The 266,536-nt window shown below is 52.2% G+C and overlaps 15 protein-coding genes, 1 long non-coding RNA gene and 1 other non-coding gene across 37 annotated transcripts; 12 read left to right on the top strand and 5 right to left on the bottom strand.

The window, feature by feature from the left end:
- Positions 1-7,934: 7,934 nt before the first annotated feature.
- PRTN3 (proteinase 3) lies at positions 7,935-11,618 on the top strand. Its single transcript, XM_053581604.1, has 5 exons — positions 7,935-7,972; positions 8,665-8,830; positions 9,067-9,208; positions 10,587-10,817; positions 11,280-11,618. The coding sequence occupies exons 2-5, from the start codon at positions 8,727-8,729 to the stop codon at positions 11,448-11,450; spliced, it is 648 nt and encodes a 215-aa protein (XP_053437579.1). The 5' UTR covers positions 7,935-7,972; positions 8,665-8,726; the 3' UTR covers positions 11,451-11,618.
- On the top strand, positions 9,095-23,039 carry ELANE (elastase, neutrophil expressed). Its single transcript, XM_053581599.1, has 6 exons — positions 9,095-9,208; positions 20,346-20,890; positions 21,335-21,491; positions 21,591-21,732; positions 22,380-22,610; positions 22,769-23,039. The coding sequence occupies exons 2-6, from the start codon at positions 20,824-20,826 to the stop codon at positions 22,967-22,969; spliced, it is 798 nt and encodes a 265-aa protein (XP_053437574.1). The 5' UTR covers positions 9,095-9,208; positions 20,346-20,823; the 3' UTR covers positions 22,970-23,039.
- Positions 23,040-26,406: 3,367 nt separating this feature from the next.
- CFD (complement factor D) lies at positions 26,407-28,986 on the top strand. Of its 2 annotated transcripts, none has more exons than XM_053581594.1 (5): positions 26,407-26,736; positions 27,266-27,419; positions 27,516-27,660; positions 27,915-28,172; positions 28,762-28,986. In XM_053581594.1, exons 1-5 carry the CDS (start codon positions 26,571-26,573, stop codon positions 28,921-28,923), a joined length of 885 nt encoding a protein of 294 aa, XP_053437569.1. In that variant the 5' UTR covers positions 26,407-26,570; the 3' UTR covers positions 28,924-28,986. The 2 variants fall into 2 exon arrangements, with proteins under 2 accessions (XP_053437569.1, XP_053437566.1); XM_053581591.1 differs by having other exon boundaries at positions 26,416-26,736; positions 27,263-27,419.
- Positions 28,987-34,233: 5,247 nt separating this feature from the next.
- On the bottom strand, positions 34,234-61,636 carry MED16 (mediator complex subunit 16). Of its 4 annotated transcripts, XM_053581498.1 has the most exons (15): positions 61,511-61,636; positions 59,130-59,316; positions 58,347-58,454; positions 57,881-58,050; positions 52,989-53,420; positions 52,145-52,250; positions 48,800-48,955; positions 47,568-47,779; positions 46,280-46,486; positions 44,297-44,507; positions 42,437-42,570; positions 40,179-40,371; positions 39,486-39,702; positions 35,113-35,196; positions 34,234-34,556 (listed from the first exon to the last, which is right to left on the bottom strand). In XM_053581498.1, exons 2-15 carry the CDS (start codon positions 59,263-59,265, stop codon positions 34,430-34,432), a joined length of 2,493 nt encoding a protein of 830 aa, XP_053437473.1. In that variant the 5' UTR covers positions 59,266-59,316; positions 61,511-61,636; the 3' UTR covers positions 34,234-34,429. The 4 variants fall into 4 exon arrangements, with proteins under 4 accessions (XP_053437473.1, XP_053437471.1, XP_053437477.1 ...); XM_053581496.1 differs by lacking the exon at positions 61,511-61,636 and having other exon boundaries at positions 59,130-59,322; XM_053581502.1 differs by lacking the exons at positions 39,486-39,702; positions 61,511-61,636 and having other exon boundaries at positions 59,130-59,323.
- On the top strand, positions 43,004-43,418 carry LOC128579567 (protein transport protein Sec61 subunit gamma). The gene has a single exon (XM_053581588.1). It carries the CDS (start codon positions 43,065-43,067, stop codon positions 43,269-43,271), a length of 207 nt encoding a protein of 68 aa, XP_053437563.1. The 5' UTR covers positions 43,004-43,064; the 3' UTR covers positions 43,272-43,418.
- Positions 61,637-61,910: 274 nt separating the features above from the next.
- LOC128579949 (U6 spliceosomal RNA) lies at positions 61,911-62,017 on the top strand. Its single transcript, XR_008378317.1, has one exon. It is a non-coding gene; the product is annotated as a U6 spliceosomal RNA (small nuclear RNA).
- A 5,975-nt stretch (positions 62,018-67,992) lies between these two features.
- On the bottom strand, positions 67,993-79,881 carry R3HDM4 (R3H domain containing 4). Of its 3 annotated transcripts, none has more exons than XM_053581572.1 (8): positions 79,725-79,881; positions 73,206-73,360; positions 72,649-72,773; positions 72,013-72,136; positions 71,661-71,770; positions 71,137-71,222; positions 70,995-71,050; positions 67,993-69,774 (listed from the first exon to the last, which is right to left on the bottom strand). In XM_053581572.1, the coding sequence occupies exons 1-8, from the start codon at positions 79,799-79,801 to the stop codon at positions 69,671-69,673; spliced, it is 837 nt and encodes a 278-aa protein (XP_053437547.1). In that variant the 5' UTR covers positions 79,802-79,881; the 3' UTR covers positions 67,993-69,670. The 3 variants fall into 3 exon arrangements, with proteins under 3 accessions (XP_053437547.1, XP_053437549.1, XP_053437545.1); XM_053581574.1 differs by having other exon boundaries at positions 71,661-71,746; XM_053581570.1 differs by having other exon boundaries at positions 71,661-71,800; positions 79,725-79,880.
- LOC128579580 (uncharacterized) lies at positions 75,246-79,714 on the bottom strand. The gene is made up of 3 exons (XR_008378209.1): positions 76,467-79,714; positions 76,197-76,435; positions 75,246-76,048 (listed from the first exon to the last, which is right to left on the bottom strand). It is a non-coding gene; the product is annotated as an uncharacterized LOC128579580 (long non-coding RNA).
- Positions 79,882-83,328: 3,447 nt separating the features above from the next.
- Positions 83,329-87,347, top strand: KISS1R (KISS1 receptor). Its single transcript, XM_053581552.1, has 5 exons — positions 83,329-83,839; positions 84,510-84,634; positions 85,245-85,380; positions 85,680-85,912; positions 86,068-87,347. Exons 1-5 carry the CDS (start codon positions 83,596-83,598, stop codon positions 86,512-86,514), a joined length of 1,185 nt encoding a protein of 394 aa, XP_053437527.1. The 5' UTR covers positions 83,329-83,595; the 3' UTR covers positions 86,515-87,347.
- A 9,998-nt stretch (positions 87,348-97,345) lies between these two features.
- Positions 97,346-141,517, top strand: ARID3A (AT-rich interaction domain 3A). 6 transcript variants are annotated; one of them, XM_053581527.1, is made up of 9 exons: positions 97,346-97,496; positions 100,890-101,520; positions 103,357-103,681; positions 127,052-127,124; positions 130,646-130,829; positions 131,250-131,497; positions 134,273-134,569; positions 137,054-137,152; positions 138,136-141,517. In XM_053581527.1, exons 2-9 carry the CDS (start codon positions 101,144-101,146, stop codon positions 138,375-138,377), a joined length of 1,845 nt encoding a protein of 614 aa, XP_053437502.1. In that variant the 5' UTR covers positions 97,346-97,496; positions 100,890-101,143; the 3' UTR covers positions 138,378-141,517. The 6 variants fall into 6 exon arrangements, with proteins under 6 accessions (XP_053437502.1, XP_053437506.1, XP_053437520.1 ...); XM_053581531.1 differs by having other exon boundaries at positions 97,346-97,546; XM_053581532.1 differs by lacking the exon at positions 97,346-97,496 and adding an exon at positions 97,590-97,653.
- Positions 141,518-148,665: 7,148 nt separating this feature from the next.
- Positions 148,666-157,910, top strand: WDR18 (WD repeat domain 18). The gene is made up of 10 exons (XM_053581546.1): positions 148,666-149,178; positions 150,260-150,370; positions 153,394-153,527; positions 153,781-153,922; positions 154,309-154,452; positions 154,544-154,608; positions 154,696-154,820; positions 154,928-155,094; positions 157,248-157,316; positions 157,476-157,910. Exons 1-10 carry the CDS (start codon positions 148,969-148,971, stop codon positions 157,605-157,607), a joined length of 1,299 nt encoding a protein of 432 aa, XP_053437521.1. The 5' UTR covers positions 148,666-148,968; the 3' UTR covers positions 157,608-157,910.
- Positions 157,911-165,050: 7,140 nt separating this feature from the next.
- Positions 165,051-174,669, top strand: GRIN3B (glutamate ionotropic receptor NMDA type subunit 3B). Its single transcript, XM_053581490.1, has 9 exons — positions 165,051-165,485; positions 167,334-167,926; positions 168,294-169,326; positions 172,687-172,832; positions 172,937-173,052; positions 173,178-173,329; positions 173,654-173,818; positions 173,903-173,967; positions 174,196-174,669. Exons 1-9 carry the CDS (start codon positions 165,060-165,062, stop codon positions 174,608-174,610), a joined length of 3,111 nt encoding a protein of 1,036 aa, XP_053437465.1. The 5' UTR covers positions 165,051-165,059; the 3' UTR covers positions 174,611-174,669.
- TMEM259 (transmembrane protein 259) lies at positions 174,666-186,231 on the bottom strand. Of its 4 annotated transcripts, none has more exons than XM_053581520.1 (11): positions 185,837-186,231; positions 179,706-179,984; positions 178,659-178,758; positions 177,736-177,846; positions 177,385-177,507; positions 177,180-177,280; positions 177,016-177,073; positions 176,854-176,937; positions 176,646-176,778; positions 176,163-176,262; positions 174,666-175,907 (listed from the first exon to the last, which is right to left on the bottom strand). In XM_053581520.1, the coding sequence occupies exons 1-11, from the start codon at positions 186,056-186,058 to the stop codon at positions 175,362-175,364; spliced, it is 1,857 nt and encodes a 618-aa protein (XP_053437495.1). In that variant the 5' UTR covers positions 186,059-186,231; the 3' UTR covers positions 174,666-175,361. The 4 variants fall into 4 exon arrangements, with proteins under 4 accessions (XP_053437495.1, XP_053437499.1, XP_053437489.1 ...); XM_053581524.1 differs by having other exon boundaries at positions 176,854-176,886; XM_053581514.1 differs by having other exon boundaries at positions 176,646-176,937.
- An 8,421-nt stretch (positions 186,232-194,652) lies between these two features.
- Positions 194,653-203,868, top strand: CNN2 (calponin 2). Of its 3 annotated transcripts, XM_053581560.1 has the most exons (8): positions 194,678-194,786; positions 197,133-197,238; positions 198,472-198,593; positions 199,741-199,807; positions 199,894-200,031; positions 200,767-200,883; positions 201,027-201,173; positions 201,751-203,866. In XM_053581560.1, exons 2-8 carry the CDS (start codon positions 197,206-197,208, stop codon positions 202,024-202,026), a joined length of 900 nt encoding a protein of 299 aa, XP_053437535.1. In that variant the 5' UTR covers positions 194,678-194,786; positions 197,133-197,205; the 3' UTR covers positions 202,027-203,866. The 3 variants fall into 3 exon arrangements, with proteins under 3 accessions (XP_053437539.1, XP_053437531.1, XP_053437535.1); XM_053581564.1 differs by lacking the exon at positions 197,133-197,238 and having other exon boundaries at positions 194,653-194,786; positions 201,841-203,868; XM_053581556.1 differs by lacking the exon at positions 197,133-197,238 and having other exon boundaries at positions 194,653-194,786.
- Positions 203,869-208,549: 4,681 nt separating this feature from the next.
- ABCA7 (ATP binding cassette subfamily A member 7) lies at positions 208,550-228,187 on the top strand. Its single transcript, XM_053581468.1, has 47 exons — positions 208,550-208,744; positions 208,829-208,922; positions 209,123-209,264; positions 209,356-209,481; positions 209,622-209,672; positions 211,845-211,920; positions 212,064-212,274; positions 212,395-212,534; positions 212,667-212,783; positions 212,938-213,105; positions 213,238-213,485; positions 213,815-213,991; positions 214,293-214,515; positions 214,644-214,865; positions 214,941-215,142; positions 215,364-215,474; positions 215,690-215,861; positions 216,262-216,393; positions 216,497-216,636; positions 217,095-217,232; positions 217,403-217,587; positions 217,673-217,736; positions 218,065-218,267; positions 218,526-218,574; positions 218,750-218,842; positions 218,916-219,073; positions 219,314-219,438; positions 219,524-219,622; position 219,794; positions 219,828-220,060; positions 220,316-220,348; positions 220,485-220,662; positions 220,916-221,085; positions 221,753-221,930; positions 222,150-222,265; positions 222,578-222,722; positions 222,810-222,933; positions 224,146-224,275; positions 224,349-224,469; positions 224,549-224,611; positions 225,468-225,574; positions 225,831-225,972; positions 226,176-226,310; positions 226,391-226,494; positions 226,827-226,919; positions 227,602-227,842; positions 227,941-228,187. Exons 1-47 carry the CDS (start codon positions 208,580-208,582, stop codon positions 228,088-228,090), a joined length of 6,495 nt encoding a protein of 2,164 aa, XP_053437443.1. The 5' UTR covers positions 208,550-208,579; the 3' UTR covers positions 228,091-228,187.
- Positions 228,188-229,838: 1,651 nt separating this feature from the next.
- On the top strand, positions 229,839-245,369 carry ARHGAP45 (Rho GTPase activating protein 45). Of its 2 annotated transcripts, none has more exons than XM_053581483.1 (23): positions 229,839-230,170; positions 231,059-231,389; positions 234,220-234,363; positions 234,550-234,634; positions 234,716-234,788; positions 234,983-235,049; positions 235,142-235,279; positions 235,388-235,452; positions 235,684-235,794; positions 235,888-235,968; positions 237,438-237,626; positions 237,919-238,056; positions 238,141-238,331; positions 238,474-238,598; positions 238,672-238,755; positions 238,894-238,998; positions 239,098-239,267; positions 239,736-239,924; positions 240,008-240,145; positions 240,740-240,972; positions 241,073-241,283; positions 243,269-243,377; positions 244,145-245,369. In XM_053581483.1, exons 1-23 carry the CDS (start codon positions 230,081-230,083, stop codon positions 244,465-244,467), a joined length of 3,390 nt encoding a protein of 1,129 aa, XP_053437458.1. In that variant the 5' UTR covers positions 229,839-230,080; the 3' UTR covers positions 244,468-245,369. The 2 variants fall into 2 exon arrangements, with proteins under 2 accessions (XP_053437458.1, XP_053437450.1); XM_053581475.1 differs by lacking the exon at positions 229,839-230,170 and adding an exon at positions 230,232-230,383.
- A 3,978-nt stretch (positions 245,370-249,347) lies between these two features.
- On the bottom strand, positions 249,348-256,494 carry POLR2E (RNA polymerase II, I and III subunit E). Of its 4 annotated transcripts, none has more exons than XM_053581578.1 (8): positions 256,214-256,493; positions 254,604-254,778; positions 253,849-253,964; positions 251,969-252,049; positions 251,349-251,407; positions 251,154-251,232; positions 250,857-250,937; positions 249,348-249,893 (listed from the first exon to the last, which is right to left on the bottom strand). In XM_053581578.1, exons 1-7 carry the CDS (start codon positions 256,268-256,270, stop codon positions 250,872-250,874), a joined length of 633 nt encoding a protein of 210 aa, XP_053437553.1. In that variant the 5' UTR covers positions 256,271-256,493; the 3' UTR covers positions 249,348-249,893; positions 250,857-250,871. The 4 variants fall into 4 exon arrangements, with proteins under 4 accessions (XP_053437553.1, XP_053437560.1, XP_053437551.1 ...); XM_053581576.1 differs by having other exon boundaries at positions 249,354-249,971; positions 256,214-256,399; XM_053581583.1 differs by lacking the exon at positions 249,348-249,893 and adding an exon at positions 249,966-250,071 and having other exon boundaries at positions 256,214-256,494.
- Positions 256,495-266,536: the final 10,042 nt, after the last annotated feature.

Below are 266,536 nucleotides of genomic sequence, written 5' to 3'. Positions count from 1 at the left end.
GGGAAACAAAGTGAGACTGTCTCAAAAAACAAAAAGATAAAATAAACAAATAATAAATATAATTGTATATATAAATAACATAAATAGATAAATATGCTATTATGTCATACATAATTTTAAAAATATTTTTGATGGGTGGCGCCTGTGGCTCAGTCGGTAAGGCGCCGGCCCCATATACCGAGGGTGATGGGTTCAAACCCAGCCCCGGCCAAACTGCAACCGAAAAATAGCCGGGCGTTGTGGCGGGCACCTGTAGTCCCAGCTACTCGGGAGGCTGAGGCAAGAGAATCGCTTAAGCCCGGGAGTTGGAGGTTGCTGTGAGCTGTGTGAGGCCACGGCACTCTACCGAGGGCCATAAAGTGAGACTCTGTCTCTACAAAAAAAATAAAATAAAATAAAATAAAAATAAAAATATTTTTGATGACTGAAATAAAAAAACACCTAAAGCCGCAGGTTCTGGAAGAACCACTTATTCTTGCTTGATTGTACCTCTCTTCAAACTTGACCTCAGCCTCCCATCTGGCCTTGTGTTTAAGAGCAGGGTCTCTGAAGACATCCTTGTTGAGGACAGTCAACAAGGAGATATGCAAGAGTACCTTGTGGGCATGAAGTGATTGTAGTTTATAAAATTTTACAAAAGACTTGATCTTTGATCACTTGGCAATCTTCTTCTTGCTCATGGCAGCTGTCACTTTGAGAGGTTAGCAGTCAATTACAGCTACCAGAGCATGGCTGTAGGGGCGATCTGAGGTGCCATATCAATGTTCTTCATGATGACAGCTTTGTGTCTGACCAAGGGCCAGCACCACTTTCCCAGGTTTCATGAACTTACCCCTCCAGCTGATGGGTTTGAATCCAGCCCGGGCCCACCAAACAACAATGACAACTACAACCAAAAAATAGCCGGGCGTTGTGGCGGGCGCCTGTAGTCCCAGCTACTTGGGATGCTGAGGCAAGAGAATCACTTAAGCCCAGGAGTTGGAGGTTGCTGAGAGCTGTGATGCTATAGCACTCTACCCAGGGCGACAGCTTAAGGCTTTGTCTCAAAAAGCAAACAAACAAACATAAAATCATTAATTAGATTATTATTACTTTGTTGTTGCCATGGTTGTTTTATCTGGCCTGGGGCCAGGTTCGAACCCGCCAGCCTAAGGGTATGTGGCTAGCACCCTACCCACTGAGCTATGGGTGCCACCCCTAGATTATTATTATTTTAAAATGTATTTATGTATTTTTTTATTGTTTGGGATTCATTGAGGGTACAAAGAATTAGGTTACACTGATTGCATTTGTTAGATAAAGTCCCTCTTTTTTTTTTTTTTTTTTTGACAGACTCTCACTATGTTGCCCTGGGTAGAGTGCCATAGCGTCACAGCTCACAGCAATCTCAAACTCCTGGGCTCAAGCGATTCTCTTGCCTCAGCCTCCAGAGTAGCTGGGACTACAGACACCCACCACAACGCCTGGCTATTTTTTTGTTGTAGTGGCCATTATTGTTTAGCAGGCCTGGGCCGGGTTTGAACCCGCCAGCCCCAGTGTATGTGGCTGGCGCCCTAACCACTGACGGATGAGCACTGGAATGGATAAAGTCCCTCTTGTAATTGTGTCCCACCCCCAAGAGATGGGCCATATACCCTGATTCCAATCCTCCTCCCTCCTCCCCTCTCCCAGCTCCCTCATTCCCCTACCCCACCCCTTGTATTAGTTCATCTACTGCCTTCATATTAGAATTGAGTACACTCGCTTGAGCCCAAGAGTTGGAGGCTGCTGTGAGCTGTGATGCCACAGCACTCTACCGAGGTTGAAAAAAAAAAAAAAAAGAATTAAGTACATCGGATTCTTGCTTCTTCATTCTTTTTTTTTTTTTTTTTTGGTTGCAGCTGTCATTGTTGTTTGGCAGGCCAGGGCTGGATTCAAACTTGCCAGCTCAGGTGTATGTGGCTGGCGCCTTAGCCGCTTGAGCCACAGGCAGCAAACTGCTTCTCCATTCTTGTGATGCTTTGCTAAGAAGAATGTGTTCCATCTCCATCCAGGTTAATATAAAAGATGTAAATTCTCCATCTTTTTTTTTTTTTTGAGACAGAGTCTCACTATGTTGCCCTCGGTAGAGTGCTCTGGCATCACCGCTCACAACAACCTCAAACTCTTGGGCTTAATCGATTCTTTATCCTCAGCCTACCAAATAGCTGGGACTACAGGTGCCTGCCACAATGCCTGGTTATTTTTCTTTTGCAGTTGTCATTGTTGCTTAGCTGGCCCGGGCTGGGTTCGAACCTGCCAGCCTCAGTGTATGTGGCTGGCGTCATAACCACTGCACTATGGGCGCCAAGCCTCTCCATCTTTTTTAATGGCTGAATAGTATTCCATGGTATACATATACTACAGCTTGTTAATCCATTCCTGGGTTGGTGGGAATTTAGGTTGTTTTCACATTTTGGTGATTATAAATTGAGCTTCGACAAACAGTCTAGTGCAAATGTCCTTATGATAAAAGGATTTTTTTTTCTTCTGGGTAGATGCCTTCTGATGGGATTGGAGGATCAAATGGGAAGTCTAATTTGAGTGCTTTGAGGATTCTCCATACTTCTTCCAAAAGGGTTGTATTAGTTTGCAGTCCCACCAGCAGTGTAAAAGTGTTACCGTCTCTCCACATCCATGTCAGCATCTGCAGCTTTGAGACTTAATGACGTAGGCCATTCTCACTGGGGTTAGGTGATATCTCAGGGTAGTTTTGATTTGCATTTCTTTGATAATTAGGGATGAAGAACATTTTTTTCCTATGTTTATTAGAAATTAAATTTTTTTTGAGACAGAGTCTCATTATGTCACCCTCAGTAGAGGGCTGTGTCGTCACAGCTCACAGCAACCTCAAACTCTTGGGCTTAAGTGATTCTCTTGCCTCAGCCTCCCAGGTAGCTGGGACTACAGGAGCCCACCACAGTGCCCAGCTATTTTTGTTGTTGTTGTTGCAGTTGTCATTGTTGTTTAGCAGGCCTAGGCTGGGCTTGAACCTGCCATCCTCTGTGTATGTGGCCAGTGCCCTACCCACTGTGCTACGGGTGGGAGCTGCCCAGAAATTAAATTATTTTTGAAAGAGGTCCAAAGCACAGTAAGTATATTCTTTTTTTTTTTTTTTTGGTTTTTGGCCAAGGCTGGGTTTGAACTCGCCACCTCCGGCATATGGGACCGGTGCCCTACTCCTTGAGCCACAGGCGCCGCCCCAATATATTCTTTTTTTTAACTCTTTTTTTGATTAACATAATTTAAGTGTGTTGCGAAAGTTTAGCTATAGGTTCAAGTGTGCCATGAGATAAAAAGGTTGAAAAATACTGCTGTAGGCTTGGCGCCTGTGGCTCAAGCCGCTAAGGCACCAGACACATACACCTGAGCTGGCGGGTTTGAATCCAGCCCAGGCTCCCCAAACAACAATGATGGCTACAACCAAAAAAAAAAAAAAAATAGCCTGGCGTTGTGGCAGGCGCCTATAGTCCCAGCTAATTGGGAGGTGGAGGCAGGAGAATTGCTTGAGCCCAGGAGTTGGAGGTTACTGTAAGCTGTGATGCCACAGTACTCTACCAGGGAGACAGCTTGAGGCTCTGTCTCAAAAAAAAAGAAAGAAAGAAAAATACTGCTGTAGTCAGCTGTGATTGCACCACTGTACTCCAGCCTGGGTGACAGAGCAAGATGCTATGTCTAAAAACATAATAAGATGACATGAAATACGAAACAAAATAAAATAAAAAATTTTGAGATAGAGTCTCACTCTGTCATCCTGGGCAGAGTACTGTGGCATCATAACTCACAGCAACCTCACACTCTCGGTCTCAAGCTTGCCTCAGCCTCCCAGTAGCTGGAATACAGGTGCCCACCACCATGCCTGGCTAATTTTTCTATTTTTAGTTTAGACCGGGTGTCAGTTTTGTTTAGGCTGGCCTCAAACTCCTGAACTTGGCTCGGCGCCTGTGGCTCAAGTGGCTAAGGCACCAGCCACATATACCTGAGTTGGTGGGTTCAAATCCAGCCCAGGCCCACTAAACAACAACGACGGCTGCAACCAAAAAAATAGCCAGGCGTTGTGGCGGGCGCCTGTAATCCCAGCTACTTGAAGGCGGAGGCAGGAGAATCGCTTGAGCCCACGAATTGGAGGTTGCTGTGAGCTGTGATTTCACAGCACTCTACCCAGGGTGACAGTTTGAGGCTCTGTCTCAAAAAACAAACAAACAAACAAAAAAAATCTCCTGAGCTCAAGCAGTCCACCTGCCTAAGCCTCCTAGAGTGCTATGATTACTAGTGTGAGCCACTGTGCCTGGCCAATAAAATAAAAATTTCAAAGGCTGAATGCGGTAGCTCATGCCTATAATCCTAGCATTCTGGGAGGCTGAGACAGGTGAATTGCCTGAGCTCACAGGTTCAAAACCAGCCTGAGCCAGACCGAGACCTCATCTCTAAAAATAGCTGGGCATTGTGATGGGGTGATGGGTGCCAGTAGTCCCAGCTACTCGGGAGGCTGAGGCAAGAGAATTGCTTGAGCCCAAGATTTGGAGTTTGCTGTGAGGTATGATGTCATGGCACTCTACCCAGGGCAACAAAGTGAGACTCTGTCTCAAAAATAAATAAATAAATAATTCCCTGAACTCCATAAATGCATCAATGTACCAAGTTATGATTTAATTAAAAATAATTTAAAAAATAAAAAATAAGAATTTTAAAAATCTAGTAGAACCTCCATAATTGACCACCTCCTTAAATTGACCTAATTTTCATAGGCTGAACATGTACCACATGTACATACCAGTACAGCAGGCCTAGTTCCTTATGTTGACCACCTCTGTATGTTGATCAGTTTGTTACAGTCCCTTGAGTGTTCACTTATAAAGGTTCTATTATAATAAACAACATACCTATTTGTGCTGGATGGAGCCCATAATTTTGTTGTTTCACTGCAAAACAGTGCAAGCCTTGGGCGGCGCCTGTGGCTGAAGGAGTAGGGTGCCGGTCCCATATGCCAGAGGTGGCGGGTTCAAACCTAGCCCGGGCCAAAAAAAGAAAAAAAACAGTGCAAGCCTTAATGTTGGCAAGTATTTGTGCTGCTGACCTGAAACAGCTGAACTGAGTGTGGATTAGGCCACAGATCTCCAGTTTCTGAGGCATGTTATAGCTCTTTCCAGAAATTTCAAGAATTTCAAGAATGTGGCTCTGTCTTTCCCTGGTGGTTGTGAGAGGGGCTGGGGGCATTTCTCTCCATCATACAGGTTTCCAAGCCCCTTCCCCAAGTAGGGAAGGGGCTAGGGAAGGGGCTGGGAGCCGTACTCTGTCTAGAGCCCCAGGTGTGAGCTCTGTGGTGACTCCCTCCACCGCCTGTGCTGCCTGGATGAGGTTCAGCTCATCTAACTACTGATGGGCTGGCAAGGTTCAGACTGAGCTGCCACAAACCCATTTCGCAGATGGGGAGACTGAGGCCCAGAGAGTGACTATTATTGTGATTATTGGTGTCAGCTATTTGCCAGGCCCTCATTCTTCCCTCACGGTTATGGGCTGTGGATCCTGGGTTTTTCACTTTTGTATTTTGAAAATAATTTCAATTTATTGTGTTGAAAATTGTGAATTTATTGTGTTGAAAGTCACACAACTTAAAAGTTATTCTTTTAAACCGTACAGAAAACATTACAGAAAATTGTGAATTTATTGTGTTGAAATTCACACAACATAAAAGTTACTCTTTTAAACAGTACAGTTCAGTGGATTTTGGTGTATTCAGTGTTGTGCAAGCATCCCCTCTATCTAACTGAGTTTGCAACACCCACAGTTAGTAAAGGAAGGGGCTGAGGCCACAGCTTCCGGCCTGACCCCTAAGGATTTGGTAGACCCTTCCTTTAACTCTCCCAACCCAGCCTGTGTCCCATCCCCCTTCCACTCAGGAAGTCCCCCTCCTGAGGCATCTAGACTGGAGGGGATGGATGGCCAGCAGGGAAACAGACCCTGATGGGCGATAAACCTAAAAATTAGGAGATCACATCTTTGGGGCAGCTCCAAAGCCAGCTGGACTACGGGCTCATTTGCTTACCTAGCAGACTTTATGTGTGGCTGTTTCCTTTCCTTCCTTCTTTACTTTTCTCTCTCCTTTCTTTTCTTTCTTTTTTTTTTTTTTTGTAGAGACAGAGTCTCATTTTATGGCCCTCGGTAGAGTGCCATGGCCTCACACAGCTCACAGCAACCACCAACTCCTGGGCTTAAGCGATTCTCTTGCCTCAGCCTCCCGAGTAGCTGGGACTACAGGCGCCCGCCACAACGCCCAGCTATTTTTTTGGTTGCAGTTTGGCCGGGGCCGGGTTTGAACCCGCCACCCTCGGTATATGGGGCCGGCGCCTTACCGACTGAGCCACAGGCGCCACCCTCCTTTCTTTTCTTTTTTGGACAGCTTTATTGAAGTATATTTGATATACCATGCAATTCACTCCTTTAATAATTCAGTGGCATTTATTTGTTCATTTTATTTATTTATTTATTTATTTATTTATTTTTTTTTTTTTTTTTGTAGAGACAGAGTCTCACTTTATGGCCCTCGGTAGAGTGCCGTGGCATCACACAGCTCACAGCAACCTCCAACTCCTGGGCTTAAGCGATTCTCTTGCCTCAGCCTCCCGAGTAGCTGGGACTACAGGCGCCCGTCATTTTATTTATTTTTAGATAAGAGCTTGCTCTGTGGCCCAGGCCGGAATGCAGGGGTGCAATCACATCTCACTGCACCCTCCAATTCCTGGGCTCAAGGAATTCTCCTGCCTCAGCTACCCTTCAATGGCATTTAATACATTAACAGGGCTAGCAATCATCACCACTACCCAATTCCAGAACATTCTATCACCCCAAAAGGAGGCCACAGCCCCGTCCCCATTAGCAGTCATTCCCAGCCCTTCATCTAGCTCCTGATACCCATAAATCTACTTCTCATCCCTGTGGATTTGCCTGTTTTGAACATTTCACATAAATGGAATCACACACTGTGTGTTCTTCTGGATCTGGTTTCTGTCACTGAGCATGAGGTCCTCAAGGTCCATCCACATTGTAGCCTGTGTTGGAGCTTCGTTTCTTTTCATGGCTGAGTGATATGCTAGTGTGTGGATGGGCACAGAGTTTATTACACTCATATTTGTATTAAGTAATTTCATCCCTTGAGATAGAGCTGTTCTCCTTGACCCTGTTTGACAAATGGGGAAAGTGATGCTCAGAGAGGTAAAGTTTCCCACCGAGAATCACAAACCACAATAAGATTCAAAGATTTAAACCTTGTCTGTGGGCCCTGGAACCCGGGGGTGCAGCCACCCGCGTCCCCTGCGGGAGGGTGTTGTCCCCAGACATCACCCAGTGTCCCTGAGGTTGCAAGATTGCCCCTTTATTGAAAACCACTGCCTTATAGGAAAATAAAAAAGAATGCTCAAGACATAAGCTGTGTGGACTCAGGCGGGAACTACAGAGACACATGTGGCTCTGGCCTCCCTTCTTCCCATTCCCGTCTTGTCCCAGCTGAGTTGTGCTTCCTAGTGGTTTCCAGCTTACCCCAGCGGCTGGGCACTTAACTGTGTCCCACTTTGAGGGGCCACTGGGACTTCATGGGGGCAGGTGACTGCTCGGATAGACAAGACTGGCATGTGTTGCTTTGAGGGCTGTGCCATGCTGCCCTCTTGTCCAGGGAACCCTGACTTGGGTTGGACTGCAGGCAGCTTCCCCACCCTGGGGAAGGCCAAGGCCCTAAGCTCAAAGCCCCTGCATTCCCCAGAGTCTGGATGTGACCCCTAAACTCTCTGAGGCTCCAAAGGTAGAAGGAGGAAGTGGAGACCCTGCCCAGCCATGGGGCAACCTCAACCGTCTCTTCACATTGGGGCTATAAGAGGAGTGGGTGGCAGGGGGCCCTGGATGCAGACCATGGCCGACAGCCCTACCCTTGCCTCTGTCCTGCTGGCCTTGCTGCTGGGCGGTGAGTGGGGCCAGCATCCATCCATCTGCCTAGCCCAGTAGACTGGGCTGATCCCGGGGTAATGTCCACCCATGAGGTCCAGTCCAGTGCCCTCCCTTCTGGCACAGCTGGGGAGACTGAGGCAAGACCAGGGCAGGACAGCATGCCTCAAGGAGAGAGGATGAGAGAAAGTGGAGCCCTGGACAGTTGGACTCAGTTTCCCATCAATGAAATGGGCAAACCCAGTCTTTCCTCCCAGCCGCTGCTAAGGGGATTATCAATAGCAAACAGGTTGCTGGATCATTCCTGACACTCAGACAGAACTCTGAAGGGAGCATGCAAGTAGTCAGAAGAGGCCACGGGACCCCTTCAGGACCTGGCCGGATAAGGATGTGTTTTTTTTTTGCCGGGGCTGGGTTTGAACCCACCACCTCCGGGATATGGGGCCAGTGCCCTACTCCTCTGAGCCACAGGCGCTGCCCTGGATAAGGATATTAAATGCCTCCTTTTGACCATCTGCAAAAATGGGTCACCCTGCCAGCTGTTTTTTTCTGCTGCATAAAAGCCTCTCACCAGGCTCTGGCAGGGCGCTGGCTGTCATAGGACGCTAATTTTGCAGATGAGGATTTGGAAGTTCAGAGAGGTCTAGGCACCAGCTCAGCGGGCCGCTGGTATTGGGGGCTCCTTGGACCCTGACTCGGCGGCCCCCACAGGTGCAGCCCAGGCTGCGGAGATCGTGGGCGGGCGGGAGGCGCAGCCCCACTCGCGGCCCTACATGGCGTCTTTGCAGTTGCTCGGCACCCGGGGCAGTCACTTCTGCGGAGGCACCTTGATCCACCCGCGCTTCGTGCTGACCGCAGCGCACTGCCTACAGGACATGTAAGTGCGCGGGCGCGCAGGGGCGCCGGCTCCAAGCGGTTGGCACAGGCGGTCCCGCTGGGCCGCCTGCTCTCTCTCTGGCAAGAGCGGGACTGGTTGGGTGAGTGTCTCCTGGGGGATAGTCGCCAATGGAGGGGCCTGCAGGTTGCTGCGCGAGCCTCGGGAGGAGGTGGGACTTGCGGTGGGGGTGGGGCGGCAGAGGACACCCACCGAATATTGAGCACCTGACCCCGCAGCCCTCTTCACCTGGTGAACGTGGTGCTCGGAGCCCACCGCCTGCAGATGCCTGAACCCACACAGCAGCAGTTCCTTGTCGCTAACGTGTTCCGGAACAACTATGACCCAGAGAACAACCTTAATGATATTCTCCTCATCCAGGTAAGTGCTGGAGGCTTGGGGGTTGAAGAGGCAGGTCTAACCAGAGTTCTGGGACTTTCCATTTCTTCGTGGCTTCAGCAAACATTTATTGATCACCTACTATATATGCAGCCTGGTCCCCGTTTTTTAAGAGACAGGGTCTCTCTCTGTCACTCAAGCTTGGGTGTAATAGTGTGAATACAACTCACTGCAGCCTGGAACTCCTCACCTGAAGGGATCCTCCTACATCTGCCTCCTGAGTAGCTGGGAATACAGCAAACCCAGCTAATTAAAAAATTAGAGATACATGGGGTGGCGCCCCTGGCTCAAAGGGGTAGGGCGCCAACCCCATATGCCGGAGGTGGCAGGTTCAAACCCAGCCCCAGCCAAAAACTGCAAAAAAAATTAAAAAATTAGAGTTTTTTTTTTTTTTTATGAGACAGAGTCTCACTTTGTTGCCCCTGGTAGAGTGCCATGACATCATAGCTCACAACAATCTCCAACTCCTGGGCACAAGTGATTCTCTTGTCTCAACCTCCAGAGTAGCTGGGTCTACAACAGGCACCTGCCACAACGCCAGGCTATTTTTGGAGACTGGGTCTCACTCTGGCTCAGCCAGGTCTGGAACCTGTGAGCTCAGGCAATCCACCCGCCTCAGCCTCCCAGAGTGCTAGGATTAAAGGCATAAACTACCGTACCGGGCCTTGGAGATGAAGTCTTGCTATGTTGTCCAGGTTGGTCTTGCTCCAACTCCTGGGATGAAATGATCCTCCCGTCTTGGTCACCAAAGGAGCTGAAATTGATATGGCACTTTGTCCCTGCTATGCTTCCCCATCTCAGTGCAGCTTCACCCAGATTCTCTTCCCCCTGCCAACCTCCCCTGCCCCTACCTGAAACAGCAAGGATAACCACCTCCCCCTTTTTTTTTTTTTTTTTGCTGGGGCTGGGTTTGAACCCACCACCTCTGGCATATGGGGCCACCGCCCTACTCCTTTGAGCCACAGGCGCCTCCCAACCACCTCCCTTTTTTGGTTCACTGTTCTCCACCATTAGGCTGTGTTTCAATTACCTGTCTTATTTATGTGTTCTTCCTGACCCCTCCCACCATAAAATATCAGCTCCCAAGTTGCAATGGATTTCATCTGTGTTGATCACTGCTGGACTCCTGGCTCTTAGAACAGGATTGGGCATACAGTTGGTGCTCGACAACTGCTTTTTAAATGAATGAATGGAATAGCGACATATGCTACAATGGTATGGGAGGGTTGTGGGGTCCAGGTAGAGGGAAGGGCACCATTGAAGACCTAGAGGAGGCACTTTGAAGTGGTGGGCAGTGAGGTGGGAAGGGCACCCGGGTGGGTGGGCACAAATTTTCACCCCAGCCTGTGCTATGCCACAGCTCAACCACCCGGCTAACCTCAGTGCTGATGTCGCCACTGCTCAGCTGCCCCAGCAGGACCAGCAGCTACTTCATGGCACCCTGTGCCTAGCTATGGGCTGGGGCCGTCTGGGTAGCCAAGCCCCAACATCCAGCACCCTACAGGAGCTCAACGTCACCGTGGTCACATTCCTATGCCGGCCGCACAATGTGTGCACATTCGTCCCCCGCCGCAGTGCCGGCATCTGCTTTGTGCGTACCCACCTCCATAGGAGCTGTCCTGCAACTGGGGGAACCATCCTGGGGAGGGTGGTCTGAGGCTTGGAGCTTCTTCCTGGCAGTGCAGCACACTCTGTGCCTCAATATCCCCACCAGGAAAGTGGGCACAGTCCTACAGTCCTAGTGTGGAATCATGGGTGATGCACACCCATGTTGCACTTGGCTGTTTTTGAGGGTCTGGGGGCTCCCCATCCCTGGGCCCCTTTTGAACCCCAGGAAGGTGCAGTGCCCCATCTGCCAGGTCCTGGGGGTCCCACCCAGAATCCAGTAGGTCAGGTGTCCAGCAGGAGGCCTTTAAACGTCCACTGGCCTACAGTGACCTCAGCCCCCTCTCCCATTCACACATTGTAAGGAAAATTCCAGACTGGAAGCATTTACCCCTGAACAGCCCCCTTTGGCCAGACTGAGTGACTGATGCTGCACCTATCCTCCCAGGGAGACTCTGGTGGCCCCTTGATCTGCAACAACACCCTCCAGGGAGTGGACTCCTTCGTGGTCCGGGAATGTGCCACTCGCCAGTATCCTGACTTCTTTGCACGAGTGGCCCTCTATGTGGACTGGATCCACTCCGTGCTGCGTGGCAGTGGGGATGAGGGCAGCCATTGAGCCCAGGCAACAGGCCCTAATGAAGGAACCTCAGGCAGAGGCAGATCTTTTCCAGAAAATTGCTTCCTCCTTGCCAGGTCCAGGACAGGCCTTCTGGCTGCCTCCAACCCCCGGGCCCCTGGGAGCCAGGCCAGCCCTGCACCCCACCCCATAAAGACATCAATAAAAGTTGGAAATCGTCCCTGACTCCTCAGTCCTTCCCACATGGGGACAAGTGGGAAGAATTTCCCAGCACCCCTGTGTTCAAGTCCCAGAGCACCATACTCTGGGTGGGGGTGGGTCTCACTACTGGATGCCCACAGAATGTGGGTTCTAACCCAGCTCCACTAGTGTGTCCCTAGGCAAGTTGCTGAGTCCTTATGTCTCAGTTTCCTCATCTGGGAAATGGATTCACCCCAGACATTTCCAAGCACAGTCAAGGAGCTCCATCCTGGCCTGGCAGCTCCAGCTCTGTCTCTCCAAGCTCAGGGGCTCCTTGAGGATCAGGCTGTTTTTGTTTTTTTTTTTGATTTTTGATTTTTTTTTTTTTGTAGAGACAGAGTGTCACTGTACCGCCCTCGGGTAGAGTGCCGTGGCGTCACACGGCTCACAGCAACCTCTAACTCTTGGGCTTACGCGATTCTCTTGCCTCAGCCTCCCGAGCAGCTGGGACTACAGGTGCGCGCCACAACGCCCGGCTATTTTTTTGTTGCAGTTTGGCCGGGGCTGGGTTTGAACCCGCCACCCTCGGCATATGGGGCCGGCGCCCTACTCACTGAGCCACAGGCGCCGCCCTGATTTAATTTCAGTGTGCTTGTTCATTCTTCTTTGTTCGAAGTACTCCTTTTTTTGTTGATTTTCTTCTTCCTCTGGCAGTGCTGGCTGTTTTTGATGTTGTTAGTAGAGACGGGGTCTTACTCTGGCTCACTGCTGCTCATACTGGTCTTGAACCTCTGAGCTCAGACAATCCACCGGCCTCAGCCTCCCACAGCGCTGGGACTACAGGCGTGAGCCACCACGCCCAGCCCAGGCTGTTTGTTATAACCCCGAGTCGGCAGGACAGGGCTAGAGAAGCACCCATGGCCTGTGGGGCTCCTGATCCAGCTGGTGGTAGGCAGAAGGGCCACTGGGGAGAAGGGCTTCCTGAAGGAGGTGGCAACTCCCGAGCTAAATACTAAAGTGTGAATAGAAACATAAGAAGGGTCCAATCAGGGACCACAGTGACTGCAAAGGGCTGAGTCAGGAACAAGTGTGGGGTGTAAGGAGCAGCAAGGGATGCAGAGAGGCTGGAATGGAGCAAGAGGATGAGAGAAAAGCAGGTGGAGGGAGTGACATTGAAGCATAAAGGGCCACTGGGGCCCCAGTAATGAGATGAGAATGGACTCCCACTTCTCAGGGAAGGGTAGGCAGTGAAGGAGTCCCTGGTGGCAGCATGAGAAATGAACTGAGGGTCTGAGGAAAGAGGAGGGGGGTCACAGGCCAGCTGTAGAAAAGGGCGAGTGGCCATGAGAATGAGGCCTCATGCCACAAGGGGCCCACTTGCTCCAGGATGCCCAGGTATTGGAAGGCAGCTCCTTCCTTACTGGTTTACTATGCTGCCACCTGTTGGTAGCATAACAATTTGAGCAGGCATGAGAGTACACAGGCCTATCCCCCTTTCTTTCTTTTTTTTTTTTTAGACAGAGTCTCACTTGCCTCAGCCTCCCGAGGAGCTGGGACTACAGGCACCCGCCACGACGCCTGGCTATTTTTTTGTTGCAATTTGGCTGGGGCTGGGTTTGAACCCACCACCCTCGGTATATGGGGCCAGCGTCCTACCCACTGAGCCACAGGTGCCGCCCCCCCTTTCTTTTTGTTTTTCTTTTACTTTATATATTGATATAATATAAAGTATTTATATTATATAATAATATACGTATTTATTTCGTATATGTATACATAAATTAAAAATAGTGTTGTCTCACTATTTTTGAATGAATAAGTCTAGTCAGTGAATAACATTCACACACAATGGGATGTCTTACTTACTGGGATTGAATTGTTAAATATTTAAAAAGGAAAAACCACAATTTTTTTTTTTTTGAGACACCTTGGGTAGAGTGCTATGGCATCACAGCTCACAGCAACCTCAAACTCTTGGGCTTAAGTGATTCTCTTGCCTCAGCCTCCCAAGAAGCTGGGACTACAGGCACCCTCCACAACGCCCAGCTATTTTGTTGTTATAGTTGTCATTGTTGTTTGGCAAGCCCGGGCTGGATTCAAACCTCCCAGCTTCAGTGTATGTGACTGGCACCCTAGCCACTGAGCTACAGGCACTGAGCTGAAAAACCACATTTTTAAAAAGAACACATATAAGAAGGTTGGTGAGACATGTTTTAAAATACAGTACATATGGGCGGTGCCTGTGGCTCAGTGAGCAGGGCGCCAGCCCCACATACCGAGGGTGGTGGGTTCAAACAAGGCCCCGGCCAAACTGCAACAAAAAAATAGCCGGGCGTTGTGGTGGGCACCTGTAGTCCCATCTACTCGGGAGGCTGAGGCAAGAGAATCGCCTAAGCCCAGGAGCTGGAGGTTGCTGTGAGCTGTGTGATGCCATAGCACTCTACCCAAGGTGTCTCAAAAAAAAAAAAATTGTGGTTTTTCCTTTTTAAATATTTAACAATTCAATCCCAGTAAGTAAGGCCATTTCTTATGAACAGTACAAGTATCTGTCCTATGCTTTTAAATCCGGTTGTTAGAATTTCAAACTGCCTCAGTATCATAAACTGCTGCCCTTTCCAGTACAGAAACTATGTTGTAGGTTTATTTAGAAATGCCTTGTTGAAAAACCTTCTTGTCTCAACATTACTGACAGAAACAGCAATGAGATGGATTCTGCCTTCTATATTTAATGCTTTCAACCATAGCATCTTTTTACCACATCAATGTTGTTCAGGGTCTTGAAATACATAAGATCATGCAGCATCTTGAATGCTTGATTTGGATATTGAAAATTAAAGGTTGAGGGCAGCGCCTGTGGCTCAAGGAGTAGGGCGCTGGTCCCATATGCCGGAGGTGGCGGGTTCAAACCCATCCCCGGCCAAAATCCACAAAAAAAAAAAGAAAATTAAAGGTTGAAAATGGTGATTCAGGCTCAGCGCCTGTAGCTCAAGCAGCTAAGGTGCCAGCCACATACACCAGAGCTGGTGGGTTCGAATCCAGCCCAGACCTGCCAAACAACAATGACAACTACAACCAAAAAATAGCCGGGTGTTGTGGTGGGCGCCTGTAGTTACAGCTACTTGGGATGCCGAGGCAAGAGAATCGTTTAAGCCACAGCACTCTACCCAGGGTGACAGCTTGAGGCTCTGTCTCAAAAAAAAAGAAGAAGAAGAAAAAGAAAATGGTGATTCAGGTCATCAAAAATATCAAAATCAGCTATTTCTTTCTCTTCCTCAGTTTCTTTTTTTTTTTTACTTTTTATTTTTATTTTTATTTATTTATTTATTTTTATTGTTAAATCATGGCTGTGTACATTAGTGCAATCGCCTGTACCCATTCTAAGATGCACCACAGGGCGGCGCCTGTGGCTCAGTGAGTAGGGCGTCGGCCCCATATGCCAAGGGTGGTGAGTTCAAACCCAGCCCTGGCCAAACTGCAACAACAAAAAAAAATAACAGGGTGTTGTGGCAGGCGCCTGTAGTCCCAGCTCCTCGGGAGGCTGAGGCAAGAGAATCGCCTAAGCCCAAGAGTTAGAGGTTGCTGTGAGCCGTGTGACGCCACGGCACTCTACCGGAGGGCGGTAAGTGAGACTCTGTCTCTACACACACACAAAAAAAAGATGCACCATAGATGTGGCCCCACCCATTACCCTCCCTCCACCAAAACCTCCCCGCTTCCTCAGTTTCTGTTGGAACACCTGGAGCCTTGTACTTTCTGAAATTGATGTTGGCCAGAACAAAATGAATGATAGTTGGGCAATCTTTCTTTCTTTCTTTTTTTTTTTTTGTGTTTTTTTTGGCCGGGGCTGGGTTTGAACCCACCACCTCCGGCATGTGGGACTGGCACCCTACTCCTTGAGCCACAGGCGCCACCCTGGGCAATCTTTCTTCACATCAGGATTCTTGGGTTTAAAGATATAGCATTCCTTAAGTCCTTCCCAATCAAACACATTAGGATCAATCTTTGGAAAGGGGAGCTTATTCATTTTAGCCCATTTTTCTGCAAGTAGAAGTTCCTTGAACAGAGGACTGGGCTCAGCGCCCGTAGCACAGTGGTTACGGAGCCAGCCACATACACCAAAGTTGGCGAGTTCGAACCCAGCCCAGGCCAGCTCAAACAACAATGACAACTACAACAAAAAATAGCCAGGCATTGTAGCAGGGACTTCTGTAGTCCCAGCTACTTGGGAGGCTGAGTCAAGAGAATCGATTAAGCCCAAGAGTTTAAGGTTGCTGTGAGCTTTGACGCCACGGCTCTCTACCAAGGGTGACATAATGGGATTCTGTCTCAAAAAAAAAAAACAGAAAAAAACAAACAAAACAAAACAAACAACAATAACAACAACAACAACAAAGAAAAAACAACGAAGGACTGGAATCACTTGGCCTTGCAGAGAAGTCGAAGGAGATGATAAGATTGACCCCTCTCGGGCGGCGCCTGTGGCTCAGTGAGTACGGCGCCGGCCCCATATACCGAGGGTGGCGGGTTCAAACCCGGCCCTGGCCAAATTGCAACAAAAAAATAGCCGGGCGTTGTGGCGGGTGCCTGTAGTCCCAGCTACTCGGGAGGCTGAGGCAAGAGAATCGCCTAAGCCCAGGAGTTGCAGGTTGCTGTGAGCTGTGTGACGCCAGGGCACTGTACCCAGGATGATAAAGTGAGACTCTGTCTCTACAAAGAAAAAAGATTGACCCCTCTCTGAGGTCTCAGTATCAAGCGATATTGCAGGTTAAATGTGAACCCACTGTCTACTACGTGAATCTTCTCACTTTTGACATCCAGAGGCTCATATATTCATCCAAATTCATCAGGATCTGCTACAGCTATATCCAGTTCATCTTCATCGAAGGATTCCTGTGTGGTGTCTTTCAAAGGAGATAGTGGATAAGATGAATTGAGATTCAAGCCGAGCATGAAGTTGTGCACGTTCCCAGCACGTCCTTCTCTGGTGTTGAATAAAGCTGAATCAGTCACCAAGACCGTTATCATATGATGGACCCAATTTGCTTGATTATCAAACCTCAACCAACCAACCAAACACTAGAGGTGTTAGCATATAGCATCAGTGAAGGGAGAAAACCTGTGCAAGGGGTGTGGCTGAGAATCTTGGGATGTGTATCCTGATAAGTGTCTGAGATGCCAGGAATTCTACAGCAGTTTCTATAAAGAACCCAGAGGGACACTTTGGTGTCCAGCATTGAGAGTAAATAAGGTATGGTGAAGGGAATGCTGGAGTGAGCCCATTGATTGGAACAGAAAGACTCACAACAGGGCAGGCCTTGGCTCATGCTTGTAATCCTAGCACTCTGAGAGGCCAAGGCTGGTGGATTGCCTGAGCTCACAGGTTCCCGATCAGCCTGAGCCAGACCAAGTCTCTAAACGAGTCTCTAAAAACAAAGTCCAGCCTGAGCCAGACCAAGTCTCTAAAAAAAAAGTCCAGCCTGAGCCAGACCGAGTCTTTAAAAAAATATAGCTGGGCGTTGTTGTGGTGGGCTCCTGTAGTCTCAGCTACTCAGGAGGCTGAGTCAAGAAAATTGCTTGAGGGCGGCGCCTGTGGCTCAGTTGGTAAGGCGCTGGCCCCATATACCAAGGGGGGCGGGTTCAAACCCGGCCCAGCCAAACTGCAACCAAAAAATAGCCAGGTGTTGTGGCAGGCGCCTGTAGTCCCAGCTACTTGGGAGGCTGAGGCAAGAGAATCGCTTAAGCCCAGGAGTTGGAGGTTGCTGTGAGCTGTGTGAGGCCACGGCACTCTACCGAGGGCCATAAAGTGAGACTCTGTCTCTACAAAAAAAAGAAAAAGAAAAGAAAGAAAATTGCTTGAGCCCAAGAGTTTGAGGTTGCCGTGAGCTATGACACTACAGCACTCTACTGAGGCCAACAAAGTGAGACTCTGTCTCAAACAAAAAAAAAAAAGAAAGAAAGAAAAAGAAAAAACAGTTTTCTATGGTCAAGAGCCCATGAGCATGCAAAAGATAATTCAGACCAAAGTTCTGGAAGGAAGCAGAACAAAGATCAGATTTGGGAGAGAGTTAAGGATCAGATGTCTGGGTGTCTGAAAGTGCAGACTGATTGGATAGCGGTTGGCTTGGGTTGCTGAAATTTAGGGAAGACAAACCCACAGGAATAGTAAATAGGGTGTTCAGCAAATGAGATTTGGCGGCCCTAGGGAGTGAGGGGTCCTCTGAGTGGCCCAGGCAGGGTTCTCTGCTGCTGGGGGCCTCATAGCCCTATAGGGCTTCTCCTGTTGCTCAGAGGGCCCCCAGACTTGGTGGGGTGGGGGGGACAGTCAAGTATATTTTCTTTTTGGGGACAGAGTCTCATCTCAGTCTGTCACTCTGAGTAGAGTGCCCTGGCATCATCATAGCTGACAGCAACCTTAAACTCCTAGATTCCAGCAATCCTCTTGCCTCAGTCTCCTGAGTAGCTGGGACTACAGGTGCCCACCGTAATGCTCAGCTAGTTTTTTCTGTTTTTAGTAGTCATGGGGTCTTTCTCTTGCTCATGCTGGTCTCGAACTCCTGAACTCAAGCAATCCCCCTCCTTGGCCTCTCAGATTGCTGCTGGGCCCAGCCAACATTTGTCATTCTTAATGTTGGGAACTCAATGACTCGTTACATATGGACACCCCATCACTCTGATCTTAGGGCTTTCTCAGCCTCCCAGGAACCCTTGTATCCCACAGCAGCTTATGTCTACTCAGTGCCACTCATAATCCTACCTTCCTTAAGATAATCAGTGGTTGGGCGGCACCTGTGGCTGAAAGTAGTAGGGCGCGGGCCCCATATGCTGGAGGTGGCGAATTTAAACCAGCCCTGGCAAAAAATTGCAAAAAAAAAAAAAGATAATCAGTGGTTTTATTTATTTATTTATTTTTTTTTGTAGAGACGGAGTCTTACTTTACTGCCCTCGGTAGAGTGCTGTGGTATCACACAGCTCACAGCAACCTCCAGCTCTTGGGCTTATGTGATTCTCTTGCCTCAGCCTCCCTAGCAGCTGGAACTACAGGCGCCCGCCACAACACCCGGCTATTTTTTGTTGTTGTTGTTGTTGTTGCAGTTTGGCCGGGGATGGGTTTGAACACATCACCCTTGGCATATGGGGCCAGCGCCCTACTCACTGAGCCACAGGCGCCGCCTAGATAATCAGTGGTTTTAAAAAACCTTCAAAGATAGTGCTTTCTTATCTAAGAACTTTACAAATGTTAATTCGCTTAATCTTTGGGACAATTCCATGATATAGAGCCTATTATTATAGCTTCCCTTTTACAGAGAAGGAAACTGAGTCACAGAGAAGTTAATTCAGTGAACTGAAGTTACACAGTGGTGAAGTGGGGACCACACCAGAATCGGTAGATGAACCCAGAGTCGACACAATAGGTGTGATCAGAGTATACAAGTGGTGCTCAATAAGGGCAGCTGCAATTAAGTCTAGTTCAAACCCCCACAAAAAACACGATCTCCTCCACTCCTCCCCTATTTGAAACAGGGTTGTATATACAGCAGTTTCTCACTAAGCGCTCCATGGTGACTTTAAGGCAACAGAATGGGGACCCTGTCAACAAGGGAAAGTGGCAAGACCAGTTAGTGTGTATCTGCCCAAGCTAAGGACAAGGGCATGCATCGATTGAGCATCTGCTATGTGCCAGGCTCTGGGACAGCAGGGCAGTAATCCCCACTGGAGAGATACAAGGATTCACTTTCCTGTGGTCACACATTGCGAGACCCAAGGACAATCTGGATTCCAGCCCTGGCCTAGGCTCAGGGTGCCCCTGGGCTCCCCCAATCCAGGCTGTTCCTGGAGCCTGGTCCGTTGGGTCCCTCCCCCTTGCTTGTCCTTGGGCCAGGAAGACAGTTGCTTCTTGCGACAGCCTCACCAGGCAGTTGCAGTTGGAGCACCCTAGGGAATATGGGAAGAGGAACCAAGAGGAATCAGGCCATGAAGGTGGGGGCTGGGCCCAAGGAATCCCACCCCCATCTTTGGGGCTCAAGGTCTCCACCTATTCCCCCAGGCAGAAGCTCTCAAGCTTGGGTAAAGATCGAGGGTCCACCAACTGGCTCAGGAAGGAGCCCCTTCTCCAGGCCACTGCCTCAAGCAGATAGGGGGCTCGGCCGGGCTCAGTGAGGCTGGGGGTGAGGGGGTTTCTTTCTCAGAACCTCAGCTGCTGTCTGGAGAGGGACTGTGGCCCTAAGTGGGAGTGAGTTCCCCCGTCCTGAGCAACAACCAAAGGGAGGTTGGAAGACCAAGCCCTGAGAGGGAGCTCCAAGCCTCAGGGAGGTGGGTAGCAAGGCTGAAGCTAGAGTCAGCCTCAAATCACAATCCAGTTGCAAATTCCAGGGGCCTGGGTTAACATCGCAGCTCATGGGGAGGCCCTCGATGTGCCTCAGTTTCGTCATCCTGACTGGGGAGCCAGCAGTCCTCTGGCACCCCTGTGAAATTTCAGAGTAGTGCTAGGTGCACCATGAATGCTCAACATCGTTATATGTTTACATTATTGTAGTGTCCTGGGTAAACTGAGGAACACGGGGCATAGCAGGACCCAATCAATGTCCCTCATGTCTAGGTTTACCAGGTTTAGCAAAAGTAAAGAATTCCCAGTGAAATTTGAATGCCAGAGAAACAATGACTAATTATGTAGATGAGTAATACGTCCTGTGCAGTATTTGGGACATATACTAAAACATATTGATTGTTTCTTTCTTTCTTTTTTTTTTGAGACAGAGCCTCAAGTTATCGCCTTGGGTACAATGCTGTGGCATCACACCTCCAACTCCTGGGCTCAAGTGATTTTCCTGCCTCCACCTCCCAAGTAGCTGGGACAATAGGCTCTTGCCACAACGCCCGGCTATTTTTTGGTAGCAGCCGTCGTTTTTGTTTGGCAGGCCCTGCCTGGATTCGAACCCGCTACCTCAGGTGTATGTGGCTGGCACATTAGCTACTTGAGCCACAGGCGCCAAGCCAATTGTTTCTTGATATTCAGATTTAATCGTGAGTCCTGACTATTGCCTCGTAGCCCTACTGGAGCCAACCCCAGCCTCATGCACACCCCTCCCCTCTTCTCACCACTTTCTTATGCCCTGGGGAGAGGAAGTGGGGGCACTGGCCAGCCATGGGGCAATGGCAACGGCCTCCTGGCATGGGGGTATAAGAGTAGCTGGGTGGGCACAGTGGGGCAGAGACCCTGGAGCCTGTCCCCACCATGACCCTTGGCCACCGACCCTCCAGCCTTGCTATCATCTCTATCCTGCTGGCCTTGCTGCTGGATGGTGAGTGGGGCCACATGTCCCTCTTCCTGCTTGTCCACCTGTCCCCAGGTGTCCATTCCCACTTCCCCATTGTGTACTTGAGCAGGGTGGCCCCCTCATCCTACAGGGAGGTGACATCTGGAACAGGAAGACCAAAAGAGGAGACTGAGGTTGTCAGAGATCAGGCTACCACCAGGAGTTCAGAACCAGGGCTTATAAACCTGAGGACACTGGGCACCCTCAGGGGCTCAGCATCTGGGTTTAAGTCCAGATATGACTGGGCCCTGATGGAGAGACCATATGGAGGCCCCCTCTCCTCTCCATGCCTCAGTTTCACCATCTGGGAAATAGAGGTCTGAACAGTCCTGGCCCCTTGGGTTCTCAGTGGATTCAAGGAGCCAGTGGCCAGGTAGGGAGGAGCTTCCCAAAGGACACTCATTGCCTCCCACCCCTGTGTGTCCCCAGACCCTGCGTTGGCCTCAGAGATTGTGGGGGGCCGGCCAGCCAGGCCCCACGCATGGCCCTTCATGGTGTCCCTGCAGCAGCGTGGAGGCCACTTCTGCGGTGGCACCCTGATTGCCCGCAACTTTGTCATGTCGGCTGCCCACTGCACAAACGGCTTGTGAGTGGTGGGAGCGCCTGTTTCCATAACAGTCAGATGTGAAAGGGAGGCTCCTCCCTGGGTTTGCCTCATCACCTCCTCCCCACTCTTTGCCTGCAGAAACTTCCGGTTGGTGCAGGTGGTGCTGGGTGCACATGACCTGAGTCAGCAGGAGCCCACCCGGCAAACATTTACTGTCCAGCGTGTCTTTGAAAATGGCTTCAACCCCATACGTTTGCTGAATGACATCGTGATTCTCCAGGTGGGCATGGAAGGAGGAGTGTTGTTGGAGCCAGAGGGGTGAGGGACATGTCCAGAATAGTAGAGTCCAGAATGATAGACCTGAGATCAAATCCAGGCTGCATGTCAGTCTTTACCTCTGCAAAATGGGGAAATGCCCCCTGAAGGGCTATTGAGAGACCAAGTGAGGTAGTGCAAGGAAGTTCTGAGCAGTTGTCCATCAAGAAACTGTTTCGTTGCCCCTCTGCTCACAGGTCCTGTGGCCAAGGGCAGAGACGGCCCTGTTTTGGGGAAGTGGTGGGAGAGTTGAGGGTGAAAATCCTCCATTCTCGCGGGCCCCACTGGAAAACCCAAGAGTATCCTCTGGAAAGGTTTAGAATGAGGATTTGATCACCATTCATGTTGCCTATAGTGTGTCTTATTAAGTACCTGTTGTTTACTGAATTTAAGCCACATCCAGAGACAGCCCTTGGCGATGCCCTGACCCACCTCAGCTGCTCCCATTTTAGAGGGGGAGAAAAGTGAGGCTCAGAGTGGGGAGCAGCCTGCAGGTGGGTCTCCTGCTCCAAAAGATCCCTACCATGATGGAGCCTGAGACAGGGAAACTGAGGCTCAGAGAGGGGAGGGCGGCCACTCACCACCTCTGGTGCTCCATCCTGCCTGCCACAGCTCAACGGGTCGGCCACCATTAATGCCAACGTACAGGTGGCCCAGCTGCCATCCCAGGACCGTGGGGTGAGCAATGGGACACAGTGCCTGGCTGTGGGCTGGGGCCGGCTGGGCACCAACCAGCCAGTGCCCAGCATCCTTCAGGAGCTCAACGTGACCGTGGTGACTTCCCTCTGCCATCGTGCCAACGTATGCACACTTGTGAGACACCGGCGGGCTGGAATCTGCTTTGTACGTACCTGGTGTTCCCCTCAGCTCTCCACCTAATTCCCTGCCCAAGTTACAGCAACAGGGACTGCAGCCAGATACCAGGAAAGTATCTAGTTGCAGGGTGGTGGGTGGGCAGGAGGCCTTGCAGTCCAGCCTCCCAACCTTGTCTACTTCTGCAGGGAGACTCTGGCGGCCCCCTGGTCTGCAATGGAGTGGTCCAGGGGATTGACTCCTTCATCCGGGGAGGCTGCGGCTCTGGCTTCTACCCAGATGCCTTTGCTCCAGTGGCACGTTTTGCAGACTGGATCAACTCTATCATCCGGAGCCCCAGAAATCACTTTCTTCCCCAGCCCAGGGACCCTGCTAGCTGGATCCACTAAAAAAGGCTGCCTTGGTCAGCCCTCCTTAGCTGCTCACAACTGCATTCTCCAGCATTTAGCACAATAAATATCCTGTTTTGTAGTATGCGTCTGGTGTTTGTTGGCTATGTAACGGTATATTAAAAATAGTCAGTAGAGGCTCGGCGCCTGTGGCTTAAGCAGCTAAGGCACCACCCACATACACCTGAACTGGAGGGTTCAAATCCATCCCAGGCCCGCCAAACAACAATGATGGCTGCAACCAAAAAATAGCTGGGCATTGTGGTGGGCGCCTGTAGTCCCAGCTACTTGGGAGGCAGAGGCAGGAGAATCTCTTGAGCCCAGGAGTTGGAGGTTGCTGTGAGCTATGGCCAGGAGCTGTGATGCCAGAACACTCTACCCAAAGCGACCGCTTGAGGCTCTGTCTCAAAAAAAAAGTCAGTTGAGTATCTTGAGCATCTCCTGAGTACGCTGCCACTAGGTGGCACCAAAATCAGATCATTGGGGCAAGAAGCAAGTTCCTTCTTAATACTCTAAAAAGGGTGCCAGATGCCTTGTTTGGTTTGGTCCTATAAAATCCACTTTCACAGGTCCAACACAGTGGCTCACGCCTATAATCCTAGTACTCTGGGAGGCTGAGGCGGGTGGATCTCTTGAGCTCAGGAGTTCGAGGCTAGACTAAGCAAGAGGGAGACCCCGTCTCTACTAAAAATAGAAAAACTGAGGCAAGAGAATTGCTTAAGCCCAAAAGTTTAAGTTTTTTTTTTTTTTTGTTTGTTTGTTTGCAGTTTCTGGCTGAAGCTGGGTTTGATGCCACCTCTGGCATATGGGGCCGGCACCCTACTCCTTTGAGCCACAGGCACTGCCCAAGTTTGAGGTTGTTGTGAGCTATGATGCAGTCTACTCAGGGTGACAGAGTGAAACTCTATCTCAAAAAACAAACAAACTGGGTGGCGCCTGTGGCTCAGTCGGTAAGGCTCTGGCCCCATATACTGAGGGTGGCGGGTTCAAACCCGGCCCCAGCCAAAACTGCAACCAAAGAATAGCCGAGCGTTGTGGCGGGCGCCTGTAGTCCCAGCTACTCGAGAGGCTGAGGCAAGAGAATTGCTTAAGCCCAGGATTTGGAGGTTGCTGTGAGCTGTGTGACGCCATGGCACTCTACCGAGGGCCATAAAGTGAGACTCTGTCTCTACAAAAAAAAAAAAAAAACCCAAACTATTTTTCACGTAATTGAATCAGGCATGGTAACACAAAACAACACAGCAGGTGTGTGCTCAGCCCACCGTCTCTTCAGCCCTTGGGGGTAGGTCCTATCAGTGTTCCCATTTTGCAGTTGGGGATGTGGAGGTGCAGAGAGGTATAAAGCCATGACCAGGAACTTGGGTTTGGAGTTTCCCAGGCCTGGGTTCAAGCCCCAGCTCTGTGACTTTGAGCAGTGTCTGTTGTTTCTGAGCCTGTTTTCTTATGAGGAGGATGAGAGGCTACCTGGAAAAGGCCAAGCCAGGCCAGGTGTCAGGTCCTTGGTTGATGTAGATGAGCCCTTCTTTCACTTCCCTAGCCTGTTTCCTGTGATAGGAGGAGCCCTCTGGAGCCATTGTGGGGACAGGGACAGAAATGGCATGGTTTGGCTCACAGTCTGAAGTGAGAAATGAGAGCAGAGAAATTGAGTAAGGCAGTCTACCCTGTCTCTGCTGCCTGGCTCTAGAAACCTCTCCCACTGGAACTCACCAATTTAAGTCCCACCTCAAGGTCTCTGCCTGTGCTGTTCCCTGTGCCTAGCCTGTCTTTCCTACCGGCTTAGCCTCATTTATCACATCTCCCCACAAGTGCCAGTTGCTTGGAGGTGTGACCCTTGTCCTGTGTTGTCTTTTCCACTTAATAACACACCTAGAGAGCTTTCTACATCAACACAGCATCCGGGGAAGTTCAGGGTTATTTATTGGCCTCTCCCTTTTTTTCTTTTCTTTTTTTTTTTTTTTTAAAAACAGCGTCTCACTCTGCCACCCTGTGTAGACTGCCATAGCATCATAGCTCACAGCAACTCAAACTTTTGGGCTCAAGTGATCCTCCTGCCTCAGCCTCCTTAGTTGCTGGGACTATAGGCACCCACCACAATGCTTGGTTAGTTTTTCTATTTTTAGTAGAGCTGGGATCTCTCTCTTGCTCAGGCTGGGCCTGTCCCTTCTTGTTAGGCTCCTGGGTTGGTTCCATATTTTGTTGCGATTTCAAACATTCTTATTTACATAATCTTGTCTCCATATCCTAATGGACTTTTGTTCAGTTTCTCATTTTAATAAGGAAACATGTTAGGATCTTAAAAATCCCATTTGTTGTATTATTTTCTGTTCTTTTTTTGCAGGTATGAAATAGTATACAGTGAAGATGAAAGAAGCAGAAGGGGAAATATTGTGCACTGTTCTTGCCAGAGATGTCCAAGGTCCTCCATAGATGGCATCCCACCCTTCTGGTCTCAGCACATCGAGCCCATGGATTCATGAGATGTGAACCTACCATCCTCGCTTCACAGAGAGCTGTGTGGCCCAGATTCTGTTAGTCAGAACCTGCCCACAGTGATTAGTTTGAAAGGGAGCATGTGATCCAAGTCAGCCAATCACTGGCAACCCGGAGACTTTGGCTGGAGTGATGAGTTTTAGGAAGGGCCCATTGAACCACCAAGGTGAGGCTGGGGTCCCCGGAACGGGTGAGGAGAGAAGCCATCACCCTGAGACTGATGAGGAGAGAAGCCGTCAAGGAGGAAAGGAGAGGCTCAGCGCCTGTGGCTCAAGCGGCTAAGGCACCAGCCACATACACCTGAGTTGGTGGGTTCAAATCCAGCCTGGGCCTGCCAAACAATGACAGCTGCAACCACAAAATAGCCAGGTATTGTGGTGGGCACTTGTGGTCCCAGCTACTTGGGAGGCAGAGGCAGGAGAATTGCTTGAGCTCAGGAGTTGGAGGTTGCTGTGAGCTGTCATGCCATGGCACTCTACCCAGGGTACCCAGGGTGACAGCTTAAGGCTCTGTCTCCAAAAAAAGGAGGAAAGGAGAAATCAGGGCCAGACACCTGATATCAAGCCACTCCTGAAGGCAGATATTCCTGAACTTTCCAGCTCCACACAGTTTGACATGTTTTTTCTGTCACTTGTATCCAACAGTCTTTCCAATTACCCCTACATACTATCTTTCCAACATTCTGCTTATTGGGGTATTAGGTCCCAGAGGCTGCAGGGACAGAGACAGGGTATTGGGTGACCTTAATCACACCCCCACTCAACTTTCTCTCCTAGTTGGAGGAGGAAGAAAGGGAGGGAGGAGTAGAAAGATGAGGAAGTGGTTGTTTACACACTGTGGCTTCCTGCTGCTATTGTGAAACTCGAGACTGGAAGGACATTCTGGGTGGAGTAAGAGACTGGGATAGAAGGTTGGGGTGGGTCCAACTTGAGGGGCTGCCCTCTAGCAGGGTCAGCATAGGATGAGACTCATGGAGGCAGAAGGGACCCCCAGTGGCCTATCCCCTGGTGCAAGTCTGGGAGAAGATAACCCATCCCTAAAAGGGTGGAAGCTAGGCAGGTTCCCCTTTCCCCAGCTGGACCACTGCCCACCAGGCAAATAGGGCCTGATCATGGACCCCACCCCATCCCCAAGGCCTATGGGAGCCACCCACCCCCTCCACTCTCATAAAAGCACCCCCAGGGCCCTGCTTGGTTCAGCATTGAGAACACAACGGTTCATGATGCACAGTTCAGCAAGCTTGGTGGCTCTGGTTCTTCTAGGAGCAGCCATGTGTGGTGAGTGGTACCGGGGCAGGAGCAGCAGCCTGTAGCCAGGGGCCCCCTCAGTTATATAGAACAGTCTCCAGTCCATCTGGTGGGCAGAAAGGAAGTGGGGGGTAAAGTCCCCATGAACAGAAAGCTCTCAAAGTCAAAGAAATTCTTAAAATTTTGAATGTGAAATCTGAGCTTTCTTCACCATGAGAATCTGAAATTCTGCACTCAAAAACCGGCCACCTCCTGAGTAAACTTAGACTAGCATGGGTGTTGGTTTGGTCAGCCCTAATTTCCTTATTTAATTTGAAGTGCTAGGCATAGGAGGTAGGGCTAGAGTTTGCTCCCAAGTGCCCCACTCCCTGTGCCATTCTCTTCACACCTGCACTGATCATTCTAGGCCCAGGAGGCATCTGAATCCTGAACTCTGATGGGATGAAGACGGATATGGAATTTGTGGTCTGAGAGGGGCTGGAGTGACCTGGGGTTGGAGGGGTCATGGAAAAGTCGGTCCACCCCATGGTCCTCACACCCTCCTGTCCTTCCACAGCAGCACAGCCTCGTGGTCGCATCCTGGGTGGTCGGGAGGCCGAGGCCCACGCGAGGCCCTACATGGCATCGGTACAGGTGAATGGCCAGCATCTGTGTGGCGGTGTCCTGGTGGCCGAGCAGTGGGTGCTGAGCGCAGCACACTGCCTGGAGGACACGTGAGTGCCCTTGTTGGGAAGCAAAGGAGTGGGTAGGGATAAGGATGGGTGGTGGCACCCAGCTCCCACTGACAATGGACCCTGCTCCGTACCCAGGGCCAATGGGAAGGTGCAGGTGCTCCTGGGCGCCCACTCTCTGTCCCAGCCTGAGATCTCCAAGCGCCTGTACGACGTGCGCCGCTCAGTGCCCCACCCGGACAGCCGGCCGGACACCATCGACCATGACCTCCTCCTGCTGCAGGTCGGAGAGTGTAGCAGCAGTTCCTGCTGCACTGAGGAGGGTCCCTGCCTGTATCCCCACACCTGAGTCTAGGCGCAGTCTCTCCTGCTACGCTGGGCACACCCATGTACCCATCCCCAGCGAGTCTAGCTGCAGTCTTTCCTGCTGCAGTGGGCACTCTCGCACCCACCCTGATGCCCACCTCCCCAACCCACTTTTTCCTGCTTCGCACCCCATGTACCCCAACCCTGACGTCCACCTCCGTCCACTCCCAGCTGTCTGAGAAGGCTGTCCTGGGGCCCGCCGTACGTCCCCTGCCCTGGCAACGCGTGGACCGCGATGTAGCACCCGGCACCCTCTGCGACGTGGCCGGCTGGGGCGTGGTCAGCCACTCTGGCCGGCGGCCGGACCGCCTGCAGCACGTGCTCTTGCCAGTGCTGGACCGGGCCACCTGCAACCTGCGCACGTACCACGACAGCACCATCACCGAGCGCATGATGTGCGCGGAAAGCAATCGCCAGGACAGCTGCAAGGTGCTCAGGAACCCAACCAGGAGATGGGGCGGGGCCTGGGAAGGGGTTGGGTGGTTGAGGGCGGGACCAGGGAAGAGGCGGGAAGAACGAGGGTGTGGCCCTGGGGGGCGGGGTGTTCTGGGGCTGGGCCTGGAGAAGGGATGGGGCTGATTCGGAGATGTGATTTTGTGGAGCTGGATTAGGTGGAGCGGCAGGGCAGGCAAGGATGAGGCCTACGGCTGGGCGAGGTTTGGAGAATGGCCCAAGACTGGGGCAAACTAGAAGGAGGGGCCTGAGTTGAGGGATGGTCACTGAGACAGGTTGGGGCAGTTAGGGGAAATGGGCTCTGGCCCATCAGGGAGAGCCTGGAGTAGGATAAGGTCGCGGGCGGACTTGGTGAGACTAGGAACATGTCTGCTCCGAGGGGCGGGGCCGAGAGCTGAGTGGATAGGGGGATGGGCGGGGCTTGGTAGTGGGGCACGGCCTGAGGAGCTTGATCAGTGAAGAACCAAATTGAGCAAGAGAAAAGCTGAAATTGCCAGCTGGAGCCAGAGCCAGACAAGGGAGGCTCCAGGTGGCAGAGCCCATACTCACGGCCCACCTCGCGCAGGGTGACTCCGGGGGCCCGCTGGTGTGCCGGGGCGTGCTTGAGGGCGTTGTCACCTCGGGCTCAAGAGTCTGCGGCAATCGCAAGAAGCCCGGGATCTACACGCGCGTGGCGAGCTACGTGGCCTGGATCGATGGAGTCCTGGCCGAAGGCGCAGCGGCCTGAGGAGGGGTCCAGGGGATCCGGTCACCTTGCGGGGCCCGAGCAATAAAGTCATTCATTTTTGCATCCAATCAGTCTTTATTGACCACGTACTGCACGAGGGACCGCGAAGGAGGCGAACCAGGCTGGGGGGAGGCATGAAGTCAAGAGTAAAAGCGCAGGAATAAATGATAAGTTGTGGGCAGGTGAGCAAGGGTGCACCCGGCGTGGGAGACCTCGGGGCAGGAGCTAGGAGGCTGGAGCCCTTTCACCCCGCTGAGGGGGGGTCGCTGTTTATTAGAGACGTGGCCACAAGGTGGCGCTCGTGCTCTTCCCTAAAAGTCGGAGAAGGTGACGTGGGATGGTGTCTCCTTTAATGTTTGTCTGCTCTTTGCTTCCGAGTAGAACATGTGGGCCCACTCTGCAAAACTCTGCTCTGGTCTGAGATTTAAGTGTACAGAGACGACGTGAAGTTGTGCTTTTACGACCTGTATCCCAGAAGGGGAGACAGAGGCTCAGAAGAGCTGTGTGATTGTCTTGGGGCCACAGAGTAGCAGTGACTGTGCTCATCAACCACCCCCAGGTGCTGCCAGGTTCACTGGCCGAGGAAGGCTGACAGGGTGACTCATTGCCCCTTTCAGGGCACCAACGGGGAGGAGATGGAGGCAGAACCTAGAAACCGAGTTCCAGTGCCCTTTTCCTACCTGGAGAAGGGACCATTGAGGCCCAGCACCTATTTACTAGGTGACTGTTGTCAGCCTGGCTCACAAATGAGGAAGACTGATGGTCTGAGAGGTGAAGTCATGTGTCCCACTGGGAAATAGGGAGATGGAATTGAAACCTATGCCTCAATTTTCTTTTTTGTATTATGGAATGTTTACCTTGGAATCACACTCACATATAAGAATTTGTTGAAAACTTACTGTTCACTGGGTGCTGGGCCAGGTACTACAGACGCAGCCTAGACTCAGCCAGGTTCACAGAACTCAGTAAATGTCCAGCTGCATGGAATTAATTCACTTAGCTGTGGATGGCGGGCATGAGGTTGTCCTCCATGTTCATGAATTTCGTGTGTATTTTTTAAAGTCATATGACATTTAAACAAGAGGGGAAATGAATAGTAATTCAGTCAACAAGGATTCATTCATTAAATAAGTTATTTCCCAAGTGAAATGATGATGACAGGGAATGGGTTCAAAATGATCTAGTTGGGAGGGAGAGCAGTAAATGAATATGTCCAGTTAAATGGGAATTACAAATAAACAACAAATACTTTTTGTAAATATACCCACAAATTTCTTGTGGTATGTGGAACATACTTATCCTAAAAAGGTGTCCATTGTTTACATGAAAGTCACACTAAACTGGGTGTCCTGCATTGTCTGATGACTCTGCTGGGGCTGCAGAAGAAACTAGACTGACAAGCTGGTAAGCACTGAAGCTGGTGAGGGATACAGCTGCCCCAACTCCTCCTGCCTGGAGGGCAGAGCAGGCCCTGATGGAGTGGGGTGGAGGACAATGTTTGGGTTAAGGAGGGAGAAGGGAGACCTGCCCTGGGGGAAGGCCAGGGAGGTAGTCTGGATCTGCCCAGCAGAAAAGGATGGGAGGGCCAGGTTTTGTGGCTCATGCCTGTAATCCTAGCACTCTGGGAGGCTGAGGTGGGAGGACAGCTTGAGCTTAGGAGTTAAAGACCAGCCTGAGAAAAGAGCGAAAACCGTGTCTTTAACATACATAATAAATAAATAAATAAATAGGGCTGGGCATGGTGGCTCATGCTTGTAATTCTAGCACTCTGGGAGGCCGAGGCAGGTGGATTGCCTGAGTTCACAAGTTCAAGACCAACCTGAGCCAGAGCGAGAACCCTGTCTCTAAAAATAAAAGTAGCTGGGCGTTGTGGTGGGTGCCTGGAGTCCTAGCTACTCAGGAGGCTGAGGCAAGAGTCTGAGGTTCTGTGAGCTGTGACACCACATCATTCTGCCAAGGGTAACAAAGTGAGACTCTGTCTCAAAAAAGAAAGAAAAGAAAAGAAAAATTAGCCAGGTGTTGTGGTGAGCACCAAGTAATGTCAGCTACTTGGGAGGTGAGGCAGGAGGAGCCCTTGAATCCAGGACTTTGAGGTTGCTGTGAGCTAGGCTGCTGCGATGGCACTCTACCAAGGGTGACAAAGTGAGACTGTCTCTAAAAGAAAAAAAAAAAAAAAAAGGATGGGAGGATTCCCAGGCAGAGGGCACAGCTTGGGCAAAGACTTGGCAGGAGGAGACACGTTTAAATACTATTTGCTGCTGAGAGTGGTGGCTCATGCCTTTAATCCTAGCACTCTGGGAGCCCAAGACAGGGAATTGCTTGAGCTCATGAGTTTGAGACCAGCCTGAGCAACAGTGAGACCCCTTCTCTAAAAAAAAAAATATATATACGGGACGGGGCCTGTGGCTCAGTGAGCAGGGCGCCGGCCCCATATACCGAGGGTGGCGGGTTCAAACCCAGCCCCGGCTGAACTGCAACAACAAAAAAAATAGCCGGGCGTTGTGGCAGGCGCCTGTAGTCCCAGCTACTCGGGAGGCTGAGGCAGGAGAATCGCCTAGCCCAGGAGTTGGAGGTTGCTGTGAGCTGTGTGAGGCCACGGCACTCTACCAAGGGCAATAAAGTGAAACTCTGTCTCTACAAAAAAAAAAAAAATATATATATATATATATATATATACATCTATATATACACGGCGGCACCTGTGGCTCAAGAAGTAGGGCACTGGCCCATATACCGGGGGTGGTGGGTTCAAACCTGGCTCCAGCCAAAAACTGCAAAAAAAACCCAAAAAAAACTGGACACCTCTAGTTCGTTACTTGGGAGGCTGAGGCAAGAGGATCACTTGTGCCCAAGAGTATGAGGTTGCTGTGAGCTATGACACCACAGCACTCTACTGGAGGCAAGAAAGTGAAACTCTGGCTCAATCAATCAATACTATTTGCTCTTTAAGTCCTACTTTTAGCTTTCTCACTGGGGAAGGCTTCTACAAACTCAAGAGCCTGGCACAGCCATCTAGTGATTTCCCCACAGACACAGACAACACTGGGGCCCAGATAACTGGGTGGTGTGTGAGGTTCGCATCCCAGTGGGTGACCTGGCTGATCCTGCTCTAAAACCCCCTGAGCATTTTACCTCATTCTTGGGTCAGCAGGAGCCACTCAAGTTTCCGGAGGAGATGGTTACAGAGGTCTCAACCTGTGCGTTGGGACCCCTTTGGGGGTCGAACGACTCTTTCACAAGGGTCGCCTAAATACATCCTGCATATCAGATATTTACATTACGATTCGTAACAGTAGCAAAATTGCAGTTATGAAGTAGCAACGAAAATGTTATGGTTGAGGGTCACCTCAACATGAGGAACTGTATTAAAGGATCACGGCATTAGGAAGGTTGAGAATCATGGTTTAGGAGAATGTGGTGGTGTTATTGTTGATTCCAGAGGTGAGAACTGTGTGGCTAAGAGGATGTTATGGGGACCTGAGGTAGGGGCAAGGAGGATCATGGTCCACATGTCTGTCTTGGCCTTCACTGAATATTCCAGCAGACACCCCCAGTAGGTACCCACACCTCTGGGAGGCCAAGGCGGGTGGACTGCTTGAGTTCACAAGTTTGAGACCAGCCTGAGCAAAAGTAAAATCCTGTCTCTACTAAAAATAGAAAAACGGAGGCAAGAAGATCACTTGAGCCCAAGTTGGAGGTTGCTGTGAGCTATGAAACTACAGCACTCTACTCCTCCCAGAGTGCTAGGATTACAGGCATAAGATACTGCACACAGCCACCATGCACTGGAGTCTTCACCTGAGCTCTGACCTCCCCACTTGCCAGAGCTGCCCATGAGCTGACATCCTCCCCTTAATTCTAATTTAGAACAGATGATTTGCACAGACGTGTCACTGTTTATGCCATCTGTTATGAATCCACTGTAGAAATCTCCATTGCCTCACGATGGCTCCATCCATGGGGTGGTGACCATGTGGCCTGGTCCCTTCACCTAGGCTGCCAAGATGCATGGGTCTGCCATTCAGGAGTGTCCAACACACAGCTCATGGACCCAATGTGGATTGGGGATATTTTTGGTTATCTGTCGTGTCGATACCACAAAAATCATGCACAGATCTTTATTTTTTCTTATCAGCTTTCGTTAGTGTATTTAACGCATGGCCCAAGACAATTTTTCTTTTTCCAGTGTGGCACAGAGAAGCCAAAAGGCTGAACACCTCTGCTTAGGAGGGCAGTGACCAGCCAGCTGAGAGGGGGGCTGGAGTCCACAGACCCAAGGGCCTGACAGCCTCAAATCCCTTCAGGAAGGTCTAATGAGGGAACTGTGAGGCCACCTGAGTCTGTGGTCATGGGCAGGTGGGCCTCTCAGCCCAGATAATGGGGCTACTGAGCGCCTGCTGTGCACAGTCCCAAGGAGCTTATATGCAGCCAGCCACAAGGCATTTACCTTCATGGGGCGCCTGCCCTGCCTATCTTCCCCTGAACCTTGCAGAATAAAAAATAAGCAAACCAATTACCACTTAACAGGCAGGGTGCTGTGCCTGGCCACAGCCTTTCCGCCTCAGAGGCCCAGCAGGGGTAGTAGAACATAATCAGCAGAAGGGGGACCCCTGGGGGACAGGACAGAGCTGGTCAGAAATCTATGGCCAGAGGGCTGAAGGCTCATGGTGGGGGAGGGGAAGAAGGAGTGAGGGCCAGAGAAATGTACACAGACAAGACCCTCCCCGGTGTCCTATACCTTGACTGTGTACACCCTTGGGCCCTGCATATACTAGTGCCCCATAAATGTTGAGTGGCTTGAAGACAGACAAGAGGGCAACATGCGACTGGCATAGAGACCGAGATGGCAGGGATGAGGCTAAGCAGCGGTCCAAAGTTGCTGGGGGCCCGAGATGACAGTGACATGAGGTCTGAGGTGCAGAGGGACATTTATTGGGCCCGCCCTTCCCAGCCGGCTTGCCCAGTTTCAGAACTCCCTCCACAGGTAGAGGTGGGGAAACCAAAGCAAGCGCCCAGAGCAGCATCACCCAAATTATATGCTTGGACACTGAGCTATGTCCAAACGAGGACTCAGGGTAGTCTGGGCACTCCAGACATGTATATTGGGATCTGGGGGTACTGGGAAGGTGGTGTCTGGACCATGGCCTCATGATGGACATACATCAAGGAGGGGCTGCTCCAGCCAATTTTGGATGCCCCTACCTGTGCATCTCTCTCCCTCACCAAATGCCTCTTGACAGCCCCTAAGAGACCCTTGGGTTTCATCTCTCAGCAGTCCCACATCTGGTTGGGCTGATTTTTTTTTTTTTTTCCTGGCTGGGGCTGGGTTTGAACCCGCCACCTCTGGCATATGGGGCTAGCATCCTACTCCACTGAGCCACAGGCGCCGCCTGGATGGGCTGATTTTTAATGTGCCTGCCCCATGAGAGTCCAGGCTGTGGGGGATGTTCCTCATGGAGGAGGGGTAGCATCTCATGGTCAGGAGTCTGTTTACAGTGGCCTCGGGTCAGGGGTAGATGAGGGGCACCCGCCGCCACAAACCGCCACACAGGCAGTTCTTGATCCACCGCTGCTCCCACTGTTTGACTGCCGTCGTCCTGTTGGGTGACTTGAGCATGGTGACACAGCCACACCTGTAGAAATGTTGTGGGTACCGTCCCTCTGCCTACTCCCTACCGCCACCTGCCACAGGGCCTTTGCATATGCTCTTCCAACCACCAGGAATGCTGTTCCCTATGCCTATGCCAGCCCCTACCACATCAGGCTAACTGTTCCTCATCCTTTAATCCTGGCTTGAGTGCTCCCTCCATAGGGTGTCCCCCCTCACTGTATGAAGGAGTGGTTGGTGCTCCAATGTTGGTATGGCCACTCCCTAGAGGCATAACCCTGGGAAACTCTGAGCTTCAATTTCCTGGGGATGCATCAGAACCTGGTTGTTTGGCGGTGTCACCACCCTAAGGTAGCCATGGCTTGTTTTTAGCACTTGGGTTTCTGAACTATGTAGGCTGCATGGTTACCTGGTCCTAGCATCATCTGACAGACCAGGACAGACTCCCAGACCTTCAAAGGTGACCTCAGCCTTTGGAGACCCTGGGGTTTCATCTCTCAACAGCCCCAGGAGGGAGGTACTTTATAACCCCATTTACAGATGGGAAAACTGAGGCTCAGACAGGTCTCAGGGTCACTTACCTGGTACAGGCCTTGCACTCCTCCGTAGGATAGGCTCCCAGATGCAGCCGCCGCAGGTGGTCAATCTTGGGCTGGCCCGGTGCCCTGGTGAACGAGAGGAGAGGATGTGAGCAAGGCCTGGATGCTGCTCAGCTGGGCCTGGGCAGGGGTATTTGTGTACAGGCAGGCAGGCGCCTCCTCACACAATCCACCAGTAAACCGATGGGCCCAGGCCTCTATGGACAGTGAGACAGGAGGTGCACAGACGCCAACATGACTTTTTCCCAGTGTGAAAAGTTTTATGAAATCCAGATGCCTCTGATGGAGAGGGGCAATATCCAGAACCTCTGGACTAGAAAGCAACTGCACCATAGCAGACCATGGACTAACAGGGAGCAACACGCATAAAGGAGTGAAAAAAGAATGCTACGATGCTGTGAAAAGAACATCCTATGTTTATGGTAACAATAATATGAACATAATTTTATTAAAAATAACTAACATGGCTCAGCACCTATAGCACAGTGGTTATGGCACCAGCCACATGCACCGAGGGTGGCAGGTTTGAACCCAGCCAGGGCCAGCTAAACAACAATGACAACTGCAACAAAAAATACCCGGGCGTTGTGCTGGGCGCCTGGAGTCCCAGCTACTTAGGAGGCTCATGTTTTTTGTTTTTTGTAGAGACAGAGTTTCACTTTATTGCCCTCGGTAGAGTGCCGTGGCATCACACAGCTCACAGCAACCTCCAACTCCTGGGCTTAGGTAATTCTCCTGCCTCAGCCTCCCGAGTAGCTGGGACTACAGGTGCCAGTCACAACGCCCGGCTATTTTTTTGTTGCAGTTTGGCCGGGGCTGGGTTTGAACCTGCCACCCTCGGTATATGGGGCCGGCGCCCCGCTCACTGAGCCACAGGCGCCGCCCCAGGAGGCTCATGTTTTAACACGAGATAAGAGAATCGCTTAAGCCCAAGAGTTTGAGGTTGCTGTGATCTGTGATGCCACAGCATTCTACTAAGGGTGACATAGTGAGACTCTGTTTCAAAAAAATAAATAAAATAAAATAAAAACAAAAATAACTAATAGTGGGCGGTGCCTGTGGCTCAGTCGGTAAGGTGCCGGCCCCATATACCGAGGGTGGCAGGTTCAAACGCAGCCCCGGCTGAACTGCAGCCAAAAAATAGCCAGGCATTGTGGCGGACGCCTGTAGTCCCAGCTACTCGGGAGGCTGAGGCAAGAGAATCGCTTAAGCCCAGGAGTTGGAGGTTGCTGTGAACTGTGTGATGCCATGGCACTCTACCGAGGGCCATAAAGTGAGACTCTGTCTCTATAAAAAAAAATAATAATAACTAATAGTGATAAAAAATAACAATTCTGTGCACAAACTAAAGGCTGGAAAGTTATAAAGCCCATAGAGGGATTCAAAGGGTTTTATATTTTCTTCCCTTTGTCTTATCTTAATTCTATCTTTGAAATGAGAAAGTTGGCTCAGTGCCCATAGCTCAGTGGTTAGGTTAGCTCAGTGTTGTGGCAGGTGCCTGTAGTCCCAGCTACTTGGGAGGCTGAGGCAGGAGAATCGCTTAAGGCTCTGCGCCTGTGGCTCAAGCAGCTAAGGCGCCAGTCACATACACCTGAGCTGGCGGGTTTGAATACAGCCCCAGCCTGCCAAACACTGACGACGACGACGACGACGACAACGTCTGCAACCAAAAAATAGCCAGGCGTTGTGGCGGGCACCTGTAGTCCGAGCTACTTGGGAGGTGGAGGCAGGACAATCACTTGAGCCCAAGAGTTGGAGGTTGCTGTGAGCTGTGATACTACAGCACTCTACCCAGGGCGAAAGCTTAAGGCTCTGTCTCAAAAAAAAAAAAAGAAGAAGAAATGAGAACGTTCATTTATTTTTTTTTTTTGAGATAGTCTCACTCTGTCACTCTGGGTAGAGTTCCATAGCATCATAGCTCACAGCAACCTCAAACTCATGGGCTTGAGTGAAGATCTTGCCTCAGCCTCCCAAGTAGCTGGTACTATAGGTGCCCACCACAACACCCAGCTAGTTTTTCTATTTTTAGTGGTGAAGGGGTCTTACTCTTGCTCAGGCTGGTCTTGGACTCCTGAGCTCAAGTGGTCCTCCTGCCTCAGCCTCCCAGAGGGCTAGGATTACAGGCATAAGCCACAGCACCTGGCCAAGAGGTTTTGTTTAAAAAACAGTTGTATATGGGTGGCACCTGTGGCTCAGTCGGTAAGGCGCCGGCCCCATATACCGAGGGTGACTGGTTCAAACTCAGCCCCGGCTGAATTGCAATAAAAAAAAAAAAAAAAAAAAATAGCCGGGCGTTGTGGTGGGCACCTGTAGTCCCAGCTACTTGGGAGACTGAGGCAAGAGAATCACTTAAGCCCAGGAGTTGGAGGTTGCTGTGAGCTGTGTGATGCCACGGCACTCTACCCAGGGCCATAAAGTGAGACTCTGTCTCTACAAAAAAATAAAAATAAAAAAATAAAAAACAGCTGTATATGGGCGGCGCCTGTGGCTCAAGGAGTAGGGCGCCAGTCTCATATGCCAGAGGTGGCGGGTTCAAACCCAGCCCCGGCCAAAAACCACACACACACAAAAATAATAATAATAAAAATAAAAATAAAAAATAAAAAAACAGTTGTATACAATCACATTTAAATATTGGCATGAAAGTCTCTCTAGAATCACAGACCCAGGAACGTGAATTCCCAGATCTCTCACCCTTGACTGATGGGAGAACATACCTGCCTGGCCTCTGAGGCACCAAATCTACAGACCATTGTGCTGGTTTTGGCCTGGATACTCTACCTTTGGGATTTGTGCTTTGGGGATCAACCCATGTGCTAAGTGACAGCCACTCAGGCCACTTATAGTAGCACTGCCTATGCTGGGAAAACCTGATAACTCTTGTACCCTCAGTGAGAGGCAGACAAATGGAGACATATCACAGGACTGCGGCCCCCCACACTGACTTTGGTTGCTTTCTAAGGTGTGGGGGAGTCCAAAGCATAGGGAAGGGCACTCCCGACTCTCCTATGTGAGGTTGAACTGAGCGTGTGGGGGTGTGTTTCAACATGGTCTCAGCCCAAGACACACCCAGCCCCACAACCCGTCAGGACCTTGGGGGCAATTTGGAATCTGCCAAAAACTGCCAATGGGTGAGACAGTTTATTCTGTTCTTATTGAACATGTTATAATTTCCAAAACAAAAAGCCTAAAACCTCCCATGGGACCATCCCTTTTTTCATAGTCTGCCTGAAACTCAAACCCAAATCAATGCCTGTGATTCATCAGGCAGCTCCTCTCACTGTGAGCAACAGAAAAAAAATGCTGAAAGGTCCTAGAGCCAAGGGCTTGAAGTGGTTCCCTGGAGGTGGGGCTGCAGAGAGGGTCATTTTCTTCCTTTTGCTTATCTGTGACATCTAAAATGTCAACCCAAAGTAGTAACTACTTAGAGAATTCACTTGTGTTTCTTTTTCTTCTTCTTTTTTTTTTTTTTTTTTGAGACAGAGTCTCACTCTGTTGCCCTGGGTAGAGTACCGTGGAATCATCATAGTTCACAACAACCTCAATCTCTTGGACTCAAAAGATCCTCTTGCTTCCGCCTCCCTAGTAGCTGGGACTATAGGTGCCTGCCACCACACTCAGCTAGGTTTTCTACTTTTAGTAGAGACAGGGTCTTGCTCTTGCTGAGGCTGGTCCTGAGCAAGAGCGATCCACGCCCTTGGCCTCCCAAAGTGCTAGGAACGCAGGTGTGAGTCACTGCACCCGATCTCTTCTATTTCTTCATCAAACTAGTGTCTGTGATTGGGGAGATTGGATCTGACAGATCTTGGATTCAAATCCTAGCCTGGCCACTCCCTAGCTGTGTGACCGGGCATGAGTGACCATGCCTTTCTAAGGCTTGGTTCCTCACCTGTAAAGTGGGGATGACACAGGTCCCACCACACAGAGTTGCCATGCAGTAAGAGTTAACTCAGTAGGCTTGGGTTATCCAAACCCTGCTCCAAGAAAGGCCAGCTCTCAATTGCCCATGAGATGATTTCTAAGCTCTTCAGATATCCTACCCTTGGGATATCTTTGGTTACGTGGAGCCCTGGGCCACACAAGGGAGTCTATACCAACAGTGGGATTTATGGCAGGCCTTGACCTCTAGAAGAGCTAGAGACTAAGGTCAGCTTCAGGGACATTCCGTGCAGGGAGGAGATAGCACAAATCAGGAAAAAACAAGGTGAGAGGGTGAAAGAAGTGACAGAATCCCGGGTGGGGGTGGTTCAAGGACTGAGCAAAGGATGCCTCGAGGGGATGGCTTTCAGGGTGAGCCCAGACTGAAGCAGCAGTTACAGACAGTGCAAAGGCCTCAAGGCAGGGATTGCACGCACCTGATGAGGCCATCAAGCTGCAAGGTAGTAGCGCTGCCTGGCAGCATGGGCGCCTTGCCGAAGTGCAGGCGCAGGGGCTGCTTGGGCTGTAGGCGGCTGACCAGGCCATCACTGACAGGCAGCCAGTCCAGGCTGGGGATGAGCAGCTGGCTAGGCAGCAGGCAGCACTCATCCACTAGTGCCTCGTCCGGCTCGCTTGAAGGGCCCTCATCACGGCCTGCAAGGAAGGGCATGGTGGGGTCTGTGTGCTCAGTGTCCCTACCCAGAACACTGGGATACAGTTGCCTCCTTGGGGCTCACAGGTCCAGACCCTGTTCTGCTCTGTACTGCTGGGTGACCCTGGGGAGTTGTTTCCCTTTCTCTGGACTTAGTCACCTCCTCTGTCAAACAGGAACCCACTTATTCATTTAAAAAGTATCTGCTGAGCACCAACTGCCCTTCCCTGAAATGGGGATACAAGAATGACAGAGCCTAGTCCCTCAGAAGTATATAACCTGATGACAAAACACAAGCAAACAATTGCCTAATAACAGCTGACATCCATACACAAAAGGCTTGGACTTGTGCCAGGCACTGGGGAAATGCCAGAGACTAAGACATTGCCACTGCCACCTGTTGGGGCTTATGTTCTGGTGGGAGGCCCAGCCAGGGCTGTTTTGGTGAGGAATGGGAGCAGAGAGTGGGGTGTCTCACAGCAGATCCAGAGCTTGGTGAGCAGGCGGAAGAGCAAGGACATGCTGTCCTGGGTGTCCGAGGTGGCAGTGTACACAGGAAGGCAGCTGGGCTTCAGCAGGCCCCAGATGCGGATGACAACCATGAGCTCCCGCAGCATGCCCAGAGAGGTGCCATCCCGCAGGAAGCTGTGGCCCGGCCGCAGTGGGGAGCCCTGTAGAATAGAGGCACTCAGTGTGCAGGTTTGAGCATGTGCGGCCTCTTGGAATGGCAGGAATGCAGATGGTTAAGGGATACAGAGACTATGGAGAGGGGCAATCAGTGTAATCTTCTGACCTGGGCTGATGGGCAGGGTCTGGAGTATCTATGCTTGTCACATTGGGGGTGTGGGGGCATGTCCCTGGCATAGGGTAGGTGGAGGCCAGGGCTGCTAATCAGCACCCTCAGCTGCCCAGGATGGGCCTGCTCCAGAGAACGCCACACCCCAGTGACCACAGTGCCCAGCGGCAGAGACCTCAGTTGGGGCAAACTCCACCACCCCCGTGCGGAGGAGCCAAGCACCTCCCTCCCACAGGTGAGTAGACTGGAACATCACCAACACTGGGGCTGGAATTCTGCACAATTAGCAACTAGAGCACCCAGTGGGCTACACTGGGAGCTAGACGAGGGAATGAAGGTTTCCACAACCCATGACCCCTGGCCAACTAAGCACCACAAATGGAGGAGAGGGACTTAGACCCATCCTCTGACAGCCACAGGGTGAACTGAGAGTGAGAGAAAGAAGTCACCTGCTGAGCCACGTGGGATGGAACCAAAGGCCTAGGGACAGGGGAGGGTGGAGAGAGTACCCCCCAAGCCTGAATGGGAGGATGGACAGAAAAGCAGCCCATGTGACAAACCTTTGATGTCAAAGCTGGGACCATCCCAGGGATACTGAGCATAAAGGCAGGGGGTGAGGAGGAGGTACTGGGTGAGGAGGAGGACTAAAAATGCCAGGCTTTGAAAATGGAGGCTCTTGGCTTGACACCCGTAGCACAGTGGTTACACTGCCAGCCACATACACCCAAGTTGGCAGGTTCGAATCCAGCCCAGGCCAGCTAAAACAACAATGACAACTGCCACAAAAAATAGCTGGGCATTGTGGTAGGCACTTGTAGTCTCAGATATTTGGGAAGCTGAGTCAAGAGAATTGCTTCAGCCCAAGGTTTGAGGTTGCTGTGAGCTGTGACACCATGGCACTCTTCCAAGGGTGACATAGTAAGACTCTGTCTCAAAAAAAAAAAAAAGAAAGAAAATGGAGGCTCATGCACATGCCTGTAATCCCAGAACTCTGGGAGACTGAGGCAGCAAGATCACTTGAGCTCAAGAGTTCAAGATCAGCCTGAGCAAGAGACCCTGCCTCCACTAAATAGAAAAATCAGCAAGGTGTCGTGTGGTGGATGCCTGCAGTCCCAGCTCCTTGCAAAGCTGAGGCAAGAGGTTGCTATGAGCTAGGCTGACACCATGGCACTCTAGCCTGGGCTAACAGAGAGATTCCATCTCAAAAAAAAAAAAAGAAAGAAAAGAAAATGGGGGCTCCCAAAAAAGACAGAAAGGGGCTGTGTGTGGTAGTTCATGCCTGTAATCCTAGCATTCTGGGACACCAAGGGAGGAGGATCCAGTGAGCTCAGGAGTTCAAGACCAGCCTGAGCAAAAGTGAGACCCCAACTCTACTAAAAACAGAAAAACTAAAAAACAAACAAAAAAGAAAAAGAAAAACTAGCTAGGTGTGGTGGTGGGCATCTATAGTCCCAGCTCTTCAAGGGGCTGAGGGAAGATGATCCTTGAGCCCAAGAGTCTCAGATTGCTGTGAGCTATGATGCCACCGCACTCTAGACAGAGTGACAGGTAAGAGTCTGTCTCAATAAAATAAAATTAAGTGGAAAGAGGGCGGCGCCTGTGGCTCAGTGAGCAGGGCGCCGGCCCCATATACCGAGGGTGGCGTGTTCAAACCCAGCCCCGGCCAAACTGCAACAAAAAAATAGCTGGGCGTTGTGGCAGGCACCTGTAGTCCCAGCTACTCTGGAGGCTGAGGCAGAAGAATCGCCTAAGCCCAGGAGTTGGAGGTTGCTGTGAGCTGTGTGACGCCACGGTACTCTACCGAGGGCAATAAAGTGAAACTCTGTCTCTACAAAAAAAAAAATAAGTGGAAAGAGACCTTTGCTGCATAGGTGGGCACAGGATTTTGATGAGGGGGCATGGTCAAGAGGGCACAGAAACAGGGCAGCTGTGTGAGGCACCTGGTTGGGCAAGCTGGCCAGCAAGTAGAGCACGAAATCGCCCACCCACTGCAGGAGCTGCTGTAGTGCCTGTAGCGTGTTCATGTCCAGGACAAACTCCTCCGTCTTGAGGTTGATCATGACCTTATCAATGTCTGCAAGGAGATGGAGGTTAGGCTTACACACAGCCCTGGGCTCTGCAACCCAGACTGAGCACCCACCACTCACTGGAGAGGGTCTGCCACTGCCACACTGACACTGGGAGAAAGTGAGCAGACAACAGTATCACTGTGTGGGGCCTCAAGGTAAGGGCCAGAAAGGAACCAGAAGTCCCCCACCTGTCCAAGCCAGACACTGCTTCTCAGGCCTGACCACTCCAGTGAACTCTGGTCCCAGGTCCAGGGCAAGTTCTGTGAGGACAGGGCCTCATCACCCCCGGAGTTGTAACTACTCCATTGTATTGCTGGCACCTGTTAGTCACCCAGCAGAGGACTCTTGGACAGAATTTAGAATGGTCCTACAGAAATAACCAGGAATACTCACACAGGTCTCTGCTATTAGGAGAGCCCACATTGTGTACTCAAAACATAAAAAAAAAACCTAAGATCTTACGTAGCAGCTGGGCAGGTGAAACTTCCAGCAGGCAATCATGGATCAAGTAATGCAGTTTGTTGAGCCAAGTCGGCAGTTTGTAAAGGACTCAATTCGACTAGTTAAAAGATGTACCAAACCTGATAGAAAAGAATTCCAGAAGATTGCCATGGCAACAGCAATAGGATTTGCTATAATGGGATTCATTGGCTTCTTTGTGAAGTTGATCCATATCCCTATTAATAATATCATTGTTGGTGGCTGAGTTCGTTTTGGAAGAATGTTTTTCATCTTAGGGACTGGTGAGCAGTGAGGGTTTGAGAAGCTCATGGAGTAAAACTTTGCCTATGTATTTTGTCATGTTTTTCTTCCAAGATGTTTTCTATTCCTGAATTAAAATAATTTCAAAGTATTTTTAAATAAACATCTTTTTTTCATCATAAAAAAAAAAACACCTAAGTTTTTTTTTTGTTTGTAGAGACAGAGTCCCACTTTTTATGGCCCTCGGTAGAGTGCCGTGGCCTCACACAGCTCACAGCAACCTCCAACTCCTGGGCTTAAGCGATTCTCTTGCCTCAGCCTCCCGATTAGCTGGGACTACAGGCGCCCGCCACAATGCCCGGCTATTTTTTGGTTGCAGTTTGGCTGGGGCCAGGTTTGAACCCGCCACCCTCGGTATATGGGGCCGGAGCAAAGTTTTTAAAAAGGAAAAGCCAGGTTTGGCACCCGTAGCTCAATGAGTAGAGTGCCAACCACATACACCGAAGCTGGTGGGTTCTACGCCAACCACATACACCAGCCAGCACCTGCTCAACAATAATGACAAGTCCCAACAAAAAAAATAGCCGGGCATTGTAGTGGAAGCCTGTAGTCCCAGTTACTTGGGAGACTGAGGCAAGAGAATCGCTTGAGCCCAAGAGTTTGAGGTTGCTGTGAGCTGTGATGCCACAGCACTCTACTGAGTGTGACATAGTGAGACTCCATCTCAAAATAAATAAATAAATAAATAATAAAACATAAATAAAAGGAAAAGCCAGAACCCAAGCAAGGCCCAGAATCTGCTTTCAAAGGTACATGGTAGGGAGAGAGGTTTAAATGGATGTTTTTTTCAGCAGGACATCTGTAAGTATCTTTCTCAGGAGGACATCTTCTGGCATGTATTTATCCCTGTTTCTGGTCCAAATTTTCTACTACAAACCTAGATTACTTTTATGGACAGGAAACACAAAGAAGGCAGGAGAACTCTGTCCCCAGGTGGCCTGCAGAGTCTTTCCTGAGGCCAGGACCCACCAACGTCTGTGATCTTGGCACAGATTTCGGTCAGCCGGTCGCCAGGACTCTTGTCAGGTGTGTTGAGGAAGTGTGGGCGCAGCAGGGACTTGAGGGTAGAGCTGATGGCGATGAGGAAGAGCTTGGTGTGGTAGTCACACACACGGGCCACTGTGCAGGGTGACAGCCTGCAGAGTGAAGCCTTCATGGCCAGGATCCGGGTGGAGAGGACCTGGGGAGGGGTAGGTGGCATGAGCAAGAGGCTGGGGTACCCCCAGGGACCCAGGGGAGTGGCATTTGCCAAAGTGCTGGCTGGGAGGGGGCCTAGAGAGAGAGAGTGATGTGGTGTGAATACCCACTCGCTGGGCAAGTTGGAGCACACTGCTCGACCTCTCTGTGCCTCTCTCCCTGATGGTAAAACGGGAGAATATAGGGCCTGCCCCCCAGGACAAGATGTCTGGAAACATTTTTTTTTTTTTTTTAAACAGAGTCTCACAATGTCACCCTGGGTGGAATGCCATGCGTTACAGCTCACAGCAACCTCAAACTCTTGGGCTTAAGCGATTCTCTTGCCGCAGCCACCCAAGTAGCTGGGACTACAGGAGCCCAGCTATTTTTTAATTGCAGTTGTTATTGTTGTTTGGCAGGCCCAGGCTGAGTTTAAACTCACCAGCTCCTGTGTATGTGGCTGAAGCCCTAGCCACTGAGCTACAGGCGCTGAGCCTCGAAACATTTCTAGTTGTCACAATTAGGGGTTCCCCTGGCAACCAATGAGCAGAGGTCAGGGATGCTACTCAATAGGACAGGACTGCGCTACCCACCAGAGTGAACGATCAAATGCCCCAAATGTCCCCAGTGTCTGGGGGAGAGGCCCTGATCTAGTGGGAAAGAAAGATGAATTAGAGGATAGAATGTGTGGCACTGACAAGGCTCTATGAGTGAGAGGTTTTATTTGCACTGGAGTTGTAATTATCAGTTATAAATCCTAGCCTCGATGGGTGCAATGGCTCACACCTGTAATCCTAGCACTCTGGGAGGCCAAGGCAGATGGACTGCTTGAGCACAGGAGTTTGAGACCAGCCTGAATAAGAGTGAGACCTTGTCTCTACTAAAAAATAGAAAAACTAGCCAGGTGTCATGGGCAGGGGAGGGCTATAGTCCCAGCTACTCAGGAAGCTGAGGCAAGAGGATTGCCTGAGCCCAGGAGGCTGCTGTGAGCTATGATGATGCCACATTATTCTGCCCAGGGTGATGGAGTGAGACTCTGTCTTAATAAAAGATAAAATAAATCCCAGCCTCAATCTGGAGTAATTTCTCAGAATCCTCTGTACATTCTTATATATTTCTCATCAGGTTCCTACTGTGAAGAGTTTCTCCAATTTTACCGTCTTATCAGTTATTTCTGGGCTAGGGAAAAACTGATTTTTATACTACTAACCTTATATGCAACTGCCCTGCTACACTGGGTTATATTTAATGGTCATGAATGCCCTGGGTTTTACAGATACACAATGCACAGGCGCTTCACTGCACATAATTTCTCTCTGCCTGTCTGATCATTAGACCTCTTGTCTGCTTTTCCTCTGCATGGGCTAGGGCTGGTGACACTACAATGGGTCACCTGGTACTATTGAGTTTGTGCGTATTCTGAGAAAAGGATTTGGAAAGACTTCTGCCAAACTGGAAACAATGAGGAGGTGGGTGGTCTAAGGGGAGTCAAATCTTACATGTAGGGTTTAACTTTTTTCAGAGGAAATTTTCAAGGTTAAGAACTAAGTAGGCAGGAATAGTGCTTCTGCAAGGTGCTGCTGATGTGGATGGGGCTATGGGGGTGAGGATACCCACAGGGAATACCTGGTGTAGGCTGACCACCCCCATCTGTGTATCACCTGCTGCAGGTAGAACCTCCTCACCTGCTGCAGGGAGACCCCCTCATCTGGTGTGGGTAGACTCCCCCCACCTGTGCTGGCAGATCCCCCACCTGATGTGGGCAGACCCCCCCACCTGCTGCAGGGCAGCATTCTGGCGAGTATACTCCTCATGCAGCTTCTCCACCAGGCTCTGCACCATGCTGGGCTGCACATGCAGCAGGATGTCCCACCAGTCGTAGCCAGTCACCATGCAGTACTCAAGCAGGAAGAGCAGGTGCCGAAGTGCCAGGCTGACGTCCAGCGTGTGGCCCATTGAGGGTGAGATGCGAAGCATGCTGAGCTGTCAGTGTAGGGGAAACCAGAGCCAGGTAAGATGGAGACCTGGGTGACAGCAGGAAGGGGAAGGGGTGCCAAGGCCATCTGTGTCATGGGATGGATGGGGACAGAGCCAGAGCTCCTAGGCACTTGAAAGCTATGTGGCTCCGGGTGCCTGGTACTCCCTCTCTGGGCCTTGCTGTACATGTCGGGGAAGTGGGTGGTCTAAGGAGTTGAGTCTGGGTGCACGTGAGGGCCTTGACAGAGTTTGGCATGCAGTACACATTAAACAAGGTTCATGGGAGGAATGTGCACAGGAAAGTTCCCTGAGATGGCTTCAAAGGTCTCACTGAGTCTGCGGAGTACCTCTGGGGTGGTAGGCACACATATGCTTTCAGAGGCCATAGGGTCCTTGGAAAGAGGAGCTGAACCTGTCACGCGTGAAGCCAGCCAAGCTGAGATGCAAGGACATGGGGAGGTTTCAGACATGAGCTGCCAACTTGGAACTGCAGGATGGGTGCTTGTGTGGCAGAAAGTGACCTGGCAAGAGCCTTCTCTCCAGGACAGCTCTGTGCCTGGGCCAGGATGGGGGTAGGGGTGGCTATTTCTTGTACCTACTTGGGAAGCCCAACAATGCACACATGGTAAGTGTGCACACAGATGCACGCATGTATGTATGCATATGTGTGCACTGCTCACCCCTTTCTGCCAGGGTTGAGGACAAGTTCCTCTGGGAACAAGAAAGGAAAACATTCACTGAGCAGCTGCTATCTATGTGCCAGGTGCTGTGCTAGGCTTCGGTATGTTGCCACGTTTAATTCTAAGAAGTCTATGAATATGAAAAGTATCCATTCTAACAACTCCTACATACTGATCACCTACTATGTGCTGCAGGCCACCCAGGGCTTTTTTACATCACCTTGTTAAGCAATATTAATCCTCTTTCAAACACAGGCCTGGAAGCCAAGTAACCTGCTAAGAGATGGAGAGAAGGGGGCCAAAAGAGACCAAAGGGGGCTCACACCTCCATCCTCTCTTGCCAGGGGCACAGCTCACCACCCTGAAATCATCACTGCTCCCCAGGTTTGGACTGAAATGGTACTTACCTTCCCATAGTTGTCAATGCCCACAAGGGCCAGAGATGTCCAGGAGAGCTGCATGGCCTTAAAGTGAACAGCAGGGCCTGCAGTCCGAGGCCGCTTGATGGCCGGCTCATCCACCGGCCGTGGGGTCGCAGAGCTATAGAAGACAGCCATGGTCTGCAGTGAGAGCCGATGCACAATGTGGACACTGCCATCGTGAAAGGCCAAGGCCAGTCCTGTAGTGAGGCACAGGTGGGCTCAGGCTTGGGCAAGGTCTAGAATATGCTCACCTGCTTAGCGCCAAGCAGAAGCTGCCCATCTTGGGTGGGAATGTGAACCCACCACCCAGGTAGCCAGTCCACTGCCCCCAGTTACTCTTTCTTCTTTCTTTAGTGACAGGATCCCCAAGTCAAGGAAGAAGAGGTCATTCGTCCACCTCAGAACACATCTCCCAAGGCCCCTTGCAGCTAGGACTAAGTTGTGGCTGACACACACCTTCCAGGGAGACAAGGTGGAGAGGGCATTCCAGGTGGAAAAGACCCTGGCATAGGGCCTTCTAGAGCACCTCAGGGTGGCACAGTTGGGAGCCAACTGTTGGCAAGACTTCTAACTGTCTTGAGGAAACCAAGTAATCTGTTGACACAATGTAATGCAGGTGGACTCTAGAATCTATAGCTTGTGGGCTGAACAGAATAATAAATGAATTCCTGGAAAGTAAGGAAAGGCTAGAAAATGGAGAACAAAGAGTTTTCAAGCTGAGAACAGCGTACCCACTTCTATCTCTCAGCAGGTTTCAAATAAGAGGCCCTGAGCCTAGTATGGATTTTGACAAATATTCTCTACAGGGAAGTGGAGGAGGATGAAAGCAGGGAAAGGGAAGGGCCTGAGCTATGGCAGACATGTCTCCACTTTATAGCTGAGCAGACTGAGGCTCAGTGTGGGGGACATGCCTGACTTGCTCATGAGTTCATACATCACGATTTAAACCAGGACCAATACTGTAGTTGCTACCATGGTGGGAAGGACAGGTGTTGCCTGCCTGGAAAGAAATTTTGCCTCCAAGTTCTCCCTTATTAATTTGCAATAGCTCTTTACATGTTAAGGAGCACAGGTTTTTGTGTGCCAACCTGTCTCCTTGCTGGGAACTGATCTGAAGCTAGAGGTTGAGCTCCTGTGGCCCTAAGGCCAGCCTCAGAAGCCACCTCCCACAGTGGGACCTGAGAGGCTGCACACACTGTTCCTGACTTCAGCCTTACCAAGGCCAGGATAGAACTGGGTGTCGCTGGCCACCTTGAGGTCGGTGTTAGTGAGCGAGATGGGTAGCTTGGGCAGTGCCACAGCTGACACACGGTCTAGGTCATTGGTGGCTGACAGGATCCGCCACTTGAGAATCATGGGCTGTTTGTCACCAACTGAAAAATCAGAGGGCAGAGAAATGGCATAGTGATGGAGTGAAGACAAGACTGATAAGGAATCAGTGAGTTCATCAGGGGCTGTTAGAGCTGTGCCTGCCCAGAGCCCCATTCTCTAGAGGTCTGGCCCAGGTTTGCTCTCAACCAGGTAAGATCTAGGCCTGGCCAATCAGAGTTACTCCAGACCTTACCAGGTGATGGTTTAGGAATGGGCCCATGACCTAAGTGGGCCATTAGCATGCAGTCCTGGGATTTTTATGAAGACCAGGAGGGTACAGGCTTATAGTAGTGATGCCATCTCACCCTCCTGACAAAGCCAACACAGCAGGACAAAGTAATGCAGCTACATAACTCCAACATTCCATTTTGGACTTCAGTGAGTTTTTTCTGGGAAAGAGAAAACTCTTTCATCACCTGGGAAGTTCTGGACCCATACCTCCCCAGTCAAAAAAGCTACACAGAGGGTGGCGCCTGTGGCTCAAGGAGTAGGGCGCTGGCCCCATATGCCGTGGGTAGTCGGTTCAAGCCCAGCCCCGGCCAAAAACTGCAAAAAAAAAAAAAAAAAAGCTACACAGGACTGGACTATGAACTGGCCCAGATCCACCCTTCTCCATCCTGCCCTCAGGGTGATGATGCAGCTCTTCCCAACACCGGGCAGTAATTGGAGTTGGCCACACACGTTGGCAAATATGCTGTAACTGAGGCATGAAAAATGGGGTGGGGCAGTGGCCCCACAGCCTTGCTTTGGGATTTTGAAAATCAGTGGTTTATGCAGGGGACCAGCTTGCTTGATGCACTCAGGACACTGAGGTCAACCCAAACTGCCTGCTGGAGCACACAAGGACACACAGAGAAGGGGTGCCCCATGACAGGAAAATGTGTCCAGGTCACCCCAGCAGCTGACTGCAGATACTTGAGAACCCAGGAAGAGCAGTCAAGGCAGACTAGCCACAGAGACAAGGTTGGTTGCTTGGAGCTAGTTAGGTAGTGAAAGTTGAGTGTGACATGGGTCCTCTGTGCCACCCATGTTGTCCTGAGATCTTTGCCCTGGAGAAATCATCGAAGTTATGAAGCCTTTATCTCTTTCAGACCTGCTGCTCCCAGCCCAGTAAGGGAGTCCTGGCAAACATTATTCCCCAGGGAGAAACTGAGGCCTAGAGAGTAGCTGGGACTACCAGAGGTCACAGAGTGGTAAGGGGCAGTTTGCCTTGTGGAATTTAGTCTCTCACACAGAAAACATGAAACATGTTACAACACTAGGTGAAGTAGGTAGTATAATAACATGTGGGGGAGCTTGAGGAGGGGAGAGGCTAAGTCTCTTGCCAGGGTCTGCCTGGCTGGTCAAGGAGACCTGGGCTCCAAACACCTGTGTATGTGCCCCAGGGCAGGCATTCCCCTCATGGGCCAGGGTGCTGAGGGGTGAAGTAAAGGCCCACGTGTCCACCTGGGGCTGGGAGCAGAGAGGGCTGGCCAGGCAGAGACAGTGTGGCAGAGGGGGATGGCGTGGCAGAGGTGAACAGTGTGGCAGAGGTGGCTGGGCCACACAGCTTGGTGAAGTTGGAATGCATGACAAAGGGGAAGTGTTGAGCTTTGAGAGACCATGTCCCAGGTCCTTGCAGCTGCCTGAGGATGTGGAATTTTATAGGAGGCAGTGGGAGGCCACCGTGTACTGTGGGCTCACTTGTGATGCGATCCTGCTATGTGGACAACATTGAAAGAACAACAGAGGCGGCGCCTGTGGCTCAACGGGTAGGGCGCCGGTCCCATATGCCAGAGGTGGCGGGTTCAAGCCCAGCCCCGGCCAAAAATAAAAAAAAAAAAAGAAAGAACAACAGAGCTTGGGGCCACAACAGCTGCAGCAGGTGAGCATTTGCCTATAGGAAGGACAGAAGAGAGGGAAGGGACCAGGGACAGGGCTAGGAAGTAGGCATTTTTGACATCAGAGCAACTAGGGGCCATCTACCTGGGGCTCATTAGCCAGAGAGCTGAACAGAGGTGGACTACAGGTAGGAGTCAGCACCTTGGCCACAGGAGCCCCACAGGCTACTCTGTAAAAGGACTGAAAAAAGAACCCAGGTAGCTAGCAGTGCTGAGGCCCGCCACTGGCCCTGGGGTTGGCCACCATCTGGGCTGGAGAGATGTCTGAATGCAAACCTATTGACCTTGTCAAATGAGCTAATGGAGCTCAAACTGCCTGGTGACTCACACTGCTGGGGCCTGCCAGGAGGAGCAGCAGTGACCCTCTTTACATTTAATTACTCCAAAGACCAAAATGGGCAGTTTACGTAACCACCCCCACAGGACAACAGGCCACCAGGGGCCTCTTGACATGGTTTCATTAGTGGCTTCTGATTAGCACCCACCCCAGAGCCAACCACTCCAGGAGCCATTAGTGCTAATCAGCAAGATGCTTCAGCTTTCATCTGCTAGGAAACCTCTCCCTTCTCCAGGGTGTTGCTGCCAGCCTGAAAACTGGGGTGGGGTAGGGGCTCCACAGCCTTGCTTTGGGGCTTTGAAAATCAGTGACTTCCCTGGCTCCCCAAGTCATTTTAGGCAGCATCTCTGCTTTGTCCCACCCCAGGATTCTATGTTGGGGAGCTGGTGGTAACAGTTTCTGTTGCACAGTCCTAGCCATGAAGGGTTCAAAGAGTGGGGGTAGGGAGTAGTTGAGCAGATAGAGGCAGCAATGGGGGCTCAGAAGATGCTGCTGAGAAGATAGGCCAGGTGGTATGTGTTCTTGGCAGACTCAGTTAAACCCTCAGAGCCGTAGCTTTTTCATTCTGAACAAGGTTTCTGGAGGATTCTATGAACAATCCCAGCCCTGCCTTCCACCTGCCCCCTCCCAGCCTGCTTCAGCTCATGGTCCCCGTGCCTCAGAACCTTTGCACTTGCTGTTTCATCAACCAGACACACCATCCCTGCTAAGTGACTATAGGTGAGTGACTCCATTCCTGAGCCACAGTTTCTTCCACAGGGCAGATGATAACAGCACTCTCCTGCAGCAGTGTGTGAAGAGGATTCAACAAATATTTGTGAAGTACTCAGTGAATTAGAACCAAGTATCTCAGGAGTGTGGACCTGGGGGCTTCTTGTAGACCAGTGGTTCTCAACCTTCCTAATGCTATGGCCCTTTAATACAGTTCCTGTGGGTCACGATCCATAGGTTAAGAACCACTGTTACAGACTCACCCACAGGAGAGATTTGCTGGAAGATGTTGTTCACAGGGAGCCCCTCCTTCCGAAGGGACCAGCATTCCACGATGCTGCTTGTCTGGCTTGACGCACAAAGGAGCACCTAAGGGGGGTGGGAGTGGGTGAGGGCTTGGGACCCCTGGGCTGTCCACAGGTCCCACCTTCTCACCCCATCCTATGGAAGCCATGGGCAAGTAGATGTATACAGCACCTACTTCACAGGGCTGTTGTCTCCAATCTACTACCTCCACCTACCTATCACACACCCCTAAGAAGCGGTACAGAGTGGTAAATGTCACCCCAGACAGCACCCTCCCTGATAAGAAAAGGAGGGGGTGCCTAGGGAAATGCTCAAGAAGTTTGAGGCTTTATTGATTCATGATAACATAGGGAAGGCAGGTGACCTGATGTGGCAGGCTAAACAACTCCCCAAAGATATCCCTGTCCTCATCCAGGTACCTGTGCATAGGACACTTCACATGGCAGAAGAGACTCTGAGGTAGGATTAAGGACCTTGAAATGGAGGGCATCCTGGATTACCTAGGGGCCCCAGTGTCAACACAGAGTCCTCTTACAAAGAGGCGGGAGGGTCAGAGGCAAAGATTGGAAAATGCTGTGCTGCTGAGGTGAAGGACATGGACAGCCTCCAGATGCTGGAAAAGGTAGGAAAGGGATCCTCCCTTGGAGGCCCCAGGAGAGACCCACCCTGACACACAGTGACATTAGCCCAGTAAGGCCCGTGTCAGACTCTAACCCCCAGAACTGTCAGATAATGTTTTATTTTAAGCCATCCAACTTGCCAGTGGTTGCTGCAGGGGCCCCACCCCTCCCACCGGCTCACCTGCTCTGACATGTCCCGGGCCAGGAACTTGAGGTGGGTGATGGCAGGAAACTTATCCTTGCGGTTGGGGTCGGTGGTACAGCGCATGAAGAGTGAGGGCAGGATCTCGGTGTCAATGCGGCACTTCTCACTGACCACACTCACACACACCTTGTAGAACTGCACAGGCGAGGCACTGCTGCCATCCGCTGTGGCCACTACGATGTTGCCACCACCCGTGAAGGCAATGTCGGCTAGGGCCACCCGGCCACGTAGCCGGCACAGACTCTCAGTTGATGTCAGCACCTGCCCGCTGGGCTTCAGCAGTGACACGGTGACCAGGCCACTGACAGTAACTGCAATCCAGCCCTCCATGGGCTTGCCACCAAATAGTGTGAGTGATGGCGAAAACTTGACTCGGGAAAACTTCTCACCAAAGCTGGAGGCACCTGACTGCAGAGGAGGGGAACAAAGGGCCTGCTTAGCTTTTCAGGGTTGCCTTTTGTGATCTGACAAGCCCCCTTGAGGACCTGAACTCATAGAAACACCCACACAGGGCAGCGCGTGTGGCTCAGTGAGTAGGGTACTGGCCCCATATACCAAGGGTAGTGGGTTTGAACTTGGCCCTGGCCAAAACAGCAACAACAACAAAAGGACAAAATACATTTATTGGGCGGCGCCTGTGGCTCAAAGGAGTAGGGCGCGGGCCCCCTATGCCAGAGGTGGCGGGTTCAAACCCAGCCCTGGCCAAAAACTGCAAAAAAAAAAAAAAAAAGAAGAAACAAGAAACATCCACACAGAGGAGGAACAATGTAGCAGAAGAAGCAAGGAGAACACAGACTTGAGTTCAAGTCCTGCCTTGGCCACTTGAACACTGTAAGGCGGGATTCTCTGACCCTTCCTTAGTCTCCTCATCTGTGAGATGGAATAAATGACATCTCTACTTCAGAAGACAGTGGAGAGGTTTCAGTGAGTGAACATATGTACAACAGGAGTCATACCTCTTTCTGTCAAAGGCCAGACTTTCAGAATTTTCAGTTTTGGGGGCCAGGTGGTTCTTGTTGCCAACTACTCAGTTCTGTCTCTGCCTTGGAGGTGGGTACACAAACAAGTGGGTACAGATGTGTGCCAATAAATTTCATTTACAAAAATGGGCAGGAGGGGCCAGGCGCAGTAGCTCATGCCTATAATTCTAGCACGCTGGGAGACTGAGGCAAATGGACTTCTTGAGCTCAGGAGTTCAAGACCAGCCCTAACAAGAGTGAGGACCCTCCCCGCCCCTGGTCTCTACTAAAAATAGAAAAATTGAGGCAAGAGGATTGCTTGAGCCAGGAGTTGGAGGTTGCTGTGAGCTATGACGCCACAGCACTCTACCCAGGGCAACAGCTTGAGACTCTGTCTAAAAAAAAAAGGGCAGGAGGCCGAGTATGGTCCACCCTGAGGTGAAGCATATAGGAAGCGCAGGGTAAGTACTCGCTGCTGCTGGTCTGCCTTTGTTTTACAATTGGATTTATTAAGTCATAATTTACATACAACACCCTTTTTTAAGCATGAATCTTAAATATATGCCATTGTGGAAAACTGCAACAATCAAGACTGGACCATTTCCACCACCTCCAAGGAGTGTCCTTAGCAACTGGCTGCCCCGAACACACCCTCTAGCAATCACTGATAGGACTTTTGTCACTAGTTTTGCCTTTTCTGGAATTTCACCTGAACAGAATCATGCAACAAACGGCCTCATGTGTCCAGCTTTTCTCTCTGCACAATGCTTTTGCACTTCCTCCCTGCTGTGTAGTTATTAATGTGGAGGCCGAGTTGGGTTTCTCTAAGCAGCCTGAGGAACACCTGTGCACTCCCCCTCACATGAGCTGGGATAAAATGCAGAGTTCCAAGTCTGCCATAAATCTGTAAGACCAGATGTTCAGGAAGGGCAGAGCCTAGGAATCTCCCAGCCGTGTGGGGAGGGCATACTGGGCACCTGGACGCTCCCCAGAGCAATATCCAAACAAAAGAACTGCAAGTGCCAATCTCCCAGAAAAGAAATGCTGGCAGCATGCAACCTTGGCACACCTGTAGCATGGAATTCTCCCTACTCAGCCCAAGAAGCTGGATAGGCACACAGGTGCTTCCCAGGGTATCTGCTAGGTGGGGGTAAGCTGTGGTTATTTAAAGGAAAAAAAAAAAAATCCCTGGATGGTGGGTGTGTCTGGACATATATGCAGAAGTGGGTTCTACACAGTTTCTCAACAGCCATGGTTTTGCTCAAAGACGACTGTGTTTGTTAACAATTGGGTCAGCTGGGCGGCACCTGTGACTCAGTGGGCAGGGCGCTGGCCCCATATACAGAGGGTGGCGGGTTCAAACCTGGTCCTGGCCAAACTGCAACAAAAAAATAGCTGGGTGTTGTGGCAGATGCCTGTAGTCCCAGCTACTTGGGAGGCCGAGGCAAGAGAATCACCTAAGTCCAGGAGCTAGAGGTTGCTGTGAGCTGTGTGACGCCACGGCACTCTATCCAGGGTGATAAAGCGAGACTCTGTCTCTACCAAAAAAAAAAAAAAAATTGGGTCAGTAAGAAATACACAGTGATGTGAACTTGCAGGTTATGATGCAGAAAAAGGCCTTTGCTGTGTGTGTTGTGAAGAAACGCAAGGGAGGGAAAAGCATGTACTGTGTGACTCTATATCTGAGTAAATGTTCTAAAAAATCCTTTTTATTGATATATATATATATAGCAAGGAACAGGTCCAGGGCAGCACCCAGTGTCCACGTCATAGGTTTCTGTCTGAGTCACAGGCCGTGTAGGGTTAAGTGTGTTTTTTTTTTGTTTGTTTTGTTTTTTGTAGAGACAGAGTCTCACTGTACCGCCCTCGGGTAGAGTACCATGACATCACACAGCTCACAGCAACCTCTAACTCTTGGGCTTACGCGATTACCTTGCCTCAGCCTCCCGAGCAGCTGGGACTACAGGTGCCCGCAGGTTAAGTATGTTTTAAATGTACATGTGCCTTTTATAGATAAGGAATCAACCTAAGTAGCCATCAATCGACGAGTAGAGTAAAGAAAATGTGATGTGTACGTGTGTGTATACGTATACATATATAGATATCATGGAATACTACTCAGCCATAAAAACAAATGGAATAATGTCTTTTGTAGCAGCTTGGATGGAACTCAAAGCCATTATCCTAAGCGGAGTATCACAGGAACAGAAAAATAAATCCCACATGACCTCACTTGTAAGTGGGAGCTCAGCTATGACTACTCAAGGATGTACAGAGTGGACAAAGACACTAAAGACTCAAGAAGGGGGGAGAGGAGGAGGAGTGAGGGATGAAAAATTATCGACAGAGTACAACACATACTGGTCTGGTGATGGGTGCACTAAAAGGGCGGAGTTCACCACGTTACAATATATACACCTAACAGGCTTCAACTTGTACCACCTGAATCTATTGAAATAAATAAAAACATATTTGGTGGTTAAAATAATAAAATGCTGATCCATGCTAACAATATCAATAAACATTGAGGGCATGATGCTCAGCAAGAGAAGCCAGATACAAAAGGCCATGTAATGTGAGATTCCATTTATATAAAATGTCCAGAACAGGCAAATCCAAAGGAGCTAAGTGAATTTGTGGTTGCCAATGGCTGGGGTTGGGGATGAAGTGACAGCTAATGTGGAAGGGGCCGCTTTTTGGGGTGATGCAAATGTTCTAAAATTGACTATGGAGCTGGCTGCACCCCCCTGAAAATACACTAAAACTCACTAGAACGTACACTCTAAATGGGAGAGCTTTGGGGTCTCCAAGTTCTATGTCAATAAAGTTGTTATCAAACCACCCCATAAAACAGACCAACAGGGCCTGCAGGGTGGGGAGTGCATTTTGGAAGGCCTACCCATGGTATGAAGTTAGCACCAGGGCCATGCGCTGACCACAGCAGTCCCTGGAGAGACACTCAGGGAAGGGGGTGAGAAGAAAGATCTTGTCCTGCTGCCTTATTCTGAAAAGGCCTCCTGGTTCCTGGGAGGGGCCAGCTCCAGCACACAAATGGAAGGAGTTAAGCCTTGAGTCCGTACAACAATCATAGGGCTTTCACTCTGTGCCAGGCCTTGAGCAGAGCTCCTGTCATGCCTTCTCCTAGGACCCTCACGGTGATCTCTTTTTTTTTAGAGACAAGAGTCTCACTCTGTTCCCCTCGGTGTAGTGCTGTGGCGTCACAGCTCACAGCAACCTCCAGCTCTTGGGCTTAGGCAATTCTCTTGCCTCAGCCTCTCGAGTAGCTGGGACTACAGGCATCCACCATAATACCCAGCGATTTTTTTGTTGCAATTTGGCCGGGGCTGGCACCCTACCCACTGAGCCACAGGTGCCACCCAACAATCTCACTTTTAATAAGGAAACTAATACCAGAGGGCATGAATTCAGGATTTGAACTCAGGTGCCCCCAACCCTGTCTACTCCCACTCTTAACTATTGATACTGAGCTGAATCATAGGCTATGGAGAGAGGAGTTCTGGGATGTTACTGAATCAAAGGGTAGGCTGGCTTCAAAGACAGCAGCCATTTGCTAAATAGGCAGCATGCTGAGGAGAGTGGCTATCATTTAAATAGGTGGCTCACTAAGTTTAACCTCTTATTGAGAAAGAAAAAAGGAAAAAGGTGGCTCACCAAGGACAGAAGCCACCAGTTATATAAATGGCTCACTGAGAACAGCTACTATCAATTAAATAGGTAGCACTAAAAACATAGGTGCTAAGTGAAAGCTCAATTGTTATAAGTGTGAGCCAGGTTCAAGGCTTAAAAAACAAGATGATGTTGGTGGAAAGAGAGGAGACAGGATGGCAGGTGGATGTACAGTGACACAATCTTTTCCACCTCACCTGCTCACTCAGGCAGGACACCCACCTTCTCCACATGCAATGCCAGCTTCACCCCATTGTGCAGCCAGGACAGAGCCACGATGGGGTCCCCCTCCACCAGGCTGCCCACTGTGCTCTCCCAGCTGTTGGCCAGGTGGTCTGCCATGCTCCAGCACTTGATCTGTCCATCAGCATCTGCTGACAGGAGCCGAGACCCTGCAGGTGACAAATGGCATCACAAACCCTCCACCGATGGAGAACATTCAGGAGCCTGAGAGGAGCCCATTTGGGGGACAGGCTACAGCCTGGGCAAAGGCAGAGAACAGGCTGGCATCAGGCACGCTCCAGGAGAGCTCTGGACACATGGAATGGGAACATTCAAGACACTGCAGGAAGAGCAGTGGCTGCAAAGTCATAGGCTGAGGGCTGCAGTCCCAGCATTGGGCCCTGAAGACTGCCAGGAAGATAGGGAGGGCATGATGTCCTGTGATCTGGGGTTGAGGGTCACTCACCTGACTGGTCCCACTCGAGACAAGTGATGGCCTCGCTATGCTCTGAGGCAATGGAGTACAAGTCCCAGGGGTGCTCTGTGTCCAGGATGTGGATCACACGGGTCAGATCTGTGGGGATGGGACATAGTCAGCATGGCCTGGCACCAAGGCTCTAAGATGATGGTGATGCCAGGCAAGATTGGAACAGGAAGCTAGCATGTGTTCCACCCATGGGAAAGCCACAGTGACAGCCATAAGGAACAGGTTGACAGCTGAGGAACAAGTTGTCTCCCCAGGAAAAGATGAGACAGGCCTGGGATGGACTGCCAGTGTGGCTATGACCATATTTTCAAAAGGAGACAGAAAACAAATTGGAAGAAAATTACTCCAAAATGCTCACAGTCTTTCTGCAGAAGATAACAAATTATCCTAATTTTCCCTAATGAGCACACATTACTCAAACAATAGAGAAGAGACAGGCACAGCCCTGAATCAAGGGCTTTCAAAAGCCAAATAGTGACATGTACAATCTGGAGAACTGGGGCAGAAGCCTCTGACAAGCCCTAGCTCACCACCCACTGGAGCAATGCTCCATCCACACTGTGTTGACCCCAGCATCTCCAGGCACCAGGTTTGGGGGTGGGGGACACAGAGTCTACTCTCTGCGCCACTGTGAGGCAGGACTCTCAATACCCCAAGTAATGAAAAAAAAAAAAAGTATCCCAAGTGATGGATGAGGGCTGGAGTGGAAAAGCATGGTTGGGGGACATGGTATGAGGAGGCAGGGTAGGCAGGTAGGCGCACCTTGGTCATCACTGCGCAGGTCCGTGGTGAAGGCGATGAGGTTGCGGCAAGACCAGGCACAGGCCAGCGGCACAGATGGGCAATGAGTGCTCTTGGGCCATTTCTCCCACTCACAGACATAGGCCAGGTCCATCATCCCACCTGCCACAGATGCTGCAGGTCACACTTCAAGGATAGGTGCTGGCTACTGCAAGAGGGAGGAAAGTCTAGCTCCGTCATCCATGTTGACTGAGTGCCTGCAGGTGCCGCACACAGATTTAGAGAAGGAATAAACAGTGCAAGGACCCAGCTGGGGTGTTCTAGGAGTGGCCAGGTGGAATTAGGGAGGAAGGGAAAGCATAGGGTGGTCCTGGCCCTTGTAAGCTCTTATACACCAGAGATGGAAGTCCCCATTGAGATCTGGAGCAGGGACACCTCTTAGGGTCCAGGGGATGGGGGTAGTGGTGGTAAGGGGAGGGCTTTTCCTCAAGCAGGGCCAAGGCATAGAAATAAAAGTCTGAATCCCTTTCCAAGAAAATTCTTGGCATCTAACTAGCCTTAAAAAGTAAATTAACCAGGTGGTGCCTGTGGCTCAGTGGATAGGGTGCCAGCCCCATATACCAAGGGTGGTGGGTTCAAACCCGGCCCTGGTCAAACTGCAATAACAACAACAACAACAACAAAATAGCCAGGCATTGTGGCAGATGCCTGTAGTCCTGGCTACTCGGGAGGCTGAGGCAAGAGAATCGCCTAAGCCCAGGAGCTGGGGGTTGCTGTGAGCTGTGATGGCACAGCACTCTATTGAGGGTGATAAAGTGAGACTCTGTCTCAAAAAAAAAAGAAAAAAGTAAATTAACCACCTGATAAAAACAATAGTTCTCCAAGCAACTAGAGTCCCCAGGTGTTTTAGTTTCCTATGGAAAATAAAAGATAACATCACAACAGCCTCCTTAGTAGATGGGAATACAGGGCTATGCCACTGTGCCTAACTAATTTTTCTTTTTTATTACTATTATTTTTGAGACAGAGTCTTACTATGTCACCCTCGGTAAGTGTCGTGGCATCACAGCTCACAGCAACCTCCAACTCTTGGGCTTAAGCAATTCTCTTGCCTCAGCCTCCCAAGTAGCTGGGACTACAGGTGCCCACCACAACGCCCAGCTATTTTTTTGTTGTTGTCATTGTTGTTTAGGCAGGTCCGGAATGGGTTCGAACCCGCCAGCTCTGGCATATGTGGCTGGTGCCCTAGCTGCTGAGCCAAAGGTGCCCAGCCGAATTTTTCTATTTTTTTGTAGACAGGGTGTAACTGTGTTGCCCAGGCTGGTCTCAAACTCCTGGCCTCAAGCTATCCCTTTGGCTCAGCCTGGGCTGGGATTATGGGTGTGAGCCACATCCCTAGCACTGATTTATGATTTTGTCTGCAGCTTTTGCTTTCCTGAAATGTACCCCTGCCTTTAAAAACCCTTCCTTGTAACCCACTGGGGAGTCTGGGTCTTAAGCATTAGCTGCCAATGCTCCTTAGGCACACCATGCAATAAAACGCCTCTTTCTCCCACTGCAACTGTCAGTTTCGGTGGCTTTACTGCACTGGGTAAGTAGATCTCAGTTTGGTTCAGTAACAGTGGAAGGGTCATGACACATCTGGGTAAAAGGGCCAACCAACTGTGGGAGCCAAGGGCAGAGTCCAGAGTAGCAGCAGCAGGGCTGCACAGGTCCACCAGAGACATGATGAGGGCAGTGGGGAAAACTGGGAAGCATTAGGGTCTCTTCGGAAGGAACAACCCTGAGATGTGCAAGAGGGTGGAGCTACCTTGGGTCAAGACCAGGCAAACATACTAGGGGAGCCAGGGGATTGCGCCTGGGGCTCAGGCTGACAACCAACACCAAAAGCTGTGAAGAGCTCCTCACCGTTTTCTAAGCACCCGGCATTTGTTTTAGGTGTTTGCCTTCACTGTGACAAAAGCTCAGTAACAATGAAATTATCATCACCCGACTTTTCTTACTTTCTACCCCCCATCAACTCTACTTCACAAGGTCGGCCCACAAACCCTTCAAGTCTTTTACCCTCCCTTCTGCATTAACCTTGGCTTTCCAGACCCCACCCGCAATTCGCCCGGTGAGTCCCGGCCCCACCCTAAACTCTAAGGCTTCATCCCAAGGATCCTACACTCTCCAGGACCCCACCCAGAGTTCCCCGCCAACCCTGCCACCCCCACGAGCTTCCGCCCCACTCCCTGGGCCCCGCCCCATGCGCTCAAGCCGCGTACCCAGCACCCTTTGCTCCAGATCCTCCCACTGACCCCACAGGCCCCGCCTCCAGACACAGCGCTCCCCAAGACTGCTCGCTCTGCCCAGACGCTGGCCGTCCCCTCAGCCCCAGACCCCTGCCGTCGCGTGCTCACCTGCCAGCCTGGGCGCCAAGCCGAGGGAGGTCTACGGTGCATGCTCCCCTAACTCCCCAGCTCCGGTGCCGCCATCTTCTCCTAGATCAACGAGTCGCCTCAGCGGCGCCGCCGCTTTCTAGAGGCTTCTGGGACGGAGGCGGTTTCCGTACGGCCCCAGCTTCTAGGGTTATTTACATATATGGTAATAAGCGGTTAATTCCCGGCAGCCACTGTAGCGTTATTTGTTAGAACAGCAAACACTTTCCTAAGCCTGGGCAATAAGTACACCGCATACACCATATATTAAACTAAAAAATAAAACCAATGGGGTCCAAAATAATTTTTAAAGAATCTCGCCCTTACTGTAAAGAGTTTACTTTTAGGGACTATAAATATGGTGCGGACGAAGCAAATGTTCGTGCTCGCTTCGGCAGCACATATACTAAAATTGGAACGATACAGAGAAGATTAGCATGGCCCCTGCGCAAGGATGACACGCAAATTCGTGAAGCGTTCCATATTTTTGTTGCTACTAATGTTCTTGGGCGCAGAAACTAACATTCCGGTGAGCCAAATAATTCATCCAATTGAATTATCTTCGGGTTTCACATCCCTAACAAAAAGCTTACTGCTATCCGGGCATGGTGGGCTCACGTCTGTAATCCCAGCACTTTAGGAGACTGAGGCAGGTGGACTGAGCTCAGAAGTTGGAGATGAGCATAAGTGAGACACCCACATCTCTCAAAAATAAAGAAATAAAATAAAAGCTAGTGCTATTCATTCCATATTGTTGTCTCTTTTTCTCATGTTCACAGGTGGGGAAACTGAGGCTCTGATAAGTCAGGTGAATTCTATCATTGAAGGTCCTTCCAGCTTAAAACTGCACTGCTCTAAAAAGAATAGACCTGCCATTCGATCCTACAATTCCTCTACTAGGTATATATCCAGAAGACCAAAAATCACATTATAACAAAGATATTTGTACCAGATTGTTTATTGCAACCCAATTCATAATTGCTAAGTCATGGAAGAAGCCCAAGTGTCCATCAGCCCATGAATGGATTAATAAATTGTGATATATGTACACCATGAAATATTATGCAGCCTTACAGAAAGATGGAGACTTTACCTCTTTCATATTTACATGGATGGAGCTGAAACATATTCTTAGCAAAGTAACTCCAGAATGGAAGAGAAAGTATCCAATGTACTTAGCCCTACTATGAAACCAATTTATAGCTTTCATGTGAAAGCTATAACCCAATTATAGCCTAAGAATATGGGAAAAAGGGAAAGGGAGAAGGGAGGAGGGAAGATGGACGGACGGAGGGAGGGTAATGGATGGGATCACTACAGTGCATCTTACATGGGGACATGCAAAATTTACTAAATGTACAATATAAATGTCTTAACACAATAACTAAGAAAATGCCTTGAAGGCTATGTTAACCAGTTTGATGAAAACATTTCAAATTGTATATAAAACCAGCACATTGTACCCCATGAGTGCATTGATGTACACAGATATGATTTAATAAAAAAAAAACTGGGCAGTGCCTGTGGCTCAAGGAGTGGGGCACCTGCCCCCTATACCTGAGGTGGCAGGTTCAAACCTGGCCCTTGGCCAAAAACTGCAAAAATAAATAAATAAAATGTTTATTACGTTTAAAAAAATACTGCAAAAATAAATAAATAAAATGTTTATTACGTTTAAAAAAAATACTGCACCCCTAATTTTTTTCAACAAAAACTGATTCTCTGTTGGGCTCTCCTCTGTTTTGGCAATGCAAGATTTCCTGAGATAGCAGGCAACCCTCATCCTAACCCTCCAGGAGTCCTACACTGTCAAGATTCGAACCCTAGTGAAATGGGCGTTAATGCAGACTGGAGACAGGCCAGCTGGGGGTGGGGTGTGGGGGACTGCTGCTCCCCAGGCCACCCCCAGCCCTGCCCTAGGAAAACCCAGGAATGTAGCCTCCTGCTTATAAGGCCCTTTCTTTTGTCTCCATTTGGCCTTTTTTCTTTCTTTTTTTTGAGACAGAGTCTCACTATGTAGCCCTCTGTAGAGTGCTCTAACGTCACAGCTCACAGCAACCTCAAACTCTTCAGCTTAAGTGATTCTCTTGCCTCAGCCTCCCAAGAAGCTGGGACTACAGGCGCTGGCCACAATTCCTTTCTTTTTCCTTTTTTTGAGACAGAGCCTCAAGCTGTCGCCCTAGGTAGAGTGCGTGGCATCACAGCTCACAGCAACCTCCAACTCCTGGGCTCAAGCAATTCTCCTGCCTCTGCCTCCCAAGTAGCTGGGACTACAGGCACCTGCCACGACGCCCAGCTATTTTTTGGTTGCAGCCGTTGTTTGGTGGGCCTGGGCTGGATTCGAACCCACCAGCTCCAGTATATGTGGCCGGCGCCTTAGTCACTTGAGCCACAGGCGCTGAGCCCGCAATGCCTTTTGTTGCAGTTGTCATTGTTGTTTAGCTGGCCCAGGATGGGTTTGAACCCGCCAGCCTCAGTGTTTGTGGCTGATGCCATAACCACTATGCTACAGGTGTCCAGCCTCCATTTGGCCATTTGGCCTTCCAGTTAGCACCATCTTGAAAACTTTCTACAGGTCCATTAAACTGGAATAGAGCATGCCCAATGCCCAAGTCTTGGTTTCCAATGGGTGCCCCAATAAAAGCAGCGGGCTGCTTGAAGAAATGGCTGATTCTAGGATGGAGCAGGTGCAGACAGCAGGACCCTAGAGCATCTCATAGCTCCAAAAAATAAGGAAGGGCTCAAAAAATAAAAACCACATAAGGATGATGCTACCTCCAAGAGACACAGGAGCTAACCAGATTGGCAACTAATGGACAAAGCTAGAAGAATTTGAGCAAGAAAATCATACTGGGGCTTGGCTCCTGTAGCTCAGCAGCTAGGGCGCCAGCCACATACACTGGAGCTGGCAGGTTCGAATCCAGCCTGGCCTGCCAAACTACAGCTACAAGCAAAAAATAGCCAGGCATTGTGGCAGGCACGTGTAGTCCCAGCTACTTGAGAGGCTGAAGCAAGAGAATCGCTTAAGCCCAAGAGTTTGAGGTTGCTGTGAGCTGTGATGCCATAGCACTCTACCCAGGGCAACACAGTAAGACTCTGTCTCAAAAAAAAGAAAGAAAGAAAGAAAATCATACTGGCTTAGCACCTGTAGCTCAAGTGGCTAGGGTTCCAGCCACATACACTGAAGCTGGTGGATTTGATCCTGGGTTTGATCCGCCAAACAACAATGACAACTATAACCAAAAAATAGCTGGGCGTTGTGGCGAGTGCCTGTAATCCCAGCTACTTGGAGGCTGAAGCAAGAGAACTGCTTAAGCCCAAGAGTTTGAGGTTGCTGTGCGCTGTGATGCCATGGCACTCTACCCAGGGCAACAGCTTGAGACTGTCTCAAAAAAAAAGAAAAAGGAAAATCATACTGGATCATAACCCAAAATAGTAGCTGGGACTACAGGCACCCTCCACAACGCCCTATTTTTAGAGATGGGAGGTCTCACTCTTGGTCAGACTGGTCTCAAACCTGTGAGCTCAGGCAATCCACCTCCTTGACCTTCCAGAGAACTGGGATTACAGGCATGAGCCACCTCTGTGGTCTTTCTCTCAAAATACAACACTCCAGTCTACTCAGGAGAAACACAGTGGACAAATCTCAACTGAGAGGCATTCTACACTAGATCCTTACCAGTCCTCAAAACTGCCGAGGTCATCAAAAGCAAAAACAGGCTTGGCGCCCATAGCTCAGTGGTTAGGGTGCCAGCCACACATACTAGGGCTGACGGGTTTGAAACCAGCCCACGCCTGCTAAACAACAATGACAACTACAACAAAAAAATAGCCCAGTGTTGTGGCGGGCGCTATAGTCCCAGCTACTCTGGAGGCTGAGGCAAGAGAATCGCTTAAGCCCAACAAGAGTTTGAAGTTGCTGTGAGCTGTGACACCACAGCACTCTACCCAGGACGACATAGTGAAACTGTCTCAAAAAACAAAAAGGGCAAAAACACAGTTGGGGAAACAGTTACAGCCCACAGGAGGCTGAACAGATGTGATGACTAAATGTCATATGGGATTCTGGACGGAGTCTTGGGGCAGAAAAAGGATGTTAGGGGAAAAATACAAAATAACCTGAATAAATAAGTGTGGGCTTTAGTTAATGATGCTGTATCGTACCAGTTCAGTAACTGTGACAGATGCACCCTTTTTATTTAGAGACAGAGTCTCACTTTGTCGCCCTGGGTAGAGTGCCGTGACGTCACAGCTCACAGCAACCTCCAGCTCTTGGCTTAGACAATTCTCTTGCCTCAGCCTCCTGAGTAGCTGGGATCACAGGCACCCACCATAAAGCCTGGCTATTTTTTGTTAGCTTGGCCGGGGTCAGGCTTAAACCCACCACCCTTGGTATATGGGGCTGGTGCCCTACTCACTGAGCCACAGACACCACTGGACAGATGCACTCTTTTTTTTTTGTAGAGACAGAGTCTCACTTTATGGCCCTCGGTAGAGTGCCGTGGCCTCACACAGCTCACAGCAACCTCCAACTTCCGGGCTTAGGCGATTCTCTTGCCTCAGCCTCCAGAGTAGCTGGGACTACAGGCGCCCACCACAATGCCCAGCTATTTTCTTGGTTGCAGTTTGGCAGGGGCCGGGTTTGAACACGCCACCCTCGGTATATGGGGCCGGCACCTTACCGACTGAGCCACAGGTGCCGCCCCAACAGATGGGCTCTTAAATACAGGAGAAATTGGGTGTCGGGTGAGTGGGAACTCTGCATTACTTTCACAATAATTCTGTAAATATAAAACAGTTATCAAAGGAATAGGGCACCGGCCCCATATACCAGAGGTGGTGGGTTCAAACCCGGCCCCGGCCAAAAATTGCAAAAAAAATAAAAATTAAAAGTTTATATAAAAATAGGGTCAGCACACATAGCACAGTGGTTACGGTGCCAGCCACATATACCCAGGCTGGCAGGTTCGAACCTGGCCCAGGCCAGCTGAACAACAATGATAACTGCAACAAAAAATAGCCAGGTGTTATGGCAGGTGCCTGTGGTCCCAGCTACTTGGGAAGCTGAGGCAACAGAATCACTTAAGCCCAAGCATTTGAGGTTGCTGTGAGCTGTGAGCTGTGACACCACAGCACTCTACCCAGAGCAACATGGTGAGACTCTGTCTCAAAAAAAAAAAAAAAGTTTATATAAAAATAATGGCCCAGGATTGATTACTCCTGTAATCCCAGCATTTGCAAGGCCAAGGTGGAGGATATCGTGAGCCCAGAAGTTTGAGGCCAGCCTGGTAACATGGCAAGATCCTCTCTCCAAAAAAATAAAAAATTAGCTGGGGCTCGGCGCCTGTGGCTCAAGTGCTAAGGTGCCAGCCACATACACCTGAGCTGGCAGGTTCAAATCCAGCCTGGGCCCGCCAAACAACGACAGCTCCAACCAAAAAATAGCCAGGGTTGTGGCAGGCACCTGTAGTCCCAGCTACTTGGCAGGTGGAGGCAGGAGAATCGCTTGAGCCCAGGAGTTGGAGGTTGCTGTGAGCTGGGATGCCATAGCACTCTACCCAGGGCAACAGCTTGAGGCTCTGTCTCAAAAAAAAAAAAAAAAAAAGCTGGATATGGTGGTGTGCACCTGTAGTACCACCTACTCAGGAGGCTGAGGCTGGTGGATTGCTGGAGCCCAGGAGTTGGAGGTTACAGTGAGCTGTGATCTGCACAGAGCGAGACCCTACCTCACATAAAACAAAACAAAAAAACCCTCGACAATGGCCTAAATATCAGACAGCTGTTGTGAATCAAGGTCATATATCCCAAGGGAAACTCCTCTTTCGGGGAGAGGGTACAGTGAGTCTGAAACTCCCTCCCAAAAGGCTCAGAAAAAGATACTGGTAGGGGCTCTCTGCCCTACAAGGATGAGCAGATGGTCCTCTGCAAACCAGGAAGCAGGTAGGCACCAAATCTGCAGAAACGTGCATTTTGAACTCCCAGCCTCCAGAACTGTAAGAAATAAATTTCTGCTAAGCTAAAAAAAATAAAGATATTGGCAGGGGGAGGTGGCTCATGCCTGAAATCCTAGCACTCTGGAAGGCTGATGCAGGAGGATTGCTTGAGCTCAGGCATTGGAGACCAGCTTGAGCAAGAGCAAGATAACATCTCTAGAGAAATTAGCTGGGTGTTATGGTGGGCACCTGCATTCCCAGCTACTTGGGAGGCTGATGCAGGAAGATGGCTTGAACCCAAGAGTTTGAGGTTGCTGTGAGCTAGGCTGGGCAATAGAGCGAGACTGTCTCAGAAGACCGAAAAAAAAAAAAAAAAAAAACAGAACAACAGACTTCTAGAGGTCAAGAAGCAAGCAAACATGCAAAAAGAGATGGCTTCATAGACAACTCTTCAAACAAAAGGACCCTTCCCCTAAAGGTCAGTTTTCAAAACAATATTGGGGGGAAATATAAAATTATCACAAATGGAAATGAGTCAAATACAGTGTAATGAGCCATAAGTGAAGCTAAATGTGTTTCTGTGAATGAGAGCCAGGATTTGGTAGCATTGGTCTTGTTCATCCCTCCTGCTGACCCACCTTTCACATGGGGAAACTGAGGCACAGATAGGTTAAGTGGCTATGGGTTGTATTGGGTCTTCCAAAAAAGATTCCTTGAATTCCTAACCCCCTGTACACCCAAGAATGTGCAATTATTTGGAAATAAGGTCTTTGCAAAGGTCATCAAGTTAAAATGAGGCTCTCATCCAATATGGGCTCTTATCCAATATGACTGGAGTCCTTATAAAAAGGGATTTGGGCACAGAGACAGATGCACACAAGGAGAAGATGATGTGAAGACAGGCACAGGGAGGAAGTCTACATGAACACAGAGGCAGAGGCTGAAGCCATGTGGCTACAAGCCAAGGGACACCCACCGGGGACCAGAGCAGTTGGAGGGAGTGCAGCCCTGTACACACCTGGATTTCAGAATTCTGGCCTTCAGCACTGTGAGAGCCTGTTTTAACTCCCCAGTTTGTAGTGCTTTGTTACAGCAGCCCCAGGACACTCATCTAAGGCCCCACAGCAGGCATGAAGCACAGCCAGAGTTTAAACCCAGATACCCAAGAGGGGCCCAACAGGCAGGGGGCACATACCTGCAGCCCTCAGTGACCAGGACCTACCCCAGCCTTGCCCCAAACAAAAACCCACATAGCCCAAGGCCAGAGCACCAGAAATTTATTGGACATTCCATGTTCTCCCAAAGCACAGCTACTCACACATGAGGTGGGGGAGACTTCCCCCAGACCAAGGGACCACCATGGGAGCAGCCCAAGCCACTAGGCTAGCGCCAGGCTGGGGGTGCGAAGGGTATACAGGACAAGTGGGGTTGTCTGAAGGCAGAGGCTTCTGGCTGGAAGTCCTGGACCCCCAGAAAACAGGGACGGGGAGAAAAGTAGGAAAGACGTGAAGAGCAGGCAGGACCCCGAGAGCTGCCAAAGGCCGGGGGTGAAGAAGGACAACAGAACAAAGAGAGGGTAAAACCAGCCCTTAAGACGCAGCTTCTATCCTGGGTCACAAGGTACATGCACACACACATACACACAGACACACACACACACACACAAAGACAAAATGCCTTTGGGGTGAATGGCAGGGTCCCAGAGACACCCCACTACCACTACCATTCAACCTAAAAACTGGTAGAGGTGGAACAAGGGCTGGAACCAAGTCCCACAATTTACCAGATGGGGAAAGTTTTTGGTTTTTCTCTCCAAAAGAGAAATTTAAAAATCTACAACAAATCATACCAAATTCATTAAAAGTGATTAAAAAAAAAAACAAACCAGCCTCTCCCTCCTCACTTGAGCTTCAGACTGGGCAAAAAAAGTTAAACAAAGAAAAAACACAAAAGTGCTAAGGTCAGGTCTCCCCACGCAAATAGAAGTCCCAGAGCAGGGTGCTAACAGCTAAGATGGTCTGGGTAGTCCCAGCCACCAGCACTGTTTATGGCAGAGAGCTGGGTGAGGAGGGAGCAAAGGTGAGCGAGACCACCCCAAGGGAAAGAGCAAGTTTCCAAGGAAGAATTCTAAAAATATTAAAGATAATTTAGCAGAAGGTATCAGAAGTCTTGGAGCCATATGTGGCATCAGGTAGGGGCATGGAGGCCATCAGCTGTGCTGCTCCAGGTAGGCAGAGAGGAGGAGCCCTGGCGGCCAAAAGTCCAGGTGACGATTACTGACTTTCATCTGTCGCCTGCCTTCCAAGTCTGCACCTGTAGGAGGAGATGAGCAGGGCAAGAATTAAGGAATTGCAGTCATGCTACACAGAGCTGTGAAGACCCAGAGTGGCCAGAGGGCAATGCCCTTTGTCCTTTCCTTCTCTTCTAGAGGTTACTGCAAGATGGTCACTATGACATAGCTGACTCCAGCTTCCTAGGACCCAGGGCCTGACTCACAAGAACTACTAATGCTTCCTGAGTGCTTTCAATCTGTGGTGCTGACACTCTCTGCTGCTACTTATCCCATTGTACAGACAGGGACCTTAAGACACCCCTACTCAAGGTCAAGTGGACACTCACACACGTACCTGACCAAGTGTCCAGCATCTAACCCTGACCTGCAGAAGTGACCTTGAGGATTAAGACCGTGGGTAATCCAGCCCCCATCAACCTCCCCTCCTCCCACTTTCCCCTCTCCCCTACTCCAAAACCTGGATTAGCCATACCCAACACAAACTCAGTCTCACCTCTGGGCCTCTGCCTCAGGGAACCCCTTTCCTTATTCCCTGATCATGTTAAGACCCCTTTCTTCTGTGTCTAGACCATAGACCTGTCCCCGCAGAGAAGCCTCCTACTGGAAGCTAAGGCCCTCCATTCTAAGTCTGCAAGAACAAAGGCAGGTAGGTGAGGAAGAACCACTGGGGTTGCCAGGGAAATCATCTCCTCAGCAACTCCAGGCAGAAGGCAGAGACAGGCTCAGGAAGCCAGGACCAGATGGGGTGCCTGGGGCCAGCAAAGGGCTGCAAGGACCCTCACTAGGGAGCTTTGTCCTAAGGCCACCCCTCATTGTAAAAGTGGGGACACAGGCCCCAGGAGGGGGTCTGGCCTGAAGTCCCATATATGGCACTGGGGCGGGGGGGGGGCTATGACTAAATGTGAACTTCCAGTCATTGAGTCTCCTAATCCCATTTCTGAATCTGTGAGATCTCTCAAAGCCTGGCTTTAGCACCCCTACACCTAGGTCCCCACCCCCCCCGGACCTGGAGATATAGATCAAGTGGTATCTGTTTCCAGTTGTCCAGCTGTGTCCCCAGTGTCTCCCAGCACAGGGCTGGACATGTAGGGGCTCCTGATGCAGAGTCCCACTGCCATGTCTCTGTGCACACTGTACATATTCTCAGAACTCTCCCACTAAGGAACCAGACACGTGGAACCCTGGTCTCATTCCCCAGGTTGAACTGGCAACTGGGGTCTTGAGGCCACCATGCACTTACTGGCTGAGATGAGGTCCATGTACTGGCAGACAGCATGGAGCAGGAGCCTCTCAAAGCTGTGGAAAAGTGGGAGTGAGTGGCTGTGCTCCAGGCCAGCCCTGGTGTTGGGGTGAAGACTTGCTGCTCCTCCCCACCCACTCACCTGTTGTCCAGCATGGCTGTGTACACAGCCTGGGGGGACACAGAGAAGAACCTCAGCAGCCGCTCCTCCCAGGTCTCTAGCACTTCCTGTAGGACAGCCAGGCCCAGTGGTCAGGCAACTATAGGACCCCCACCAGGCTGTCCAAAGCCCTATAAGCCTAAGGCCCTGAGTTCCATTATCAGTGGGTCTATGGTCTAACCCACTGAATGAGGCTACTGCAATATGGACACCAGGCACTTAGACATTGTCATACTACTATCTCCATGCCTGCCTCTTCTGCCTAGGGTACTCCTATACACCCTGCAGTGCCCATCTTCATTGCCCTTGTCTCTCCTACTCAAAGGAGAGCCTTTGTCCAGCCCTGAATCCTGCATCACATTGGTCTACATCTTGCTCATGTGACACGACCCTTACCAGGTAACCAGTTTTCCCTCACCCTGTCCCTAGGTGAGAACTATAACATGGAAAAGGGCCATTGAAAAAGACCAGGTAAGTAGGAAGAAGAGGCCGGGCCTGGCACTCACCATGGGGATGCGTCTCCGCTTGAGGACGGCTCTTAGCCGCCGACTGATGCGCTGGAAACATTCACGGGGTGTGTAGGCCGGGTCCTCTGCAAGAGCCCCATGTGGAGCAGCTGTGGTAGGAGCCCCCAGTCCATGCCCACCTACCCAAACATACCGACATCATACCCTGGCCCCCCATCCTAATCTGACGGTCCCACCTATCACGGGAGTCCATCTACCAAAGCCAGCTGCTCCCCCCTCCAGAGTCCTGCCTACTACCCCACTGGCTCCGCCCATACCAGGCCCTGCCCAACCTATCCCTGTCCTGGCCCCACCCACTCCACCAACACCACCCACCACAGCCGGCCCGCACCTCTCTGTCGATCCTCCCCCCGGGCAGGACCCCTCCGGCGAGCCTTGCTCTTGCTCTCATCCTCTAGGTAACGGAGAACCCGTTCTTGCTCTTCCCCAGAACGGTTCATAAAGTCATTCCAGACCTGGAAAAGAGGGAGGCTGGCTTGCTCTTGGGCTGATGAGACCTTGGGCTGATGTCTGCACGTCTCTGGGCCTCAGTTTCCCCATTTGGCAAATGGACACAAAAGGCCACCAGGTACCCAGAGGCACTCCTTGTGGACACCATTGCCCACTGACGGGGCATCCCTTGTACACTGAGCCCCAGCTGGGTGCCAGGGGCAGGGGGTAAGCTGGCGACCATGATAGACTCAGCTGTTTGGGGTGGGGAATGGATACAGGTCACATACTCCCCCAATGAGTCACTGATTCCCAAGTGTGATGAGTATGATGAGCTCTGGAAAGTCCCAGGGGTGGGGAGGGGGCTCTAGCCTAGTCTAGGGACCCCAAGAGGGCCTTAAAGATGGTAGTTGGGAGAGTGCTCCTGGCAGAAGAATTAGCATAGCCAAGGGCCTGGCGGTTCAACCACACACAGGCACCAGAATCTGTAAGGAGACAGGTATCCGGGTGGAGGGAAGAGGGGGTCTGGGGGCCTTACTTCCACATAGGTCGCATTGTTACAGGCCTCTGCGAAGATGCCTGGTGCTGCAGGGGGTGCCAGGTCCCCATCTTCCAGGCTAGGCGGGCCTCCTTCTGTCTCCAACAGGGTCAAGAGGTACTGTGCTAGAGGGAAACAAATGGCCTTTGTGCTAGGGTGGCTCTCAGGGCCCCCTAGGCTCCACAGGAACCCAAGGACCATCCTTCCTGTCTTCCTACCCTCATACCTCCCCACCTCCATACTCCAACTGTCTTTCTTATAAGGTACAGAAACCAGCCAGCCTCCAGAACTCCACAGACTTCTCCCTGGCTTGTCAAACTTCTACACATCCTTTAAAACCCCAGCTCCAAAGCCCAGGGGTCCCTCTGGCCCAGCCCTAATCCAAGAGTCTGGGGGATGTCTGTGTCTGGCTCTGTTACCTGCCTCCTGGTCCAGAGCTGACACCCAGCATAGCCCAGCTCTATGGTTCATGATAAGGGCAACAAGTATCACCAACATGCACACCATTCTTGTCTGAGGCCTAGGAGCCCAAGAGGTGCCTCCCCACCCCTGCTCACTGTTCTCCAGGCGCTGGAGGCTCTTCCGCCCCTTAGCCTTGGGCACGAGGTCTGAGTTCCTCACAGCCTGGTTGATGAAGTGTTGTTTCCGCTTGGAAGCTGAGAGTCTCTTCACCTGGGAGCTGGCTAGAGTGGGCAGACAGCCTGGAAGAGGCCTGTGGGCCAGGGTGAAGGGCAGTCCTTAGGGTTAGGCAGAACCCTACCAGAGCCATTGCCTACTTGGTTTCCTCTAGCAATGGGAAGCTCACCCCCTTTCAGCGATGGAGTCTTAGACCCTTAGAATCTCACTTTGTCTCATCCTCACATCACCTAGAAGGCAGGTACTATTGTGATGACACATTAGTAAACTAAGGCTCAAAGAAGGGAAGATACTTGCCCAAAGTCACACAGCAGGTGGATGGCCAAAAGCTGCTGCCCACCCCCCCCAACCTCAAGCCTTCAAGATTTTACCTGCAAGTCAGTGAGGCTCAAAACCTTTGAGACTTGAATATAAGCTCTTCTTGAAGTGGACAATCAAGAAAGGTGGGAGTGTAAATGGCATGCCCAGATGAGCAGCCAGGAGGGCTCTGGTTTTTGGTCAGGCATGATGGCTTACATCTGTAGCACTCTGGGAGGGTGAGGTGGGTGGATCGCTTGAGCTCAGGTATTCCAGACCAGCCTGAGCAAGAGTGAGACCCCCATCTCTACTAAAAATAGAAAAAACTAGCCGGGCATGGGGTGTACACCTGCAGTCACAGCTACTCAAGAGGCTAAGGTAAGAAAGAGCGCTCCAGCCCAGGAGTTTCAGGTTGCTGTGAGTTATGATGATGCCACAGCACTCTACCCAGAACAACAGAGTAAGACTTTTTGTAAGGTAAGGTAAAGGAAAAGGAGAAGGTGAAGGTGAAGGGGAAGGAAGAAGGAAGGGAAGGGAGGGAGGGGAGGGGAGAAGAGGAGAGGAAGAAAAGAAAGAAATGTGGTTGTATCTAGCACCCCCAACCCTAGCAACAGATAAACCAGAAAACACCCCCCAGAAACACAAGACTATGCCCAAACCCACCTGCCTTGTGCCCCCGAGTACTGTCCCTCAACATCCCCCAGGAGCCAGGACCACAGAAAGGGCTAGAGTGGCTCCCTGGAGCTAATCTGCTCTGCTCCAAGCAAATGGCTTTAATTGTGAAGATGGATTAGCTGGCATGGCCAGGCCTCCTGCAGGGCCCCAAGGGTCAAGTCACTTGGTGAAAGGGACAGACAGGTATGGTGGGCACTGTAACCACACAGGAAAGAGGAAGGGCACCTCTTGGATGGAAATTTTCCAGCAAGAAGAAATTGTACAGCCTAGTCAGCCCTTACCATGGGTTGCAGAAGGCTCAGTGCCCGTGGCTCAAGCGGCTGAGGCACCAGCTACATACACCATAGGTTGCAGAGCTCCCCCAGGCTCAGAAGTATAGGATACCAGGATTCTACTGCCCAATCTCCCAAATACCCAACATCTGCTCTGCTATAGAGGGCCTTCCTGGCTGCCACTCTGAGCATACAATTTACACCTCCACCTCCAGGTCTTTGCATCAGACATGCGCTATCTGGAGCACCCTCCCTGGGCTCTGGGTGTCTCGTCTCCTTTGGCTTTTGTCCTTGAAACACCCGACTTCCCTCTACTCATTACCTAACTCTTTTCCATCCTCACTCCCTGCTTGTTTGGGCTGCCCAATGTACCCCCAGCAGACACACTCATGCCTGGCACACAGTAGTTGCTCAGAAAGATAACTACTGGCCAGGCACTCATGCCTGTAATCTTAGCACTCTGGGAGACGGAGAAAGGAGGACCACTTGACGCCGGGAGTTCAAGCCCAGCCTGGGCAACATAATGAGACCCCCATCTCTAAAAAACAAACAAAGAAAATTAGCTGGGCATGGTGGTATGCACCTGTATTCTCAGCTACTCAGAAGGCTGAGGCAGGAAGATTGCTTGAGCCCAGGAGTTGAAGGTTACAGTGAGTTATGATGATGCCACTGCATTCTAGCCTGGATGACAAAGTAAGAAAGACTTGTCTCAAAAAATAAAACAACAACAACAGAAAAAAACACCCCAAAACACACAAAAAACAAGCAAACAAAAAACCCACCAAATTAATTCTCAATGAAATGCCATGATTCTAAGACTAATCCCAAAATCTAAATTCCCACTTAAACTTTCCTAGAGTCCCCACTCCCCAAGACACAAATTAAAACCAAATGCACACATCCAAACCCCTCCCCCAAAAGACCAGAAAGGGCCTTAAAATCCTAGGACAGTCAAAGCAAGATGCCATTGAGATCAGGAGTGAGGGGGTGGCGCCTGTGACAGGTTCAAGCCTGGCCCCGGCCAAAACTGCAAAAAAAAAAAAAAAAAAATCAGGAGCGAGGCCGTGCTCACTCAGGTTTACACATATGTAAAGAATCAAGCTCTAATTTTGCACACTTATTTGTATGTTTCTGTTAAATAAAAGTGACTAATTTGTTGTAGTCTGCCTGTAAAAAAAAAAAAAAGAATCAAGCTCTAAGTTTGTGCACTTTATAGAATAGCTGTTACATCTTGGTCAAAAAGTAAACAGGGCTTGGGTGTGGAAGATCATTCCTGTAACCCTAACACTTCAGTTGCTAAGGAAAGAGGATCCCCTGAAGCAATGCGTTTGAGACCAGACTGAGTAAGACTGAGACCCTGTTTCTATAAAAAAATAGAAAAGTTAGCCAGTTGTGGTGGCAGGTACCTGTAGTTCCAGGTACTCAGGAAGCTGAGGTAGGAGGATCATTTAAGCCCAGGAGTTTGAGGTTGCAGTGAGCTACAATGATGCTACTGCACTCCAGCTTGGGTGACAGCGATACTATCTCAAAAAAAAAAAAAAAGGAATCAGGCTGAAGAGATTTAGGGCCATCTTAAGTTGAAGTGGGATAAGCAGGTTAATGCACAGCCTTCCATGGATAGCACTTTAGGCAAAAATCTATGACAAGTTATCTGACCAATAAACTCACAAGGGCCCAAGTTGCCATCAACAGAAGACACATAGGCAGAGCAACAGGCACTCAGAATTCTCTGGCTAAGGCATGCCAAGAAACTCAGAGGCTGACGCCTCTTCAGACTGCAGGCCTTGGAATCTCAGCCTTGAGTCTGAACTCCAGCTATAGCACTTCATTCAGTGATCTGCAGCCCATTCTCTGCAAAGTGGAGATCAGGGAGAGGCACTCAGATATCGTCCCTTCACCTCTACCACCTGGTTGGCTTCCTCCCTTCACCTCTACCACCTGGTTGGCTTCCTCCTGTGATGAGGTACTCACTCACCTCCTCAACCATGCCACACCATTCTCACTGTCAGTAATGTCCCTGGATTGAATATTTCCTCTAGGTTGGGCTCATTACCTGTCACCTGCACCATAACTGCAGGAGGCAAGTACTAATATTTTGACATCCACTATAAGTCACAGCTCAACTTCCCACAGCTGCAAAAAGGGCTGGGGAAAAGCACATGGCAAGTCAAGTCTTCTGCACTCAGTGTGGCAACCAGTGACTACTCAAGGGATGCTCATGGTTACATTACACCAATGTCTTTCAGGTCTGAGCACCCCTGTCCATGCCCCTGATTCACTCACAGCCTCCCTGGGGCCTCAGGGCCTGTGTCTCCACCCCAGCAGCTGGACAAGGCTGATAACAGAGGCCATATCCTAGGAGAGCCCTCAGAAGATGTCTGAGCAAGCCAGGACTCAGGAATACAGATCACAACTGAGGCCCAGCACTATTCCCATTCTATAGATGAGGGATCAGAGACTCTGAGAGGAAGGGCTGTACCCAGCCACCTCAGAGGCAAGGGGTGCAGTTGGAGTGAACCTGGGTGTGACCTTCACCAACTGAGTCACCCAGCTTCCCTCTCAGTTCTAGACCACAGTCCCCCAGCCTTCTCCTTCAGGCCCAAAGACCTGCCTATTCCTTTCCCTGCCCCAGCCCTGGCCATGGTTCCCCAGCACCCTCAGGGCAAGACCTAGCTCCTCCTTGGCCTATTATTGGACCTCACAGGCAGACCTATGTCTCGTTTCACCCTCCCATGGGCCCTAAGTACTAAGCTGAGCACTGGAAAGTGAGTCACACCACCTTGGCAAACAGGCTGAATAAGACACATTTGGTCTCTGGGAGCCTGGAGTCACCAATACTCTACTCCAGAGCAGGGAAGCAGATTACAGCAAAGTACCTAGGTTCACCCACAACACAGGGACCTCCTTGCAGTGCCTCAACCTCAGGGCTTCTGTACATATCAAGCCCTCCCTGAAGCCTTCCTTTGGCTCCACTGTCACTGCCCTAGCCCCCACCTAGTCCAGTTGGCTCATATCCTTGCTTTACCACATAGCTCCTGAAACCAGCTGACACCTTTACTTGTTTGCCCCTTAATCACTGCCTCACCAGACTCGAGGACAGGCCAGGTCTCACTGGTTCCTGCCAAATATTCAGCACCCAGCCCACAGCAACAGTCTCTATGTTTGTTGAATGAATACTTAAACTTCTGTTTAACACTTGCCCAAGGGTTAGTTCATCTGTTTCTCATACCATCCAATAAGACTACTTTACTGACAGGGAAACTGAGGATCCAGAGAGGTTGTCTGAGGCTTCTTGGACCTGGCAGAGCCCAGAAGATGTCTACATAGTGGAAGTTACCAGCACCCACTGAGGGTGGACAGTCCAACTGTGGAAGCTATTAAGTCAGCTTGGGTTTGAGTCGAACAGTCCTCTTATTGCCCCCAATTCTACTTCCCACAGATTTTGAAGGTGTAGAGGAAAGAGAAATTATTATTTTTTTTTTTTTTAGAGACAGAGTCCCACTTTGTCACCCTTGGTAGAGTGTCACGGCATCACACTCACAGCAACCTCCAGCTCTTGGGCTTAAGTGATTCTCTTGCCTTAGCCTCCCAAGTAGCTGGGACTACAGGTGCCCGCCACAATGCCTGGCTATTTGAGAAATTAATTTGGGATAAGGCTGTGCACAGGGGAAACACCCTATAACTTCAGCACTTCGGGAGGCTGAAGTGGGAGGATCATGTGAGCCCAGGAGCTCAATATCAACCTCAGCAACATAGCAACCCCCATTTATACAAAAATTAGAAAAATTAGCTGGGTGGTATGGTGCACACCTGTGGTGCCAACTATTTGAGAGGCTGAGGTGGGAAAATCTCTTGAGCCCAGGAGTTGGAGGCTGCAATGAACTGTGATCCTGCCACTGCACTCCAACCTGGGCAACAGAGCAAGACCTCATCTCAAAAAAAAAAAAAAAAAGTCAAGCCGAGAAAGGCTCTTGTAGGGGAAAGGAAATATAAATATATTTACTTATTCACGCACCAAATATCTATATTTGATTCTAAGAAGGGGGAGAGGCTCATTCAGAGTGCAAGGAACTACTTTAGGGGGCTAAAGATCTCCTTAAAAGAGGCATCATCTCTCCTTCAGATAAATAGCCCTGTATGGCCCCCTGGGAAAATACCAGGTGGAGATAATACTGACAAAGTGTTACTAAACATAACAATGGTAGTAATAATAATATAGAAAATGCAATGATAAAATCATTTTAAAATAATACTAAAATAACTAAGACATAATCATTTAAAACAATAATTAATGAATAGACGTTCTTGTTTTGTGGGTACCTGGTAGTGCCAGGTAACACTGACCCTCAAACACTCAGAAAAGAGGGCAGTGTTATCATCACATTTTACAAATGGGGAAACTGAGGCACGGAAGGGTCGAAAAACCCTGCCTAGATTTAACACGAAGGAGGCATAAATGGTACACAAGCCGCCGGCTCATCCCCCACAAAAGATGACATGTCCGGACGCCACGCTGATCCCACTAGCGGGCCGTAGGGGTGTCTGTGTATACAACACCCTAGGGCCGTGCCCGCGGAGTAGGCGCCCACAAACGAGTGCTTCTAGGTCCCAGAGGACAGACGGGCTCCTGTTTGCCCGGGGAAAAGCTCCGCCCCCCACCTTAATCTGGGTATCACCCAGAGAAAAACAAAAGAGCCCTGTCTACCCAGAAAGGGGCGGGGGCGGATAACCCGGACGGGTACGTAAAGGATGGACCATGAGAGTAAATGCCCCAGATCCGGAGGGCCAGGGCAGCAGGTGGGTGGACACCCAAAGCAGCGACAGCTTTCCCGGCCTCTAGGTACCCTCACACCCGAGCTGGGTCGAAAGGGACAAGGGACAAACACCCTGGCACGGGGGTCCTTGGGACCTGGGGGTAAATAGAGGCAGGAATGGGGTGTGTCCCCGTCCCCCAGCAACTACCAGATATTCAGGTCAGGCAATATCTGGGTGACTATAAAGATCCAGCGAGCGAAAGGTGCGGGACGGGGACTTGGGGCAAAGCCCCAGGAAGGTAAACGAGAGGAGAGGAAAGGACAGAAGAGGAAGGGAGAAGAGAGGAAGGGAGAGAAAGGGGAGGAGAAGAGGTGGAGGGGAGGGGAGGAGAGGCGAGGCAGAGGAGAGGACCAAGCCCTGGGGGCGCCCGCCCGCGCTCACAGCAGCCGCAGCCCACCCGGGGCGCTCTCCGCATTCGCTGCCTCCCGGCCGCCCTCCGGGTTCTCAAGAGCCACCATGGCTCGGACGCGGACGAAGTCCCCGACGCCCGGCAGGGCCTTCACCAGGCCAAGCAGGAAGTGACGGTCGCCCGGAGGCGGGCCGGGGCGGAGCCTGAAGGCCGGGCGCGCCGGGCAGGGCCATCCATGATCCCCGCGCTTCGACCCGGTGCCGGGCTGGGCCAAGGCCCCAGCTCATGGGGGAATAGGAGCGGAAACTTAGGCGGGACGCAGGAAGTCCAGCCCCGGGAGCATAGACAGGACAACTGAGGCAGGGGGTCAATGAGGAGCCTGCTATGCTCCCTACACCCGGAAATCTAGCCCAGGGGAAAAAGGAACAGATGGGGAAACTGAGGTTAGGAGGCCGGGATTGGGTGACGATCTCTGTGCCTGGATACATGCTGCCAAGGATTGCCTTTGCTCAGGAGTTCGAAACCAATAGTTCCCTAAACGACTAGGGAACTATTCATTCAGTTCCCCGCTTTGAGCCTTTTTCACACAAGTAGCAGCACCTATTTAGCTGCAAGCCCGGAGTGGTGGGCTGACAGATGGAAACTGAGGCCTTGCTAGTGGAGAGAAAGGGAGAAAGGGTGTTCTTTTTGGAGGTAAGATGATTAAAACCAACACCACGAGGATGGGGGATGGGGGAGCTTTCCTTCCACCAGTCCTCCATTCAAGGACAGTCCCTGTAACAATAGTTGGGGAGCCCCCTCTCCACCTCAGCCCTAATTTACTCATCTCTATAAATAGGACTATATCAGCCCCCACTCCCTTTCCGCCCTTGAGGGTTTATTCATCAACAGGCTCACTGTGGACTGGGCTGTGTGCTGGGCTCTGGCGAAACAGCCAGTGACCAAGACATACCCCTTTCCCACTAGATGGGATGGGGAAGAGGATAGGGTGGTCGGGGAAGGCCTGTGGGAGGGGGGCTGGCCAGCTGCAAAAGCTTCCCCTGAAACAGGAAAGGTGTATGAAACAGGGAACAGTCAAACAGTGGGGGTGGAGGGGAGGCCCCAGGAGTGACCCGAGCATAGTAGGTGGTATTCTGGTGCTCTGTGATGGTGGGTCTGGGTTTTCTTGTCCTGAAGGCATTGGGGGGCCATGGAAGAGTTTACAGCAGAAAATTAAACCTGCTGTAGAATCCACCCTTTGATCTACAAGAAGTGCAGAGAATGGAAGACCATATTAACAGAGATGCAACCTGCTAGGTCCAGCCTGGTGGAAACTATAAAGGACAGAAGACCTGATTGCTTTAATGAATAAAGAGCAAGGAGGAAAGAGGAAAAAAGGAAGAAAAACTGGTACAAGACTCAAAAGAGCACATAATATGAAACTTCTTGTAGACAAATGTGGAAAGAAACAAAAATCAATGATGATACCAATGGTGTAGAGAAGGTACCTCTAGGTGGAGTGATTGGGAGGGGACTTTAGGGGGTTGAGGATGTTCGGTTTTCTGATGGGGCATGGTAGCTGCTCCATAAAAGGACATGAAGTGAGACAGCAGGAATCACTTCCAGAAGAGTTAACCTGGGCTATGTCCATTCTTGGACTTCACTGCCAAGGGATCTGTCCTGAACCTTCCACCTTCCCAGGCCTGGCTACCCCCTTCCTATGAGCTGCCATTTCTCCACAGATCCCTCCAACTTGAAGGTCCAGCAGCCTGCAGGGTCTGCTCCCAAGCCAGTTAGACTCTGCAGTTTCCTCAGAACAGTTCTCTAGCCCCCACCCAGTAAACTTACCATCTCTTCATCCTAACCTGTCCCTCATCATTGCCCTAAATGGACTTTTCCTCCTTTTCTGATTTTGTAGACCATTGTCAAGAATAATTTTGAGGCAGGATATGGTGGCTCATAGCTGTAGTCCACGCAATGGGAGGCTGAGGTGGAGAAGTTCAAGGCTGCAGTGAGGTATGATCACACCACTGCACTTCAGCCTGGGTGATGGAGACCCTGTCTCAGAGAAAAAGAGAGGGCAAGGCATGGTGGCTCATGCCTGTAATCCCAGCACTTTGGGAAACTAAGGTGGATGGATCGCCTGAGCTCATGAGTTCGAGACCAGCCTGAGCTAGAGCAAGACCCCCCCCCACATCTCTAAAAAAATAGCAGGGCATTGTGGCGGGCTACTATAATCCCAGCTACTTGGGAGGCTGAGGCAAGAGAATCACTTGAGCCCAAGAGTTAGAGGTTGCTGTGAGCTATGACGCCAGAGCACTCTACCACAGTGACAAAATGAGATTCTATCTCAAAAAAAAAAAAAAGAAAGAAAAGAGAGGGCCAGGCGCTGTGGCTCACATCTATAATCCTAGCACTCTGGGAGGCTGAGGATTGCCTGAGCTCAGAAATTTGAGACCAGCCTGAGCTAGAATGAAACCTCAGTCTCTGGAAAAAAAAAAAAAAATAGGGCGGTGCCTGTGGCTCAAAGGAGTATGGCGCTGGCCCCATATGCTGGAGGTGGCGGGTTCAAGCCCAGCCCTGGCCAAAAACTGAAAGAAAAAAAAATAGCCGGGCATTGTGGCAGGCACCTGTAGTCCCCCTACTCAGGATTCTGAGGCAAGAGAATCAGTTGAGCCCAAGAGTTTGAAGTTGCTGTGAGCTATGATGCCAAGGCACCTACCAAGGGCCACAAAGTGAAACTCTATCTCAAAAAAAAAAAAAAAGAGAAAGAGAATGTCAGAGAAAATAATTTTCAAGGCACAACATGAATGAAAAGAGAAAGAAAAACATCCACCTCCCTCAGGCTCCTGTGCCTACTTCTGGAAATATTTGAGGCTGAGGCCTTTATAAGCTTTTGAATGTTTATTCATTTAGTCCCCACCCCTTTCAGCCTTTTTCACACAAATGGCAGCACCTATTTATCTGCTGCATTGTACCCCATGATGCCAGATACCCTAGCCATTTGATCCAGGATGGGCTAGAAGGCTTCCTTAGGAGAGTTTTTTTTTTTGGGGGGGGGGCCTTTCCAGCTGTGGGATTATGGGGTCAAGTTGCGGCCTTTGTAAATTGCACTCTACCTGGCTCCTACCCCAGTGGTACCTGAGTCCAGGGACCCCAGGTATCAGCCATTCCCTACCAGTTGATGAAACATAGACATGCCTTTGAAGTCTGATTTGCAACATTCAGTCTCACTTCCCCTGAACCTTCCGGTGGCTCCTTAGTGTCCTGGCCCCTTAGTGTCCGGTGGCTCCTTAGTGTCCGGGGACAAACCCAAGGTATCCTCACTCAGGGTCACCATCAGCCTAGGCCTACCCACCTGGAGCCCCAGTCTTTTGGAAGGTCAAGTCCTTGGTATTAATAAGCCTTTGTTTTTGCACCTTTGCCCAGACTGCTTGTCTTGCCTGGGCGTCTCTAACCGCTGATTAAGATCAGCCCTTCCAGGGTCCACAGCAGCCTCCCAGCAGTCCGCTGTTCCACTGCTCCATCCCAACTCCCACCCCCCACCCCCCCACCCCCCCTACCCCCGCTCTGCCCGCCTCCTCCAGCACTCTCAGTGGGACCTCCGAAGGGGGAGGGAGAAATGGAGGGGATGGCTGCGCGAGTGAATGGAGAGCACACAAACAGGAGAGGGAGTGGTGAGCCACCGCTGGAGAGGCGGGAAGGCAGGGAAGGGGGGGCGCGGGGTATAAATGCGCGCCTGCCCAGGCGCAAGCAGAGGAGCCATAGAGCCCAGTCTAGCTGCCCTTCAGACCCGGTGGCCTCTAGCCAAGACCGTTCCTGAACCTCCCAAAGACATCCTGGGCAGGTGGCTGGGAGGCATCCCTGAGTCTGTCCCACAGCACAATCCTGGAGGGTGGCCAGAAGGAGAAAGGCAGCGAGGCCATGCCCTCCGTGGCTATGTGGGCACCCAATGCATCCTGGTGGGCTCTGGCCAACTCATCAGGCTGCCCTGGTTGCAGTGCCAATGCTTCAGACGGCCTGGACCCTGCGCCATGGTCTGTGGACGCCTGGCTTGTGCCACTCTTCTTTGCTGCCTTAATGCTGCTTGGGCTGGCAGGGAACTCACTGGTCATCTATGTCATCTGCCGCCACAAGCAGATGAGGACGGTGACCAACTTCTACATCGGTGAGTACTCCAGCTCATCTCCTCACTTGCCTGTCATCCCGTGGTTGGCTCCCTCCACCCTGAGTCCTTTCCCGGTACTTCCTGTGCCTTACCTTAAGGGTTGCAAACTCCAGTGTGGGAGCTCCCACACAGGCAGAGATTGGACAGAGTGGCACATGGGCACCTTGGCCTGCCACTCAAGAAAATGTTCTGGGGTGATGTGGTTCTATGATATGATATCTGCTAAACAAAAGGGGTGGGGGGAAGGGTTGACTTGACCTCTGCTCTGTGGCTTTCTGAGCCTCAGTGTGTGCATGGGATGCCCTACCCTGCACAGCTGTGTGCTCTGTCAGTGCTTCTGTGGTGGTGGCCTTCCAGCCAGCACCTCTGTCTCCAGTTTGCAGATAAGGAGGCCCAGAGGGGCAGAGGTTCCTCTCAGGCTCTCCTAAGCTTGGACAGGGGCAAACAGGATCCAGTGCCATGGGGCTGTTTGAGATGTATTGGGATATACTAGGGGGTGTCCTAACCTCTCTGCCCCAGGATGTGGAAGATACACTCTGGGAGCCTTCCAGGAGCCATCTTGCTGGTCACTGGGAACAGCGGGGACCCAGGGGTGGGCCAAGAGCACTGAGTGGTTCTGAAGCCTGACCCACAGCACCCCTTGTCCAACACACATGCACTCCCTCTGCAGCCAACCTAGCAGTCACAGATGTGACCTTCTTGCTGTGTTGTGTGCCCTTCACGGCCCTGTTGTACCCACTGCCTGCCTGGGTCCTGGGAGACTTCATGTGCAAGTTTGTCAACTACATTCAGCAGGTGCATGGGCTGGGGGAGAGGGACTTGGAGTGGAGGTGGGGACCTTGGGCCCTGCCAGGCAGAATCTGGGAGTGGACAGGGCTGGACCATGGGCATGGCCAGATGGTGTGAGTGGTGAAAACTGGCTGTGGGGCCTGGCTGACGAGAGCCTGGGGCTTGTGGGGGTGTAGCATGGGGGGCCCAGATGGGTGGGTAGGGCTGGAGCCTGGACTAGAGTGGGGAGCTGGAAGTGCAGGGAAATGAGGAAGGATACAGACAGGGACTCAGAGTCATGGGTAAGGGTGGGGTGACAGGTGGGCCCAGGAAAAGTGACCTAGACCTTACAGCTTCGTGCTCAGTCTATTCCTCCCAGGATGGCTCTGTCCTCTCCCTGCCTCAGACTCAGGGTATCAACTCTTCCCAAGGGCTTCACTCCTCCCACCCTCCTGTGCTCCTCTCCCAGGTCCCAATCCTTCCTGCCCTGTCAACCCGTGGCCACTGGACACCCCTCCTAGGAGGCATTTTGTATGTGCCTGAATGGTGAAAGATATGAGGGGACCTGCAGGGTGGCTAGACAGGGCAGGGGCCAACCCAGGCAGCTGGCCACACGCCTAGTTCCGCACTTTTCCAGGTCTCAGTGCAGGCCACGTGTGCCACTCTGACAGCCATGAGCGTGGACCGCTGGTATGTGACAGTTTTCCCGCTGCGTGCCCTGCACCGCCGCACACCCCGCCTCGCACTGACAGTCAGCCTCAGCATCTGGGCTGGTAAGTACAGTGCAGGGACCGAGCAGGGGTAAGGGGGACAAGTCCTCCTGCTCTAGGCTGATCCCAGCGCCACCCTCTGCACCTCCCCGTACCTTGGTGGGACATCCGAAAAATGGGCAAATAGCTTTTCCTGCAAAGGCCACCGAGGGTGCAGACTGGAACGCCAGGCATTAAGCCGGTTGGCTCAGAGAACTGAGGGTGGGGGGCGGAGAGCCACCTGAGGAGTTGAGGCCCAAGCCCTGGCCCTCCACGCCCTTCGTCTTCCCGGGGCAGGGTCTTCATCCGAGTCTTTGGTGCAGGCTCTGCGGCAGTGTCTGCGCCGGTGCTTGTCTTGCACCGCCTGTCGCCAGGACCACGCACTTACTGCAGCGAGGCCTTCCCCAGCCGCGCCCACGAGCGCGCCTTCGCGCTCTACAACCTGCTGGCGCTCTACCTGCTCCCGCTGCTCGCCACTTGTGCCTGCTACGGGGCCATGCTGCGCCACCTAGGCCGGGCCGCAGTGCGCCCTGCGCCTGCAGACAGTACCCTCCAGGTGTGCCACTGGGAGACGCAGCTGTGCAGAGGCGGGAGGCGTGGGTGGGGGGCTCTGAGAACCGAGGTCCAGCCCAGGGGGTCAAGGAGAGGAGCTCTGAGGGAGCTGGCCGAGCGGAGCCTCAGAACCTTCCTATAACCTCCCGCGCTTCACAGGGGCAGCTGCTGGCTGAACGGGCAGGCGCTGTACGCGCCAAGGTGTCGCGACTGGTGGCAGCGGTGGTCCTGCTCTTCGCGGCCTGTTGGGGACCCATCCAACTGTTCCTTGTGCTGCAGGCGCTTGGCCCGGCCGGCGCCTGGCACCCGCGCAGCTATGCAGCCTACGCGCTCAAGACTTGGGCGCACTGCATGTCGTACAGTAACTCCGCGCTGAATCCACTGCTCTACGCGTTCCTGGGTTCCCACTTTAGACAGGCCTTCCTCCGCGTCTGCCCCTGCGCGCCTCTACGCCCCCGCCGGCCAGGGCCCTCGGACTCTGCCGTCCCCCACGGTGAGCTGCACCGCCTGGCCGCCCATCCCGCCACCTCCAGGACTCCGAAGCCCAGGAGAAACGAGGCAGTCCACAGGCTGTGTATCCTGGAGGAACACACTGCTCCTCTGTGAGCCAAGCTCAGAAGTCCAGTGGGCCTCTCTGGAGTGGGGCTGCTTGAACGACAGCTCTTCTTTTCTCAATATCTTTTTTTTTTTTTGCAGTTTTTGGCCAGGGCTGGGTTTGAACCCGCCACCTCTGGTATATGGGCCCGGCGCCCTACTCCTTTGAGCCACAGGCGCTGCCCCATTATTATTTTTTGAGACATAGAGTCTCACTACGTGGCATGATAGTTCACATCAACCTCAAACTCTTGGGCTTAAGCGATTCTCTTGCCTCAGCCTCCCAAGTAGCTGGGACTACAGGTGCCTGCCACAAAGTCTGGCTATTTTTTGTTGCAGTTGTCATTGTTCTTTAGCTGGCCTGGGCCGGGTTGGAACCCGCCAGCCTTGGTGTATGTAGCTGGGGCCATAACCATTGTGCTATGGGTGGGCCATGAGCCTCTCATTAATATCTTTGTTGTCCAAGATAATCAGTGAAAATTTCTTGTCCTGGGCAGTGCCTGTGGCTCAGGGAGTAGGGCGCCAGCCCCATATACCAAGGGTGGCAGGTTCAAACCCCGCCCCAGCCAAACTGCAACAACAACAAAAAAATAGCCGGGTGTTGTGGTGGGCACCTGTAATCCCAGCTACTTGGGAGGCTGAGACAAGAGAATCGCCTAAGCCCAACAGCTGGAGGTTGCTGTGAGCTGTGATGCCAGGGCACTCTACCCAGGACAACAAAGTGAGACTCTGTCTCAAAAAAAAAAAAAAAAGTCTTGTTCTCTTGTGACATTTGGTATGGGTTTGCTGTGATGTTAGCTTGTTACTATTGTAATTATTTCTGTATTTCCTGAGATTAAAGACGTGTTAATACAGGGGCTTTCTGGATAGTGTCAAGACGTTTTTCACACACTAATCTTGTGCTTGCCTATAAGTTTGTAAGATCCATCCCACTTTCAGAAATATTAAAATGTGAAAACAATGTTCATCTTAGAACTGATGAAACAAAGTATTATTATTGCGACCTGGTAAGTGTCCAGAATCTTGGCTAGGAATATTGAGTGAATAAGTCCTTAAAAATAAGGACCATGGCTCAGTGCCTGTGGCTCAAGCGGCTTAAGGTGCCAGCCACATACATGTTAGCTGGCAGGTTCGAATCCAGCCCAGGCCCACCAAACAACAATGACGCCTGCAACCAAAAAATAGCCGGGTGTTGTGGTGGGCGCCTGTAGTCCCAGTTACTTGGGAGGCAGAGGCAGGAGAATCGCTTGAGCCCAGGAGTTGGAGGTTGCTGTGAGCTGTGATGCCATGGCACTCTACCCAGGGATACAGCTTGAGGCTCTGTCTCAAAAATAAATAAACAAATAAATAAGGACCGGAGGTTGCTGTGAGCTGTGTGACTCTACCCAGGGCGGTAAAGTGAAACTCTGTCTCTACAAAAAAAAATAAAAATAAAAATAAGGACCACATGGCAGCACTAGTGGCTCAAGGAGTAGGGTGCCCAGCCCCATATACAGGGGCGGGGGGTGGGGGGGGACGGGCAGATTTAAGCCTGGCTCGGCCAAAAACTGAAAAAAAAAAAAAAAAATAAGGACCACAGGCTTGGCGCCTGTAGCTCAAGCGGCTAAGGCACCAGCCACATACACCAGAGCTGATGGGTTCGAATCCAGCCCGGGCCCGCCAAACAACGACAACTACAACCAAAAAATGGCCGGGTATTGTGGTGAGTGCCTGTAGTCTCAGCTACTTGGGAGGCTGAGGCAAGAGAATTACTTAAGCCCAGGAGTTTGAGGTTGCTGTGAGCTGTGATGCCATAGCACTCTAACCAGGTGACAGCTTGAGGCTCTGTCTCAAAAAAAAAAAAAAAAAATAGGGACCACAGTGCACAGTGCCCATAGGAGAAGTAGGATTGATTGCTTACTACACAACCAACCATGCAGGTATCCTCAAACTGTTTAAACGGGGGGCCAGTTCACTGTCCCTCAGACCATTGGAGGGCCGGACTATAGTTTAAAAAAAAACTATGAACAAATTCCTATGCACACTGCACATATCTTATTTTGAAGTAAAAAAACAAAATGGGAACAAATACAATCACACCGCCGCATGTGGCCTGCGGGGCCGTAGTTTGAGGACCCCTGCTTCAGCCTCATTATAGACCAGCATCAGATTACTACTGCTCAGATTTGGTGGAACGATTAGGCTCAGCTGTGAGGTTCTTCTGACCCATGTAGCATTGGCTATGATTGGTGGGGCTAGACCCTGAATGTCAGAAAAGGCTTTGTTTCCCTAGCTGGGGGCTGAGTGCCACTTCATGTGGCTGCTTGGGCTTCCTCCCAGGGTGGCACTCTTGGGAAAGTCAGCCATTTCTGGCAGAAGCTTCCAAAAGGAGGTGGAAGCTGAAAAAACTTTTTTTTTTTTTTGAGACAGAATCTCACTTTTTTTTTTTTTGTAGTTTTTGGCCAGGGCTGGGTTTGAATCCGCTACCTCAGGCATATGAGGCCGGCACCCTACTCCTCTGAGCCACGAGCGCTGCCCTAGAATTTCACTTATTAACCCTCAGTAGAGTGCCATAGCGTCACAGCTCACAGCAACCTCCAAATCCTTGGGCTTAGGCAATTCTCTTGCCTCAGCCTCCTGAGTAGCTGGGACTATAGGCGCCCACCACAACACCCAGATATTTTTTTGTTGCAGTTTGGCCGGAGTTGGGTTTGAACCCGCCACCCTCAGTATACGGGGCCAGTGCCTTACCCACTGAGCCACAGGCACCACCTGGCTGAAAAAATTTTTTTTTTTTTTTTTTTTGTGGAGACAGAGTCTCACTTTATGGCCCTCGGTAGAGTGCCGTGGCATCACACAGCTCACAGCAACCTCCAACTCCTGGGCTTAAGTGATTCTCTTGCCTCAGCCTCCCGAGTAGCTGGGACTACAGGCGCTGAAAAAACTTTTAAGGCTCAGTTGAACTTAGAAGTCCCACAAGGTCAATTCTGCCACATTGTGGTATTTGAGCTGTCACAAGTCCCACCCTGGTTGAAGAGGGAGGAGGAAGAGCCCCTCTCAGGGTGGGTGTTGTGTGTGCTTACCAGGAGGGGAGGATTAGTGCAGCCTCCTCCCTCAGACATTAGGCTTAGCCACCCTGAAGGACAACTGCCCATCTCTTTGAGAAACCCAAGCCCCCAAATTTGCTAAGATGGTAATGTGAGACCAAGAGGCAAAAATACCAGGTGACTATAACATTGACTTGAAGCTTGCCTGTTCTGGTCTTTGGGACCTGGCCTCAAAGGCAGGTCTCAAAGCTGAGCAGTCTCAGTTACTCAGGAGGCTAAGGTTGGACGATCACCTGAGCCCAGGATTTCATGACCAACCTGGGCAATATAGTAAGAACCTGTCTCTACCAAAGGAAAAAAAAAGGGAGGGAGGGCAGATAGGCAGACAGACAAGGTGGCATGCACCTGAGGATAACTTGAGCCTAGGAGCTCCAGGTTGCAGTGAGCTATAATCTGGCCACTGCACTCCAGGCTGGGCAACAAAGCTTGACGCTGTCTCCACAAAAACAAAACAAACAAACAAAAAAAACCAAACTTGTATACAGATCTTCACGGCATCTTTATTTTTATTTATTTATTTTTTTTAGAGACAGAGTCTCACTTTATCACCCTCACTAGAGTGCTGTGCCATCACAGCTCTCAGCAACCTCCAACTCCTGGAGGAGGGAACAACCCAGATATCCTTCAACAAGTCACTGGTTAAACAAACTGAGGTTCATTCACACCACAGAATACCAGTCAACAGTGAGGAGGAAAAGATGACAAGCAACCACCGAGATAGATCTCCACAAATGAGCCAGAAAAGCCAATCCCACAGTCACAACATGTATGACTCTATATAATACTTTTTCTTTTTTTTTTTGAGATAGAGTCCTACTCTGTTGCCTCAGGCTGTTGCATCAGCCTAGCTCACAGCAACCTCAAACTACTGGGCTCAAGTGATTCTCTCACCTCAGCCTCCCAAGTAACTGGGACTATAGACACCTGCCACAATACCTGGCTAACTTTTCTATATTTTTTAGAGGTAGGGTCTTGCTCTTGCTCTTGCTCAGGCTGGTCTGGAACTCCTGAGGTCAAGGGATCCTCCAGACTCTCCACCTCCCAGAGAGCTAAGATTACAGGTATGAGCCGCTGCACCTGGCGTTTATAACATTTTTTGAGCTCCATCATCCAGGCTGAAGTGCAGTGGTGTCATCATAGCTCACTGGGCTCAAGCAATCTTCCTACCTCAGCCTCCCAAGTCGACTGGGACCACAGGCATACCCCACCACCCAGTGCATCTACAATAATGTTTTAGAGATGATCACATTGTAGAAATAGAGAACAGATTAGTGGTTGTAAGGAATTAGGGACGATGTGGAGAGGTGGGTGGGCAACCACCGTGGTATGCAACCAACCTGGGGTGGTGGAAGCAGAGGCCTACTAGGCAATGACATTTTATAGAACTATACACACACACACACACACACACAAACACGTGAAATGGGGAAATCTAAGTAAGATTGGTGGATTGCATCAGGGTCAACATCCTGATTGTGATATTCTATTACAGTTTTGCAAAATATGATTAGGAAGCCTCTGAGACAAACACTGGCTCTCTCTGCATTATGGTGTTTGGTGGTTTTCTTGTTTGTTTGTTTTGTTTCGTTTGCAGTTTTTGGCCGGGGCCGGGCTCGAACCCGCCACCCCTGGTACATGGGGTCAGCGCCCTACTCCTTGAGCCATAGGCACCACCCAAGGTTTTTTTTTGGGGGGGATTCATTGAGGGTACAATAAGCCAGGTTACACTGATTGCAATTGTTAGGTAAAGTCCCTCTTGCTTTTTTTTTTTTTTAAGACAGAGTCTCACTATATCGCCCTTGGTAGAATGCCATGGCATCACAGCTCACAGCAACTTCAAACTCTTGGACTTAAGCAATTCTCTTGCCTCAGCTTCCTGAGTAGCTGGGACTATAGGTGCCCACCACAATGCCCAGCTATTTCAACTATTTTTTGGTTGCAGTTGTTATTGTTTAGCAGGCCCAGGCTGGGCTTGAACCTGCCAGTCCGGGTGTATGTGGCCAGCAGCCTACTCACTGGGCTACGGGTGCCAAGCCTGTTTGTTTTTGTTTTTAAGACTCACTTTGTCACACTTGGTAGACTGCCATAGCATCATAGCTCAATGCAACCTCAAACTCTTGGGCTCAAATGATTCTCTTGCCTCAGCCTCCCAAGTAGCTGGGACTACAGGTTCCCACCACAGCACCCAGCTGTTTTTTAGAGATGAGGGTCTTACTTTGCTCAGGCTGGTCTTGAACTCCTAGACTCAGGCAATCCACACACTTCAGACTCCCAGAGTACTGGGATTACAGGCATAAGCCACCGCACCTCACCTGTTTTTTGCTTTTTTCTGAGACAGAATCTTACTCTGTTGCCCTGGATAGAATACAGTGTCATGATCATAGCTCATTGCAACCTTAAAATTCTGGGCTCAAGCAATCCTCCTGCATCAGCCTCCTGAGTAGCTGGGACTACTAGAGCTTGGACAATAACCACTAGTTTTTTCTATTTTTAGTAGAGATGGGATCTCACTCATGCTCAGGCTGGTCTTAAACTCCTGATCTCAAGCAATCCTCCCACCTCAGCCTCCCAGAGTGCTGAGATCACAGGCATCAGCTACTGTGCCTGGCTTCCATATTATGTTTTATATGATTATCTCAAAAAGTTAAAATATAAGGTTAAAAGACTGAAAAGGTAGTCCCGGCTACTCGGAAGGCTGAGGCAGGAGAATCGTTTGAGCCCAGGAGTTGGAGGTTGCTGTGAGCTGTGTAAGGCCATGGCACTCCTACCGAGGGCCATAGAGTGAGACTCTGTCTCTACAAAAAAAAAGAAAAAAAAAAAAAAGACTGAAAAGGACATTTAGGAAGAGAAATCATTTCAAACCTGTAGATTCACAGTGTGCTCCTCATTTAGTCTGAGCTTATTCAGCCATTGTTTTCAGAGCCCTTTCTCTGTGCCAGGCTCTGCATTGGTGGCTGGGGGCCACAACACTGATATGGGAGCTTGATCTGTAGGGAAAGAGATTCCAAGAGTGTGAATCCAGGAAATAGGAACTGAAGTCAGAGGTGGGGAAAGAGCATGAAAGGTGGTGAGTACAGCCCATGCAAAGGCCTTGAGGCACAATATGCCCAGTGGATTTCAGGAATATTGAGGATGCCTATGGGGTTGGAAGTGGGCAAGGAGGTGCTGGGGACTTTGCAAGCTCCCAGGATTCTTCCAGTCCTTTCCCTGAGGACTGGGAGCCAGGGAGGCTTTAAGCATAGTCTAAGGATGAGGAAGCATTTTCAATTTATTTCATCCCTATGACTATTTTAATCTTTTGGGATACCAGCACTGGGCATATAGTAGTGCAGCCAACCTGGGAGCGGGTGATGGGACCTTGGGGTCTGCAGAATGGGGAATGGAGATAAGGAGGGGTGTTTGGGTAGGGAGGGAGAGATGTGATCCTGAGACCCTGACCCTGGGTAGGGAAAGACAAGCAAGACAGGAGCAAGTGCCCGGCTGTTTTGGAGAAGCTGTGGGTAGGACTGTTAGGTGATTGATTTTCCTTACCCCCAAGAACAAGTATTGCTAGATTTAGCAAATAAAAATACAAGATTTACAGTTATTTGAATTGCAGATAAACAACAAGGATTACAGTTTTAGTATGTCCTGTGTGATATTTGAGATGTACTTACCGGAAAAAAATTACTTGTTGTATACCTGAAATTCAAATTTAACTGCGAGTCTTGTATCTTTTTTTCTTTTTTTGAGACCGTCTCATTATGTCGCCCTTGGTAAAGTGCTGTGGCATCACAGCTTACAGCAACCTCAAACTCTTGGGCTTAAGTTAGTCTCTTGCCTCAGCCTCCCATGTAGCCTGGACTACAGGCGCCTGCCACAACGCCCGGCTATTTTTTTTTTTAGCCAGCCCAGCTATTTTTTTTTAATTGTAGTCGTCGTTGTTTGGCAGGCAGGGCCGGGACCGGTTTGAACCCACCAGCTCTGGTGTATGTGGCCTGTGCCCTAGCCCCTGAGCTACGGGCACCAAGACGCGAGTTTTGTATCTTACCAGGCAACCTGTAAGCCTAGCACTTTGGGAGGCAGAGGTGGGTGGATTGACTGAGCTCACAGGTTCGAGACCAGCTTGAGCCAGAGCGAGACCCCCCCCCCGCTCTGGGGGGGGGTCTAAAAATAGCTGGGCGTTGTGCCGGGTGCCTGCGCTACTTGGGAGGCTGAGGCAATTAGCTTGCTTGAGCCCAAGAGTTTGAGGTTGCTGTGAGCTGTGACGCCATAGTACTCTACCGAGGACTACAAATTAAGCCTCGTCTCAAAAATAAATAAATAAATAAATAAATAAATAAATAAATAAATAAATAAATAAATAAATAAAAAGAAAAAGATAAAGATAAAGATAAAGAAAAAAGTAGCTATGAAGGGGAAAATGGCTCCCCAGGCCTGTTTCCGTAAGCCCAACCCAGAAATTCCGTTTCGGGTGACACTTCGCCACCTAGCGGCCGTCGGCGCTACCCGCTCCCTATCGCAGTCCCTCAGGTACCCTGCAGGTGGCGCGCGCATCCCGCGGAGGTTTCAGGAGTGCCCGGGTGTCCCCAGCACCTGGGGGAAGTGGTTCAATTGACCCCAGCCTGGACGCTGGGTTGGAAGTGTCCCAGCTGTGAAATGAGACAAGAAGAGCCATATTATGAATTTCCTGGATCTTAGGTACTTTGTTTTCAAGGGCTTCTTCTATGAAAAAATACTGAAAATATTTTACGACCCTTTAGTGTAAAGATGAATATAATTTAAGATGATTTCATCTATATATTCTGGGTTTTTTCCCTTCTTTTACCTTTTGGTAGGCCTTGTGCCTGAGAGACAAGTCAACTTCAGTTGGTGTGGACAGCAATAACAGATTGGGCTTATGGGTGGGGTCTAACACCCCCTCACACACACACACTTTCTTTTTATTTATTTATTTATTTATGAGATAGAGTCTCAAGCTATTGTCCTGGGTAGAGTGCCTGGCGTCATAGCTCACAGCAACTTCCAACTCTGGCTCTGGCTCAAGTAATCCTCTTGTCTCAGTTTCTTTCTTTTCCTTTTTTTTTTTTTGAGGCCCCTGTGTAGACATATACCACAAACCCTGGGGGATGTGGGAGATAAGGAGGGAACACACAGATTCATTCACTCAACCAGCGTTTATCGGGTAACTGTGTGCTCAGGACTGAGGACCCACCTGTGATCCAGGCAGAGCGGGTTAAACAGATGAAGCTGCTTCAAACTAGAGACTGCTTCAATCAAGAGCAATGAGAGTGATGGGATCAGGGCTATGCCCAGCACTGGGAGGTCAGGGCCAGAACCCTGCAGAGGAGGAGCTGGCCTTGGGCAGTTTGGGGAAAGGTCACAAGGTGGGACTGGTATTTCAGGATGGATGCTGGAAGGTGGGCAGTTTAGGTTTTCTAATTTGAAGAGCTGGGAGGGTGGACCTGAGTGAATTTTTTTTTTTTTCGTAGAGACAGAGTCTCACTTTATGGCCCTCGGTAGAGTGCTGTGGCCTCACACAGCTCACAGCAACCTCCAACTCCTGGGCTTAAGCGATTCTCTTGCCTCAGCCTCCCGAGTAGCTGGAACTACAGGCGCCCGCCACAACGCCTGGCTAAACCTGAGTGAATTTTTAAGAGGATGCCTTGTACCTCCATTCTTCTAGGTGGAGAGTGACTAGTTGGGGTTAGGTGAGGATTAGGCTGTTTCTTTTTGTAGGAGTGGGGGTGGGTTGGGGGCAAGAAGTATCCCAAACCCACCCAGACCCCACATGGAATGCTCTGGCCAGGAAACCTCACAGGACTGGGTTTGCTGTACCCATTTCACAGCTTGAGAAACAGACAGAGGGAAGGATCTACACTGACTTGGTTTCACACTGCTGCCCACCTGCTTGCTTGGGCATCTGGTCATCCTGGGGTGTGGTGGTGCCAGCAAGTCTGTATATGAATTACCAGCTCCCTCTCTGGGCTAAAAATAGGATCCCCCTCACAACAGGCAGCTGCACTCCTGCATCCCCTCACCCTTCTGGGGCCCCAGCTCCTGAGACCAGGGCTTTTCTCTTGAGAAACGGGGTTGGGGCACTACTCTTCCGGCCTTTCAGGGTAATTATGCCCCCTCCCTGCCCCCATCCCTTTGAACAAAGGGAAGTGTAATCCTAACAACTACTGTATATGGGATGAGTTAATACTGGCACATTTTGGAAAGGAAGAAACTGAGGCACAAAGAGGCCCATCCAATGCTCCTGCCTCCCAGGTGGGGCAGGGAGTCATTTTTGGTCTGTTTGCCCCCAAGTGCTCCATCTTTGGTAGGAAGGGGCTTACCTCAGAGACCTGAGCCCTAGAAAGGTGCCTTCCCTTCCCTCAGGAAGGGGGGGACAGCTGGGGTGGGTGTTCAATAGCCTAAGGGTGGTTTCTCAGCCACCTGCTACTATTAGGCTACATGTGGCCCTGGCAGGGTGGTGAGGTCGGGGGAAGCTCTCCTGTGCCCACCCCTCTGGACAAGACTTGGGACCCTCTGAGTGAGCCTGAAATTTGGGGGAAGAAGTAGCGATGTGGGAGTAGGGCCTATAAGAAATGGCAATGCTGTGTGTCTTAGGAGAGGCGGAGGGGCTGTCCACGACCCCCCAACACTCAAGACCAGGGACTGTAGCCTGCTGGTAGGGACCCTCGAAAGCGAGCGCCTCGCTGGGTGGCCCTTGCGCGCCCTGCCCTGTATGCTCCTATTTGGCTATATATTAGGGCTGGAGCCACAGTTCTGGGATTAGTTCCCTGGGGTGGCCTCTAGAGAACACAGCTCCCAGTTGAGCCCATTACCCCCGCCCCGCCTTCCCGACTCTCAGCTTCAGTTTCCTACTCTGCGAAATAAGGACAAGAAACTGGAGACAAGGGCGGCGCCTGAGGCTCAAGGAGTGGGCGGCGGCCCTATATACCAGAGGTAGTGGGTTCAAACCCGACACCGGCCAAAAACCGAAAAAAGAAAAAGAAAAAAAGAAAGAAATTAAAGAAACTGGAGACAAGCAGTGTCTCTGCTACTTAGAGACGTGAGGGTTGAACACATGAATGAACCTCATGCACTGAGCAATGCTCAGGCAACTGAATGCTCCGAACGTGGAAATTATATTAAATTATGATTGTCAAGAGGGTAATCTTGGCTAGCCTGCTAAACGGTGGGCCATCAAGCGGCCGAGAGGCGGTGACAGTCCGCCGTAAGGGGCGTTCTCTCCGGGCCCAGCAAGTCCTCCCCCACGCTGCGCCCCTCCTCCTTACCCACCCTCCACAAGACCCTTTTCCACCCGGCCGCGCCCCCTGGCGGGACCCTGGTTCCCTCCCTCTGACCCACCCACTATAAATTCTCCCCGGAGCTCAGTTCGTCCCTGGGTCTTCAATCCCATTTCACAGAAGTGGAAACCGAGGCTCTGTGAGAGAAGTCAGTCCCTGCTGGTGGCTCAATCTAAGGGGCAGAGGTGAATTTCCGAGCCCAGTAGGCCCATCGTAGGAACTAGGTCAGATGGAGGGGGTGGAAATCCCAGACCCCGCGCAGGTCACCCACCGCCCTTAACTCCTCGGAGCGGAGGCCCAATCTCTTCCTTCTCCCCCTCAGGCGCTACCTGCCCAGTCCGCGTCCTCGGCGCCCTCTTCGTTCCCGGCCGCGACTCACACATTGCCCATCCTCCCTAAGCAGGAGGCGGGGCGTCAGCTTCGCTGTTCCCCTTCCCTTTCATTATTTATTATCATTTAAAGGGGCCGCAACCTGAAATTTTCCGTCCACCCCATGCCCCCCCAGCTCCCCTTGGCTAGTTGTTGGAGGTCTGGCCGAGCCTGGGGCACAAGGGGGCGTCCAGGAAAAAGGGAGGGGGGCCTCGCGAGACCCCTCACGCGTCCCGGACCGCGGCGCTGAATCACCGGCGAGGTATTTGCATCTGAGAGCGATTTGTCACCCGGTGATTTGTCTGCGGGGCGGTGAGCGCCGGTGGGGGGATGGGTGGGGCGGGGGGCCGGCGCGCGCGGGGAGACTCTTACCAATAGGGGCGGATGGGGGTGTAGACGCGGACGCGACTAGCGACTCGGTGAGTCGGCGCGCGGCACAGCCCCGGCGGGTTGGGCAGCCGGAGCAGCGGCGCGCACCGGCGGCCGGGGAGGCCAGGCGGGGCCGGGCCGGGCCGGGCCAACGCCAGGCGTGGAGCTTTGCGCCCCCCCGGGCCGCCGCGCGCGGTAAGGCCGGGGGCCTCACTGGCCTTCCACCGCGCGAGTTCCGGTCCCGGGGTGGGCGCACTCCGCCCTGGAAGCCAAGCAGAGGAGGTCCTCAAAGTTAGGCAGAGATGTTGGTAGGGATCTGGGGCTGGGAAGGCAACCCCAGCAGGTCGGGACTTGGAGGGTTTTCTCTGCGCTCCTGGGTTTGGACCTCATCTCCTACCAAATTGCACAGGAGCGCGCGGGAGCGATCGGGGGTCGCGAGTGCGCACTCCCCCCTCCCCAGCGGAAGGAAGTGGGCTCTGTGCGCGCGCGGGGGGCTGCACCCCGGAATTTTATTTTACTTTATTTTTCTCCCCGAAATCGGGTGTTTATTCGGAAGCCCAGAGGGGAGGACAGTTCCCGGCGACCCTCCCCAGCCTGGTCGGTTTATTTATAAAGTGTCGCCTCCGGCGCAGAAAGGGGCCTCTGGAGGAGACACCGCATCCCTGGGGCCCGGGGGTGGGTTTGGCCGCCGCTCCCCGGCGGGGACCCCAGGGAAAAGCCTCTCAGTCTTAGAGCCCCCCAGACACAAAAGCGGGCGCAGGAAGCGTGAGGAGCGCGCGTTTGTCAACTCCAACGTTCCGCAGCCAACCCCAGGCGGCGGCCCTTCAGTTTTCTTCCCTTTTTAGTAGCTCGGGCCCGAGGGGTTGCCTTTCTATGCAAATTGGCCTCTTTCCAAGAAGCTTTTGAAATCTGGACCAGGGTTTTTGTAGTCTTGTTTCTTCTCTTTCTTGAGTTTTTCTTTTCTCATTTCCTCCGCCCCCCCGACTATCTTCGCCCCCTCCCCAGATTTCACCCCCTTCCCCTCCTCTTCCCTCGTGGAGTGAGGGGCCCCTTTCGCCACCCGCGGGCCCCAGCCTTGCACAACTCTTTAAATAACCGTGTTTTGCAAGGCCCCGGCCTGAGCCGGTGACCTCTTCCCCCCACACCCCTCCCGGCATGGGGGAAGGAAGGTGTGGCCCAGATCCCTCCCGACCCCCCTCCCCAGCCAGGTTCCAACGACCACCCAGCACCCCTGGTCCTGGGAGAGGAACGCCTCTCCCATGGGGCTGTCATAAAGTGGGGGTGGAGGCCGAGGACAAAGGGCTTTTGCGAGGAGGGGTCTGAGGGGGTGGGCGTTGCCAGCTTAGAGTTAATGGCTGGCGGCTATGGGGGGGGCCCAGGCTGGACTAGGGTGGGTCTGGGGTTCTCACCTGCCCCCTCTGCCGGCCCCAACGTGCAGGCCTGTTGTGCTCCCCTCCCCCCACCAGGCGACCCGGAAGGGTCATTAAACCCGGCCGGCCTGGGAGGGGGGGTTGGGAGGAGTGGCTTCCTCTGGCCTCTTCCTTCTGCCCCCCCAAAGAATGGGGGGCGTTGCTTGGAGCATTTCCGTGGGGGGGGTCTTGTCTTGAAGTTGTCAAATGTGGGGGAGGGGCAGTGGACCAGACCAGACCCTGAGCCAGAAATGTCCCCTCAGCACTTCTTGGGTGGGAGGGGGGTGACTGCCAGCTGGAGTGGGGGGCAGGGTGCTGCTTTTGCTGCCTCTGGAAGACCAGGCTGTGCTGGTCATTCCCCAGCACCATGGTCTCTGAAGTCTTTGTGCCTGGGACCTCTGCTTCCTCCCCACAGATGTGCAGTCCTCCTTGCCTTCCTCACTGGGACCACCTACCTGCCTCCCTACCCACCGTCCTATCCAACAAGCTGGAACACCAGAGGTCTGGGTAAAGGGTGTTAGGGAAGAAAGTAGCTCCTGGGCCCCCTCCTGTGGCCCCTCTGGTGACTGGGAGGCTGATGGAGGGAGTCTGTACTGCAGTATTCCTCAGGGTGTTGTAAGGTCTCTCTTAGCAGCTCACAGAAGGTCTGGAGTGCCAGGAGGCTACTAGGATCCTCTGCCCCACCTGATGACTGCACCCTGGCCCCTTCCTCTTCCCTAGAAGACATTCTTGAGCCTTAGTGGCACATTTCCCAGATTAGGGGTTAGGGGCAGCCTTCTGGACCCTCTTGCCTTGGAGCTTGCCACCCCACTGTCCCTAGGATGTACTTTGGGGTGTCACCTCGGACCTGCTAGTTTCTGCCTCATCTGTTTTATTGGCCACCTAGACCATTGAGGGTGCAACTGGGACTGAGGTAGGGGCTGGGGCAGGACCCAGGCTAGGGAAGTTCTCAGGAGGAGCCTGGCATTTAGGGCTGGCAGTGGGTTAGTGGGTCAGTGGAATCCAGGCTGGGGTGAGACATTTGGCCTACTTGGAATCCCAAAGGACTGGGAAACTCCAGACCCCTGTCTTCCTACTGAGAGTATGGGGGCAGCGTGGGAGTGTCACCCAAACCTGGACTCCCGTCCCAGCCCTGTGTGCCTGAGCAAGGGATCTTTGAGCCTCAATTTCCCTTGTCTATAAAACAGGGGTTATCTTAGTGCCTCCTTTACTGACACCTGTGTGGTGCCTGCCATGTGCCCACCTTTATGATCACAAACTTGCTTCATCCCTACTTGGGTGCAGTGAGGTAGGTGCTGTTTCCATGGAGAAACTGAGGTCCAGAAAGGTTGAGGCTTGGGTGCTACAGTTGGAGTGACTTGCATGAGTAGGGAGGGTAGGGCCTGTATACAGCAAGTATTCACTCTAGGTCAGCCTTTTTCTCTGTTATTCTGAGATCAGAGGGTGTTTGGAGCATATTTGGAGTTGGATTGCTACAACTTGGGCTCAAGCAGCACCTGGAACTCAGAACCAGAACCTAGAACCAACTTGACTCTGGAGGCTAGAGCTGTCTGGCCAATCGGGGCCCAGCAATGCCGGTCCCCCCCATCCTGCTTATGAAGCAATAACCCAAGAACTCCCCTGGGCAGGACCAGTTGGCAATAGTGTGGCCAGGACGGGTGGGGGCCTTGACACCTTTGGGAATATAGTGAGGGGTGATCCTACGACCCAGGTCTCCCAGAGGGCTCACAGAGGGAGGCAGATGGGGAGAGCCAGCTCCTCTGCCTCCAGGCAGGCACCCAGGTTTGCATCCTGATGGGAGTGGACGTGAGGGGTTTTCCCAGAGGACTTCACCAAGGGACCCAGGTAGGTCTGACTGTCTCTCTTGCCACCCCCAGGTTTCCACAAACACCCGAATGAGCAGGACGTCAGCCACTGCCCCCCGCTGCCTCGCGTGAGGAGGAGGCATGCCCCCTCAGCCTTCAGCCTGAGACCAGTGGCCCTGCCCTACACTACCACCCTTGCCACCCTGCACTGTCCCGGCTCTCCCGCGGCCCCCACGCTGCAGTGCGGCCGGGCCCCCTCCCCGCAGGGGCCGCCCCCACCTCCCACCCGTAGTGGCCAGGGTGGTGGAGGTCCGGCCCGCAGGGCCATGAAGCTACAGGCTGTGATGGAGACGCTCTTGCAGCGGCAGCAGCGGGCACGCCAGGAGCTGGAATCCCGGCAGCAGCCACCTGTTGACACCTCTGCTGGATCTGCAGCCCGACCTCGGGCTGCTGTGGATGTGGACAGAGAGCCCGAGAATGCACGAATGCAGCGGGCCCAGATGGCTGCATTGGCAGCCATGAGGGCAGCAGCTGCGGGCCTTGGACATTCACCCAGCCCTGGTGGCTCAGAGGATGGGCCCACAGGCTTGGAGCATGAGGACGCTGCCCGAGAGGGAGTACCAGGCTCACCTACCCTGCCTAGCCGAGGCAGGGAAGGGCCAGGAGAAGGGCACTTCGAAGACCTGGGCTCTGATGAGGACCTGTGAGTTGAGGTCTGGGGAGCAGGGGTGTCTTGGGGCTCTGAGCCTCACTCTACTAATCTGTAAAATAGGTGTGTGCTGATGGAGCACTGCCAGGAAGTTCTGGGCTCTGAGACCCAGTCTAGAAGGAGAGACAAAACTTCTGTTCTCTGGGAGCTGGTGTCAGGAGCAGTGCCAGGATTAGGACTTTTCCAGATGATGATGGAAATGTTTTCCATCAGCACCATTCCATAATGGTGCCTCTAGTCACATGTGGCTGCTGAGCATTTGAAGTGTGGCCTCAGATCTAGATTTTATTTTATTTTATTTTTATTTATTTATTTATTTTTGAGATAGTCTCATTCTGTTGCCCCAAGATAGAGTTCTGTGGCATCATAGCATAGCAACCTCTAATTCCTCGGCTTGAGCAATCTTCTCGCCTCAGCCTCCCAAGTAGTTGGGACTACAGGCACCTATCACCATGCCCAAGTATTTTTTTATTTTTTTTTTTAAGAGATGGGATCTCACTCTTGCTCAGGCTGGTCTCAAACTCCTGAGGTCAAACAATTCTCCCGCTTCCACCTTCCTGAGTGCTAGGGTTACAGACTTGAGCCATTGCACCTGGCCTTAGATCTGGATTTTATTTTATTTTATTTTATTTTATTTTTTGTAGAGACAGAGTCTCACTTTATGGCCCTCGGTAGAGTGCCGCGGCCTCACACAGCTCACAGCAACCTCCAACTCCTGGGCTTAAGCGATTCTCTTGCCTCAGCCTCCCGAGTAGCTGGGACTACAGGTGCCTGCCACAACGCCTGGCTATTTTTTTGGTTGCAGTTTGGCCGGGGCCGGGTTTGAACCCGCCACCCTCGATTTATGGGGCCTGCGCCTTACTGACTGAGCCACAGGTGCCGCCCTCAGATCTGGATTTTAAACTTTAACTTTAGTTAATTTAAAAAAAATTATCTGGGCGGCGCCTCTGGCTCAGTGGGTAGGGTGCCAGCCCAATACTGAGGGTGGCGGGTTTGAACCTAGTCCCGGCCAAACTGCAACAAAAAATAGCTGGGCATTGTGGCAGGTGCCTGTAGTCCCTGCTACTGGGGTAGGCTGAGGCAAGAGAATCGCCTAAGCCCAGAAGTTGGAGATTATTGTGAGCTGTGTGACGCCACAGCACTCTACCCAAGGGTAATAAAGTGAGACTCTGTCTCTAAAAGAAAAAATTAGCCACACATGGCTATGGCAGGTTCTATGTCCACAGGGCGGGTAAAACCAGAAGCCCTTGTGGGGACTACACAGAGAGTGTGTCCCACTGTATTCCTTAGTCCCCAAAGGCCTTGCCTCAGGGAATCTGCTTTCTGGGAAGATATTTAACAAGCAGAGAAGCAGGTAGTGTCAAGCTGTGCAAAGGGCTGGCAAGGAAACCTAGCAGGGGTATTGTGGCAATGGAAGGGGGAGGGGTTATGCAGGTGACTTAAGCAGAGGGGAGGGAAGTTCTCCCTGCAGAAGGGAACAGCATGCCTGGCAAAGGGAGCAGCCTAAGCAAAGACTGTGAGACAGGGTCCTGCCTGGCACAATGATGTTCACGTTTCACAGAGGCCTATGCAGCTAAGGGATGGAGCCAGGGGATGAGAAGCAGACAGGGCCTGGGGTTCAAGCCAAAGGGTCAGTTCATGCCGTTCTGTGCTAATTGGGGACAAAATAGACATCAGCAGCACCCTACGCAGCTGTGCACACAGACCCTCTGCAGTCTGAGCCTGTGGGGAGCTGGCTCTCTCTGTTGTCAGAGAGGCTGGGACAGGGAGAGGACCTTGCCCTGGGAACTGGTACCTTCTCCCCTCACTCCTGCACTCTGCCTACCCCAGGAAGCCAAAATGGGAAGAGGAAGAGGAGCTTGAAGAAGACCTGGCAGAGGAGGAAGAAGAGGAGGAAGAGGAGGAGGATTATGAGGAAGAAGAGGATGACGAGGGCCTGGGGCCTCCGGGCCCTGCCAGACTGGGCTCTGCTGCCTTGTTTGCCCGAAAGGCTCAGCCACCTCAGGTCTTCCGTGGTGATGGCCTTCCCAGAGCTCTGGGGAGTCAGGAGAGGCAGGGGTCTGGCTCTGCCCACTCTGGGGGGGCCACCCATGTGGCCCCCCAGCTACAGCCACCCGACCATGCGGACTGGACCTACGAGGAACAGTTCAAACAGGTGAGAGCTGTGTGGTATGGGGGCAGCTGCCTGGAGTTCTCCAGTTGAGTGTGTATCCCAAGTGCTATTGAGTGCCAGGCTGGAGCTGGTGCTGGGATTCCTGGGGAAGGAAGCCAGCAGGGATGGAGATGTTTGGGTAGCTCCCTGGCACCCATACCTGCAGGACACAGCACAGGTGACAGGCAAAGAAAGGGAAGTGGATCTAGGGAGGGAATAGCTCCATCAAAGCTCAGGCAGCTGGATTGAGCTTGGTGTAGGTTGTCAGTGGAGCCTTGTGACAGGGGCTGAGGGCCATGGTGCTACATCACTGTGGCCTGTTGGTCCCACAGAGTCTAGTCTATGGAGAGTTGTGGGGAGTTGCTGACCAAAGGTGGCAACCAAGGGGACACTTAGGGTGGCTCCAACATGGTTGCAGGGTGGACAGAGGAACCAGGACTTAAGAGATGCCAGGGCCAGCAAGGGAGTCTTGGGGACCCTGGGCTCTGAGAGGGGCAAGGAGAAAGAAAGCAGGGGCCATCCTGGCCCTTCCCTGCAGGCAGCCAGGCCAGAGGAAATGGCCAGGCGGGGATCCTTTGAAGTTTAGTTGTGCTGCTGGGCTGGGCAGATGGGAACCAGATGGAGGCCGGGCTGCCGACGGGTTCGCATTCCAGCCCTGGCCAGCTGGGCCCTGCCCCAGCCTCCTTCCAGGCTTGGCCGGTAGGAACTTGCCTCCAGCCCAGGGCTCTAGCCTCAGCTCAGGGTAGCCCCAGGGAGGTGGGCCATGGCTAATGGCACACACCTGCTCTGGGGTGGCCCCCTCTGGGACCTGGACCTCCAGGACTGGCTTCCAGATGCTTCTGGGAATGCCGAAGGCCTGGCTTCTGTGTGGGGCTCCCAGCCCTGAGCCTCACCAGGTGCCTGTGGGAAAGGGTGCCCTAACCCCATAGCCCTGAAGAGACTTAAATCTGGGTTGGCTGAAAATTGGCAAATAAGTGGAAATTGGAGGCCTGGAGTGTAGGACATAAGCCTGGGGCTGCAACAAGGTAACAGTGAGGGCAGTGGGCTGGTGCTGCATGTGGGCATGGCACTGGTGCTTCAGGAAACTTGCTGAGGCTGGGTGGGGTTCTGGGTCCCAGTGTGGCAGATGTTACCTTCCTTTGGGCATGATTGGGCCCCCCATGCATGGCCCCAAGGGACAGCTCTGGACTCGCACTGCATCTTTGTGTGTGGACCTTGGCCTAAGCCTATGCTTGGGGAAGTTCAGTGGGTGACTTGGTTCTACCCTACTCTGTGCCTCAGTTTTTCTTTCCCCTGCAGAAAGGGCCCCTCAGCAGGCTGAGCTGCTGCTGCTCTCATTTTGCAGATGAGGTAACTAAGGTTCCGCATTGGAGGCAGGGGTCTCTGAGTGTGGAGTTTGTGATATTTTCTGGGTTTAAAGTAATATAGGTGGCACCGTTCAAGGCTGAATTATATTTAATCATATGTTTATTCACCCAATATTTGCTGTCTGCCGTGGATCCAACTCTCCAGGAGCTCCAAGCTTGGGGGGAGGGGATAATGCCGAACAGATACCTCAACCCTGTAGGGTTAGGGCCACTCAGAGGGAGGTCAGGCCTGGTGGGGTCAGAGGTTGATAAGATGCCATCCTCATACACTCGGCCCAGGTGGCCCCAGCCTCTGAGACCCAGTGCTGATGGGGGAGTTTTTGGGTGGCTAGGCCAGACCAGGCAGGGTCAAGGGGTCAGGTGCTCTGACCCCAAAGCTCACCATGTGGCAGGAACAAAGGCTGACTGTGGGAGCTGCTGTTCAGCTTGTCTGGGGAGTAGATGCCTGGGTCAGAGTCAATCATAGGTACTGCAGAGGCTGGGGCCATCCCAGGGCTTTTCAGCAGCAGAGAGCTGAGATGGGGAAACTGAGGCTGAGGCAGTCTCCTCTGATGCCTCCACTCAGGTCTCCTCAGGTGCTGGCATTTTGGGGTTGAATTCAGTAAACAAGCCATGGATGACAGTAAGGTGGCTCCATAGGGGCTGAGAAGGCATCTGGCAGCTTTAGCTGCAGACACAGGTCAGGATGCTCAGGACATGGTATTCAGGTCCAGCCTATGTGGCAAGAAGGAGCCGGGCACACCTATGGGATGTACAGCGAACCCTGCAGAGGAAACAACCCATGCAAAGGTTCTGAGATTGGGCTAGGCTCCACTTGTGTTTGGGGCCAGATGCCACTGTGAGGCTGGGGCTTGTAGGAAGTGGGATTGGACTTCCCCAGGGGATGATTGTCAAGGGAGCATGTGCGCAGATGGAGGAGAGCCGTCTCTGCAGTTCTGGGTCATTGGCGGTAGGTTCAGTGCCGTCTCCCTGCCCAGCTGGCCAGACACCTGTGCGGCCAGTGTCAAAAGTGGCCTGGGCCCAGCCAGCCGGCAGATGTTTGGGCCCCTCCCCAGCCGGGGCTGTGTTGACTCTGGCACCTGCCCCACCCCCTTCCTGGCACGTGGCGGCCCTAGCCAGCCGGCAGCCCACTTGGCACCATCTCTGTATCTTCCTCTCTGATCTTGGCAGGGCCTGGGGCTCACTTCCGCCTACTGATTCGGGACAGCTGCAGGTCTGGGGGACAGCCAGGCTGGGGAGGCCAGGAGTGGCAGGCCCTTTTCTTTAAACCTGGAATCTCGCTGCAGCCAGGGGCCCTGGTCACCCAGTGACCACACTAATGGAGGCCAGCCAGGGGTCAGGGTGCATGAGGGGATGTGATGGAGACCTAGCCTCCTGGATGTGCCGTCCTGCTCCCCACACAGCTGTGCCTGGGCTCTGGAATGTGGTTATGGTGGGATTTTTTTTTTTTTTTTCTTTTCTGAATCTCTGGAGCCTCAACTAGAGTGCTATAGCATTATAGCTCACAGCAACATCAAGTTCTTGAGTACAAGCAATCCTCTTGCCTCAGTTTTTTCTACTTTTAGTAGAGACGAGGTCTTGCTATTGCCGAAGCTCTTCTTGAACTCCGGATCTCAAGCAGTTCACCTGCCTTCACCTCCCAGAGTGCTAGGATTACAGGCATGAGCCACTGCACCTGGCCTATGGGGACTTTTTTTTTTTAATATTATTTTTTATTTTTTTTGTAGAGACAGAGTCTCACTTTATTGTCCTTGGTAGACTGCCGTGGTGTCACAGTTCTCAGTAACCTCCAGCTCTTGGGCTTAAGTAATTCTCTTACCTCAACCTCCCAAGTAGCTGGGGCTACAGGCCCCCGCCACAAAGCCCAGCTATTTTTTTGTTGTTGCAGTTTGGTCTGAGCTGGGTTTCATCCTGCCACCCTCGGTATATGGGACTGGCACCCTACCCCTGAACCACAGGCACCGCCCCCTATGGTGAGATTTTAAACACAAAGACTTTTAATTAGCGCTCTTGAACCACTTAAGGATTTGAACCTTTAGTCTCCATAACTCAAGTTAAGTGTTGAGTGCATTTTATTTATTTATATTATTTTGCTTTTTGGGTTTTTTGTTTGTTTTTGGTGTCCCTGGGTGGGCTTGAACTGAATACATTTTAAATACTTTTTTTTTTTTTTTTTGGACAGACTCTAACTATGTTGCCTTCCGTAGAGTGCTGTAGCCTCACAGCTCACAGCAACCTCAAACTCCATAGGTGCCTGGCGCAACACTGGCTATTTTTTGTTGTTGTTGTAGTTGTTATTGTTGTTTGGCAGGCCCCGGCTGAGATTGAACCCGCCAGCCCTGGTGTACGTGGCCGGCACCCTAGCTACTGAGCTATAGGCGCTGAGCCTGTTTCTACCTTTTGGTTTTGTAGTGCTGTATAAGTTTTTATGAGGATGTATGTTTTCATTACTCTCAGTGGTGAATCTAGGAATGGAATTGCTGGGTCATGGGGTGACTGACTCTGTATTGACCCATTAGAGGGGCTGCTGGGCTGTTTTGAGCAGCAGCTATCCCATTTTGCGTTCCCACCAGCCCTGTCAGAGGGCTCCTGGTCCTCTGTATCCTCACCAATACTTGTCTCTGTCAATTTTCTGATTCTTGCCTTCCTGTGGGGATGGTGGGGGTTTTCACTGTACTTTTAATTTTTTTTTTTTTTTAAACAGAGTCCTACTCTGTCACCCTGGGTAGGGTGTCTTGGTGTCATCATACCTCATAGCAACCTCAATCTCTTGGGATCAAACAATACTCTTGCCTCAGTCACCTGAGTAGCTGGGACTACAGGTGCCTGCCATCATACCTGGCTCATTTTTTTATTTTTAGTAGAGATAGGGTCTTGATCTTGGCTCAGGCTGGCCTCAAACTCATGAGCTCAAGCCATCCTTCCACCTACGCCTTCCAGAGTGCTAGGATTATAGGCATGAGCCACCGCAACTGTTTTAATTTGCTTTACATGTTGGGATTTTCACCTCCTGCTTCCCAGTCTGCTTATCACTTAGCAGACAGATGAGCTCAGAAATGTAGAAATGGGCTGGGCATGGTGGCTCACATCTGTAATTCTAGCTCTCTGGGAGGCAGAGACAGATGGATTGCTTGAGCTCAGGAGTTTGAGACCAGCCTGAGCAAGAGTGAGACCCCCATCTCTTAAAACAAAATAGCTGGGGGTGGTGCCTGTGGCTCAAGGAGTAGGGTGCTGGTCCCATATGCTGGAGGTGGCAGGTTCAAACCTAGCCCCAGCCAAAAACCAAGAAAAAAAAAAATAGCTGGGAATAGTGGTGGGTGCCTGTAGTCCCAGCTACTTGGGAGGCTGAGGCAAGAAGAACGCTTGAACCCATGAGCTATGGTGATGCCACAGCACTCTACCGAGGGCAGCAAAGTGACAATCTCAAAAAAATAAAAATAAAAAAGAAAGAAATGTGAAAATGGCAGTACTAGCTGATGTTTAACCATGGCCGTTTATGCACAGGAAGGAGAAACTGAGTGTTTTATATGTGTGGTCTCCTGTCTCCACACTTAATTGCAGGATGGAACTGCTGTTGTCTCTGTTGTGCAGAGGGGGAAAATGAAGCACAAAGGATCAAGTCACTTGGCCATGGTCAAATGGGGAAGTGTCAGAGCTGGATTTGAACCCAGAATTGCACCCTCCAGAGTGATCCCCAAAGGAGGATATATGGCTCAGGGAGCCCCTGGCTACGGGGTTTTGGGGAAACCCAGTAGCCTCTCCAAGCCTTAGTTTCCTTTGTCTAAAAGGGATGTCACCCTTATGTTGTCACATCTGAACAAACCTAAGAAAAACAGCACATCAAATTCAGCATTAGGTGGAACCTTCCAGCCCCCACCACCAAAAGATCATATCTTCAGTACCTATAGGCCACCCTACATAGGTCCACTGACTCAGGACCTCGTGCCTAGACTTGGGGGCAAGGACGGCCACCACCTGGAGGCAGTCCTCAGTGACCACGGGGTACCCATTCTGCCCTCACATATGGTACCCCTGGCAACTTGTAGAGGTGAAGCTGCAGACCATCTCAGCAAGAGGCTGGGGTCTACTTTTGTCTATTTTAGCCTTTTTAGCTTATTTATATTTATTTAATTATGGGAAGTACATATCAATACTTCTTTTGTTGTTGAGACAGGGTCCTGCTCTGTTGCCCAGGTTGGAGTGCAGTGGCACAGTCGTAGCTCGCTGTACACTCAAACTCCTAGGCATTCCTCCTGCCTCAGCTTCCCAAAGTGCTGGGATTACAGGTGTGAGCCACTTTGCCTGGATTTCATTTAGATTTCTTTAATTATGGGAAATACAAACAAATCTCAAAAATACAAAAAAAAATTTTTTTTTTTTTCTGAGGTAGAGTCTTACTCTGTTGCCCAGCCTAGGGTGCAGTGGCATTAGCCTAGCTCATAGCAACCTCAAACTTCAGGGTTCAAGTTTGAACCCTCCCACCTCAGCCTACTGAGTAGCTGGAACTACAGGCACCTGCCACAATGCCTGGCTAATTTTTCTATTTTTAGTAGAGATGGGATTTTGCTCTTGCTCAGACTGATCTTGAACTTCTGAGCTCAAGCGATCCTCCTGCCTCAGCCTCCCAGAGGGCTAGGGTTATAGGCATTAGCCACCATACCCATCCCGTGTAGATATATTTTAAAAATCCACTTTTGGTTCCAGGAGTAACACTTGACAACTTTCTTGTAGAGAAGGAAAAAGGGAGCATTTGCCATGGCCTCAAAGCCTGACTAGTTGGATTCTCCCGGTCTGTCCCTACCCATGCATACCCAGGAATGTGGGCTACAGGGTACCAAAGATATGATCTTTTGGTGGTGGGGGCTAGAAGGTTCCACTTAATGCTGAGTTTGATACGCTGTTTTTCTTAGGTTTGTTCAGATTGTTGTTGGGATGTTCTGAGTTGCCTCATTCTTTTTATCTACTGTAGACACAATCACATTGCTATTTTATTTCTCTATTGTAAAAAATACCATAATACCACAGTGAACATCTTTGGGCTCATGAGGGTTACTTGGGGCTGTGGTGTGGGGAACTGGAATTGCCAGGAGGAGGTGGCAGACATTTTCCTCATCCTTACTAGGAAACCCCCAGGCTGGTGGGAGCCAGCCCTGGACACAGGTACTCCTAACCCTGAGAAGTGAGGATGGGACTAAAGGGGATTGAGGGAAATGCTGCTCAGAGGAGGGGGCATCGCAGTTTGTGTAAGAGTTTGTCTGGTAGCCAGAAAAGGGCAGAACCTGCTTCCTGAAACAGTGTGGCTGGGAGAGGGAGGAGTGGGCAGAACATTAGGGCAAATCAAAGTTGGGCCTTGGCAGGGTCTGGAGCTGAGGAGGGAGAAAGAGGCTGGAAGGACCCCTCTAGAGCCTGTTTTGGGGAGAGAATGGAGGAGTCCAAGGTTCAGGCAGGAGTAGAGGGAACCAGTGCTGCAGCTGGGCCTCCAGGGCCAGGGGAGAAGGACAAGGTAGAAATTTTCTTATTTATTTATTTTTTTTTAAGAGACAGAGTCTCACTTTGTCACCCTCGGTAGAGTGCCGTGGCATCACAGCTCACAGCAACCTCCAGCTCTTGGGCTTAGGTGATTGTCTTGCCTCAGCTGGGACTACAGATGCCCGCCACAACGCCCAGCTATTTTCTTGTTGCAGTCTGGCCAGGGCCAGGTTTGAACCCACCACCCTCAGTATATGGGGCTGGCGCCCTGCTCACTGAGCCACAGGTGCCACCCAAGTAGAAATTTTCCAGTGGAGGAGCATGCTGTAGACCAGCAGTTCTCAACCTGTGGGTCACAACCCACAGGAACTGTATTAAAGGGCTGCGTCATTAGGAAGGTTGAGAACCACTGCTCTCTAGACAGAGGGCATACACACCCTAGGCTGAGGCCTGGAGGTCAGGCACAGGCTCTAAGCGCAGTGGAATCCTATGTGTTTGAGACAGAGTATGTTTATTGAGAGGGCCAGGAGCCAGCCAGGTCTCTAGGGGCAGATCCAGTGCTGGCTTCCTCCTGGGGTTCTGGGAGCCCCTGGCTGCACGTGAATGGGGCAGGGGAGGGCTGTTGGAAAGCCCCTTTGGAGTCTAACCCTTACAGCCCCAACACCTGCCTCATCAAAGCTGCTGTGGCTGCTGGCACAGGGCCAGCTGGGCCTTGGCGGGTGTAGGGAGGATGCCTGCCCGCCAGCCCTTGGCACCCTGCCTCGGCCCGTGCCAGCCCTGAAAACAGTGCTGACTCAGCCGGAAGAGCCTTATCTGGCCTCTGTGCCACCACCCTGCCGCCAGGTCATCGCCGCGGGGTCACCGCCACTGTGGCCTGGTCTCACGTCCACCCCCTGCTCCCCACCCTTGTGTCTACTGCCAAGAGCCCCGCCCTGCCCCACGCTTTCTAATAACACACGCGGCAGTTCCAGGGAGCGGTGCCCAGCGGCCAGAGGGAATCTGCCAGATGCAGTGCCTGGCTTGGGAGTGGGTGCAGGCGAGCTGATGTGGCACACAAATGTGCACTGGGGGCGTGGACATTGGGGATGGGCTCGCTGAGACCCTGCGTGAGTCGGAGTTAGAGCAAGTATCTCTGTTTTTTTTGAGACAGAGTCTCACTTTGTCCCCCTTGGTTGAGTGCCAAGGTGTCACAACTCACTGCAACCTCAAACTCTTGGGCTTAAGTGATTTCCTTGCTTCAGCCTCCCAAGTAGCTGGGACTATAGGGCAAGCATTTTGAGGCCCTTTCGTGCTTCTGCATACCAGGCATGTACTGATTCCTGGTGGTCTACACATGTGGCTGTGTGTGGCCCATGTGCATGTTCTCTGGGGACATCTTTTGTATGTATCTGTCATATCCTGTGTCTCATACAGTGTTCCAGCATGTCTGCTGTGGGTGTACAGGTGTTTGGCTACCAAGTGATGTGGCGCACTATAGGGATAAAGGGCTTCTGCATAGACGTGTTAGTATGTCCCAGTGTCTAGACATGTGTGTGTTGCTTGAGACCAAGTCTCACATGTCTCTGCCCCTGCTATTTAGCATGTCTGTGTCTATGTTGGTGTGAGAGTCTCATGTTGTTGGATGTGGCTGTGTATGCATGTCAGAGTGTCTGCAAGCATACACACGCACATGAGCATAAGTGCACACCCAGGCCCTAGAGTATATATCCCAGAGTATGCCTGCCCGAGCTCCCCATGTGTGCACACACGGTGGCCTTCCTATGTGCTTGGGGGCCTGGCAACCTCTTGTGCCCACCCTGCCATATAAAGCTTAAGGTTCTAGTGGGGCCAGTTAACCGTTATCCTGGATGACTTCTTGGAAAGTGGTGTTGTCATGATCGGTGACTTACATCAGTATGGCACAGATCTGGAGCCAGCCTTGCTGACATGGCCCCAGTAACCACAGGGTCTGGACAGGGCCACTGGTGGAGCACCCTCTCTAATCCAGAGGTGCTGCTGGCAGGGCTCTGCCCACTCTGCCTCCGTTTCCCGTTCAGAGACAAGACCAGAAAGGACCAGTTTCCAGGACTCTTTAAACCCCTGGCTCTTGGCCCTGACTAGGGAAGGATGACAGGACCCAGTAGCTGGCTCATGGTAGCCCTCTCAGGGACACTTGACTAGGAGGGCTGTCCCCCAGGCCTGGTGCTATGGTACAGCAACCCCATTGGTGCTGAGATATCCCCCCCACTCAAGTGCAGTCAGGCTCTGTGCTGGCTCAGGGAGCCTCTGGGGTACTGGCCTGGTGGGTGGGCATGTGGGGGGCGGGGTGCAGACCGCCTCTTCTCCGCTCTGCCGGCTGTGCACGGCTAGAGGACAATCGGGGGTCATGGGGTTAAATGGTAACTAATCTGGCCATTGAAGACCCTGGCGCCTGGACACGGCCTTGCCCCTTTGCTTAGGGATAGGCCCAGGTTGTACAGACTGAGAGCAAGTGGGCAGAGAGCACAAGCAGGCAGCCCCTCCAGTGAGCTCCCTCAGCCCCCGGCTAGCGGGTGTCTATCCTTCTGTCCTCACAGATGATGGACAAGAAGGCAAATAAAAAACCTCATTCCAAGAGGAAACCTGTCCTAGGGTGAATGGTGTCCCTCTAAACTCATGTCTACCCTGAACCTCAAAATATGACCTTAGTTGGCAGAAGGGTCTTTGCAGATGTCATTATCAGTTAAGGTGAATAATAAAGTCATGGTGGAGCAGTGACAGGAGTCCTCATGAGGTGGGGGAAGTTAGATGCAGATTCACAGAGGAGATGACTGCAGAGACAGAGACAGAGGCAGAGGCCAGAGTGACGTGGCCACAAGCAGAGGATGCCTGGAGCCCCCAGGACCTGGGCGAGGCAGGAAGGACCCTCCTCTAGAGCCTTCAGAGGGGACTTGGCCCAGCTGACACCTTGATTTTAGACTTCTGGTCTCTAGGACTGTGAGAGAAGAAATCTCTTGTTTGAGGCCACCCAGTTTTATGCCGTTTTGTCATTACAGCCACAAGAAACTCATGAAACTCCAAGAGGGCTGTGCACTCCCACTGAACCTTAGGGAACCATGTACTGAACTGGACTGGCTTTGATGTTGAGGCCCTGACCCTAGCTGGCTGCAGACCTGACCATCTTGCCCATGGTGCTATGGGGTGGACTTAGGGCTCCCCTACCTACACGTGTATAAGCCTGGTCAGCATCCATTTAAGGGACACCTACTCTGTGCCAGCCCCTCTCTGGGTACTGGGGACAGATGTGTGAACAGAGTGGGCAGAAGTGCCCACCCTTGTGGCATTGGAATCCAGGAGATGGTAGAGGGCGGGCCTGTTTCAGCTGTTACTACCAAGGGTGTGTCTGTATCTGCGTCCAGGCGGACCTGTGTGCCCCATGCATGCCCAGCATTTCACATGGGTGTTCCTAGTGTCTCCTTCTAGGAGGGAGTGTCCAAGGGCCCTGTGTGCAGCTGTAATATCTCTGTCCTGCTATTAAGTTGTCCTTGGAGCCCCCTACTCTGCTTAGGGGCACTAAACTCCTTGCTTCAGAGGAAGTCTTCAGGACTCCTAGCCCCCAGCCCTGAGGGCCCCCCGCCTCCTACTTCTATATTGTCTTGCTTTATCTCCCTTTTATGGCCAGCCCCATAAATTCTTCCCAGAGATGCAGACTGGGCCAGGGTCCCCATGGAGGCCTGGCCCTGACTGTATCTTTCTGTCTGGCTTTTCTCTTCCTCTTTCTGGATTCCTGCCAACCCTACAGTTCCTCCCTCACTGCCCCTCTCCCAACCTGGTGGCCCCTGCTGCTCCTGGCACACTGCCCTGTGCCCAGCCAGCCCAAATGCCCTGCTGCCCCACATGCCCTGCTCTTGTCACGTCTGAAGCTGTTTCTTGGAGCCTAGTCTTGAAGTCACCTCTGGGGCTATTAATTTCCTTAGTGCCACAGAGGGTTGAAAGCCAGGGTGGATGCCTTCCTCCAGTCCTTAGTTTCCCCACCTATAACACAGGGACAGTACTTGAGCAAGTGCTGGTTATTGTCTTTTTTTTTTTGGTAGAGACAGAGTCTCACTTTATTGCCCTTGCTAGAGTGCTGTACCATCACAGCTCACAGCAACCTCCAGCTCCTGGGCTTAGGCGATTCTCTTGCCTCAGCCTCCCCAGTAGCTAGGACCACAGGCGTCCGCCACAATGCCCAGCTATTTTTTGTTGCAGTTTGGCCAGGGCCGGGTTTGAACCCACCACTCTCGGTATATGGGGCTGGCGCCCTACTCACTGAGCCACAGGTGCCGCCCTGGTTATTGTCTTTTTATTTACATTGTTGTTAATTATCATTGTCCAAGTAACTCCCTCCAGCTTAGGCTTCTGTAGAGAAGGGATGGGGAATGCATCTGGCACCTGCTATATGCCTAGGGTGGCCCCAGCTGCTGCTTCATCCTCCCTCTGCATTTCCCTGTGATGTTGGTGCTCACAGACCTTGTGGGGATCCCAGGCCCCAAGCCTACCACGGCCCCTTCCTCTTTGATGACTGGGCAAAGGCAGAGGTGGCCCTTTTTCTTCCTACTGCTGTCTTCAGGCTTGGGTTTAAAGTAACCCTATTGTCTATCCATGGGGATCCTGTTGACCTAGCTATGGTGAGGGCATCAAGGCCCCTTGGCTGCCTGCTCCCTACTACTGCCACCTGGCTGAGAATGTGGGCTTAGAGGGACAGTGGGCCTCCCTCTCTAGCCAGATGGATCTTCCTGAATGGCCTTGCCTATCAGGGAAGACCTTCCTGGTGTTTGGAGGACTGTCTGGGGCTCTCTCTCTGTAGGGAAATGAGCTGCTTCCTTCCAGAGGAAACCCCAGGGCAGATTTTTAATTACCATGGGCCAGGATAAGGCAGAGCACTCGGACTCCCTAGCAGTGCCGAGCCCCATTTCTCAGAGGGGTGACCAAGGCTCAGGGAGGCAAGGCCAGGGTTAGGACTAGGGTTAGGGGGCATGAGGATACATCCTATTTGGGTTGTGCAGGTGGGTCTACGGGACCTGGACCCCATACAGAATACCTTGGGGCAGTGTGGAACAAAGAAGGTTCTGGTCCTCTGATGCTTTAATGCATTTGCTCAATGCCTCCCGAATGCCAGGTAATTTGGGATGGAGTGTGGCTGAGTATGTCCCTCTATGTTCTTTCCCCAACCCCTGCTAGGCTCCCATGTGGTACAGGACCCTGCCATAATTCAGGGGGCCCAAGGGCTCTATCCCAGTTCCTCTCCCTGCTCTCCCATCTTCTCTTAGTGCCTCTGTTTCTGCATTTGGGAAATAGGCATCTTCGAGGATGGAGGGACTGCTCAGAGCTACCACCTGGGTGGGGTGCTCCTTGTTGGTCAGATACACCCTTATTTGCATGTTATTTCATGCTCACATGGGGCAACCACCTCCCTTCTCATTCCATCGTCCTAGAATTGTCTGTTGACCCATCCCATCCCAGGTGCATCCTCAGCCCTGGGCCCCGCTGTGGGCCTCAGTTTCCCTAGCTGTGACACGGGCTGGCAGCTGACTGGGTCAGTTCTGTCATCTATCCCTCAACCCCTGCCTTCTTCACAGATGAGGAGACTGAGGTTCTAAGGCAGCCTCTAACCACACGAAAGGCCCTAAGAGGAAAAAAAGGGGTTGGGAGTGTGCATCAGCACACTCCCCTGGGATCTTGTGATCCGGAAATCCAGAGAGAGAAGAAGCACCTTGAAACTTCAGCTTCAGGTGTTGATACTTTGTGGTTGTTTCTTGAGCTTTTTATTAATATCTTCTACCTCGTGGGTGAGGCACTGTGTATTTCCAGAGAGAGGACACAGGGCTTGTCAGGGGTGGAGGGGGTTGTCAAATGGACAGATGTTTTTGCCCTGCCTAGAATCACTTCCCCAATTTCCCTTGAGCTTGGCAGAGCTGCCACAGCATCTGCATCCACGGAGGCCCTGTGGTGCTGACAGGAATCGAAAGGACATGTGGCCCCAGGGGGGCCCCAGCTGGTCAGGTGCGCCTGGGGAAGGATCATGGCAGAGCTCAGAGTGGGCTAGAAAGGGCCTGCAGCCACAGAACCGGTATTGGTGAAGCCCCTACTGGATGTGGCCCTACCCTGCTCATCCTGCACTGCCCGACCAGGCAGGACCCTTTGCTCCCTCCATGTCTTGTTTCTCTGCTGTCTATTAGCCCTGGCTGAGCTCTTCTTGCACCTTCATTCAGTTTCCTTGTCTCCCCTGTGCCTGGGACTCTAGGCATGGAAGAGTCTGATCATTCTGGGGAAATACTATCAGTTTAATGTCCAGCGTAGGCCTCTGCATACAAGAAGTACTCAATAACAGCTGCAAAATGGATTGTCCTGGCAAAACCCCTGTGGACTGATGCAGCCCCGTGTGGGCTCCCATCTCCTTTATGTTGAGTCCTGGGAGTTTCCACAGTGTGAAAAAACCCTCAAACTTGAAATTCCCCAGTGTCCCAGCCAGGTCTGCTCAAGGGCCAGAGTTGCTGTGGGGGGTGGCATCAGCTTCTGTGTCTCATTGCACTCACCCCACCCCATGATGGGTAAACTGAGTCTGGAATGCAGGCAAGGAGAGGCCAGTCACCTTCCTTCCTTCCATCTGTTCCTGGCTTTGGGTCTCTGTGGAGAGGGGACAGGACTCAGCCAAAGGCTTGGACACACAGACTGCCCACCCTGGTAGTGTCCTTTCCAACTGTGGGGCCAGGTTGCTGGCCCTCTGCAAATCTGGTCAGCAGACTGGCACAGATCCACACCCTCCCCAAGTGCAGAGTGGGCACCAAGGATGTGGGAAGGCCGTGCTGGGCCCCACCCCAACCCTCCTGGGGCAATGTGGGCGTTTCTGTGAAGGGGGAGGTTCTTGCTGGCCCCCAGGGACCCTGCCCACCTGGTGACCCCAGCAACATCTACTAGCTGCTGAGTCATCTCTGCTGCCACCCACGGAGCCTCAACAGTGCCTGATAACCCTGGTTTATCATGTGACAGAGGGGGAAGGGGCCAGGGGCCTGGGAGGCCATGGGGGATAGGGGACTACTGGGAATGGAGCATCAGAAAGGGCCCGAGAGGGAGGCCTGACGTTGGAGAGAAGGAGAGCTATGGCTTCTTCTCTTCTTTTCCTCCTTCTTTAGTGGGTGTCTGCTGGATACTGGCCTCTGTGCTGGGCACACACAGACCCTGATTCTGTCTTTATGGGGCTTTCATCTGGGTGGGAGGCAGAAGGGAAGGATGGAAAAGAACCAGCCCCAAAGTTAGAAGCTGAAGTGAGGGAAAGGGGACTCCAGGTAGGGGGGCAGCAGGTACAAAGGCCCTGAGGTAGAACCAAGTGGGTGACTTGAGCAGAGTGAGTGGAAGGACAGAAACTAGAGACATAATGGAGGGCCAGCAGGCTTGAGCCTGAAAGACAGGGCAGGAAGTTGGATCTTCTCTTGAGGGAGCCACAGTTGGCCCCTGAGCAAGGGAGAGGCCTGGCCCGATCTTAATCTTAATTTCAAAGCTCTTCAGACTCTTCACCTCTGGAATAGTGAGTGCAAGAAGGAAGTGTCATCTGATTTACCATCCTGGTAAACATGTTTGAGTGTTTTATGGGTAGCTCAAGGGACAAAAACTAGCCAGTTTGGTTTAACTTTGGTTAAACATTGGAGTTGCAATTAGTTATTTCTTGTCTAAAACCCAAAGGATACAAAAGTAGATGCACTTATTATATATGCACGTTCATAGCAGTATAATTCAGAACAGCTAAAAGGTAGAAATAGCCCAAGTGTCTATCCACAAATGAATGGGCAGATACAATGAAGTTTACCCAATTACTGGAATATAACTCAGCCATGGAAAGGAATGAGGCTCTGATACACAGGCTTAGGTGGATGGACCTTGAGGACCTCACACCAATTGAGAGAAGCCAGACACAGAAAGACATACAGTGTGAGATTCTATTGTTGTGAAATGTCTAGAACAGGCAGATCCATAGAGATGAGAATGTATTCGTGGTCACCAGAGGACGGGGAGTGACTGCTAATGGAGATGAAGTCTTCTTTGGGGGTGATGGAATGTTCCTCTTTTTTTGCAGTTTTTGGCTGGGGCTGGTTTGAACCTGCCACCTCTGGCATATGAGCCGGGCAGCCTACTCCTTTGAGCCACAGGTGCCGCCCTTTTTGTTTTTTTTTTTTTTTGAGACAGAGTCTTACTTTGTCACCCTTGGTAGAGTACCATGGCATCATAGCTCAGAGCAACTTCAAACTCTAGGGCTCAAGTGATTCTCTTGCCTCAGCCTCCTAAGTAGCTGCAATGCCTAGCTATTTTTAGAGATGGTGTCTCACTCTTGCTTAGGCTAGTCTCCAACCTATAAGCTCAGGCAGTCCACCTGCCTTTGCCTCCCAGAGTGCTAAGATTACCAGCATGAGCCACCATGACTAGCCCCTGATGGAAAGTTCTTAAACTAGATCATAGTGTTTAAGACTTAAACTACAACATCGTGAATGCACTAATGCCACTAATGTTGCCCTGGGTAGAGTGCTGTGGAATCGCTCACAACAACCTCCAACTCTTGGGCTCAAGCAATCCTCTTGCCTAAATTTTTCTATTTTAGAACTAAGAGATGCGGTCTCGCTTTCACTCAGGCTGGTCTCAAACTTGTGAGCTCAAGCAATCCACCCTCCTCATCCTCCCAGAGTGCTAGGATTACAGGCGTGAGCCACTGCACCCTGACTGGTTCTCTTTTTAAGATAGATTTTCACTCTGTTGCCCAGGCTAGAGTGCCATGTGTCATAGCTCACAGCAACCTTAAATTCCTGGGTTCATATGATCCTCTTGCCTCAGCCTCCCAAGTAGCTGGGATTACAGGCACCTGACACAACACCCAGCTAGTTTTTAGAGATGGGGTCTTGCTCTTGCTCAGACTGGTCTCAAACTCCTGAGTTCAAGCCATCCACCCGCCAACCTTCCAGAGTACTAGGATTACAGGCATGAGCCACTGCATCTGGCCCTAGCCTAATTTTTCTGTTTTTAGTAGAGACAGAGGCTTGGCACCTGTGGCTCGAGCAGCTAAGGCGCCAGCCACATACACCAGAGCTGGCAGGTTCAAATCCAGACCTGCCCAAACAACAATGACAATCGCAACCAAAAAACAGCTGGGTGTTCTGGTGGGCGCCTGTGGTCCCAGCTACTTGGGAGGCAAGAGAATTGCTTAAACCCAGGAGTTCAAGGTTGCTGTGAGCTGTGATGCCATGGCACTCTACTCAGGGTGACAGCTTGAGGCTCAGACTGTCTCAAAAAAAAAAAAAAAAAGAAAGAAAGAAAAGAAAATTTAGGGCGGCGCCTGTGGCTCAGTCGGTAAGGCGCCGGCCCCACATACCGAGGGTGGTGGGTTCAAACCCAGCCCCGGCCAAACTGCAACCAAAAAATAGCCGGGCGTTGTGGTGGGCACCTGTAGTCCCAGCTACTTGGGAGGCTGAGGCAAGAGAATCGCTTAAGCCCAGGAGTTGGAGGTTGCTGTGAGCTGTGTGAGGCCACGGCACTCTACCGAGGGCCATAAAGTGAGACTCTGTCTCTAAAAAAAAAAAAAAAAGAAAATTTAGTAGAGACAGAGTCTTGATCTTGCTTAGGCTAGTCTCAAACTTCTCCTGCCTCAGCCTCCTAGAGTGTTAGGATTATAGGCGCGAACCCCTGTGCCCCGCCTATTTTTAAGAGATTTTTTTTATTTAAGTAGATGAAATTAAAAGACTCCCGCTCTTGGGACCCATGGAGCCCCAAGTGGTGAGACTTTCTTGATCTCAGTCAGGATTCTCTGCTCCATTTGCTCATCCTCCTGATGGGGGGCCAGAGTCCCCACGTGCTCTGCGTGGTCCCTGGTGCATGGGTGGTTTCTCTCTTTCCCTCCCTCTGGGCATATGGGCACTTGGGGTGGTTTTGGCCACTGCCCAGAGGGTGTGGCTGCTGACTCAGACCCACACCTGCCTTTTCTGAGCATTTGCAAACCTGTGTCTGACCTTAGAGGAAAACACACTTCTTTCTTTGGTTTCCCGTACTACCCACATTGGATGGTGCAAAATGTACCTTTTTTTTTTATTGTTGGGGATTCATTGAGGGTACAATAAGCCATGTTACACTGATTGCAATTGTTAGGTAAAGTCCCTCTTGCAATCATGTCGCAAAATGTACCTTTTAAAAGTTTCCCACTATCTAATGCCTCTTTGCCAAATCTGAAGTTGGCCGAATAGTTGACACTTGTGTTATTTCTTGGTTTTTCCCAATTTTGGTGCTGTGGTGGCAGAGGCCAAATCAGACCTCCATACTCCTGGGGTCCCCCGCTCCTGGCCCTGTGGCCTCACCCCTGAGATGGGGCCCTGTGGACTTTGGAGCCACCTGGGAGATGGGAGGGGGCCGTTGCTGGGGGCAAAGTCCTCCCAGGGGGCCCTGCAGATGGGTGGTTTCTTTATAGCCTGGGCCCCTCAGCCTTGAGCCAGACACCACCCCTGGTCTCCCGTGGCTGTTGGGAGCAGACAGGACTGTCTAGGTAGGGCCTGCCTAGGGATTGCTGGGAAATCAAGTACAGGGGATATGACCCTGGCCAGCTGCCCCCAGGGCCAGCCCAACTCAGGGAAGAGGTGGCAGCAAAGTAGCCTCCAGCAGCCCCCTCTTTTCCTGGCAAACTGGCCCCAAATTGGGCCCATCCCTTTGGATTTTTCTCAAGCTTTGGGGCTCTCTTCTTGACCTTCCCTTCCCCTTGTCAGAGCTGGTGGACTGGGGAGGGGGTTCCCAAGGCTGGGCTGACCTCCCCAGTTCCGGAGAGGTCCCGACACCCTGTAGTGAACCTCCTCCCTGCTCTCATAGGTGGCCTTGGGAGTCATGAGTGATAAAACCCCGCTAAGCCCAGGTCTATGGGAGGTGGGGTAGAGGAAATTTATTGCAATTTTGCCACAAACAAGAATTTCCTGTTTGCCATTCTAGGGCCTGGTGGGGGTTATCTCAGGCTTTCCACCCCTCCCCCATGGGAACCCGGGGTGCCTCCTCCAAGTACTCTCCACCCGCAGGCCTTCTCACACCCCTGCATTGTGAGGGACCAGGATATTGCTTCATTCATTCATTCACCCATTGGCCAACACACCTCAGTGCGTGCCTCCTGTGATGTCATGTGACATGGAGCTCTATCCCACATGGTAGGAGGTGGACTTGCTGGGCTGGGAACCCCTCGGGGCCAGATGCCCAAGACTGCCCCAGTACTGAGCCATGTGCTAGTGCATCTCAACTATAGAGGACACATTACACTGAGAAATGAGGTTTATGTAATATTGCAGTGTGCTCAGCCTGATGATAGACGCTGGGAACAAGAAAAGAATCCCACGTGTTCTAGAAGAGACAGGCAAGAAACCAGACAAATGTGTGTATAAATCCACACAGCTGGGACAATGACAAGATGGCAGCAAGCCAGAAAATCAGTGATGATGGGATGAGATGACAGTGATTGGTAGAAGTGTCATGAGGACAAAATATGTCCAGGAGACTAGAACGACTACGTCAGTATCAACACTAGGCATGGCTCGGTGCCTGTAGCTCAAGCGGCTAAGGCGCTGGCCACATACATCAGAGGTGGTAGGTTTGAATCCAGCCCAGGCCTGCCAAACAACAGTGGCAACTACAACCAAAAATTAGCTGGGCATTGTGGTGGGCACCTGTAGTTCCAGCTACTTGAGAGGCTGAGGCAAGAGAATCGCTTAAGCCCAGGAGTTAGAGGTTGCTGTAAGCTGTGATGTCAAGGCACTCTACCCAAGGTGACAGGCTTGGGGCTTTGTCTCAAAAAAAAAAAAAAAAGCCGGGTGCGGTGGCTCATGCCTGTAATCCCAGCACTGTGGGAGGCTGAGGAGGGAGAATCACTTGAGCTCAGGAGTTCGAGACTCACCTGAGCGATAGTGAGACCCCAACTCATGAAAAAAATGGAAAAACCCAGCTGGGCGCTGCAGCGAGCGCCTGTAATCCCAGCGGCTTCCGGAGGCTGAGGCAGCGGGGTGCCCGCAGCCCAAGTCCGAGGTTGTGGTGAGCTACCACGCCCACTGCACTCTGCCTAGGGGCATAGGGTGGGACCCTGTCTCAACAACAACAACAACAACAACAAAATATATATATATATCAATACTAAGCAAATGGGGGCTTGGATGTCCTGGGGAGGGGTCTCAGCCCATTCCTGGTGCCTCCCTTGATCATAGTGTGGCCCCAGGGAAATCAGGCAGTGGGCAGAGCAGGGTGACCGTTTTTGGCCCTGACCCCTGGGAGGGGTTTCCAGAGATTTTGCTCAATTTCCAGCCTGGTGTATGATAGGTGGCCAGTTTTAGGACTTTCTGCTTCGTCTTTGAGAGGGGCAGGCTTCGGCTGGAGAATTCAGGTGAGGAGTGAGGCCTGGGTGTGGGACGGGGTGTTTTGTGGGCCAGCAATCCTACCTTGGAGCCTTTCAAGGACAGGCGACTGGGCCTACTGGTCCACAAGAAGGGGCCTGGACACCATCACTGGAAGCCTTGACACTGTCCCCTGTTCTCCATCCCCAGGGCCTCAACCAGCTGGCCAGGGTGGAATGCATCCCGCAGAGGAACGGAACTGGAAGCCAGAGCTCCATAAAGCTATGGCAGCCTTTACTGCCCTGCTTTGTTGCTGGCTGCCCACAGCAATGGCCATTAAAGCTGCTGGTTCCACCAGTAGGTGGGGGGCTGCATGTCTCTCTTTATGGCCTCAGATCAATGCCCTGGCCCCTCAGGGTTCTGACAGCCCTGGCTGTAGGCCTGTCAGCCCACCATTTGGCCCAGGGTTAGGGGGTGACTTACCCCCCACTCATGCCTTTGCTGGAGCAGCTGTTCCCTGCTCTGAGCCTCAGTTTCTCCACCTGAGATCTAGGGCTTGTGATGGTCCCAAGTACTCAGGGTAAAGCTGCTGTGTTTTATCAAGTCCTTTTTCTTGAAATATGGGGAAACTGGGGTAGGAGTGGTGGTGAAGTCCTTGTGGTGTCTGAACCTAGGAAAAGTGTTCAGGGAGGGCAGACAACCCTGCCCAGGTCAAAATCTCAGAGGTTTTCCTCCTTGTCCAGGAAGGGCCTGAGGTTCTCTTGACATCTATATTAGTGTCCTGGGGCTGCCATTAACAAATGACCATAAACTGGAGCCTTAAAACAACAGAAATCCATCTTTTCCTGGTTCCAGAGCCCAGAAGTCTGAAATCAAGGTGTAGAGAGGACCACGTTTTCTCCGGAGGTTCAGGGCAAGGTCCTTCCTGCCTCCCTCAGATCTGGTGGCTCTAAGCATCCTTGGCTTGTGGTTGCATTACTCTAGCCTCTGCCTCTTTCCTCTCTGTATCCGTTTCTTCTCTTATGAGGATACTAGCCATTGAACACCTTATTTAGGACACCTTATTCTAGTGTGACCTCATCTCAACCTGATGACATCTGCAAAGGCCTTTTCCCATATGAGACCTCATTCTGAGATTCTGGATAGATGTGAATTTCTGGGGGGGGACATGTTCACCCAGGACATCCCCAGTGATGAAACCCTCCCACAAGTCCTTCTGAATCACTGTGCCCAGCCTACTTAGCTGCCCACTTTGCAGCTAAGAAAATCAAGGTTCATGTAACAAGCATTTATTAAGCAACTACTGTGTGCTCAGTCAGATTTGAGACACTGGGAACAAAAGAGACAAAACTCCAGGCAAGTGTTTTTTTTGTTTGTTTGTTTTTGGTTTTGGTTTTGGTTTTTTTAATTTTTTTTCTCCCAGGCAAGTTTATAAGTCCATGGACTCGGATGATGGAAACAATCTTTGAGAGGCTGGAGATGCAGGTACCTGGGGCAGGGGTCAGACAGATAAGGCCTGGTGTGTGACTATGTGTATGTGTGCGCACATGCCTGTGTGTGTGTGCCCACCTGAACCCATGGGCCCAGCCAGCCAGGTCTACCTGTAGGCCCCATGCCCCTCAGGCAGCTGAAGGGGAAACAGGCCTCCCTGGCCACCATAAATCAGTGCAGGAATGCAGGCCAGCCAGTCTGGTGCTGGCCAGGGTGGGGCAGGGACAAACCCCTGGCAGCTGGTTGTCTGTCCACCCCAACCACCCAAGGCAGAGGTCCAGGCTCCAGGCTACCCTGGCCCCTTTCCAGAAACCCTCACTTAGTCGCCATTATATAGATAGGGAAACTGAGGCCTGGAGAGAGGACAGGTGGTTGAATGGTGACTGGGCCATCAACCCACCCTCCCCAGCACCCAGGAGTGTCCCTAGTGGCAGGAGCTGGGCGTTGGTTGTATTCTTTGGCCCTAATGTTGGATCATCCCAGCTGAACCTAATTGGTGGTTTCAAGGCCCCCCACTGTCTAGCTGGTGCATTCCCCAGAGCTTAATTCGGAAGCCTGGTATTTGTTTCTGCCCCTCCTCAGCAAATTGTCCCCCCTCCCCCATCTGACTCTGCTAGCTAATTATCTGTGCAGGCAGCCCCCACGCTGAATGCCTCTGCCCATTCACCCAAACCTGTGAGCTGGGCACGCCACAGGACGCCTAGAAAGAGGCCTTCTGGTGGCAACTGTGGCTCAGTGAGTAGGGCACCTGCCCCATATACCGGAGGTGGTGGGTTCAAAACCGGCCCCGGCCAAAAACAAAAAAAAGAGGCCTTCTGTTAATGTCATCCTGGGGAATTAAGGTCTCATTCCTCCCTAACCATTACCCCAGGAGACAGAGACTAAGACCCCCCAGGCCCAAGTCCTGATGGGAGTTGGTGGGAACAGCAGGCCCAGAGCCCATATGGACTCCTGGGCCAAGAGTCCCCCCTGGTGTCAGGCTCTGGTCTTGACACCTGCTACTGTGCTTCAGTTTTCTCATCTGCCAAATGGGGCCATTTCTTGGGAGCAAATGGGCTTGTGTGAGACTCTCAGGGCAGCTCTGGGAGCCACTGTGGCAATTATTTGCTTCATGAGCTCAGGAGGATGCTGCTGTGAGGGGGTGAAGTATAGCCCCTAGAAGAGACATGTTGATCCTGGTACCCATGCAGTGGGGAGCTTATCTAGAAATGTTAGTATAGCCATGTGCTATACTAACATTTTGCTTAAGGATGTGCTGCATGTTTAGATGTGTTTTTATTTGTTTTTTTTTTGGGGGGGGGTTGGTTTTTATTGAGATAAAGAGTTTCATTTTGTCTCCTTCAATAAAGCACTATGGCATCTTAGCTCACAGCAGCCTCAAACTCCTGGGCTCAAGTAATCTTCTTGCCTCAGCCTCTGGAGTGCAGAGCGCCTGCCACACTGCTCGGCTATTTTTAGACATGCGAGTCTTCTCTCTTGCTCAGGCTGGTCTCGAACTCATGAGCTTAGGCGATCCATCCGCCGTGGCCTCCCAGAGTGCTGTGATTACAGGCATGAGCCACTATGCCCGGCCTGTTTAGATGTATATATAGACATAAATATGTCTATAAACAGAACCTTCATGTTTTGGCTGTCCACCGTGTTGAGTATGGGAATGCAGCGTGTATCCTGCTGTCCCAGGCTGTGTGAGCACACTTTGTGATGTCATAACAAAATTGCCTGATGATATATTCCTCACAACACAGCCCTGTCATTAAATGATGCATGGCTGTAGTGAATTCAGGACTGAAACGGGACAAGGTAGCCTTTAATCATGTAGATTGGCGTCCTTAGAGAGACAGAGACACAGAGGAGCCAGCATGTGGAGACAGTCAAGAGGCTGGTTCAATGTAACTACAAGCCATGGATGTTTAGGGACCCCAGAGCTGAGAGAGGAGGCAGGAGGACCCTCCCTGGAACCCTGAGAAGGAGTACGGCTTGGCAGACCCTTGGATTTTGGACTTCTGGCCTTCAGGGCCATGGAAGGACAGTTGGCTATTGTTTTGAGCCACCCAGTTTGTGGTACTTTGTTGGGCTGCCCTAGGAGGCCTCTGTACATACCTTTCTGTCTTGGGTCTCTGGGGACATTCCAAGGGTAAGGAACATGCCTCCTTGGGGCCACAGAAGGCCTGTGGATCCTTGAGTGTAGCCTTTCCACTGAATCCAAATTTTTACAGAACAAATTCCTTTTTTTTTTTTTTTTTTGAGATAGTGCCTCAAACTGTCACCCTAGGTAGAGTGCTGTGACATCACAGCTTACAGCAACCTCCAACTCCTGGGCTTAAGCGAGTCTCCTGCCTCCGCCTCCCAAGTACCTGGGACTACAGGCACCCACCACAATGCCCGGCTTTTTTTTTTTTGGTCAGAGAGTCGTCGTTTGGCAGGCCCGGGCTGGATTCGAACCCACCAGCTCAGGTATATGTTTATGGCGCCTTAGCTGCTTGAACCATAGGTACTGAGCCAGAACAAATTCTTTTACATAGTAATAAAGGAATCTGTTCTGTGAAGTTTGGATTCCAGTGAAGGGCTGCACTTGGCGGGGCCTGGACCCCAGAACTCCTGTTCCTTTCCCTGCTAGCAGCCCCCTTCTCCTGGCCCCCCATTCAGTGGATAGGGGAACATAATTCCCATGCCTGAGCTCTGGTACCAATTAGCCTGTCCCCTTTCTGTCCCCACAGCTCTATGAACTTGACGGGGACCCCAAAAGGAAAGAATTCCTGGACGACCTATTCAGCTTCATGCAGAAGCGAGGTAAGGTCCCCCCTGCCCTATCGAGGGTTCACAAGAAATGGGGAGAGGCCCTTTTGGCCACTGGTGTGTTGGAGCAGCAGTAGGTTTCCCAGGGCTGGAGGTTTCCAAGGCTTCTGAGCTGGGAGGGGCTTCAGAAATGTCTCAGGGGCAGCAGATACCCTCTATAGGTGCTCAATTGGGGAGGCACAGCTGTGAGTCTGTGGGGTCCCTTGGGAATGTCTCAGGGCCTGGCCCAAAGCTGACAGTACAGCTTCCCTCCTGGACACCTGGGGTGCACTGAGAGGGTATCTGCTACCTGGACCCCCCCACACACACATACACACAGCAGGCCAGCCTCTCTCTTGGGGTAACAGGTCAGATCCCAGGTCGGGGCAGGGGGCGAATGGAATCTTTCTCTAGGCCTCAGATTTAAGGGTCAAGTCCTTGCCCCTCCTCTGCTGCCACCAGAGGCCTCAGTTTTCCCATCTGTAAGATGGACTGCACACAGTTCTTGCCATGTGGCAGTACCCCCAAAACTCAGCAGCAAACAGTCACCCTGAACCTGCCAAGGCAGGGCTGCTGGTTTATCATGCACATATTTTGAACACTAACAGTGTACCAGTCAAGCCATCCCCCAGATCTGTGCCAAGGTAGACCCTGGACAGAGCCCCGTTCCCCCTAAGGAAGTGTCCCATGACTGTGGCCAGAGGACCAGACTGAGGGCAGGTCTGGGCAGCAGCCAGGTGCGGAAACTGAGGTCCAGACACTGAAGTCTTAGGATGAGCCAGGCTCAGAAAAAAGCTTGGAGCTGATGGGACTGGGAGGGTGCCATAAGAGCCCCCTTCAGGTCTCCAAGTCTTCCTTAGCCACACAGGGTCCCAGGAGCACCTGCTCCAGCCCCTGGGCAATCTGGGGGTATGTACAGTTGCAGTCCTCCTTTTCAGGGAAGGAACCTGAGGCCTGCAGCAGGAGCGAGGCCTCCTAGTCTGCAGAGCCAGGAAGGGGTGGAGCAAAGGGTGACATCCCCCCATCCTCTTGCTGGGCCCTCTCAGGGGCCACCCAGCTGCGTGCTTTGTCCAAGCAACCTCTCCTTGGCTTCTGTAAACATAGGCCCCAGCCCTGCCATGGGAAGGGAGGGAGGTGAGGGGAGCCCCCCCTCTCCAGACACCCACTGCGCAGGGGCCTGAGTTAACCCCTCCCATGCTGGTCCCCACAGGAGCCTCATGTGTTATCCTCCAAGCCCAGCCCTGGCTGGGGCCTGTGGTTCCTTATGAGGCTGGAGAGATCTTCACCCACTTGCTTTATCAGCTTGTCCACACCTGTGCACCCTTTGATTCCACTGAGCTCCCAGGCCCAGAACCGACCTGTTTTGCTGGGTCCTCAGTGCCCAGCATGGGACCTGGTGTCCTGGGAGCACTTCAGGAGCCCCTGGGTGAGTGCAGGTAAGGATAGGGGCCCAGTTGCCTCAGTCCAGCCCCTGCCTCACAGGGCAGTGAAGATCTGTGTCCAGCCCTGCCCCTGCATTCTTGGAGGGCAGAAATTGACAAGCTCCTATACTTTCCTCAAAACCCAGCCTCAAGGACCCCTCTTCCCTGCTGCCTTCCTGAACTCTTCTCCTCTGTAATCAAGGACCACTGAGGCTGAGAATCTACCATATCTCCCTCCCACTTCACCCCGGACACCACCTTCTGGTTTACAAGTACCTTCTCTACTCCAGGAAGAGGGAAAGTAATTTTTTTTCCAGTGTCTCTAAGTAAAACCTTTGAACTAAATTTCTCTGAGGGCAGAGAACAAGGAAGGATCCTATTTGTGCCTCCTCTCCGCTGTGGCAGTGACTACCTGACTCTGCTGTTCCGGTGATGACCTCCTCATTCTTCCTTATCAGGGACACTGGGCCAGGCCCTCCATGGTGCTCTCAGCTCCTTTCATAAACATCCTTCTCCTAGGGCGGTGCCTCAGTGGGCCCCATATACTGAGGGTGGCAGGTTTGAGCCCGGCCCTGATCAAACTGCAACAAAAAATAGCTGGGTGTTGTGGCGGGCGCCTGTAGTCCCAGCTACTCAGGAGGCTGAGGCAGGAGAATCTCCTAAGCCCAGGAGTTGACACCACAGCACTCTATTGAGGGCGATAAAGTGAGACTGTGTCTCTAAAAAAAAAAAAAAAAAATTCTCCTCCTGCCAGCCACAGAGCAAGAGCCCAGACCAGGGAGGGTTTCCTTGTACTATTCCCAAAACAGAGGCCTATGTTGGTATCCTGGGTGGGGAAGGGAAGAAGGGTCTGGGCATTTTCAAGGCTGTTTGTATAGCTGAGACCTAGGGTGGCTTCTCTCTCTCTCTGGCTGAAATAATGGGATTTGGGATAGGGTGGAGCGTCTAAGGTCTGTATTCCTCCACTCTCCAGGTCTCCTCATTTCATTTGGAGTTTTCCAACCTAGGAAGGGCCTGGAAGTGACCCAGTATGGCAGGAGGTAGTTCTGGAATGTCAAGGGTTGGCGGTCCCAGAAGATAGGCCAGTGTCCCCTCATCTAAAATTGGAGCCTCAGTTTCACCATCTCGGAAGGAGCGAGTGGTCAGAAGCTCTGGCTTGGGATGAGGGCTCATCTGTTTTCACCATTGATTTTTGAGCACATACTGTATAGCAGGCTGGGTGCTAAGGACCCCTTATAAGGGGATGGGGGCCACAGACAGCTTCATAAGTACAAAATTTCACATCCAGGGAAGGGGTTTTAGTGTATGCTTGCCCTCCCTTGGGCCAAGAGGGCACCAGGCAGGACTGAGCTGGCATCTTAAGGCTGGAGGCTTCTCTACAAGGGGTCAGCGTATGAAAGGCTGGAGGGAGACAGGGCACTGAGGGAGGTATGCTACAGCAGGCTTCAGGGCGATGAAGTTGGAAGGATTTAAGTTAGCCTACCACCCTCCCCTTCCCGGGCTAGCCTCTGGGGCTAGTTCATTCCTCTCCCCTTCCCACGCTAACCCACCACCCTCTACTTCCTGGTATATCCCACCTCCTTTTATTCCCTAAACTAGAAATTGAGTTAACCAAGCCCTACCCAACCCCTACCCATGACTACAAAACCCCTGGGAACCTGGAGGAAACAGGCCTCTCTGGGAAGCATGTAGAGTTGTTTCGGCAGCTGTTGTGGTTGATGACATGCACAAGGAATAACAAAGGCCCAAGCATCCCCAGGTTGGCTCACAGCATTTCCCTCTTCTTTACAGACTGCCTCCCCATACTGTGAGATCTGCACAGCTTATTGATAGAGAAACTGAGGCAGAGCTTCCATCTTAGTGTTCTCTTGAGCAGCAGCAGTTCTCATCCTGGGAATGCTCCTTCCGGGGACACTAGTGATGTCTAGGGACATTTATGATGGTTGTCACAACAGAGGGATGCTCCTGTCATAGAGTGGGTGCAGTGCCTGAGATGGGCTCATGCCAGTGTCCATCCAGCTCCAGTGTCTACCGCGCTGACCACAAACTTGGTGTCAAACCCCAAATACACAGCAACAGTGTCCCAGCCTCACCCTCACACACACTCTCCCACAGGGACGCCTGTGAACCGTATCCCCATCATGGCCAAGCAGGTCCTTGACCTATTCATGCTGTATGTCCTGGTGACAGAGAAGGGAGGCCTTGTAGAGGTCATCAACAAGAAGCTGTGGCGTGAGATCACCAAGGGCCTCAACCTGCCCACATCCATCACCAGCGCTGCCTTCACCCTGCGCACCCAGTGAGTGGCTCTGCCGAGGTTGGGCGGAGGGTATTCTGAGCAGGGCCACTAGCCAGTGCAAAGGGCCTGTGGTAGGAGGACCAAGGAGGCTGGAAGTGGGCAGCTGGGGTGGCCACAGAGGGTACCTGGCCATACCATGAGCCTGAGGCCCCAGAACACTGGGCAGGGGTGTGAGGACCATCAGACACTGAGATTACTTGGTCTGGTATTGAAGGGTCAGCCTAAGTAGTCATGAGGAATAGCATTAATACAGAGATAACGGTGTGGGCAGAAGCCCAGCAGTTCTGGGAGCTACTGAGCAAGTCCGGGGCAGGACCAGGGATGGTGGTGCCATAGTGGGAGTTTTACTTTATTCAGAGGGCCATGGAGAGCCACAGGGGCAGCCCAGGTGCCATCCTGTCCCCTCACCTCTGCCCACAGATACATGAAGTACCTGTACCCCTACGAGTGTGAGAAGCGGGGTCTCAGCAACCCCAATGAGCTCCAGGCAGCCATAGACAGCAACCGGCGGGAGGGCCGGCGTCAGAGCTTCGGGGGCTCCCTGTTTGCTTACTCACCGGGTGGGGCACATGGCATGCTCTCCTCGCCCAAGCTGCCTGTGTCCTCCCTGGGCCTGGCTGCCAGCACCAACGGCAGCTCTATCACCCCAGCCTCTAAGATCAAGAAAGGTAAGGGGCTGTGTGGGGCCTGGGGCTTGATCCCAACTCAGCGACAGCCTGACTACATGACTTTGTATAAGATATATTTCCCCTTTCTGGGTAACCAGAATGATACAGCTCAAGGTTGGCTTATAAGACAGCTTCTAATCTACCAGTGCTCTGCTCATAGTGGACATTACGAATAGACTACCATTTCCCCATCTCATGCAGGTGGTGGGCAGACATTGCTAATCTGGTCAATCTATATATCCATTCTGTACCAAGACAGACATTACAAATCAAGGACTATTTCCCAGTCCTGTGGTCATGGCAGATATTACTAATTGATCATTATTTTTCCTGTTCACCTGAGCCAGACATCATTAATAGAGCACTCTGCCTGCTAATCAATTATTGTAGCATCATGGCAAACATTACTAATTGGTCCCAGTGGTCTTTTTCCCTTTGAGCTTTAGACTCAACACAGGCCCTGCAGACACACAAAAATACAACACAGACCAAGTGCAGTGGCTCACACCTATAATCCTAGCACTCTGGGAGGCCAAGGCCAGAGCTCAACAGTTCAAGACCAGCCTGAGCAAGAGCAAGAGCAAGACCCTGTCTCTACCAAAAATAGAAAAACTAGCGGGGCGTAATGGCAGGCCACCCAGCTACTTGGGAGGCTGAGGCAAAAGGATCACTTGAGCCTGAGAGTTTGAGGCTGCTATGAGCTATTGTGATGCCACAGCACTCAGGACAACGGAGTAAGACTTTTTTTTTTTTTTGAGACAGAGTCTTACTATGTTGCCCTGGGTAGAGTGCTGTGGCCTTACAGCTCACAGCAACCTCAAACTCTTGGGCTTAAGCTACTGCCTCAGCCTCCCATGTAGTTGGGACTACAGGCACCTGCCACAACTCCCAGCTATTTTTCTGTTCAGTTGTCATTGTTACTTAGCTGGCCTGGGCTGGGTTCGAACCCACCAGCCTCAGTGTATGTGGCTGGCGCTATAACCACTGTGCTACGGGAGCCAAGCCAGAGTAAGATTCTTTTAAAAATTAAAAAAAAAAAAAAAAAATACAAAATAGATCAGTCAGATTTGCCCTGAGCCATTCCTGAAGCTATTACTAAGTGCCCCTATGTAGGTCACTGCCCCTTTCTAAGCCTGGATTTACTTACCTGTAAAATGAGGGAAATCCCCTTTTCTGTACAGGTGCTGGGGAGCATTGGGTGTATGAAGTGCCCAGCGTGCAGCAGCCTGAGGTTTCTAGATATCTGCAGATACACTTCCATGCAGACATCTCTAGTCAATCACAGTTTTCACTCCCATCGAGCCTCAGAATTTTTCCTAACACAGAAGCACCAACAGCACATTGCAGTGTGGCCTCTGTTTGCCTGAGTCCCCATTTCTCATCTGCCATATGGGCTGGCTGGCAGATCTCCATTTACTACCATTGACCTGAGGATCCAATGTGATCCCTCCAGTTACCTGAAACCTAAGGATTGGTTTCACTGTCACTAGTTCATTTGGTCCTTGGTAGGCCTTAGCTTACCCCCTCCCAGCCTTGAGAAGTCCCGCAATACCCATTAGTGGTTATTAAGCATCACACTGTATTCAAGGCCCCATGCTGGAATAGGGGAGACAGTGCTGAACAAGAGAGAGGAGGTGGTAACCCGGTGGTGCTCGTGTGATGGTGCCAGTGACTTCAGTGTTGTTGCGGGGTTAGGTCCACAAAGTTGAGAAGGCAGGTCAAGGGATGCGGAGGGACATGTGGCTCCTGAGGGGATGGCATTTGAGCTGAAACCTGAGAGCTCTAAAAATTCAAAAGCTTTGGGGGCAGAAGCCACAGCAATTGCAAACGTCTGGAATGGGGAGCTCAGCAAGTAGAGATAGCACCAAGCATAGCCATGGGAGGAAGAATGCAGTGGGAAGATGCAGCAAGTCACAATGGGTCCAGTGAGGGGGACCCACAGGAACATTCATTTCAGCTGCATAAGAGGGGGTTGGTAGGAATGGTTTTGCAGTTGGGCTACCCAGGTTTGAATTTCAGCTCTGTGTCCTTGAGAAAGCTATCCATCCTGTCTGAGCCTTTGTTTCCTCATCTGTAAAATGGGGATAATTGTGTGTAGGTAGACGTGGGATTTGAAGGGTCCACTGAAATGATTCGTATTGAATGCTTAGATGAGACGTGGTGAGCTCTTGTTGTAGTTAGTATTATAGGCTCGGCGCCTATAGCTCAAGTGGCTAAAGCACCAGCCACATACACCAGAGCTGGCAGGTTCAAATCCAGCCAAGACCTGCCAAAACAATGACAAATACAACCAAAAAAATAGCCGGGCGTGTGGTGGGCACCTGTAGTCCCAGCTACTTGAGAGGCTGAGGCAAGAGAATTGCTTAAGCCTAGGAGTTGGAGATTGCTGTGAGCTGTAATGCCACGGCACTCTACCCAGGGCAACAGCTTGAGGCTCTGTCTCAAACAAAAAGAAGAAGAAATTAGTATTATATATGACTATAATAGTCTCTTTCTGTAATACCAGTGCCAGACACTACCATAATGCTATTATAAACGCTACCATATGCTATTATGACTAGTATAGTTTATATTACCCATATGGCCAACATGACCTTGAATTCTATTAGAAGGGACTTTATAAGTCCTTAGATCCCAAAACCTGTCCACCCTGGACAGGATAGGAACACCTTATTAGCAGGGATATTCAAGACAGTTGAATTCAACGCTCCTGCCTTGTCTTGAAGGTAGGATCCAGTCCCTCCTGGCCATCAATTCCTCTTTTCTCCTGTCTAGAGGAGGATTCAGCCATCCCCATCACGGTCCCTGGCCGCCTGCCTGTGTCCCTCGCAGGCCACCCTGTGGTTGCAGCCCAGGCAGCAGCAGTGCAAGCAGCAGCTGCCCAAGCAGCTGTGGCAGCACAGGCAGCTGCTCTGGAGCAGCTTCGGGAGAAGCTGGAGTCTGGGGAGCCTCCTGAGAAGAAGATGGCCCTGGTAACTGACGAGCAGCAACGGCTCATGCAGCGAGCTCTGCAGCAGAACTTCCTGGCTATGACAGCCCAGCTGCCAATGAGCATACGGATCAACAGCCAAGGTACCAACCCAGTGCTGGACTCTGCGTGTGTAGCAAAATAGAGTCTTAAAGCTAACATGTGTAAAGAGTGCCTACAAATCAATAAGAAAAAAAATTGTAGAAAAAAGGTGCAGGTGTGACTATAAAGTTCATATGAAAAGGTGTTCAACTCCCTCTAATTAGGGATCTACAAATTAAGAAGAAATTGTCAGCTCTGCACCTGTAGCTCAGTGGCTAGGGAACAAGCCACATACACTGGGGTTGGTGGGTTCAAACCCGGCCCGGGGCCTGCCAAACAACAATGACAACTACAAAAAAAAAAAAAAATAGCTGGGTGTTGTTGTGGGCACCTGTAGTCCCAGCTACTTGGGAGGCTGAGGCAAGAGGATTGCTTAAGCCCAAGAGTTTGAGGTAGATACCACGGGTGACATAGTGAGACTCTGTCACAAAAAAAAAAAAGAAAAGAAACTGTCATCCAACCAGAGCTAGGTAGTATCAAGTATTGACCAAGATGTAGGGAAACCAGCTCCCTTGGTGCTGTTGGTGGAAGGGTAAATAGGTGACAATTTGGCAGTTTTCCCCCCTGGGAATAGTGGGTGGGAAAACAAAGTCTGGCTCTGTTTCCCAGGCTGAAGTACACTGGCATCATCATAGCTCACTGCACCCACCAACACCTAGACTCAAGCAGTCCTCCTGCCTCAGCCTCCCAAGTATCTGGGACTACATTAGGCATCACCACTCCTGGCTAATTTTTCTATATTTTTGTAGTGATAGGCAATGGCTATGTTGCCCAGACTGGTCTCAAGCAATTCTCCTGCCCCAGCCTCCCAGAGTTCTTGGAGTACAGGTGTGAGCCACTGCATCTGGCCAGCAATTTCTTTTAAAATACAAAATCTGTTTTCCCTGTGGCCTGTTGATTCTGTTTAGTATCTATAGCAGAGAACATTAGTACACAAGGAAACACATATTTATAAGGATGTTCATTGCGCTCATTTGTATAATGTCATTTGTAGTAGTGAACCCTTGAATCAACGTGGAGTGTCCATCAGGAAGGAATGAATAAATCAAGTCACAATTTTAAAAGAATGAGATGATTTGGATGTGCTGATATCTAAGTCATAAACCATAAAAAAAAGCAAAGATATGTTGCTTTTTTTTTTTTTTTTTTTTTGAGACAGAGTTTCACTTTGTCACCCTCCAAAGAGTGCCATGGCGTCACAGCTCACAGCAACCTCCAGCTTTTGGACTTAAGCGATTCTCTTGCCTCAGCCTCCCAAGTAGCTGGGACTTCAGGCTCCCGCTACAACACCCGGCTATTTTTTGTTGCAGTTTGGCCAAGGCTGATTTGAACCCGCCACCCTCAGTATATGGGGCCGGCACCCTACTCACTGAGCCACAGGCGCCGCCCAAGATATGCTTTTTTTTTGTGAGACAGAGCCTCAAGCTGTCACCCTGGGTAGAGTACTGTGACATCACAGCTCACAGTAACCTCAAACTCCTAGGCTCAAGCGATTCTCCTGCCTCCGCCTCCCAGGTAGCTGAGACCACAGATGCCCACCACAACACCCGGCTATTTTTTGGTTGCAGCCGTCATTGTTGTTTGGCGGGCTGGATTCAAACCCGCCAGCTCAGGTGTATGTGTGCTGGCGCCTTAGCTGCTTGAGCCACAGGTGCCAAGCCTATGTTTGTTTGTTTGTTTTTTTTGAGGGGGGAACAGAGTCCACTCTGAGTGGAGTGCTGTGGCATCATAGCTCACAGCAACCTCAAACTCTTGGGCTCAAACGATCCCCTTGCCTCAGCCTCTCGAGTAGCTGGGACTACAGGTGCCTGCCACAATGTCTAGCTAGTTTTTTCTATTTTTAGTAGAGATAGGGTCTGATTGTTGTTTTCAGGCTGGTCTTGAAGTCCTGAGCTCAAGCGATCCTCCCTCCTCAGCTTCCCAGAGTGTTAGAATTACAGGCGTGATTCGCTGCACCCAACCTTAAATATACACTCTTTTCAACACATATGTTTTGAGTACCTGCTGTGTGCACTGGTGATAGAGCATGACTGTGAAAATATAGTTCTCACCTTTGCGAAGCTAGTCTGGTAGGTGAAGCACACAAAAAAGATCAGTTCCTAGGGCTCAGCGCCTGTAGCTAAAGTGGCTAAGGTGCCAGCCATATACACCAGAGCTGGTGGGTTCGAATCCAGCCCAGGCCAGCCAAACAACAATGACAACTACAACCAAAAAGTAGCCGGGCGTTGTGGTGGGTGCTCGGGAGGCTGAGGCAAGAGAATCACTTAAGCCAGGAGTTGGAGGTTGCTGTGAGCTGTGATGCTACAGCACTCAACCCAGGGTGACATCTTGAGGCTCTGTATCAAAAAACAAACAAAAAAGCAAAAACAGTTCCTAGAGCAGCACCTGTGGCTCAAAGGAGTAGGGCACCAGCCCCATATGCCAGAGCCAAATAAGATCCTAGATCTATTTATGATTGTAAATGGTGGTTTTTCTTCTCCCCACAGCCTCCGAGAGTCGCCAGGACTTAGCTGTGAACTTGACTGGCACCAACGGCAGCAACAGTATTAGCATGTCTGTTGAAATTAATGGCATCATGTACACAGGTAGGATGGCCCTGGTCCCACTCAGCACTGTGCTCTGCACATAATAACTAGTCAACAAATACAGATTCATTGTTATGCAGAATTTTCCAAATTTCCTTCTTTTTTTTTTTTTTTTGCAGTTTTTGGCCAGGGCTGGGTTTGAACCCACCACCTCCAGCATATGGGACCAATGCCCTACTCTGTAGAGCCACAGGGGCTGCCCCAAATTTCCTTCTTAAAAAATGTAGTGTTAGACTCATGGTTCATAGATGCCACTAGGTCGTGCTGTCAGCACAGAGAGCAGTCTGGTTGCTGTGTGTACAGAGGACAAAGCAAATGGAGGAGTGACTAATGGGAGGTCATTTTTGTCCTAGGGGGTCCATAGATGGGCTTTTGGGAGGTCAGTGTACTCCTGAAATACAGGCAAAATGTGCCTACTTTCATATTGAATCTTACAGGGGCAAGAGCCAGCCATGTACGTAGCCAGCATGGCCCCACATCACCAGCAAAGAACCACTGAGCATTGGGGGGTCTCTGTACCAGAGCTGTGTGCAGGGCGGCACCTGTGGCTCAGTGAGTAGGGCGCCAGCCCCATATGCCAAGGGTGGTGGGTTCAAACCCAACCCCGGCCAAACTGCAACAAAAAAATAGCCGGGTGTTGTGGCAGGCGCCTGTAGTCCCAGCTGCTTGGGAGGGTGAGGCAAGAGAATCGCGTAAGCCCAGGAGTTAGAGGTTGCTGTGAGCCGTGTGACGCCAGGGCATTCTACCAAAGGTGGTAAAGTGAGACTCTGTCTCTACAAAAAAAAAAAAAAAGAGCTGTGTGCATGTGTGTGCATGTGCTCAGTGTTGCAAATATACATACATGTACACATAGGTGTATATGATATATGAGCACCCACAGTTGAAAAGTTTATAAATTGGGAGCACCGTGTTGGTCTCTCTTATCTGCCTCATCATGTTTTTTAAACTACACGACATGTCTCTTCTGTCCTTCTGTCCATTAGGAGTGTTGTTTGCTCAGCCACCAGCCACCATGCCATCCTCGGCTTCCAACAAAGGCAGCGGTGGAGGTGGCAGTGGTGGCGGTTGCAGCAGCAGTGCTGGTGGCGGCGGGAGCAGCGGGAGCAACACAGGCAGCCGGGGAGGAAACAGCGGGACCAGCAGCAGTGCGGGAAGCCAGGCTGGGCCAGGAGGGTCGTCTGCAACCCCCATATCTTCTACCTCAAATAACTCTACATTGCCTTAACCGCCTCACTCCCCACCTGCCACCCCCTAGGAGCCCGCCAGACTGGGATCAAGGGGATCAAGTGGGCCAGGCAGGGGACAGGATGGCGGAAGATACATACGGGTGGGGAGGGAAGATATCCACAGAGGAGCCACAGCTGACGCCAAAAAGAAAAGAAAAAAAAATACATATATATATACATATATATATACACACATATATATATAAAGGAAATTTAATAAAACAGGGGAAAACCAAGGAACACTTGAATTTCTCAGGTTTTGGACATTCAGAGAGATGAATTGTGAGGACAGCAAAGGAAATTAAAACACAGAAAGAGGCAGGTATTTCCTAGGGTTTTCCTGAGGTCCTGGTGAACTGAAGGCTCTGGTGTCTACTTAGGACCAGCTGCAATGTCAGGCCAATCCTGTTTACCTCATACACCCCTGTACTGTGTGTTTTCATTTTTGTCTGGTTTTCTTTTTTTCTTTTTATTTTTTTTTTATTCCTCACACACTCACCACTCCAAGCTCTTTGTGTTGAATGAAACCCCTGAACTGAGATCACTGAATTTATTTTTTTTTCTTGTTGCTTTGGGAACTTTTTCTTTTTAAAGTAATAGTGACATTCAGACTCTATGGGGACTTTTTAATAAGTTTCAGGGGTTTTGTTTTGTAAATATTCTATTTTATTCTTAGGGGAGGGAATCGAACCTTAGGAAAAGGTTATCTATATATCTGTATACATGTGTTCATTCAGGGAAACCTAACTTAAAAAAGCAAAAACAAGACAAAAAAGTGATAACCTTTTTATTTTTCCCATGACTGATTTGGGTTCCTTTGTTCCTGGGTTCCCTGGGGTGCATTGGACAGCGCCCAGGACGCTGGATCCCTGGGGCTGGAGCCATGGATGTGATGAACTCAGGTGCTGTGGGCCAGGCAGGCAGGGTGGGAGGTACATGCGTGGGGTCTGTGAGGGGCTGGGGGGATGGTGGGGTGATGTTGATTGCTGACTGTGATATTCCATGATGCTTTTCCTTGTGCTGTGCTCTATGCAGGGTCAGGCACTGGAGTCAGGGACCTGGAAGTCTTAACTAGAAAGTGCTGGAAACAGGGCCGGGAGTGTGGGAAGAGGCATCTCTCATCACAGCCCCCAGGTTCCTGTCTCAGGGATGAATATATGGGTGTCTTGGGATTCTTCTCTTGCCTGGAAGGGCTGCTTTGGGGGAGTGTCAATATTGGGGAGTGGGGGTGAAGCTGGGTATAGCTCAGGGTGGGGATTTAAAGGCCATGTCAGCCTAAACTCCCCCACCCCCAAACATTCTTAGCTCCTTTTGTCTCTCCCCTCCCCTTTGTTGCAGGGCTAGAGCTCTCCAAATTCCTCACGGTGACAAGACCTGCCCTCACCCTATTTGTTGGGACTCCCCCAGGTTAGCAGAAAGTGGAGTTCAGGATGCTGAGCTGGGTTTACTGTCTGAAACTCCAGAGACCTGCTCTATGTTGGGCGAGGCTGTTGCATCCTACAGAGCAGCACCTGGTTTTTCACTTCTCTTGGGGTGGAGGAGGATTAACTCAGCTGTTCCCAGGATAATCCTGAAGTCCCTAATTGGTCCCAGGGAGCCTAACAAGGCCTCCTCAGCTCCCCCACACCCCCACACCCCAGCCAGTTGCCTTGAAGATGGGGGTGAGGGGGCAGTGGGTGGGATCCTGAAACCACAGAGTCTAAATTTGCATTCCTATCTGGCAGTAGTGTGTCTTTGAGGAAGGAACCCCTCTTTCTTTTCAGGTCTCAGGGTCACTGTCACACACTCCCTTTCCAGGAGGGGAGGTGAGCATCCCAGGGGTTTCCTCTTGGTTTTTTCTTCTGAAACGTTCTCTCTGTCCCATCTCCGGGACAGGGGCCTTGGCGGCACAATTGTCCTGGGGAGGTAGGGATCTTTTTGTCCTATGACATCTTGCCTGACTGTGAGAACCATTTGGATGCATCCAGATTTGGCCCCCATGTCAGCCCTTCTCCCCTGCAAAGTTGGACACCTCTCAGGGCTCTCAAGTCACATCAGGGCCCCTGTGCCAGGGGAAATGCCTGCTGCACATTTCTTTCTACCTCAGGTCTCACTTAATGATGCCAAAACCTGCACCCCTTGGGTGCCTCATCTCCCTCCCATGTGATCCTCTGTCTGAGTGGGCACTTGGCCTAAGAGGCCAGGCTGGGCAGGGCCACAGGGTTGGAGCATCTCTCTCAGACAGCATGTGCTGTGGTGTATGTAGGTCCCTCAGGGATCCAGCCTCCTGGCAGCAGGTAGATGGGGCTCTAACTCAGGGGACTAGGGCTGCTGTTGCATTTAGCGATAATAGGGGCAGGTAGGCACAGGGGCTTATGTCCTGTCAGCTTAGCTGACTCTAGCAGAAGTAGGTGGGCAGCAGTGGCCATGCTGGCCTTGGAATTGTGACGGGTCCTCACTGTGGTTTCTAGTGCTCCCATTCAACTCCCTGCCACATCTGTCTCCCAGGTCAGCTTTTTGGGGTGCACTTGGGCACCCCATTATGGAAACTGGGCTGAGGAAGGTGACATGTTTCAGCTCCAAGGAGCCTGGATGTATGCAGCTGGTTTGGGGGTGAGGCCGCTTAACTGTGTGGCAGGTGGGAACCGTGCACACTCAGGGCTAAGAGGAGCTAATGGCCCCCAGTCTGGAGATTTTTGTGGATAGGCTACTTCCAGGCTTCCTCAGGACCTTTGGGCTGGCCACAGGGCTACCTGGCTGTCTGCTGTCAGGACAGGTGGGAGGGTGGGGATCAGGACATTGGGGGTGGTTGGGTTAATTTTTTAATAATTGTGCATTTGTACAGTCACTTTTTTCTTTTACCATTTTTGCCCACTTTGTTCCTTTTCTCCCCCCTAATTTTGCTTTTGAATTTTTTCCCCCTTAGCAAACATAAATTCAGTCTTTCATTCTTGACATGTGAAATTTCAGTTTCTCTGGCGTGGGGACCACGCCTGATCTCAGGTAAAAAAGGGAAAAAAAAAAAAACTTAAAAAAAATAAAAAGGTATAAACTACTCTCTACCTCTGGCTGGGCTCAGCCTGTCACGCCCTGGCTGTGGCTGGGTGGCCTGTAATAATTTCAGATTCTGGAGAACATTCAGGTATTTGGGGGGGGAGGGGGCAAAATGACTAAAAACAAAGTGTGATTTTGAAATTTAAAAGAACACTGAAAGTTTACATTTTATAATAACATTATTATGCAGATTGTATTTAAACTTCAGAAATATTTAAAACAATTGTAACCCTGTAAAGCTGATGAGATATTAAAACAAGACAAAACTCTTCTTTTAACAGAGAACACTGTCTTCTGTTATGGTTTATTTGCCAGATTCTCCATCCAGGTCCTTTTCTGCTCCTGTTGTGTCTTTGGGTCTGGTTCCAGATGGTAAAAGGCAGCAGCTAAAGCAGGGTCCATCAAGGACTGTCCCCTCAAGGGACCCTAGGTGATATCTGAGGATATCTATGGTTGTCACCACTGGGATACTTCTGGCATGGAGTGAATGGAGGCAGGGATACTGCTCAGCACCTGCAGGGCCCAGGATGGCCCCATCAGAGAGTGATCGAGTCTGTGTAGACTGAGAGACCCTGGACTGTCATGGTTGATGGGGACTCCTGATCTGGGCATCTCCCTCTGGATGTTGCTTTCCTTTAAGTGGAAATATATGTCTGTTAGTGCCTCCCTGGGAGCCTAAGGTCCCTACTAGCCACCAAGCCTGGCCCTCCACCTTCTAGGCAGGTCTGTCTTCACAGAGTCTGATGCTGGCCACTGCTGGGATTATCTGACTGAAGCCCCCAAGGCAAGTGCCGTGGTTCTACTCAGGACATTTGTACACCTGTTCTCACTGCTGGATGGACTTCCCTCTCTTCTTTGCTATGATAGGCTTGTTTCCACACCCTATAACTGAGACATGCATAATCCCCACCTGTCCAGGTCTGGACACTGCAGGATGTCATCGTCCTTCTCTGGGTGAGACGTGTGTAGTTCCTCAACCCACACCCTCAAGCAGCAGCCTAGGTAGACTCTGCTGCTCCCCAGATCTCCAGCATGGTTTGCTTTAATTTGCCTCCATGGCCTTCTGCTATGTTGGTAGCATCTTCATTTTTTACCTTTCCACACAGTGTGGCCCCCAGTTAGCAAGACCGGATAGAATTTAGCCCATTGGTGGCCAGTCTGTAAGCCTTGGACTATCCCTTGGTCTCAGCCTTCAAACCCAAAAGACAGTGGTATGGCAAGGTTTTGTCAAGAAGAGCTTTACTGGGGTGTTCAAATGACTCACTGAAGGTCATTTGTGGCCAGCAGGTGGGCAGGTCCAGACTCAGCCACCCAACTCCCCTGACCACCGACTCTGGTCATGGCTGGCCTAGGCCGGTCCCTCCCCGGAGCTGTGTGAAGAGTGAGAGAAAAACAACTCTCTCCCTGCCTGTCTCAGCTGGTTGGTTCCTGAAACCCATTTTAAAAATGACCTTTGAAAGGGAAAAGGGGCATTTTCCACTCCTACCAGAAAGAGGTCTGCTACACCTTGATGTGGGAGGATAGAGGTTACCCCACCTGCCCCCCAGGGAAATACGGGAAGACCAATGATTAAAAAAAAAAAGAAAGGGCCCCTTTCCAACAAACTGGACAGTCAGGTCCAACAAACTGGACTTCATTCCTCAGCAGAAGAGCCTGGGAGAAGCATGGACTCAGGAAGGGTCCCCCAGCTTCTCAGAACCCAACCACACCTCTCTGCCTTCCCCAGCCCCACTGGCTTCTCAGTTAAAAGGCCCCGAAGCTCCCAGGAGGTGAAACTCAAAACCACATCTTTGAGCAGAAGGGAGGTGGCATGGCTAGAAGTACACCTCAAAAAGAGGGTTTTCACTTGTGCCATCTGGCCACCATCAGAGCAGATGATGGGGCTGCCCATAGAAGGCTGTGATGGTCTGCATCCTGGGCAGGTGGGGGAAGAGGTGAGATGGTCTGGTTTGGTTTATCCATGTGTGCCCCGTGCCTGCAAACAGGAGGTGCTCCTTAAATAGGTAGGAACTGAAGACAGGTTATGTGTATGCCTCTGTGCCTCAGTTTCCCCGTTCCATTCCCCTTCCCCAACCCCTTCACACCCTCCCAGCCACCCAGCTGGCGAGGTCTGGCAGCGGGGTGGTCTGGAGATGCCCCCAAAGTGGTTTTTATCCCTTGCTCTGACACAACTGGTCTGTCCTCATTCCAGGAATCAGGCTGGGGGTGGGGTGACCTCTGACCTCATACTGAAGCCTGCCCTGGTAGTACCTACTGTGAGATGGGGTGGAGGGAGGAGCCAGGGTAGTCGCAGAGGGCCCAGACTGCAATTCTGCCCCGCCTGCCCATCCCACCCAGCATCCACTGTTAATGTACCACCACTGTCACAGCCCATAGTTGATTCCCGTTAGCCCACATCTGCTGGGTCTGCCCCAGGGTCCCAGAATCCAGGAATCTAAAAGCTCCCAGGCCGAATTTCCCCAGATGTGGATACTGACCCAGGGCACCAATCCTACCATTCCTCACAGTATCCTCAAAGGAGCCCACCAAGGGGAACCCAGCATCTGAAAGTTGCTAGTGGGGAAACTGAGACCCAGGGCTGCACAGTGACCGCCCTGCCCAGCTCAAAGTGGTGAAATCAGATAGGCATTGTGGCTCACGCCTGTAAACCTAGCACTTTGGGAGGCCAAGGTAAGAGGATCGCTTGAGCTCAGGAATTCAAGATCACTTGGGCAACATAGCAAAAACCTGTCTCTACAAAAAACAATTTTAAAAAGTTAGCCAGGGTCGGGGGCAGCGCCTGTGGCTCAAAGAAGTACAGCGCCAACCCCATATCCTGGAGGTGGCGGGTTCAAGCCTAGCCCCAGCCAAAAACTGAAAAAAAAAAGTTAGCCAGGGCAGCGCCTGAGTAGGGTGCTGGCCCCATATACCACGGCAGGTTCGAACCGGCCCTGGCAAAGCTGCAACAACAAAAAAAATAGCCAGGCATTGTGGCGGATGCCTGTAGTCCCAGCCACTTTGGATGTTGAGGCAAGAGAATCACCTAAGCCCAAGAGTGGAAGTTGCTGTGAGCTGTGATGCCACAGCACTCTATGGAAGGCGACAAAATGAGACTCTGTCTCTCTAAAAAAAAATTAGCCAGACGTTATGTTATGAGGCTATAGTCCCAGCTGCTGAGAAGCTGAGGTTCCAGCCCAAGAGTTGGAGAGTTGGAGGATGCCTGGGCCACATTTCATCTCTTAAAGAAAAAAAAAAAGTGGTGAAATCAGCCCTATGTCCCTGAGTTAGCATTGTAAGGTGTAAATTAGCATTCAAGGTGAGTTCTCTTTCTTTCTTTATTATTATTATTGTTTTGTTTTGTTTTATTTTGGAGACAGAGTTTCACTTTGTTGCCCTTGGTAAAAGTGTCATAGCTCACAGCAACCTCAACTCCTGGGCTCAAGAGATTCTCTTGCTTCACCCTCCCAAGTAGCTGGGACTACAGGTGCCAGCCACAACACCCAGCTATTTTTATTTATTCTTTTTGAGACAGAGTTCAAGCTGTCGCCCTGGGTAGAGTGCAGGGGTGTCACAGCAACCTCAAACTCTTGGGCTTAAGCGATTTTCTTGCCTCAGCCTCCCAAGTAGCTGGGACTATAGGCGCCTGCACCCTGCCCTGGCTATTTTTGTTGTTGTTGCAGTTGTCATTTTGTTTTAGCTGGCCTGGGCTGGGTTCAAATCCTCCAGCTTTGGTGTATGTGGCTAGCAACCTACCCACTGAGCTATGAGCGCTGCCCGCCTATTTTTAGAATGGAGGTCTCACACTGGCTCAGGCTGGTCTCAAACCTGTGAGCTCAGGCAATTTACCCACCTCAGCTTTCCAGAGTTAAGATAAAGGCATGAGCCACCACGCTTGGCCTCAGTTCTCTTTCTTGTTCACTTTTTTTTTTCTTTTGCAATTTTTGGCCGGGACTGGGTTTGAACCCGCTACCTCTGGCATATGGGGCTGGCGCCCTACTCCTTTGAACGACAGGCACCACCCTACTTTTTTTTTTTCTTGAGACAGAGTCTCAAACTGTTGCCCTAGGTAGAGTGCTGTGGCGCCCTAGCTCACAGCAACCTCCAACTCTTGGGCTCCAGCAATTCTCTTGCCTCAGTTTTTCTATGTTATTAGAGATGGGGGCGGGGGTCTCGCTTTTGCTCAGGCTGGTCTTGAACCTGAGAGCTCAAGCTATCCACCTGCCTCGGCCTCCCAGAGTGCTAAGATTACAGGTGTGAGCCACTGCACCTGGTCTGAATTCTCTTTCTTGTTCACATTTATAAAACAATATTAGGCTCAGCGCCTGTGCACAGCGGTTACGGCACCAGCCATATACACCGAGGGTGGCAGGTTTGAACCTAGCCTGGGCCAGCTAAACAAATGCAACAACAACAAAAAAAATAGCTGGGCGTTGTGGCAGGTGCCTGTAGTCCCAGCTAGTTGGGAGGCTGAGGCAAAAGAATCACTTCAGCCCAAGAGTTTGAGGTTTCTGTGAGCCGTGATGCCACAGCACTCTACCAAGGGTGACATAGTGAGACTCTGTCTCAAAAAATAGGGCAGGTGCCTGTGGCTCAAGGAGTAGGGTGCCAGCCCCATATACTGGAGGTGGCAGGTTCAAACCCGGTCCCAGCCCAAAACTGCAAAAAAAAAAAGTAAAAAAATAGGGAGGCGCCTGTGGCTCAGTGAGTAGGGCGCCGGCCCCATATGCCAAGGGTGGCGGGTTCAAACCCAGCCCCGGCCAAACTGCAACAAAAAAATGGCCGGGCGTTGTGGCGGGCGCCTGTAGTCCCAGCTGCTCGGGAGGCTGAGGCAAGAGAATCGCGTAAGCCCAGGAGTTGGGAGGTTGCTGTGAGCCGTGTGACGCCACGGCACTTTACCCGAGGGCGGTACAGTGAGACTCTGTCTCTACAAAAAAAAAAAAAAGTAAAAAAATAAATAGCAATATTAGGGGCCAGACTCTTGTTCACATTTAAAAGTAATACTAGGGGTGGGGCTCGGTGGCTGACGCCTATAATCCTAGCGCTCTGGGAGGCTGAGGTGGGTGGATTGCCTGAGCCAGAGTGAGACCGCATCTCAAAAAAATAGCCAGGGGCAGCGCCCATAGCTCAGTGGGTAGGGCATGGGCCATATACCCCGTTGTTGGCAGGTTCGAACCTGCCCAGCTAAAACAATGACAACTGCAACAACAAAAAATAGCGGGATATCAGGGCAGGAGGCAGGCGCCTGTAGTCCCAGCTACTTAGGAGACTGAGGCAAGAGAATCTCTTGAGCCCAAGAGTTTGAGGTTGCTGTGAGCTATGACGCTACAGCACTCTACACTCTACCCAGAGACAAAGTGAGACTCTGTCAATAAATAAATGGCTCGGGCGGCGCCTGTGGCTCAAGGAGTAGGGCGCCGGTCCCATATGCCGGAGGTGGCGGGTTCAAACCTAGCCCCGGTCAAAAAAATAAATAAATAAATGGCTCGATGGCTCACGCCTGTAATCCCAGGATTCTGGGAGTCCAAGGCGGATGGATAGCTTGAGCCCACGAGTTCGATCGATTCAGCCTGAGCAAAAGCGAGACCCCTGTCTCAACTAGAAATAGAAAAACTGAGGCAGGGCAGCGCCTGTGGCTCAGTGAGTAGGGCGCCGGCCCCACATACTGAGGGTGGTGGGTTCAAACCCGGTCCTGGCCAAACTGCAACAAAAAATAGCCGGGCCTTGTGGAGGGCGCCTGTAGTCCCAGCTACTCAGGAAGCTGAGGCAGAAGAATCGCCTAAGCCCATGAATTGGAGGTTGCTGTGAGCTGTGTGAGGCCACGGCACTCTACTGAGGGCGATAAAGTGAGACTCCGTCTCTACAAAAAAAAAAAAAAAAAAGAAAGAAAGAAAAACTGAGGCAGAGGATCGCTGGAGCCTAAAAGTTGGGGGGTGCTGTGACCTAGGACGCCACATCGCTCTACACAGGGCAACAGCTTGAGACTGGGTCTCAAAAGTAAATGGGGCGGCGCCTGTGGCCCAGTGGGTAGGGCGCCGGTCCCATATACCGAGAGTGGCGGGTTTGAACCTGGTCCAGGCCAAACTGCAAAACAAAAAAATAGCCGGGTGTTGTGGCGGGCGCCTGTAGTCCCAGCTACTCCGGAGGCTGAGGCAAGAGAATCACCTAAACCCAAGAGTTGGAGGTTGCTGTGAGCTGTGAACAGCTGCTGCCACAGCAGTCTACCGAGAGCGATAAAGAGAAACTCTCTCTCTAAAAAAATTAAATAAATACATAAACGCTATTTTGGTGGAAACTGGAGAGTTAGGCCCGTCAGGGGTGTGGACTCCCTCCCTCCAAGGAACCAAGGCCCCGCCTAGTCCTGAGCCCACTCCGCGATCCTGCCCCAGGGACTTTACGCACCCCTCTTCTCAACCCCGCGCCCTCGGGGTTGTTAGCTCTGTTAGCTCCCTGCTGAAAGGTCTGTACGTAGGAGACGCTGCTTCTGCGGCCCCTGGCCCAAAGAGGTCCCTTCGCAGAGGTGCCGGCCCGGCCCGGCCCTTCTCCGGCCGGTGGCTCACTCCTGCCACCTGCCGGTCGAGCGGGGCCGCGCGCCCCCGCCCACTCCGAGCCCTACGCGGGAACCTCTCCCGGAATCACGTCCTTTCTTGAAGCAGCCGGGAGGCTCTTGCTCCGACACGGCCAAACCTCGGAGCTGCAAACCCGACTTTTAAACAAATTCCCCCTTTTCTAAGGGCTAAGCCCATATAAATCCTGCCTTTAAACATGCTCAGAGCTTCCGACCTGTTCAGCCTATACTGAGACCCCAACTAAAAATTAGAATTTGGGGGACCTCCAAAGAGGAGATGTCAATGGGGAGATGCAGACGTCAATCATGAAATTATAATGTATTGAGCACCAAGTAGAACATGGTGGTCAGGCTTACTGTTGTTTTCCGTGCAATATCTCATTTAGGTCCGTGAGATCAGTATTATGTGCATATTAACATTTAAAAAGAATCCAACAGGTTGAGCCACTAGGTCAAAAACGCCCAGCAGGGCCGGGCGCGGTGGCTCCCCTGTAATCCCACCATTCCGGGAGGCCGAGGCGGGTGGACTGCTTGAGCTCACGAGTTTTGAGACCAGCCTGAGCAAAAAGCGAGAGAATCCGTCTCTACTAAAAATAGAAAAAACTGAGGCAAGAGGATAGCTTGAGCCCAAGAGGTGGAGGTTGCTGTAAGCTATGATTCCACGGCACTCTACCCAGGGAGACTTGAGAGCTTGAGACTCAAAAAAAAAAAAAAAAGCCCAGCAGGTAATGGCCAAGTCAGAACCCCCAGGCTCTTGAGCTAGTAACTGCTCGCAGAAGGTCCTCGGTCTTGGAAGAAGTTGCCTCCCAAGGTCTCTCTAACTAGCCTGCGCAACTCCCGGTCTCCGATAAGCAAAAAAACCCATTTCACAGAGCAGCCTCCTTCCCCAATCCGGTGCGTACGCGCGAGTCAGCCAACCGCCGCGACAGCGCAGGCGCCGCTCTAGCCCGCGCGGCGCAGTCGTCCCACATCTCGCTGGTAATGACGCACATCCGGGCGGTGGGGGAGTCAAGATGGCGGCGCCCATGGAGGTGGCCGTGTGTACGGATTCGGCGGCCCCACTGTGGAGCTGCGTTGTGTGGGAACTGCACTCGGGCGCCAACCTGCTCACGTACCGCGGCGGCCAGGCGGGACCTCGCGGCCTGGCGCTGCTCAATGGCGAATACCTGCTGGCGGCGCAACTGGGCAAGAACTACATCAGCGTCTGGGAACTACAACGGAAGGTCCAGCCGCGCGGTCTCGCTGCTGGGCTCCTTTGTTGGGGAGGGGATGAGCTGGGTTCCCGAGACTAAGGTCCCGGGAAGGGTCCGTGCGGGGCTGCAAGGCACCCAAATCAGGATAGGGGTCGAGGGTCGGGAGTCAGTTAGGGCGCTGCGCATGCGTGGGCCAGAAGGTGTTTGTTTTGTATGTTTGTGGGAAGAAACGTTAGCTTTGAGGCCTGTGTGATCAACGAGACAATCTCCGCATACGTGGAGCGGAGGGTGGGCTGTGGCCGGGGATGAGGGCAGATCTCTGCAGCCTGCCCTAGAACGGGGCTCTTAAGAGAGTTGGGAGAGGCTGGGGGATCCCTTGGGGCGACTGTTCACACAGGATCCTGGAGCGATAAATTTGATGAAAAGAGCCAGACTGGGGTGTTGTGGATCTAGTGGCATTGGAGGAGGAGACAGAAGGTTTGGGGGAGCCTCCCCAAGGGGTAGCCCTAGCCCAGGAGACTCATGTATTTATTTTACAGTCCCCCAAATGTGACGCAGACCTTCACCATGGACCCACCATTTCTGCTCTATCAGCAACCCAAATTGCAGCCCTGGAAGCTGCTTGCTGCCTCACCCGCCCACTCTTGGGGGCAGACTCTGTCCTCTGGCATTGCCTGATGGAATACACGCACAACCTATACAGTTTTCTCATTTTGGAGAGGAGAAAACTGAGGCTCAAGGTCATAGGTTAGACATTAGGAGCGGAGGGATTGAGGCTCAAACCTACCGAGCATTGGACTCTCAAGCCCCATGGTACTCCTAGACCCACTTTGCCCCACCAGGATCTCTTCTCCAGGAATTTTCTGGCCCATCTATACCAAGAAAATGGAGCTGCTTGTAGCCTCCACCTCCACCCTTCAAACCCTGGTGTGAACACTTCCAGGCCAGACCACACATTTTCCCAAACTATCGTGTTCCCAACTACTCTTTCTGGTGCTTGGGAGTCTAGTGTCTGGCCTTACCAGCTGCCTGCATATCCCCTTCCCTCACCATAATCCAATGTCATATGGGCTTCTGCACCAAGTTCATGTAGCCTATTATATATTCCCAGGACCAGCTTCAGCAAAAGATCATGTGCCCTGGGCCTGTCACCTGTCTGACCACGTCACCCAACGGCCTTTACGTCCTTGCAGGAATTTCAGAAAACATATACCTGTGGGAGGTAAGAGGATTGGGGCACAGGGGTTTTCACATAGGACACACTTCAAGAAGGAGCCCATCCCCATCTGAGTCTCACCTTCAGGGCATAAGAGAGCCACCTTTAGTTTAATTTTTTTGTTTGTTTGTGAGACAGAGTCTCATTGTGTTGCCCTCAGTAGAGTGCTATGGCATCACAGCTCACGCAACCTCAAACTCTTGGGCTTAAGCAATTCTCTTGCCTCAGCCTCCCAGACTACAGGTGCCTGCCACAACACCTGCCTATATTTTGTTGTTGTTACAACTGTCGTTGTTTAGCTGGCCCAGGCCAGGTTTGAACCCGCCACCCTCGGTATATGTGGCTGGCGCCCTAACCGCTGAGCTATGGGTGCCGCCCACCTTTAGGTTTAGATCCTAGGGCTGGGGCACCTAGATGGGTAGTTGCTTGAGGGTCTGGATTCCCCAGAGATCCTTGTAAGTCTCAAATAGGCATGGTCTTTGGATGGCCATGAGTGTACACCATGCACAGGACAGTGCAGGCTGGTCCCTAACACACACTGTGCGATCTCCTTTGGGGCTAGCATCTTTTCCAAGTTGGTAGTTGCAATTGGAGCTTATGACTTTAAAGGTACAAAGACCAAACATTGTCTCTGCAGGAGGGCAGAGCAAGGTTTTTTAACCCTTTCTTCCTACTGGGGAAACCTGGTGATTGTGCCGTCCAAGCTCACACACAGCTCAGCTTCTGTCATGCAGTCTTAGCTTAAGACAGAGAGTCAACATTTCAGGCTTTGTGTATAAGCCAGCTACCCAGCTCTGCCTTGGTCAGAGAAAGCTTCTTTTGAGTATCATGAAATGAGCATGGAAGCCAGGAAAACTTACTTGCAAAACCAGGCCTCCATGGGCTTGGCCTGCAGTTACTGCGTTGGCTCATTGGCTATGTAGTTATTAACTGTCCATTATTATTGGGGGGGGGATCTGCCCTTGTCACATGTGGAACAGAGTAGGCAGTGCAGAATACCTCCCCAGGGAGCTGCCAAGAGAACTACATGGTCTGGGCAGGAATTCTCTGAGTGATGGGGCATCTAAGGGTTTTAAACCTTAGTCCATGACTTTGAAACTAGGATGCAGTTGTTTGGGTAGAGAGAGAGAAACTGAGGCAGGGAGTAGCACCTCACAGGTTGCCTATCACTGTCCTCACCTTGGTTGGCATCTTTTTTTTATTTATTTTTTTTATTTTATTTTTTTTTGTAGAGACAGAGTCTCACTTTATGGCCCTTGGTAGAGTGCCGTGGCATCACACAGCTCACAGCAACCTCCAGCTCCTGGGCTTAAGCGATTCTCTTGCCTCATCCTCCCCAGTAGCTGGGAGTACAGGCGCCCACCACAACACCCGGCTATTTTTTTGTTGCAGTTTGGCCGGGGCTGGGTTTGAACCCGCCACCCTCAGCATATGGGGCCGGTGCCCTACTCACTGAGGTGCCGCCCGGTTGACATCTTTTTGGTGCAGGAGAAATGGGTAGAAATCAAATGACTTGTCTCCCAGTGGGAGGTGTACTAGTTTATAAAGTAGGCTAGTTTGTGTCTGGTGCATCAAGGCTGCTGCCTGGCCCAGGCTACCCCACCCTGATGGGGAGTTTCTGACTCATGTCAGTTGTGGCCACAAGGGGGCGCCCCGCGTGGCTGGACAGAGGCCTAAGCTTAGGCCAGGGTTGGCTTGGCTGTGCTTGCTGCTGTTGTGGGCTGAGAGTAAGTGGAGAGAGGCCTGCCTGGGGCTCTGGGCTTGGGGGTTGGTCTGTCCTCTTGCTCACACCTAGTGATGGAAACCTCACCCTCATGGGTGACGGGGCTCATGTTGGTTCCAGCCCTCAAGATTTCCTGGACAGTAGAGGTTATGTAAGCTGGCCTCTTTGAGATTTAGGGTTAACTGGATCCCATTTAATTGACTACCATTCAGTCCTCCACTGCTCTAGGTTAGGCCCAGAGAGGGGCTGTGGCTAGTCAGGCCCTGGGGGTTCTGTAGGTACCTGTCTGTTGTCACCTGGGGCTACCCCAATAAAGCACCACAAATGAGGGCTTCAGACAACAGAAACTTATCTTCTCCCAGGTCTAGAGACAAGAAAAAGTCCAAAATCAAGGTGTCAGCAGAGCTGTGCTGCCTCTTCCAGCTACTAGAGGTGGCCAACAGTCCTTGCTTGACATTCCTTGGCTTGTAGATGAGTCACTGCAGTCGTTACCTCTGTTATCACGTGGCCTTTTGTGTGTGTCTGTCCAAATTTCCCTCTCCTTGCAAGGACACCAATCACATTAGATTCAGGGCCACCCTACTCCAGTAGGTTCTCATCTTAATTATGTCTGCAAAGACCCTATATCCATCTAAGGCCACATTCCCAGGTCCCAGAAGTCAGGACTTAAACAGCTATTTTTTTTTGAGACAGAGTCTCACTTTATCACCCTTGGTAGGGTGCTATGGCAGCACAACTCACAACAACCTCCAATTCCTGGGCTTAGGCGATTCTCTTGCCTCAGCCTCCGAAGGAGCTGGACTATGGCCATCTGCCACAATGCCTGGCTATTTTTTTGACAGTTTGGCCGGGTCTGGGTTCGAACCCGCCACCCTTGGTATATGGGGCCAGCACCCTACCCACTGAGCCACAGGTGCTGCCCAGAATTAAACAGATTTTGCGCAATTCAACCTACAATAGCAGCTCTCCCACCCTTATCCTTTGGCAATGGGATGTCCACAGCCTCAGCACCTGGACATCCTTAGACTGAGCTTCCTGGCTACTGGTCACCCTCACGAGGGGCAGCATCCCTACCCCCTCTGCCAGCTACTGTCATAGCCTGCCCAGAAGTAAGTTCCCACAGTGACCAAATGGTCCCAAGGGAGGCCTACAGGTTCTGAGTGCAGCCTCCTCGGTGATTGCCTATAGTCCTGGGGCAGAGGCATGGGGAACAGCCACTGGGGTGCACTCATGGCAATGTGGTAGTGGGGTTCTGGGAGCTACAGCCATGTGTCCTCTCCTAACTCAATCCCCCCACCCCTCCCAGGTCTCCACGGGTAATCTTCTGGTCATCCTTAGCCGGCACTACCAGGACGTCTCCTGCCTGCAGTTCACAGGGGACAGCAGCCACTTCCTCTCAGGGGGCAAGGACTGCCTGGTGCTGGTGTGGAGCCTCTGCAGGTAGTCCTGGGACCCTCAGCCCAAGGCCCCACAGGGAAGCTCTGCACCAAGGCCAGGCAGGAGGGGGCTAGAGTACAGAGGATGGGCCGATTGTCCAAGGGGCCTGACTGTCTGTATCAGGGTCCAGGGTGCTTATGGGGACCATTCTGGAGTTGATTCAGATGAGGTGACAGGTGCTGGGTGGAGGCATGTGTGCAGGTGGTGGACACAGGAGGATCTCTCCTCTACTCCTGAGCACCTGCCCCTCCCCCAGTGTGCTACAGGCTGACCCCTCCAGGATCCCGGCCCCCCGGCATGTCTGGTCTCATCACACACTCCCCATCACAGACCTGCACTGTGGCTTTGGGGGGCCCCTAGCCCGGGTAGCCACCGCCTCACTGGACCAGACTGTGAAGGTAGAACGTGCCCCTATGAGGTTGGTGAGCCAGGCTGGCAGCTGCAGGTCCCTGGCAAGGGCAGAGAATGTCCTCCTCCCCCATAGTTGTCAAGATTCCAGATGGCTTCTAATCCCTTAATGCTCCCAGCCCAAGGACATCTAGAGAGGTGGACAGTCCAGATCTTGGAAATTCCCACTTAGTCACTTTGCCTGGCTGGCTCTCTGGCTGTGCCCTGGAAAACTTGAGAGTATCACTGCCCTTGAGTTTTGGCCAATGGTCTGGGGAGGGAGCCCCACTTCAGAACAAGCCAAGTACCTTCGCCCCCAGGGTAGGTTTTCCCAGTGGGAGCTGGCCCCTGTTACCACTTCGTTCTGGCCTCCCCCCATGTGCCTCCTGCCCCGCAGCTGTGGGCGATCTCTTCAGGTGAGCTGCTGCTCTCAGTGCTCTTTGACGTGAGCATCATGGCAGTGACCACAGACCTGGCCGAGCACCACATGTTCTGTGGCGGCAGCAATGGCTCCATCTTCCAGGTGGACCTCTGCGCCTGGGTAAGTGGCCAGCAGGCAACGTGGGAGGACTGGACACTGGGTGGTGGCCTGTGGGACCAGTACTTGCTGCTCATGCCTGCACTCCCCATAGCCTGGGCAGAGGGAGCAGAGCTTCCAGCCGGAGCAGGATACCGGGAAAGTCTTCATAGGGCACAGGTAGGGACCGTAGCTGGGGATGGGATGCTGGCACCCTCTTTTTTTTTCCCTGAATGGCCGGACCCTGATGCCTATTTTCTGCCCCAGGAACCAGGTGACCTGCCTGTCAGTGTCCACTGATGGCAGTGTGCTGCTCTCAGGCTCCCATGATGAGACCGTACGCCTCTGGGATGTTCAAAGCAAGCAGTGCATCCGGACCATGGCACTCAAAGGTGGGGCCCCTGGCGGGGCTAGAGGGCAATCCCAGGGATATATTGGTCTAAGTGAGAGGGCAGGGCAAAGGCAAGTGGGATGGGGCCTGATTGCCTCCTGCCTTCAGGCCCTGTGACCAATGCTGCCATCCTGCTGGCACCCCTGAGCATGCTGAGCTCGGACTTCAGGCCTAGCCTGCCACTGCCTCACTTCAACAAGCACCTACTGGGCGCTGAGCATGGGGATGAGCCACGCTGTGGGGGCCTCACATTGCGCCTGGGTCTGCACCAGCAGGTAGGACTCCCAGCAGACTCCTGTGGGGCCAATTCCGGCCTGGCTCCAGCACTGGTGAGCTCACCCTGATGAGGGAATAGGACCGGGGAGTGGGTCTCTGCACACCCTTGATAGCCGTGGTCATTGCAGTGCTGGAGGTTATTGCAGTCATTGCAGGCCGGAGGCTCCAAAACAGTAAACCACCTACTGAGAGAGAGCTCTAGAACCTTTGGCAAATTATTAGGCAAAGGGGCGGAAATTCCATATTTTGGAATCCTATTTGAATTCCATATTTTCGGTCCTAAGGATGGAAAAGTCTATGTCCTAGCTCCTGAAAGTTAAAATGCAGCCCGAGGTACAGAGGATGCGCAATCTGGGAGGCCCAGCCAGCTCTAGGCAGTTCCCCAATGCACTGGAGCCTCCCAGCAAGTCCATGGCTTGTGGGATTAAGTCACTATTCTGAAACATTCCACACTGGATAACAAATGCTCCAAGGCACTCATAGAAGCCCTTGAAGTAGGGCGGTGCCTGTGGCTCAGTCGGTAAGGCGCCGGCCCCATATACCGAGGGTGGCGGGTTCAAACCCGCCCCGGCTGAACTGCAACCAAAAAATAGCCAGGCATTGTGGCGGGCACCTGTAGTCCCAGCTACTCGGGAGGCTAAGGCAGGAGAATCGCTGAAGCCCAGGAGTTGGAGGTTGCTGTGAGCTGTGTGATGCCACGGCACTCTACCAAGGGCGGCACTCTACCAAGGGCGATAAAGTGAAACTCTGTCTCTACAAAAAAAAAAAAAAAAAAGAAGCCCTTGAAATAGACTGGGCTGTGGTACAGTTGGGGTTAAGGGGTCCCTGGGGACAACAGAAGCTTCACACTAATCTCCAGGGAGCTGCAGTGTCCTTGGTGTCTGGTGTGGGTGTCTGTCTGCCCTGCTGGGCTCTGAGCCCTTGGCAGTCCTCTCTGAGCTGATACAAATTGATTTTTTATCTGAAGGGTGCCCATCTCCCAGCCCCACAACCAGCAGACACCGTTATCTCTGTTGGGAGATTGGAGTGAGGCTCTATATCTGCCCAAAGCCTGACAGCAAGCTTGGGGGCAGGCAGCAGGGGCAGAAGCCATCCACTGTCTGGCCGTCCTGTGTCCCCTCTCACCCCTGATCATGCCAGGAGCATAAGCTCACAAGCTGGACTGGCCACTGGAGTGTGGGGGCAAAGAAGGCACCTGAGATCAAAAGGTGCCTGGGGGGCGGCACCTGTGGCTCAAGGAGTAGGGCGCCAGTCCCATATGCCGGAGGTGGCGGGTTCAAACCCAGCCCCGGCCAAAAAAAAAAAAAAAAACCACAAAAGGTGCCTGGAACTTTTGGGGTGAAATAGTTCTCTGCCACTTGGTTTCCTATGCAGATAGCTCATTGTCCAGGGATGTCCATGTCCTGGCCCTACCTACTGCAGTGACTCCAGTGGTTCCTGCTGATGCCAGTACCTTCCACAAGGCCACCCACCCAGCTTCCCACAGCAGGAATTCTGGAGGGTACTGGCGAGGCCTCCAGCAGTGCCACCCCTACCTGATACTTGAGCCCAGCTCCCTCCCTGATCCAAGGGCCTCTAGCCCTCTGCACCCTCTGTTCCCAGCTGGAATCCACCTGACTGTTCATCTGGAAGCCTGGCTGCACTCAGGTGCACCTTGTCTATTGCTGTGGAATCACATGAAGCCCCCATGGGGAGGGTGTCAGCCATTCCCACAGATGGGAGCAGTGCTGGCCATGGCAAAAGGATGGCTGGGCTGGCCCCAAGGCTCTAGCATGCCCAGTGTCATCCTGGAGATGGATCCCCACCCCACCCCCCCAACCACTTCCAACCATCCTGGTGGGTCCCACTTCTCAGGGTAGTGGCCTTGCTGAGCCAGTCAGCTCTCCCTGTAAGCTGTCTGAAAGGCCCTTGCCCAGCCCTCTGTTCTTGATTTTTGGTAGTCCCTTGAGCCCCACTCTGTAGTGTGGCCAGCCCCAGGAACTTGTTGGGTGCAGAGGCCGGGATCAGATTTGAAGATAAGAGAGCACACAGGGGAGTTATGATCTATATCCTTGAGAGGGACTGGCAGCCACCCCTACCCCATCTCAGTCTCCCCTTCTTTCGAATGAGACTGGAGGCCCCAGAATCACCACCTTGGCCCTTTGTATTGTAGGGCTCAGAGCCTAGCTATCTGGAACGGATGGAGCAGCTACAGGCAGTCATGTGCACCACGATGGAGAAGGTGGGCAGGGCCCGTGTGGGTTCGCCATGGGTGGGGCAATGCTGTTGCCCTCTGCAGCAGTGGGGATGAGTGACCCTCAAGTGTGAGGATCCTCAACCTTGCTGCTAGGAGGATTGTGCAAGTTTGCCTTTGTCCTCTGACCCTGTGCCCCTCCCCTAGAATGTCCTGGGCGGTCAGGACCAGCTACGGGTTCGTGTGACTGAGCTGGAGGACGAGGTGCGCAACCTGCGCAAGATCAACCGGGACCTCTTCGACTTCTCCACACGCATCATCACCCGGCCAGCCAAGTGAACCAGGGCTGCCTCAGGTGCAGACCCCTGTCCCAGTTGGAGACCCTCGGCCACCGTGCACCCCCAGGCCAAGTGGAGTTCAGGCTGCTGCAGTAGCTAAACCCAGCGAGCCTCCTGGGATCCAGGGCCAGCAGAGATGGCTACCAGCACACTCCAGGGCCAGGCTCGCTGTGCCAGTTTTGTATTATGTTTGGGGTTTTTACTCCTGTGATGGGGTGGATTTGTCTCAGTGCACTGATGTCTTATGTCACCTTAGGTTGTGTTGGTGCCGGTCTGTTTCTAACAAAAGATGATACGAAAGTTCTCCTCTTTGGCCTCTGTGTATCCTCAGTGAGCCCCAGTGGCCTGGTACTCAGGACAACCTCAGGTCCCCAGCATGGCTCTCAAAACCTTCCCAGCGTGCGGCAGTGCCTGTGGCTCAGTGGGTAGGGTGCCAGTCCCATATATAGGAGGTGGCGGGTTCAAACCCAGCCCGGGCCAAACTGCAACAACAACAACAAAAAAAAATCCAGGTGTTGGGCAGCGCCTATGGCTCAGTGAGTAGGGCGCCGGCCCCATATGCCGAGGGTGGTGGGTTCAAACCCAGCCCCGGCCAAACTGCAACAAAAAAATAGCCGGGCGTTGTGGCGGGCGCCTGTAGTCCCAGCTGCTGGGGAGGCTAAGGCAAGAGAATCGCATAAGCCCAGGAGTTGGAGGTTGCTGTGAGCTGTGTGACGCCACGGCACTCTACCGAGGGCGGTACAGTGAGACTCTGTCTCTACAAAAAAAAGAAAAAAAAATATCCAGGTGTTGTGGCGGGCGCCTGTAGTCCCAGCTATTCGGGATGCTGAGGCAAGAGCATCACCTAAGCTCAGGAGTTGGAGGTTGCCATGAGCTGTGTGACACTATGGCACTCTGCCGAGGGCAATGAAGTCTGTAAAAATAAATAAATAAATAAAAATAAATAAATTTAAAAAAAAAACCTTCCCAGGTTGGCAGAGGCTGGCCTCAGCTGAATTTAGCCATCAAAGAAGCAGATTTTAAGATCCAGTGTCCAGAGAAAAAAGGCAGTTCTCAGACATGAGTCTGCTGCCCTGTCCCTAAGACCACTCTGCTCCCTGTGGAGGGGGGTATCTTTTTTTTTTTTTTTTTTTTTTTGTAGAGACAGAGTCTCACTTTATCACCCTTGGTAGAGTGCCGTGGCGTCACACAGCTCACAGCAACCTCCAACTCCTAGGCTTAGGTGATTCTCTTGCCTCAGCCTCCCAAGTAGCTGGGATTACAGGCGCCCGCCACAACGCCCGGCTATTTTTTTGTTGCAGTTTGGCCGGGGCCGGGTTTGAACCCGCCACCCTCGGCATGTGGGGCTGGCGCCCTACCCGCTGAGCCACAGGCGCCGCCCCGAGGGGGGTATCTTGAGTGATGACAGCCCCATGGGGTCCGGGTCGGGGTGGATTGGTCTAGAGGGCTGTTGTGGGGCTGGCTCCAGAGGTAAGATGTGCCTTCAAGTCTAGCATTCAGCTCTGAAATATCATAGGGACTACTGGCTGTTATTTAAGTCCATGACTCTGGTGCTGGCTTACGGATGGGTTGCCAGGGGTGGCCGGGGTTTTAACCTTGACCTGGGACTGGGGAGGCACCTGGACATGGGATTCCACTGGCCACACCTGCCATAAAGGCCTCATTTCTTCCTGTCCGCCACAGAACCCAGAGGCCTCTTCCAGGATACAATGGAGTTATTCAAAAGCCATACCAAGGCTATTCTCTGGGAGGAGACACTTGGGCCTTCTCAGGTGGGGGTGTCACACCACACCTGGTGAAGGTGGCCACCATTTGTGGGTCAGGGGTAGGGTTGCTAAGGAATACATGCCCTCTGGCTATACAACAAGAATGTGCCTGTTGGGGCATCAAGGGTTGGATGAAGGCTGGGACCCCCTCCCTCATGGCCATGGGGACACTAAGCTGCCAGCCAGCACCTGGAGGACAGCCCAGACAGCCACAGAACTTTCTACAAGGCTGCCCCGACAGCCCTGCTTAATTGTCCAGAAAATCCATGTGATTGAACAGCTACTGTAATAACTGGGGCCATGAGCCAGCTGCCAGCAGTGAGTTCATGCTTTTAGGCTAATGTGTGTCCTTGTTCCCATCTCCAGGGTTCTGTGCCCTTGCAGCTGGTGGCCAGGCCCTGCTGCATCAGGTTGGCTGGGGCCTTGGTGCCACCATCTGTCCCCACTCTGTGGCCTACAGCCCCCCTGGCCAGAGAGCTAAGATGGGGCTGTTACCTGCTGGGTCAGCTCCTGCTGTCTGGGTTTGGACTCCCTGAGTACCAAGGTCTACCTGCTCTAGGCTGGTGTCCAGAGAGCCCCTCAACCCCTTGGTGGTCTCTGCTGGACATACCCCAGTGGGGGCCTATTGCTCCAGTCTTTAGCTGACTCTAAGCTGCCCTTGTTCCAGAATTGAGTGCCCATTCTGCACCCTAGGAGGCTTGGTCCTGTCTGCTGGGAGCAGACAAAAGCTGAAGGTGGTGGCTGACATCCCCCCACCTTCATCTGTATTGTTCCCCTGGGGGCCCTAAATCATTTCTGGTGTGTCCATCTCACCCATAGCTGGGGGGATAGTGGTTTAGTACCCCTGAGGGCTCCTGTCTGTAGTCTAACTTGGTTCTTAGAACACTGTTGTGGATGGATGAATGGATGGCTAGCCCAGGGGGTGCCCCAGCATTAGCTTATAGACTTATGCACAATGACTTGCATGCCCTCACCATCCCCTGCCCAGCCACTGGGCTGAAGCCTCTCTTTTGCAGGCTGCAGACAGCTGGCTAAAGATGAGGTTAGAGTTCACTTTGAGCCAGCCAGTATCACAGCCTGGCTGGTTCCTCCCCACCCCACCCCAGCTACAAATCACTTGGTGGCCTCAGACAAGTCACACCTGGGAGCTCAGCAGGTGCTCAACACCTTGGGATCCTACTTTCCTTCTTTCTATACATTTCCCTTGTGAAGGCCTTGGACACCAGGCCTCATCAGTAGTGACTCAGCATCTCCTCCCAGGACCTTGTCACACTGGGGGCATCACTACCCAGAGTGCACAGGAGGGGGAATACTCTGGTTTCATATGGCATAATTTATACACTGGGTGAGATCAAGACAATGGACACCCCACTTATCAATCCCCAGGGGAAGCCAGATGGCCCTATCAGGAACCTCTTTGGTGCTCCCTAAACCCATAAAGAGGAGGCAGCATAAGGGGAGTACTGGAGACTCAGGAAGGACCCAGAGCACCCATCTTTCATGGTTTGTGCTTATGTGCTGACAGACTGAGTCTGCCCAGACCACAGCAAGGTTGCCATTTCACACCATCAGGAAACCCAGAAAAACAAGTATTACAGGAGAAATCAGAATCAGTGCTGCTGGTGAAATGGGGCATCCACTCTGGAGAGAGGTCTGGCTGTTCCTCAAAAATTAAACAAGAGCTGGACAAGGTGGCTTACACCTGTAATCCCAGCACTCTGGGAGGCCTGGTGGCGGGGGTGTGGATTGCCTGAGCTCAGGAATTCAAGACTAGCCTGAGCCAGAATGAGACCCTGTCTCTAAAAATAGCTGGGAGTTGTGGTATGTGCCTGTAGTCCCAGTTACTTGGGAGGCTGGGGCAAGAGCATCACTTGAACCCAAGAGTTTTAGGTTGCTGTGAGATGTGATGTCACAGCACTCTACCTAGGGGACAGAGTGAGACTCTGTCTCCAAAAAAAAAAAAAAAAAAATTAACATTTGACCCAGCAATTCCATTCCTGGGTTTTCATTCACAGCAGCACAACCAAAAATAGCCATGAAGTGTGGAGCAACACAGGTATCCTTTGACAGGTGAGTGGACAAACATACAATATTGTTCATCTACATGTGGAATATCACACAGCCATGAAAAGGAAAGAGGCTCTGACACAGGCTACAACGTGGATGGACCTTGAGGATATCGTGTTCAGTTAGAGAAGCCAAACAACAATTGGACAAAATCTCTGTTCCACTTCTAGGAGGTCCCTGGACTCAGATTTATAGAGACAGAAAGTAGAATGGTGGGTGCCAGTGTTTGTAGAGTTAGTATTTCACAGAGATAGAGTTTCAGTTTGGGAAGATGAGAAAGTTCTGGAGATGGAGGGTGGTGATGGTTGCCAACCATGTGTGTGTGCTTAATGCTGCTAACATATGCCCTTAAAAAATGATTAAGGACGGGCGGTGCCTGTGGCTCAGGGGGTAGGGTGCTGGCCCCATATGTTGAGGGTGGCATGTTCGAACCGGGCTCCCACCAAACTGCAACAAAAAAATAGCCAGGCATTCTGGCAGGCACCTGTAGTCCCAGCTACTCGGGAGGCTGAGGCAAGAGAATCACCTAAATCCAAGAGTTGGAGGTTGCTGTGAGCTGTGACAGCACAGCACTCTACTGAGGGAGATAAAGTGAGACTCTGTCTCTGGAAAAAAAAAAAGATTAAGATAAATTTCATATATGTTTTACCACAATAAAAGTTTTGTTTTTTTTTTTTAGAGACAGAGTCTCATTTTTATCACCCTCGGTACAGTGCTGTGGCATCACAGCTCACAGCAACCTCCAACTTCTGGGCTTAGACGATTCTCTTGCCTCAGCCTCCCAAGCAGCTGGGACCACAGGCACCCGCCACAACACCTGGCTATTTTTTGTTGCAGTTTGGCTGGAGCCAGGTTCGAACCCAGCACTCTTGGTATATGGGACCGGCACCCTACTCACTGAGCCATAGGCACCATGCTAAAAAGATGCTTTTTATTTTATTTTATTTATTTATTTATTTATTTTTTTTTTGCAGTTTCTGGCCAGAGCCAGGTTTGAACCCACCATTTTTGGTATATGGGGCTGGCGCCCTAGTCACTAAGCCACAGGTGCCGCCCCCCCCAAAAAAGATGTTTTTTAAAAAGCCTGTGTTCGGGGCGGCTCCTGTGGCTCAGTGAGTAGAGCGCCGGCCCCATATGCCGAGGGTGGCGGGTTCAAACTCAGCCCCGGCCAAACTGCAACAAAAAAAAAAATAGCCGGGCGTTGTGGCAGGCGCCTGTAGTCCCAGCTGCTTGGGAGGCTGAGGCAAGAGAATCGCGTAAGCCCAAGAGTTAGAGGTTGCTGTGAGCCGTGTGACGCCACGGCACTCTACCCGAGGGCGGTACAGTGAGACTCTGTCTCTACAAAAAAAAAAAAAAAAAGCCTGTGTTCATATGTTCAACCCATATGGCAGCTGTTACCCTTGTATGAATGGAGAAACTGAGGCACAGAGCAGGAGGATAAGTGCAGGTGACTGGGCCACCTCCTTCTAATGAACACACAGCAGTGTTAGTGACTGAGCATAAGCTGTTGGTGTCACCAGCCCAGAACCAGTTGGATTTCTGCAGACTCTTGCTCTGTACAAAAGAACTGACCCCAGGAAGGGGTTAAACCTGGTACCTCACAAAGAACCAGGGGACCCTAAAAGCCAGGACCCTGGGGGATCCCCTGGCTCCTAGGACACCTGGATACCCACCCTCCTGAGTCGTCTCAAAATTCAATCCATTTTTCTGGCTGGTGTTTAGCATCTTATTTAATGGAGTTTTTTCTTTCCTCTTTAATACTGACTCCAAAAGGAGACAAGGGGTGTGTGTGTGAGAGAGAGATGGAGAAAAAACATTCAAGTTACACCCATTCATCAGAGCTGAATGTTTTGGCTGTGCCACTGCCAGAAGGGATCTTGGGAGATGCCCAACACTTCCTCCCCCCAACCCCCCAGGAGGATTCAATGAGAGAATTCTATGTCAGGTGCTGCCTGGGCGGGGAGGAAGTCCTTCACTCCCTGATCTGACCAGTATTTATTAAGCATTTGCCAGATGCCAGGGTCATAGAAAGACCCAGGTCAGAGAACACTGGGGATGGCTTGAGTATCAGTCGACAGTGGGGAGCTATGGAAGACTCTGGAGCAATGGAGGAGGGCAATGTAACCAAGCATCCTTATTGGGGCAGTTGCTCAAGCAACAAGCAAATAGAGTGCCTATTGTGTGCAAGTCCTGGAGACAGAGCAGCAGCCAAGCCAGACTCACCCTTGCCCCCCAACCCCCAAGCTGAGTCCAGGAGATGGTCATTAAAAGAAGGCAAACAGGGTGGCACCTGTAACTCAAGCGGCTAAGGTGCCAGCCACATACACAAGAGCTGGCAGGTTCAAATCCAGCCCAGGCTTGCCAAACAATGACAACTACAACCAAAAATAGCCGGGCATTATGGCCAGCACCTGTAGTCCCAGCTACTCAGGAGACTGAGGCAAGAGACTCGCTTAAGCCCAAGAGTTTGAGGTTGATGTGATTGTGACCCCACGCCACTCTACCGAGGGCTACATAGTGGGTCTATAAATCCCTATCAGAGTAGTAGAGACATTCTCAGGGGGTAGGTAGAGGTCGGGGATCCTGGAGGTCTATTTTATTTTATTTCATTTTTGAGACAGTCTCACTTTTTTTTTTGCCAGGGCTAGAGTGCCATGGCTTCAGCCAAGCTCATGGCAACCTCAAACTCCCGAGCTCAAGAGCTCCTACTGCCTCAGCCTCCCAATTAGCTGGGACCACAAGCATGTACTACCAGTCTAGTTTTTCTGGTTTTATTTTTATTTTTTTATTTTTTGCAGTTTTTGGCCAGGGGTGTGTTTGAACCCGCCACCTCCAGTACATGGGGCTGGCGCCCTACTCCTTTGAGCCACAGGCGCCGCCCTATTTTATTTTATTTTGAGACAGAATCTTAAGTGCTGTGGTGTCAGAGCTCATGGCAACCTCAAACTCTTGGGCTTAAGCAAGGCACTCTCTTGCCTCAGCCTCCCAAGTACCTGGGGCTACAGGAGCCCGACACAACGCCCAGCTATTTTTGCAGTTGTTGCAGTTGTTTAGTTGGCCCCAGGCCGGGTTTGAACCCACCATCCTTGGTGCACGTGGCTGGCGCTGCTAACCGCTGTGCTTCAGGCGCTGAGCCAGTTTTTCTATTTTTAGTAGAGACAGGGTCCTTGCTCTTGCTCAGGCTCAAGAGATCTGCCTGCCTCAATCTCCAAGAGTGCTAGGATTACAGGCATAAGTCACGGCACCCAGCCCTGGAGGCCAATTTTGAAGCACAAAGTCACTTTCTGGTGCCCAGCCTCCATTTCATCTGGAGCCTGGCTTAGAGCAGGAATGGACAGTGGTTAGGGATCACCACCCTCTGCCAAGTGTTTCCATCAGGAAACGACCCATCTGAACCTGCTTCCCACTCAGGGCAGTGAGTCCTACTCCCCCCTAGTGGATAGCTGGCACTCAGAGACACGGAGGCGGTGAAGGAGGGCGGGAGTTGGCAGCCAACTCTAGCCCTCCTGGTAAACTGCCCCACAGGGTGGAGGAGGTAGCGACTGGACGGGTCCGCAGTCCCCTCCCACTCAGTGGCACTGGCAGCTCCGCCCCGCCGCGAGCTGCTCCCTAACTTTGCGATGGAGTTTGTGCGGGTGCTGTGGCTCGGCCTGGTGCTGGCGCTGGGACCTGGGCCGGTTGGGGGCCACCCGCAGCCATGCGGCGTCCTGGCGCGCCTGGGGGTCTCAGTGCGCCTGGGCGCCCTTCTGCCCCGCGCGCCCGGCGCCCGTGCCCGCACCCACACCGCCCTGGCCCGGGCCGCCCTGGTGCCGAGGCTGCCTCACAACCTGAGCTTGGAGCTGGTGGCCATGGAGACTCCTGCCCGCGACCCAGCCTCTCTGGCCCACAGCCTGTGTCAGGCGCTGGCGCCGCCAGGCGTGGCGGCCTTGCTCGCCTTTCCCGAAGCCCGGCCCGAGCTGCTGCAATTGCACTTCTTGGCGGCCGCCACCGAGACCCCAGTGCTCAGCGTGCTGCGGCGGGAGGCGCGCGCGCCCCTCGGCTCCCCGGTACGGGGTATGGGGTGCGCGGACGGGGTACGCCCAGAGTCAGCGGGGACACAGGGTCCTGATGCGATGCAGGATTCCTTGGGGATAACCAGGAGTCAGTATGCAGAGGATGAGGGGACTCGGAGTCTGGATGAGAGAGGCGAGTCACACTGACCCTGGACCCCTGGACGCAGGATGTTCTCAGGGTTGAAGGTCGGGACTCAGAGGAGGAAAACCTGGGTCTCCCAGGAGCATGGGGTTCCCAGAGGCTGAAGCTCCAGGACGCAGGGACCCAGACTCGAACCTGGCAGCCCCGCCGCACATCCTTGGACCCTGGGATTCCCCAATTGGGGCAGTGTAGTGGCAGTTGGAGCAGACCCCTCCCTGGGGCCTTGGTGTTGGAGACCCGATACCACTACCTCTTTTGCACCAGGACCTACCCCCTTACTCTGCACGCTGACCCTTTCCTGGCCCTAGTGCCTCCTCATCTGTGGGACCTGGGTGTGGGGCTGGAAAGCCAGACGAACTCCCTCCAGCACAATGGCTTGCAGTTTGGGGGTCTGCACGTTCAGACTTCCCCCTCCAGCATCCTCCCCTACCTCTCCCAGTGGTCTTCAAAGCGGTGTTCTCTCCCCCAACCACAGTCTCCTGGCTGCCCCTTCTCCTCTCTGGCCCCCAGTGCAATTCTAGTCTTTCCAAACCCTGCTCCATCCTCCACCTCCTCTTCCACCTGGGAGTTCCCTCTCCCTTCTTGACCCCAAGTCCAGATTCCGGGAGGAAACGGGGCAAGGAGGAGAGAAAGGCAGTTGTCTGGGCTTTGGGAACCCCGTTGCACCCTAGAGAAAGACACCCCTCTCAGGGCCAGCAAGGAGGGGCCAAGCTCAGGACATGGGATCTTGTCAGGGAACTGGGAAAAGTGGGTAGGCGAACGCTTTCCTTTCACGGAGGTAAGACCCCGATCCCGGCGTAGGAGCTTTCCTTAACCAGGCTCTCCCAGTGCAAGACGGATCTTCTAAGTCCCTTTTGCCCTGGATCCGTGGGCGATGCCGGACCCAAACCCAGGCGTGTGGCGCCCTCTGCTGCCGCTACTGGGAACTGCACAGCACCACGCCCACCACTTCTTTAGATGTTCCAGCTTCTCTGGGGTTGGAGTTGTCCTCCAGGGACTGGGCTACACTTTCCAGCCTGTCCCACATCACTCAGGATCCTGTTCCCACAATGGGCAACACCCTACCAACCTTAGAGTGGTATCTTAATCTTGCTAAGGGAAAATACAGGAGAACTTTCTGAATGTCACTGAACACAGGGGGGTCCCTCAACCTTGGTTTACCTGGCACAGGGGCAGTAATGTGTGAGGAGGGCTCCTGAGAGGAAGCACTTTGGCTTGGCTCTGAGAACAAGGCATTCATGTTGTTGTCATTATGGAGCTGAGGTTCTGGGTCCTAGCGAAGCTTCCAGACAGGTGGGATGGGGTGAGGTCAGGACAGAAGCTGAGGGATGGAGGGGCCCAAGGCTGGGATAGTTCAGAGATAGAGTGGGGTTCTGTCTACAATAGAGCTGGGTTTTGAATGATGTGTAAGGGTTAGCTGGCATAGAGAGAGAAGTGTATTCTTTCTGGGGAATGGCACACACAAAAAGCCATGAAGTGGAGTACTACCATGATGGCCAGAGCCAAGCAGGCCTTGAAAGACTGAGGAGGCTGAGCTCCGTGCAGCTGGGTTATATGACACATCAGAAAGGCTTAAAACAGGGTGGGACTTGGGGGAGGGGAGGGAGGCCCAGTTTTCAGGTTGATATCTCCCTGCTGATGGAGGTGGGACAGTTGTGGTGGGGCTTTCACCAGCCTTAACTGTATCCTCCCCTTCCCAGAACCTGTTCCACCTCCAGCTGGACTGGGCCAGCCCCCTAGAGACGCTGCTTGATGTGCTGGTGTCTGTGCTGCGGGCACATGGCTGGGAGGACATTGGCCTGGTACTCTGCCGTGTCCGGGATCCCAGTGGCCTGGTGGCCCTCTGGACAAGCCGGGCTGGCCAAGCCCCACAGCTTGTACTAGACCTAAGCCGGCTGAACACAAGAGACACAGAGCTACAGGCACACCTAGCCCCACTGGGGGTCCCTGTGGGGGGTGAAGCCCTGGTCCCTGTAGCTGTCCTTCTCGGCTGTGATGCTTCCCATGCCCGTCAGGTGTTAGAGGCTGTGCCCCCTGGTCCCCGCTGGCTACTGGGCACACCATTGCCAGCTGATGCCCTGCCCACAGAGGGCCTGCCACTGGGGCTCCTGGCATTGGGTGAGGTGGCCCGGCCCCCACTGGAGGCTGCCATTTATGATGCTGTGGACCTAGTAGCCCAGGCACTGGACAGAGCAGCCCAGGTGCAGCCAGAGCGAGCCCTCCTCCCCGCTGCGGTCAACTGCGGCAGCCTGCAGCCAACCAGGCCAGAGTCCTCCGGGCGCTTCTTGGCACGGTGTGTAGGTACTCTGCTTGGGAAGGGTGGCTATAGCTCATAAGAGGCAACATTATTGGCTACTTGATGTATGCTAGGCTCTGCTTCTCCAAAATTTCAAAGTAATGACACTTTGCTGATAGATATCTTAGGTCCCTGGAGGCAGCCACTGCTTGGTCACTGGCTTCAGGCCACAGCATCTAGGGGATGGGTGCTCCCGCTGGTCAAGGGATCTGGTAGGGTTGGGGGTCAGTAGCAGTATTCATTCTTGTCTCATGATACAGACAAGGATATTGAGTGAGAGTCGGTTGTGTGCTCAACAGAGGTGAGAGGCATGAGCTTCTCTGGGAGCTTCTGTTGCCACCTGACACCCCCCACATCCCAACAGGTTCCTGGCCAACACATCATTCCAGGGACGAACAGGGCCAGTATGGGTGACCAGGACCTCCCAGGTACACATATCTCGACACTTCAAGGTGTGGAGCCTGCGCCGGGACCCACATGGTGCCCCAGTCTGGGCCACAGTGGGCAGCTGGCAAGATGGGCGGCTGGACTTGGAAGCTGGGGGTGCTGCTGTGCGGCCCCCACCTCTGCAGGGTGCCCAGGCCCATCCCAAGCTGCGCGTGGTGACACTGGTGGAGCACCCCTTTGTGTTCGCCCGTGAGCCAGATGAGGATGGGCAGTGTCCGGCAGGGCAGCTGTGTCTGGACCCTGGCACCAATGACTCAGCTACCCTGGATACACTGTTCACTGCACTGGCCAATGGTTCTGTGCCCCGCTCCCTGCGGAAGTGCTGCTATGGCTACTGCATCGACCTGCTAGAGCGGCTGGCAGAGGACACCCCCTTTGACTTTGAGCTGTACATCGTGGGTGATGGCAAGTATGGCGCCCTGCGGGATGGCCACTGGACTGGCCTGGTTGGGGACCTGCTGGCCGGCAGGGCCCACATGGCAGTCACTAGCTTCAGCATAAACTCAGCCCGCTCACAGGTGGTAGATTTTACCAGCCCCTTCTTTTCCACCAGCCTGGGCATCTTGGTGAGGGCGCGTGACACAGCCTCTCCCATTGGTGCCTTCATGTGGCCGCTGCACTGGTCCATGTGGGTGGGCGTCTTCTCAGCACTGCACCTCACTGCGCTCTTTCTCACCCTTTATGAGTGGCGCAGCCCCTTCGGCCTCACTCCTCGTGGCCGCAATCGGAGTACGGTGTTCTCCTACTCCTCAGCCCTCAACCTCTGCTACGCCATCCTTTTCGGACGCACTGTCTCCAGCAAGACACCCAAGTGCCCCACAGGGCGCTTCCTCATGAACCTCTGGGCCATCTTCTGTCTGCTCGTGCTGTCCAGCTACACGGCCAACCTGGCTGCTGTCATGGTTGGGGACAAGACCTTTGAGGCGCTCTCGGGGATCCACGACCCCAAGGTGGGTGGCTGGCAGGGCAGGAGGACTACTCCGAGCTGGGCTACACTGGGGGTTTCAGCAGGACGTGAAGGATACCCATTCAACCAACTGTCCCCAGAGACATATTGAGCACCTAGTGTGTGCCAGGCTCTGGGGACCCAGCAGGGACAAAGTATGGGGAGCTGACAGGAATCAAAATAGATAAGTAGCCAGGCACGGTGGCTCACAGCTGTAATCCTAGTACTTTGGTAGGCTGAAGTAGGAGGATTGCCTGAGCTCAAGAATTTGAAACCAGCCTGAGCAAGAGTGAGTCCACATCTCTAAAAACAGCTAGGCATTGTGACAGGTGCCTGTAGTCCGAGTTACTTGGAAGGCTGAGTGAGGCAAGAGAATCACTTGAGCCCAAAAGTTTGAGGCTGCTGTGAGCTATGACATCATATCACTCTACCCCAGGGCCACTGAGACTCTGTCTCAAAAAAACATAAAATAGATAAGCAAAAAAATCTCATGTGAGAAAGGAAAAGTGCTAGATAGAAAAATAGGGTGGAGTGGACATAAGGGCAGTGTGCTGGAGAGGGACAGTTTCTCAAGGGTAGGGCCAAGGAGACCTGTGAGCGGGATGGCATTGGGGGACTTTAATGTAGATATCAGGGCTCAGCACCCATAGCACAGTGGTTATTGCGCCAGCCCCATACACCAAGGATGTCGGGTTCAAACCTGGCCTGGGCCAGCTAAACAACTGCAACAAAAAAATAGCCAGGCATGGGTGGCGCCTGTGACTCAAAGGAGTAGGACACTGGCCCCATTTGCTGGAGGTGGCGGGTTCAAACCCAGCCCCAGCTAAAAACCTCAAAAATAGCCAGGCATTGCGGCAGGCACCTGTAGTCCCAGCTACTTGGGAGGCTGAGGCAAGAGAATCACTTGAGCCCAAAGTTTGAGGTTGCTGTGATCTGTGGTGCCACAGCACTCTACTGAGGGTGATGTAGTGAAACTCTGTCTCAACAATAATAATAATAGTAATAATAATAATAATGTAGATATCAGAGAACGGTGTTCCAGGTAGTGGGCACAGCCTGTGCAAAGGCCCTGGGGCAGGAACTCTTCTGATTTGTTGGAGGCACAGCAAGGAGGCCCTTGTGGCTGCAGCAGAGTGAGGAGGTGGAGAGATGGAGAAGAGGGAAAGGAGGAGACAGGACTGGTCGTGCAAAGCCTGGTGGCCCCCAGGAGGACTTGGGCTTTGACCTTGAGGGAGGTGGGAGCCGTGGAGGGTCCTGGACAGAGCAGGGGTATACCCTGGTCTATATATTTTATTTCCAGTGAAAATTTTTGAATATTCCCATGTAAGGAGCAATGAACACCCATGAACCCTTTGGCTCCAAAATCAGCTCTGTTGGTTCCATCCAGGCACCCCCTGAACACTGCACCCCCAACCCAGGCTCTACTCCACATCACTGTTAAACATTTTAGAGACCTTAACATAATCAATCAGGCTCCTGATTTCCCAACTTTTTTCACTTTTTTTTTTTATTCAGCTTTTGGCCGGGGCCAGGTTTGAACCTGCCACCTCTAGTATATGGATGGGGCTGGCACCCTACTCCTTGAGCCACAGGTGCCATCCCCCCGACCTCCTTTTTTTGAGACACAGTCTCACTGTGCTGCCCTTGGTAGAGGGCCGTGGCTCTCAGCTCACAGCAACTTCAAAACTCTTGGGCTCAAGTGATTCTCTTGCCTCAGCTGGAACTACAGGCGCCCATCACAATGCCTGGCTATTTTTTTTTGTTGAGTTGTCATTGGGCCAGGTTTGAACCTACCTGCCTCCGTGTATTTGGCTGGCACCCTAACCACTGAGCTATGGGCGCTGAGCCTTCATGGTTTATTTGAATTTGGGTCATTTAATGTCCAGGCCTTGCATAGGGTGGCACTCCCTCGCCTTCCTTTCAATCTCTGGTTTTCCCCTCCACCCGTTTAATTTTTGCCCTTGCAGGCGGCACCTGTGGCTCAGTGAATAGGGCGCCGGCCCCATATGCCGAGGGTGGCGGGTTCAAACCCAGTCCCGGCCAAACTGCAGCAACAACAACAACAAAAAATAGCCGGGCATTGTGGCGGGCACCTGTAGTCCCAGCTGCTCGGGAGGCTGAGGCAAGAGAATCGCGTAAGCCCAAGAGTTAGAGGTTGCTGTGAGCTGTGTGACGCCACGGCACTCTACCCGAGAGCGGTACAGTGAGACTCTACAAAAAAAAAAGAATGACAACATTATCAAAAAAGGATAAAAAAAAATTTTTTTTTGCCCTTGCAAAGTTTGTTGGACAAATTGGGTTTTCCAGCACATGTCCCCCACCATTTGTATCTAGCTGGTTGTTTCCCCTGGGGGCATCTGGCCTATTCTGCTGGACCCTGGTGTCCCCAACAAGCTTGCAATACTATCTGGACATTGTGCTGTCTGATGTGTGCTAAATATGAAGTGCTCAAATGCTGTGTGTGACAGGGCAGATAGGAGCATTCCCATCATGTGGGGCGTTCTATCCTGTGTGCTCCATCCATTCAGGTTTGGCCTTGTTGGATGGAGTGATTTGAGCAGCTAGATCCATTTGCTCATTTGATGTTTGCACAGGCATCTTCTGGCAGCTACTAGGAGCCCAGGGCTGAGGGATGGATGCTAGGTTCTATCTGGGTGGGATGTTGGGTGGAAACCAGTGGGCCCTTCTGGTTGTTATGAAGGTGGAACCACCAGGGTGTACTCATGGACAGAGTGTGGGCATGAAAGAGAGGGATGGGTTGGGGGAAGATATAAGGGGTAGATGGGGAGTGGAATCTTGGCATGATGAGTGCGAGGCTCCTGTGGGAGGCAGAAGTGGAGGCAGTGTTGGGGAGGAATCAAGGCCAGGTCCAGTGGAGATGGATGTGTAGGTGTTTAGAACAGGGGGTCTTGGCCTGTGCAGTGGCTTCACGTCTGTAATCCCAGCACTCTGAGAGGCCAAGGTGGGTGGATGACTTGAGCTTAGGAGTTCGAGACCAGCCTGAGCAAGAGCAAGACCCCTTTTCTACTAAAAATAGAAAAACTAGCCAGGGTTGTGGCGGGTGCCTGTAGTTCCAGCTACTCTGGAGGCTGAGGCAAAAGGAGCTCTTGAGCCCAGAAGTTTGAGGTTGCTGTGAGCTATGATGTCATAGCACTCTACCTAGGACAACAGAGTGAGACTGTCTCAAAAACAAAAACAAAAACAGAACAGGGAGTCTTAACCTGGGTATATCTGCCCCTCCGTCCGGGGACCTGGGCCATATCTGGGGACATTTGGTTGTCATGTCATGGCTGGGTTGTGGGGTTGGGGGGGGGTCTGTCGGCTGTTTGGAGCGGGTTGAGAGGCTGACCTGTCTCCTGCACAGTTGCACCACCCGTCCCAGGGCTTCCGCTTTGGCACAGTATGGGAGAGCAGTGCTGAGGCGTACCTCAAGAAGAGCTTCCCTGAGATGCACGGGCACATGCGGCACCACAGTGCACCCACCACACCTCTAGGTGTTGCCATGCTCACGTGAGGCTTGGGGCAAGGGAGCCCTGGGATGGCGCTGGGCGGGATGGCAGGATGACGCAGGGGAGGCATCATGCAGCAGCTGACCCCAGCCCTGATGCCTGTAGGAGCAACCCCCCAAAGCTCAATGCTTTCATCATGGACAAGTCACTTCTGGACTATGAGGTCTCTATCGACGCTGACTGCAAACTCCTGACCGTGGGCAAGCCCTTTGCCATCGAGGGTGAGGGACAGGGAGGTCTCTGGGGGCCTCCAAGACGAGCACTGGGAGAGGGGGGATGCATGTGGGCAGAACACCCCTGGTGCTGTGTGCCACCCAGGCCCCACCAGGTCTCGGACCTCCCTCAGGCTATGGCATTGGACTGCCCAGGAACTCGCCTCTCACCTCCAACCTGTCAGAGTTCATCAGCCGTTACAAGTCCTCAGGCTTCATCGACCTGCTCCATGATAAGTGGTACAAGATGGTTCCTTGTGGGAAGCGGGTCTTTGCTGTTACAGAGGTGAGGCAGGACCTGGAACACTGGGTGGGGGAACCCTGAGCCTTGTGTAAGGTCATCAACCCTCTTCTCATTCCTAAGATGCACAGTTGTCTGGTATTTTTGAACCCTTCTATTCGTCCTATAAAACCTCAGTTCTGATGTCCCCTCCTCCACGAAATCTTATGTTCAGCTATGGAGCTCTTGCTTCCCAACCTGGCTCCACAGCCTCAGTGTCCTCTCTCTGGCCCAGTCTGTCCCTCACAGTCCCAGGCTCCCCAGGAGTCTGCCATCATGCGACTGTTGGTGGTGGTGGTGGTGGGGGGTTCTTGCTTGTGTCTTCCCCAGACCCTCCAGATGGGCATCTACCACTTCTCGGGACTCTTTGTGCTGCTCTGTCTGGGCCTCAGCAGTGCTCTGCTCAGCTCGCTGGGCGAGCATGTCTTCTACCGCCTGGCACTGCCAAGAATCCGCAGGGGCAACAAGCTGCAGTACTGGCTGCACACCAGCCAGGTGAGGGCTGGTGCAGACAGGAAGCTGGCTTGCCTATCCACATCACCCCAACCTGGCAATCAATGAGTCTGTCTGGTGTCCTAGAAAATTCATCGCGCCCTCAACCCAGAGCCACCAGATGCGCAGGAGAGCCCCAAGCCTGAGACAAGGTAAGCAGCGTTCTGCCTCCCCATTCCAAAGGGTCACTTCCCACAGAATCCTCTGACACTTGCCCTAAAAGAAGGGTCCCTTCACACACCTGAGCTCTTCCCAGCCCACCAGCTCTACTGACACTTTGGCTCCACGGTGGTGCCTACTGGTTAATCTCCCTTTCCAGACAGCAGAGTAGGGTGCAGCTGCTATTGGGGGACAATGCCCACTCCTATACCGTTCTCTAGTGGCCTTGAGGAACAAGAGAGGCAGGACACATTGGCAGCTCAAGAGGGCCCTGGGGGCTATAAACAAGTGCGCCAGGCCACAGGCAAGAAGCGTCGAGTACGCTTTCTGCTGGAGACCCCTCCGGAGAACACAGCTGCAAAGGCTAGGACACCAGAGGGCCCCACGTGGCTATGCTCCAACGGCCGCCCACCCTCAGTACTGGCCACAGGCCCCCCACAGCCCAGCGAGCTGCAGGAGCTGGAACAACACATTGAGGGTGTGCGGGAACGGCTCCGCCAGGCCCTGATGCGGCGAGGTGACCTCCTGGCCCAGCTCAGGGACAGTGCCCAGCACCGACCATTGCGCCTGCTACCAGCCAGAGCAGCCCCAGGGGAAGCCCCTCTCTACTTGGGCCCTTGGGGGAGTAAAGAATAGAGGCCAAGGGTTAGGCCCCTCTGTTCCTGGGCACACACAGAAACTCAGACTGGGCCGCTGTCGACAGTTTATTCTATATACAAACACAATTCTGTACACTTCAATTAAATAGAATGGAATGAGCTCGCCTTTGCAGTCTTCACCAAGTGATTGGTTTGGCCACCTGGCCCACTCTCAACCTGAGCAGGGCTGACCCCGACTCCGGTCCTTGCCACTGATGTTGGTGCCTGCACCCTATGTCCCTGTACCCGAGGCACAAGTTCTGCTCTCCCAGGGACCCCAAGCCTGGTGTGCATGTGGTGGTGGTGGTGGTGGGGCCTGGCGTGGAAAAGGCACTGCACAAAAGCACCAGGCAGAGCCAGAATGCCAGCCAAGCCCAAAGGCTGGGGCAGCAAGAGGTCATGCTGCCCAGCCCATCCTGCCTCACCATCCTCCCTACCTCACTCACAGACCTGCACTATTGGTACCTGGCTCTGCCCTCTGGACTGTTTGCTCCAGACTGTTCATTAGGGCCCTTCTAGAACCTTCTGTGAAGTTCCCACCCTCTCTCCTCACTGGTCACCACAAACACAGCTCACTGACAGGGACAAGCCCCAGGCTAGACCCTACCTCCCAGGCAAACCTGATGAAACCCTGAAACCAACCAAAACAGGCTGGGCAGTCCCGAAGGAAGGGGGAGAGCCCTGGCCAGGTCACACCCAGCCAGCTGAGGACAGCCAGGGACAGAGGCGACTCAGCTGCCAGTGGTAGCTCAGGACCCAACCTCTGAGGTTGTGTCCACTGGGACCATGGACACAGGGCTGGGCCTGCTCACTGTAGCCACTGGGGGTGCTGTGTCAGATGCCAAGGAGTCACTGTATGGGACATTGTCCTGGGGGATATGGGGGAGGCCCCCACTGGAGCCCAGGGGGCTGGGTGGCCTCTGCTCCAGGAGGGAGGCGCTCAGGCCGGACAGGAAGGAGGCGTCTGTGATGATGGCAGCTGTCTCTGCCATCCAGCCGAGGTCACCACCAGTTGCTGCAGCCACTGAAGCTGCTGCTGCCACCAGGGAGCTGGGTGCTGTGGCCACAGGCCCAGGACTCCCGCCAGCATCCTGAGAGCCAAGGTTCAGGGCAGGGGGCTGGCCAGTAGAGTCAGGAGCAGTGGCTGGGGTGCCCAAGTTGTTGTTGAGGTCATCAGGCAGTGCCGTGGGAGTCCCGGGGCCCAGGGGTGGGGTCTGCAGCAGCATCTCCTGGATACGAATCTGCTGCAGTATGGCTGGCAGCTCATAGTGGTGGAAGAAGTAGATCATAGAATGCTAAGGGGGAGGGTAGCAGTGGAGTTAGGCCATAGGCCATGCCTACCCACAACCCCCCAGCCACAGGGACCACAATAGAGAATGAAATCCAGCAACTGCCCTGCCCTCCACCCAGGCTTGGTCCACCCCAGAGGGCTTCCTCCTTCTGCTCTAGGATGCAGCCTGACCTCCATCCACCCTGCTCTGCAGTGGGCAGACGACTTGGCTAGGTCTCAGGGACAGGATGGATAGCCCTGCTTGCCTTCCAGGCCTCACCTGGATGAAGAGCCAGGAAGTGACCAGAGCCAGGCTGCTGTACTGCCCATTGAAGCGATAATGGTAGGCATAGAAAGCGAAGTGATACAGGTAGAAGAACCTAGGGGGGCAGGTGTGCCAGCCCAGGGCATGAGAGGAGGACAAGGACCAGTCCCCCTCCAAAGACCCAGAGGACCCTCACCTACAGTCCTAGCCCCAGAGCTGGCTCCACCCACATGGCCCACCCCCTCTATGGACCTGCTCCCACAGGCTAACTACCCCTAAGGTGGCCCCACCCCTCCTCAGGGCCCACCCATAGCCTACTCCCTCACAGACACACCCCTACAGGAGAACCATCCCCACTCACTGGCCCCTGGCCCCCCACATGGACCCCCACGACCTCAGCCTCTACTACTCCCTCACAGGCCCTGTTTCTCTCACAGCTGTGCCCCCTATTTCCCTCTCTACAAGTACCCCTCCCCCACCTCTGTCCCAACTGCTTACCGCAGCCAGTGCCTCTTGCTGGTGTTGGTGTGGCAGCAGATAGCATCATACTGGTCAGCCAGCCACACAATAAGGATGATGTAGAAGGCTGTGGTGGTGTCATTGAAGAACTCAGACATGATGGCCTCCATCCCTGCGGGGAGAGGCGGCGCCGGGTTGGAGCGGGCAGGGCAGGGCGTGGGGTGGGGGCGGCAGGCAGGGTCCTCACCGACGAGGGCCAGGATGACGGTCAGCAGGGGTGCTGCAGGGAAGGCGATGGCCATGTTCATCTCCAGCATCTGCAGCAGGTCCACTGCGGACACAGGGCGCGGGCGCCCGGTGAGGGCCTGGATAGTGCCCACCCTGTCCCCGTAGCCAGTGGGACACTCACCAATGAAGACGAAGATCTGCTGGTGAGAATAGCGCAGCAGCATGGACACACTCAGGGTCTGTAAGGAGAAAGAATGAGGCTGGGGATGCCCTGGCCAGGCCCACCCAGAAGCAGCCCACTCCTACTGCAGCCCCCTCCCCTTAAGCCCCAGATGCCACACTCACAAAGATGACCATGATGACAAAGGCTGCCAGGTAGGATGTGCGAGCCATCCACATGCTGACAAAGCGGTAGTGCTCACCGGATACCACGTTCCGTAGGAAGCCTGTGGGCAGGGTGGAGTGGGGGGCAGCAGCAGCAGTGAGCAGCCCAGTAGCCAAGCCACGTGGCCCCCAGTCCCACCCCCAGCCCAGGCTGCCAGGGCCCTACCCTTATTCTCCTCATTCTCAGCCAAGCCCTTCACACTGGACATGAGGATATCGTCGTAGCCTAGGAACTCATCCAGAAGCAGCCGGCTGAAGCGGTCCCCAAAGCACTGGTCCCGTGTGGGGTCTGCAGGTTGTTGGATCAGGGGGCTGGGGGGCCTAATGGGGCCTTGCCCAGGCCAACCCTGGGCCCTGTACCAACCTCAGGCCCAGATAGGCCTAGACTGGTTGGCAGGTCCTTCTGTCAGACCCCAAGAAGCCCCGCAGAAGACCCCCACCCCATAGCAACCCATACTCACACCTGTAAGAGAGGCCTGGCTGCACTCAGCCCCCCCCACAAGGCGGTCAGACTCACCCAGGGTGACCACCATGACTGGGATGCTCAGGCGTTGTCGCGTGGCCTGTGACAGCCGCAGGAAACCATATTCTAGTGAGTACTCCACAATGTACTCGTCCTGCGGCCACACTGAGGGCAGGGCAGGCAGTCAGCCCTTGGCCAGGCAGTAAGGACCCTGAGCCTCCCAGGCGGTGCTGGGAACCCCACCACAGTGACACTTGGCCAAGTTCCTCCTCCCCCTCCTGTGGGGCTCCTTGGCTGGAGCTAGCTGGCCAAATGGCTGCCTATAAGCCCAGATGGGAGAGTAGCTAGGAGGGCCCAGCACACCACAGCTGGGACTCACAGGGCTCAGGGTGATGGGGCAAGGGCACTTTCCCTCAGTAAGACAGATCAGAGCTACAGAGGCCTGATCCCCCAAATCTGCCACTTTTTTTATTTTTTTGAGACAATCTTGTTTTGTCACCCTGCATAGAGGCAGTGGCACCATTGTTGCTCATAGCAAACTCAAACTGTGGGCTCAAGTGATCCTCCTGCCTCACTGAGTAGCTAGGACCACAGGTGCCCACCACAACACCTGGCTAATTTTCTATTTTTAGTAGAGACAAAGTCTCACTCTTGCTCAGCCTGGTCTCAAACTCCCAAGCTCAAGTGATCCTCCTGCCTGGGCCTCCCAGAACACTAGGATTACAGGTATGAGCTACCATGCCCAACCTAAACTTGCCAATTTATGAGAGTCCCCATGGTCTCACATGCTGACAGACAGGGGACCGAGGCATGAAGGTACCCTGACTGATGCAAGGCATGGAACTAATAGGGCTCACAGCTAATGTTCCTTTCTCCCTGGCTGGCAGACTGTGACTCTGAGTGGAGACTTCCCAAGGTTACTACCTGCGCCTTACTTTACACCCCATACTTGCACGAAGCCCTGCAAAGTGATGTACCTTTGGTGGGCGTCTCGGGGAAGGGGAACTCCTGGCTGTCATTCAGGGCCTCAGTGCTGCCTGGTGGGTTGAACACTTTGGGCTCGATGTCCAGCTCAAACTGTGGGCAACCAGGGACCAGGGTGTCAGTGGGACTGACCTGGAGCATGTGGTCCTTGGACATCCCTTCTCCTGCTGACTGAAAGGTGCAATGACCCCCAGCCTCTGCCAGGACATCCACCACTTTAAGGGATGGTAGACCGCTGAACCAACACAGACCAGGCCAAGGCAAACTTTGTGTACCTCTACCTCAGCAGGGACCCCAACCCTAATACCAAGCCCACCCTACCATGGGGATGTCTCAGGACAAAGTTCTGCACCCTAAGCTGGGACAGGGGCTGAGTGATGGCAGTGCTAGCCAGGCAAGAGGTGGCCTCAGGATATAGAACAGTGGGATAAAGGCTGCACCAGTACCCGTACCCATGCCTGCCCCTGCCCTTAGGCCAGCCAGATCTTGACAATGACCAAATGCTAATTCTTGAGGTTGGCTTTGAGGGCACAGGCAGGCTTCAGGCACCCAACAACTGAAGCATAAATATTTCCCAACAGGCCATGGGCCCACCACATTGACCCAACAGTGTGCTTAGCACCTCCACACATAGCTGGGCTATCTCAGGATGGCTGGGACAGGCCCTGAGTTCTCAGTTCCTGGTTCCTGGGCTTCGTTCTCAGCTATTTTTACCCTCAGTATCCCCAGAAAAAGCCGGTACCTCTGCCAATAAAGCTGAGAAACCCCAAGGCCCACATCTTCCCAGCACAAGTGCCTCTGCCCTGCCCAAGGACCCTGGTAGAGAGATGGGGTGAGGGGCTCACTTTGGAATCCCCAGGCCACCAAAAGGCCATAGTAACCACAGCAGGCAGGGGATAGACTTGCCTGTGTGCCATACCCTGCAAGGGGCAAAGAGACTACCAAGCAGCCAATGTTCTACATGCAGATCACTTCGTCAGTTACATGCATCTATTAAGTGCCTGCTGTATGTTGGTGCTCAGAGGCCTCTTCTGGCTCACCTTAATGGAGCTGTTTCCAAACATCTCCATGGTCAGCTCCTCCTCTTCATCTTCTAGCTCCAGGCTGGTGCCTGGCTCCATGGCCAGGCCAGGGAAGCTGCCACGGCCATTGCCGTCACAGAACTGCAGGAAGACGGGCGCACGGCTCGAGTTGTGCTGCACCTCCACACGCAGGATACCTTCACGTGGCCACTTGTCCCGCACATGCTCCAGGCAGTTGATGGGTGAGCGAGAGAAGACGATGTGGATGTAGGCCAGGACAAAGAGCACGAACAGTGCCTGGAGGGTGGCAGCGGTCAGTGGGGAGTCCCAAGACTCACTGCAGCCTGTGCCCAAGGGCCTGCTCAGCAGGGGCAGAAGAAAAACCCAGGAGGCCGATGGGGTTGAAGAACCCCTCCTAGCCTGGAAAGCTTCTACCATCAATGGCAGGGCTCAGGCATGTCCTGTAATGGCCCTGGGCCTCCTGGGGGTGAGCCAGGATGAGGCTCAAGGGTCAAAGCCCTCCCAGGTGCCTGCAGGACCTCCTACCCAGGAAGAGACCAAGTTGGATTCAGACTGAGTAGAAGCATAGGAAACTACCAAGAGGCTCCATCCTGCAAGGTCAGTCTAGGTGCTACTTCCCCAGGCTGCCTGCTGGGCCCACTGCCCACAAGGCCAGTGCAGCCACCCCACAACCCAATCAGAAGTCTCCAGCCTCATGTTTTGCTGTGTCCTCAGGGATCCCCCGATCTCACCAGCTAAAAATAGCTTCCCTCACCTAGTTAAATACCTCCCAAGCCTGGCAGGGCTAGCTACTGCTGCCCAGAACAGAACTGAAGTGAGGTGCTAAGGCCAGGTTGTTCTGCCTCTGAGGCAGTTTCCTCATCCCTGCAATGGGTCAGCAGCTGTCCACCCAACGTTTCTGCCATCAGCAAATTTGGCAATACCATCAACATTTGTGGTTGTGTGTGTATGGGGTGCTTCTGCTGGTGTGTGATGGGTGAAGGGAAGCCAGGGCTCAACACCCTGCAGTGCCCAGGACAACCCCCACCCCAGAGAATGATCCAGCCAGAGTGTCTGGCCACTCTGTGGGCATGCCATGGAGTAGGCCACAGGGTAGATCGTCTCCTTGGGGCTATTTTCTGTCTTTCTTTTTTTTTTTAATTGTTGGGGATTCATTGAGGGTACAATAAGCCAGGTTACACTGATTGCATTCGTTAGGTAAAGTCCCTCTTGTAATCATGTCTTGCCCCCAGAAGGTGTGGCACACACCAAGGCCCCTTGGGGCTATTTTCAATCACCCCTTTTCTGGGGAGTCCACCACGCTGACAATTGTGCTTCTCATGGCACCTCCAGCCTAAAGGCCACATTATCACCCCAGAGCCAAATTACCTGCAGAGCCTGGCACAAGCCATGTCCTGCTCCACTACTCAACAGTGCATTCACCCTGAGAAAGCAGGTGTCAGGGAACTGGGTAGTATTCAGCTGAGGACTTGGGTGATCTGTCAGCACACCCCTCAAGAATGAGTACACTCCTATGGAATCCTCAGACTCTCTGAGAAAGAGCTTAGCAGACTCCAGACCCACAGCCCAGAGAGGCCCAGATTATGGAGGCCACAAGCAGGCCTATCCTCCTCTCTGAAGCCCTATGCATACTGGGCCAATGGCTGGGTCAGCCAAGCAATCTCATCCCTTCTGACCTGGCCACAGAGGCTGAGGGGGACACAGATGGCAAGAGGCCCTGAATCTGAGCATGCTGCTAGGTTCTGGATCCAGCCACAACTGAAGCTGGAGGAGCCCATTCAGATCCCTCAGCTGAGTTAGCCATAAAAATCACCCTTCTTGAGCCAATCTGACTTGAGTTTCTGGCCATTGCAGCCAAAAGTGCCATAGAGTGGCACTACTAAAATTTAAGGTGTCTGTAGCTCAGTGGGTAGAGCGCTGGCCACATACACCAGGGCTGGTGGGTTTGAACCCGGCCAGGGCCTACTAAAACAACAATGACAATTGGGCAGCGCCTGTACTCAGTGAATAGGGCGCTGGCCCCATATACCAAGGGTGGCGGGTTCAAACCTGGCCCTGGCCAAACTGAAACAAAAAAATAGCGGGGCACTGTGGTGGATGCCTATAGTCCCAGTTACTTGGGAGGCTGAGGCAAGAGAATCGCTTATGCCCAAGAGTCTGAGGTTCCTGTGAGCTGTGATGCCACGGCACTCTACCAAGAGTAACATAGTGAGACTCTGTCTCAAAAAATAAAATAAAATAAAACTTAAGCAAAGACAGATGCTAGAGTTGTAAATGGGAGGTAGGCATGAAGGAGCAAGGCAGGCAGTGTGAAAGCAATCCACCCAGTTGTGCCCAGGGCCTGAGTTATTCTTTAAGAGCCTGGCCACTCCCTCTGGTGTGGTATGTGGGGACAGGAGCCATGAAACCAGGGACTAGCAGCAGGCTACAGTCGATGACCCATTGCCTTGCACTGGATGCCCACAGGCCACACTATGCACCCCAGGCCTAGACATCCTATAGGAGCTATACCTGAGACAGCAATGGACCATGTGCCAACACATTATAAAAAGTGTTGACAATATCCGGCTTGAGGCTGAGGTGGACCAATACTTCTACAGGACTCACCCATTTGCCATGGCTCCAGCTCACAAATAAGGAACAGAAGCATGGCCAGGAGGAAGGAGCCAGGGCCTCCTGCCACACCCTCAAACCTCAGCTGGCCTCCGACCATCCACAGACCAATAACACCCAAGAGACAAGCAGCATTTAGAGACACTAAGCAGGGGTATCTCAGCCTATGGGGGCACAGGCCATACCCAGCATAGGTGCAAAGTGACCTGTCCTATGGGAATGGGGCATGGTAAGTGGCCAGTGTCTACATATAAATGTATACAGACTCAGGTGGGGGTGGGGCCTCCAAGTCCCACAAACACTGTACCTTGGACACAATCCAAGTGCCCACTCCAACATGGGGGGCCTCAACTCACCAGGAGCTCCAAGCTGATCCAGCAGGCCCAGGACTTCTCCCCACTGAACAAGGCCCCTCTCTCCGCCTTTCCACATGGCCTAGCTGGTCCAGAGCCCGCCTCTGCCCCCAAGCTCCCCAGTCACTCACACAGGGCACCCTTCCTGCCCAGACACCTCACCTCACTCCACCCTTTCATTGGCAAGCAGCTGCTCACTTCCTTAAGATCTCCCCCAGATTGCTGGTCACACCCCATGGTGCTTCCCTCCTTCCAGGTCTGCCCACTCACTTGTGACCCAGAGACCACAGGTGATTTCTGGGTCACCTGAGAACTACTCAGATGGCTGGGGACTGAGTTCCTGACACCTCCTCTAAACTTCCCCTGACACCCTGTGTCGGATTTCCAGGGTACCCCAACACTCTGCCACCCAGGGAGGCCTTTCTCTCCATCTCCCCACAGACCAGGAGGGCCAGGAGCTGTCTGATCCATCTCTGGGTATATGAACGACCAATGGACAGGCCTGAGAGGCCATACCTTCTTTCCCAGGGAGTGAAAGAAGGTGCCTTTCCTAGCTAGGAAAACCTTCAGGAGGGTCCCAGCCATACCTGGGGCTCCCCTCTATTAATTTCATTTTATTGAGACAAGTCTCACTCTGTCGCCCTAGGTAGTGTCATGGTGTCATCATAGCTCACAGCAACTAAACTTTTGGGCTCAAGAGAGCCCTCTTGCCTCAGTTTCCAAGTAGTTGGGCCTACAGGCGTACGCTACAATGCCCAGATAATTTTTCTATTTTTAGTAAAGACAAGGTCTTCCTCTTGCTCAGGCTGGTTTCAAACTCCTGGGCTCAAGCAATCCACCCGTGTTAGCCTCCCAGAGTGCTAGGATTACAGGCATGAGCTACCATGCTTGGCTTGTTCTCTTCCATTTAGACATGGGATGTTTCCCACCTTGAATGCACAGGGACATCTCATTTTACTCCCATCCCTCCATGACAGCCAAGGTGATGTCATTCCACAATGACTCCATGAGGGGTACCCCATTACTACCACTGGCCAGAGGAATGCCCTTGCCCAGGTCCAAAGGTACCATGTATCAGGGCTACTCAGTGGCTGCCAGGGTCAGTTTGCCTGGGGTCTAGAGTCCAACCAAACAGGTGCAGCCACTGATGGCAGGGTGGTCTTCTAAGGGACCCTCCAACATGAGCCCCAGCCACCACCTATCTCCCCAGCATCTGGCACTGCTCGGCATTTCCTAAAATGACTCAGGATAGGGGAATGTGAGATACGTGGTCTGGGCCAGATCAAGGTCAGGGCTCAGCTGCATAGGCATAGCAGGAAGAAGTAATCTGAGGGGTGCATGCAAAGAAGAACCCTAACCTCTACAGGAGCAAGCACAGAAGCCAACTGGGAAGCAAAGAAACAAAGCTTTCTGGAACTCAAACAAGGCTCAGAATCAGTCAGTTCCAGCCTGCACTTTGCAGATAAGTCAGCAGGGCCTGATTCTGTGCCCACAGGTAGGTGCTCTCAATCTGCAGGGGGCAATCTTCAGCTGAAGCCTAGCTCCATCCTACCACCTATGTAAGTGGCACCTGCCTAGAGATGGAGCTGAGGCTGCTGGGTTGGCCCAAATACCAGACCTTTTCCCAAAGCAGGAAGCAGTGGGCCCAGAGCCACCATTGGCTATTGGGAGACACTTTGGGGGGAAGCTGAGCTCCGTGGGGGCCTCAGCCTTGCACAGGGCACACACCCAGATTTCCAATGACAAGGCCCAGCACAGAACAGCTCCTTCCTGGACCCAGGCCTCTGTTTGTCCCAAGGAAAACACACCCCACAGACAAGTATATGACTACAATTTCAGGCCATCTGTGAACCTAAGGAAGCCCAATAAAGGCTCTCTGATTCAATGATCCCTGACAGCCCTGCCCAGGTGCCTACTAAGGTAACCACACAGTTCTGGGGGCCACAGGGAGGGAGAAGGTGGGAAGAATGAATGGAGCAAGCACTGGTCAGGGGAACCCAAGTCCTCATGCCAACACATCCAGCTGGAGGTTATGGCAGGACCAGGACCTACACCCAGATCTGTTGGACAGCCAAACTCCTGCTCCTTCCACTGAACCCACAAGAGTAGACCACTCCTGACCAACTGGTATTAGGCGGGTACACACCCATAGCCTCACCAGCCTGGTCCTCCAAAATCAGCCACCTTTCTGTGATTAGGCCTAAAAAGCCCACACTGTGACATTAGGGTTCCCTGTGGAAAACAAAAACAGCCACTTTTAATTTCCTCCAGTGAGTCAGAAATCCAGAGCCCAGCAGGCCCAGTGACTCCACTGCTTGTTTCCTGGGGGCTGAAGCTGCTGCTGAACCCCTCCTGTCACCTGACCCAGGCTGAAGCCAGTCTCTCACAACTGAAACCTCTGTGCCATATGTGGCTGCTAGAAATGGGACAGAATCCAGGGCATGCTGGTTGAGTCCTGGGCACAGAGGGAGTTTAATCAGACCTGAACCTGAGCTTCCCAAGGACAAGCAGGCAGTCGGGCTACAACTTTGCCCCTAGCTCTACCGAGGTGACCTCAGCCAAGCCACATTCCCCTGTGAGGCACACACGAGGGAAAAGCAGGGTGGATACAGGTAGAAGGTCCCAAAGAGAGGGAGATCCCCACCAGGAGGAAGAAAGGAGAATGGGAAGCAGATTTCCAGCACAGGACACTTGTCTGAGGCTGGGTTCAGGGCCACCACAGGTCAAGGTGGGAGAGGCGGGGATCCTCTGAGATGAGGGTTCCAGGCACACAGTCAGGGATGAAAGGGTGGGAAAAGGTCTTTCATGGGTCAGGGCCCAGCTCCAAGCTTCCAGGAGGTGGGAGAAACAAGAGAGGACACCAGAGATGGGGCGGAACCACAGGAAGCAGAGAGTGAGGATTCCAGAGCTTGGACCAGGGGCTACTAATGAGGTGGGCAGAAGTTTCAGGACTGGACTGGGCCTAAAGACTGTGTTTCTGGCCATCCCAGGAGTCAAAGGTCGTGGGCTTCGTGCAGGGTCTCTAATTGGTGAGGCAGGGAGGGAGGGCTCGGTATCCCCAGGGTCATGGATTGCGGTTGGAGGTCACAGACTTGGGGGTTGGGTCTGGCGCTGGGGTCAAGGGTCGGAGGTCGGGGGTCGGGGCCGCGGGGCCGCGGTCACCTTGAGCAACACGAAGAACTCGAAGAGACGGCGGAAGGCGGGCGGGAAAAGCCGTGAGTAGGTGACAGCCATCTTGAAGAAAAGCGCGTGGAAGAGCCGGTCGCGCACGTTGATGAGGGGGTTGGGATTCAGGTTGGGGGTGCGAGGCCCGCGCGCGGCGGCGGGTCCGCCGCCGCCGTTGGGCCCGGGCCCCGGGGCTGCGGGTGCCGCATGCTCCGACATGCCGCCCACCGTCGCGCCCTAGCGGACTGCGGGTCCCCGAGGGTGCCTCCCCGCCGTCATTGGCTGTCCTCGCCAAAACCGCACTCCTCACAGACTCTGGGATGCCGCCGCCATCTTCCGCCTTCTCGTCCGGCCGCGGCCCTGCTGACGCCAGCGAGCCGCAGCGCTGGGCAGGAGCGGCCCCCCTGCGCCCGCGGGGGACGCTGGGATGCTGGCGGCCGCCCGCGGAGGCCTAGCCTCCGCACCTGGCGGAGCTGCGAGCGAGTGGGGCGGTGACGGGCGCTGCGTGTGTCCTGGGTACTTTGTACGTTGACTCCCTAAAGGATCCGCGGTACAAGGCTGCGCTTGAGCGGTAATTAAGTCAACATCTAAGATTTTATGTGATCAGAGATACTTAAATATCATCATAAGAGGTATTCTGACCTATGGAGCTCTAGAAAATTTCTCTGAATATAAAAGAGATGGCAAGATGACCTAACTATAAAGTAATTTCAAGACCGTTTTAAATATGTCTGGGTAAGGACTCGTACTTTGTGTTCGCGTCGTCAGCACGTATACTAAGATTGGAATTATACAAGGAATGTTACCGTCTCTCCTTATCTAATTCGTTTTCTACTTTTGGCGCTCTGTCGCCCCCTTTTAGCCTCCATGACGTCACAGCGCCCTTGATGTCATAGAGTTTCACTGCCCCCCTGCCTCTGGAAAACGTGTTACCTGCAGTGCTGCTCAATCTATCCCGCACCTCACAGGTGGCGCCCCGCCTCCTGCTTCTGTAGCGTTAGCACAGCACTGCTCAGCTGGGGTGTTTATTGAACAGTTGGTGCATATTGCAGAGGAAAATACTTTTTTGTGTTGTTGTTGTTGTTTTGCAGTTTTTGGCCAGGGCTGGGCTTGAACCTGCCACCTCTGGCATGTGCGGCCAGCGCCCTACTCCTTTGAGCCACAGGCACCACCCTTGTGTTGTTTTTTTTGTGTGTGTGTTGAGACAGAGTCTCACTATGTCACCCTCGGTAGAGTGCTGTGGTGTCACAACTCACAGCAACCTCAAACTCTTGGGCTTAAGTAATTCTCTTGCCTCAGTCTCCCGAGTACCTGGGACTACAGGCACCCACCACAACGCCCTGCTATTTTTTGGTTGCAGTTGTCATTGTTGTTTTAGCAGGCCTGGGCCAGGCTCAAACCCACCAGCTTCAGTGTATGTGGCTGGTGCTACGGGCACCAATCTGGAAAGTACATTTTTTATTCTTGTGTGTGTGTGAGAGAGAGAGAGAGAGACTCACTCTGTGCCCTGGGAAGAATGCTATGGCATCATAGCTTACAACAACCTCAAACTCTTGGGCTCGAGGGATCCTCTTGCCTCCGCCTCCGCCTGGACTACAGGCGCCCACCACAATACCTGGCTAATTTTTCCATTTTTAGTAGAGATGGATCTCCCTCTTCCTCAGGCTGGTCTTCAATTCCTGAGCTCAGGACATCCTTCTGCCTCAGCCTCCCAAATTATAGGTGTGAGCCACTGCACCCAGTTGTAAGTATGATTATTTGAGATGAGCTAAATTTTGCTCTAATTCCACCTCATCCACTTCCAGACTATGGATCCTCCACGAGTTTACCATAAATAGGTTTGCTAAGGTGGATCAGCTCCCAACTCTCCCCTGTGCTCCTAGATCCCCAGACCTGAGTGGGCACCCCCAGTTCCTCAGGGCCGGATCCAGACCTGAGTGTGCCACATGCCACCTGTGGAGGATGACAAGGTACACAGGACTCCATAAGTCACTGTCCAGCCACAAACAGCATGCACCTAACCCCTGAGCAGTGCCCCAAGCCCCAGGGAGGAGTCCCAAAGACCTAAACACAGAAACCTATGGCCCCCTAAGCTCCCCGAGGCTGTCCACATTCTTTCTCTCATGATGACTCCTTCATCTTCAAACCAGCAATGGTGCATCAAGTTCTAACACTTCAAATTTCCTCAACTTGTCTGGCTATTTTCAGAGATGAGGTCTCACTCTGGCTCAGGCTGGTCTTGAACCTGTGGGCTCAGAGCAATCCACCCACCTCAGCCTCCCAGAGTCCTAGGATTATAGGTGTGAGCCACTGTGCTCAGCCCATGCGACTTTAAACTCTTAGGCTCAAAAGCTCCTCTGGGCTCAGCCTCCTAAGAAGCTGGGACTACAGGCACCCGCCACAATGCCCAGCTAGTTTTTTTCCTATTTTTGGTAGATAGGAGGTCTCACTCTTTCTCAGGCTGGTCTGGAACTCCTGAGCTTAGGCCATCCACCTGCCTTGGCCTCCTAGAGTGCTAGGGTTATAGCCCATGCCCAGCCATTCAGGCTAGTCTTGAACTCCTAAGTTCAAGGGATCCACCCACCTCAGCCTCCCTCCCAGAGTATTAGTATTACAGGTGTGAGCCACTGCACCTAGCCTACTTTTTCTGGGTTTTTTTGCAGTTTTTTTGTTTGTTTGTTTGTTTGTTTGTTTTTTGGCCAGGGCTAGGTTTAAACCCACAACCCTCAGCATATGGGGCTAGCACCCTACTCCTTGAGCCACAGGTGCCGCCCCGTTTTTCTGGGTTTTTTTGTTTTTTTTTTTGTAGAGACAGAGTCTCACTTTATGGTCCCCGGTAGAGTGCTGTGGCCTCACACAGCTCACAGCAACCTCCAACTCCTGGGCCTAAGCGATGCTCCCGTCTCAGCCTCCTGAGTAGCTGGGACCACAGGCGCCCACCACAACGCCCGGCTATTTTTTGGTTGCAGTTTGGCCGGGGCCGGGTCTGAACCCGCCACCCTCGGTATATGGGGCCAGCGCCTTACCAACTGAGCCACAGGCGCCGCCCCCGTTTTTCTGTTTTTTAGAGAGACGAGATCTCACTCTTGCTCGGGTTGGCCTCAAACTCCTGGCCTCAAGTGATCTTCCCACCTTTGGTCTTCCAAAGTGCTGGGATTGGTTTGGCACCTGTACCTAGGCGCTGGCCACATACACTGGGGATAGCAGGTTCGAATCTGGCCCAGGCCTGCCAAACAACAATAACAACTACAACAACAACAAAAATAGCCAGGTGTTGTGGTGGGTGCCTATAGTTCCAGCTACTTGGGGAGGCTGAGGCAAGAGAATCGCTTAAGCCCAAGAGTTTGAAGTTGCTGTGAGCTGTGACACCATGGCACTCTACCAAGAGCAACACAGTGAGATTCTGTCTCACAAAAAATAAATACACACATACATACATACATTACAAAGTGCTAGGATTACAGGTGTGAGCCTTTACAGCCATCCATTTTTTTGTTATTTTTTATGATTTTATTGTTGTCTCGGCATTGTTCATGTTCCCCAACAAGTGTCCTCCAGAGATTGCTTCAGTAGTGAGTAGGGCTAAATTGAGCAGAAAGGTAGAGAACAAAGAGCATCTGAAGCCCTGCAAGGGTGTGCCCACAACCCCCACTGGGAGACCCAGCCTAGGTGCTGCCCTCAGAACCTGGACACCACCCCAGGGATAGGGTTGGCCCAGAGGTAGTTGCTATGTAGGATCCACCTGCTCTAGGCCCCTTATCCTACCTTGCAGCTCCTTATGCTCTTCCACCAAGACTCCCCAGCCCAGCACCCAAGGCCCTGCCAGAGGCCCCTGACCTATGGGCCCCACTGCAGTCACACCCCACAGGATCTGAACTTACCTTCCTCCAAACCCCAGGGGTCCATCCAGGACAAACCTGAGTGTTCAGGGGAAGAGCAGCTACAGAGTTCCAGAGCTTCTTTTGGAGAGAAAGCTGGATTATCCTCAGGGCTTTCCTATAGCTGAGGTCAAAATTCCTCAGATTTTGACATCTATTGACTAAGCAAACCCTTATCTCCACACCAGGTGCCCTATGAGCACTTCGCAAATATTAACCCATTTCATATTGAACAGAGCCTTGGAAGTGGGAGCTTATCAGCTTCATGTTACAGTTGAGGAGACTGAGGCACAGTGAAGTGGAGAAATTGTGTAAGGTCACACAGCCAAATGGGGAGCTGAGATTTGAACCCAAGCTCTAAGGCAGAAGGTTGGGAGTGTTGTAGTTGTAGAATTATACAGAATTACATACATCCATAAACTTGAGATTCTTGGGTTTCTAGATAAAGGGTATTCTAAGGTTCCAAGAACCCCAGGACTTCTGATTCTGGGATGTCTGAGTCTGGAGTTCTAGGGGTCTAGGATACTGGGAGTTAAGACTTGGGGTCAGTAAACTTTTTCTGGAAAAAGCGAACTAGTCTATATTTACACCTTCATCAAAAAGAACAACTATTCGGGTGGCTCTTGTGGCTCAAAGGAGTAGGGCGCTGGCCCCATATACCAAAGGTGGTGGGTTCAAACCCAGCCCCAGCCCAAAACTGCAAAAAAAAAAAAAAAAAGAACAACTATTCAACTTGAACCAGCACTGCGAAGAAAACTGTCTATAGAACTGCAACTCAAATGTTATATAATTTCCACATGTTGTGAAATATTTTTTTCTCTTTTGACTTTTTTCAACCACTTAAAAAATGTTAAACCCATTCTTAGCTCCCTGGCCATACAAAATTAGGATTTGGCCCACCTCCACCCCCAACCCTACCCTGTCCTTTATAAATGATAAAGGGAGGGAGAGTGGGAGGGGAAAGAAAAGAAACAAGAAAGAGAGAAGGAAGGGAGGGAGGGAAAGGAAGGAAGGAAGGAAAACGAACAGAAGAAGCAGAAGTCAAACTAACATATCATTTTAAGTTTTCTGGCAGCCAGCCACATTACAAGTACTAAGAGAGAGTCTGGGCCTGGTGGTGCATGCCTGTAATCCTTGCCCTCTGGGAGGCCAAGGTGCGAGAATCACTTGAGCTCAGGAGTTGGAGACCAGTCTGAGCAAGAGTGAGATGCCCATCTCTACTAAAACAGAAAGTAGCAAGCGCCTATAGTCCCATCTACTTGGGACCCTGAGGCAAGAGAATCCTTTGAGCTCAGGAGTCTGAGGTTGCTGTGAGCTATGATGATACTGGGGCACTCTACCCAGGGTGACAAAGGAAGACTCTGTCTCAAAAAAAAAAAACACTAAGAAAGAATAAAGCAAAATTAATTTTAATAATATATTGTGTGGAACTGAATATATTGAAGTGATTATTTCAACAAAACCAGTATGGAAAATTATTATTATTTTTGGGACAGAGTTCACTTTGTCCCCCTGAGTAGAGTGCTGTGGCATCATAGCTCATAGCAACCTCAAATTCCTGGGTTCAAGGGATCCTTTTGCCTCAGCCTCCCTAGAAGCTGAGACTACAGGTGCCTGCTGTAATGCCTGGCTATTTTTAGAGATGGGTTCTCATTCTTGTGCAGGCTGGTCTTGAACTCCTGAAGCTCAAGCAATCCACCCACCTTGGCCTCCCAGAATCCTAGGATTATAGGCAGGAGCCACCATGCCCGGCCTCTGGAAAATTATTGAGATAGTTTACATATTTTGGGGTACCAAGTCTTTGGTTTTTTATTTGTTTTGTTTTGTTTGAGACAGAGTCTCACTATGTTGCCCTTGGTAGAGTTTTGTAGCCTCATACCTCATAGCAACCTCAAGCTCTTGGGCTCAAGTGATTTTTCTGGTCTCAGCCTCCCAAGTATCTGGGACTACAGGCACCCACCACAATGCCCAGCTATTTTTAGAGTTGGGTTCTCGCTGTTGCTCAGGCTGGTCTCAAACTTCTGAGCTCAAACAATACACCCATTTCAGCCTCCCAGAGTCCTAGGATTACAGGTGTGAGCCACCATGCCCAGCTTTGTTTTGTTTTTTGAGACAGGGTTTCACTTTGTCGCCCTGGAGTTAAATGCCATGGCATCATCATAGCTCACAGCAACCTCAAACTCTTGGGCTCATGTGATTCTCATGCCTCAACTTCCCAATTAGCTGGGGCTACAGGCACCTGCCACAATGCCCACCTAATTTTTTTATTTTAGTAGAGATGGGGTCTCACTCTTGCTCAGGCTGGTCTTGAACTTCTGAGCACAAGTGATCCATGCACTTCGGCCTCCCAAAGTGCTAGGATTGCAGGCATGAGCAAACACGCCCAGCTGGTACCAAGTCTTTGGAATTTGGTGTCTGTCTCCCACTCACAGAGAACCTGAATCGGGGTGCTAAAGTTTCCTCCTATATTCTCACCTGTACAGTATTTAGATTTCATTGAAAAGGAAAATCAACAACTAACCAAGTTGGGTTTTTTGTTGTTGTTTGTTTTTGAAACAGAGTCTTACTGTGTCACCCTGGGTAGAGTGCTATGGTGTCACAGCTCACAGGAACTTCAAATTGTTGGGCTTAAGCAATTCTCTTGACTCAGCCTCCCAAGTAGCTGGGACTACAGCCGCCTGCCACAATGCCTGGTTATTTTTTTGTTGCAGTTGTCATTGTTGCTTAGCTGGCCTGGGCCGGGCTTGAACCCACCAGTCTCGGTGCATGTGGCTGGTGCTGTAACCACTGTGTTATGGTGTCGAACCCTAACCAAGATGTTTTAAATATACACGATAGTCTTCCCAAAACCGAACCCAGTGTCAGTTTTTAATTCTTTTTTTTTAAAAGATTTTATTTTATGTATTCATTTATTTATTTATTTTTGTGTGTGTGTGGTTTTTGGCCGGGGCTGGGTTTGAACCCGCCACCTCCGGCATATGGGACCGGTGCCCTTCTCCTTTGAGCCACAGGCGCCGCCCAGTTTTAAATTTTTAATGGAAATTAATTGGAATTAATGACAATGAAGTATTTGCTTCACTGAGGGCACCAGCCACACTTCAAATTCCTGGGCTGCATGCCCAGTGGCAGGGCAGGTTTTTCTAGGATTTGGAATTCCCCAGGGTTTCAGTCTACTTGTATCTGCAGTTCAGCTCCTGCCCTGCTCTGCAGGGTCCCCGCCAATTCTCTTTCCTGGACTTGTACCTGCTCTAAGACATTGTAGTGGGACTTAGTGTCCAGGACACAGGTCTCACATGCAACCTTTGTCCCAGAGACCCAGAGTCCAAGATGACATCTCTGGAGGGTTGCTGGGAGTCCCCTTGGACACACCAGGGGCCAAAGCACCATGAGGAGGTCCATGGACATAATGACTGCATCCGTCAACCCCCACAGGCCGGGGGGTTGCACTAGCCACATTCCTGCCGCCACCATCCTCCAGTGCCCTAGATGCTTGTGCACCTGCAGAACCTGCAGAGGATCCACCACCACCCACACCCTTATGACCTCCACACTCTATCCATGCAGGATTATCTCACTGTCAAGCTGTTCATTGGTCTCTATTTCTCAGATGATAAAACTGAACCAGAAGGAATTACCCAAAACCACTGGGCTAGGACTCAAACCTTGAAAAAAGCATCTTTCAGATAGATGGAATGGGAGAATGACAGGTAAAGAAGAAACACATCTAGGGAGTAGGGCATCTGGGAGATTGTGCCCCAGGGAAGGAACAGGGGTGAGTCATCTTTGGGCCCTCACAGAGCCCAACTAACAACTTGTCAAATGTATCTAAGTTCTCACATTTCAAAACCCCTTCTCCCCCATCCTGTCTTGTATACAGCTTTCTTTGACCCCCTGGTTCCTGTAGCCTCAAGCCCCTGCTGTTCTGTTTCTGTTCACATGGAGAAGGTAGGGCAGTCTGTGCTTGCCTCTGTCTTCCCAGGCGTGGGCAAAGTCAAATCTAAGTCTCTTGGGAGCTAGCATCTCCTAGCACCAGACTGTCCCAGAACACACGGCAGGGAGCTTTTGATGAATAAATAGGTGCATGAATGAACAAATTAATCAGTGAATTACTGGATAAGTGAATCCACTTATTATGTTATCTAATAATTAATATTATTGATTTATCTATGCAAGCAGATATCACCTATTGAATGCCAATGGTGTGCCTGGTCTGGTGTGCTTAGCAGCCTCTCCCTTTCTGCCAGGGCCTCTTCTGAACTTGACTCTGCTTTTTCACCTTCAGCCCCAAATTCAAAACCTCTTCTCACACATGCCCCATTCCCCAATTGATCTGATCACTACAAGCTTTCAACCACTGACAGTTCTCCAAGTCTTTGTATTTTTTGTTCTACCAGGAACACCACTTCCTTTTGGATTGGTAAACTCCTGCTCAGCCATCAAAACCCCAGCTCCAATGACCCCCTCCTCTGAGGAGCTTGTCCTGGTTCCCTTGTCCACCCTCAGCTATCAGAGTCCCTGGGAGGGGCCGAGACTGAAATGCACCTCTAAGTGGCTTGCAGGAGCTCTCATTCCTGCTCCAAAGGGATTTGGGGGCCCAACCCACAATTCCCCTCTCCTGCCATTGTACAGAAGGGTACATGGAGACCCAGGAAGTGCAAGAACGCCGCCTAGCAAGGAGAGGGCAGGAATGCTGAGTCTTGGCAGTTCACAGTCCCTGCCCCTTTTCCCGTAGTTTTAAAGCGTTTGAGAAGCCCCTCCCTGCCTTTGAGGATAGAGGTGCTGTGACAGGGTGGTGGTGGGGAGGATGTCCAGGGGCTACTGCGGGGACTCAGGAAGTGTGCGGCCGCAGGAATCCGGTACTTTCAGGCCTTATAAGGACATTTGCACTCTGGGCCAATGGGCGGCAGGGGGCGTGACGCCCCAACCCTGCCCCAACCCCTTCAGTCCCTGCCAGCGCATTGGTTCTGTCCCGCCTGTTTGGCGCTTCCCTTCCTCTCCCGCCAGCCATGAGCTCCACGCAGTTCAACAAGGGCCCCTCATACGGGCTTTCGGCCGAAGTTAAGAACCGGGTGAGTGGGGGGCGCGTCTCTGGGCTCCACCACCCGCGGCTGTCGCGCGCTTGAACTCGTGTATGAGTCCGGCGACGCGAGAGAGGAGCGCCCCACCGGGCTCCCCTGCAACTAGTGGGCAGTGCGTCTCGCACCAGGGATAAGGGGTCACCTCTCCCTGACATCTGGGTGGTCTGGGGGCTTTCCCTGGAGCTCCCTCAAGTCTGAGGGAACAGCGAGGTAGGACATCTGGTGATGACCCATCTCCTCAGCGTGTAGGGGTAAACTTTTCCCCAAGCTGTGCGCCCAGACTCCCACTATGAGAAGTCCCCCTCCTCTGCCAACTCCCAACCGCCCAGGCGTGGACCTCTTGGAGGGGTCATCTCCTGGCCACACTTCTGCTTTTTTGGCCACTTATACTTCAGGAAGGGAAGCGGGGAACCTAGGGTGGTTTTTGAGAAAAGTGTTAGCCCCTGCGCAGGAATTTCTTGACCTGTCTTATAACTGGGGAGGGGAAGTCTCCTTAGGCAGCTCGTTCCCTTCTACATTCTTTTTGTCCCTAGCTGATAAAATTTAAGGGATACCAAAGGGGTTCACTGAAGGTGACCCTAAAAATGTGTGGGTTTTGTAACCTGAAAATATGAAATGGGACCAGGAGGAGGCACTTTTTTACAAAACAACCGTGGTTCTGGCTCAGAGAGGGGAGGTCCAAAGCCTGACACTCTTGCACCCTTCCTGCAGAAGGGGGTTGTCATCCCTGCCCATCATACACGCACACACACACACCCACACACCCACACACACCAGGCACCTGGGAATGTGGCTTCAGCTATAGCAGGAGCCTGCCTGGGCATGCTGAGGGCACCAGCCCTAGTCCTGCTAGCCTCTAAAAGGCACCCCAGAGCCCACAGACAGGTGAGAGAATTTCTGCATTGCCCTTGTTAACTTCTGGGAGCCCTTTCGCAGAAAGGAAGGGCTTGGGGCAACCAGGGTCCCCCAGTGAGCCCTGGGGTTCTGGACTTCCCTTTAAAAACCAGGGAACTTGTGATGGGCTGGATTTTGACAATCTTCCTATAACTGCACAGAGGCAGTTTAGGGGAGTCTTGCTATGCGCCTGTGGCTCAGAGACAGTGTTGCAGCTGACCAGAACTACACTGGCCTGCAAGTGGCAGAGCCAAGACTAGAACCTAGACCTGTGGGATCTGGTGTCTGGTGGCCCCTGCCTCCCCCAGGCAGTCTGGGCACCTTTCACCCTGGCAGCGGAAGTGAGACAGAGCACACAGCACTCCTCAAGGGTGGGGCAGCTTCCTGAGATGGGTGGGTGGGCACACTGCCACCTTCCCTGGTTGGGGGTGAGCTGAGAAGCTGGAGCATTCCTGTTGGCTCCTTGTGGCCAGCCCTTAGTCTGGAGAATGGGTATGTTATTGGCCAGCTTGCCAGAGTCACTGAAGGGTCATACCCCAATTGGAAACTGGCTTCTAGTGGCTTCTGCTCCCCTCCATCCCTATTACCAGCTGCTTAAGACAAGGGAGACCCAGAAGCCTTTCTCCTCTATACCTCTGTGCCGCAGTTTACCCCTGGATAGATGACACTGGGACACAGGCTCCAGTCCAGTGTGCCTCTCTGAAATGCAATGGCTGCTTGATTCCGATTGAGGGGCTAGACCTGCTGGGAGCAGCTGGTCCCGATTTAGCAGGGAGGCAGCACTGCATTCCTGGCAGTTTGTGGTGAAGAGGAATGTGCTGAGGACCCAGCTGGGCAGCTCTGGGAGGAAACTGGCCGCTGTGGGAGGGGCCCAGCCAGGCGCCTCTGCCTGGGACCCTGGCCTCTTGGCCCCAGAAGCTGGCCAGGGATGAGAACCAGATGGGCAGGGCATGTTCAGCGACCCTCTAGGACTCAGCTCTCAGTCCTCTCTCATTCATCAGGATAGACAAAGCTACTATCTGGGCAGGGCTGCCCCCTTGCCCCTTCTCTCCCAGCTGTGGGAACTAGAGACAGTCCAAGGAGGGTGGGTGGGTAGGATCAGGAGAACAAGCCAGGTGGGTGAGTGCCTTTGTCTCCTCTGTGCTGCCAGTGTTCAGCCCTGATTTTAGGGCAGGGGGGCTCCCAGGCAGGAGCCAGGAATAAAGGGCTCATCTCAGAAGACCTTACCCAAGTCCTTCAACAGGGAGATAGGGAGACTGAGACTTATATTAGTCATTTGGGGAGCTGGGTGTAGAGCTGGGAGCAGGGTGGATCTGTTCTTGGGTCCTTCTGCTCCCCTGGGGAAAGGGCATCCCCAGTGGAAGTTACAGGGCTCCTCAGCAGAAACCCTTGGAGCTGGACAGGCTGGATGAAGGCAATCCAACTTTTCACCACCTTTGCCAGGAACTGCCCCATGGCGGAACACATCTCCCCTGGGTATCCCTGGGCCTAGCCACTCCAGGTTTCTGAGCCTTTGATGCTCTGGGATGCTGCAGTGGGGAACAAGCAGGTGTGTACTTATGGGTAGTGGGTATATGATAATCTAATGGAGGACCTTGAGTGTTTTTATCTACCCAGTGACTGTGAGGATGTCACTGAGCAAGATGGCGAAGCACAGAAGGGAGTTAGATCTTAAGCAAGGACAGAAGGTGGAGACAAACACTGGAAGGAAAATAGAGTCAGAGAAACAAGGATATGGGGGGCCTGTTACCTGGTATAGTCAGGTGGCCTTCAGGGTATGGCTGGTCTAAAGGGAGGGACCAAGCCAGGCAAATATCTGAGGCCGTAGTGATAGTGCAGTACATGCAAAGGCCCTGAGGCAAGACCTAGCCTGTTTTTTTGTTTGTTTGTTTGTTTTTTTAGGATCTAGCCTGTTTTGAGAAACAGAGGGAGGTTTGGCAGCTCCTCAGTAAGTTAAACACAATTTCCACATGACCCAGCAATTCCACTGCTGGGTACACACGTAAGAGAAGTAAAAGCAGGTGTTCAAACAAAACTTGTACACTCATGTTTACAGCAGCACTGTTCACAGCAGTCAAAGGTGGAAACAAACAACCCAAGTGTCCATCAAGGGATCAATGGATAATCACAATGTTGTCCATTCATACAATAGAATATCACTGAACCACAAAAAGGAAGGAATCTCTGATACAGGCTGGACATTGAGGACATTGTGCTCAGTGAGAGAAGGCAGACACAGAAGGACACACAGTGTAAGATTCCATTTATATGAAATGTCCAGAACAGGTAGATCCCCAGACATAAGAAATAAGTTCATCATTGCCAGGGGCTGCAGAGGGGGGATAGGGCTTCTTTTAGGGGCAATGGGATGTTTTGGAATTAGATAGTAGTAATTCACAGCAGCATGAATGTACCAAATGCCACTGAATTGCACACTTTAAGATGCTTGACACTTACATGTTAAGTGTAATGTAATCAGGAAATGAGAGGGCAGGGGGTCAGAGCCTGCCTGGCTTGGCACCCCTGAAGGTGTTTATAAGAGCCAATTATCAGTCTGGGTTATGAGTGTGCCTCCTGTGGGTGCTTCATCTTTGCCTGTGAGCAAGGGTTGGGCTGTCCCTGCTGGTGGGAAAGGGAGAGGGTCTGCTTGGGTGGGGTGGGGACCTCCAGGATCCCCCTCACCTTGGAGTCACTGGCTCTGCCTTGTCAGAAACTTTGGGGATTTCTTCTGGATGTGCCCTCACCCGAGCTTAGCCCTGTATCCTTTGCCTCCCCCACACAGCTCCTGTCCAAATATGACCCTCAGAAGGAGGCTGAACTCAGGAGCTGGATTGAGGGGCTCACTGGCCTGTCTATCGGCCCTGATTTCCAGAAGGGTTTGAAGGATGGGATTATCTTATGCACGTGAGTACATGCACGGACACGTGCTCTATTACCCTGGCTGGTTACGCTCCACACTGTCTGAAGCTTGCTTTTCTTTCTTTTTTTTGGAGACAGAGTCTCACTTTATCACCCTTGGTACAGTACCATTGTGTCACGGCTCACAGCAACCTCCAACTCCTGGGCTTAGGCGATTCTCTTGCCTCAGCCTCCCAAGTAGCTGGGACTACAGGCGCCCACCCCAACGCCTGGCTATTTTTTTTTGTTGCAGTTTGGCCTGGGCCGGGTTTAAGCCTGCCACCCTCAGTATATGCGGCTGGCGCCCTACCCACTAAGCCACAGGTGCTGCCCTGAAGCTTGCTTTTCACTTGATGAATCTTGGATCTTTCTTTCCCTTGACTTATTGCTTTGTCTAGGATCTCTGATAGGGAGTATTCTCACCTTGTGCTCTCTCTTTCTTGGAAGAATGAATAAAGTTTCTAGAGGCCTTTCTTTGTTGCATTCAACCATTGTTCAAACATTCTTTGCTTTTGCACATTAAACATTTTTTATTTTATTTATTTATTTATTCATTTATTTGCGGTTTTTCGCCAGGGCTGGGTTTGAACCCGCCACCTTTGGAATATGGGGCTGGTGCCCTACTCCTTTGAGCCAGAGACGCCGCCCTTATTTTTTATTTTTTTAGAGAAAGAGGCTCACTTTGTCGCCCTCGGTAGAGTGCTGTGGCATTACAGCTCACAGCAACCTCCAGCTTTTGGGCTTAGGCAATTCTCTGGCCTCAGCCTCCCGCATAGCTGAACTATAGGCGCCTGCCACAACACCTGGCTATTTTTTGTTGCAGTTTGGCTGGGGCCGGGTTTGAACCTGCCACTCTTGGTATATGGGACCAGTGCCCTACTCACTGAGCCACAGGCGCCATCAACACATTAAACATTTTAATGGACATCCTCAGGCTCACTCCCCAAAAATCAGTCGTTCCAGATTACACTCTCAACTCTGGTTGTTGTTGGTGTTTGGCAGCTTTGCTTGTTTGATGGATAAAAATTCCATGATAAGAGGGGAGGCTGAGGCCTGGGAGAAGCAGTGGGTTTGCCCAGGAAGGCTGAGAGTAGGTCTCTGGTCTTTGGAATTCCTCTGTTCCTATTCCCCCCACCTCATATGTGCCACTCAGACTCATGAACAAGCTGCAGCCAGGCTCAGTCCCCAAGATCAACCGCTCCATGCAGAATTGGCACCAGGTGAGTTAGGACAAGGTTGGGGAAACCCCACCTGACAGCTAGGTAGACTGAAGTCCACTCACCATCCTTCTCCTTCCTCCTCATAGCTAGAAAACCTCTCCAACTTCATCAAGGCCATGGTTGGCTATGGAATGAACCCTGTGGACCTGTTTGAGGCCAACGACTTGTTTGAGAGTGGGAACATGACGCAGGTGCAGGTGTCTCTTCTGGCCCTAGCTGGGAAGGTAAGGCCCAGAGACGGGCAGCAACCTGCCCAGAGTCACACAGTGAGGTGGCTGTAGATGTGTCCATGTTCTTCATTCACTCATTTGCAAATATTTCTGAGGGCACTTTGAACTCCTTGGTGAATAATGCAAACACAGTCCACCCCGTCCTGAGTGTCAGCTGGGTGGAGGAGGCAGAGACACATAGTCTGATGGAGAAAGCAGACAAAAAGGAACAAATCATTTTTTATAGATTATAAATAAGCTCTAAATTGTGAGACAAAGCTTGAAAGAGAAGAAAAAATTAGACCATTGTCAGGGACATCTAAGGACCCTCTCTAGCTGAGACCAGGAACATTAGTTAGAATGGTATTTGGGGCAGAAGAAAAAGGAAGGTCCGACATTGGGACTGGCTTGGGAGTGCTACAGGAACAGGGAGAAGGTTTCTATACAGGGAAATTTTACTTCAGATGGAGTTTTCAGAAACCCCCTGTGGCTGCCACATGGAGAGTGGAAGCCAGAGAGGAGCTAGGGAAAGGTATCCTGGTGAGAGTTGGGGGCAGTTGCTTGGGTGGCTGGGTAAAAGGAGGTGGTAGAAGAAGAGAGGATTCTTGTTCTGAGCACTGGAAGACTAAGGCTGCTATCACCTAAGGTGGGGTGGCTGGAGCTCCATCATGGGCCTGTAGAGTCCCCTAGGCATGAACCTGGGGTTCCCACTGCCCTTCACTGATACTCTCCACTTTCTCCCCATGCCAGGCCAAGACAAAGGGACTACAGACTGGTGTGGACATCGGTGTCAAGTACTCAGAGAAGCAGGAACGGAACTTTGATGATGCCACTATGAAGGCAGGACAGTGTGTCATCGGGCTGCAGGTGGGGGTGTTGGCTCCCCCAGCCTTGGGACCTATAGCAGTGGGGATGACCTGCTCCCTGGACCCTGTGACCCCTTCAAGTTTGTGGTAGGGGCTGGAGGCCAGTCATGGGGAGCCTGACCTTTCCTGCCCATCTCCCTACAGATGGGCACCAACAAATGTGCCAGCCAGTCGGGCATGACAGCATATGGCACAAGAAGGCATCTCTATGATCCTAAGAATCATATCCTGCCTCCCATGGACCATTCAACCATCAGCCTGCAGATGGGCACAAACAAGTGTGCCAGCCAGGTGGGCCCCACCTGTGTCCCCCAAGACCCCTTGCCCACCTCTCCACATCCTGTCCCCAAGATCACCTCCTTCTAGAAACCTCACTGTAGGTTTCCTGTCTCTGCCTTTGACTGTAGCCTAAGTTCGCTTTCCACTTTGCTTTGTGTCTCCAAGGAAGTTACTACCTTACTCTGTGCCCTAGTTTCCCTCAAGTTTGCCATCTAGTTCTGATATTTTTAGATCCTGCAATTATCAGGTTTTCTGCCATATTGAACATATCAGTGTGAATGTTATGGAGCCCTCAGATCTCTAGGAGGTCTCAGCTTTAGCCAGGATGAGCTTCCTGGTTGACAGGGAGAAAGCTGGACCCAGACATTACTGGTTCTAGGGGGTCAGAATTGAGACGGGTGAGAAGGACCCTATTAATGAAGGTCCACACTCGGCATAGAGTCAGAAAGGAGAGGGTGTCTGTGCAGAGTTGGAGGGACCATAGGAGTTATGCACTGTGAGTTTAAGCAAGACAGAGGGAAATAATGTGGGAATTTGGGAAGGTCCTCTCTTCTTTCTAACCTGACCATGCTCTTGCCTCCCTTTCTAGGTGGGTATGACAGCTCCTGGGACCCGGAGGCACATCTGTGATACCAAGCTAGGGACTGACAAGTGTGACAACTCCTCCATGTCCCTGCAGATGGGCTATACACAGGGTGCCAACCAGAGCGGCCAGGTCTTTGGCCTGGGTCGGCAGATATATGATCCCAAGTACTGCCCACAAGGCCCAACTGCCGATGGAGCTCCACTGGATGCTGACAACTGCCTAGGTTCAGGCGAAGGCCCAGAGTATCCCCCCTGCTACCAGGAGGAGGCCAGCTACTGAGGCACCCATACATGCTGTCTCCCCACATCATCATCTTATCTGGGTTTTGGAGTTTTTCTGTGTGTTTGCCATTTTTTTTTTTTTTTTAACATGTGCTGCCAATGGAGGGTTTGTAGGAGTCTGGGTAGGATCAGGTGGCAGATCCCACTTGTCTTGCAGAACTGAGCCAGCAGGCTGAAGGAGAAGGGGCCATATTCAGATGCACGGGTGTTTGGGTTGGGGCAGGATCCCTGCCAGGGCACATGCAAGAGGTGGACTGAGCCATGTTGGGGAAAAGAGACCTGGGCAGAGAGGAGAACTGGCCCCAAATGGTTTCCAGTTTCAACTCCTCTTATCTTTTTTTTTTTGAGACAGAGTTTCATTTTGTCACCCTCAGTAGAGTGCCGTAATGTCATAGCTCACAGCAACCTCAAACTCTTAGGCTCAAGTGATTCTCCTGCCTCAGCCTCCTGACTAGCTGAGATATGGGCACTCACCACAATGCCCAGCTACTTTTTTTAGAGATGGCATTTCGCTGTTGCTCAGGCTGTTCTTGAACTCATGAGCTCAGGGAATCCACCTCCCTCGGCCTCCCACAGTGTTAGTATTACAGGTGTGAGCCATTGCGTCCAGCACTTCTCTTCCCTTTTGTCTACCAATCAGTTTGTGGTTTCTGTGCCCACAGAAGTTTCAGGAAGTTTTTTTGTTTGTTTGTTTGTTTTCTGAGACAGAGTCTAATTCTGTTGACTTAGGTCACAGCTTGCTACAACCTCAAACTCATAGGTGCAAGTGATCCTCTTGCCTCAGCTTCCCAAGTAGCTAGGTCTATAGGTGTACGCCACCACACCCAGCTAGTTTTTCTGTTTTTAGTAGAGATGGGGTCTCACTCTTGCTCAGGCTAGTCTAGAACTTCTGAGCTCAAGCAATCCCTCACCTCAGCCTCCCAGAGTGCTAGGATTATAGGCATGAACCTCAATGTCCAGCCTAAAAGAAAATATTTTTTCCCCGGGGAATGGGTTAGGGATGGTGGAGGGGTGCAGGGAAGGGGGTCCCTTGGGAAAGAGACAAATTATTTAGGATCCTGCCCGACTGGATTTCCTTAGGACCCTCAGACCAACAACACTGGTGGCCCAGAGGCCCCATGAGAAAACTGAGGCCTATGCATGACTCTGGAGTTCTAAGTGGTTGAGGCAAAGGTAGACCCCCTCCCCGAGCTCGTCCCCACCACCCGCATGGGGCCTCAGTAGGTTTTATTTTTTAATTTTTTGTTTTTTGAGACAGAGTCTCTACTGCCCAGGTTAGAGTACTGTGGCGCCGGCCCAAGTCAAAACAACCTCAAACTCCTGGGTTCAAGCCATCTTTCTGCTTCAGCCTCTTGAGTAGCTGTAACTTTAGGCACTCATCCCATTAGCCAGCTAATGTTTTCTATTTTTAGTAGAGATGGGATCTCTTGCTCAATTTGGTCTCTAGCTCCTGAGCTCAAGTAATCCTCCTGCCTCAGCCTCCCAAGAATGCTAGGATTATAGGCGTAAGCCAGTGTTCCTGGCCACCTCAGTAGGTTTAAAGAGTCCCCAGTTCCCTTCTCCCCTTCCTGGGCCTGACCCACTGTCTCTTGCCTGTCAGTACTCCCCTGAGATCCCCAGCTGGGCACATGAGATAATGTGAATTACCAACTCTGGACCAAAAGCAATAAAAACTTCTGTTTGTAGGAAAACAAGGTGTCTTGAGAGAGTTGTAGTCAAACTCTATCTTCGTAGGGAGGGGGCTATTTTGCTTTGGTCTTTTCTGGAACCCTGTGAAATGGGGTGGGGTCCAAGGAGAAAACATCCACAGCAGCCTTGGGAGAGGGAGAAGCTGAGGCCCAACATGTGTTGGGGTTGAAAGAATGATCACAGGGGCCAGGACCAGGGATAGAGGAGGAGGCCGGGGTTCCTGAAAGGAAGGGAGAGTCCTAAACCACATCCCACAGCCCTGTGCAATCAGCTCTAGCTTCACCATGGAGCCTCCAGGTCTTTGTGCCTTTTTCTCTGCCTGGAGTTCCCTCTCTGGCAAATTCCTATTCATCCTCAAAGCCCTAATGCCAAAACCACCTTCTTTCTCCATGGAGCCCTCCCCACACCTCACCCTACCCAGCACCTTCAAAGGTATTGCCGCCCAACCAGGTTCATTTGCCTGCTGTCCAAGAGGAAGCCAACATCCGGAGACAGCATAGTTTACATCAGAGAATTTATTCTTTTTTCCTTTCTTTCCACATGTTCTAAAGGAGGAATTTCTTAAATCTGCCTCCCAAGAATTGGTGGGATAGTTTGGTGAGCAGGGGATTATGTAATTATGTAATTTGCTAATTGGCTAAGTTTGGGGCAAAATTACAGAGATCTGGAAATCACCTTAGGGTGGGGGAACCGGGATGGTAAGAAGGACTCGGAGAGAGAGGAAGGCCTGAGACTTGGGACTGCAGGGATGAGGCCTGGGAGGGAGGCAAGTTCCCCAGGAATTAGAGGGTCCAGACTTGTTTTGCTTCAGCTCCTGGGGTCATAATTCCAGTCCAGTCAGTGTCTTGGTATCGGTCACTGGTCTGGGCAAGTTAGTCAATTCACTAGAATGCGGGCCCGGGAAGATATCATAGAAACTACCTTTAGGGTTCTAAAAGGTGACGTTATGCAGAAAAGAATCTTTACAACTACAAATATGTGGAAAAAGTTAAGAATCTTTGTAACCACCAGGTAGAAGCAAACATGAGGACAGTGACTATTATCGAGCAAATGAAGGGATAGTGGCTGATTATTATCATTATTTTAGCTAAGCCTGTTCCTTCACAGAGTTTTGGGGCCCTTACTTTAGTATTCACCTTGAACCCCATGATCAATTTGTAAGGGCAGTTTCTGATCCACACACTCTCTTGTCATCCTCACTTCAATTCCATGAAATATATTCATTTTCCAGAGCTCAAAGTAGGTTTTCCTCAAAATTAGGGTAACCATATGACCCAAGACTCTAGACTTCGTTTTTTTGAAACAGAATCTCTTCGCTGTTGCCCTGGGTAGAGTGCTGTAGCATTACAGCTCACAGCAACCTCAAACTCGTGGGCTTAAGCAATTCTCTTGCCTCAGCTTCCCACATAGCTGGGACTACAGGTGCCTGCCACAATGCCTGGCTCTTTTTTTTGTTGCAGTTGTCATTGTTGTTTTTAGCTGGCCCTGGGCCTGGTTTGAACCCTTCAGCCTTGGTGTATGTAGTGACTAGAGTCTAATCATTGAATGTTGGGGAACCCTCCCCCTTCCGCCATTACTTCATCCACTGTAGGGACTAAGGAATGTTTGTGGAAGTAATGAATGAATGATGACTCTACTCAAACTCCCCTTCTACAGATAGACAAATGGAGTCCCAGAGTCAGAGATTGAGTCTGCCCCCAGGACAATGGGGACTGAGGAAAACACTAGTAACAGTGAAGCTACTGTATTGCAGGTGGCTATGCAGTGGGAAAGGAGCCTGGTTCCCCAATGATGGCTTAGCCTCAGCTTGGGACCACCCTGGCATGCCACCACCTCACCATGATGCAACAAAAGGCGAGCAGTCTCTTTAAGAAGAAAAGAAAATAGATGAGCTAATGCATACTGTCTAAGAGAAAAACTCAAATCAATTCAAGGTGGGGGGCAGAGGAATGAGGAAGTGGGGAGAGGGGAAGAGGGAGAGGGATGGGGGTTACTGTGTATGACACATCTCTCGGGGGGCGGGACACAATTATGAGAGGGACTTTACCTAACAAATGCAATCAGTGTAACCTAATTCTTTGCACCCTCAATGAACCCCAAACAATTTTAAAGAATCAGGGTTTACAAGAATGTATACTTTTGTGGGAATGCTTTGATTTCAAATATAGGTATTATGATTAAAAAAAGAAACAGTTATGAAATGTATGTGGTGGGTGTATGGTGATTACTGTATAATTCTTTCAACTGTACTATATGTTTCAAAAATTGCCTAATAGGGTGGCGCCTGTGGCTCAAGGAGTAGGGTGCCAGTCCCATATGCCGGAGGTGGCAGGTTCAAACCCAGCCCTGGCCAAAAACCACCAAAAAAAAATATATTGCCTAATAAAATAATGGAAAAAAAAATAAGAAACCCAGCTCCCTGAGGCCCCACTGCGATCCAGCCCCCTCCCTCAGTTTGAGAGGCTCCTGCACTGCCTGGGGGGGAGTGGTGAGTTTGGTGGCCAATAGCAGCTGGAAAGGCTGAGGGCAGGGCAGGCGCCAGACGTCTGAGACTTTCTATGATATCTCTGGCCTGTCTGCAGCGGAGGGGCACAGTGCCCACCTCAAGGCTCCTCTTTTTTTTTTTTTTTTTGTTGAGACAGAGTCTCATTTGGTCACTCTTGGTAGAGTGCAGTAGCATCATAGCTCACAGCAACCTCGAACTCCTGGGCTCAAGTGATTCTCTGGTCTCAGCCTCCAGAGTAGCTGGGACTACAGTCACCTGCCATAACACCCGGCTATTTTTTTGGAGATGGGGTCTCGCTTTTGCTCAGGCTGGTCTCGAACCTGTGAGCTCAGTCAATCCACCCACCTCAGCTTCCCAGAGTGCCAGGATTACAGGTGTGAGCCACCATGCCTGTCCTGAGGCTCCTCTTAAAAGGACCACACTCCCCCTACCTGGTGCAGAGGAAAGGTGGCAAGAGCTAGAGAGGTCACAGAATAATGAGAGGGACCCAGAGAGGGAGTAAGACCCATGACTCAGGAAAACGGGGGTAGGGGGTTGGAGGGAGGCAAGTTCTGCCAGAATTAGGGGGTCTGGGATCTCATCCACCCTTTTTTCTTTCTTTCTTTTTTCTTTCTTTTTTTTTTTGTAGAGACAGAGTCTCACTTTATGGCCCCCGGTAGAGTGCTGTGGCCTCACACAGCTCACAGCAACCTCCAACTCCTGGGCTTAAGCGATTCTCTTGCCTCAGCCTCCCGAGTAGCTGGGACTACAGGCTCCCGCCACAACGCCCGGCTATTTTTTTGGTTGCAGTTTGGCCAGGGCCAGGTTTGAACCCATCACCCTCAGTATATGGGGCCGGCGCCTTACCAACTGAGCCACAGGCGCCACCCCTCTTTTTTTTTTTTTTTTTAAGAGACAGATTCTCATCTGGGTAGAGTGCTATGGTGTCACAGCTCACAGCAACCTCCAGCTCTTGGGCTTAGGTGATTCTCTTGCCTCAGCCTTCGAGTAGCTGAGACTACAGGCACCCGCCACAACGCCTGGCTATTTTTTGTTGCAGTTTAGATGGGGCCGGGTTCAAACCTGCCACCCTCAGTATATGGGGCCGACGCCCTACTCACTGAGCCATAGGCGCCACCCTCATCCACCCTTCTTTTCCTTTCAGGGAGCTGGGGGCAGCTTAATTGAATGCTAATTCTCAAGGAGCTGGGCACCTAGGTCCCTTGAGGGGACCTTTGCCAACACACACCTGCAGGCCCTCTCCCTGTTAGAACTTCTCCAAGCCCCCGCCTTCATTTTACAAATGGAGAAATTGAGGCTGTTTCCCTAAATCCTAAATCCCACTTGATGTAAGAGAAAGAATCCTTGGGGCAGGCGTGGTAGATCACACCTGTAATCCTAGCACTCTGGGAGGCTGAGGTGAGTGGATTGCTTGAGTTCAGGAGTTTGAGACCAGCCTGAGCAAGAATGAGAGCCTGTCTCTACTAAAAATAGAAAAAATTAGCTGGGGATTTGTGGTGGGTGCCTGTAGTCCCAGCTACTCAGGAAGCTGAGGCAGGAGGATCGCTTGAGCCCAAGAGTTCGAGATTGCTGTGAGCTATGATGAGACCCCACAGCACTTGACCCCAGGACGACACAGTGAAAGTTTGTCTCAAACTTTCATGGGGGGTCAGGATCCTAGGTCTAGTTCCAGGCTTCACGGGTGACCTTTGGCAACTTCCTGCCCCTCTGGCAATCTCAGTTTCCCCATCTGTGTCAGAGCTGGACAGTCTCAAGGAAAAGATGAGATGAGATTAGAAATTGCTGATTCCAGCAGCCTTTATCTCTTCCTCCTCCTGACTCACTTTCTGGATCTTGTGGTTCTTCTGAGCAATCAATAACACATAAAGGGTGAGCAGAGCTGGGGCAGTTGGGGGGCTACCTGTCTCTCTGGGAGCCTGGGTTTGCTTTCTTGGGTCTCAGTTTCCACTTCTGTTAAATGAGGCAGTATTCTAGCAAAGTGTGTGAAATGATCAGCACAGTAGCTATTGCTCTTATCTTTAGAAAAGGGAACCTTTCCTTGGGTCAGGGATGAAAGGGATGAGGCTGGGGGCCAGGACTTGGAAAAGGCCCTCAGGTAGGACTTGCGATGGAGCCTGATGAGGAGGAACCTGATGAGGAAAGCATTAAGCTGATGCTGTGTACCCTGGAGGATTGGGGGATGATCTTCCAGACCCCAGGCTACAACCCTGTGGGCTGGACCACTTGGGGCAGGGCTTTCTTTGGTTTACTTTACCTCTCTGGGTAGAGGAGAGTCCATTTTTCACAGGGTCTGCTGTTTGCTTCACTCTTATCTCTAATCAGAGCTTCTAGGAATCCTGCCCTGTGAGTTAAAGGAATGAGGTTCAGAAAGAGGCAGGGAGTTGCTGCAGCCACACAGCACATCCTCAGCCTCTCTGTCCTGACCTCTCTGTCCTGTTCCCTGTCCAGTCTCACCATGGCCTTCTGGACACAGCTGATGTTGCTGCTTTGGAAGAATTTCACATATCGCCGGAGACAGCCCGTAATGCCAGGCCAGGACAGGGCAGAGTGGGTCAGCATCCCCCTCCACTGTACCCTACTATCTCCTGCCTGTTCTTCCCCCTAGATCCAGCTTCTGGTCGAGGTGTTGTGGCCACTCTTTCTCTTCTTCATCCTGGTGGCTGTGCGCCACTTCCATCCTCCTCTGGAGCACCATGAATGTAAGCGCCCCCCGCCGGGGAGCAGACACTTTGTTTGGATGGGGGGAGGCAGACGGGTCAACCAGTACACAAGGACTCTGAGTACACAGCACTGAGACCCAGCTCTCTGTCGCTAGAGGTATGCAATGAGTGAGGGGATGGTCAGACTATGGGGCTCTGGCAGAGACCAAAAGGCCTCAGTGCCTGGCATCTCTCCACAGGCCACTTCCCCAATAAGCCGCTGCCATCTGCCGGCATCGTGCCCTGGCTTCAGGGCCTCATCTGCAATGTGAATAACACCTGCTTCCTGCATCCAACGCTTGGCGAGGAACCCCAGCTCCTGAATAACTTCAACCACTCTCTGTGAGCCAAAGGCAGTGGGTGCAGGTTTGCAAGGCTTGGAGTGTGGCAGTGCCTACTGGAACTCTGCTGCCTGTCCTCCCTCTGTCACCAGGGTCTCCCGACTCCTAGCTGATGCCCATGCTGTGCTAGGGGGCCCCAGTGTCCACAGAACACTGGCTGGCCTGAGGAAGCTGATGCCCACATTGAGGGCTGCACACAGAGGTGAGAAGGCTGTAGTGCTCTAACAAGGTTGAGCTCTGAGGCTGGACTCTCTGTGCTTTGAAATGCGCATGGGAGGGGATGAAGTGTCTCAGGCCAAGGTGAGGTTTCTAACTTTGTGCTTTCCTTCATTCCTCCCCCAGCCTGGCCTCAACAAAGTGATCAGCCACAGGAGCAACCTTCACTGCCCACAGAGTTGCTGGTGTCACTGTTTCAAGAGGTGAGGAGGGATGGAACCAGGGTGATGCTGATACTGCTCCCCTGGAGGTCCTGGCACTCCCCTGTCCTGGACTAGCTCCCTCTATCCTGGGGCCTCTGATTCTAGCTGTTTAGCCTTTTATTTTTTAGCCACTTAGCCTTTAATTGGACTGTCCTTGCACCTGTCTGTGCCTGGACAGCGTGCATATGGCCCGGTGATGAAGACTTTAGTCCATAGCTAGGTGTGGTAGCTCGCACCTGTAATCTTAGCACTCTGGGAAGCTGAGGCAGGAAGATCCATTGAGCTCAGCACTCTTGCTCACCCTAAGCAAGAGTGAGACTCTGTCCTTACCCAAAATAGAAGGGCGGCACCTCTGGCTCAAGGAGTAGGGCACGGTTATTAATAAAAATTAAAAGTATGTGTGCGGAAAAAAAAAAGAGTAGGGTGTCAGCCCCATATACTGGGGGTGGCAGGTTCAAGCCCAGCCCCGGCCAAAACTGCAAAAAATAAATAAATAAATAAATAAAAATAGAAAACGTAGCTGGCATTGTGACAGGCACCTGTAGTCCCAGCTACTCGGGAGGCTGAAGCAGGAGGATAGCTTGACCCCAGGAGTTTGAGGTTGCTGTGAGCTAGGCTGACGCCACTGCACTCTAGCCTGGGACAACTAAGTGAAACTCTTTCTCAAAAAGATAAAAAGAGCTGGGATCAGTGGCTCAAGCCTGGAATCCTAGCACTTTGGGAGGCTGAGGCAGGTACTAAATAGAAAAAACTAGCTGGGTGTGGTGGCACATGCCTGTAGTCCCAGCTACTGAGGAGGCTGAGGCAAGAGGATTGCTTAAACCCAAGAGTCTGAGGTTACTGTGAGATATGATGACACCATGGCACTCTACTCAGGGGGACAGAATGAGTCTCTATCTCAAAAACATAAGTAGGGCAGCGCCTGTGGCTCAGTGAGTAGGGTGCTGGCCCCATATACTGAGGGTAGTGGGTTCAAACCTGGCCCTGGCCAAACTGCAACAAAAAATAGCCGGGCGTTGTGGTGGGCTCCTGTAGTCCCAGCTACTTGGGAGGCTGAGGCGAGAGAATCGCCTAAGCCCAAGAGCTGGAGATTGCTATGAGCTGTGTGACACCACGGCACTCTACCGAGGGTGGCAAAGTGAAACTCTGTCTCTAAAAAAAAAAAAAGTAAATAAAGGCTCAGCACCCGTAGCACAGTGGTTACAACTCCAACCACATACACTGAGGGTGGTGAGTTTGAACACTAATCTTATTAGTTCTAAACAACAATGACAACTGCAACAAAAAATAGCTGAGTGTTGTAGTGGGTACCTGTAGTCCCAGCTACTTGGGAGGCTGAGGCAAGAGAATCGCTTAAGCCTAAGAGTTTGAAGTTGCTGTGAGCTGTGACACCACGGCAGTCTACCAAGGTCAACATAATGAAATTCTGTCTCAAAAAAAAAAAAAAAGTAAATAAAAAGAGACTCCAGGCTTGGCACCTCTGGCTCAAGCGGCTAAGGCGCCAGCCACATTCACTTGAGCTGGTGGGCTCAAATCCAGCCCGAGCCCACCAAGCAACAATGACAGCTGCAACCAAAAAAAAAAAAATAGCCAGGCATTGTAGTGGACACCTGTAGTCCCAGCTACTTGGGAGGCGGAGGCAGGAGAATCGCTTGAGCCCAGGAGTTGGAGGTTGCTGTGAGCTGTGATGCCACAGCACTCTCCCCAGGGCGACAGCTTGAGGCTCTGTCTCAAAAAAAAAAAAAAGACTCCAGAGGCCAGGTGAGGTGGCTCATGCCTGTAATCCTAGTAGTCTGGAAGGCCAAGGCGGGTGAATTGCCTAAACTCCTTACCAGCCTGAGCCAGAGCAAGACCTTGTCTCTAAAAATAGCCGGGCGTTGTGGCGGGTGCCTGTTGTCCCAGCTACTTGGGAGGCTGAGGCAAGAGAATTGCTTGAGCCCTAGAGTTTGAGGTTGCTGTGAGCTGTGACACCTAAGCACTCTACTAAAGGACAACAAAGTGACACTCTGTCTCCAAAAAAAAAAAAAAAAGAGAGAGAGAGAGAGACTCCAGTCCATGAAACCTTGTTTGAGTCCATGTGCTTCTCAGAGTCTTGTTTTCTAGTTTGTAAAATGGAGACAGTAATAGTATGAGCCACCTGGGAACTGGACAGAGCGAGTGAGGCCTCAATCAAGGTCATTGTCTTCCCAGAGATCGTTTGGCAGCTTTGTGGAGGCAGCTGAGGACCTGGCCCAGGAGGTAAGAGGTCTGCCAGGAAGCAATGAGGGGCCTTCCCCTGGGCAGGTTTTCAGGGTGCTGCTGACAGGTGCATGCCCTTGCTTAGGATTGGAGGTGGGACCAGGCAGCGGGGTCACCAACGCCCCCTGGTGGCTTCTATCTAGCTCTTGGCGGTGCCCAGCCTGGTGGAGCTTTGGGCACTACTGCGGAGACTCCAAGGGACAGATCGCCCCCTGGAGTTAGTGTCAGAAGCCCTTTGCAGTGCCAAGGGGCCGAGAAGCTCAGGGGGCCCCTCCTTCAACTTTTATGAAGCTAGTGACCTGCGGGAGTTGGTGGGGCACGAGCCAGCATCAGCCCTGGCTGACAACAGCCTGAGTGAGTGACTGACTTTGGTTCTCCCATCTGGGAACTGGGAAGTGGGGTGTGTGTGTGTGTGTCTGTGTGTGTGTGTGTGTGTGTGATGGGGGAGGAGCTTCACGGCTCCCCCACCCCCAGGCCCCGCCTGCTCTGAGCTGATTGGAACCCTGGGCGACGACCCTCTGTCCCAACTGTTCTGGAGGCACGTGAAGCCGATGCTACTGGGGAAACTGCTGTTCACACCTGACACACCTTTTACCAGGCAGCTCATGGCTGAGGTGAGGGCGGCCCTGATACTGGGGCAAAGGGCCCTGGCCAGAGCCCTCACTACACGCTCAGCTCGGGTGGGTCAGGGCCAAGCCAGGGGGACACAGAAGCTGGATTTTGAGGTCATGAGGTCATTCCTGCAGGTGAACCGGACCTTTGAGAAGATGGCTGTGCTGAAGGACATCCAGGAGATATGGGGTGTGCTTGGACCCCAGATCTTCACCTTTATGAACAACAGTGCAAATGTCGCCATGCTGCAGGTGGGTCCAGAATGGAGATTTGGCTTCTAGGTGTCTCATTCTGGGCAAGGGTGTGGAGGTAGGATGTAGAATCCATGGTAAGGCGGGCAGACAGGTCCTGGTGGACCAGAAGGAGGGTTGATGCAGGCCCCTACCTTCATCTGCCACTCCCCAGATGCTCCTGCAAATGTGGGACAAAGGGAGGGGGCAGCCAGGACCTGGAGGCCAGGACCGCATGGAGGCCCTTCGATCCTTTCTGGACTCTGGCGGCGGTGGCTACAGCTGGAGGGATGCCTATGAAGACCTGGGGCGCCTAGTGGGCGCTCTGGGCCGTGTGATGGAGGTTAGGGGCTGTTCACTTGGGGATCTTCGTCTGAGGGGGGAAGCAGGCCCCTGAGGTCCCGGGAGTGGAGAAGAGGGGTTTGAGGGGGGCAGACAGACCTCAACGCCTCGGACTCACACCCCCGCCCCCCAGTGTATAACCCTGGACAAGGTGGAGGCAGTGCCCTCCGAGGAGGCTCTGGTGTCCCGGGCCCTGCAGCTGCTTGCGGAGCGCCGCTTCTGGGCTGGCGTCGTTTTCTTGGGGCCTGAAGACCCTCCGGACACCCAACCCCAACCCCAACCCCTGAAGAGCCCAACCCCAGGCCCGGGCCCCGGCCACCTGCGCATCAAGATCCGCATGGACATAGACGTTGTCACCAGGACTAATAAGATCAGGGACAGGTGGGGGAATGGATGGGCAGGGGCGCAATGCTAGTGGGCGGGGCTTTGGGGGGCATTCAGCCTATTGAAAACCTTGATAGAAGAAAACTTGGACCGGACAGCGGCCTGGAGGTGGAGCCCAGAGCTGCTTAGACCAATTGGGGTCCGTGAAAGGGAGGAGGCGGGGCCAAGGGCATGGGCTATGTTGGAAAGGTGCAGGTTAAGGAAGTGGTGGGCGGGGCCGAGCGGGTATTTGAGCCCGCAGGGTAAGGACAGAGCTAATGAGTGATGAGCAGGACTGGGGAGTTTCTAGCCCTGCCCTACAGCTGACCACCACGCCCCTCTCGCAGGTTTTGGGACCTGAGACCGGCCGCGGACCCCCTGACCCACCAGCACTATGTGTGGGGAGGCTTCGTGTATCTGCAAGACCTGCTGGAGCGAGCAGCTGTCCGCGTGCTTAGCGGCGCCGCCCCCAGCGCTGGCCTTTACCTGCAGCAGATGCCCTACCCGTGCTACGTGGACGACTCGTGAGCGCCGCCTCCGCCCCACTGTTTCCCCAGCCGCCAGGTCCCAGGTCTTAGAATAGGGTCCAAACTTTGTTCGGAACACTCATGCAATACAAACTGCGAACCACTTGCTGGTTTAGGGAGACCACGGGGAAGAGCAGGGGTCTCCAGGTACAGGGAGAACCTGGCCTATGCTGACAGCTGGAACCTGGAGTGTGGTTCAGGGTTCTGAAGATAGGGGAGGCGAATCTCCATAACTGGCTGAGCCTTAAGATCCTGGGACATGGGTCTCTGTCCACCTCTCAGCTGTCTGGCCTTCCAGGTTCTTGCGCCTGCTGAGCCGGTGGCTGCCACTCTTCCTGACGCTCGCCTGGATCTACTCTGTGGCGCTGACGGTGAAGGCTGTGGTGCGCGAAAAGGAGACGCGGCTGCGCGACACGATGCGCTCCATGGGGCTGAGCCGTGCTGTGCTCTGGCTCAGCTGGTTCCTCAGCTGCCTCTGGCCCTTTCTTCTCAGTGCCGCTCTCCTGGTGCTGGTGGTCAAGGTGGGTTCGCCTAGGCCTTTCCAGCTACAGAATGGGTGCAGGAGAGAGTGATCAGCAGGAGGTAGCATGGGTGGGAGCCTCAGGGCCAACTCAAGAGTGGAACTCTGAGTTCTTGATGCCTTCCACAGCTGGGAGACATCCTCCCCTACAGCCACCCAGTGGTGATCTTCCTGTTCTTGGCGGCCTATGCAGTGGCCACAGTGATCCAGAGCTTCTTGCTGAGCACCTTCTTTTCCCACGCCAACCTGGCGGCAGCTTGCAGTGGCCTAGCCTACTTTGTGCTCTACCTGCCCTATGTCCTGTGTGTGGCCTGGCGGGACCAACTTCCCACTGGGGGCCGCGTGGCTGTGGTGAGGGCCAGGTCAGGTCTGGTGGGGGGCTGCCTTGGCTGCAGCTGCTGCTGACCAACCTGCTCCTACCCACAGAGCCTGCTATCACCTGCAGCCTTCGGCTTTGGTTGTGAGAGCCTGGCGATGCTGGAGCAACAAGGCCAGGGTGTGCAATGGCACAACCTGGGTACTGAGCCCACCGCAGATGTCTTCAGCCTGGCCCAGGTCTCGGGCCTGCTGCTGCTGGATGCTGTGCTCTATGCCCTTGCCACCTGGTACCTGGAGGCTGTGTGCCCAGGTGGGCTGTAGGGAGGAGGGATTCCAGACCATTTGGTACCTGAAGTTCTGTTCCCCATCAGAGGATGAGGCTTCCTGGCACATGAGGCAGGGCCTGGGGCAGCCAGGTGGGGTCTCCCGGTTAGGCCTACCTGGCTGCCCTGACTCTGGGAGTGTGGCCAGAAGCTGCCAATCTTTCATAGGGATGGGCTCAAGGATAACTGAGCATGCCTTTCCTTCCAGGCCAGTACGGGATCCCTGAACCCTGGAATTTTCTCTTTCGGAGGAACTATTGGTTTGGGCCTCAGGCCTCCAAGGGTCCTGCCCCATCCCCTGCCCTGCAAGACCCAAAGGGTGAGACCTAACAGGGCTTAATAGCCATTTCCCAATTTGGAACCCCAGACTCTGGCCAAAACAAAATTCCACAACTCCCAGTACCCTGGAGTCCCCTAACTCCCACTGAGCAGACCCCAGCCTGAGAGGACCTGACTCCACAGATCAGCTCTAGCCAACTTTCAGGCCCCATAGACCCCCACGGCTCCACAGCTGAGTCTGCATGCTCTCTGCAGTACTGGTGGAAGAGGCACCGCCTGGCCTGAATCCTGGAGTCTCCATTCGTGGCCTGGAGAAGCACTTTCCTGGCAGCCCACAGGCAGCCCTGAGGGGGCTCAGTCTGGACTTCTACCAGGGACACATCACTGCCTTTCTGGGCCACAATGGGGCTGGCAAGACAACCACACTGTGAGCTATTGGGCACTCCCCTCCCCTCCCTAGAGCCTCAGTTTCTCCAGCTATTCAATAGGAAAGGCATCTGGGGGCAGGAACCCCAGTCCCTTTTGGGTACACAATATGCAGGCAATAAGTATTTTCCGTGAGCCTCAGTTTCCTTTTCCTTTTCTTTCTTTTTTTTTTTTTTTTTTGGCCAGGGCTGGGTTTGAACCCGCCACCTCCGGCATATGGGACCGGCGCCCCACTCCTTGAGCCACAGGCACCGCCCCACCTTTTCCTTTTCCTTTTCCTCATTTTCCTATAAAATGAGGACATAACACCCCTTTAAACCAGGTATACAATAGGTACCCTGTAAGTGCTGGTATCCCTTCTCTCTATGAAGGGGGCTGCTTTGAGACTCTTCTATCCCCAGGTCCATCCTGAGCGGTCTCTTCCCACCCAGTGGCGGCTCTGCCTTCATCCTGGGCTATGACATCAGGTCCAGCATGGCAGCCATCCGGCCCCACCTGGGCATCTGCCCCCAGTACAATGTGCTGTTTGACATGTGCGTTTTGGCAGGCCTGGAGTGCAGTGGTGGGGAAGCGGTAGTGTGCCCCTTGAGCCTTGACTGCCATGTTGGTCACTGTACTTTGCATCTATGGCCACAGGCTGACTGTGAGTGAGCACATCTGGTTCTACGGTCGGTTGAAAGGTCTGAGTGTGGCTGCGGTGGGCCCTGAGAAGGACCGTATGCTGGAGGACATGGGGCTGGTCTCTAAGCAGTGTGTGCAGACTCGCCACCTCTCTGGTGAGCGCACCCCAGAGGGAGGTCACCTTCACAGGGGAGGGAGCTGGGACTTTATCCCAAGGGTGGCAGGAAGCCAGGAGACAGACCCAGGAGTCCCAAAAGAAGCCAGGTACTGGGCGGCACCTGTGGCTCAGTCAATAAGGCACCGGCCCCATATACCGAGGGTGGCGGGTTCAAACCCGGTCCCGGCCAAACTGCAACCAAAAAATAGCTGGGCATTGTGGCGGGCGCCTGTAGTCCCAGCTACTCGGGAGGCTGAGGCAAAAGAATCACTTAAGCCCAGGAGTTGGAGGTTGCTGTGAGTTGTGTGAGGCCACGGCACTCTACCGAGGGCCATAAAGTGAAACTCTGTCTCTACAAAAAAAAAAAAAGAAGCCGGGTACTGAGGTCCATATGTGTAGGCAGTCCTGCCTAAGGCTGGGCAGTCACACTGAGATGCCACCCCTGGCCCCACCTAGGTGGGATGCAGCGGAAACTGTCAGTGGCTATTGCCTTTGTGGGGGGCTCTCAAGTTGTTATCCTGGATGAGCCCACAGCTGGTGTGGACCCCACTTCCCGCCGCAGCATTTGGGATCTACTGCTCAAATACCGCCAAGGTAAGAGTTGGGGAGCCCTGAGGTTCCCCTGGATTATGCTTGGGGGCCAGAGAATGTTTCTGACAACAAGGCTCTGGGGATGGGGGAGGAGCAAGAGATTGCTACATGAGGTAGGCAATGCCTAATAGAGGCCACAGGTTGGTCAAAGACAAGGTGGTCCCCATGCCCAGGTCGTACACTGATCCTTTCCACACACCACCTGGATGAGGCTGAGCTCCTGGGAGATCGTGTGGTGGTGGTAGCAGGTGGCCGCGTGTGCTGCTGTGGCTCACCACTCTTCTTGCGTCGTCACTTGGGCTCCGGCTACTACTTGACACTGGTGAAGGGTTCCCCGCCCCTGATCACCAGTGAGAAGGTGAGAGCTGGTCTTCTTCTGACCCTTAACCCCTGAGGCTCTGTCTAGCCCATGGCCAAGCCAGTTGGTGCCTCTTTGACTACAGGGTGACACTGACTTGGGAGACAGCATGCATGCCAGGCACGAAGGAGAGACGGGCAGCTCAGCTGGTAAGGGCAAGGGTGGGAGAACTTGGGGGGGGGCAGTGGGTGGTGGTGGCTTAATTCAGGACAGAAGAGTGTCAGAGCCCCCAACTAGACAGAAACCTGGGCTGCCCCAAACCTTGGGCTGAACCCAGAGACGCACCTTCCCCGACCTCTAACACTGGTCAAGCCCTGCCCTCAAGTTCTTACCCCAACCTCTGTCTACAGGGACTATTCCCTCATGAGTTACCCAAGCCCCTTCTCCAGGAAGACTGAGCTGGGAATGGGTAGTGCAGGAACTAGGGCGGGCTCCTGGGTCTGGAAGGGCTCCTGAAGCCTTCCTTTGTCCACCCAGGTACACCCCAGGTCCTGGCCCTGGTGCAGCAGTGGGTGCCTGGGGCACGGCTAGTTGAGGAGCTGCCCCATGAGTTGGTGCTGGTGCTGCCCTATGTCAGCGCCCTTGATGGAAGCTTTACCAAGCTCTTCCAGGAGCTGGACAGGAGGCTGGGGGAACTGAGGCTCACTGGCTACGGGATCTCAGACACCAGCCTTGAGGAGGTATGGGGGCTGGGTGGCAGTTGGGGGGCTGGGAGGAGGGCTGCCTGGAGGTGGTGGTATTTTGAAGGATGAATAGGCATTTGTTTATTGGGAGCAAAGGCATTCTGGGGGAGGAGGCATAGCACACAAATAGATCTGGCTGGAGGCTTCGAAGTCCTTGAGGAGGCCTCCTGGACCCATGGTGAATGAGGGTTTGAGGGCTCTTGAATTCTCTCCTGTTCGTGTCCAGCCTCTGAGTCCCCTGCTTTGTCTCCCCAGATCTTCCTGAAGGTGGTAGAGAACTGTGCTCTGGATGCAAACCCAGAGGGTACGGCCACAACTCCCTGACCTTCTGACCCTGGTCCTAAGTTGGACCTAAATAGGCCAAGCCCCAATTCTTTGCCGAATCTGGCCCAAGGCACAGCCTTGACCTCCGTCCCTAATTCCTGATACTCCCATCCATAATTCTTGACTTACTAACCCCGATCCTGATGGCCCCACAGAAAGCAGCTGTGGGCAGCACCTGGGGATGGGCATTGCTGGCTCAGACTTGACTGTGCTGCTCAAGATGGAGTCCACTCCGGGGAATGGGGAACTGGCTGAGTCCCTTCTCCTGCCTGTGACCCCTTCTGGTCTTTGTGGCATGAATACTGACCCTCTCTTCCCCCACAGCTGGATCAGTGTCCAAGACACAGGTCCTACAAAGCTCTGAGCCAGATGCTATAGTTCGGGTGCAGGGCTGGGCACTGATCCTCCACCAACTCCGGGCCCTGCTTCTCAAGCGCTTTCTGCTTGCTCGCCGCAGCCGCCGTGGCCTGTTTGCTCAGGTGAGGGGGGCCCAGCACCAGGGGTGTTGGGGCTTGGGAGTCCCTGAGTGTTTGTTCTCCACCCTGGCCATCCATACAGTAGCCTAATTCAACTGTTTAACCCCATGTGGTGTGTCCCCAAACCCAACCACAGTTATTGAGGACACTGGGGAGTCATGAGTATTCTAGACAGGAACAGGGATGAGTGCAAGTGAACCTGGACAGTAAGTTGATGCAGCAGCTAATGGGCTGGTCCTCCAGATCGTGATGCCCGCCCTCTTTGTGGGCCTGGCTTTGGCATTCAGCTTCATCGTGTCTCATTTTGGACATTATCCAGCTCTGAGGCTTAATCCTGCCATGTATGGTGCCCAAGTGTCCTTCTTCAGGTGGGTACAGAGGAAAATGGCTGGGGGCAGGAGGCCTGGGCACCAGTGGGCACAACTCTGATCCTACACCTTCCCCCACACACAGTGAGGATGCCCCAAGGGACCCTGCACATACCCGCCTGCTCATAGCGCTGCTGCAGGAGGCAGGACTGGAGAAGTCCCCCATGCAGAATAGCTCCCACAGGTGAGGGCCCACCTTGCCCTCTCTGGCTTTGTGTTGCCCATCTGGGCTCTGACCAATGGGCATCCGGGGGTGCCTGGGACATCCTTTGTGCCCACCTGGGGGCTGGGAGCCTCCATGTTTCTGGAGCCCTCAGATGCCAGGCACCCATAGCCGAGTACCCTGATCCTGCAGGGTCCCCGCATGTGCAGACCCCATCTCCTGTCAGCTACTGGTGCCTGATGTTCCTGCCAACATGGCCAAGGCCTTGGCCAGCGGAAACTGGACACCAGAGTCTCCATCCCCAGCTTGCCAGTGCATCCAGCCTGATTGCCCAGCTGCTGCCAGGGGCCCCCCTCCACCACAGGCAGTGACCAGCTCAGGGGAAGTGATACAGAACCTCACAGGCTGGAAACTGTCTGACTTCCTGGTCAAGACCTACTCAAGCCTGATGCACCAAGGGTAAGATGCTGTCCTAGGTCTCAGTTTGCCAGGCTGTAGCATGGGCTATCCAGTGGAGTTGGGCAGCTGGTCCAGTCCCAGAGAAGGTATGGTGGATGTCCAGCTTAGGGCTGTGGGCTGGAAGCCTTCCAAGTGCCCTCCATACCTTACCTCTGTTAATTGTCTCTGGCACCGCTCCCCATCTCTCCCTCTCTACCTCCATCTCTCTCTCCTGCTATCCCGGTTTCTCTTGGTCTCTGCCTATCTCTCCCATAGCCTGAAGACTAAGAAGTGGGTAAATGAGGTCAGGTAAGGAGGGGCCTGGCTTGGGGTCCCCTCCCCTGGTCCTAGTCCTATGCCCATGCCTGCCCACAGGGAAATCTCCCCATCCCTCTCCCCATCCTTGGCCCTCAGCTGCTCCCTCCTTTCCCACCCTGCATCACAGATATGGAGGCTTCTCACTGGGTGGCTGTGACCCAGGCCTACCCTCAGGACACAAGGTGGGCCACTCTGTGGAAGAGCTGAGGGTACTGCTGAGGCCCCAATCTGGTGGAGTCCTTGATCATGTCCTGAATAACCTCACAGCATGGGCTTATAGCCTGGATGCTCAGGACAGCCTCAAGGTGAGCACTGGGGATGGTGGGTACAGAGGAAAATGGCTGGGGGCAGAAGGCCTGGGCACCAGTGGGCACAACTCTGATCCTACACCTTCCCCCACACACAGTGAGGATGCCCCAAGGGACCCTGCACATACCCGCCTGCTCATAGTGCTGCTGCAGGAGGCAGGACTGGAGAAGTCCCCCATGCAGACTTAGTGCCAGTCAGAGCAATGTCTAGCCTTGTCACCCTGACCCTGTGGCCCTGACCCCACCCCAGGTCTGGTTCAACAACAAAGGCTGGCATGCCATGGTGGCCTTTGTCAACCGAGCCAACAATGCACTCCTACATGCTCACCTGCCTCCAGGCCCCACCAGCCATACCTACAGCATCACCACGTTCAACCACCCTTTGAACAACACCAAGAAGCAGCTTTCTGAGGCCACAAGGTAAGTCCTTTGGCCCTGAGTACCCTCCACTGCCTCAGTCTCTGATGTTTGGGTGGTAGGAGCTGGATTTGAACACTGCCACACTCACCATGTAAATGGGACACAGGAACTGCCTCTCTTTTGGCCATGATAATGGAACATTATCCTTTCCCCAGCAACCTTTATCCTACCAGAGACCTGTCCAACCTCTCCTGTGAAACAACTTAGCCATCCTCCTCTCTAAATGACTCACACATTGGCTCGGTGCCCACAGCTCAGTGGTTAGGGCACCAGCCACATACACCAAGGCTGGTGGGTTTGAACCCAGCCCACGCCTGCCAAACAACAATGACAACTACAACAAAAAAATAGCCAGGCATTATGGCAGGCGCCTGTAGTCCCAGCTACTTGGGAGGCTTACCTCTTGCTGAGGTAAGAGAATTGCTTAAGCCCAAAAGTTTGAGGTTGCTGTGAGCTGTGATGCCACGGCACTCTACCGAGGACAACATAGTGAGACCCTGTCTCAAAATAAATAAATAAATAAATAAATAAATAAATAATAAATAAATAACTCACACCACCTCCCCCCCAGTAATGCTGTAGATCTTTGCCCCATCAATGGCATGTTCAGGTCTGCTCTCTGCAGCCCATGCACCTCATCCTACAATTCTTGTGCCCTCACCTCCAGGACGGCCTCCACCATGGATGTCCTCGTCTCCATCTGTGTGGTCTTTGCTATGTCTTTCATCCCAGCCAGCTTCACCCTTGTCCTCATCGAGGAGCGTGTCACCCAAGCCAAACACTTGCAACTCATGGGGGGTCTACCCCCCACCCTATACTGGCTCGGCAACTTTCTCTGGGACATGGTGCGGGGACTGCTTGGAAGGGTGGGGGGACTAACCACTACTTGCCACTGTCCCTTCTGGGCAAGGGCTTGTCAAAGGCAGCTTGGTGAGGTCTTGAGGATTGTGGAAGGCATCAGGACCTCCTACCTTAAAATCAGGGAGGCCAGGGTGGGCACAGGGCTGAGGGTCACAGTCCCTGCTCTTTCACATTAACAAGAGTAACGTCCATCTCTAATGCAGTGTAACTACTTGGTGCCAGCATGCATCGTGGTGCTCATCTTTCTGGCCTTCCAGCAGAAGGCATATGTGGCCCCTGGCAACCTGCCTGCTCTCTTATTATTGCTACTACTGTATGGGTGAGGCTCACAGTCCTTCAAAGCTTGTCCTTATTGCTCCCACCCCCACAAAATGCTGTTGAGGGAAATAGGACTATACAGCAGCTTCTAAAGAGATCTCATTTGGGGTCTAATTCAATGATATGGCAAGGTGGCCTTAAAAGTTCATCTTGTCCCTCAAACATTGGAACAGACCATAGGGGGAAAAAAGTTCATCTTATCCTGATTCACATTAATAGAGGCCTAAGGTACAGAAGATGAGAAGGGATATCTATTCCTCTCAGAGTTGCTGAGTCTGAGTAGTTATCCCAGTGACTCTTATTGTTCCCTCAGCTGGTCCATCACACCACTCATGTACCCAGCCTCCTTCTTCTTCTCTGTGCCCAGCACGGGATATGTGGTGCTCACTTGCATCAACCTCTTCATTGGCTTCAATGGCAGCATGGCCACCTTTGTGCTTGAACTGTTTTCTGATCAGGTGGGTCACCATGAGGCTGGGGCTCTGGCTGGCTTGGGTTATTGGCCTCATCCCCTGACCTGTCTTCCCTTTTTGGCCCTTGAGCAGAGTCTGCAGGACATGAACCGGATCCTCAAACGGGTCTTACTAATTTTCCCCCACTTCTGCCTGGGCCGAGGGCTCATCAACATGGTGCAGAACCAGGCCGTGGCTGATGCCTTTGAACACTTGGGTGAGAACTTCCTATCAGATGAAGTGGAGCTGTAGCTGCAGATAGCTAACACCCTTGGAAGTACCACCCTAGAGTATTATATAAGGTGGAGACAAACAGATCCCAAGGGATTTTTTTGTTTTGTTTTGTTTTTAGAGACAGAATCTCACTTTGTCACCCTCGGTAGAGTGCTCTGGTGTCACAGTTCACAGCAACCTCCAGATCTTGGGCTTAGGTGATTGTCTTGCCTAAGCCTCCTGAGTAGCTGGGACTACAGGCACCCACAACACCCAGCTATTTTTTTGGCCGGGGCCAGGTTCGAACCCGCCACCCTCAGTAGATGGGGCCAGCGCCCTACTCACTGAGCCACAGGCACTCCCCCAACTCCCAAGGGATTTTAGCTGGCTCCAAAGTTGAACCAAGTTAAAGGTACAATAAAGCAGCCACAAGAACTAATTCTATCTTGGGTCACATCATAAGAGGACTAAGTCTCTAAATAAGGGAAGTAGTGATACCTCTGCATTCTATGCAAATTAGATTCCAGTTGAGTGGCCTATCTAATTCTTCTTCATTTCCCATAAGAATCTGGTTGACCGGGCGGCGCCTGTGGCTCAGTCAGTAAGGCGCCGGCCCCATATACCGAGGGTGGCGGGTTCAAACCCGGCCCCGGCCAAACTGCAACCAAAAAATAGCCGGGCGTTGTGGCGGGCGCCTGTAGTCCCAGCTACTCGGGAGGCTGAGGCAAGAGAATCGCTTAAGCCCAGGAGTTGGAGGTTGCTGTGAGCTGTGTAAGGCCACGGCACTCTACCGAGGGCCATAAAGTGAGACTCTGTCTCTACAAAAAAAAAAAAAAAAAGAATCTGGTTGACCTTAAAAAAGAAAAAGAATCTGGTTGACCTGACTTGGTGCCTGTAGCTCAGTGGCTAGGGCGTCAGCCACATACACCAGAGGTGGCGGGTTTGAACCCAGCCCGGGCCTGCCAAACAACAATGACAACTACAACCAAAAAATAGCCGAGCATTGTGAGGAGTGCCTGTAGTTCCAGCTACTTGGGAGGCTGAGGCAAGAGAATCGTTTAAGCCCAAGAGTTTGAGGTTGCTGTGAGCTGTGACACCAGGGCACTCTTCTGAGGGCAACATAGTGAGACTCTGTCTAAAAAAAATTCTGGGCGACCTGGATGGAGAGGGGGATAGAAACCCAGCCTCCTCAAGGACCTCCTTTCTGTCCCCACAGGAGAGAAGCAATTCCAGTCACCCCTACGCTGGGAGGTTGTTGGCAAGAACCTCTTAGCCATGGCGGTACAGGGGCCCCTCTTCCTCTTCTTCACACTCCTGCTGCAGTACCGCAACCATCTCAGGCCACAGTCAGTGGAAAGCAAGGGAAGGGTGGTAGGGGCCAAGGACCTACTTTGGGCCCACTCATGTCTCTGTCCCCAGACCCAAGCTAAGGTCACTTCCACCCCTGGGAGAAGAAGATGAAGATGTGGCCCATGAGCGAGAGCGGGTGGTCCAAGGGGCCACACAGGGGGACATGTTGGTGCTAAGGGACTTGACCAAGGTAGGTATGGCTGAGTAGAGCCTTGCTGGGGGCTCCCACTGGCCCACCTACCTTTCTCAAGGACCTGAACCCCTCCCAGGTATACCATGGGCAGAAGATGCCTGCTGTTGACCGCCTATGCCTGGGGATCCCCTCTGGGGAGGTGAGTCCAGGGTGGAGGCCTGGTGTAGGGGCAGGAAGAGAATGCCCAACTGCCCACACTACCACTCTTTACTGACCACCTACATGCCCCTACTGTCCTTTTTTCAGCAACTACCGTGCATCTACCACCTTTTGTTGAGCACTTGGTGCCAATAATTGAAGTCCTAATTTGAGCATACAAACTCATTGAGCATTTACTACTGCATGTTTATATTTATTGAATACCCATTGTGCTCATCAAAGAGGTGTATTGAATGCCAGCTTTCTGCAGTTGGCTTTTATCAAGCACCAACAGTATTCAGTCCCTATTGTACTCATATCTATATCAAGCACTTGCCCACAGCCAGCATTTGTTAGGCACTGCTTTACACCAGTTCACATTCAGGCACCTATTAAGTGTGTGCCATTTATTTGCCACCTACTAGGGGCCAGCCAGTACACATCTACAGATACACATTGTATGTTAGCATAAATTGCATAAATTACTAAGTACCTACTGTGTGCTAGCCAACCTCTCCACCTGTGCCTGACTGTGCATGCAGCCTGAGTACTCACTGGGTGCCATTGTTCATTAGGTACCCACCGTGTGCCAGGAAACCTTTGGAAATATGCCTCAATATTTGCTGAGCACCTCTGTGTATGACTTTTATAGGACACCTACTGTGTTCAGGATTTATTAAACACATCCTATGTGCCAAAAATTACTCTCTGCTAAACAACAACTATATGCCTAAACACATACACCAACATTTGCTCTAGGGCTCCTCTGTCCCACACCGCTCCATGCAGAAACTCAGAAAGCAAAGGGGGTGGCACAATGGCCTGGGTTCTAATTGCCATTTGGGGTGGACCCACAGTGTTTCGGGTTGCTGGGTGTGAATGGAGCAGGGAAAACATCCACATTTCGCATGGTGACGGGGAACACACTGCCCAGTGGGGGTGAAGTTGTGCTGACAGGTCAAAGGTGAGGGGAGCCCAGGTGGGGATAGGGTGGGTGCTGAAGCCCTTTTTCTTCCCTACAGTCCACTTTCCAGTGTATGGACTGGGCCCACTGCCCCTCACCTTGAGCCCCCGTACCCCTGCACCCCAGCCAGGCCCTGAGACACCTCTGTTCCTTACCGGAATGGTCCTGAATAGGTGGGCCCTGAGACCCCTTTGTCTGCCCCAAGTATATCTAGGGACTAACCAGTTCTCTGAGCCTCCTGTACCTCATTCCCCAGTGTGGCCCATGAGCCAGCCGCAGCATACCGTAGCATGGGCTATTGCCCTCAGTCGGATGCCATTTTTGAACTGCTAACTGGCCGCGAGCACCTGGAGCTGTTCGCCCGCCTGCGCGGTATCCCTGAGGCGCTGGTGGCCCAGGTGAGCCTGCCGCAAACATTGCTTAGCTACACCCCTAAGCCTGGTCCATCCCGCGCTCTTTGGCCTGGGCTCCGCCCCTATACCCCAGCTCCCAGAGGCTGTTTCCTTCTCATGCGCGGTTCCTGTCACTCTGGCTCACCTCCCAAGCCCAACACTCACCTTGGCCAGGCTCCACCCCTGCTCACTCTGGCCCTGCCCCACAGACAGTGCACTTGGGCCTGGCGCGCTTGAGCCTCCCAAGATACGCAGACCAGCCTGCAGGCACCTACAGTGGAGGCAATAAACGGAAGCTGGCGACGGCCGTGGCACTGGTTGGGGACCCATCCGTGGTCTTTCTGGTGCGTGTAGGCGGTGCCTGGATAAGGTAGGAGCTGGCACAAAGTCCTAGCTGGGCTTACAGCAATTACCCTCTTCCCAGGATGAGCCAACCACAGGCATGGACCCCAGTGCACGGCGCTTCCTCTGGAACAGCCTTCTGGCCGTGGTGCGGGAGGGCCGCTCAGTAGTGCTCACCTCGCACAGGTGGGTCCCCCACCAGATACCCAAGGCTATGGGTCAAGGTGGAGCAGGCCCGAGCAGGAGGCCGTTCAGAGATGGGGACATTCTGACCCCACCTGGGAAGGTCCTGCCTGACCTGGTGGTTGAGGGTGCCAGCACCCAGATGTATGGACACTGGGAGATCATTTGTGGACCCAGGAACTTCAGAACGGGTTTGGATCCAGTGGGAAACGTTAAGAACAAAAGGGGTCTGGGTCCTGGAGGCTGGCTTCCTGCCTGTTCAGCCAGGGCAGGCAGTGCAGTGCCAGGCACAGGTGGCCCAGGCCTCACTGATCCTGTGTGTTCTGGTCTGACAGCATGGAGGAATGTGAAGCGCTATGCACGCGCCTGGCCATCATGGTGAATGGGCGGTTTCGCTGCTTGGGCAGTGTGCAGCACCTCAAGGGCAGGTGAATGGGGCAGGTGTCAAGGGAGGTGTGGCGACAGGTGGGATGAAAGTGGAGATGTAGGTGGGTTTAGACAAGAGACCAAACGTGGAGCCTTGAGCGGCGAATTTGGATCTAACTGGAGAGGAGGCCAGGATTACGGATTGTCAGAGAAAAGTCAATGAGGAGTCAGGGCCAGGTGGCCTTGCTGGGGGTGTAGGACCAGGGAAAGACAAGATTCCAGAGGTGGACCGGAGGACGTCGGTGGATTTAAAAGGTGTAATCATGTGTGCATAGAGGTGGAGCCAGGACAGGGGGAGTGGGAGATGGGAGGAGTTAAAGGAGGGCTTGGTGAGTAGGCGTGGTCCGAGCAGGCCAGCCCTAGGAAGTGTTGGGCGTGGTTAGAGGGCACGTGGGTGTGCCAGCGTGCAAGGGGTGGGGTCACACATGCCAAATAGGGGGATGGCTAGAATAGGTACACCTGTGGGAACCGAGCCAGAAAACCTAGTAGGATGGGTGTGGGCAGGGTTAGAAGACTGGTCATTGGTTCAGTGAAGGTGTGGCCAGGAGAGGTGAAGGGGGTGGGTTCGTCGGCAGAGGTCTGTAGGTGGATAGATGGGGCTGAAGAGTGAGCTGAGGCAGAACCTAGGGTTGGAGACAGAACCTGGGAAAGGCCTTGTCAGACAGCCCTGGCCGCTCACTCCAGATTCGGAGCCGGCTACACACTGACCCTACGGGTTCCGTCGGAGCGATCCCAACCAGCAGTGGACTTCGTGGCGGCAGCATTTCAAGGGTCTGAGCTGCGTGAGGCGCACGGTGGCCGCCTGCGCTTCCAGTTGCCACTGGGAGAGCGCTGTTCCTTGGCACACGTCTTTGGAGAGCTAGCAACGAATGGCGCGGAGCACGGCGTGGAGGACTTCTCCGTGAGCCAGACCACGCTGGAGGAGGTGACTACAAGAGCCCTGTGATATTGAGAAGGGGGCATGGGGCCTAGGTTCATGGGCTGACTGCCCCTTCTGTCTCCTCCTGACCACTCACCCGCCAGGTATTCCTGTACTTCTCCAAGGACCAACGGACGGATGAGGACTATAAGAACAACCAGAAGGAGGCAGGAATGGGGGTAGACCCCATACTTGGCTCGCAGTGCCCCAACCGATTCCTGGATGACCCTAGCATGGACGAGACCATGCTCTGAGCCTCCCTCCACTGCAGGGCTAGTGGAAGGCCCTAGGAATGACAAAAGCAGGACTCAGGCTGGGAGGGAGGGGGCTGCCTTGGAGGAAATAAAGAGAATGCTGGTGAGAAGCTGTGGTGGTGAAACCATGTGCATGGGTGTTCATGCACCAGGCTATACAAGTGACTACACATGTCTGGAAAGGGCCAGTTGTACACTGAGGATGCACCTGTGGATTTGTGGACCAAGTGGTGATTCACAGGGTGCAGGTAAACAGTTACAAATGCCCTGGAAAGCTGGGGAGTGAGGGGTGCCAGTAGGGGGTTCCTAAAAGCCTGGTCACGGTTCCTGGGCTTTTGCATACCCACGTGGGTCTGGTAAGGGTGGTACCTATGAGGGCCTTCCCATGAAGTAGAGATGAGGTCAGGGCTCAGGAATGCCCTGGATATCTAAGAGGAGCCATGTGGCCAGAGCACAGGCCTCCTGATCAGGCCAGAAGCCCACCCAGAAGGCAGCCAACCCTCAGCTGCTGATTCTGGCCCTCAGAGCAATGAGCAATGGGCAGAAAGTCCTCAAGGGGCTATTGGGCTGGGTTTGTAGTTGGACCCAGGCCTGGAGAGTTGGATGGAGAACCAGGTGCTGTGGCCTTGGAGCCCTGCATCCAGGATATCCCCACCTCCCACCTGAGGTCAGTAGAGGGGTTGGGGGTTTTTATATTGGAGGTAAGACTCTGGAGGGGAGAGGAGGGAGCTCTGGGGAAGAGAGAGGGCTCAGATTGGAGGTTGTTGGGGAGAGTGGAAAGGGACTGGGATCTGTATACACCCAGATGTCCCTGCTCACAGGGACTATATGGCCTCTGGTGTGTTACCAGTGCTTCTGTGCCTGTGTCCTGCTGCCTAGCACTCCTGGGAGTTGTGTGTGTGTCCCCAAGCCCCCATGAAGTCTCTGGAATATAGGCTGGGGGGAGCTTTATTGGTTCAGAGCTGTGGGTCTTCAAGGCCATTGCCAGGCAGTGACCCCGGTCTGCACTGTCCTGAGCCCTGACAAGGCCTTAGGGTTTGCAGGGCAGGTGACCAGAGAAGTTAAGACAGGGGCTCACCTCCAGGAAAAAGGGGGTCTTTAGGGCAGGCAACTTCAGGCTGGTGTCTATGTGCTCCGTCTTAAGTGTGAAGTGCAGCATCTTCTGTTTTTTTTTTTTTGAGACAGAGTCCCACTATGTCACCCTCGGTAGAGTGCTGTGGCATTACAGCTCACAGCAACCTCAAACTCTTGGGCTTAAGCAATTCTCTTGCCTCAGCCTCCCAAGTAGCTCGGACTACAGGCGCCCACCACAACACTCGGCTATTTTTTGTTTCAGTTGTCATTGTTGTTTGGCTGGCCCAGGCTGGGTTCAAACATGCCAGCCTTGGTGTATGTAGCTGGTGCTCTAACTGCTGTGCTACAGGTGCCGAGCTACATCTTCTGTTTTATCCGTGGAGCTGAGCACATGTGCAAAGCCACATCTCTGCATGTCATCATGCTTATGCTTATGTCATGACTAAGAAGCACTCATGTTCCTTTGCTCCTAGTCATGACTGGGCATGTCCAAGTGAGGAACAATATCCCTGTAGCTGACTGCTCAGTACCCGCTGAGGGTGCCAATGCCAGCAGGGGCATCCCATTCAACACCCGCAGGGGCGCAGAGCTCCTCCCTTGAAAGCGGAAGTGAAGGGTGGAGCCAAGGTTGGAGACGGCCTGCAACTGCATCTTTGCGCCCACTCTGCAGAGCTGCAGGCTGAGGCTGGAAGGGGTGGGGGGTGAGTCTGGGGCGCTGCCTTCTGAAGCTCTTTCCTGTGGAGGAGAGGGCCGGCCAATGAGGGCTGGGCCTATCACGTGGGCCTGACAGCTGGGGAGGGGGTGGCTGGAGACAATGTGTCCCCAAGGCAGCCAGCGCCAAAACCTGCAGTACTGAGACCCCCAGCCTGCTCAATAAAAGCCCTCAACCCTTGGGCGACCAGGACGCAGCCCCACCATGTTCTCCAGGAAGAAACGGGAGCTCATGAAAACCCCTTCTATCTCGAAAAAGAACCGGGCAGGAAGTCCCAGCCCACTGCCCTTGGGGGTGAGTCGAGCCTCTTCACAGAGCTGGGAGGGGACCTACTGATATCCCAGTCTGCAGGGGGGATAGGGACGTGCCCTGTGCTCAGGGCCCAGTGGGGCCTGGGCCAACAGCACCATGCTGGGAAGGTGGGGGGCCCACACCAGCTACAGCCCCTACCGGGCAGGACAGCAGGGGCCACAGAGGATAGAACAGGACTTTGGCGTTCGCTTCACGGTAGGGACACTTTGGGAGTGGCCACCACATACCCAGGGCCAGTTGTGGTGCCCAGGAAGTAGGAAGGAAGGGTGCCTGGGGGGGGTGGGTGGGTAATGTTGGGTTTAGGACACTGAAGGATGGGGGCTCAGGAAACCTACAGGTTCTGGAAACCTTTGAGAAGTGGGAGGGCTATAGCCTGGCCACTGGACTGAAGCAACAGGCCCTGTAAAAGGATCCATTGGGTCCAGGGACCTGGGGGTGTTTTTCTACAAGGCCCAGGAGTATCTGTGATACTTAGGGGTCTATTGGACCCTTAGAGTACAGGAATCATCATAGGTATCTTTACCTGAAAGTAGGTGAATCTACTGGAGCCTGGTTGAGGGCCAATGGCCATGGACCCTCTCCTCACTTTCCCTACCCCCACCAGGAAGTGGGGTTCTCCGCCCCCATGCTCCCCACAGTCCCCGCCCATGGCTGTGGTTTGGGCAGGACCGTTGTTTGTGAAAGCTCTAGGGAAAGGGATGTTGGGTAACAGGTGTGGGGGGGTATGGTTCTAAATCTCAGCCCTGTAACGTCTGGCCTTTGACCCCTGTGGGGTCAGGCTAAAGGTCCTCCAAGGCCCCATTTCATTTGTGGGGAAACTGAGGCAGCTTCCAAGTTGGAGCACCCCTTTTACCAGTCCTCCCCCCCAAGGAGCTGCCCAGGAAAGAAGGGGCTGAAGCCGTGTTCCCTCCACCAAGCTTGGAGCCACCAGCTACATCCTCGGGTGTCAAGGCCACAGGCACACTGAAGCGGCCCACCAGCCTGAGCCGCCATGCCAGTGCAGCTGGCTTCCCACTGTCTGGTGCTACCTCCTGGACACTAGGCCGGGGCCACCGAAGTCCTCTGGCAGCCGCCAGCCCCAGCGAGCTACCTACGGAGGGTCCCTGCCCTGATGCTATTGAGGACATCTCCCACCTGCTGGCCGACGTGGCCCGTTTTGCTGAGGGCCTAGAGAAACTCAAGGAGTGTGTGTTGCGCGATGGTGAGAGCCAGCAGGGACACAAGCAGAGTGGACACAGATCTCTCTAACCCTGAAGCATCAAGAAAGGACAGAGGGAAGGACTTAGAGAGGCTCAGGAGAGGATTACAGGGAGGGCTTTCTAGAAGAGGCCAGGACAGCTAAAGCTCTGAGGAACATGTAGAAGTTTAGTGTCATCTAGGAGAGAATGGCAGAGGGAATGTCTTGTGCACAGGCTTAGAAACACAGGGAGATGCAGAATGCATTAGGGGGCCAAGGTGTGGGATGCAACTGGTTGTATGAGGTGTGTGAGGATGAAGGCATGAGAACACTAAGCAGGGGAATTCTGGCGTTATCCTGAGGGGTGTGGGGAGCCACAGAAAGTGTTAGAGTAGGATAGATGTGGTCAGATCTGTGTTTTGGGATGATATGGACTGGAGGTTGGCTGAGGTCTGGGTGGAGAGAGATTTGAAAGTGACAAAAGCCTGGTCGCAGATGTCAAACTGCTAGAGATATTGGGAGTGAGTAGCTGGTGGAATGGCAGTTCCGTTTTCTCCTTCATGGGGCTGCTGACAGCCCAGCTTCCTGTCACGTTATTTTCATCTGCTTCCTGTTTGTCCCTGGTAGCCTGTAGGCACCGCCTGTGCTGCCTCCAGCACCTACCAGCATCTCCCAGAAACCAGTGCCAGGGTTGTGCCAAACGCTCTGGCCTACCCTCCTACCCAGCTGCCTGTTTTACAGATGATGAAACCAAGTCTCTAGTGAGGCCTTGAACCTTTAGTCACCCAACACCCAGCAGTAGCTGGGGTTTGATCTCAGCCTGCAGAGCAGCCTCTGTGCCTTTGGGGGCCATGCATTAAGTGGGGCTCTGCAGCACGGGTGGGAGCCCTTGAGGTTATCTGGTCCCAGGGGCTGGGGCTAGGCAGTTTTCCTGGGGAAACTCTAATCTCAATTCCTTTCCCATCCTGATGCTTCCTTGGAGGCCTGGCCTGGATGGGTCTCAGCCAGCTGGCATCTTGCTGAAAGACTGGGCCAGGCACCCCTCCCTGCACTTTGAGGGCAGCCTGCCCTTGAAGCTATGGGCCTAGATGCTACCCTGTCCCCTGAGAGACCCTAGGAGGGCCCCTCCTCACTCTAGACCTCAGGTGATTTGGTCACCCAACAGGGTTGCTGAGACTGTAACTAAATGTCCTCAGCATTTTGTCATTATTATAGGACCCAGCCAGCCCTCCCTACCTGGATTATACTGCCTCAGGTCCAAACTCAAACTCTTGTGCTACAAGTGAGGGGAGCCAAGGACCCTGGCTGGTGGGGGGAGGGCCAGGGTGTGGTTTTCCTCTCTGGAGGTAGGGCCTCTGGACCAGCTTGAGCCAGTTTGGCTACTTGCTGGCTACCAGAGACACCCCCCAACAATCAGTCATCTCATCCCCAGGGTCATGATCTCTGCACCCTGACAGCAGTCAGGCTATGTGTATCTGCGGGAGGGTGCATCCAGTGCTGGAGGAGGGCCCCCTGCACTGCACAAGAAAACTGAGGCACAGAGAGGGGAACCCAAGGTGAGGGCAGTGTGTGGGGTGCAGGGTCACCCAGCCTGGCCAGAAGTACATGGCATCAGGGACATTTTTAGTCCGGGACTCTTTGTTAGCTGCCGGCTGGGGAGGCCGCAGCTGCCCCACACTTGCCTTGGCCGTGCCAAGCTGGGCATCTTGGGGCTTCGTCAAGGGGTCCCGCCTTGAGTCAGCTTCCCCTGTGGAGAGGTGCCGCAAAGACCTTAGTGGCCAAGACCCTGGTGGTGAGGGGCCCAGGTGCATAGAAGGAATGTTCCAGGAAGGGATGTGGCCTGACGATTCCCTAGCCAGCTTCTCCAGATTTCTGAAGCCCCTTCCCACCTCCTTGAGTTGCCTGGATGCAGTCAGCAAAGATGTGCTCTAGCACTGGAGGAGGGAGGCAGGAGGAACCAGTGGCAGGTAAGAGGGCAGTCCTCAGTGCTAAAATGGATGAGGCACTTACTTTCATATTTTAGTTCTTTGAGCACCCTCTTCACAGTCACAGGGTGAGGTCAAAGCTGTCCAGCTAGTCACCAGGCTAACTCCAGTTCTGTGTCTCAGGATATTTTCACCTTGGCAGCACTAGTGGATGCTCTACCTTTTCTTTCTTTCTTTCTTTCTTTTTAAATTTCTTCCAATAGAGAACATTTCAGTAGGGCATTTAAAGCCACATTCCAACACGCAGATCTGACCATGATCCTCCTCTCCTCTAACATCTTCTGTGGCTCCCTATTGCCTTAGAGATAAAGCTAGGCCAGGCAGGGCCTTCTGTCTGGTATTATCATGCCTTCAGAAGTAATGGGAAAGTTGTGTGCTTGTTGAGAAATGACTTCCCCTCTCTGTGCCTCATAGTTTCCTTGTGCAAAATGAGAAGGATGATAGGACCTGTCTCCTGGGATAGCTGCCAGAAGAGAGTGAGATGATGGGGTTCCTTGGGGCACAGTGCGCAGGTAGGCAGAGCAGGGAGAGGGCTGGACAGGACTTTGAGAAGTCCTAACAGTCTACGGCAAGAAAAAAGACAGGTGGACTGCATGGAGAAAGGGGCCCTCAGACTACAACTTGAAGGATAAGCAGGAGTTTGCTTTCTAGAGGGACAGGAAAAGAGTGTTCTGAGCAGAAGGGACTGTACAGCAGGGGACAGTGCCCCACTTGAGGTCTCATAGTGAGCCTTGGACTCCTGCCTTCTCCCACTTCTGCTTTGATTTCCCTATCTAGGGACAGGAGATCTGAGGAGGAGGGAGTGGGGAGATAGACTTTCACGAGGACCAGGCCCCTACTCCCCTGTTCATACTGACTCTGCCCAGCAGACCTCCTTGAGGCCCGCCGGCCATTGGCCCATGAATGCCTGGGTGAGTCATTACGTGTAATGCGCCAGGTCATCTCCAAGTACCCGCTGCTGAACACCGTGGAGACACTCACGGCTGCTGGCACCCTCATTGCCAAGATCAAAGGTCAGCCAGCTGGGACAGGGCAGCAAGGGCTTTCTACCTGGGAGGGCTTCCTGGAGGAGGGGCTATTTGAAGTGAGTTTTGAAGGATGCATAGGTGTTTGACAGGCACAAGATCCCCCTGGGCTAAGGGCTCCCATCAGTTAGTCTCAGAGATGGCAACCTCTTTGGCCTTGTTTCTGCCTCCCAGCTTTCCATTATGAATGCAATAATGAGTCAGACAAGAGGGAGTTTGAGAAGGCCCTGGAGACAATCGCCGTGTCCTTTAGTAGCACGTGAGTGCAGAAGCCTGAGGATCAGGGTGGGGGAATGTGGGGGCTCCTTTACCTTGTGATGCTGACACCCCAGCCCTACAGTGTGTCTGAATTCCTCATGGGTGAAGTGGACAGCAGCACCCTCCTGGCAGTACCTCCTGGGGACCCTAGCCAGGTGAGTACGGGGTCCTCCCTATATCCAGGTGCTAGATGCTGCAGGGGTGCAGGTCTGCATGGCATGGCAATTCTGCATTCTGTGTGCACCTCAGTCTTCCTGTCTGTCAAGGGGGCATGATCATCCCCTGCAGGGTGGGCCTCCAGCAGGGACTGGCATGAGGCTGGTCTCACCCATGTCTCCCTCCTACACAGTCCATGGAGAACTTGTATGGATCAGGCAATGAGGGCACCCCTCTCAGCGCTGAGGACTGTGACACAGGTGAGTCACCACTAAGTGACAGGCAGGCAGGCCCTTGAATGGTAGGCTGGGTGGTGGAGAGCCAAGCCAAGGCTGAGCCATCATCCCTGCAGGCTGCCTGCCTCCAGAGGAGGTAGACCTGCTGCTACAGCGCTGTGAGGGTGGTGTGGATGCTGCCCTGCAGTATGCCAAGAACATGGCCAAGTACATGAAGGACCTCATAGGCTACCTGGAAAAGCGGACCACCCTGGGTAAGAGTTGGGTCCCAACGGGTAGGTCAGGGCCTGTCATGTAGGAGATCTGGGTGAGCTGGGTTTGGCAAGCTTCTCCTGCACCTCACACCCCTCCCTGAATTGCAGAGATGGAGTTTGCCAAAGGCCTGCAGAAGATCGTGCACAACTGCAGACAGAGCGTTATGCAGGAGGTAGTGGTCAGGCCAGTAGCGGCCAGGGGTCCCTTGGGCCTGGGTGTGAGTCTCAGCCCCCCTGCCAGGAGCCTCGGGGTCTTGAGAGCAGGGACTTCCTCTCTATACTATGGGGCTAACAGTGGGTGGCTGGGTGGCTGAAGGGCCAAGGGAAGTGGCAGGCTCAGGATGCTGGGCTGCCCCATCCCTATCTCTCCCCACATCAGTGACTACCCCTGCTCCACTCCACAGCCCCACATGCCTCTCTTGTCCATCTATTCACTGGCCCTGGAACAGGACCTGGAGTTTGGGCATGGCATGGTGCAGGCAGTAGGCACGCTGCAGACCCAGACATTCATGCAGGTGGGCTACGCCTGGGTGGCTGGGTTGCGCTCAGGTGGGTGGGCTGAGTGGGAGTGGTGCCAGGGTCCGCACTCACAGCCCGTCTCATCCCAGCCCCTGACCCTGCGGAGGCTTGAGCATGAGAAGCGCAGGAAAGAGATCAAAGAGTCCTGGCACCGCGCCCAGAGGAAGCTGGTAGGGCTGGTGGGCGGGGGCAGGCAGGGTGGGGTGGCTGGCCTAGTGCAGGCACAGACGTCTGTGTGTGCATGGGGCTGGCTGTTATTGCAAGGAACAAGTCCCCAGATTGAAGAGAAACTGAGGCCTCATCTCTTATGTCTGGTGGATGCTCCACGTTCCTGTGTTAATATCCTTTTCCCACTTCTCTTTTGGGCTCTTTCAAAGACACCACCATCTTGTTTGCTTTTTTGTTATGTTATCAGGGTCTGTGGTGAAAAGCACCCTCCTGGCACCTTTGGTAAATACCAGCAAATACACACCAGTCCACTTTTGTGCATTCAGTGTCAGCCGTCACACTGTGTTCTGTTCCCAGTGTTATGCTTGCTCCATACAAAGAGCCTTGCTGACCCCACATCAGTCCCCAAGAAACATCCTTGCCCTCATTTTTCAGCCGCACAGTCCTCAGCTGTGGAAGCTGAGTGGTGTATTTCACTAACTCTATTGATGAACATTTTGGCTGTTTCTGAGCTATTGTTATTTCAGGCATGATTGCTATGACAAGCTTTTGCCCCATCTTAAGGACATTTGAGAATTTATCTTGAATCAGTGCCCAAAAGGGAATGGCTCCATCAAAGGTGTGAGTGTTCCAGCTCCTCTTCCATACCACAGCAGTGCTTTTATTCCTTTGTGATCTCTCTGTTCCTCTTCTTTGTGCACTTTGGATCAGACAGTAGCTTGTTTTTTGTTGATTTTCCAGAGCTCTTTACATATAAGAGAACACCTTTAATGATAAGCATTATGGACTCATCCCCCCCCCAATCCCTGTGTTTATTGTTTGTCTCTTGATTTTACCCATGGCCTGTTTTACCAGGTAGAAACCTGTGATTGTTAGTAGCAGTTTATTGTTAGTGGTAGTCTTTTCTGTTATGGTCTCTGAGTTTTATGTCACTCAGAAAAAGCCTTTCCTGCACTGGGGTTATTTTTCCTAGTTTCTCCTAGTATCTGTATTGGTTCTTTCTTTATGTTTGAGTGTCTGATGGTGTAGTCTGTAGAGGTGCAGCTCTCCCGAAGGCCCACTGGTTTTTGACTAACTGCTCTTCCTGCCAACCCTGAGGGTGCTTGACTTCCTGCCTATGCGGCCTCTCTGTGCTCATCGGTGAGAAGGGAAGTGAAAGAGACAGAGGCTGGAGACACCAGGCTGCTCCAGTGGGGGGTTGGTGTAGGTGTTGGTGGATGACACAGTTTGTGTCTCTTGTGCTTCAGCTTCCTGGGCTGTAAAATGAGTCCCACTGCGGAGGCCATCTCAAAGGGTCCCACTGCAGAGGCCACCTCCTGTTCTGCTGCTGCCCCCTGTCCCTCTGCTTTCCCATCTGTGCTGAGAGTTCCTAGCGAGAGAGATGGGGGTGGGAAGAAGGGAGGGAGGAGGCTGGGGACAGAGTCCATTTGGGGGCTAGGGTCAGACCAGGCTCCACACCATACACCCACAGCAAGAGGCAGAGTCCAACCTGCGCAAGGCCAAGCAGGGCTACAGTCAGCGCTGTGAGGACCATGACAAGGCCCGCTTCCTTGTGGCCAAGGCTGAGGAGGAACAGGCAGCCACCGGGCCTGGGGCTGGCAGTGCAGTCTCCAAGAACCTGGACAAACGGCGGCGGCTGGAAGAGGAAGCCAAGAACAAGGTGAGGCTGACAGGGAGGTGGCATAGGGGATCCTGGAAGTGAAGACTGAGGTGGCCTTTTGTCACACACTTGATCTTAGCCAAAAGGCCGAGAAGTGATGAGGTGGCCTTTCTTGAAGCAATGTGTAAAATTTCCTACTTCTAGGCCTTTGCCAGGCTATGTGTCCTCCCTAGAGGGCCCTTCCCACCCTTCCCTGCCTGGCTTGTCCCTGGGACTTCTGAATTAGGCCTTGCAATGCCCTGAGGGCTGAGCCCCTAGCCGAACCCTGCCTGTGCCCCACACCCTTCCCCAGGCAGAGGAGGCCATGGCCACCTATCGCACATGCGTGGCAGATGCTAAGACACAGAAGCAGGAGCTGGAAGACACCAAGGTGACAGCATTGCGGCAGATCCAGGAGGTCATCCGACAGAGTGATCAAACAATCAAGTCGGTGTGTGTCAGGCTCCAACCACCAGGATGGGGGCAGCTACTGGTCCAGCCTCCTGACTTTGCTGCCCTCATTTACTACCCACAGGCCACTATCTCCTACTACCAGATGATGCACATGCAGACAGCCCCACTGCCAGTACACTTCCAGATGCTGTGTGAGAGCAGCAAGCTGTATGACCCAGGCCAGCAGTATGCCTCCCACGTGCGCCAGCTGCAGCGTGGGGAGGAACCCGACGTGCACTACGACTTTGAGCCCCATGTTTCCACCAATGCCTGGTACTCTGCTGCCTGCCCACCCAGTCCCTAGTGTACATATCCGTGTCTGGGAGAGCTGGGCTTCCCACTTGTCCACCAGGAGGGCTTAAGGACTCCATGCCTCCCCACCAGGGCTCATCCTCCTCACTATCCCTCCCAACAGGTCCCCCGTCATGCGTGTCCGAAAGGGCAGCTTCAACACTGGTGATGCTGCAGGAGCAGAGACCACCGGCAGTCCCCTAGAGGAAGGTGGCTCCCATGAGGAGACACTTTCCAAAGGACACAGGGGTGAGTGTCCAGTGGGCTTATGGAGCAGGCAATGGCTCCCTGAGCCCTTCATTACAGATGCCTCCCTCCTCAGGTGGACGAGGACACCAGGTACATAAGTCGTGGCCGATCTCGATTTCAGATTCAGTTGGCAATCTGGACACTGGCACCAGCTCAGGTGAGGAGCCTGCTGGGTGGGCTGGGGCAGGGGAGTCTCAGTGGGCTCATCATGCACTGGGAGTGCTAGAGAGTTCCACATGGGCCCTGTGGCCTTGCTCCTGGCTTGGAGTGTCTGATAGCCCTGTTTCCTGCTCAGGGGACTTTAAGAAGTTTGAGCGAACATCGTCCAGTGGCACCATGTCCTCCAGTGAGGAGCTGGCAGACCAGGAGGGTAGTGCAGGAGCTTCAGCCTTTGAGCAGGGTAAGCATCCCAAATGGGCTGTGGGGAGAAGGGAGGTTTGGACACAGTCTATGGGCCCTGACCTACCTGGGTAATACCAGCTACCCATCTTGCCCCCAGATGACCTGAACGGCATGGCCCCTGAACTACCAGCTATGCCCAGTGGGCCCTTCCGCAACGTAGGGCTGTCCAAGGCTGCCCGCACCCACCGGCTCCGAAAGCTCCGCACACCAGCCAAGTGCCGGGAGTGCAACAGCTATGTCTACTTCCAGGGTGCTGAGTGTGAGGAGGTAGGTAGGATCCCCATGGATGGCCGATGTCTGTGGGGTGCCAGGTACCCAGATGGCCTGTATGCCTCAGGAGGTTCTGGCACAGAGCAAGGAATGGTGGGAAGCTTTTGGGTATATAGCTGTTTGCAAGGAAGTATAGGGAGGCAGTGAGGTGGGCTCTTTCAGCTTTGAGGGGCAGGGGGGGCTCTCTAAGGAACAGAGGCTAGGGAGAGATCTGGAGGATAAAGAGCACCCTAAGGGCATCCAGGGTAGAACATTCCAGGAAGAGGGCACAGCCAGTATAAAGGCACTGGGCTTCTGCAGGAAACCCAAGGGGTAGGAAGAAGAGGAGGCTGAGTGATAGACAGGAGCCTTCTGTGGGGTTGAACAAGCTGCCTGGTTGGAGCGGGGCTCTGATGGGCAGGAGCAGAATGTCAGTGCTTGCTGGATATGGGGCATGGTCTGGGGCTCACTCCACACCCGTCCCAGTGCTGCTTGGCCTGCCACAAGAAGTGTCTGGAGACCCTGGCCATCCAGTGTGGCCACAAGAAGCTGCAGGGCCGGCTGCAACTCTTCGGTCAGGACTTTGGCCAGGCGGCCCGCGGCACCCCTGATGGTGTGCCCTTCATCATCAAAAAGTGTGTCTGCGAGATCGAGCACCGGGCGTTGCGTACAAAGGTGAGGCAGGATGCAGAGGGGGCGAATCTTGGGTGGCCTGGGCAGGGAGGTGAGCATGGGCTAAGGCTGGCTGGGTCCCCCAGGGCATCTACCGGGTCAATGGGGTAAAGACACGTGTGGAGAAGCTGTGCCAGGCCTTTGAGAACGGCAAGGAGCTGGTGGAGTTGTCACAGGCCTCACCCCATGACATCAGCAATGTCCTCAAGCTCTACCTGCGCCAGGTGAGACCACTGAAGGTGGATAGGGCAGAGGCCGAATCTAGAGCCAGCGCCTGGAAGAGGCATGGTTGGTCAGGGCAAGTGCAGATGTGCAGGGCAAGTGCAGATGTGCAGGACAAGTGCAGGTGGGCGGGACAGCACTGGGTAAGGGAGGGGCTGGGGCATCGCCTTGGCATGAGTAGGCCTAATCCTGGGTATGGGGTCGAGCCAGCTCCCGCCACCTGTCAGAGCAGGGCAGAGGTGGGGCTGAGCCTACGGGCGTGGCCAGGGCAGATTATGGACTAGTACTGGGGCGGGGCCAGAAACATATTGCTAGGTGGGTCCCCGCAGTTTGGTGGAGCATGGCCATAGCTTAGAGCCAAGGTCAGGGCCTAAGGGGCGTGGACGTGGTCAGGGCAGGGCTGAGGCTACTGCAAGATCCTGGTAGAGGCGGGCGGCGGGCGCTGTGTGTGTGTGAAACTAGGGGCGTGACTTCGGCCGGGGTATGGCAGGGCTAGGGGCGTGGCCACTTGGCCCTGGAGACGGTAACAGTAGGTAGGTGTATCCTGGGCTGTGTTAGACCTACCAGATACTGGTGTTAATCCCTCTGGTCTGCAGCTGCCCGAGCCACTCATCTCCTTCCGCCTCTACCACGAGCTCATGGGGCTGGCCAAGGAGAGCCTGAAGGCAGAGGCTGAAGCCAAGGCGAGTTCGCGGGGCCGGCAGGATGCCTCTGAGAGTAAGGCTCCGGCACCAGAGGTGGCTATGGCAGGCCGGCTGCGGGAGCTTCTGCGGGACCTGTCGCCTGAGAACCGGGCCACGCTGCAGTACCTGCTGCGGCACCTACAGAGGTAAGGACAGGGGCAAGGAGACATGGCGGCAGGGAGGTGGGGTAGGGGTAGGGGGCTCCGGGGGACACTCAGGCACCCCCTCACCCTCCTGTCCCTCCAGGATCGTGGAGGTGGAACAGGACAACAAGATGACCCCTGGGAATCTGGGCATCGTGTTTGGGCCCACCCTGCTGCGGCCCCGACCCACTGAGGCGACTGTTTCCCTCTCCTCACTGGTGGATTACCCCCACCAAGCCCGCATCATTGAGACCCTCATCATCCATTATGGCCTGATCTTTGAGGATGAACTGGAGGAGGCACCTGAAAGCCAAGTGAGGGCATAGGTCTGACCAGGGCATCCACATGGGTGACAGGGAGTGCTATGGGATCAGTGGAGGTGGAAAGATGCACCAACAACGATGGGGAAAGGATGGATTTGGACAGATCCAATGTGGTGCCTGCCAAGCAAAGAACTGGATGATGTGTGCATTGGAGTCTGAGGGCAAGCCCCTAGGGGTTCAAACATCCTGTGGCCGCCCCTCACTAGAGGTCATATCAGACCTCTCCATCTACCACTCCTGTCACTGGCTTGCTATGCTGGGTGCTACTGCACCCAGCTGCCAGGTTTCAATTTCTTTTTTTTTCTCCTTTTTTTTTTAAATAGAGACAGAGTCTCACTTTATCGCCCTTGGTGGAGTGCTGTGGCGTCACAGCTTACAGCAACCTCCAACTCCTGGGCTTAAGAGATTCTCTTGCCTCAGCCTCCCAAGTAGCCAGGACTACAGGTGACTGCCACAACACCCAGCTATTTTTTTTTTTTTTGCAGTTTGGCCGGGGCCGGGTTTGAACCTGCCACCCTCGGTATATGGAGCCAGTGCCCTACCCACTGAGCCACAGGCACCGCCCAGGTTTCAATTTCTTTTTTCTCTTTTCTTTTCTTCTCTTTTTTTTTTTTTAGAGACATAGTCTCACTTTGTCACCCTCAGTAGAGTGCTATGGCATCACAGCTCATAGCAACCTCCAGCTCTTGGGCTTAGACGATTCTCTTGAGTCAGCCTACCAAGTAGCTGGGACTACAGGCATCTGCCATAATGCCTGGCTACTTTTTTGTTGCAGTTTGGCTGGGCTGTCTTTTCTTTTTCTAAAAAAATTACTTTTTATTATTTATTTATTATTATTATCATTTTTTTTGCAGTTTTGGGCTGGGGCTGGGTTTGAACCCACTACCTCTGGTATATGGGGCTGGTGCCCTACTCCTTTGAGCCACAGGTGCCACCCTTTTCTTTTCTTTTTTGAGATAGAGTTTCACTATGTCACCTTCAGTAGAGTGCCGCCGTGTCATAGCTCACAACAACCTCAAACTCTTGGGCTTAAGCAATTCTCTTGACTTAGCCTCCTAAGTAGCTGGGACTACAGGCGCCTGACACAATGCCCCGCTATTTTTTTTTTTTTTTTTGAGACAGAGCCTCAAGCTGTCACCCTGGGTAGAGTGCTGTGGCATCACAGATCACAGCAACCTCCAACTCCCGGGCTCAAGCAATTCTCCTGTCTCTGCCTCCCAAGTAGCTGGGACTACAGGCTCCCGCCACAACACCTGGCTATTTTTTGGTTGCAGCTGTCATTGTTGTTTGGAGGGCCCAGGCTGGATTCAAACCCACCAGCTCAGGTGTATGTGGCTGGTGCCTTAGCTGCTTGAGCCACAGGCACTGAGCCAGCCCTGCTTGTTTTTTTTTGTTGCATTGTCATTGCTGTTTAGCTGGCCCCGGCCAGGTTTGAACCCTCCAGCCTGGGTGTGTGTGGCCGGCACTCTACCCACTGAGCATGGGTGTTGCCCCAGGTTTCAATTTCACCACAAGTTTTCATTTCTAGGAATTCATTTTTTTGAGACAGAGTTTCAAGCTGTCACCCTGTGTAGAGTGTCATGTCATAGTTCACAGCAACTCCAACTCTTGAGTTTAAGTGATCCTCTTGCCTCAGTTTTTCTATTTTTAGTAGAGACGTGGGTCTCAATTTTGCTCAGGCTGGTCTTGGACTTGTGAGCTCAAGCTATCCACCCACCTCGGCCTCCCAGAGTGCTAGGATTATCTGCTGCTGCTGCTGCTGCTGCTGCTGCTGAAGGAGCTCTGAGGCCCTAGAGTTCGGTAGAGGGTGTGAGTGGCTCTGTTTCCTGATAAGAGCCAACTGTCAGGAACATAGGAATGTTCGGTCCAGTCACAGCCTCAGTAACATTGGTGTCAGTAACTTTTAGGGTTTTGTTTATGTATGAGACCTAAGATGAAGCAGAAGCCCTGCCCTGACTTTTGTTCTGTCCCTGCAGGGTGGGTCATCCAACCAGCAGGCGGAAGTGGTTGTCCAGGTACCATATCTGGAGGCCAGTGAGGGGGTTGCCTATCCCCTGCAAGAGGAGACAGAGGATGGGGGACAAGGTGAGTGTGTGTGGTCGGTTACTGCTTGGCCCTGGGGGAGGCCAGGATGCATTGCCAGCTGGCACTGGTGCCTGGTGACACAGTGTTGTGTGCACACAACAGCCAGTTCACATCTCAGTGCCTAGGAGCTGCACATTCTGTGGATTTTTGTCTGCTATGAACACCACTTTTGTTGAATATTCATTCTTTTTCCTTTCCTCCTGTTGTAAACACAAGCAAATCAATGCTTTTTTGAGGTCTATGCTGAGAAATGGACTTTTTTCTTCTTTTTTTTTTGAGACAGAGTTTCATTTTATCACCCTGGGTAGAGTACTGTGGTGTCATGGCTCACAGCAACCTTAAATACCTGGGCTCAAGCAATTCACTTGCTTCAGCCTCCTGAGTAGCTGGGACTACAGGCTCCTGCCACAATGCCTGGCTATTTTTTAGACAGGGTCTTGCTCTTGCTCAGGCTGGTCTTGAACTTGTGAGCTCAAGCAATCCACTCACCTCAGCCTCCCAGAGTGCTAGGATTACAGGTATGAGCCACCACTCCTGGCCCTAGAAATGGACAACTTAAATGTGAAAATGATGCCTATGTGTTGTGTCTAGACATACCAGGCACCACGCTAGGCTTCCCCAGTGTTTGCTTTCCAAATGAAGGGATGGAGCTTGGTTAGGGTATGGGCCCCAGGATGTTACTCAGATGGGGCCAGCCTCACAGTGTCAAAGGCGGCTGACCCTGGGCATCCCTTCTGGTCATGGGACACGTCTCTTTTCTTTCACAGAATCCCGTGTTGCATCCAATGACTCTGACTCAGAGCTGGAGGAGGCCTCCGATGTATTGTCATCATCAGGCGCCAGTGCCCTACACCACTTCAACTTCCTAGAGAAGCAGGAGAGTGAGGCCAGCTTGGAGGAGGGTCCCCGCAGCGGCAGTGGCAGCGAGGAGCATCTGGAGACCACAGCTGGGGAGGATGGTGATGAAGATGAGGATGGTCCAGCTCAACGGCTCTCCACATACAACACCAACCAGTCCAACAATGTGATGTGGGTCTGGCTGCCCACCATGGGACTCCGTGGTGGGCGGATTGCAATGGATACCTGCTAAGAGAGCCAGCCAGAGTATGTCAGAGCTGAGGCAGGGTCCACAGCCAGCTTCTCTCCTAAGAGCTCCTGACCTGGGGCGCAGCTCAGCCACATTGTTCTGGGGTGGCTGCCACAAGCACCTGGACTTGGATAATCCCACCAATACATAACTTCTTCCTTTTACCCCACACGGCGGAGAGGAGCCCAGAAGCTTCCAGGAGCATGAGGGGTCAGCAAGGCTGTGGGAACTCTGCACACCCCTCCATGACCTGGAGCTACGGGTACCCATGGGACTGTGTGGATGGAGGAAACTGTCCCTACTTAGGGTACCTCTCACTCCCCCCTGGGGCATTGTGGCGGGCGCCTGTAGTCCCAGCTTCTCGGGAGGCTGAGGCAAGACATGTAGACAGCAGGCCCTGCCCTGACCTCTTCTTGTCATGTTGTCTGGACAAAAGCAGCATCTGGGGCAGGAGGCCATTCTAGAAGCCATGGATGGGGTGGAGGCCGGCCTTTGGTGCAGCTTCCTGGGTCATAGGTTGGCTGGGCCCAGACACCACCTTCAGGACAGCCTCACTTTTTTTTTTGTAGAAACAGAGTCTCACTTTGTCACCTTTGGTAGAGTGCTGTAACGTCACAGCTCACAGCAACCTCCAGCTCTTGAGCTTACGCGATTCTCCTGCCTCAGCCTCATGAGCAGCTGGGACTACAGGCGCCCGCCACAACTCCCGGCTATTTTTTTGTTACAGTTTGGCCAGGGCTGGCGCTCTACTCACTGAGCCACAGGCACCGCCTGGACAGCCTCACTTTTTTAAAAAACTAGGCTTGGATACCTGGGATATAGGTACATGATGAAGTTGCTTACAGGTTACAATGTAATTCTTTGACATGCACATTTACTTTGTTTCAAATAAAGTTTTTAATCTGGTTTGTTTCCTGTGGCAGCAGCAGCCTTGTTAGGAGAAGGGGCTGGGCTGGGCACAGAAGGTCCCCCCAGTGTCTCCTGGGTCCTGGGGAAGGCTGTGGGGAAGAGATTTTGCCAGAAGGCCCAATGTTGTCTTTGCAACAAGCTGTGTATATTTCAGCCATCAAGTGAACATTTCAGGTAAACTTACAGCTTGGGGCTATCAGACAAAACTTTCCATAAGATAGGTACCTTCTCCATCTTCAAGGTTCTTCCTGTATAGAACTGCATTTTAAATTACATTGTTTCAAGCCAGGTATGGTGGCTCACACTTACAGCCCTAGCTACTTAGAAGACTGAGGAAGGAACCCCTTGAGCCCAGAAGTTGGAGGCTGCAGTAAGCTATGATGATACTACTACACTCTAGCCCGGGCAATAAGTGAGACCCTATCTCTAAAAAAAAATAATTAAAAAAATTAAATAAATAGTGAAGGATCTGTGCAGACCTTTCTCCAAAGATACACAAATGGACAAGCACATGGGAAGATGCTCAACATCATTATCCACCAGGGAAAAACAAGCCAGTGTGGTAAGAGAAACCATGTCATGTCCCCCACGCTATAATAAAAAACCAATAATAACTGTTGAGAGGACTTAGAAAAATTGGAACCCTCACAGGAGGCTGGTGTGATATAAAATGGTACAGCTGCTGGTGGAGTTTGAGGACTCCTTGAGTTACCACATGACCCAGCAGTTCCACTCCTGGATCTTCATCTAAGAAAAAGCAAAGCACATGTCCACACAAAAGCCTGCACATGAACGTATACAGCAGCAGATTCACAAAAGCCAAAAAGTGGAAAACTCAAACACAATGTGGTTCATCCATACATTGAAATATTGTTCAGCCATGAAAGGAAACAAGGCTCTGAGACCAGCTACGATGTGAATGGGCCTTGAGTACCTCATGCTCACTGAGAGAAGCCAGACACATAAGGTGAAAAGTCCAGAACATGGGCGGCGCCTGTCCCTCAGTAAGGTGCTGGCCCCATATACCAAGGGTGGCAGGTTCAAACTCAGCCCCGGCCAAACTGCAACAAAAAAAATAGCCAGCGGGCACCTGTAGTCTCAGCTGCTTGGGAAGCTGAGGCAAGAGAATCACCGAAACCTAGGAGTTGGAGGTTGCTGTGAGCTGTGTGACGCCATGGCACTGTACCGAAGACGATAAAGTGAGACTCTGTCTCTCAAACAAAAAAAAAAAGAAAGAAAGAAAAAAAAGTCCAGAACAGGCAAATCTGTAGACCGGAAATGGATTCGTGAGTGCCAGTGACTGGGGCTTTCATGTAGAGTGACAGGAACATCCTAGAGTTATATTTGAGGTGATGGTTGTAGTACATTGTAAATAAAACATAAACCACACATCGCCAGCATGGTGGTGCAAACCTGTAGTCCCAGCTATTCAGGAAGCTGAGATGGAGGACTGAGTGAGCCCCAGCTGGGCAACACAGTAAGTGTACCTCTAAAAAAATTAAAATTAGGCCAGGCGCAGTGGCTTACATCTATAATCCTAACACTCTGGGAGGGTGAAGTGGTGGACTGCTTGAGCTTAGGAGTTCCAGACCAGCTTGACCAAGAGTGAGACCCCCATCTCCAAAAATAGCCTGGCATTGTGGCGGGTGCCTGTAGTCCCAGCTGCTCAGAAAGCTGAGGCAAGAGAATTGCTTAAGCCCCAAGAGTTTGAGGTTGCTGTGACCTATGACACCATGGCACTCTACCAAGGGCAACAAAGTGAGACTGTCTCAAAAAACAAAAAACAAAACAAAAAAAAAAAGAGCAGCGCCTGTGGCTCAGTGGGTAGGGCACCGGCCCCATATACCGAGGGTGGTGGGTTCAAACCTGATCCTGGCCAGCTAAAATAGCAGTGACAACTACAACCAAAAAAAGCTGGGCATTGTGGCGGATGCCTGTAGTCCCAGCTACTCTGGAGGTTGAGGTAAGAGAATCGCTGAAGCTCAAAAGTTGGAGGTTGCTGTGAGCTGTGATGCTACCGCACTCTACAGAGAGTAACAAAGTGAGAACTGTCTCAAAAAAAATTTTTTTTAGTTGAGGGCTGGGTGCCATAACTCACACTTCTAATCCTACCAGTCTGGGAGGCTGAAGCAGGGGGATCAGGAGTTCAAGACCAGCCTGAACAAAAATAAGACCGTGTCTCTACTAAAAACAGAAAAATTAGCTGGGCATTGTGGGGGATGCCTGTACTTCCAGCCACTCAGGAGGCTGAGGCAAGAGGATCTCTTGGGCCCAATAGTTTGAGGTTGCTGTGAACTATGATGGCACAGCATTCTACCCAGGACAACAGAGTAAGACTCTGTCTCATGAAAAAAAAAAAAAAGAAATTGGGCCGGGAATGGTGGCTCATGCGTGTAATCCTAGCACTCTGGGAGGCCGAGGCAGATGGATTGCCTGAGCTCATGGGTTCGAGACCAGCCTCAGCATGAGTAAGATCTCATCTCTAAAAATAGCCGGGTGTTGTGGCATGCACCTGTAGTCCCAGCTACTTGGGAGGCTGAGGCAAGAGAATTGCTTAAGCACAAGAGTTTGAGGTTGCTGTGCACTGCGTATGATACCAGAGCACTCCACTGAGGGTGAGAAAGCGAGACTGTCTGAAAAAAACAATAACAAAAATTGGTGGGAGGCTGAGGCAAGAGAATTGCCTAAGCCCAGGAGTTGGAGGTTGCTATGAGCTGTGTAACACCAGGGCACTCTACCAAGGGCGATAAAATGAGACTCTGTCTCTAAAAAAAAGAGACAGAGGATCCTAGATGTGATCCTAGCACTCTAGGAGGCTGAAGTGGGTGGATCAATTGAGCTCATGAGTTCGAGATTAGCCTGAGCAAGAGCAAGACCCCATTTCTACTAAAAATAGAAAAACTGAGGCAAGAGGATCCCTTGAGCCCAAGAGTTAGAGATTGCTGTGAGCTATGATGATGCCATGGCACTCTACCCAGGGCGACAGGTTCAGACTGTCTCAAAAAAATAAACAAATAAAATTCAAAAACACATACTGACTGCACAAAAGTGAATCATGTGACACGTGAATTATATCTCAATAAAGCTATCATGAAAAAAATACTTATGACTGCTTTTTTTTGTAGAGACAGAGTCTCACTGTACCGCCCTCTGGTAGAGTGCTGTGGCGTCACATGGCTCACAGCAACCTCCAACTCTTGGGCTTACGCGATTCTCTTGCCTCAGCCTCCCGAGCAGCTGGGACTACAGGCGTCCGCCACAACGCCCGGCTATTTTTTTTGTTAGTTTGGCTTGGGCTGGGTTTGAACCCGCCACCCTCGGCATATGGGGCTGGCGCCCTACTCACTGAGCCACAGGCGCTACCCCTTATGACTGCTCTTAACTTTGGAAGGCAAGATCTTCTGAAATGAAACACTAAGGGAGAAAAGTGGACAGTTGATCTCAAATTTCTTTATCTTTTTTGAGACAGTCTCAAGCTGTCGCCCTGGGTAGAGTGCTGTGGTGTCACAGCAACCTCAAACTCTTGGGCTTAAGCAATTCTCTTGCCTCAGCCTCCCAAGTAGCTGGGACTACAGGCGCCTGCCACAACACCTGGCTATTATTATTTTTTTTTTTTTTTTGCAGTTTTTGGCCGGGGCTGGGTTTGAACCCGCCACCTCCAGCATATGGGGCCAGCGCCCCACTCCATTAGCCACAGGCACCACCTGATCCCAAATTTCTATGCAAGAAAAGCAACATGAAGAGCTGCATCCCCCAGAGAATTACTCCCACTCTTTGTGTGAGGGAAGAGAGACAAAGACATGCTCACACCTGCAGACACAGGAAGGACAGATGAGTACTGAGGTGGGAACCAACTTGGTGGTGGTGGGGAGCGGGAAAGGTTGCATTTGGGGGCAAACTAGGGCCCCTGAGAATGTGAGAAGCCCATCAAATTGACCTTGTGTGCTTGGAGAGAAGCCCCCCACTGAAAACTATCTGGCCTTGGCTTGTGAAACAAGCAAATTTATTTACTCAAAATGTCTTTAAAGTTTAGAAATATCCAACATCCTATGGCAACTGAAAACTCCAAATGAATTGTAATCTCAAACCTTGCTGAATTTAGAGAACTCATGGGTGTAAGCCAAGGCTTAGTGGAGGTGCAGCCCACACACGCAGGCCCAAGATCCAGCCCCAGCTCCTGACAGGCCAGGCAGGAGACACAGACTCCAAGTCCCCCTGCCTGGGAGTCAGTGCAGATTAGACAAGAATCCAGCACTGCCATGTGCCATCAGCTATCCACAGCTGTCTTCCCAATTGGGGCCTTGCTCCTCCTGAGGCCCTGTCATTCAAGGATCCATAGGTGAATCAAGCCGGCCAGGCCCTCGAAAGCCTCACCCAAGAAAGGTGAACCAAGGTAGCAGCTGCCTGCCTTGGGGGGAGTCCAGAGGAGCAGTGGCAAAGTTTGGGGGGATCAGACTTCCACAGGGCAGAGGCATGAGTCCTCAAGATGATGGTGGTCACTGTTTCTTCATCTCCAGGGTCTGGACAGGAAAGAAGTTACCACAGGGGCTGGGCAGCCCCATACCAACTTCACTGAGAGTGGAAAACACCCAATAGGCCTAGAGTGGAGAACACACAGGTCACAGTGCAGGAAGGTGGGAAGCTCACTGTGCCTGGCAGCCACACGGGCTTGGACAGTGGCCCAGACCTAAAAGGATGCTGCGACAGCAAGGCCACAAGAGGAACCAGAGCTTTAGTGTTGGGTCTAGTCTGTACTCCTCCCCTGGGGTGCAGGTGCCATGGGCCACCTGCCAGGATAGCACATTCGGGTATGGATGCGAGTGGCAGAAATCCGGAGGGCCACTCAGGGTTGGGTGGGCCTGAAAGTGTGAGGTTTCCAAATCCTCCTCTAGAAAGTGCCACCTCTTGCTGCTGTGCGGGTAAATGATAGATGGGAGGCTGAGGAAGTCAGGGAGGTCATGAGCATCTTGTTTCCCAGGCACAGAAGCTGTGAGAGCTGCAGCGTGCAGGCTGAATGGGGTCTGGAAGTATTGTGAGAGGTACAGGCTGGACGGGGTCTGTAAGTGTTGTGGGAGTGCCTAGAGGCCCAAGGTACTAGGCCAGTGGTTCTCAACCTTCCTAATGCTGTGACCCTCTAATATAGTTCCTCATGTTGTGGTGACCCCCAACCATAAAATTATTTTTGTTGCTACTTCATAATTGTAATTTTGCTACTGTTATGAATCATAATATAAATATCTGATATGCAGGATGTATTTAGGCGACCCCTGTGAAAGGGTTATTAGACCCCCAAAGAGGTCACAACCCACAGGTTGAGAAACGCTGCACTAGGCACTTAGGAGTCAGAACCCCAGCAGGGCCAAGGCTGGTGGCTAGGCAATGAGTGTGGCTCAATCCTAGGAAGGAGCAACCACCTTCTGAACATGGACAGGGGTTGATGAAAGAAAGCACTATCTCTGATTCTTGCCCTCCTGCTGTCTCACCTGGCCAGGCAGCAACTACTGGACTAGCCGGTAGGTGATGTACCTGCCCGCTGTCTCACTGGGCCGGATGATCTTCACCACCTGGGAAGCAAGAGAGAGTTGAGGGGGCTGACAGGGCTAGGAATAGCAGGTAGGTGGGCCAGGAGACCTGTTCCTGAAGGACCTGGGGACTACACTCTTCTTTGTTCCCCAGTGGCCCTGGCTTTAAGAGAAGTATTAGGAGTGTGCTCCTGAATGCCTCTGAGGTAACCAGCTCAGAGCAGCCAGGGGGTCCCCTCTCCTGGAAAAGACTCTCACCTGTCCACGCTTTATCCCAAAGTAGCGCGCTACGGGGTCTCCCGCCTGGATTCTGGGCAGCTGGTTCTCACGGAGTTTGCTGGGAAGCATGGTCAAGGAAAATGCCAGGTTGGGCTGTTTGGGGTATGTGTGTGGAGTATGGGATGCGATAAGCCCAGGGGGACACAGGGGAAGCCAGTGCACCAGGAAGGATACTATCGTGCTAGTAGCTCTGTTACCTCTTCCTTTGTCATGACGACATGCTCTGGGACCAGCTGCAAAGAAAGGAACCTGTCAGCTGTCACCAGGAATAAAACAGATCCTACTGGGTCCCTTGGGTGGTCATCACAACCTCCCAAGACAGAGGGGAAATTGGGGGAGGGCACAGGATGGGCAAAGGACAAACCACAACTGGGCGTTTGTAAATTTCCTAGGCCAAACCTCACCCCCATTCTGGCTGTACACAAGGATGGGAGGCTGGAACCCGCAGTGAGAAGCCCCTAGTGCTTCTGATATAGATGCCTGGGGCCCAACCAGGGACATAGTCACCTTGATTTGGGTTCTTTCTATCACATTAGCTGTACTAGGACCCTCCATACCCCACTACCTCCTGACTCTGCAGGCTGGGTTGGGCCTGGGAACCTGCATTTCTAGCAAGGTTCCATGTACCACTGCTACAGGACCAGGGCCAACCTTGAGAGCCCTGTTCTTCCAGCCCCTGTACTCATCTCTGGTATCTTCCTGCCCATTCCCAGATCCTGCATCTCCTCAGCCCCAAATACGTTGGGGGCTGAGGGCAAGGGCCATGTTTGCAGCCTCCATCCCCCCAGACACACCTCATGCTCCGTGATGTTGATGAGCAGCTCCTGCTGCAGAAACTGTTCCAGAATGTACTTGGGAGCCATGTCAACCAGCGACTGGAAGAGATAAGACCCTCACACACAACCAGGCAGGGGCAGCACCCCTTCCTGAGCTAGTGTTCTCAAGACAACCCCCATTCCATTTCCTCTTGGAAGCTAAGCAGGGTTTACTCTTGTGCCTCAATAGAATATCCCACATCACAGATGAGAAAATCCCACACCGGCTCGGTGCCCGTAGCTCAGTGAGTAGGGTGCCAGCCACATACACCAAGGCTGATGGGTTCAAACCTGGCCGGGACCAGCTAAACAGCAATGACAACTGCAACAAAAAAAAATAGCAGGGCTTGGGCGGCGCCTGTGGCTCAAGGAGTAGGGCGCCGGTCCCACATGCCGGAGGTGGCGGGTTCAAACCCAGCCCTGGCCAAAAAAAACACACACACACACACACACACACACACACACACACACACACACACACACACACACACACACACACACACACACACACACACACACACACACACACACACACACACACACACACACACACACACACACACACACACACACACACACACACACACACACACACACACACACACACACACACACACACACACACACACACACACACACTTACTTCTAAAAAAAAAAATAGCAGGGCTGGCTCAGCGCCTGTGGCTCAAGCAGCTAAGGCACCAGCACGCGCGCGCACACACACACACACACACACACACACACTTCTAAAAAAAAAAATAGCAGGGCTGGCTCAGCGCCTGTGGCTCAAGCAGCTAAGGCACCAGCCACATACACCTGAGCTGGCGGGTTCGAATCCAGCCTGGGCCCTCCAAACAACAATGACAGTTGCAACCAAAAAATAGCCGGGTGTTGTGGCGGGTGCCTGTAGTCCCAGGTACTTGGGAGGCAGAGGCAGGAGAATCACTTGAGCCCAGGAGTTGGAGGTTGCTGTGAACTGTGATGCCACAGCACTCTACCCAGGGCGACAGCTTAAGGCTCTGTCTAAAAACAGAGAATCACTTAAGCCCAAGAGTTGGAGGTTGCTGTGAGCCACGATACCACTGTGTCTATTGAGGGCAACATAGTGAGACTCTGTCAAAAAAAAAAAAAAATCCCATCCCTGTGTGTTCCTCCATGTTGAAGAGTCCCCCAGTCCCCTGGGCCAGGCCTCAAGTCTCCACAGCCTTGGAATGGCAGCTGGGACTTGGGTTCCTTTGCATCTGTCAGACTGCTCATGTTAGTTATCTTCGCAACTCACATGGTGTCCTGGGTGGGCCAAGGACAAAAGTGCTGGGCTGTCCACCAACCATAACATACCCTTCAGCTCAGTTCTATCCAACAGATAGACATGGGTAGGCCACCTGTAGACCCTGTGTCTTGACTTTTCTCCCTACTGAGCAAAAGGGGAGGGGCCTGCTAGGCACCTCCACTGGGTAATGCCTCATCCCTGTCCAGGCAGGATATCACTCAGAGGCCAGCAGGATAAAGACCCTCTGAGACCCCAAAGCAGCATCAGGATGTAGGGCCTACATACATCCCCAGGAGTAGAAGGGTATACAGCTTACTGTTTACTCCCTTCCAGACAGCCAGAGGAAAGGACAGTTACCACTGGGGTGAAAACTACCTGGCCTGGGACCATAGGAGGCAGCAGGCAGAAGGGGAAATGAGGCACACGGATAGAGATGGTCAGGGCTTATGGTAAACACCGGCCACTTTCTCCAGGAGACCTCAACCTGGGTCTCAGCATGAGGTGTATAAGCAGCCAGCTGGGCACTCCTTTGGGCCAGGAGGCTCTTGAGGAAGTGAAGCTAGATGAGGGGACACGGAGATGCACCTACCTGTTTGGCAGAGGGCGTCATGCCCTGCTGTACCACAATGAGGGCACGGGTGATATTCTCCTCCTGCATGCGCTGGCAGTATACCTTGATGGTCTTAATCCCGACCTTGGGCTCCTCTGAGGACAGAATGTGTGTTGGCCTGACTGCCTGGGGCCCTGCCTGCTGTCCCCATGACATCTGAGTTCTAGCTCCACTTAAGCAGGGCCTCAGTTTCCACACTGTATAGAATCAGCCTGAGTGTAGGGTCCCAGGGCAGGAAGCTGAGACCCCACAGTCCACTCACAGGCCAGGAAGTGAAGCAGAGAGCTACAACACTGAGCAGATTTCTGATCCTAGGCAGGTTCTGGGAAGGTGAGTGATTAGGCAGCAGAGTCTACAATGAAATTAGGCTGATGGAGATGGCCCCGTCTACTGGGTTGTACAGGGGAACAGCGGGACACAGACATCTGAGAGCACAAGGGTGCCAGGGCCCAGTGAGAAAGCCCCTATGATACTCCTGGCTGGAAAAAGTAGTTAAGGAAGGGAGGAGACCAAGGAGAGGGAAACTGGAAAAGATCCTAACCATAACAGGGATCAGAAATCAATAGAATTATCCACAGCAAAGAGGGGGAATGGAGCTTTCCTTCTAGGCTGGTGTAGACATTGGGCTAAGCAGTACCAGTGGGCACCTGAACAGGTTGCTCAGATGACTTCACCAGAACTGTAACCCCTTAGGGACATACAGCTGCTGCAGACCAGCAGGGGAGAGCCCTCACCTGGAAAAAAGACAAACATCTGGTCGGTGGGATCATCATTGTGGGCCACCAGCACGGTGAGATCTGTGCGCCGTGGCCGCCCCTCACTGGGCTTATCCCCAAACTGGGCTTTAAACTCTTCCAGTGTCTGGTCCAGCTCATCCTGGGTCACCAGGTAGCCACGGTCATGACATAGCTGCAGATAGAAAGTGCCAGCTGACCCGTGGGCAGAGGGGAGGGTAGCAAGAGCTCATGCCTGAGTTCTAACCCTGCAGCTCAGATATGGCTCCCATCTGAGAGCACAGCAGCAGCAGCAAACTGAGTACTTCCTGCACGCCACATGACTATACTATGACACTCTCCGGTCATACAGAGAGTCTACAGCCACCCCACAGAATGGGACCAGTGTGATCCCAAGAGGCTTGCTGAGGTGTGCAGTTTGACCAAGACCATCTAGCCTGCAGGAATCTGGCCAAGACTAAACCGGGCAGACACACCCTACCCTCTCGACCTCTTTGTAAAGCTACTCTAAAGACAGGCTCACAGCGTTCGGACACTCCACGAAGTGAGATCAGGCTGTAGGGGGCTTCAATAAAGGGGCAGGGTGAAGAGACAGGGTTATCAGGGAAACTAACACTAACCTTCTCTTTCTCCACTGGGTCCTTTTCTAGCCCACCCAAATGCCTCTGCGCCAAAGTCTGAGGCATTTGTTCTCATTTGTGGAGTTTCCAAATTAGGCTGGCCCTCGCAGCTGCTTCCATCTCAAGCCCCGGCTCGGAAGCTGCCTCCCACCCAGACATAGCGCGCTCCCCTACCCTGCATGACCTCAGGGGGAGGTTCCGGATGAAAGAACAAAACGAGGCTCACACCTGTAATCCTAGCACTCTGGAAGGCTGAGGTGGGCGGATGGCCTGAGCTCACAGGTTAAGACCAGTCTGAGACAGAGTAAGACCTGGTCTTTAAAAATAGCCGGGGCTCGGTGCCTGTGGCTCAGTGGCTAGGGCTCCAGCCACCTACACCGGGACTGGCGGGTTTGAACCCGACCCGGGCCTACTAAACAACAATGACAACTACAACAAAAAAAAATAGACAAGCGTTGTGGAGGGCGCCTGTAGTCCCAGCTACTTGGGAGGCTGAGGCAAGAGAATCGCTTAAGCCCAAAAGTTTGAGGTTGCTGTGAGCCATGATGCCATAGCACTCTACCAAGGGTGACAAGTGAGCCTCTGTCTCAAAAAAAAAAAAAAAAAAGGAAAGAAAGGAAGAAAGAAAAAGAAAGGAAAGAGAGAGAGAGAGAAAGAAAGAACAAATCGCGCAGATACGTGACAAAGCTGAGTAGAACCTGCAGGTGCGCTCCTGACCCCCACTTTCCTTCACTGGCATCTACACACACATGCTGCGCCAGGGCCAGGGCCAGGCTCAGGCCCACACCTGACCCTCGAGGCAAGACCGCTTGGAATCCCAATCCCTTCCTGATGCCGGCTAGGGCAGGCATGGGTGGGAACGGCAAGCCCTGGGCAGACCTGGCTGTTCACCCAACTAGCCGCTCGGGAAGACCCCATCCTCGGGCCTTTACCGCCGTTCGCTCCCTCATGCCGCATTCGCTACGCAGAGGCTCCTCACGCGCAGCCCACCTGCATGATGGTTTTACGGATCTTCCAGAGCCGGTAAGTCTCCTCCTCGTCGTCCATGGCTGCCGCTGCCGCTTCTACCCACTGCGCATGCGGCACTCAGGACTGCGCGGACTACGTCTGCGCCGAAGCCCGCTCAGTCTGCCGTCCTTTATCCGCAATCCCCGCGTAGGGCTGTCGTCGGTGAATGCCTGAACGCAGGGACTTCTGGAACCGGCAGCGCTAAGGGCAGCCCACGCCTTCAGAGAGGGCTCCAGGTGGCGAAGGGTAGTTTAGAATTCTCGGGGTAGACTCCGCCTGTAGCATAGTGGTTACGGCGCCAGCCACCTGCACCGGGGCTGGAGGGTTACGAGCCCGGCCCGGGCCAGCTAACCAACAATGACAACTGCAACAAAAAAATAGCCGGGCGTTGTGGAGGGCCCCTGTAGTCCCAGCTACTTGGGAAGCTGAGGCAAGAGGCTCGCCTTAGCCCAATAGTTTGAGGTTGCTATGAGCTGTGACGCCAAGCCACTCTACCGAGGGCGAAATAGTGAGACTCTGTTCCCCCCGTCTCCCCAAAAAAATTCCTGCGGGGCGGTGCCTGTGGCTCAAAGGAGTAGGGTGGGTTCAAATCTGCTGGGCCAAAACAAACAAACAAAAAAAATGCAAAAAAAAAAAATAATAATAATAATTCCTGGGGCAAAGGCGAGGTGTGAGAGGGGAAAGTGAGACAGGAGCTGTGGCTCAGGCCTGTAATCCTATCACTTTGGGAAGCTGAGGCGGGTGGATCGCTTGAGTTCAGGAGTTCGAGACCAGCCTGAGCAAGAGTGAGACACACACCCCCCAGCCCTTCACCCCCGTCTCTACTAAAAATAGGAGAAATTGAGAGGCGCCTGTGGCTCAGTGGGTAGGGCGCCAGCCCCATATACCGAGGGTGGCCGGTTTGAACCTGGCCCCGGCCAAACTGCAACAAAACATAGCCGGGCGTTGTGGCGGGCACCTGTAAGTCCCAGCTACTGGGGAGGCTGAGGCAAGATAATCGCTTAAGCCCAAGAGCTGGAGGTTGCTGTGAGCTGTGACGCCACAGCACTCTACCTAGGGCGACAAAGTGAGACTCTGTCTCTAAGAAAAAAAAAAAAGAAAGAAAGAAAAAAAATAGGAAAAATTATTTGGGCATTGTGACGGGTGTCTGTAGTCCAAACTACTTGGAAGGCTGAAGCAAGAGGATCGCTTAAGCCCAAGAGATTGAGGTTGCTGTGAGCTGTAACGTGAAGGCACTCTGTCCCTCTATCTGGGATGACAGAGTGAAACAATTTCTCAAAAAAGAAAGTGGGAAGGCCGCGCCTGTGGCTCAAAGGAGTAGGGTGCCAGCCCCATATACTGGAGGTGGTAGGTTGAAACCCAGCCCTGGCCAAAAAATGCAAAAATAAATAAATAAATAAAGTGGGGAAACTGAGGTCCAGACAGGGTCCTGGTACTGCTCGGCTCCTTGGGGCGCTTAAAGAGCCTAGTAGGCATGTTATAAACATTTGTGCATCACATTGTAGGGGGTTATTTTGGCTCCAGGCCTCATCCAGGTTAATATCCCCAAGCCTCAGTTCCCCCTTCTGTGTGATAAAGATAATAAACTGTCCCTACTTTAGAGAATTAACTGAAGAAATGGAGGAGATCCAGGTATGGTGTACCTCCAGGTGACTCTTTATCTCCTCCTATAGTCCCATCCCAGTTTGTCCAGGAAGCTCCCCTACCTCACCCAGGTGGCATCTTTGCTGTGCTCTGCACCTGTTCGCAGTCCACAGAGGAGGTGGCCCAGCCCAGTGGTCCCCGGACCCAGTGCCTGCTGCCTTACAGGGGATCCATAACTTCTTATTAAGTGACACATTCATCCAACTAATTAAACACTGAGCAGCCCACGGGGACAATGAACAGAGGGACAGCTAACAGAACAGTCCAGGCACCCCTGACATTCCAGGGAGAGAGAGCATTTTAAAAACTATGAATATACTGGGTGGCGCCTATGGCTCAGAGGAGTAGGGAGCCGGCCCCATATACCCGAGGTGACGGGTTCAAACCCAGCCCCAGCCCCCCTAAAAAAACTGCAAAAAATCCCCCCCAAAATGTGAATATAATAAATGACATCCGAGCACTTTGGGACACTGTGACAGAAGGATCACTTGAGCCCAGAAATCTTGAGATGAGCCTGAGCAACATAGCAGCAAGATCCCATCTCTATAAAACACATAAAAATTGGGCGGCGCCTGTGGCTCAGTCGGTAGGGCGCCAGCCCCATATACCGAGGGTGACGGGTTCAAACCCGGCCCCGGCCAAACTGCAACCAAAAAATAGCCGGGCGTTGTGGCGGGCGCCTGTAGTCCCAGCTACTCGGGAGGCTGAGGCAAGAGAATCGCTGAAGCCCAGGAGTTGGAGGTTGCTGTGAGCTGTGTAAGGCCACGGCACTCTACAGAGGGCCATAAAGTGAGACTCTGTCTCTACAAAAAAAAAAATTAACTGGTTGTGGTAGTGTGCACCTACAGTCCTACCTTCTTGGGATGCTGAGGGTGGAGAATTGCTTGAGCCCAAGAGTTGTGTAACTGCCTCCATAAGCAAGAAAACATTATTTATTTATTTAGTAGTACTCTTACATTTCAAGTTCCAGGTCAGTAGCAATTGCTGACTAGAACTTTGTGGGTATTTTTGTTTGTTTTATATTTATTTATTTATTTTATTTATTTATTTATTTTTTTGTAGAGACAGAGTCTCACTGTACCGCCCTCAGGTAGAGTGCCGTGGCGTCACACGGCTCACAGCAACCTCCAACTCCTGGGCTTACGCGATTCTCTTGCCTCAGCCTCCCGAGCAGCTGGGACTACAGGCGCCCCCACAACGCCCGGCTATTTTTTGGTTGCAGTTTGGCCGGGGCTGGGTTTGAACCCGCCACCCTCAGCATATGGGGCCGGCGCCCTACTCACTGAGCCACAGGCGCCGCCCTGTTTTATATTTATTTTTTTTTAATTTCAGATTAACATGAGAGTACAAATCTTTAGGTTATATAATTTACACGTGAAATGTTAAAGGCAAAGTTGTAGCTGTGTCTTCCACCCAGGGAATGTGCCATATATCCATGCAGTATACCCGTTGGATGGGAAGCTACTCAACCCCCTCCTCCTCTCCCATTCAGAATTTAATTGAGATTTTTCTTTCTTGTTGGTCTGAGGTTGTTAGTTTCAAACTGGAATTGAGTATAAGAGATGCTTGTTTTTCCAATCTTGCCATACTTTACTTAAGAGAAAGTTCTCCAAATTCATCCATGTTGCTACAAAGGATAGGGCAGCGCCTGTGGCTCAGTGAGTAGAGCACTAGCCCCATATACTGAGGGTGGCGGATTTGAACCCCGCCCTGCCAAACTGCAATAAAAAAAAAAAAAAAGTCAGGCGTTTTGGTGGCTACCTATAAGTCCTAGGTACTCAGGAGGCTGAGGCAAGAGAATCTCCTAAGCCCAAGAGCTGGAGGTTGCTGTGAGCTATGATGCCATGACACTCTACCAAGGGTGACAGAGTGAAACTCTGTCTCAAAAAAACAAAACAAAAGAAAAAACCAAAGGACGCAAAAATCTCTTTTTTTTAGGGATGAATAGTATTCCAGGGGATACACATACCAAAGTTTTTTTTGTTGTTGTTGCAGTTTTTGGCCAGGGCCGGGTTGGAACCCACCACCTCTGTATATGGGTATATGGGTATATGCCCATACCACAGTTTATTATTCCATTCATGTGTTGATGGGCACCTGGGTTGTTTCCATGTCCTTGCAGTTGTGAACCGAGCTGCTGTGAACATTTGAGTACTTATGTCCTTATGGTAAAAATTTTCTTTTTCATTTCAGTAAATGCCTAGTAGTGGAATTGCAGCACAAATTGTAAGTCTACTTTTAGTTCTTTGAGGAATCTCCATACTTCTTTCCATAGAGGCTATCCTAGTTTGCATTCCCACCAACAAAATATAGATGTTTCCTTCTCTCTCACCCACACCAGCATCTGTTGCTTTGGGATCTTGTGATGTAAGCCATTCTCAATGGGTTAGGTGATATCTCAAAGTGGTTTTGATTTGCATTTCTCTGAAAATTAGGGATGAGCATTTTTTTCGTGTGTTTTTGGCCATTCTTCTCTCTCCTGAGAAAAGTTTCTATTCATGTCTCTTGTCCTGTTTTTATTTTTTTATTTTTTATTTTTTTATTTTTTTTGTTTTTTGGCCGGGGCTAGGTTTGAACCCGCCACCTCCGGCATATGGGACCGGCACCCTACTGCTTGAGCCACAGGCGCCGCCCATATATTTTTTTATTTTTTATATTTATTATTGTTTTTTTTGGCCGGGGCTGCGTTGGAACCCACCACCTCCAGCATATGGGGATGATGCTCTACTCTTTTAAGCCACAGGTGCCACCTTGTCCTATTTTTAATGGGGTTGTTTGGGGCAGCATCTTAAGGGAGAGCCCACAGGGTTGTAGATTTAAGGCCGGGGAAGTATGAGAGAGAGGGAGGCAATGAGAAGGGGTAGAGCGAACAAAGATTTCCCCATGAGAAGTGGGAAGATGGGGGGGTGCCAGGGGCAGATCAGGAGTGGGCTCTTAGAGATGGTAAGTGAGGGGCTCCTGGAGAATCCCAAGGGTGTACATAGAGGTGGCGCTGGGATAGGATTTTGGAATTGAAGGCAAGATCGTGGAGACTGATGTGTGTGTAGGCCTCATCAGCACATGATAGAGATTAAAGCCACAGGTCTACATGAGGTCCCTGAGCAGAGCAGAGTCTGGGGCCTGAGCCCAGGCTCATTGATGTTCCAAGGGGGAAAGAAGGCTCAGCACAGACTCTAGAGTAGCTCCAGTCAGCAACATCAGGCACTTGACTCAATCTCTCTGTGCCTCCTCTCCCCTCATTTTATAGGGTAGCTGACTCTTCACTGCAGTGTCCTCAGAAGGGCACCAGTGCTAGCCAGTTGCATGCTTGGTTAACCAGCCCCAAACTTCACAGTGGTTCTTTCCCAGTGCTTGGCAGAGAGGGAAGAACGAAGGAAAATGAAAAGACAAACACAGATTTAAAGTTGTTTTTTTTAAATTCTTTTTGTAGAGACAGAGTCTCACTTTATGGCCCTCAGTAGAGTGCCGTGGCCTCACACAGCTCACAGCAACCTCCAACTCCTGGGCCTAAGCGATTCTCCTGCCTCAGCCTCCAGAGTAGCTGGGACTACAGGCCCCCGCCACAACGCCCGGCTATTTTTTGTTGCAGTTTGGCCGGGGCTGGGTTTGAACCCACCACCCTCGGTATTTGGGGCTGGCGCCCTACTGACTGAGCCACAGGCGCTGCCCCACAGATTTAAAGTTTTAAGAGCAGCATGGGCTGCCAGGCATGGTGGCTCATGCCTATAATCTCAGCATTTGGGAGGCTGAGGTGGATAGATTGCCTGAGCTCATGGGTTCGAGACAGCCTAAGCCAAAGTGAGAGCCCTGGGCATTGTGGCAGGCGTCTGTAGTCCCAGCTACTTGGGAGGCTTAGGCAAGAGGATCACTTGAACCCAAGAGTTTGAGGTTGCTGTGAGCTAAGATGCCATAGCACTCTACCGAGGGTGACAAAATGAAACTTTGTCTCAAAAAGAAGAACAGCATGGGCTGAGGGATCTTTGCTCCTTATTGTGAGGATTCAGCAAAGACCCTAACTCTGGCTAGCTGTATATTTCATACATCCAATAGGGGGGAAGGCCAAACCCTTATGTCATAGTTCTTGCTGGACTTACATTTCCCAATTAAACTATGTTACTATGTTTTAAACTAGCTACTTAAATCAAACTGATTCACTTCTTACTTATCTCATTCTAAGTTATTTATGATTCTAACACAAACAAAGCATGGAACTGGCTCAGTGCACGTAGCTCAGTGGTTCAGGACCCAGCCACATATATCAAGGCAGGCAGGTTTGAACCTGGCCTGGGTATGCTAAACAACGGCAACTGCAACAAAAAATAGCCAGGTGTTGTGGTGGGTGCTTGTAGTCCCAGCTACTTGGGAGGTTGAGGCAAGAGAATTGCTTAAACCCAAGAGTTTGAGGTTGTTGTGAGCTGTGATGCCATGCCACTCTACCAAGGGCGACATAATGAGACTTTGTCTCCAAAAAAAAAAAAAAAATCATAGAACAGAGTGACTCAGTCCGAGGGTAGGACACCAGAAACAAACAGGCCCTATTCAGACCACACACACACAAATTCCTCAAGGAGTGATTAGACACCTGCAAATTTGTGGGGGCCAGCCTGGCCATGCCATACTGAGAAATGGGAAAAAAGAGGACACTCTTACCTTGGCAAGAGCTCTCTCTCAGGAAGACAAGGCGTTCTCGTTAATCTCCAGCCTGTCTGGCTCCTTATCTGTAACTGTTTCCAACTCCCAGCATCAACTCTCCTGGACAGGGCAGCTGTGCCACTTTCTGGGTCACGCTGTGGGAGAGATGGAATGGCTTTTTAACAATGCCTTTTTATTACTTTAAAGGGCCAGACCATGGCTGTGGTTCTTACAACCGATGGAGAAAACTCAGTATTGCAGTCATAATCTGAATAGTTCCATGCTCCTGTTGATCCACATCTCTCTAGTCTCTGATCTCTTCCGCCCATCCTCTGCAGTCATTTTCTTTCTTTCTTTCTTTCTTTCTTTTTTTTGAGACAGTCTCACTATTTCACCCATGGCAGAGTGCTGTGGTGTCACAGCTCACAGCAACTGCAAACTCTTGGGCTTAAGTGATTCTCTTGCCTCAGCCTCCCAAGTAGCTGGGACTATAGTCGCCTACCACTACGCCGACCTATTTTTTGTTGCAGTTGTCGTTGTTTTAGCAGGCCTGGGCCAGGTTCAAACCTGCCAGCCTTGGTGTATGTGGCTGACGCTTTAATCACTGTGCTACCTGCAGTCATTTTCTTCAATTCAATTCCTAAACTACTTGTAATAAACAATTAAAAGTTAGTTTTAAGCTCATCAAATTATTTCTAGCAATGCAAGCACATCAAGACATGACGCTTAAGTATCCACTTTTCTACCTGTATTGCATAACTGTTCCTTATATAGAAGGGGAGGGAGTTGCCAGGAGTCCTGGAAACCAGGTGAAGAAGGTGTCTGGAGGCCCAGGAGGGAGCAAACATCAAATGCCACCAAACTGCTCAGCTGGCCTCAGGATTGAGCAGGGGATTAGCCAAGCAGAAATTGGTTGTGAACAAGAAGAGATAAGATTCAGGTAAGGGGGGCGGCACCTGTGGCTCAGTGAGTGGGGTGCCGACCCCATATACCGAGGGTAGTGGGTTCGAACCCAGCCCCGGCCAAACTGCCACAAAAAATAGCTGGGTGTTGTGGTGGGCACCTGTGGTCCCAGCTACTGGGGAGGCTGAGGCAAGAGAATCACCTAAGCCCAGGAGCTGGAGGTTGCTGTGAGCTGTGATGGCACAGTACTCTACTGAGGGCAATAAAGTGAGACTCTGTCTCTACAAAAAAAAAAAAAAAAGATTCAGGTAAGGGGATACAAGCCTGGCAGGAGAGGAATTGGATCAGTGGCCCAGGAGCAAAGGGGGGCAGAGGCTCATGCTGGAGAGGGGCAGGGTTCAGGAGTGGACTTTACGATAGAAGAAAGTGTGTCTGGATTGATGCAGTTATGACCCAGGAGATCTGGAAAATCTGAGGGTGGGAGCAGATTGAGAGACCTGGGCCCTAGCCACAGGAGGCCTGCTGGTGACCCTGAGGCCTCTGGGTTCCCTTCCTCGCTGTCAGCCCCCAGCACCAGGACTGGGGACCAGCATCCTGCTCCTCCATACCCATGTGCTGTGCAAGCCGGCAGAGCCTGAGGCCCAGAAGCCTGGCCACAGACCACATCTAGCTACAGAAAACAGTCTCATAGATCCTCGAACAGTTATACATAGAGTGACTATACAACCCAGAAATTGTACTCCTGGGTATACATCCAAGATAAATGAAAACATACGCCCACACAAAAACTTATATATTACAGGGCGGCGCCTGTGGTTCACTGAGTAGGGTGCCAGCCCCATATCCGAGGGTGGCAGGTTCAAACTCAGCCTAACTGCAACAAAAAAATAGGCGGGCACTGTGGCAGGTGCCTATAGTCCCAACTACTCAGGATGCTGAGGCAAGAGAATCACGTAAGCCCAAGAGCTGGAGGTTTCTGTGAGCTATGATGCCACAGCACTCTACCTAGGGTGACAAAATGAGACTCTGTCTCTAAAAAAAAAAAAAACATATATTACAAACCCAAAATGTGAAAACATGAATGTCCATCTAGTCCATCCACACACTGTAATATCACTCATCCATGAACAAGAAGGAGGCTCTGACACAGGCTATAAGGTGGATGGACCTTGAGAACATTGTCTCAGTGAGAGAAGCCAGACACAGAAGGACACACAGTGTGTGATTTCATTTATATGAATTTCCAGAACAGGCAGATCCATAGAGATGGAATGTGGATTCATTGTTGTCAGGGGCTGAGGGAGGGGATGAGCAGTCACTGCTGATAGGAACAGAGCTTTCTTTTAGGGTGATGAGAATGTTTTGGAGTTAGATAGTGGTGATGGTGCACACCATTGTGAATATACTAAAAACACTAAATTGTACTAAATGATTTAAATGGTGAATTTTATGTGTATTTTATCTCACTTTCAAAAACTCTTTTAGAAATAAGAAATAGGGCCGCGCCCATAGCTTAGTGGGTAGGGGGCTGGCCACATACACCGAGGCTGGCAGGTTTGAACCCGGCCCAGGCCAATTAAAACAATGATAGGGGGTGCCTGTGGCTCAACAGAGTAGGGCGCCAGCTCCATATGCCGGAGGTGGCGGGTTCAAACCCAGCCCTGGCCAAAACTGCAAAAAAAAAACACACCAAAAAACAATAATGACAACTGCAACAACAAAAAAGCCAGGCCTTGTAGCAGGCGCCTGTAGTCCCAGCTACTTGGGAAGCTGAGGGAAGAGAATTGCTTAAGCCCAAGAGTTTAAGGTTGCTGTGAGCTGTGACATTACAGCACTCTATTGAGGGTGAAAGCTTGAGACTCTGTCTAAAAAAAAAGAAAGAAAAAGAAATAAGAAATAAAACCACAAGATAAGCCCCATTAGCTAGGCGTGGTGGCTCACTCCTGTAATCCCAGCATTCTGGGAGGCTGAGGCAGGATAGCCTGAGCTCACAAGCTGGAGACCATCTTGATCTAGAGTCAGACCCTTTCTCTAAAAAAAAGTAGTCGGGCATTGTGACAGGCACCTGTAGTTTCAGCTACTGTTGAGGCAAGAGAATTGCTTGAGCCCAAGAGTTTGAGGTTTCTATGAGCTATAACGCCTGACACCATGGTACTCTACTAAGGGTAACAAAGTGAGGAGAGAGAGAGGGAGAGAGAAAGAGACAAAGAGACAAAGAAAGAAAGGAAAGGAAGGAAGGGAGGGAGGGAGGGAGGGAGGGAAGGACAGGCCCTATTGCAGTCCTCCCCAGAGCTGGTGGCTGCTCTGAAGAGACACGGACTGCTTTGCCAGGGGACACACAGGCAATTCCGCCACTACAGGAAAGCCTGGCTGAAGTCTCGAGAGTCCCACCAGCCCGAGACTCTGCTTCCCCAGTTGTAGAACAGGGTCACTCTGAAAAGTGTTGTGACACCCCAGGCACAAATCCCTACCAAAGCCTGGGTCCCCTTTCCCAGACAGCCACCAAGAGTTTAGGCTCCTGAAGCCCCCACTTTTGCCCTTATCACAATGGGCATGGGGTCAGGAAGTGGGTAAACCTTTTCCCTAAAGTGAGGTGTAGGCCCTGAGCTGTTTTACTGACAATGAAATAAATGTTTCAGTGCACATGTCTTTGACATTTTGGAAAACAACTGCAGTAAATTGGAAACAGCTGAGCCTTTTCTTTTTTTTTTTTTTTTTGAGACAGAGTCTCACTATGTCACCCTGGCCCTGGGTAGAGTGCTGTAGTGTCACAGCAACCTCAAACTCTTGGGCTTAAGCGATTCTCTTGCCTCAGCCTCCCAAGTAGCTGGAACTACAGGCACCTGCCACAACCCGCGGCTATTTTTTGTTATAGTTGTCATTGTTGTTTGGCAGGCCTGGGAACCCACCACCCTCAGTATATGTGGCTGGCACTGTAACCACTGCTCTACCGGCACCGAGCCAACTGAGCCTTTTCAAGAGTGTGGGACTAGAGGAACCAGTGTGGTCACTTCACCTGGCACTGCCAGGGTTGGAGGGGCTTCCTGAGAAGGGAGGTGACCGGGGAAACAATAGGGGCTGCCAGCCAAGAGGCTACTTAGAAGACTCAGCCTCAGATTCAGACAT

The sequence above is a fragment of the Nycticebus coucang genome, chromosome 2 (genome assembly GCF_027406575.1).
Source record: "Nycticebus coucang isolate mNycCou1 chromosome 2, mNycCou1.pri, whole genome shotgun sequence".
Lineage (NCBI taxonomy): Eukaryota > Metazoa > Chordata > Mammalia > Primates > Lorisidae > Nycticebus > Nycticebus coucang.
Note: the sequence above shows the minus strand (reverse complement) of the source record. Positions and strands in the feature narration are given on the sequence as shown.

Bases quoted from the DNA above. Each gene is read 5' to 3' on its own strand.
- R3HDM4 (XM_053581570.1), bottom strand. From the start codon at position 79,801: ATGGTGGCTCTTGAGAACCCGGAGGGCGGCCGGGAGGCAGCGAATGCG. The intron at 72,137-72,648 runs GTAAGGCCCCCA...CCTCTTTTCCAG, and splicing joins ACAATGCGACCTATGTGGAA to GTCTGGAATGACTTTATGAA. The intron at 71,223-71,660 runs GTGAGTGCCAGG...GCTGTCCTACAG, and splicing joins AGCGGAGACGCATCCCCATG to GAAGTGCTAGAGACCTGGGA.
- ARHGAP45 (XM_053581475.1), top strand. From the start codon at position 230,285: ATGCTGGGAAGGTGGGGGGCCCACACCAGCTACAGCCCCTACCGGGCA. The intron at 235,453-235,683 runs GTAGTGGTCAGG...TCCACTCCACAG, and splicing joins GACAGAGCGTTATGCAGGAG to CCCCACATGCCTCTCTTGTC. The intron at 238,057-238,140 runs GTGTGTGTCAGG...TACTACCCACAG, and splicing joins GTGATCAAACAATCAAGTCG to GCCACTATCTCCTACTACCA.
- CNN2 (XM_053581556.1), top strand. From the start codon at position 194,724: ATGAGCTCCACGCAGTTCAACAAGGGCCCCTCATACGGGCTTTCGGCC. The intron at 199,808-199,893 runs GTGAGTTAGGAC...TCCTCCTCATAG, and splicing joins CCATGCAGAATTGGCACCAG to CTAGAAAACCTCTCCAACTT. The intron at 200,884-201,026 runs GTGGGGGTGTTG...ATCTCCCTACAG, and splicing joins AGTGTGTCATCGGGCTGCAG to ATGGGCACCAACAAATGTGC.
- GRIN3B (XM_053581490.1), top strand. From the start codon at position 165,060: ATGGAGTTTGTGCGGGTGCTGTGGCTCGGCCTGGTGCTGGCGCTGGGA. The intron at 167,927-168,293 runs GTGTGTAGGTAC...ACATCCCAACAG, and splicing joins TCCGGGCGCTTCTTGGCACG to GTTCCTGGCCAACACATCAT. The intron at 169,327-172,686 runs GTGGGTGGCTGG...TCTCCTGCACAG, and splicing joins CGGGGATCCACGACCCCAAG to TTGCACCACCCGTCCCAGGG.
- ABCA7 (XM_053581468.1), top strand. From the start codon at position 208,580: ATGAGGTTCAGAAAGAGGCAGGGAGTTGCTGCAGCCACACAGCACATC. The intron at 209,673-211,844 runs GTTTCAAGAGGT...AGAGCGAGTGAG, and splicing joins ACAGAGTTGCTGGTGTCACT to GCCTCAATCAAGGTCATTGT. The intron at 212,535-212,666 runs GTGAGGGCGGCC...TCATTCCTGCAG, and splicing joins CCAGGCAGCTCATGGCTGAG to GTGAACCGGACCTTTGAGAA.
- ELANE (XM_053581599.1), top strand. From the start codon at position 20,824: ATGACCCTTGGCCACCGACCCTCCAGCCTTGCTATCATCTCTATCCTG. The intron at 20,891-21,334 runs GTGAGTGGGGCC...GTGTGTCCCCAG, and splicing joins GCTGGCCTTGCTGCTGGATG to ACCCTGCGTTGGCCTCAGAG. The intron at 21,492-21,590 runs GTGAGTGGTGGG...CTTTGCCTGCAG, and splicing joins GCCCACTGCACAAACGGCTT to AAACTTCCGGTTGGTGCAGG.
- WDR18 (XM_053581546.1), top strand. From the start codon at position 148,969: ATGGCGGCGCCCATGGAGGTGGCCGTGTGTACGGATTCGGCGGCCCCA. The intron at 153,923-154,308 runs GTAGAACGTGCC...CCTGCCCCGCAG, and splicing joins CACTGGACCAGACTGTGAAG to CTGTGGGCGATCTCTTCAGG. The intron at 154,609-154,695 runs GTAGGGACCGTA...TTTCTGCCCCAG, and splicing joins AAAGTCTTCATAGGGCACAG to GAACCAGGTGACCTGCCTGT.
- TMEM259 (XM_053581514.1), bottom strand. From the start codon at position 186,058: ATGTCGGAGCATGCGGCACCCGCAGCCCCGGGGCCCGGGCCCAACGGC. The intron at 176,263-176,645 runs GTAAGCAGTTGG...CTGCCCCCCTAG, and splicing joins AGCAAGAGGCACTGGCTGCG to GTTCTTCTACCTGTATCACT. The intron at 175,908-176,162 runs GTGAGGCCTGGA...CCTCCCCCTTAG, and splicing joins CTTCCTGGCTCTTCATCCAG to CATTCTATGATCTACTTCTT.
- POLR2E (XM_053581583.1), bottom strand. From the start codon at position 256,270: ATGGACGACGAGGAGGAGACTTACCGGCTCTGGAAGATCCGTAAAACC. The intron at 254,779-256,213 runs GTGGGCTGCGCG...TTCTATCTGCAG, and splicing joins TCCGTAAAACCATCATGCAG to CTATGTCATGACCGTGGCTA. The intron at 250,938-251,153 runs GTGAGAGTCTTT...CTTGCTTCCCAG, and splicing joins TTGGGATAAAGCGTGGACAG to GTGGTGAAGATCATCCGGCC.
- MED16 (XM_053581498.1), bottom strand. From the start codon at position 59,265: ATGATGGACCTGGCCTATGTCTGTGAGTGGGAGAAATGGCCCAAGAGC. The intron at 47,780-48,799 runs GTAAGGCTGAAG...GCCTCACTACAG, and splicing joins CCAGTTCTATCCTGGCCTTG to GACTGGCCTTGGCCTTTCAC. The intron at 44,508-46,279 runs GTGGGGGGGTCT...ACCCCTCCCCAG, and splicing joins AGAATGCTGCCCTGCAGCAG to GTCCTCTCCACCCGGATCCT.
- PRTN3 (XM_053581604.1), top strand. From the start codon at position 8,727: ATGGCGTCTTTGCAGTTGCTCGGCACCCGGGGCAGTCACTTCTGCGGA. The intron at 9,209-10,586 runs GTAAGTGCTGGA...GCTATGCCACAG, and splicing joins ATGATATTCTCCTCATCCAG to CTCAACCACCCGGCTAACCT. The intron at 10,818-11,279 runs GTGCGTACCCAC...CTATCCTCCCAG, and splicing joins GCAGTGCCGGCATCTGCTTT to GGAGACTCTGGTGGCCCCTT.
- LOC128579567 (XM_053581588.1), top strand. From the start codon at position 43,065: ATGGATCAAGTAATGCAGTTTGTTGAGCCAAGTCGGCAGTTTGTAAAG.
- ARID3A (XM_053581527.1), top strand. From the start codon at position 101,144: ATGAAGCTACAGGCTGTGATGGAGACGCTCTTGCAGCGGCAGCAGCGG. The intron at 127,125-130,645 runs GTAAGGTCCCCC...ACTCTCCCACAG, and splicing joins CAGCTTCATGCAGAAGCGAG to GGACGCCTGTGAACCGTATC. The intron at 134,570-137,053 runs GTACCAACCCAG...TTCTCCCCACAG, and splicing joins CATACGGATCAACAGCCAAG to CCTCCGAGAGTCGCCAGGAC.
- CFD (XM_053581591.1), top strand. From the start codon at position 26,571: ATGGACCCCACCCCATCCCCAAGGCCTATGGGAGCCACCCACCCCCTC. The intron at 26,737-27,262 runs GTGAGTGGTACC...GTCCTTCCACAG, and splicing joins TCTAGGAGCAGCCATGTGTG to CAGCACAGCCTCGTGGTCGC. The intron at 27,661-27,914 runs GTCGGAGAGTGT...GTCCACTCCCAG, and splicing joins ATGACCTCCTCCTGCTGCAG to CTGTCTGAGAAGGCTGTCCT.
- KISS1R (XM_053581552.1), top strand. From the start codon at position 83,596: ATGCCCTCCGTGGCTATGTGGGCACCCAATGCATCCTGGTGGGCTCTG. The intron at 85,381-85,679 runs GTAAGTACAGTG...TCTTTGGTGCAG, and splicing joins CAGCCTCAGCATCTGGGCTG to GCTCTGCGGCAGTGTCTGCG. The intron at 85,913-86,067 runs GTGTGCCACTGG...CGCGCTTCACAG, and splicing joins CTGCAGACAGTACCCTCCAG to GGGCAGCTGCTGGCTGAACG.